The sequence below is a fragment of the Mauremys reevesii genome, unplaced genomic scaffold, assembly GCF_016161935.1.
Source record: "Mauremys reevesii isolate NIE-2019 unplaced genomic scaffold, ASM1616193v1 Contig8, whole genome shotgun sequence".
Classification (NCBI taxonomy): domain Eukaryota; kingdom Metazoa; phylum Chordata; order Testudines; family Geoemydidae; genus Mauremys; species Mauremys reevesii.
Window position 1 is genome coordinate 11,894 of NW_024100895.1, and position 276,593 is coordinate 288,486.

The 276,593-nt window shown below is 59.0% G+C and overlaps 7 protein-coding genes across 13 annotated transcripts; 4 read left to right on the plus strand and 3 right to left on the minus strand.

The window, feature by feature from the left end:
- The first annotated feature begins 6,627 nt into the window (after positions 1-6,627).
- Positions 6,628-60,155, plus strand: LOC120394804 (collagen alpha-2(XI) chain-like). The gene is made up of 54 exons (XM_039518952.1): positions 6,628-6,874; positions 7,348-7,401; positions 8,112-8,165; positions 8,259-8,312; positions 9,025-9,078; positions 9,381-9,471; positions 10,234-10,277; positions 16,872-16,925; positions 17,018-17,062; positions 17,580-17,628; positions 17,903-17,952; positions 18,079-18,132; positions 18,938-18,982; positions 19,277-19,330; positions 19,673-19,717; positions 20,798-20,851; positions 20,946-21,053; positions 21,519-21,572; positions 21,659-21,712; positions 22,437-22,481; positions 24,857-24,910; positions 25,494-25,538; positions 27,366-27,419; positions 28,345-28,398; positions 29,194-29,247; positions 29,392-29,499; positions 29,601-29,690; positions 29,766-29,819; positions 33,203-33,310; positions 33,939-34,046; positions 34,123-34,176; positions 34,282-34,335; positions 35,044-35,151; positions 39,758-39,811; positions 39,902-39,955; positions 40,044-40,097; positions 41,200-41,253; positions 41,992-42,099; positions 42,515-42,568; positions 42,745-42,798; positions 43,398-43,451; positions 44,404-44,457; positions 44,792-44,899; positions 46,214-46,267; positions 46,360-46,413; positions 46,912-47,019; positions 47,662-47,708; positions 50,541-50,583; positions 50,681-50,734; positions 51,297-51,567; positions 52,091-52,203; positions 52,577-52,645; positions 53,923-54,156; positions 58,518-60,155. Exons 1-54 carry the CDS (start codon positions 6,818-6,820, stop codon positions 58,662-58,664), a joined length of 3,906 nt encoding a protein of 1,301 aa, XP_039374886.1. The 5' UTR covers positions 6,628-6,817; the 3' UTR covers positions 58,665-60,155.
- An 11,169-nt stretch (positions 60,156-71,324) lies between these two features.
- Positions 71,325-162,422, minus strand: LOC120394845 (H-2 class II histocompatibility antigen, E-S beta chain-like). The gene is made up of 6 exons (XM_039519005.1): positions 162,256-162,422; positions 118,573-118,842; positions 85,362-85,643; positions 72,640-72,750; positions 72,051-72,074; positions 71,325-71,683 (listed from the first exon to the last, which is right to left on the minus strand). Exons 1-6 carry the CDS (start codon positions 162,359-162,361, stop codon positions 71,670-71,672), a joined length of 807 nt encoding a protein of 268 aa, XP_039374939.1. The 5' UTR covers positions 162,362-162,422; the 3' UTR covers positions 71,325-71,669.
- On the plus strand, positions 91,333-96,975 carry LOC120394847 (HLA class II histocompatibility antigen, DR alpha chain-like). Of its 2 annotated transcripts, none has more exons than XM_039519009.1 (5): positions 91,333-91,466; positions 92,805-93,066; positions 95,819-96,100; positions 96,308-96,458; positions 96,740-96,975. In XM_039519009.1, exons 1-5 carry the CDS (start codon positions 91,389-91,391, stop codon positions 96,741-96,743), a joined length of 777 nt encoding a protein of 258 aa, XP_039374943.1. In that variant the 5' UTR covers positions 91,333-91,388; the 3' UTR covers positions 96,744-96,975. The 2 variants fall into 2 exon arrangements, with proteins under 2 accessions (XP_039374943.1, XP_039374942.1); XM_039519008.1 differs by having other exon boundaries at positions 91,333-91,470; positions 92,809-93,066; positions 96,740-96,960.
- Positions 122,674-169,138, plus strand: LOC120394848 (HLA class II histocompatibility antigen, DR alpha chain-like). 4 transcript variants are annotated; one of them, XM_039519010.1, is made up of 5 exons: positions 122,674-122,797; positions 165,890-166,147; positions 166,971-167,252; positions 167,863-168,013; positions 168,388-169,138. In XM_039519010.1, exons 1-5 carry the CDS (start codon positions 122,716-122,718, stop codon positions 168,389-168,391), a joined length of 777 nt encoding a protein of 258 aa, XP_039374944.1. In that variant the 5' UTR covers positions 122,674-122,715; the 3' UTR covers positions 168,392-169,138. The 4 variants fall into 4 exon arrangements, with proteins under 4 accessions (XP_039374944.1, XP_039374945.1, XP_039374947.1 ...); XM_039519011.1 differs by lacking the exon at positions 168,388-169,138 and having other exon boundaries at positions 167,863-168,017; XM_039519013.1 differs by lacking the exons at positions 165,890-166,147; positions 166,971-167,252; positions 167,863-168,013; positions 168,388-169,138 and adding exons at positions 123,972-124,229; positions 125,099-125,380; positions 125,714-125,868 and having other exon boundaries at positions 122,683-122,797.
- LOC120394846 (HLA class II histocompatibility antigen, DR beta 5 chain-like) lies at positions 155,460-219,441 on the minus strand. 2 transcript variants are annotated; one of them, XM_039519007.1, is made up of 6 exons: positions 219,268-219,441; positions 214,557-214,826; positions 213,551-213,832; positions 195,362-195,472; positions 194,799-194,822; positions 155,460-156,048 (listed from the first exon to the last, which is right to left on the minus strand). In XM_039519007.1, the coding sequence occupies exons 1-6, from the start codon at positions 219,371-219,373 to the stop codon at positions 156,035-156,037; spliced, it is 807 nt and encodes a 268-aa protein (XP_039374941.1). In that variant the 5' UTR covers positions 219,374-219,441; the 3' UTR covers positions 155,460-156,034. The 2 variants fall into 2 exon arrangements, with proteins under 2 accessions (XP_039374941.1, XP_039374940.1); XM_039519006.1 differs by lacking the exon at positions 155,460-156,048 and adding an exon at positions 193,797-194,427.
- Positions 219,442-220,990: 1,549 nt separating this feature from the next.
- Positions 220,991-224,816, plus strand: LOC120394849 (HLA class II histocompatibility antigen, DR alpha chain-like). Of its 2 annotated transcripts, XM_039519015.1 has the most exons (5): positions 220,991-221,122; positions 222,123-222,380; positions 222,889-223,170; positions 223,466-223,616; positions 223,966-224,816. In XM_039519015.1, the coding sequence occupies exons 1-5, from the start codon at positions 221,041-221,043 to the stop codon at positions 223,967-223,969; spliced, it is 777 nt and encodes a 258-aa protein (XP_039374949.1). In that variant the 5' UTR covers positions 220,991-221,040; the 3' UTR covers positions 223,970-224,816. The 2 variants fall into 2 exon arrangements, with proteins under 2 accessions (XP_039374949.1, XP_039374950.1); XM_039519016.1 differs by lacking the exon at positions 223,966-224,816 and having other exon boundaries at positions 223,466-223,620.
- A 40,351-nt stretch (positions 224,817-265,167) lies between these two features.
- On the minus strand, positions 265,168-272,877 carry LOC120394842 (H-2 class II histocompatibility antigen, E-S beta chain-like). Its single transcript, XM_039519003.1, has 6 exons — positions 272,743-272,877; positions 272,126-272,395; positions 270,974-271,255; positions 269,607-269,717; positions 266,128-266,151; positions 265,168-265,758 (listed from the first exon to the last, which is right to left on the minus strand). The coding sequence occupies exons 1-6, from the start codon at positions 272,846-272,848 to the stop codon at positions 265,745-265,747; spliced, it is 807 nt and encodes a 268-aa protein (XP_039374937.1). The 5' UTR covers positions 272,849-272,877; the 3' UTR covers positions 265,168-265,744.
- Between the last annotated feature and the right edge of the window lie 3,716 nt (positions 272,878-276,593).

Consider the following 276,593-nt stretch of genomic DNA (forward strand, 5'->3'; position numbering starts at 1 on the left):
GACTCCAGGACAAGGTCTAGCTCCCCACTAGTTCCCGCGGCCCCACTATCTGTCTCAGTGGGGTGAGGCCTTAAAGCCTCCCCACGCAATTCAGGGCAGGTTCCCGAGAGAGCCGCCTCTGTGCTGATCCCACGATGGAAGAGATGGAGACCCTGGGGGAGAGGCTCCAGGGGTCAGAGAAAGGACTGAGGATTCGGGACTGGGGGTCAGGACTCCTGGGTTCTATCTCCAGCTCTGGGCGGAGAATGGGGTCTAACGGTTTAGAGCCGGGCGAGAGGGGGCTGGAGTCAAGGAGGTCTGGGGGATCCAGTTTCGGCACATCTCCTTGATCCTGTCTCCCAGCAGGCGCTGTGCTGTGCATTAATGTGTTGCTGGGTTTCTTCTCATTCTCCCCCATCCTGTGGGGCAGGAGGCTCCCAGCCCACCCCCTGCCGCTCCGGGTGAGGACGAGGTGCTTGTGGAGAAGTATGTGACGGGGGAGGACACAGCTGTGACGGGGCAGGAGTACAGTATGTCTATAAGGACTTTCCCGAGGAGCTGAGCCATCGGAGCTGGGGCCCGTGCTCTCCGCAGAGACCCCCCAGAACGGAGGCGTAAGTGGGGCACGGGGACGTCTCCTCGGGCCCTTCCTCCTGCGGGCCTCTCATGGGTGGTCTTTCGCTGGTCACTTCCTCTTTGTTGTGGTGTCACTTCCTCTTTGTGGTCTTTTGTTGGTGGCATTTCCTGTTGTGGCATCACTTCCTGTTTGTTGTGGTGTCATTTCCTGTTTGTGGTCCTGTGTTGGTGTCTCATGGTGTCACTTCCTGTTTGTTGAGATGTCACTTCCCATTCATGGCTCTGTGTTGTTATTGTTGTGGTGTCACTTCCTGTTTGTGGCCATTTGTTGGTGTGTCCTGGTGTCACTTCCTGTTTGCCGTGGTATCACTTTCTGATGTGTTAATTCCTGTTTGTTGATGTGTCACTTCCTGCTTTTCATGGTGTCACCGCTGTTTGCCATGTTGTCAATTCCTGTGTGGTGTCATTTTGTTTGTGGCATCCTTGTCAGCATTTACTGTTGTGTCATGGTCATTTCCTGTTTGTCGTGACATCACTTCCTCCATGTTGGCTCGGCATCGTGGGGGTCATGGCTGTCCATTGTGGCATCACTTCCTGTTTGCTGCCTTCACTTCCTGCCCAGTGTGGTGGTTGCTTCCTGTCTTTGGCAGTCCTTCCCTGCACCTCACTGACCATCGTGTCACTTTCCCTCCACCATTCCATTTCCTGTGATGCGTTTCCTCTCTTGTGAGGTCACTTCTTGCTCGGAGTGACATCAGCACGCTCTCCCCCACCTTGTATGTTCAGAGATGGGCCCGTCGTGCCCCGATGGCATCACACCTGATGTTGTAACCATGACATCCTCTGCCTTGGCAATGCCCCTAACCCGCCAGGGCATCCCCACTCTGTGATGTCATCTTACGCCCTGTGATGTCATCCCCATGTACAGCCATCTGTTATTCACCCACCTCCCCGAGTATTGTCAGCGCTGGTGTCAATTACCGATTTGGGGGGATAACCCCCAAAAGGGATGTGGTAATTCCCCTCTCCCCACGCTGCCATTTCAATGGGGCTGGGGATTTAGGGCCAGGGGCATCTCCAGATGTGGGCCTTTAAATCTCTCTTCCCCCTGACCCCCTTCCCTGGGGTGTGTTTCATCTGGTGATGTAACCTGTCCTCAGCTTCCGTTCAGAGCTGCTGTGGGTCGCGATGCGTTGATTAGCTCAGAGCTAACAGAGCATCCTAACTCACGAGGCTCCAAGAGGGCTGGTAGGGGTGAGGGTGGGCTCCAATGAGAAACGGCAGCCATGTCTCCCTAGGTCCCAGGAGGATAACTGAAGGGTTGGGACAAAATCCTGGGGCCTTACACAGAGCCTGCCCCAGGTTTACTCTGACTTTACTCCACATTTACACAGACTCTGCTCCACGGAAATGCAGACCTTACTCCAGTTTCACTCAGACTTTACTCCACATTTACACAGACCCTGCTCCGTTTTCAGAGCTTTCTCCAGTTTTACTCAAACTTCACTCCTATTTTACCCAGACCTTAGTGAGATGAGGCCCACTTTTATTTGCACCTTGCTTGGACCCTCTCCATTTTCACTGAGCCCTTGCACCAGTTTTGACTCAGACTTTACTCCACTTTTCCTCAGACCATGGGGGATAGGGCGCCTCAGATAACAGAGCCCGGGGTGGTGCAGCTGAGTGGTGCTGGATGAGCCCTGCCGCCTGGTGCGGGAGCTGGGATTTGCAGGGCTGGGAAGGTGCCAGAGTGGGGCCTCGGGTGTGTTATATTGACCGGGCCCCTCTTTGCGGTTATATGTGTGTTACCCCCAGGCTGTGCGTGGAGTCAGAGGCTACAAAGGAGAGAAGGGAGAGCCGGCCGTCATGGAACCGGTAGGTCCCTGCGTCGACGGGTTAGGGGGAGACCAATTGCTCCCACCCGCCCCTCCATTGTTCATGCTGGACGTTTCCCATCTCTGCATAGTCCGGGCCCTGGGGTGCCCCACCCCCATGCAGCCCCCAATGCACCCTGTGGCAGGAGCAGGATATCCTGCTGTGCATGGGACAGAGCCCTCCCGCCCCCCCGCCAGCCTCCTGTCCTGTCTCAGCCCCTGCCCTATTCAGGGATCAGCGCGCCCTGCATGCCCTGTCACAGGTCAGCTGGGCCTGGAGCCCCCGGGGTTGTGTGTGTGCGATGGACGTAGTGATCTGTAGTGTATGTATGCAGGGGGGCAGGGTGCGCATGGCAGGATGGGACGTGTGCGTGTCTGCACACACCTGTGTGAACAAGCGTATATGTATTGTCACACCTTAAGTGTGAAAAATCGTGTGTGCACAAATGTTGCATGTGCCTCTGAGTGTGTGCATGAGTTTGCACAGGCCCCTGCATGCAGATTCACATTGGCATCTGTCTGTCAGTGCTTGCACCTGTCACTGTGCACAATTGTGTATGCCTGTGCAAATGTGTATTTGCGAGTGCCTCTGTGTGCACATCTAGTTTGCATGTTGGTGTTAGTTCCCATGCGTGTGCATCTGTTACGCTCCACGGCGCATGTGTGTGTGTGTATTTGCACACGCTGGTGCATGCCTGCCACCATATTTGCATGTTCGGGTTAGTATATGTCTGTGTGTGTGGGAGGGTGCACAGTCGTGTGTTCTCAGCCCATGGCCCTCTCTCCTGATAGGGGGAGTGGGCGAGGGTGGATGAGCCAGGAGATCCTCCCCTTTCAAACTCACCTGGGCAGTCCCAAGTCTCTCTAGGGCACCTCATGGCCGGGGCCGTGTTTGCCCAAGGCCTCCTCAGCTGGGGGCTCTATCCCCCCTGCCCCGGCCCACTGTGTCTTCGCCCCACCCGGGCCTGTCGCTGGCCTAACCCTGTTCTCTGCCTCTTGTTCCGCAGGGAATGCTGGTGGAGGGCCCCCCCGGACCTGAGGGACCTGCGGTAAGAGCCTGTCTGGGGAGTTCTGGGGGATGCTCTGGGGCCGGGGGCAGATCCCCCTGCTGGTGCATTAGTCTCACTGTGTGTCTCTCATGTGTTTCCTCAGGGCATATCGGGGCCACCGGGCACACAGGGCCCCCCGGGACCCCCAGGAGATCCTGGTGAGAGGGTGAGTGCGAGCTGAAACCTGGCCCCGTGGCAGGGGTTGTGGGTCCAGCATCAGCTCTGGGGGAGACCGCGGTCCCCCTTCCAAGGGAGGAGTGAGCGTGTGTTTGCACGGGAGGTGTGAATGTGCACTGGGGTGGATGTCATTGTGCCCCCTGGGCTGGGGAAGGCGCTGTGTGTGTGAGTGCCTGGGAGTGTGCATGCGTGAGCGTGTGTGATTGTGCATGCGTGTGCATACGCAGCGCCGATGGCCTGGGGTGTTTGGGGATAGGCCAGAGATCCCGACAAGGGTCAGTGTATGTCGGGGTGTTGGGAGAATGTGAGACTTGCACTGTGCGTGGGAAAGATTGATGCACCGCTGGGGGAGCTATGGGTGCTGAGAAGGGCAGGGGCAGCAGCAGCACTGTCTGAGGGGAAGATCGCAGCCCCCCCCACCCCATGCAATAACCTCCCGCTCTGTCTCTCTCTCCAACAGGGTCCTCCTGGCCGTTCAGGTCTCCCTGGCTCGGATGGGACGCCTGGACCCCCTGGCACATCTCTCATGCTCCCGGTGAGTGAGGAGGTGTTTGATGGGTTAATGATGGGGCTGCTGCAGTCTGGAATGGAATGGGCTAACGTAGGCTGATTTGGGTCTAGGACAGCAGGGGAAGGTGCTGATAGTGTGACCTAGGACTTGGGTGGCTCTGTGGGATCTGGAATAAAACCAGAAGAAATACTTGTGGGAGCTGGACCAAGGAAGTGTATGGAAGGTGGAGGCTCTTAGGTCTAGAATAAGACCAGGAGAACTAATTGGGTGATCTAGAACCAGAAGGGATAATGTGGGTTTGTGGGTCTTGAATAAATCAAGGAAGACTCTCATTGTGTTACCTAGAACTAGGGACAATACGATGTGTCTGTGGAAGTCTAGGGCAGGCATGGGGATTCAGATAGCAGTATCCAGAACTAGTAGGTGATACAATGGGTCTGTGGGGCTCAAGAACTCAGATACCTAATACCGTAGACTATACAGTGGGCCTGCGGGGTCTAGAGTAAAACAAGAGGAACTCTGATAGCATGGCCTAGAACCAGAGAGGACAGATGGACCTGTAGGGATCTAAAAGTGAGGAGAGAACAGAAATGGTGTTACCTAGAACTGGGGAGGATACAGTGGGTCAGCTGGAGTCTAAAACAAAAAGGGGATCTCTAGTACTGTGATCTAGAACTGAAGATTGTAGAGTGGATCTGTGAGGATCTAAGATATGGGAGAGAGGAGGCTGACTCTCTTAGCTAGTCCTTGTTAGTATGTAGTGGGGATCTTTTAATCTAGAACCCAGAGAGTAACTCCTAAAAGAGAGGTATTTCAGAGTATAAAGCTGTAACAGATTAGATGGATTCTGGAAATATTACCTAAAACCAGAGAAGATGTCTAGGTCTAGATCAGAAGAAAAACCTTGTATATGTGATCAGGAACTGGAGATTGCACCATGGGTGGGCCTGTGTGGAATCTAGAACAGGACAGGAGGACTCTGGTACTATTCTCTAGAAATGTAGTTAACATAATAGGGATATGGGAATTTAGGATAGAAGGGAGAGCCCTTGTAGTGTGATCTAGAACTGGAGAGCACAGTGAGTTGAGAACCAAAAGGCTAGTACTAATAGCATTATCTAGAACCAAAGATGATGCAGTGAGTCTATAGGTGTCTAGAACAGCAGGGCGAACCCTGATAGCATTACCTGGAACTAGCAAGGATACACAGTGGGCTTATGTGAGTATGGAACAGAAATGGGCACTCTGGTTGTATTACCTAGAACCATAGAGCATGCAGTGGATATGTGTGAGTCTAGACGAGAAGGGAATACCAAGAATGCAGCCTGGAATTGGATAGGTTGCAGCAAATCTCTGGGAGTCTAGAACAGGCCAGGGAAGCTCTGGCAATGTGATCTGCCCCCGCCCCCCCCATGAAGTGAGAAGGACAGAGCAGGACTTGGGCTCTGGCGCTCTAGGGAGGCTCTGGGCATGTCTCCCAGGAGCCCAGTTCTGGGATAGCGACGTGAGTTCAGGGATGGCACCAGTGTGAAGGTTGGTCTTTCCTCCCCCAGTTCCGGTTTGGGAGCAGCGGTGGAGACAAGGCCTGCGGTGTCAGCACAAGAGGCACAAGCGCAGGCCATTCTACAGCAAGCCCGGTAAGTCCCGGTGGAGACAGGGCAGGGAGAGTGGGGCTGGGTCAGGGTAGGGGGTCCAAGGAGCCTGGAAAAGATCCTGCCTTATTTTCTTCCCTGGCGCCCGGATAAATTTGGTAATCTGGAACCCAGATACCAATGGGGTGTTACCTTTCTAGAACCTCAGTAGGATCACAATTTATTACCTTTCTAGAACCATGTTAAGGGTCACTCTTTTATTACTCTTTAAGATTCTGTACCAAATAGTGGTTGTGCCTTCCAGAGCTTCCCCAAGGTCACAATTTACTGCCACTCTAGAACCGCAGGATAATGGTTTGTCACCTTTCTAGAATCTCAGCAGATCCCTGTTTCTTACCCTTCTAGGTTCATTTATAATCTTATGGTTAAGTAGCTCTTCAACAACATCTCAGTTACTGCCCTTCTAGAACCAGGACGAGATTACAGTCGACTGCTCTCCTGGAACCACGGGGGTTACAGTCTATGCCCACCTAGAACCCTTACAAGTATAACAAAGCATTTCTAGAACCCCAAGACTATCATGGATCATTGCCTTAAGACTGTGATTTATCTTCCCTTCAAACCTCAAACCTTATTAACCCTCCCGAGTGCGGAGCAAATCACAGTTTCCCCTTTTCTAGACCTCCAATGAGGCCCCAACTTGTCACCCCTCTAGAACCCCCGTTCTAGGACCATGCTTGTCTCCTTCTAGAACCCTGCTGACATCACGATGTGCTTTTTCCTAAAACTCCAGTAAATCTGTCGCTTCTTTTCTAGAACACCGAGTGTCACTGTTTTCCCTCCAGTCTATCGATGCTGATAAATTCATGTTTTATCCCCCTCTTAGATCCCCAGCTGGGACCGTGTTCTAATCCCCCCAGGGCCCAATAATTCTCTAGATCCCCAAGTTTCCTGTTCAGCCCTGTTCTAATCCCACCCCTTATTCCCTGCTTTGTTCTGAGTTTGGCTGGGATCCTGGTTTGCTGCTGTCTAATTCTCCTTCTCTTCTCTTCCCCCTAGATGGCCCTGCGTGGCCCCCCGGGACCCATGGGATACACTGGCCGGCCTGGGCCCCTGGTAGGTACCTGCTCTGGGCTGGGGTTGGGAGAAGGCATCACTTGATGGCTGGTGCTTTGGGGATGTGGGGACGGGTGTCAGGGCTTAGGGGGACGTGTCAGCTTGTCCCTGGGGTGGGACACGGAGTGCTGGAGTCACTAGGGCTTCATGTCCTTGTGTTCCTCTGGGTATGTGGGGCTGGTGTCACTGGAATGTCATGTCCCCAGATTCTGTGGGTCCCAGCACCCTGGGGTGTGGGGCAAGGGGGTAGGGTGGGGGGCTGTGTTGCTGGAATTTCATGTCCCTGGGTTCTGTGGGTCCCAGCGCCCTGGGCAGGTTCTGTGGGTCCAGCGCCCTGGGGAGGTTCTGTGGGTCCCAGCGCCTTGGGAGGTTCGGTGGGTCCCAGCGCCCTGGGGAGATTGTGGGGAGGGTTGTGGCCCTGGGCCCACGTGCTGCCCCTATGTAACCCCCTCTGCTCTGCTATCTCATTCCAGGGGCAGCCAGGGGGCGCCGGGCTGAAGGGGGAAGCCGGAGACTTCGGACCCCAGGTAACAGGCTTGGCCTTGGCAGGAGATCGGTGGGTTGGAGCCCAGCATGACCCCGACTCTGACCCCTGGCTCCTGCCCTGACCTCTTGCTCCAACCCATGGACATGACCCTGCCACTGACCTCTGATCTCAGCCACTGACCTCTGACCCCTTCATTCTAACCTCAGGAACCTGACCCCTATCACTGACCCCTGACCCCTGACCTCTCTCCAGCCCGTGACCCTGGTCTCTGACCCTGACTCCCAGTCATTGGCCCCTGACCAGGGCGAATGACCCGTGACCCCCACCTCTGTTCTGTGACCCTAACTCACGACTAGTGGTCCCTGACCTTGATGTCTAACCCTTGATGCTGGCAAGTGACCTCTGACCCCTGGTTCGACGCTGGATTTATTCTGGGCTGTTTGGATCCTGTGACTTATAACCCTGACCCAGAGCCGGGGTCGCTGCTGCCCACACCTCTGTTTACCCTTTGTTACTGCTCTCTGCCACCCCACCCCTCATTAACCCCTCAGACACTGGGGAAGAACCCCCCGGCCTGACCCCATGAACTGCATCCCACCCTGGAGCCTAACCCTGATCTGACCCCCCAGAGCCCCCATTAACCCCCTGGACCCTGGAGAGCTCCCACCCCCATTTCTCCCTCTTCTCTTCCTTCCCCTGCTGCTTGTGGGGGAAGCTCTCTTCACCCTTTCCCTCCCTCTCTCTCTGTAGGGACCCCGCGGGCCGCAGGGCCTGTCTGGCCCCCCGGGGAAGCCTGGAAGGAGGGTAAGTGTGTGGATCCTGGTGGGGATACCCCAGGGTGGGGGCAGTTCTGTGCCTGGAGAGCCTCCTCTCACCCCGTCTCTGTGTCTCTGGCAGGGTCGTGCTGGAGCCGATGGTGCCCGGGGGATGCCCGGGGAGCCTGGCGTTAAGGTAACGGGGTCATGGCTTCCATGGACAAGGCACTGGGTGTGAGCCTGCCTGAGGGACCAACTGGGGCCTGGCCTCCTTGGACTGGTGATCCACTAGGTCCCAGCACTGTAGATCCACTGATGATCCAGTAGGTCACTGCTCTGGCGACCCAATGGACTGTAGCAGTGTTGATCCAGTAGGTTGTGTTGCTGGTAATCCACTAGGTCACTGCCCCTGCGAATCCACCAATAGTCTATGAGGTGAAGGCACTGAAGATCATTGGATCACCTGAGCTGGTTATCCACTGACTGTGCATGAATCCAGTGGTAATCCACTCTTCTAGTAACTCGCTCATTCAGCCTGACGATCCATTAGCGATCTAGTCATTTGCTGTATGAGTGATCCACTCAGTGCGTGCACGAATCTCCTGGTGATGCACTGTCCTGGTAACCCACCCATGCAGCATGGTGATCCTCGTGCACCTGTGATCCACTCTAGCACATCGGAGACCCACTAACTCAACCAGTGACCCTCCCGTTCTGTGTGGGAACATCACTGCCTCAGAACCGGGATCCCCGGGGCCCCCGCGAGACAGGCCCACCCTCGTTCCCAGTGGGGATTTCCAGCCCGCCTCCCGGGGATGGGGTGCCCTGGCTGGGAGGGGGTCCTGCAGGGGCGTCTCCCCAGCCGGGGCGTGCTGGCTCAGGGAGCTGTTCTGCGCTTCTCTCCGCAGGGCGACCGAGGCTTTGACGGGTTGCCGGGGCTGCCGGGGGACAAGGGGTACAGGGTGAGTTGCGTTGGCCGGGCGCCTCGCGGTGGGGAGGTGGGGGGACAGTCCAGCTGCACTGTTGGGATCTCCCTGAGAGATGGAGCCGCCCTGCAGTCAGTTCTGGCCAGCCCATGTGTGCGCTACACAACTGTGCACCCCCCCCGAGCATTGATACACACACAGACACACAACTGTACACCACACAGCCAGAGCCGCCGCCCCCCCCTTCACAGTCACACGCCGCCCTGCCAGCACACACAAGTGTATCTACGCACACAGATATACACAGTCTAGTTCCAGCAGGGCTTGTTTCGGGGCAGACTGACGTCCGGAGCGACGCAGGGGCAGCCGAGCCCTTCTGGCCTCAGAATCTACTCACAGTCTTACGCACCCTGCGCAACGCACACAGCCGTGCGGAACACTACACACGCACAACCACGCACTTCTCCACAGCCGTGCCACCACAAACACACCGCACTGCACAGTATACACACAGCCTCCCACTTGTGCAGCCAGGCGTGTGCAATCACACAGTCACATAGACACAACCACGCACACGCTAACACTCTCCTAACTATGTGTGCACACACTCAGATTCGCAACAATACACACAAAGCCACTGCATTCACACACAGCCCCACACACATGCAGTCACACAAACACAGTACACACAGCACACCGGCAGTTGTGCACGTACGCACAACAACACAGCTGTACACAGTTCACAGCACAACACATACACATCCGGCACATTTGCGATGCACCCCCCGCCCTGCAATTACATACTCAGTCACACTCACCCCCACGGCACATGCAGCCGTGCCCCCATCACACACACAGCCACCCCCAAAGCCCTGCACATCCCACGGACACAACCCCCATGGCTCCCCACCCGCCCAGCTGATCCAAGGCTTTGTCCCCGCCGGGTGTGCCGGGGTCCCATGGCACCCCAGGCCCCCCTGGTGAGTATGGACAGCGGGTGAGGAACGGCTCACTGGAGGGGATGTGGGTTGGGTGGTAGAGTGAGGGGCTCCCCGGGGAGGGAGCTGTGAGAGAGCTGAGGGGCTGGAGGTGAGGAGCAGAGGGAGCTGGAAATGGGGAGCAGGGATGGCTGGGGGTGCTGAGCTTGCTCCCACTCCTGTTCTCTGCCTCACTCCTTTTCTCTTCCCCCAGGAGACGATGGAGAGGTCGGCCCCAGAGGGCTCCCTGGAGAACCGGTACGTCCCCTCCCTGCCAGGCAGGCAGCAGGAGCTTGTGCCAGTGTAAGAGGGAGCAGCTCCCCAGAGTGGTGCAGAGGGATAATCAGGGCCCCATTTACCCTGCCCCCCCACATGATTTACTCCTCCACTCCACGGAATTGGGCCCCACGATCCTCACTTTTCTGGCCCTGCCTGAGTCTGCAGAGAGCCTGAACCAGGCAACTGCCCCAGCTGAGCCTTGGTTCTCAACCCCTTGGCGCTCAGCTCTGTGTTGTTAACCCCGGGGTGGGACAACTGTCTGGCCCGAGGCCATATCTGGGTATGGAATTGTATGGCGGGCCACGAAAGCGGGGCTCGAAGGGTGGGAGGGGGTGAGGGCTCCGTCTGGGGGTTTGGGATCTGGGGTGGAGCCAGAAATGAGGAGTTCAGGGTGCAGGAGGGGGCTCTAGGCTGGGGCAGGGGGTTGGGTGTGTGTGGGGGTGAGGGCTCGGGCTGGGGGTGCGGGCTCGGGGGTGGAGCTGGGTATGAGGGATTTGGGGTGTAGGAGGGGGCTCCAGGCTGGGGCAGGGGTCGGTGTGTGTGTGTGGGGTGAGGGCTCGGGCTGGGGGTGCAGGCTCGGGAGTGGAGCCAGGGATGAGGGGTTTGGGGTGCAGGAGGGGGCTCCAGGCTGGGACAGGGGGTCGGTGTGTGTGTGGGGTGAGGGCTCAGGAGTGGAGCCAGGGATGAGGGGTTTGGGGTGCAGGAGGGGCTCCAGGCTGGGGCAGAGGGTCGGTGTGTGTGTGGGGCTCGGGCTCGGGCTGGGGGTGCAGGCTCGGGAGTGGAGCCAGGGATGAGGGGTTTGGGGTGCAGGGGGCTCCGGGCTGGGACAGGGGTCGGTGGGTATGTGGGGGTGAGGGCTCGGGCTGGGGGTGCAGGCTCGGGAGCGGAGCCAGGGATGAGGGGTTTGGGGTGCAGGAGGGGGCTCCAGGCTGGGACCGAGGGGTTCGGAGGGCGGGAGGGGGATCAGGGCTGGGGCAGGGGGTTGGAGCATGGGAGGGGGTCAGGGGTGCAGGCTCCGGGCAGCACTTACCTCAAGCAGCTCCCAGAAGCAGCAGCATGTCTCCCCTCCGGCTCCTATGCAGAGGCGCAGCACCGGCCATGCGGCTCTGCGGTGCTGTCCTGTCTGCAGGCGCCACCCCCACAGCTCCCATTGGCTGCGGTTCCTGGCCAATGGGAGCTGCAGAACTGCTGTTGTGGGGGGGCAGTATGAGGAACCCCCTGGCTGCCCCTACATGCAGGAGCCGGAGGGGGGCCGTGCCGCTGTGTCTGGGAGCCATGCAGAGCCACGGCACACGCAGAGCGGGGCAAGCCCCCGACCCCACTCCCCAACGGGAGCTTGAGGGCTGGATTAAAAGGTCTGATGGACGTGGCCCGCGGGTGATATTTTGCCCACCCCTGTGTTAACCCCTCTCCATAAAATCAGCATGAACCATTGAACCTACTGATGGCAAAATCAAAGCCCAATGTTAGCTGCTTCACCCCCCTCACTTCAGCAGAAACAAGCCAGTTAATGGGTTACCCCCAAGCCTCCATCTGCTCCCACCTGTGTCCAGACTGCCCCCTCTCCTGTGCCCCGGCACCCCCGGTATTGCCGGGACGGGACTCCGTGGTGCCTCAGGAGCTGGCAGTGTGGAGGGGAGGAGTTTGAAATTGGCAGGATTTAGCCAAGGGTTAGCACGGCGTGGGAGGGATCCTGGCTGGGGCCCTAGACTCCATTTGAAAATCCCCGCCTGGGGCCCTGAAGAAGCTGTTAGGGGTGGGCTGAAAACTGGGGGTGCTAGTGCCCTGCTGCTGGGGAGACGCGGGATGGGAATGCAGCCAGCTCTGGTTGGCGTTGGGATTGGAGGTGGCGTTGGCGTTAGGACTGTGGTTGGTGTTAGGGTTGGGGTGGACGTTGGGGTTGGTGTTAGGGTTGACGTTGGGATTGGAGTAGGTGTTGGGGTTGGTGTTAGGATGGTGGTTGGTGTTAGGGTTGGGGTGGACGTTGGGGTTGGTGTTAGGGTTGGCGTTGGGGTTGGAGGTGGCGTTGGCGTTAGGATGGTGGTTGGCGTTAGGGTTGGGGTTGGACAGGGGAGCGCCGACTAGCGCAGGGAACACTCTGACATATCGCTTTGGAAAATGGGTCCCAGGCAGGGATTGGGGCTGGCACTATGGTTGGGCTGGGGGTTGGTATTGGGGCTGCCACTGGCCTTGGCGTTAGGATTGAGATCGGCGTTGGGGTTGGTGCTAGGGTTGGGGTTAGGGTTGGCATTAGGCTTAGTGTGGGAGTTGACATTGGACTGGGGTTGGCATTGGGATTGCAGTTGGTATTAGGGTTGGTTGGGACTGGAGTTGGTGGTAGGGTTGGCGTTGACGTTGGAGTTGCTATTAGGGATCGTGTTGTGATAGGGTTGGTGCTGGGATTGGTGTTAGGATTGTTGTCGGCGTTAGAGTTGGAATTGGAGCTGGAGTTGGTGTTAGGGTTGGCGTTGGGGTTCAGAGTTGGCGTTGACGTTTGAGTAGGCGTTGGGGTTGGTGTTAGGGTTGGCGTTGGGGTTCAGAGTTGGCGTTGGTGTTAGGATGGTGGTTGGTGTTAGGGTTGAGGTGGACGTTGGGGTTGGTGTTAGGGTTGAGGTGGACGTTGGGGTTGGTGTTAGGGTTGGCGTTGGGATTGGAGGTGGCGTTGGTGTTAGGATGGTGGTTGGTGTTAGGGTTGAGGTGGACGTTGGGGTTGGTGTTAGGGTTGAGGTGGACGTTGGGGTTGGTGTTAGGGTTGGCGTTGGGATTGGAGTAGGCATTGGCGTTGGTGTTAGGATGGTGGTTGGTGATAGGGTTGGCGTTGGGATTGGTGTTAGGATTGTTGTCGGAGTCAGAGCTGGAATTGGAGCTGCAGTTGATGTTAGGGTTGGCGTTGGGGTTCAGAGTTGGCGTTGATGTTTGAGTAGGCTTTGGCATTGGTGTTAGGATGGTGGTTGGTGTTAGGGTTGGCGTTGGGATTGGAGTAGGCGTTGGTGTTGGTGTTAGGATTGTGGTTGGTATTAGGGTTGAGGTGGATGTTGGGGTTGGTATTAGGGTTACCGCTGGGATTGGAGTAGGCGTTGGCGTTAGGGTTGGGGTTGGCGTTAGGACTGTGGTTGGTGTTAGGGTTGGCATTGGGATTGGAGGTGGCGTTGGTGTTAGGATGGTGGTTGGTGTTAGGGTTGGCATTGGGATTGGAGTAGGCGTTGGCGTTGGTGTTAGGATGGTGGTTGGTATTAGAGTTGGCGTTGGGATTGGAGGTGGCGTTGGCGTTAGGACTGTGGTTGGTGTTAGGGTTGGGGTGGACGTTGGGGTTGGTGTTAGGGTTGAGGTGGACGTTGGGGTTGGTGTTAGGGTTGACGTTGGGATTGGAGGTGGCGTTGGTGTTGGTGTTAGGATGGTGGTTGGTGTTAGGGTTGGGGTGGACGTTGGGGTTGGTGTTAGGGTTGAGGTGGACGTTGGGGTTGGTGTTAGGGTTGACGTTGGGATTGGAGGTGGCGTTGGTGTTGGTGTTAGGATGGTGGTTGGTGTTAGGGTTGGGGTGGACGTTGGGGTTGGTGTTAGGGTTGGCGTTGGGGTTGGAGGTGGCGTTGGCGTTAGGATGGTGGTTGGCGTTAGGGTTGGGGTTGGACAGGGGAGCGCCGACTAGCGCAGGGAACACTCTGACATATCGCTTTGGAAAATGGGTCCCAGGCAGGGATTGGGGCTGGCACTATGGTTGGGCTGGGGTTGGTATTGGGGCTGCCACTGGCCTTGGCGTTAGGGTTGAGATCGGCGTTGGGGTTGGTGCTAGGGTTGGGGTTAGGGTTGGCATTAGCCTTAGTGTGGGAGTTGACATTGGACTGGGGTTGGCATTGGGATTGCAGTTGGTATTAGGGTTGGTTGGGACTGGAGTTGGTGGTAGGGTTGGTGTTGACGTTGGAGTTGGTATTAGGGATAGTGTCGGTGATAGGGTTGGCGCTGGGATTGGTGTTAGGATTGTTGTCGCAGTTAGAGTTGGAATTGGAGCTGGAGTTGATGTTAGGGTTGGCGTTGGGGTTCAGAGTTGGCGTTGACGTTGGAGTAGGCTTTGGCATTGGTGTTAGGGTTGGGGTTGGTGTTAGGGTTGAGGTGGACGTTGGCGTTGGTGTTAGGATGGTGGTTGGTGTTAGGGTTGAGGTGGACGTTGGGGTTGGTGTTAGGGTTGGCGTTGGGATTGGAGTAGGCGTTGGCGTTAGGATGGTGGTTGGTGTTAGGGTTGGGGTGGATGTTGGGGTTGGTTTTAGGGTTGACACTGGGATTACAGTAGGCGTTGGGGTTGGTGTTAGGGTTGAGGTGGACGTTGGGGTTGGTGTTAGGGTTGAGGTGGACGTTGGGGTTGGTGTTAGGATGGTGGTTGGTGTTAGGGTTGAGGTGGACGTTGGGGTTGGTGTTAGGGTTGAGGTGGACGTTGGGGTTGGTGTTAGGATGGTGGTTGGTGTTAGGGTTGGCGTTGGGATTGGAGGTGGCGTTGGCGTTGGTGTTAGGATGGTGGTTGGTGTTAGGGTTGGGGTGGATGTTGGGGTTGGTATTAGGGTTGACGCTGGGATTGGAGTAGGTGTTGGCGTTAGGATGGTGGTTGGTGTTAGGGTTGAGGTTGGCGTTGGGATTGGAGGTGGCGTTGGCGTTGGTGTTAGGATGGTGGTTGGTGTTAGGGTTGAGGTGGACGTTGGGGTTGGTGTTAGGGTTGAGGTGGACGTTGGGGTTGGTGTTAGGGTTGGGGTGGATGTTGGGGTTGGTATTAGGTTGGCGCTGGGATTGGAGTAGGTGTTGGCGTTAGGACTGTGGTTGGCGTTAGGGTTGGCGTTGGGATTGGAGGTGGCGTAGGCGTTGGGGGTAGGATGGTGGTTGGTGTTAGGGTTGAGGTTGGTGTTAGGGTTGGCGTTGGGATTGGAGGTGGCGCTGGCGTTAGGATGGTGGTTGGTGTTAGGGTTGAGGTGGATGTTGGGGTTGGTGTTAGGGTTGGCGTTGGGATTGGAGTAGGTGTTGGCGTTGGCGTTAGGGTTGGTGGTTGGTGTTAGGGTTGGCGTTGGGATTGGAGGTGGCGTTGGCGTTAGGATGGTGGTTGGTGTTAGGGTTGAGGTGGACGTTGGGGTGGGTGTTAGGGTTGGCGTTGGGATTGGAGGTGGCGTTGGCGTTGGCGTTAGGATGGTGGTTGGTGTTAGGGTTGGCGTTGGGATTGGAGGTGGCGTTGGCGTTAGGATGGTGGTTGGTGTTAGGGTTGAGGTGGACGTTGGCGTTGGTGTTAGGATGGTGGTTGGTGTTAGGGTTGGCGTTGGGATTGGAGGTGGCGTTGGCGTTAGGATGGTGGTTGGTGTTAGGGTTGAGGTGGACGTTGGGGTTGGTATTAGGGTTGACGCTGGGATTGGAGTAGGCGTTGGCGTTGGTGTTAGGATGGTGGTTGGTGTTAGGGTTGGCGTTGGGATTGGAGGTGGCGTTGGCGTTGGCGTTAGGACTGTGGTTGGTGTTAGGGTTGAGGTGGACGTTGGGGTTGGTGTTAGGATGGTGGTTGGTATTAGAGTTGGCATTGGGATTGGAGGTGGCGTTGATGTTGGTGTTAGGATGGTGGTTGGTGTTAGGGTTGAGGTGGACGTTGGCGTTGGTGTTAGGATGGTGGTTGGTGTTAGGGTTGAGGTGGACGTTGGGGTTGGTGTTAGGGTTGCCGTTGGGATTGGAGGTGGCGTTGGGATTTGGTTGGGTTTGTTTTCTCTTTTCTCCTGTCCTCTCCCCCCTCTTGCGGCTCTGTTACATTTACAGATTTGACGCTGTTTGGAAAAGCTACAGCCGGGGGTGGGGGGAGGATGAGAACCCCCCCAAAATCCTTTCTCTGGCCGGATTTGGTAGTAAAACCCAGCACAAATGCAAGCGTCTGGACTCTCTGAAACACTGGGTTTATCGACAGCCCGAGTGGAGCGAACGTTCCCACGTGGTGCCCGATTCCCCATTGCCCGGAACGCTCTTCCCCGAGAGCAGTTCCCTTTCGGACGAGCCCCCGGAAGCTGTCTGGGGGTTAGCCCGGTGCTACCCACGGGATGGACGGATGAGCCGTCTGGGGCCAGGCCTTGGGGACAGAGCATCACCCACTGGGGGTCTGGCCTGTGGGGTCCCCCGTGCCTTGCCCCTGGCAGACTCCACAAGGGCCAGCGTCTCCTAGTACGGGCACCAGCGGAGTCTTGTTGCACTGAAACTGAGGGATCTTAGCGCCATGTCCCGGGGTGCTCTGGGGTTTCACCCCAGCACGCGGCCCAGGGTCTGGGATCAGAGAGGGGCAGGGTCTGCACCACGGAGCAGCATCCTCCTGGGGTCCTCAGCTGCAGGGTTTCTGTGTTGCTTGCTCAGTGTGGTGCCGGGAGCGCTGGCTGGTGCAGGGTGTGTGTGTGTGTGTGTGTGTCTGTGTGTCTGTGTGTGTGTGTGTGCATATGTGTGCTGCTCTTTGCTGGGCGGGGGGAGGGTAGTGTTGGGGGCAATTGCTGGCTCCCCCCACAGCCCCGTTGGAGGGACCCAGGCCTGGCTTTGTCCCCACAGCCTCACTAACTCTGGTTTCTCCCCTCCCTGCAGGGACCCAGAGGTTTGCTTGGACCCAAAGGCCCACCGGGGATCCCCGGGCCTCTGGTAAGTGCCACGCACGGCATCCCAATTCCCCCCGCCCCCGTGAGCCCCACCACACTAACCTCCACCCGTCTGTCTGTCTGTCTGCTCCGCAGGGCGTGCGTGGCATAGATGGTCCCACTGGGCCCAAAGGGAACCTGGTGAGTCGGCACGTCTGTCTGTCTGTCTGTCTATCTGCGCTGCCTGGTCCTGCTATGGACTGGGTTGGAAATGCCCTAGGGGCGCCCACCCAGGGATGCCAGTGCTGGGAGCTTCCCCTACTGCAGTGCCCCCAGCCGGGGACTCTTGCGCTGTGAGCTTCCCCTACTGCAGCGCCCCAAGTCAGGAACTCCGGTGCTGTGAACTTCCCCTACAGCAGTGTCCCCAGATGGGGTCTCCGGTGCTGCGAGCGTCTCCTACAGCAGTGCCCTAAATGGGGTCTCTGGTGCTGTGAGCTTCCCTTACAGCAGTGTCCCCAGATGGGGTCTCCGGTGCTGCGAGCGTCTCCTACAGCAGTGCCCTAAATGGGGTCTCTGGTGCTGTGAGCTTCCCTTACAGCAGTGCCCCCATCCAGTGATCCCAGTGTTGTGAACTTCCCCTGCAACAGTGCCCTCTCTCCTTTCTGTATAACACGCGGGTGGTTCTGGTTCTAACTCCAGTTGCGTCTGACTGTTACAGGGGCCGCAAGGCGAGCCTGGTCCCCCAGGTCAGCAGGGAACTCCAGGCCCCCAGGGCAGGAAAACTCTCTGCCTGACACAGCCCAGCTCTGGGGACATGGGATTCGGGGCTTGGAGCCCGGACTCCTGGGTTCCGTCCCTGCTCTGGGTGGGGAGTGGGGTCCAATGGATTAGAGCAGGGGGAGCTGGGAGCAACTCCTGGGTTCCCTCCCTGGCTCTGGGAGGGGAATGGGGTCTAGTGGTTAGAGCAGGGGCTGGGGGCCAGGACTCCTGGGTTCAATCCCTGGCTCTGGGTGGGGGCTGGATCTGACCATGTTTCTCTCTTTCAGGGATTACCGGGACCACAAGGTGCTATGGGCCCCCCCGGAGAGAAGGTGAGTGCCCCAAACCTACCCTGCCCCCCAGTGTTGTGCAGCCCCCACCCGCCGCACCAGCCTGGGTCACACAATGGGGGTCTCTGCTCTGCCAGCTCTGAGCTCTGCTTTTCTCTCTCTCCGCAGGGTCCCACAGGCAAACCTGGCCTCCCCGGCATGCCAGGGTCTGACGGGCCTCCCGTGAGTAACCTGCTCACCCCAGCTCCTTCCCTCCTTCCTTCCACCCTCTCCTCCCAGCACCCTGGCCCCCAGACTCCCCCAGCCCCGGAATGGCAATACGACGGCCATATTTCACAGGAAGTGAGCCTGTTGGCCTCCTGCGGCATGGCTCCCTTCTGCCCTGGGGTGAGAGCCTGGCGGCCATGTTTAACAGGAAGTGAGCTATCACATTTCCTGTAGGGGCCCCATCATCATAGGGATGCTCTTGAGCAGTGCCCCCAGGCTATGGGGCAATGACTGGTGGCCATGTTTAACAGGATGCGAGCTACCACCACTTCCTGTTGGCCCCCCACTCGCACCCCTGCTCATGGGGCGAGGACCTGGTGGCCATGTTTAACAGGAAGTGAGCCAGTACCGTTGGTTTCCCTTCAGCCTGGCTTGGTTGGTTGACCCCATTAAATGCCAGTGGGTGGGATTGGCCCCAGAGCCTCTGGCCTCAGCTCTGGCCTGGTCCCCAAAGGCAGCTACCCCCAGTCACGCCAACCCTGGCCTGCACCCCCTGGCGCAACCAAGCTCCACTGACCATTCACCCCAAGCCGGGCCAGGTGTCCCCAACGCTTGGTTAAAGGAGTTCAGGTCAAAGGGCAGCTGGGCTATTCCTGCCCCACAGGCAGGGGGCACTGCCCTTGCCACAGGAGCGGGGGTGCGTGTGGGATGTTGGGGTGGCTCCCCAGGCAGGGGGACGGAGCAACGCCCAGTGCTGTGGGGCTGGTGTTAATGATTCATCCCTCTCTGTCTCCTCCCTTTCCCATTCCCTCCCTCTCAGGGGCATCCGGGGAAGGAAGGTCCGTCGGGAACCAAAGGTAACCAGGTAAGGGGAGAATGTCCACTCCTGCCCCTTCCCGTCGTCCCCCCAGACCCCAATATCCCCTCGCCCCTCAGGCTCCCCTCCCCCCAGTCCTAGCCTTTTCAGACCTTGGCGGCCAAGTCACAACCCCCCAGGTGCTAGGGGTGAGGTACTAAGACCCTGGCCCCCAGCGTGCAGGGCTCAGAGCCCCCGGGTCAGTGGGGTGACGTTTCCCATCCGTGATTCTAACCCCTCCAGTAGGGAGCAGGGACACCAGCCACTCTCCCCTGTGATTGGGCTAATCTCTCTCTATTGCAGGGTCCGTCCGGTCCCCAAGGTCCGATTGGCTACCCAGGCCCACGTGGTGTGAAGGTAAGTGGCTGATTGGTCCCAGGACTTGGCGTGACTTTCTGGGACTGGGATATTACCCACAATTCTTAGTAAGGATGGGTGAAGGTCCAGAAGCCTGGAGGTCCCTGACCCTCAAGGGGAGAAGAGGATTCTGGCTACAATGAAAAACAAGACAAGAGAATTATAGCCAATGGGAGCCAGGACTCCTGGGTTCTATCCCAGCTCTGGGAGGGGAGTGGGGTCTAGTGGTTAGAGCAGGGGGCAGTGGGAACTCGGAGCCAGGACTCCTGGGTTCTATGCCTAGATCTGTGGCTGGCCTCTGCAGTGCAGCTCACCCTGTTGAACTCTCCCCATCTCTTCCAGGGCGTGGATGGAATTCGGGGGCTGAAGGGTCACAAGGGTGAGAAGGTGAGTTCTGCTTCCCTGACCCTCAACCGCAGGTCAGACATGTTGCTGGCAGCACCGCACAGCGCCCCCTAGTGCCCGGCTGGGGGAATAGTGCATGGCGCCCTTCTAGTGCCCGCCTGGGGAACTGGTGCATGGCGCCCTCTAGTGCCCGCCTGGGGAACTGGTGCACAGAGCCCCCTATTGCCCGGCTGGGGAACTGGTGCATGGCGCCCTCTAGTGCCTGACTGGGGAATGGTGCACAGAGCCCCCTATTGCCCAGCTGGGGAACTGGTGCACAGCGTCCCCTAGTGCCCAGCTGGGGGAATAGTGCCCGGCGCCCCCCTAGTGCCAGGTTGGGGAAATGGTGCACAGAGCCCTCTAGTGCCTGACTGGGGGAATAGTGCATGTCGCCCCGCTAGTGCCGGGTTAGGGAAATGGTGCACAGTGCCCCCTAGTGCCCAGCTGGGGGAATAGTGCACGGCGCCCCCTAGCTGCGGACCCCTGACCAGGGGTCAGGAAGGGATTTCCCCCTCCCCAGTGTATTCTGAGTGTTTTGTTTTAACTCTCCTCCCTCTGCAGTGTCAGGGCCGCCCCGGCTGGAGATAGGAACTGGGTGGGGGGCCCGGGTGCTGAGGGGGCACCCAGCATTATCTCAGCCACGGGCGTGGCTGGCTGGTCCTTGCACCCATGCTCAGGGTGTAGCTGATCGCTGTGGGTGGGGTTGGGGGAAATTCCCTCCCCCTGCCCCTCAGACTGGCAGTGACTTGGGGGTTCTCACCTTCCCCTGCAGCCTGGGGGCGGGTCACTGGCCAGGATTATCTGTGGGAGGGGGTGTCTCTCACTTAACCCTTTCTCTGCCATGGCAGAGCCTCGGGCTCTGGTGCCCCTCGCCCCACCCCGGTTCTCAGTCTGAGGCAGGTAACAGCCGAGTCTCCCAGGGGCTGTGGCACTTGGGTCTCATTTCGGGGGCTGGGTTAGTGTGCGGGGGCGGGGGCGGGGGGCCTGGTGGCCTGTGATATACAGGAGGTCAGACCGGCTGAGCTGCTCACCACCCTTTCCTCTCTGGCTGTCTGACTGTCTCCGGTCTGTCTGTCTGTGCAGGGGGAGGACGGATTCCCCGGGTTCAAAGGTGACTTCGGGGTGAAAGGAGACAGGGTAAGTTTGTGCCCGGAGCCCCCCACCCCTCGCTGCCAGCCTGCTCCTGGCGATGCCAGTCTCACCCACCCCTCTCTCGTCTCTGCCCCCGCAGGGCGAGGTGGGTGTCCCAGGAGCCAGAGGAGAGGATGGACCGGAAGGTCCCAAAGGCCGGACCGGACCCTCGGGTGACCCGGGTCCCCTTGGACTGGTGGGAGAGAAGGTGAGGAGCCGGGGCACCATGGGGCAGGACTGGGCAGTGCCGAGCATGAGGGAGTCGGCCCCTGACCATGTGCCTGTTCCCTGCCCCCTGAGCCAGCCAGTCCCTGCCCTGGGGCCGGATGGGAGCCGGCACCCCCAAGTGGGGAAAGGCCCCGTGTCCCATTCCCTGTCCCCCTGAACAGCCAGCCCCCCACCCTGGGGCCGGATGGGAGCCGGCGCCTCCAAGTGGGTCTATCCGTGTCCCATTCCCTGCCCCCCCGAACAGCCAGCCCCCCACCCTGGGGCCGGCTGGGAGCCGGCACCCCCAAGTGGGGAAAGGCCCCGTGTCCCATTCCCTGCCCCCCTGAACAGCCAGTCCCTACCCTGGGGCTGGACGGGAGCCGGCGCCCCCAAGTGGGGAAAGGCCCCGTGTCCCATCCCCCTAACCCCATCTCTCTCTCTCTCTCTCTCTCTCTCTCTCTCGCAGGGGAAGCTGGGCGTACCAGGTCTTCCCGGATACCCAGGACGGCAAGGCCCGAAGGTGAGCGCTGTGGACGGTGAGTCTCCCTCCCTGCTCCCCCTCTGCCCCCCGCACTCCCTTAACCCCCATCTCTTCTCTCTCCGCAGGGATCTCAGGGCTTCCCTGGATTCCCTGGCACCAATGGTGAGAAGGGTGCTCGGGTGAGTAACCCTCCATCACCCCCCCAGCATGGCTCCCCCCAGCCCCAGTACAGCTCCCCCCACTGCCCCCCGGTGGAGTGGGGTCCATGCTTCCCTCCGCAGGAGGCATCCCCACGTGGGAAACTGTTGGGGGGATCTGAGGGGGGGTGCAGGTCCTGCTGGGTGGGGCTGACACCCAACCCCCACCAGGGATGGATCGGAACTGGGACTTACTGGTGGGGCTGGGTGAAGAGTGAGAGGCTGTTGGGGGTGGGGGAGGGTCTTCCACGGATGGGCTAAAGGGGTGGTGGTTCTAGGTGGGGGTGCCTGCAAAGCCCTGGGTGGGGTCCCCATGGGGGTTGGAATTGGGGGTCCCTGTAGAGCTGCGAATAGGGTGTCCTTGGGGGTGTCCTATGGGCTGGGTCTCTGTAGACCCCTGGATTGGGGGATCCCTGTGCAAGTTCTGTGGGGATGGGGGGCCCTGCAGAGCCATGGATGGGGGGTCTTTATGGGGGCTGGGAGGGGGTTGGTTCTGGGTGGCGGGTCCCAGGGGTGGCTGTTAGGGGTGCCTGCCAGGCCCTGGCTGGCTGAGGGGTCCCTGGCTGGTCTGGGTGGGGCGTGGGGTGTCTCTCTGTGTTTCCCATGGGTGGGTACATTATGGGTCCGGCAGGGCCCTGGCTGGCTGAGGAGTTCTCCCATGGGTGCCCATGCCCTGGCTGTGTCTCACTGACTCTCTCTGTTGCAGGGTCTATCCGGGAAGCCCGGGCCCCGGGGTGAGCGCGGCCCCTCGGTGAGTGTGGGAGGGAGGTGGGGGGGGGGTTACTGCAGCCAAGTCTCTGGGCTCCCGCATTCATCCTCCCTCCACCCAATCCATCTGTCACGGACTGACAGGTTGTGCCCACTCGTGGCCCCGTGGGGGTGCCCCTTCCAGTGCGACAGCCCTTCTCGGGGGTCCCCTCTCTCCCGGGGTCAGGCCCCTCCACCTCCTGGAGCCGCACCTCTCTGAGCCTCAGCACGTCTGTCTCTGCCATGGGCCCCTCAGGGAGTCCCCTCGCTCTGGACCCCCCAGGGCCTCCTAACCCCTGAAGGGGTTGATTTCCCCCGCTCCCCCTGCCCCTCCCCCCCCCCCCATTCTCTAGACCGGAGCGACTCTCAGCCAGCATAAAACAGGAGGGTTTATTGAGATTTGAACCCAGCACAGGAAACTCTCCGGGCCTCAGGCCTGGCCTCTGTCAGCCCAGCACATCCCAGTCCCCCTGCAGCCAGGGGGGCTCTGCCTGCTCCCCCTCTCCAGCCCAGAGCCCCCCTGCTTCCCAGCTGGGCCTCCGATACCCCGGCCCCAACACCGCCTCTGTCCATTGGCTTCTCTCCAGGGAAACAGGGTCGTAAATGGAAGGCCTGGGTCTGCTCTTCTCTCAGCCCCCCTCTGGCCCCTCTGGCTGGAGCCGGCTGGTCAGGTCACCGGGGTCCTCTCCCCACAGCCCATTGTCCCCCACTGGCCAGAACCAGCTGCGACTCCTGAGCTGCGTCTTCGGGTCACCAGGTCACTGGTCGCTGGGGTCCTGAGTTCCCTCTCCGGTCCTGTGTCCCAACAAACTCCCTCTCCCCTCCCCTCGTTAAACCAGTAACACCCGGGGACACTGAGTCCCCCCCCTGCATGCAACCCACTGGGAAACACAGAAAAAACCAAGAAAACCCCCCACTTTGTCACACCATCTCTCCACATCTGTCCATCCCTCCATCTGTGTTCTCCTTCCATCCATCCCTCCCATCCCTCCCTAGTCCTCCGTCCCAATCCCCCCGATCCATCTCTCCACATCTGTCCAGCCCTCATAGAATCATAGAATCTCAGGGTTGGAAGGGACCTCAGGAGGTATCTAGTCCAACCCCCTGCTCAAAGCAGGACCAAACCCAACTAAATCATCCCAGCCAGGGCTTTGTCAAGCCTGACCTTAAAAACCTCTAAGGAAGGAGATTCCACCACCTCCCTAGGGAACCCATTCCAGTGCTTCACCACCCTCCTAGGGAAATAGTGTTTCCTAATATCCAACCTAAACCTCCCCCACTGCAACTTGAGACCATTGCTCCTTGTTCTGTCATCTTCTACCACTGAGAACAGTCTAGATCCATCCTCTTTGTAACCCCCTATCAGGTAGTTGAAAGCAGCTATCAAATCCCCCCTCATTCTTCTCTTCTGCAGACTAAACAATCCCAGTTCCCTCAGCCTCTCCTCATAAGTCATGTGCTCCAGCCCTCCATCCTCCCATCCCTGCCTCAGTCCTCCATCCCAATCCCCTTGATCCGTCCCTTCTCATCTGTCTGTCCATTCTTCCCTCTGTTTTCTCCATCCATCCATCCACCCCTCTGTACTCCCATCCTGCCCCAATCCTCCATCCCAATCCCCTCGATCCGTCCCTTCTCATCGGTCTGTCCATCCATCCACCCCTCTGTCCTCCCATCCCTGCCCCAGTCCTCCACCCCAGTTCCCCTCAATCCGTCCCTTCTCATCTGTCTGTCCATCCTTCCCTCCGCTTTCTCCATCTGAAACCGCCATCCCCTCCTTCTCCCATCCACGTTTCTTCTGTCCGTCTGTTCATCCGTCCGTCCATCCATCCATCCATCCATCCATCCATCCATCCATCCATCCATCCATCCATCCGTGCCCAGTGCAGGCCTCTCCATTCCGGCCCCTGCCCCTCCTATGGAACCCCCCTCACCCTGTCCCAGTGAGGTCATGCCCATGACCCCTGGGGCCAGCCAGACCACTGGGGCCAGCCTGCCATGGGGCTCACTCCCCAGCTTGACTCATACATGATGTGTCCCCTCTGGGCTCCACCCCGCGTTGGCACAGGGCCTCGGGGCTGGGCCCCTCTCTGGTGAGGGGGCAAATATCCCCCTCCACCTACCCTCCTTAATCCTCCCATCTGGGGTTGGGGGGGGTTTCCAGCATTCCCCTACCAGGGCTGGGGGTCATGTGTCCATCCGCATCCTACGTGGCTGGTGGGTCCCTCCAGTCTGCCGCTTCCACCCCTGAGATCCTTATGAATGCCCTCAGGGCACTGTGTGGGTTGCTGGGGTTCTGCCCCCCAGGAAGTGGGGGTTGGAGGATGGGAGGGGGCAGAGCCAGGGCTCAGACACTCACCCGCCTTTGTCTCATTCCTCCAGGGTCCCAGGGGCCAGCGGGGGCCACGAGGAGCCACTGGAAAGCTGGGGGCGAAGGTGAGGGCTGGGGCTCCGGGTCTGTCTGTCTGTCTGAATGTCGGGTTGGGGTGGGATGGGGCCAGTGTGTCGCAGGGTGAGGGCTGGGCAGGGCTCAGAGGTCAGCGTGTGTGAGCAGGCTCTGGGCGTGCAAACGTGCAAGGCTGAATGTGTTCCTTTGTGTGTGTGCTTGTGTGTCTCTGTCTGTCCGTGTGTGTGTGTGTGTGTGTCCCCATGTGTCTCTGTGTGTGTCCCGTCTGTGTCTGTCCCTGTGTGTGTGTCCCCATGTGTCTGTGTGTGTCTCTGTCTGTCCGTGTGTGTGTGTGTCCCGTCTGTATCTCTGTGTGTGTCTGTGTGTGTCCCGTCTGTGTCTGTCCGTGTCTGTCCCTGTGTGTGTGTCCCCCCATTTGTGTGCGTGTCCCGTGTGTCTATGTGTGTGTCTCTGTCTCTCTCTGCGGGTGTCTGTGTACATCCGAGTGTGTGTGAGTGTGAGAATGGGTGTGTGTGCTTGCACAGGGATGAATGTACACGTCTGTGCACGCGAGTCAGTGTGTTGGAAGGGGATGTGCTCCTGGTTACCTCTCACATTTGTCTCCCCACTCAGGGCACCTCTGGCGGTGACGGCCCCCATGGCTCTCCCGGGGAAAGGGTGAGTGTGGGTGTGGCATTGGGGGGACCTGGGTGTGCACAGAGCCCTGGGTACAGGGCACCGCCCTTCGCTGCACCAGCTGGGCCTGGCACACCACTGCTGGGCCTCGTGCAGCCTGCCCTGCCTTGTGCCCATTCCTGTTCACCTCTCCAGGGCCCTGTGCGACAGCCGTGCCAGGCATGGGTCACATTAGTGCAACACTCGCACTAGGCCTCTGCTCACCACCGCTGGGCCTCATCCAGCCTGCCCTGTCCGAGCGTCGCTAGCACTGTTCAGCCTCTCCGTGAGCCGGCTCCAGACCTGCTGCGCGGAGCTGCAGCGATTTGTTGGTGCGAGGGACAGGTCACTGCAGTGTGATGCTCACACGGCCCCAGTCACGGCTGCTGGGCTCAGCACAGTGCGCAGCAGCCTCAGCAGTTCCCTGGTGCGAGGGCCGGGTCACTGCAGTGTGATGCTCTCATGGCCCCAGTCACAGCTGCTGGGCTCGGCACGGTGCGCAGCAGCCTCAGCAGTTCCCGGTGCGAGGGGCGGGTCACTGCAGTGTGATGCTCGCACGGCCCCAGTCACAGCTGCTGGGCTCGGCACGTTGCGCAGCAGCCTCAGCAGTTCCCGGTGCGAGGGGCGGGTCACTGCAGTGCGATGCTCGCACGGCCCCAGTCACAGCTGCTGGGCTCGGCACGGTGCGCAGCAGCCTCAGCAGTTCCCGGTGCGAGGGGCGGGTCACTGCAGTGCGATGCTCGCACCGCCCCAGTCACGGCTGCTGGGCCCGGCACAGTGCGCAGCAGCCTCAGCAGTTCCCGGTGCGAGGGCAGGTCACTGCAGTGTGACGCCTTCGCCGCGGCCCCAGTCACGGCTGCTGGGCCCGGCACGGTGCGCAGCAACCTCAGCAGTTCCCGGTGCGAGGGGCGGGTCACTGCAGTGCGATGCTCACATAGCCCCAGTCACGGCTGCTGGGCCCGGCATGGTGCGCAGCAGCCTCAGCAGTTCCCTGGTGCGAGGGGCGGGTCACTGCAGTGCGATGCTCACACGGCCCCAGTCACGGCTGCTGGGCCCGGCACAATGTGCAGCAGCCTCAGCAGTTCCCTGGTGCAAGGGGCGGGTCACTGCAGTGCGACATGGCTGGTTTTGTGCAGTCGGGCTCCCGGTACAACACTGGCCTGGCCCCCACTCACTACGGCTGGCCCTGGCCGTGCTGGTGTCCCCGGGGCCAGGCATTGTTCTCCCTGCCCCCCAGGCAGGGCCGGCTCTACAGTTTTTGCCGCCCCAAGCAGCACGCTGAATTGCCGCCCTGGGCTGGGGGGGGGGCAGTTCGTGTGCCCTTAGGGCGGCAGGTGCGCCTAAGGGCTCTGGGCTCCCTGGGGAGCCCAGAGCCTTTTAACTCCCAGCCGCGGCCGGGAATCAGAGGGCTCCGGGCTGCCCGCGGGGGCGGGGAGCCAAGAGCCTTTTAACTCCCAGCCGCGGCTGGGAATCAGAGGGCTCGGGCTGCCCGCGGGGGCGGGGAGCCAAGAGCCTTTTAACTCCCAGCCGCGGCCGGGAGTCAGAAGGCTCTGATTCCCAGCAGCGGCTGGGATTTAAAAGGCTCTGCGCTGCCCGCTGCGGCGGGCAGCTCAGAGCCTTCTGACTCCCAGCCGCCGCTAGGATTTGCTGGGGGGGGCGGCGCTTTGGCGGTTGCGGGTCGGCGGCTCCCCCGCAGGCATGCCTGCGGGAGGTCCACCGGGGCCATCTGCCGCCCTCCCCAGGATGCCGCCCCAAGCGGGCGCTTGGCCCGCTGGTGCCTAGAGCCGCCCCTGCCCCCAGGCCCCCTAACCTCTGCTCTGCTCTCCACAGGGACTCCCGGGCCCCCAGGGGCCAAACGGCTTCCCCGGACCCAAAGGGCCACCGGTGAGTAACGTGCACTAGCTACTGGCTCCCCTGCCCCTCTGCCTGGCCCCAGCCCCCTCCCCCCACATCCAAGCTACCCCCACCTGCCCCCAGCCCCCTGCCGGCTCCTCAGCCCCCTCCCCCGCATCCAAGCTACCCCCACCTGCCCCCAGCCTCCCTGCTGGCTCCTCGGCCCCACATCCAAGCTACCCCACCTGCTCCCAGCCCCGCCGGCTCCTCGGCCCCCTCCCCTGCATCCAAGCTACCCCACCTGCCCCCAGCCTCCTGCCTGCCCCAGCCCCGCCGGCTCCTCGGCCCCCTCCCCGCATCCAAGCTACCCCCACCTGCCCCAGCCCCTGCCGGCTCCTCAGCCCCCGCATCCAAGCTACCCCACCTGCCCCAGCCCCCTGCTGGCTCCTCAGCCCTCCCCGCATCCAAGCTACCCCACCTGCCCCAGCCCCTGCTGGCCTCCTCAGCCCCCTCCCCGCATCCAAGCTACCCCCACCTGCTCCCAGCCCCTGCCGGCTCCTCGCCCCCTGCATCCAAGCTACCCCCACCTGCCCCAGCGCCCCGCCGGCTCCTCAGCCCCTGCCTGCATCCAAGCTACCCCACCTGCTCCCCAGCCCTCCGCCGGCTCCTCAGCCCCTGCCTGCATCCAAGCTACCCCCACCTGCCCCAGCCCCTGCTGGCTCCTCGGCCCCTCGCCCCACATCCAAGCTACCCCACCTGCCCCCAGCCCCTGCCGGCTCCTCAGCCCCCTGCATCCAAGCTACCCCCACCTGCCCCCAGCCTCCCTGCCTGCATCCCAGCCCTCTCCCATTGCCATTCCCACCTGCCTTTTACCTCGGCTCCCCAGCTGGCTCCCCTGCCCTCCTGACTGCTCCCCAGTTCCCTCCCACTGTGATCTCTCCCTGCCCCACTGACCTCTCCGTTTTCCTCCCCACAGGGCCCCCCTGGCAAGGACGGGCTTCCCGGGCACCCCGGTCAGCGAGGAGAAGTCGTATGTGTCTCTGTTACTGCACTGTTACTGCACTGTTAGGCTTCAGATACTTTTCTCTTACCCCTGTGTTACTCAGGGGTTCCTCCCGTGTTACACTCTGGTTCCTCCCAGGTTACACCTAAGTAACTCCAGACTACCTCTGGAAACTCCCTCATTACTCCTCACATAGTACCTTGTTACTTTCTGATTATTCCCCGTTACTCCTTTCTTACTCCCCTGTTACTCTCTGATTACTCTCGTGTTACTCTCATATTACACCTCACATACTCTGGCATTACTCTCTGGTTACTCCCATGTTACCCCAAATTACTCCCACATTACTCTCTGGATAACTCCTGTGTTACTCCTCTCTCGCACATTGCTCTCTGTTCACTCCGCTGTTACTCTTGGTTACTCCCACTTTACTACTCTCTTACTCCCATGTAACTCTCAGGATATTCCCATTTTAATCCTTGTATACTGATGTATTACATTCTAGATACTCCTGCATTACTCCTCACATACTCCAGTGTTAGTCTCTGGTTACCCCCACAGTACTTCTCACACACTCGCGTATTACACTCTGGATTCACCATGGTTACTCCTCACACACTCATGTGTTACAGTCTGGATTCACCATGGTTACTCCTCACACACTCATGTGTTACACTCTGGATACTCCATGGTTACTCCTCACACTTTTCTGCATTGCTCCTTGCACACTCCTATGTGACTCTCCACTTACACTTGGGGGGTGGGGAGCAGAGCCATCTGCCGTGGCTCATGCTAATGCCCCCATCTCTCTCTGTCTTTCAGGGTTTCCAAGGCAAGACGGGCCCCCCCGGCCCCCCAGGAGTGGTGGGACCTCAGGTAAGAAGCTGGGTGGTGGGGGGTGCCGGGGTGGGCTGGGAGCGGCCGTCAGCAGCTCCCCCTGGTGGTGGAAGAGGCAGGGGTCGAAGGGTCTGGCCCATTCCCTGAAGGTCTCTCACTGTTTCTTGTCTCTCCCTGCACTAGGGCGCTTCTGGGGAGTCTGGTCAGATGGGGGAGAGAGGTCACCCAGGCCCCCCCGGGCCCCCGGGAGAGCAGGGCTTGCCAGGACCCTCTGGGAAAGAAGGAACCAAGGTAAGGAGCTGTGATGCTCCAGTGCAGCGCTAGGGGGCGCTGTGCTGCAGGGAGCAGGGTGGGGGACCCACCTAATCCTCCTTCTCCTTCCCCCGGCGCAGGGAGACCCCGGCCCCCCGGGAGCCCTCGGGAAAGACGGCCCGGCTGGACTGCGCGGTTTCCCCGGTGAGCGTGGGCTGCCCGGCACCCCGGTGAGTACCCGCCCCCCCAATGCCCCCAGTCCATCCCCGGTGCCAGCAGGCCCTGACCTGTGCTTCTCCCCGCAGGGTGGCACGGGGCTGAAAGGGAACGAGGGGCCGGCCGGACCCCCAGGACCTGCAGTGAGTATGATGTGGGGACCCCCACGCCAGCCCCTCCCCCAACTCCTTCCCCCCAACTATTGCCATAGGCCCCCACCTCCCCAACTGTTCTCTGACCTCCCTTCCCTCACTCCCCCATCAGCCCCTCTCCTCCCTAACCTCCAACCTCCGACCCCCCTGATCCGCCCCCTCCCTCACCCCTGATCCCGGTTCCTGCAATGTGTTGGGGGGACCCTGCTGTGGGGGTGTCACGGAGTCCCCGGGCGCTGCTCTGGAACTGCTCCCCACCGAGCCAGGCAGGACTCTGGGGAGCCTCCTCTCCCGTGGAGCAGCCTGTCTGCAGGGCAAGAAGCTCCCACGGCTTCACCTCCTGGGTCTCTCCTGGGAGCATTCAGCATCCTCTGCCCCTCCGTGCGCTTCCCACAGCGAGTGCGCCCCAGCGGGGTCCTGGGGGGGCCATAGGGTCCTGCACCCCCACTTCGCAGTCAGACGTGACTCTCAGCCAGCCAGTAACACAGAGGTTTATTCGATGACAGGAACAGGGGCTAACACAGAGCTTGTAGGTACAGGGAACCGGACCCCTCGGCCGGGTCCATTCTGGGGGGCAGTGAGCCAGACCCCCACGTCTGCCCTCACTCCTTGTCCCCAGCCAGCTCCAGACTGACAACCCCCTGTCATAGGTTTATTCCCCACTTTGAACTTTAGTGTCCACAAGATGGGGACCTGCATGGACTCCTCTAAACTAAAATCCTAGTTTAGATCTGGTTCTTGCTGCCACCAGTCAAATTTTAAGTGTCTGACACACTCCCTGTTCCCCAAAAAACTTTCCCTGGGGAACACAGATCCCAACTTCCTTGGATCTCAACACAAAGGGAAATAATCCATTTCCCCCACCTTCTTCCCCCTCCCCTTGTCCTTGGGAGAGATACCTTGATTCAAACTCCTTGAATCAAACAAAGAGGGATTCACTTTTCCCCCCTCCCCTTCCCCTGAAAATCCAAACAAGGGAAGAAATCAATCAAGTTCTAAAAAGAAAAGATTTTATTAAAGAAAGAAAAAAAAAGTACACTATCTCTGTAATACCAGGATGGAAAATATCACAGGGTCTGACTTATAAACCTGGAGAGACTTTCCCCCCTCCTCCTTTCTCAGAATAATCAAAGTAACAGCAAACAGAAATAAAGATATTTCTTCAGCAAACACACAATTGCAAATGCAGAAATTAATTAGAAGATTAATTCGCCTTTCTAATACTCACTATACTGGATAGTAGGAAATACCCGTATTTTTCCGTGTATAAGACGCCCCCATGTATAAGACGCCCCCAGTTTTCTAACCCCAAATTCAGGTTTTTTGTTGTTGTTTTTTTCCCCCTGCTTTGTTGCTCCAGCCATGCCCCAGGTTTTTTTTGTTTTGTTTTGTTTTCTTTCCCTGCTTAGCCCCTCTGGCCACGCTGCAGGTCCCTCCCCCCCGCGCTGCTCCGGCTGTGCTGCAGGTTTTTTTGTTTGATTGGTAGGGGTAGAGGGAAGGAGGAGGGCCGTGTGCCCGGCTGGTCTCCGGCGGCGGCCCTGCCCGGCTCCTGCCGCGTCCCTCCCCGGCCGCGCGACTCCTGCCGCCCGGCTCCCTCGCTCCCGGTCCCAAGCGCAGCCGCCTCCCACCGCCACAGTCGCCGCAGTGGCCGGACTGCACTACCGGAGCCGGGCAGCCAGGGAGGCGGGGAGCGGGCGGCTGGGGAGCCGGGGAGCCGCCCGGCTCCCCAGCCGCCCGGCACCCTGTGTCCCCAGCTCCCCCGGTCCCCAGACGCCCGGCTCCCCGCGTCCACAGCCGCCGCAGTATCCGGACCGCACTACCGAAGCCAGGGAGCTGGGGAGCGGGTGGCTGGGGAGCCGGGGAGCCACCTGGCTCCCCAGCCGCCCGCGTCCCCCGGCTCCCCAGCCGCCCGTGTCCCCCGGCTCCCCAGCCGCCGCAGTGCCCGGACCGCACTACCGGGCCGAGCTGGGAGCGGGCGGCTGGGGGAGCCGGGAGCCGCCTCGCTCCCCAGCCGCCCGCGTCCCCCGGTCCCCAGCCGCCGCAGTGCCCGGACCGCACTACTGAAGCCAGGAGCTGGGGAGCGTGGCTGGGGAGCCGGGAGCCACCTGGCTCCCAGCCGCGCCCCCGGCTCCCCAGCCGCCCGTGTCCCCGGCTCCCCAGCCGCAGTGCCCGGACCGCACTACGGCCGGGAGCCGGGAGCGGGCGGCTGGGAGCCGGGAGCCGCCTGGCTCCCAGCCGCCCGCGTCCCCGGTCCCCAGCCGCCGCTGCCCGGACCGCACTACCGGGCCGGGGCGGGCGGCTGGGAGCCGCCTGCTCCCAGCCGCCCGGCACCCGGCTCCCAGCCGCCCGCACCTGGCCACCCGGCACCCGCATCCCCAGCTCCCCGGTCCCCAGCCGCCTCCCCGGTCCCCAGCCGCGCAGTGCCCGGACTGCACTACCGAGCCGGGAGCGGGCGGCTGGGGAGCGGGCGGCTGGGAGCCGAGAGCCGCCCGCACCGCGTCCCGGCCGCCCGGCTCCCGGCTGCCCGGCTCCGTAGTGCGGTCCGGGCACTGCGGCGGCGCGACCACCTACCCGGATGCCCGGCTCCGACACTGCCTGGCCCCGTGGCTCCGCCGCCCGGCTCCCGCCACATCCTCCGGCTCCGGCTCCGGCCCCGCAACTCCTGTCCCGGCCCCGCGCTCCCAGCTCCAGCCGCGGATGGACTGTAGCGCCGCCAGCCACGTGCAGGCAGCGCGGTAAGGGGGCAGGGAGGGGGGGGTGGAGAGAGGGCCGGGGAGTTCCGGGGTGGGGGGGTGGATGGGGTTGGGGGGGTCAGAGGGCAGGGAACAGGGGGCTTACTTCCGTGTATAAGACTACCCTCAATTTTTAGTCTAAGGATTTTAGGAAAAAGTATTGTCTTATACACGGAAAAATACGGTACTCCAGGAGAACTTGGAGACATGTCTGGCCTCTCTTAGATCCAAAGAGAGCACACAGAGCCAACAAGGAACACAGACAAAGCCTTCCCTCCACAGAAATTTGAAATTATCTTGTCCCTTGATTGGTCCTCTGGTCAGGTGTTCATCAGGTTACTGAGCTTGTTAACCCTTTACAGGTAAAAGAGACTTTAACCCTTAACTATCTGTTTATGACACCCCCTCCAGCCCCTCCTCTCTGGCCTTTGTCTCTTTCCCGGGCCAGGAGGTCACCTGATCTCTTTGTTCTCCCCCACCTTTAGCATCCCCTTGCATGGGGGAAGGCCCTGGCCATTAGTTGCCAGGAGACAGTGTATCAGCCAGAAACTGAGGCCCCCCCACAGTATTCAGAGGAAACATTAAGACCAGCCCCACTGCATCACGGGGGCAGCAAGTGACTCCTCCTCTCTCTCCCCCCAGGGCTCCCCCGGCGAGAGAGGTGGCCCTGGGCAGGGCGGCCCCATCGGACCCCCAGGCAGACCGGGCCCCCAAGGGCCACCAGGCCCCGCTGGAGAGAAAGGAGTTCCTGTGAGTAGAGGGCATGGGGGGAGCAGGGCTTAGTCAAATGCAGGGGGGCTGGGAGCCAGGACTCCTGGGTTCTCTCCCCAGCTCTGGGAGGGGAGTGGGGGCTGAGGGGTTAGAGCAGGGGGGCTGGAAGCCAGGACTCCTGGGTTCTCTCCTGGCTCTGGGAGGGGAGTAGGGGCTGGGGGTTTAGAGCAGGGGGGCTGGGAGCTAGGACTCCTGGGTTCTCCCCCCTGTGCGGGGTGGGGGGTGGGGGCGGGGGGTTTAGAACCGGGGGTCTGGGAACCAGGACTCCTGGGTTCTCTCCCAGCTCTGGGAGGGGAGTGGGGTTGGGTGGGTTAGAACGGGGGCGGGGAGCCAGGACTCCTGGGTTCTGTCCCCAGTGCGGGGAGGGGCGTGGGGGCTGGGGGTTTAGAGCAGGGGGGCTGGGAGCCTGGACTCCTGGGTTCTCTCCCCAGTGCTGGGAGGGGTGTGGGGTTGGGTGGGTTAGAACGGGGGGTGGGGGGGAGCCAGGACTCCTGGGTTCTCTCCCAGCTCTGGGAGGGGAGTGGGGTTGGGTGGGTTAGAACGGGGGGTGGGGGAGAGCCAGGACTCCTGGGTTCTGTGCACCTCACTCCCCTCTGTTTCTCCCTAGGGTGAGAAAGGTCCCATAGGCCCCGCTGGCCGCGACGGAGTCCAGGGTCCCGTTGGGCTGCCCGGCCCAGCGGGGCCCCCAGGGGGTGCTGGTGAGGACGGCGACAAGGTAAGGCCCCGTCTGTGTCTGTGTCCTGTCCCCACACACGGCAATGGGCTAAACCCCCCTTCTCCTCTCTCCGCAGGGCGAGGTGGGCGAGCCGGGCCAGAAGGGTGGCAAAGGCAACAAGGGAGAACACGTGAGTAGGAACTGGGGGCTCCCCTGACCCCAGACTGGGGCCGATTCCCCTGCCTGGGGTATCTCTGTGTCTCAGCATCACTGACCCCCATCTCCTTCCTTCCAGGGTCCCCCAGGCCCCCCAGGTCCCATGGGCCCAGTTGGGCAGCCTGGAGCAGCCGTAAGTACCTTGCACCCCTCAGACAGCATCCTGCAGCACAGGGCAGTGCCAGCTCTGGGCAGGGCCGGATGATGGAGCTGGGTTGTCTCCATGCAGGACGGCGGGTGAAGCTGATGGTGATGGAGCTGGTTGGCTCTGTGCAGGGCAAGGGGATGGAGCTGGGTCAGCCCCGTTCAGGGCAGGGGGATGGAGCTGGGTCTGCTCCATGCAGGGTGGGGGCGATGGAGCCGGGGTGGCTCCATGCTGGGCTGAGGGACAGAGCTGAGGATGATGGAGCTGGGTCTGCTCTTTGCCAGGCTGGATGATGGAGCTGGGTCAGCTCCGTGCAGGGCCTGGGTGACTGAGCCGGGTCAGCTCTGTACAGGGGCTGGGTGATGGAGCCGGATCGGCTCCATGTGAGTGGGGGGAACGTAGCTGAGGGTGATGGAGCCCGGTCTGCTCCATGCTGGGTGGAGAGTCCCTGTCCCCTGGCAGCGCAGTGTCCCGGCCCCTCACTCATGCCATGGGGCGAGGTGCTCGGTTTCTGATGGCACAGGGGCCCCACATTGCACTGCTGGAGTATGGGTGGGATTCTGGGGAATGGCAGGGGGGGTTCCCACTGCTCCCACAGTACCGAGACCTCCCCCACCCCCTCGCCCGCTCAGCGAGTCCCATCTCCCCGGGGCCGCTTGAGGCCCGTCTCTGACTCTCTCTTGTGTCTGTGTCGAGGGGGCTGATGGGGAGCCGGGCGCTCGGGGCCCCCAGGGCCACTTTGGGGCAAAGGGCGACGAAGGAACCCGTGGATTCAACGGGCCGCCTGGCCCCATCGGGCTGCAGGTGAGTGGGGCCTGTCACTGGCCTTGCAGGGTTTCCCCCTCTGCCCCCCATTGAGCCACTCCGGTGCCCTGGCCCCACCCTACACCTGGCCCCGCCCCCATGCTCCATACCTCCCACCTGTCTCCACCCTCCCCCTGGACCCAGACCCAACCCAGCCCGAGCCCCCTTACCTAGCCATGGCCGCAGCCCTACACCTGTCCCTGGCCCAGCCCCCATGCTCCATACCTCCCACCTGTCTCCGCCCTCCCCCTGGACCCAGACCCAACCCAGCCCAGTCCGGCCTCCCTAAGTAACGCCTGCCCCATGGTGCAGTTCTAGCTGGGGACAGGATTCCCCTTCACTTCCTGTCCCAAACTGCTGGGCAGCATGATGGTGCGACCACTAGCCAGTTATGGCTGGGTCCCACCCCCGAGCCAGCTGTTCTGGGAGGCGGGGGAACCAATCCCTGTGTGCCCTCCTCCTCACCTACCTGGATCCAGATGTGCCCCTCTGTCTGGGTCCCCTCCCCCCATCCCCGCTCCAGATGTGCCCCTTGCTCTGCCCCCCCCCCCGCACAAGCTCCAGATGTGTCCCTCCCTCTGGGCCACCATCCCATCCTGAACCAGATGTGCCCCTCTGTGAAGAAGTAGGAAGCACAGACTGTCTGTGCGGGGGAGGGGAGAGCCAGAGGTTTAGGTGAGTGTCAGGAATTCACACAGTGAGCTGAGCTTGGCCTGGGGGAGGGGAGGTGACACCTCTGGCCAGGGGAGACAAAGGAAGGAGGCGGAGAAGAGAGGAGGGGCCGGAAAGGACGGGGAGTTGAACGTGGTCTGGGAGAAGAGAGGGGAGCAGGGAGACCGAGCTCTGATCCCCGGGGGGGGGCTGTGAGGCCCCCCAAGATGGAGCTAACCGGGGGGATCTGGTTATCTGTGCCTGCAAGACCTGTGTGGGACTGTGTTCCTGTCGTCTAAATAAACCTTCTGCTTTACTGGCTGGCTGAGAGTCCTGGTGAATCGTAGGGAGCACGGGGGTGAAGGCCCTGGGTCCCCCACACTCCGTGACAACTGGTGGCAGCGGTGGGATCGGCGGCACCCCGTGGACGGCGCTTCCTGCAGTAAGTGACTGGGGAGCAGTAAAACGAAGGGGCGATTAACCCCTGGGAGAGTGTGGCCAGAGAGAAGGACTTTGCAGTAACAGGGTCCCCTGGGGGATCACGGCGAGCGATTCCCAGGGCGGAGGAGCCTGCAGCTCGACCCTAGCAGAGAGGGGGTGACCTCAAAGACTGGCACACGAGGGGTCCCCCTGGAACCCGTGGGGAGCGGCGAGCACCCCGGCCTGCGAGTGGCCAGCAGGAAGATGTATTCCCAGAAGCGCAAGTGTGAGCTGGTGGAGCTGTGCAAGCAGGGGGGGCTGCGCCATGGGAAGCTCACCAAGGCCCAGCTGATTGCCCGGCTGGAGGAGAGAGATCGCAGGAATGAACCGGTCCCTGTCTCTGAGGGAAGCAGCCGGGCAGATGCAGCGCAGGCCCCCGTGTCTGTCCCAGCTGGGAGGGGTCAGCCGGCCGCTGAGGGCTCCTCGAGACCCCCCACCCCTAGGCCTAGGGGGAGGGGGAGGAGGAGCCCAGCTACGGAGGGCACCGTGACCCCCCTGGCCAGCAGGGGATCGTCCCGGCGACGCTCGGCCTCCGTGGAGCACAGGCGGCTGGAGTTGGAGAGAGAGATCAAACGGATGGAGATGGAGGAGCGTAAGGAGCTGAGGGCATATGAGGAAAGACAAAGCCAGCGTGAATACGAGGCGAGAGAGAAGGAGAAGCAACAGCAACGTGAATTTGAGGACAGGGAGAAGCAGCGTGAATTCGAGGCGAGAGAGAAGGAGAAGCAGCGCAGACATGAGCTGGCCATGGCCCAACTGAACAACAGGGAGGCCCCGGCTGCGGTGAGTGAGGGGGGGCCCAAGCCTACAAAGAGCTTCGATAAGAACTTCCTGGCCCCGCGTAAGGAGGGGGAGGACATAGACACCTTCCTGACGGCCTTTGAGAATGCCTGCGAGCTGCACCGGGTTGACCCTGCAGACAGGATCCGGTGCCTCACCCCCTTACTGGACTCCACCGCCGTGGAGGTGTACAGCCGAATGAGAGGGGAGGAGGCGCGGGACTACAACCTGTTCAAAGCGGCCCTGCTCCGCGAGTTTGGGCTGACCCCGGAGATGTACCGGAAGAGGTTCCGGGGTCAACGTAAGACCCGGGAGGTCACCTACCTGCAACTGGTCAACCGGGCGCAGGGGTACGCCCGCAAGTGGACGGCTGGGGCCCAAACCAGAGAGGACCTGCTTGACCTAGTCGTACTGGAGCACCTGTATGCGCAGTGCCCGTCTGACCTGAAGCAGTGGCTGATGGACCGGAAGCCGGAGAACCCGCAGCATGCAGGCCGGCTGGCCGACCAATACATGGACAGTCGGGCAGGGGATGGCAGGGAGGAGTCTCGAAGGAGCAGATCTGCCTCAACGCAGAGAGAGAGTCACCATGGGACCTCCCAGAAGGAGCCGAGGGAGGGCCCCCACCAAAGGGAAGCATCTGGCGTCAGGTCCAGCCGTCCCCCTCGAGGGGACCCACGAGACATGGGCTGCTATCAATGTGGCCAACCGGGCCACGTACGGGGCCAGTGCCCCAAGCTCCGGGACAAACTGAGCAGACCAACCCCACACCGGGTCAACTTGGTAGAGACCCAGCCGGATGAGGGGCAGCGGTCGCACGAAAGGGGGGTGGGCCGCGTACCCCCTGCAAAGGAGGGAGGGGGGCCCCGGGTCGACCCCTCCGAGGGGCTGGATGCTCCCAGCCCTGAGTTTGGGGTTTACAGGGTGGGCACAGGACTACCCCTCCGGGGCGAGTGCCTTGTTCCCCTGGAGGTAGACGGGAAGGAGGTCACTGGGTACTGGGATACGGGCGCAGAGGTGACACTGGCCCGGCCGCAGGTGGTGGGCTCAGATCGGATGGTGCCCAACACCTACCTAAACCTGAGGGGTGTGATCGGGACCCCATTCAGGGTGCCTGTCGCGAGGGTACACCTAAAGTGGGGGGACAAGGAGGGCCTCAAGGACGTGGGAGTGCACCCATATTTGCCCACGGAGGTGTTAATGGGGGGGGACCTCGAGGACTGGCCAAGTAACACCCAGGGTACCCTGGCCGTGAACCATAGTCAGAGTCGACACAGGGCTCTGCACCCCGACACCGGGGAAGGTACTCTGGCCGAGACACCGAACCCTGACCCGGTGGGGAGGGAACGCCCAGGGACAGGGCTCAGAGAGGCTGTGGCCCCAGACCCAGCCGGTGAGAGAGAGCAGATCCCCGCCCCTGCCCCAGCGGCTGAGTACCAGGCCGCGGTGCGGGAAGACCCCTCCTTGCGGAGGATAGGGGACCTGGCCAGCCTCGGGGGGGGGACAGACCATGGGACGAGGTGGCCGGAAAAGGTTCCTGTGGGAGAAGGGGCTCCTGTACCGAGAATGGGCTCCCCCAGGGAAGATGGAGTCAGGGGGGGATCAGGAGGCAGCTGGTGGTACCCCAGGAGTATCGCCACCAGCTGCTGTGCCGGGCCCATGACATTCCCCCCTCAGGGCACCAGGGAGCCTGGCGTACCCAGCAGCGGCTGCTGCAGAACTATTACTGGCCTGGGGTCTTTGCCCATGTCCGGCAGCACTGCCGCTCCTGTGACGTCTGCCAGAGGGAGAGGAAGGCCCGGGACAGGGGGGAGATGGCTGTAAGGCCCCCGCCCCGCCCTGAGGAGCCTGTCCGGAGCGGGGCCAGGGTCAGAAGGGGGGCTCTGAACCGAGAGAGCCCGAATCACAGCCCGCAGACGGGAACGCGGGGAGAAGGCCCCAGCCCAGGGTGCACCCCAGGGGTACTGGGGTGGGGAAAGGGCGCGGGCGGCATAAGGTTGCAGGTGGGTCCGAACCTCCCCGGGTCACTGGCTGGAGTGACCCCGCTCAGTTCAGTCTCGGAGGGGGGAGAGGTGTGATGTGATGGAGTAGGAAGCACAGACTGTCTGTGCGGGGGAGGGGAGAGCCAGAGGTTTAGGTGAGATGCAGGAATTCAACTGTGAGCTGAGCTTGGCCTGGGGGAGGGGAGGTGACACCTCTGGCCAGGGGAGACAAAGGAAGGAGGCGGAGGAGAGAGGAGGGGCCGGAGAGGACTGGGAGTTGAACGTGGTCTTGGAGAAGAGAGAGGAGCAGGGAGACCGAGCTCTGATCCCCGGGGGGGGGGGGGCTGTGAGGCCCCCCAAGATGGACCTAACCGGGGGGATCCGGTTATCTGTGCCTGCAAGACCTGTGCTGGACTGTGTCCTGTCGTCTAAATAAACCTTCTGCTTTACTGGCTGGCTGAGAGTCCTGGTGAATCGTAGGGGAGCACGGGGGTGAGGGGCCTGGGTCCCCCACACTCCGTGACACCCTCCATCTCTGCCACGCCCCCCCCGCATCCTCCAGATCCAGATGTGTCCTAGGTCTAGGTCCCTCTTCATCCCAAATCCAGATGTGCTGCCTGCTTCCCCCAACTCCCTGGATCCAGATGTGCCCCTTGATCTGCCCCTCCCCCCAGTCCAGATGTGCCCCGCACTGATGCTCTGTCTCTCCCTAGGGTCTGCCGGGCCCGGCGGGGGAGAAGGGCGAGACAGGTGATGTGGGCCCCCTGGTAAGTGACGCCGGCTGCCCCCCATTCCCAGCCCCCCCTCCAGGTGGGAATGTCCCAGAGCCCCCCTCACCTTGTTCTTTCTCCCCACAGGGCCCCCCAGGACCACCGGGGCCACGTGGCCCAGCCGGACCCTCCGGAGCCGACGTAAGTTCCTCCCCTGCGCGCCTCCCCCCCCGTCAGCCCTGCCCCGCACGTCCCCGGAGGTAACCAGCTCTGCTCTCTCCCCCTGCAGGGACCCCAAGGCGGCCCCGGAGGCATCGGCAACCTGGGCCCCCCCGGAGAGAAGGTAGGTGGAGGCAGGACGCCTGGGTCCTCTCCCAGCCCGGGGGGGCAGGGTGGGGCTGGTAGATTTCATGGAGTTCAAGGCCAGAAGGGCCCATTCACTCCAGCCCGGCCCCTGGACAGCGGCGGGCAGAGAATCGCTCCCTGTCACCCTGTGCCCAGCCCCGTGACCTGGCTGGACTGACACGTGTCAGCACCCGGGGAACCGAGCCAGGGGCCACGACAGCTGAGCCCAGGAGGGACCGAGGGGCCCCCAGGGCTGACACCCCTGCAATGGCAGGGACCTGATCTGCTGAGCCCAGCCAGCGACCCACACCCCGCGCTGCAGGGGAACAGGAAACCCCCTAAGGGCCCTGCCAGTCTGTCCTGGGGGAGATTCCTTCCCTGCCCCAGTCTGGGGACCCCCAGCATGAGAGCCAGACTCAGCAGCCAGACAGAGGTGTCTCTGGAGCCCCTCAGAGCACCGCCCCCCCTGTCTCCAGCTGATTGAATCTGGGGGAGCAAATCCCTTCCTGACCCCGCTGCCCTGCAGCCTGAGACTGGGCGAGTCACTGTCCTCCTGCAGAGCATGCAGAGGGCAGTGCAGGCCACCCTGTTCTCCCCATGGCCCGTGAAGGGAGGGGACGGATGGGGGGACTCAGAGTCATCCACTGCAGGAGTCAAAGGGACCCACCACCACTCACCCAGGGGAATGTGCGGCTGGAGCAGGACTCCTGGGTTCTCTCCCAGCTCCGGGAGGGGAGCGGGGCCAGGACTCCTGGGTTCTCTCCCAGCTCCGGGAGGGGAGCGGGGCCAGGACTCCTGGGTTCTCTCCTGGCTCAGGGAGGGAAGCGGGGCCAGGACTCCTGGGTTCTCTCCTGGCCCGGGGAGGGGAGTGGGGCCAGGACTCCTGGGTTCTCTCCCGGCTCGGGAGGGGAGCGGGGCCAGGACTCCTGGGTTCTCTCCCGGCTCGGGGAGGGGAGCGGGGCCAGGACTCCTGGGTTCTCTCTCGGCTCGGGGAGTGGGGTCTAGTGACACAGGGCCTGTGGGGTGCTGCCGCGCTGTGTCCCTGGGACCGTCCGGGGGGACCGGTCGGAGCGCGAGCGCTGACGTCTCTCTCATTTCAGGGTGAGCCTGGCGAGTCGGGGGCCCCCGGCATCCCTGGGGAGCCAGGAGTCAAGGTGAGTCTTTGGGCCCCCTGCCCCTGCTCCCTCGCACACCCTACCTGGCAGCACGGCCACTAACCCCCCCGGGAACCCCCTCCCCCTGTTTGTCCCTCTCCTACCCCCCCGGGGCTCTCCCGGGGTCCTTGCCCCCACCTGGCGGCACAGACGCTATCCCATGGGACGCCCCCGCTCCGTCCCCCACCAAGGAGCCCCCCGAACCCTCCTTCATCCCCTCTACTGGGGCCCTGCCCCCTATGGGGATCAGTGGCCACCTCCCCACATTTGTCTCTTCCTTATTAAGGCCCATCCAGAGCTGTCAGCCTCCCGCCAGGGACCCCTCCTTGGGGGTGTCTCCTGTCAGGGACCCCCAGAGCCCTGCTCCCCCCCAGCCAAGGGCCCCTCAGGGCCCATCTATCCCCTGCCTTGTGGGGGGAGACCCAGGGCCGGGCCTGGCCTTTCCCCCACCCAGTGAGAACCCCCCCGGAGCCCCTTTCTTCCAACGGGAACCCCCCCAAGTCTGGAGTGCTCCCCTCTCCCCAGGCTGTGAACCCCACCCCAGAGACAGTGGGGCCCCGACCCCTCCCCGTGACAGCCCCCCCGAAGAGACTCCTTCCCCCGCACACATGGGGGTCTCCCCAAGGGACACTGGGGCTGGGATCCCTCCCCTAGAGCTGGCCCCCAGAGCTCTGCCCCCGGCCAGGCCACTCCGCCCCGCCTCCCCCACTGACACCCCATGCTCTGTATCCTTCCCAGGGCCCCCGCGGGGAGCGAGGGGAGAAAGGAGAGACCGGTGCCGCTGGCACATCGGGACCCCCGGGGGGGAAAGGGCCCCCCGGAGACGATGGGCCCAAGGGGAACCCTGTGAGTGACGCGGCGCAGAGACCAGGGGAGGCGGAGCCAGGACTCCTGGATTCTCTCCCAGCTCTGGGAGGGGAGTGGGGTCTAGTGGTTAGAGCCGGGGGGGGCGGTGTTGGGAGCCAGGACTCCTGGGTTCTAGCCCAGCTCTGGGAGGGGAGTGGGGTCTAGTGGTTAGAGCAGGGTGGGGGTTGTTGGGAGCCAGGACTCCTGGGTTCTAGCCCAGCTCTGGGAGGGGAGTGGGGTCTAGTGGTTAGAGCAGGGGGGCTGGGAGCCAGGACTCCTGGGGTCTCTCCCAGCTCTAGGAGGAGTGGGGTCTAGTGGTTAGAGCGGGGGGGGGTGTTGGGAGCCAGGACTCCTGGGTTCTGTGCCTGGCTATAGGAGAAGGTGGCTCAGGCTAATTCATTCCTGTCTCTTCCAGGGTCCTGTTGGTTTCCCAGGGGATCCAGGCCCCCCAGGTGAAATGGGCCCCAGGGTAAGTATCAGCCCCATGCGTTGCCCTCCAGGTCCCTGCAGTCTGGGGGCGGGGAAGGTGCTGGGAGGTGGGGTGGGGTCCTAGGGGGAATGCAGCCGGGTTTGGGGCCCCCTGGCTGGGGTTTGGGGTCCCTGCCGCGGCCTCCTGCTGACTCAGGGCTTGTTTTCCACCTCCAGGGCCAGGACGGGGCGAAGGGCGAGCGAGGCGAGGATGGGGAACCCGGGCAGCTGGTGAGTGACCAGGGCTCCCGAGCGGGGCCCTGACGGGGTCCCCCCCCGGTGGTTTGGAATGGATCTCCCCTGACATTTGGACTGGACACCCCACATGTGTCCCCAGCCCCCCCACTCCCCCGAGTGCCCCCAGCAGTCTGATCAGACTCCACACGCCCCCCCGTGCCAGATCGGGTCCTTCTCTGGATTCCTTCCTGATTGGCCCCTCCGACGTTCTGGATTGGAACCCACCTCTGATGTTCCAGATCCGCCCTCTGTGACTGTACTCTGGGTTCCCCTGTTCTGGATCAGACCCCCATCTCTGGGTTCTCCTTTCCCTCATGTTCCGGATCAGGTTCCCCACCTCTCTGGGTTCCCCTCTCCCTGATGTTCCGGATCAGACCCCCCCCAACTCTGGGTTCTCCTTTCCCTCATGTTCTGGATCAGGTTCCCCACCTCTCCGGGTTCCCCTCTCCCTGACGTTCCGGATCAGACCCCCCCATCTCTGGGTTCTCCTTTCCCTCATGTTCCGGATCAGGTTCCCCACCTCTCCGGGTTCCCCTCTCCATGACGTTCTGGATTAGATTGGTTCTCCTAACTCCAGCTCTCTCTCTCTCTAGGGCTCGCCAGGCCCGACAGGAGAGAATGGCCCCCCAGGCCCCCCAGGGAAGAGGGTAAGTGATGGGTCTGTCTGGGCCCCCCTCCCCTGTCCAGGTCACCCCCCTCCTCCCGCCGTCCCCCAGGAGCCGGGCAGAAGCGTCTCACTGCACAGGGGGTGTGAGGGACGCGCCTGCTGTCCCAGCCACTGTGCGACGGGGACTCTGACCGACACAGACCCCCCGCCCTGGGCACCCACCCCGTCTGCAGCCACAGTGACCCGCCAGCAGGGGGCAGCAGACACGCACACACACAAATCCAGCTCCCTGGGAATCTCATTGCGGGGAGGGTGGGGCTGGCACCGAGGGCTGGAAATTCCTTCCCGTCCCCGGCAGCAAGTGAAACGCCCGGGCCAGAGCGTGGCAGCTAATAACAGGGAAACCGCTTAGCTCCCGGGACGCCTCCCTCCCCACACTGAGCCAGCCGGTCCCTGCCATGGGGCGGGGTGGGAGCCGGCGCCCCCTAGAGGGGACAGGCCTCAGGCCCCATTCCCCATCCCCTGCCCCCCTGAGCCAGCCAGTCCCTGCCCTGGGGCGGGGTGGGAGCCGGCGCCCCCTAGAGGGGACAGGCCTCAGGCCCCATTCCCCATCCCCTGCCCCCCTTGAGCCAGCCAGTCCCTGCCCTAGGGATGGGTGGGAGCCGGCACCCCTGAGAGGGGACAGGCCCCTGCCCCATTCCCCGTCCCCCTGAGCCAGCCAGTCCCTGCCCTGGGGCCGGGTGGGAGCCGGCACCCCCTAGAGGGGACAGGCCCCTGCCCCATTCCCCATCCCCTGCCCCCTTGAGCCAGCCAGTCCCTGCCCTGGGGCCGGGTGGGAGCCGGCACCCCTGAGAGGGGACAGGCCCCTGCCCCATTCCCCGCCCCCCTGAGCCAGCCAGTCCCTGCCCTGGTGCTGGGTGGGAGCCGCACCCCTGAGAGGGGACAGGCCCCTGCCCCATTCCCTTGTTCACCCCCGTCTCCTCTCTCCGCAGGGTCCCGCAGGCTCCCCGGGTCCCGAGGGGCGTCAGGGCGAGAAGGGCACTAAGGTAAGTGACTCAGGCTCCAGGCCCCCAGGTGGGGTCTCTGCTGGGGAGGTGTCGGGTCCCGGATCCCCTGGGGTCAGACCCAGCTCGGAGCTCCCCGGAGACGAGGCACGGCTGCGTCTGTCCCAGGGCCCAGGCTGGGAGCTCCCGGTGCAGCCAGCCAGGCCGCGGCCCGGCCTCACCAAGGGCTCCTGACCCATGATGCACTGGGGTCGGTGTGACGGGGAGCCCCAGGATGGCCTCTGACCTCAACGGGGCGCGGTGACGCCAAGGAGCCCCCCCACAGCTGTGACCGTGTTGCCCATCCCCGAGCTCACCCTGCCCCTCCGTCCCCCAGGGCGAGCCAGGAGCCGTGGGACCCCCTGGCAAGACCGGCCCCGTGGGGCCCCAGGGACTGGCCGGCAAGCAGGGGCCTGACGGGCTGAGAGGCATCCCTGGCTCAGTGGTAAGTGACAGCCAGTGCACGCCAGCAGGACGCCTGGGTTCTGTCCTGGCTCTGCGGGGGAGTGGGAGCCAGTGGGTTAGAACAGGGGGGCTGGGAGCCAGGACTCCTGGGTTCTATCCCCAGCTCTGGGGGGGGGGAGTGGGGGCTGGTGGTCAGAGCATGAGGGATGGGAGCCAGGACTCCTGGGTTCTGTCCCAGCTCTGGGAGGATGGGGCTGGTGGGTTAGAGCAGGGGGCGGGGAGCCAGGACTCCTGGGTTCTCTCCCAGCTCTGGGAGGGGCTGGGGGCTGGTGGGTTAGAGCGTGGGGGGGGGGGCTGGGAGCCAGGACTCCTGGGTTCTCTCCAAGCTCCGGGAGGGGAGGGGATGGGGGCTGGTGGGTTAGAGCAGGGGGGGCTGGGAGCCAGGACTCCTGGGTTCTCTCCCAGCTCTGGGAGGGGATGGGGGCTGGTGGATAGAGCAGGTTCTGCCCCAGCTCTGGGAGGGGGTGAGGTGTCCCCAGCTCAGCAGTCCACGCTTGTATTTCCCTGCCTGCTGATGGGTCCCTGAGCCCCAGACACACAGGGGCTGGGTCTGGGGCTGGTCTCAGCTGCCCCCGCTGTGAATCCAGAACAGCCCTTCCCCAATGCCAGTGGGCTGAGAGTGGAGCTCTGCCCCCTGCAGGCCTGTCCAGAGCGGTCAATGCCTGAGACCCACTGTCTCCGACTGGGGAGCCCCAGAGGGGTGGGGTGCAGGACCCACTGCCTCCGACTGGGGAGCCCCAGAGGGGTGGGGTGCAGGACCCACTGCCTCCAGGCTGGGGAGCCCCAGAGGGGTGGGGTGCAGGCCCCACTGCCTCCGACTGGGGAGCCCCAGAGGGGTGGGGTGCAGGACCCACTGCCTCCAGGCTGGGGAGCCCCAGAGGGGTGGGGTGCAGGACCCACTGCCTCCGACTGGGGAGCCCCAGAGGGGTGGGGTGCAGGACCCTCTGCCTCTAGGCTGAGAGCCCCAGAGGGGTGGGGTGCAGGACCCACTGCCTCCGACTGGGGAGCCCCAGAGGGGTGGGGTGCAGGACCCTCTGCCTCTAGGCTGAGAGCCCCAGAGCAGGGGGTGGGGTGCAGGACCCACTGCCTCCAGGCTGGGGAGCCCCATAGCAGGGTGGGGTGCAGGACCCACTGTCTCCGACTGGGGAGCCCCAGAGGGGTGGGGTGCAGGACCCACTGCCTCCAGGCTGGGAGCCCCAGAGCAGGGCGGGGCCTCGGGCTGGGCTGTGGGGGGCAGCCCCAGGGCATGGTCGGGGCAGCATTTAGTGCTAACTCTCCCCTCCATCCCCTGCAGGGAGAACAAGGCAAGCCGGGGGCGACGGGCCAGACGGGCCCCCCTGGACCTGTGGTGAGTGTGACTCCGCCCTCCCCTGCGACGGAGCCCCCCCTCCCCGCTCCCCCCCCTCCCTGGCTAACCGCTCTGCTTGTGTCTCCCCGCAGGGCCCCCCGGGGCTGCCCGGCCTCAAAGGGGACTCCGGACCCAAAGGAGAGAAGGTGAGCGGGGGGCACACGGGGGGTGCACGGCCTGTGTGTGAACACACACAACACACCCGTAGGTGCGGGGGGGGGAATGATACACGCCCCGTGCACTAGTGTTCACCAGCATGTGCCACGTGGCGCCAGCCCATGCCACGCAGTGCCAGGGAACATGCCAGCACACACGTGCTACACAGTGCGGGTGAATGCACCGGGAGACGGGAACGCCCACGACACGCGCATCACGAGCGTGGCACAAGGGATACACAAGTCTGTGTGAACCAGACACGTCAGCACAACCGCCTGCGAGTATCCCTGGGGTGCACGTCCCACAGCCCGCACAAGGGGCACGAGGGGGTGTGAGCACCCAGGGCAGAGACCCCTCCCCACACGCTGTCCGTACTCACACGCCCACCCCCAGCATGCAGCCCGTCTGCCTGTCTGTCCGTCCGACACCCAGCCCTCGATGCCGCCCCCCTTCTGTCTGTCCTGCACTGACCACTGTGTCTTTCCCAGGGCCACCCCGGTCTGATCGGCCTGATCGGGCCCCCGGGCGAGCAGGGAGAGAAAGGGGACCGGGGCCTGCCTGGCCCGCAGGGCTCCCTGGGGTCCAAAGGAGAGACCGTGAGTATTGGGGGAGGGGGAGTTCTTCACCGCCAGACCCCCTGCCAGAGACCCCTGCCATGTGGGGAGCAGTGGGAGCTTGGGGGGCCAGGGGCCAGGACTCCTGGGTTCTCTCCCCGGCTCTGGGAGGGGAGTGGGGTCCAGTGGGTTAGAGCAGGGGAGACTGGGAGCCAGGACTCCTGGGTTCTCTCCCCGGCTCTGGGAGGGGAGTGGGGGCTGGTGGGTCAGAGCAGGGGGAGCTGGGGTCCAGGACTCCTGGGGTCGATCCTGGCTCTAGGAGGGGAGTGGGGGCTGGTGGATAAAGCAGGGGCTGGGGGCCAGGTCTCCTGGGTTCTCTCCTGGCTCTGGGAGGGGAGTGGGGGCTGGTGGATAGAGCAGGAGCTGGGAGCCAGGACTCCTGGGTTCTATCCCTGGCTCTGAGGGGTAAGAGCAGAGGGGATGGGAGCCAGGACTCCTGGGTTCTAATCACTGCTCTGAGGGTGGGGGTGGGGATGGTGAGCAGGGCTTCCCAGGGAGGAGGCTGCGTTGGACCCAGGGCAGATAGGGGGCAAACATGGGAGTCCTTGTGAGGTCTGGGGTGCGAGGGGTTAATTGGGGTGCTCCTGTTGTCATGCTAATTCCGCTCTGTTCTTGCCCCTGCAGGGGATCCCTGGTGCTACCGGCCCCATCGGCCCCGCCGGGCCCCCGGGACTTCCTGTGAGTGACCTTTGACCTCCCCCAGTGCTGCTTGTGGGTCTGGGTCTCACCCCATGGCCCCTGTATCTGAGCATCACCTGTAATGGGCCCTGTTTTGTCATCTGCTCCTCACCCTTGTGTCTGGGCATCCCCTGTAACGTGCCCGTGTCACTACGGGGTGCGCTCCAGACTGGGGCAGGGGCTGTGTCACTGCTGCCCGGTATCCTGGGGAGCCCTGCGGTGCCTTGCTGCTGGAGCTCCCAGCCTGGACCCCCTACAGCCCCCCCAGCATGTTCCCCCCGAGGGCTGGGTACAGACAACACCTGCCAGCCACGCCCGGGTCACGCCCGGCCCCACCAGCCTGGGTTAGTGCTGCAGGGTGACCCCAGCCCGCCCCAGGCTGCCCCCCAGGCCTGTGTTCTGCACTGCCAGCCCTCTCCTGGCCAGGCCGATAGGGGATCTCATATAGCCGGTAGCCCCACAGGTGGCGTTACCCACACAGCTCGCAGCCCGGGATTAGGGTCGAGCTTCGTTCACTACAGAGTGGCAGGTGGTCAGTGGGTCCCGGTGACAAGGCGTCGAGGTCAGACAGTCACAGGGAGAATAAAGATAAAACGTTGCCCAGAACAAACCCTAAGGGGCCGGGCGGGGTCCCAGGCGTAGTCCCTAATGTCAGGGAGTCCCCGGGCGATGCTCTGGAACTGCTCCCCACCGAGCCAGGCAGGACTCTGGGGAGCCTCCTCTCCCTCGGAGCAGCCTGTCTGCAGGGCAAGAAGCTCCCACGGCTTCACCTTCTGGGTCTCTCCTGGGAGCATTCAGCCTCCTCTGCCCCTCCGTGCGCTTCCCACAGCGAGTCCCCCCAGGTGGGGTCCTGGGGGGCCACAGGGTCCTGCCCCCCCACTGCACAGTCAGACGTGACTCTCAGCCAGCCAGTAACACAGAGGTTTATTTGATGACAGGAACAGGGGCTAACACAGAGCTTGTAGGCACAGAGAACCGGCCCCCTCAGCCGGGTCCATTCTGGGGGGCAGTGAGCCAGACCCCCACGTCTGCACTTCACTCCTTGTCCCCAGCCAGCTCCAGACTAACCACCCCCTCCAGCCCCTCCCCTGCTCCAGCCCCTCCTTTCCTGGGCCAGGGGGTCACCTGATCTCTTTGTCTTCAACACCTTCAGTTGGCACCTTTGCAGGGGAGGGGCCCGGCCCTCAGTTGCTAGGAGACAGTGTCAGGCATTTAGGTGCACTGGCCCCTTCCTCTGCAGCAATCACACCCCCTGATCCCACCACCTGGATATTAAGCACTGCAGAGGGGACACTGAGGCACCAACACCGTATTCAGAGCAAACATTAAGAACATTCCCACTTCGTCACACCTAACTGCTGGTCATGCGCTGGGTCGGGGCCTGTCCCCGGAGGCCGACGGCCGGTTTCTTGTGTCCTCAGAAGCGAAAGAACTGGGCGGGGAGTGAGAGCGTGGGGTGTCCACCCCCCTTGGATAGCTCAGCCCCTGGGACATGCCAGTGCACTCCCGAGGGGACCCCCAGATAACGCTCTGTCCCCCAGGGGACCCCTAGATAACGCTCTGTCCCCCAGAGCGAGGGGACCCCTAGATAACGCTCTGACCCCCAGGGGACCCCCAGATAACGCTCTGTCCCCCAGAGTGAGGGGACCCCTAGATAACGCTCTGACCCCCAGGGGACCCCCAGATAACGCTCTGTCCCCCAGAGCGAGGGGACCCCTAGATAACGCTCTGACCCCCAGGGGACCCCTAGATAATGCTCTGTCCCCAGGCGAGGGGACCCCAGATAACGCTCTGTCCCCCAGGGGACCCCAGCTAACGCTCTGTCCCCCCGAGCGAGGGGACCCCTAGATAACGCTCTGACCCCCAGGGGACCCCCAGATAACGCTCTGTCCCCCAGAGCGAGGGGACCCCTAGATAACGCTCTGACCCCCAGGGGACCCCCAGATAACGCTCTGTCCCCCAGAGCGAGGGGACCCCCAGATAACGCTCTGTCCCCCAGGGGACCCCCAGATAACGCTCTGTCCCCCAGAGCGAGGGGACCCCTAGATAACGCTCTGACCCCCAGGGGACCCCCAGATAACGCTCTGTCCCCCAGAGCGAGGGGACCCCTAGATAACGCTCTGACCCCCAGGGGACCCCCAGATAACGCTCTGTCCCCCAGAGCGAGGGGACCCCTAGATAACGCTCTGACCCCCAGGGGACCCCTAGATAATGCTCTGTCCCCCAGAGCGAGGGGACCCCTAGATAACGCTCTGTCCCCCAGGGGACCCCCAGATAACGCTCTGTCCCCCAGGGGACCCCTAGATAACGCTCTGTCCCCCAGAGCGAGGGGTCGTGGAGTCAGGGGGGCGGGTGTGCTGAGCTCAGGGCACGTTGACACTGGGGAGCTCTCCTGTCGGCGGAGTTAATCCACCTCCCCGAGGGGCCGGCGCTGTGTCGGCGGGCGGAGCTCTCCCACAGCAGGTGGGTGTAGCTGCCTCACTCGGGGGTGGATTAGTCACAGCCCCGAGCGACGTGGTTACACCGATACAGTCTGCAGTGTAGCCCTGGCCTCAGACCTGGTCCTGCCCCGGCCCCGTGCCAGAGCGCGGCCGCTTGCTGGGTGCAGTGCCTGGCTGGACGCGGGCCCTTGCGCCTCCCCAGACCTGTCAGTCGTGATTGCAGCGTGTCCGTGACGTGTGTACGACGTGGCTGCGTGGGGCCCCGTGAGCTCACGGAGGAGCCAGTCACAGGGTGCATCCCGTCACACCGCCCCTCCCCCGGCCTGAGGTCTGCCAGCTCCCCCCACCCCCCGCCCCCCGGGTCTCGGATTGTCCTGTCGTTGCTTTGCCGGGCACGGCCGGTCCCAAGGGTGCAAAGGGAGCCACGGTAAGAGCTGTCCCGGGTGCCCCTGCAGGGGGTGCCCTGCTGCCCCCCACCCCGTCACCCCGGCAGGCAGCTGACGGCTCTGTTCTCTCCCCACCAGGGACAAGCCGGCCCCAAGGGTGAGCGAGGTGTCCCCGGCCCCCCCGGACACCCGGTGAGTGACCCCCCCACCCTGCTTCCCTTCGACCTGCTCCCTCGGACCGTCCGTTCCCCGCGCTGCGGCTGCTCCCCCCGTCCCCCCATCCCTCGCTCGCAGTGTCGTCCCCCTTCCCGGCTCGGTTACTTACCCGGCTGTCTGCCCCGCCCTGCCCCCTTCCTTCCCTGCCCTGCCCTCTTCCCTGCCCTGCCCCCATCCCTCTCTGCCCTTCCCCGGTCCCCCATCCCTCGCTGCAGCGTCATCCCCTTCCCGGCTCGGTTACTTACCCGGCTGTCTGCCCGCCCTGCCCCCTTCCCTCACTGCCCTGCCCTGGTTCCCCATCCCTCGCTCACACCATCGTCCCCCTTCCCGGCTCAGTTACTTACCCTGCACCCTGACCTCCTGGCCCACCCCACCCTGCCCTCTGTCCTCCCGATCACCTTCCCTCCCTGCCCCTCCTACCCCACTCTTCCCCCGGCCCCCCTGACCCTTCCATCCCAGCCCCAAACTGTCCCAGCCCTGCCCCTGCCCACCCCCCCCCCCCCACCCCAGCCCCACTGACGGTGCTGTGCCGGCGCAGGGCCCCCCCGGGGAGGTGATCCAGCCGCTGCCCATCCAGCTGCCCAGGAAGAGCAAGCGGTCGATCGACGCCAGCCAGCTGGTGGGCGAGGACGGGGAGGGGCTGGCGGCGGACGGGGCCCACGGCCACGCGGGCGGCATGGACGAGATCTTCGGCTCCCTCAGCGCCCTCAAGCGGGAGATCGAGCAGATGAAGCACCCGATGGGCACCCAGGACAACCCGGCCCGCACCTGCCAGGACCTGCGGCTCTGCCACCCCGACCTGCCCGACGGTGAGCGCTGGGCCGGGCTGGATGGGAGACGGGGCAGCGCTGGGGGCTGGGCGGCATGGGGGGGGGCAGCAGGGGGCTCTGCCCGGGCAGTCAGGGCTCCCCATGGCCCCAGGGCGGTGCTAGGGGCTGGGCTGCAGGGGGGGGCAGCAGGGGGCTCTGCCCAGGCAGTCGGGGCTCCCCATGGGCCCAGGGCGGCGCTAGGGGCTGGGCTGCGGGGGCAGCAGGGGGCTCTGCCCGGGCCGTCAGGGCTCCCCATGGCCCCAGGGCGGCGCTAGGGGCTGGGCTGCAGGGGGTGGGGCGGGGGGGGCCGCAGGGGGCTCTGCCCGGGCAGTCAGGGCTCCCCATGGTCCCAGGGCGGCGCTGGGGGCTGGGCTGCAGGGGGGGGCAGCAGGGGGCTCTGCCCGGGCAGTCAGGGCTCCCCATGGCCCCAGGGCGGCGCTAGGGGGCCGTGCTGCTGGGGTGGGTCGGAGGTGTGGGGGGGACGAAGAAGATTCTTTGTGCACTGACCCCCCCCCGCCCCCAGGCGAGTACTGGATCGACCCCAACGAGGGCTGCTCCCGGGACTCCTTCAAGGTGCATTGCGACTTCACGGCTGGCGGGGAGACCTGCCTCTTCCCCACCAAAGAGACGCAGAAGGTGAGTGTGATGGGGGTGGGGGCTAGGGGCCAGGACTCCTGGGTTCTCTCCCTGGCTCTGGGAGGGGAGTGGAGGCTGGTGGGTTAGAGCAGGGGGGCTGGGGGCCAAGACTCCTGGGTTCTCTCCCTGGCTCTGGGATGGGAGTGGGGGCTGGTGGGTTAGAGCGGGGGCTGGGAGCCAGGACTCCTGGGTTCTTTCCTGTTATAACAGCCCCAAGCGGCCGCTGTCTGGTTTTGGCACTAGAGCAGCTGTGGCTGGCTGAAGGGAGGATTTAGCCCCAGCCTCGCCCCCGGCTCCCAGCCAGGCTCAGCGCGTTTGGGGCACCCCCAGGTGCAGCCCCCCTGAGCCTGTCTCTCCTGGTCTCCCCCACCAGGTCCAGATGTCTGTGTGGCAGGAGGAGAAGCCCCCGCGCTGGTTCAGCCAGTTCCGGGAAGGAAGGAAGGTGAGAGCCGGGCAGGGCGGCCGGTGGGGGTGTCCTGGGCTTGGTGTGACACCACCAGGGTCACCCTGACAGCTGGCCTGGTCCTGGGATCCTGCACCCCGATAATACAGCTCATGCCCCCCGTACACGGCCCTGGCACCTCTGAATGAGCCCCAGAGATAGGCCCCGCCTGAGCGCAGGGCCAGCTCCAGACCCAGCACGCCAAGCGCGTGCTTGGGGCGGCATGCTGCGGGGGGCGCTCTGCCGGTCGCCGGGAGGGCGGCAGGCGGCTCCGGTGGACCTCCCGCAGACGTGCCTGCGGAGGGTCCGCTGGTCCCGCAGCTTTGGTGGAGCATCCGCAGGCACGGAGCCGCGGGACCGGCGACCAGCAGAGCGCCCCCTGCGGCGTGTCGCCGTGCTTGGGGCGGCGAAATTGCTAGAGCCGCCTCTGCCTGAGCGTGTGTGTGTGTGTGTGTGTGTGTGTGTGTGCAGATACCTCCTGTACCCCCCAGCTCCAACACTGACTCCCTGCTGACACCTGGGGTCTGCAAGGGGGTCTCCAGTGACCGTACCCCACCTCCAGCTAACGTCCATCCATCCAACCTTCCACCTCCTCTGTCATTCACCCCCCGGAATCCTCCTCCGTGCCCAGGCCTGAGGGTGCCTCTCTCTGGCCCCAGACTCTCCTCGATCTGACCCATCCCTGGACCCACCTGGAGTCTTGTCTACCCTGCTAGTCGCCCATCTGATGTCTGTCCAGCCCTGAGTCCCTCTGTCTGCGGCGTGGCAGATCCACCCCAGAGAAACCCGTCTGGGGCTCTGTTCGTGCCCCTTGGGGTGACCAGACAGCGAGTGTGAGACATCGGGACGGGACGGGGGGTAATAGGAGACTATATAAAAAAAAGACCCAAAAATCGGGACTGTCCCTACAAAAGCGGGACATCTGGTCACCCTAATGCCCCCGTCCTCGGCTCTGTCCATCCCCTGTCCTCCGCTCTGCCCATCCGTCTGTCTCCGGCTCTGTCCATCCCCTGTCCTCGGCTCTGTCCATCCCCCGTCCTCCGCTCTGCCCATCCGTCTGTCTCCGGCTCTGTCCATCCCCCGTCCTCCACTCTGCCCATCCGTCTCCGGCTCTGTCCATCTCTCTCCCTACCTCTGGCGCCCTTCACCACAGAGCACAGACTCTGATCCCCACTGAGTGCCCCCCGGGCAGGGGCTCCCCACGCCTTGCCCCGAGTGGGGAGTGCGGGGGGTGGCCGCCACGTGCATCTCCCCCTAACGTGTCCCTGCCCCCCCAGTTCTCGTACGTGGACGCGGACGGGCGCCCGGTGGGCGCGGTGCAGCTCACCTTCCTGCGGCTGCTCAGCGTGGCTGCCCGGCAGAACTTCACCTACCACTGCCAGCGCTCGGTGGCCTGGCGCAGCGCCGCCTCCGGGGGCCACCAGCGCGCCCTCCGCCTCCGGGGCGCCAACGAGGAGGACATGAGCTACGACAACAGCCCCTACATCACGGCCCTCACCGACGGCTGCGCGGTGAGCGGGGCCGGGGCGGGGAGCCGGGGGAGGGACAGGCTGGGATGGGGGGGCGAAGGGCGAGACGGGAGCATGTGGAGGTCTGGGGAGGGACAGATACACTGGATGGAGGCGCTGGGAGGGAGGGATGTGTGACGCACCCCATAGTGCGTTATAGAAATATGCTTATGAATGTAAATATGACATAACTGGGATACGTTTATGCTACATAGGCCATGTCACAGGTCTATGCACAGGTTACGTTCTACGGAATGTTTTCATCCTATTCATATTCATGTATCATTTTTATATTGGAAGTTATGAGCGTTGGCTCGATGCTTCGATTTCAAGTGTTTGCTGTAGGAAGCACCTAAGGCAGATGTGATCAAGGAAGTGTGAGGGGTTATTGAAGTAATTGGAAGTACTTGGTTAACGATGGACCTTGACAGAGGCCAGTCCACATCTGAGCTTTCCTGGGAACGTTCCTGGAGAGAACTGAGTCATGCAGGGACATGTGACTTGCCCATGTGACTCCCAAACTCCAGCTTGTAGAGGGGATTCTACACAGGGGGAGGGAGGGGTTTAGACCCACAAGGAGACATTATGTAAAGCCTTGGGAGACCCCTCCATTTTGTCTTCAGCTGGCTCAAGGGAGAGCCTGTCCACCCCCCCAGGGTACCTGAAAGAAACTGGAACAAAGGACAGTAACGACCCCAACCCGTCACAGTGGCGTCACAAACAGGATCCGAACCTGTGCTGGGAAACCCCATTGGATTTCGAACACTGTGACGGGCTGGATCACAGAAACCCCTTGGGAACTGCCACCTGATGTGCTGAGACGGCCTCTGAGCCCGTTTTCCCTGCCAGCCTGGGGGTTCAGTGCCCTGCCTGGTTGCTCCAGACACGCCAGCCTGCTGCAAACACAGACCCAGGTCTGAACCACGTCCCCCACAAGCTGCAGGCTGAACTGAAAACAGCTTAAGACGTGCTCCTGTCTCCAGCACTCAGACCACTCCCAATGGGGTCTAAACCCAAATCAATCCGTCTTACTCTGTATAAAGCTTAGAATAGAACATGCAAGTCTGAGCCTAACACAGTCAGACAGTGAACACAGATAAAATCTCACCCTCAGAGAGGCTCCAATAAGCTTCTATCACAGACTGGAGACGCCTTCCTCGTCTGGGCCCGTCCTTTCCCCGGTACAGCCCTTGGTCCAGCTCAGGTGGTACCTAGGGGATTTCTCATGACTGGCAGCCCCCCTTTGTCCTGCTCCACCCCCTTTTATAGCTTTGGCACCAGGCGGGAATCCTTTGTCCCTCTCTGGGTCCCCACCCCTCCGTCTCCATGGAAAAGCACCAGGTTAAAGATGGATTCCAGTACCAGGTGACATGATCACATGTCGCTGTAAGACTTCATTGCCCACTTGCCAGCACACACGGATACAGGAAGATTTACAAGTAAACAGAGACGTCTGCAGTCAATTGTCCTCCTTAATGGGAGCCATCAAAATTCCAAGCCACCATTACTGGCCCATACTTTGCATAATTACAATAGGCCTCAGAGTTATATTTCATATTCCTAGTTTCAGATACAAGAGTGGTACATTTATACAAATAGGATGATCACACTCAGTAGATTATAAGCTTTGTAATGATCCCTTACAAGAGACCTTTTGCATGAAGCATATTCCAGTTACATCATAGTCACACTCATTAGCATATTTGCATAAAATCATATAGAGTATGGATATCCGGGAATGGGTGAATAGACAGTTGCAGGATGGAGGAGAGTGGATGGATACACTAGGAGGGAGGGATGGATGGATGGGGAGGGGTGGATCGATGGAGCAACGAATGGATACACTAGCAGGGAGGTTGGAAGGATGAAGGGAAGGATGGAGGGATGGATGGATGCACTAGTAGGGAGGCTGGAAGGATGGAGGGAAGGATGGATACACTAGGAGGGAGGCTGGAAGGATGGAGAGATGGATGGATACACTAGGAGGGAGGCTGGAAGGATGGAGAGATGGATGGATACACTAGGAGGGAGGCTGGAAGGATGGAGAGATGGATGGATACACTAGGAGGGAGGCTGGAAGGATGGAGGGAAGGATGGAGGGATAGATGGATACACTAGCAGGGAGGCTGGAAGGATGGAGAGATGGATGGATACACTAGGAGGGAGGCTGGAAGGATGGAGGGATGGATGGATACACTAGCAGGGAGGCTGGAAGGATGGAGGGAAGGATGGAGGGATTGATGGATACACTAGCAGGGAGGCTGGAAGGATGGAGAGATGGATGATACACTAGGAGGGAGGCTGGAAGGATGGAGGGAAGGATGGAGGGATTGATGGATACACTAGGAGGGAGGCTGGGAGGGTGGAGGGAAGGATGGAGGGATGGATGGATACACTAGGAGGGAGGCTGGAAGGATGGAGGGATTGATGGATACACTAGCAGGGAGGCTGGAAGGATGGAGAGATGGATGGATACACTAGGAGGGAGGCTGGGAGGATGGAGGGATGGATGGATACACTAGGAGGGAGGCTGGGAGGATGGAGGGATTGATGGATACACTAGCAGGGAGGCTGGAAGGATGGAGGGATGGATGGATACACTAGCAGGGAGGCTGGAAGGATGGAGGGAAGGATGGAGGGATTGATGGATACACTAGGAGGGAGGCTGGAAGGATGGAGGGATGGATGGATACACTAGCAGGGAGGCTGGAAGGATGGAGGGATAGATGGATACACTAGCAGGGAGGCTGGAAGGATGGAGGGATGGATGGATACACTAGGAGGGAGGCTGGGAGGATGGAGGGAAGGATGGAGGGATTGATGGATACACTAGGAGGGAGGCTGGGAGGGTGGAGGGAAGGATGGAGGGATGGATGGATACACTAGGAGGGAGGCTGGAAGGATGGAGGGATTGATGGATACACTAGCAGGGAGGCTGGAAGGATGGAGAGATGGATGGATACACTAGGAGGGAGGCTGGAAGGATGGAGGGATGGATGGAGGGATTGATGGATGCACTAGCAGGGAGGCTGGAAGGATGGAGAGATGGATGGATACACTAGGAGGGAGGCTGGGAGGATGGAGGGATGGATGGATACACTAGGAGGGAGGCTGGGAGGATGGAGGGATGGATGGATACACTAGCAGGGAGGCTGGAAGGATGGAGAGATGGATGGATACACTAGGAGGGAGGCTGGGAGGATGGAGGGATGGATGGATACACTAGCAGGGAGGCTGGAAGGATGGAGGGATTGATGGATACACTAGGAGGGAGGCTGGAAGGATGGAGGGATTGATGGATACACTAGGAGGGAGGCTGGAAGGATGGAGGGATTGATGGATACACTAGGAGGGAGGCTGGAAGGATGGAGAGATGGATGGATACACTAGCAGGGAGGCTGGAAGGATGGGGGGAAGGATGGAGGGAAGGATGGAGAGATGGATGGATACACTAGGAGGGAGGCTGGAAGGATGGAGGGATGGATGGATACACTAGCAGGGAGGCTGGAAGGATGGAGGGAAGGATGGAGGGATGGATGGAGCGATGGATGGATACACTAGGAGGGAGGCTGGAAGGGTGGAGGGAAGGATGGAGGGATGGATGGATACACTAAGAGGGAGGCTGGGAGGATGGAGGGATGGATGGAGGGAAGGATGGAGAGATGGATGGATACACTAAGAGGGAGGCTGGGAGGATGGAGGGATGGATGGATACACTAGGAGGGAGGCTGGAAGGATGGAGGGAAGGATGGAGGGAAGGATGGAGAGATGGATGGATACACTAAGAGGGAGGCTGGGAGGATGGAGGGATGGATGGATACACTAGGAGGGAGGCTGGAAGGATGGAGGGAAGGATGGAGGGATACACTAGGAGGGAGGCTGGAAGGATGGGGGGAAGGATGGAGCAATGGATGGATACACTAGGAGGGAGGCTGGGAGGATGGAGGGATGGATGGATACACTAGGAGGGAGGCTGGAAGGAAGGATGGAGGGATTGATGGATGCACTAGGAGGGAGGCTGGAAGGATGGAGGGAAGGATGGAGGGATTGATGGATACACTAGGAGGGAGGCTGGAAGGATGGAGGGATGGATGGATACACTAGCAGGGAGGCTGGAAGGATGGAGGGAAGGATGGATACACTAGGAGGGAGGCTGGAAGGATGGGGGGAAGGATGGAGCAATGGATGGATACACTAGCAGGGAGGCTGGATGACCAGACAGTTGGCGGGGACAGAGGGCAGGAACAGAGGGCAGAGCCCGGGTCGCTGTGGCGAGAGAGGCCCCCCGGGGAGCCCGTGGCAGGAACAGACCCTGGAGCCGTTGACCCCATGGCCTGACCCCCCCTCCGTCCCTCCCCCTGCAGCGGCGGAAGGGCCCGGACAGGACGGTGCTGGAGGTGAACACGCCCCGCGTGGAGCAGCTCCCCCTGCTGGACGCGCACTTCACGGACTTTGGGGAGCCCAACCAGAAGTTTGGGTTCGAGGTGGGACCCGTCTGTTTCCTGGGCTAAGACCAAGCCCCGTGAGCCCTGCCCTGGTCCCTGAGGGAATGTCCCAGCCTGGCCCAGGCCCCACCATCCCCCGAGCAGCGAAGCTACGGGACCTACCGGCCACCCGAGGGATGGACCTGCCACGACGACCCAAAGCCACTGAGACCGATGCACCCGGCGCCGTCTCCCGCTGGGACCAGGGACCGGAGAGAGACACCGAAGAGACGTCACTGCTTAGAGCCTCCTGTATTTTAACGTGTAGCGAGAGGACAGTTACACCCACGCGCTGGCTGGATCCCTCGGAGCCCCACAATCCTCCAGCCAGAGCTCCCAGAATGCCCAGCTACATCCCTCATTGCCTGTGGGCCATATTCCCCAGAGTGTCTCAGGGCTCACCCTCCATATCTCCCAGAGCCCCTCAGCTCTAACCCCAGACTGGAGCCACCCCGAAACGATGGACCCGGTACCCCAATTTCCCTCTGACTGGGGAGCAAAGCCATTAATGTCTAATGAACATTGTGAGAGAACCAGAGTTAATTAACGTCAGCAGGGCGGCCGGCTCCCCTGTGCCGGGCAGCATCGTGGATAGAGGACCTGGGTTAACCCCCGTGGGCTCCTGTCCCTGCTCCCCACAGTGCTGACACCTGTCACAGTGACCACAACCGTCATGCTTCAGGGCAGGTGCCAGCCTGCAGGGATGGGGTCAGGAGGAAACTTCCTCCTCACTGAGGGTTCGTTTAATTCCTGTTTTAGTCACCTCCTGCAGGGTCCCTGCCCCCCCCCCCCCGTACTAATTCACATTTCTTCTTCCTTTGCCATTAATCTCAGTGGGGTTCTCTGCTCCCCTCCCCCACTATGGTAATTAGTATTGATTTGTGAGGCTCCAACCCCTCCCCCACTGGACTAATTAATATCAAAGGAACAAAACATATTAATTAATATCAGTGGGGTGCCCCCCCTCCCCCTGGTACTAATTAGTGTTAATTGACATGGACAGGGCTCCATGGCCCTTCTCTGCCCTACCCGTGCTCTGTGCCTTCCCTGCGGTATCAGTTACAATAATGAACAAACCCTGTTAATTAACATCTCCCCAGGGCTCAGATCCCCCCACCCCCGGCTGTTTGCAAGGGATCGTTGCTCTGGGTGTATTTTAAAAGCCTTCACTGATCTCCCCCCCGTGGGAGAAGCCGAGGAGCGAAGAGACAGACGCTGGTTGGATTGTTTTATTTTAAATTAATTCTATTATTTAAGATGTGGAGACACACAGGGGTCTGGGCCCTGCCGCGGAGTTTGAATCCCACACGAGCCCAGCGCTCCGGCGACGCTGCCCGTCCTGCAGCTGGGGGCTGGGGGGGGGGGGGGATCCAATTGATTTTCTCGGGGCCACCGGACACACGTTTCACGGGGCGACTGTCTTGGCTTTTCGGGGTCTGACAGGCAGCGGGCGCCCCCGGTGCTGAGCCGGTGGCCGGTGGAAGGTTTGTAAGTAATGTTGGAAGTTGTGTTGTAATAGATCAGCTAGAATTTTGCTGCTTTTGGGGGGTTGTTATTTTTGGTTTCACACCCCCTCAGCTCCCCGCAACCTCCCCCTGGCCTGGCCCTGCCCAGGCGCTTTGCTCCACCCCGGGGCTTTTTCCGTTGCTTCTGTTTTCCTTCACCCCCACGATGAACAACCCCACGTGTGGATCCGCGGCCCCCTGCAAGGCCGGCCCGTGGCCTGCACCAGCCGCTGGCAGCTGGATTTTATCCCCGAGCCCAGCCCCGTTCACCGCCGCCCGGTGCGTCATGCAGCCAGTTACACAGGGGCGAGTGCTTTGCACCCCTTTTGTGCCAGCGAATCCCGTGCGGAGCTGGAACGCTGAGGCCGGCTCTGGTCCCGCAGAGCCGAGCGATGAGCCCCAAAGGGCTGCTGGGCCGGGCGGGGGCTCGAGCTGACCTAGAGGAGGCCGGCACGTAGCCCGTTTCCAGCCCCCAGCGGAGGGAGGGGCTGGGGCAGCCGCCCGCCGGCACAGAGCGGGGCAGAGACGTTCCTGAGTGTGGAGCAAGAGCCAGACACGTCTGCGGCCGGGACGCTCCTGTCGGGGGCCTGGCACAGGGATCCCGGAGACCCCGTCCCGCCTGGTGACAGGGACACGTGGAAACGACCACGTGAGGGCGAATCGGGCCCAGCTACTCAGCGGTGTAAATCAGCAACGCCCCCCCCTGAGGCAATGTTGGTTTGCACCCGGGGAGGAGCTGCCCCAGAGGGATCCACCCTCAGCCTGGCGTCCAGCGGGGGCCCTGGTGCTGCGTCAGACGGGTGTGAGGCCCAGGCAGGGCCCGCTGGGTATGTCAGAGCCAGGCAGCTACTACTGGAGTCCACACACAGACACCCACAGCTGACAAGACACACACACGCATCTCTCTGGTGTGGTCAGGCCCCAGGTTGTGGGGGACACGCCCGGCTGTGTCCCTGTCCCGGCACTGGGAGGAGCTGGACCGAGGTCCCAGGGGCTGAGAACGGTGGGGGAGGGGGACGCAGGCAGGTCACTAAGGGGCTAGAGGCCCTGATCCTGCGAACATGCCGAATGACGAGCTGGTGAGATGCCGCGTGTGCTGACGTGCTCTGCTGGTTTGGGGTCAAACTGAGCCCCCTCCATGCTACGTTCCCCCCCCCCCACGCCCCAGCAAGGGCCCCCCCAGCTGGGCCCCGGCTGCCCCATCGCTGTGGGGCTTGGTGCTCTCCAGCTCTCCAGTGCCGCCCCTTCCCCAGAGGCGGGCGGGGGGCACAGGGGTTCCCGGGAGGAGAGGGGCCGACCGGCCGAGGAGCTGGGCTCAGAGGGGGCCAGGCAGGTGCCCAACGCTGGTTGCGGTAGCAGCCCGGGGAGGGGCGTATTTAAGGGGTATGAAAAGTGACTGTTGATGGTCTCTGTGTTGGGGGGCTTTGGGCCTGGGGCCAGGGGATCCCCGGAATCACATGAGCCAGGGCTCTGGGGGGTGCAGTCCCAGGCCTCTGAAATGTCCCCCGGGTTCTGCTCAGCCAGCCTGGTCTCCTGCGTAACTTGGCCCTGGGGATTTCAGCCAGGATCCCTGCGTCCGGCCTCGCGCGGAGCTTGTCCTGACTGGCTGTACGTCCCGGCTACGCCCCAGGCTGGGCCCCCCAGACCGGCTGTGACTCGGCATCGCACCATCGGTCACTGCGGAGTGACCCCCGGCTGGGGACCCGTCCCTCCATAGCCAGTCCCTACAGCCACCTGGCACTGTCCTGGGACCCGGCCTGCCCCCTGCTCAGCCTGGCCCCACCAGAGCTCCCCCCCCCCATGGGCCCAGGGGACCCTGCCCTCTGTGACAGGTGTGGAGGTGGGGGAGCAGGGCTGTGTTTCCTCCTGGGGCCCCCCATGTGTCTCCTACCTGGGGGTGAGGGTCTGTTCCCTGGCAAATGCCCAGCTATAAAGACAAGACCTTGTGGTGGTTGGCAGCTGTTGCTGGGTGGGTGTGAGCTGGGTGGGCAGAGGGGAGAGCGCCTGACACCCGCCCCAGGGGGAGCAGCTGGTCTTGGCCGAGCCCCTGGATTCACCCCTCGGCTGCTCACCCCCCGTCCTGCTCTCTGGAGCCCCGTGGGGAGGCTGTCAGCTCTGGGATGGGATTCGCTATGGGTCTGTGCCGGGCTGGGACGGGGCAGGGGGTCCCTTGGGCTGGAGTCCCTGCAGGGAGCAGCATTTGCTGACGCCGTGGGGCCAGGGAGCGACCCGTGTCTGTCTCTGAGAGCATCACCAGGGGGCTCCGTTCACCCCCACAGCAGCACCCGCTCCATGGAGCTGGGGTGGGGGGCAGGAACATGCGGGGGGGGGGGGGCGGTGCCGGATGGGCTGGATTGCTTGGGAAGTGCCTCACCCATGAGGGAGGGGACGTGTCCCACAGACACCCCCCCCCCACACACACACACCCAGAACCCGCTCGCAGGGAAGCCGGCCGCACAGGGTCCGGCTTGGGCAGGGGTGTCTGTATCTGTGACTCACAGCCTGTCCCTCCGTCTGCACCCCGAGCCTGAGCACCCCCAAGCCCCCATCCTCAGCCAGGACCCCTCATTCTGCACCAGCCCCACTCCTCTGACTGAGCACCCCAGATGGACAGAGCCCCCATACTTGTCTCTAGCATGCAGGGAAGGGGGGGGGTTCTATGCTGGCTCTGGGACGGGAGTGGGGGCTGGTGGATCAGAGCAGGGGGGGGCCTGGGAGCCAGGACTCCTGGGTTCTCTCCCGGCTCTGGGACGGGCGTGGGAGCTGGTGGATCAGAGCACGGCGGGGAAGCCAGGACTCCTGGGTTCTCTCCCGGCTCTGTGGTTTCTGACAAGTCCCTTGCTCTCAGTGCCCCCCCTGTACTGTGGGGTGAGGACCCCGACCGGGGCTGCATTTCACTCGCAGTTTATTCCTCTCCAGTGCAGGTGGGGGGCTGGGCCAGCCCCCGGGTGCCAGCCAGGCTGCAGACCCGGGGGGTTTTGGGTGGAAAGTCCCTGGCACCGAAATAACGCCCACCCATGGGACCTGGTGTCTCACGAGGCTGGGCGGGGTTAGTGCCTCCGGGGCTTGGCCAGTGGCAGCGCGGCACCGACCCGGCATCACCGGGCGCTGGGCAGAGTCGGGCCGGGGAGCAGAGTGAGCTGGATGCTGCCGGGAATGGGGGGGGGAAGACTCAGAACCACCCCTGGGGGGGGAGTGAAACCAGGTGAGGGAAAGCAGGCGTCAGTCTGTCCCTCTGTCCACCCACAGGCAGACGGGGTGTGAAACGACGTGCAGCGTTAACCCCTTCTGGGTCGTGGGGCCGGAGAAACGTCTCCACTGGGCTGTGGGCAATTGCACAGGGACTTTCACGCTGACATCGGATTGACGGCCCTGGACTGCCAAGGCCCCATGGCCCGGCCCCGGCCCCCTAAGCCAGCCAGTCCCCTGCCCTGAGGCTGGATTAGAGCCCCCAGCCCCCAAAGGGCAGAGACCCCGTGTCCCATCCCCGACCCCCTGAGCCAGCCAGTCCCTCCCCCCCATCCCGGCCCTTCAATGCAGCCCCAGCGTCCATGATAGTTAAGCTGTGACACAGACTGTGGTTAGCACAGCGGCAGGTGGTGAATAGCGGGGGGCTGTAGAGGGGGGGCAGGAGCAGGGCCGGGATGGTCGGTGTGGGGCGCTGGAGAGGAGACTCCACGGCAGGGGGGGGCCCTTGGCCAGCAGTAGTAGCAGCAGGCCAGGCTCTGAGTCCCCTCGTCCTGTGTCCCCTCCCGCAGGAACAGCCCATGGGAGCAGCTGACAGGGAGCTCCCCACGGCCTCGTCTCCCTGCTCTCGGGGACGCTCCCCCACCAGGATCCCAGAGCTCATTGCACCCGATAGCACTGGGGCCAATTCCCCCCACAGAAATGCAGCCACCTCTGGGGTGGGGCCTGGCAGCTGGGAAACAGAACATGGCACTTTGGGACAGGAAGTGACGGAGACACCAGTACCCAAGGGGAGCAGTGGGGGGACGGGCCAGGGGAGCATTAATGGCCACATGGGGGCTTGGGCTGGGGTTGGAGTCTCCCCTGCAGCCCTGGGGCAGGTGACAGCGATAGAGCAGGGCTGGGCTGCGGGGAGGGGGAATGTGAGCACCCAGCCCACATAGCGCCCCAGAGGTTGTGGGATCCCCCATAGCTGGGACCCCACAGTCAACCCCCCAAGCAGGATGTGGGCTCTAATGGGGATGGGGCTCTGGTGTCGCTGGTGAGCCTCTGCACTCCTGGGGGTGTTGGTGTCACTAGGCATAAATCTAGGTAACTCGGGAGGATGGCTTTGGGCCTATGTGACCCAAAGTACCTTTATGTAAAGTGCTTTTGTTAGCCTTGCTAAACTTTTGTAACCTTTTGTGTTATGTGCTAATTACTGGCAGCTGCAAGGCTGCTTGATACTAGATGTAGCCAATACTAAATAAGATAGGCGGAAAGCAGATGCTGTAATTAAAGTTATATGCATGGGAACGTAGCCCCCACGGTGGGAAAGTACAGATAACTGTTCACAGAAGAGTTACTAACGAGCTAAAGTGGTTTTTGCCAAGTATGATTTAATGGCTACTTGCATGATGTATTTGCTATAGAAAATAGACGGGAGGGGGAAGAAGGGGGGTAAGGGGGAGGAGTGTGGGGGGAATGGAAATGCTTAGCTGAAATCATGTATAAAGAGAGAGAGCTGTTTGTATCAGTGTGCAGGATTTGAGATTGCTATGTCTCCCTTGCACCTTATTTGGGCTCAAATAAACCTGGTTTTGCTTCTCCACCCTGGTGTGTTAATTAGTGCTGCGCACACTGAGCAACGAACCCCCACTGTTGCTGTCCTCGGCCCTCTGTGCCGGCAACAGTTTTGGCGTCCCTGGGTGGGCTCGAGGCAAAATTGTGCCTTGCCCGGACTCCTCCAATGGCCGGCGGACGATGGTCACAGCCGACGCCCAGCGCGCACCGGTGCCTTTACTGGGGGCCTCGGCAGAGACGTGTCAGGCCGACCTTGGAGGACACAACTGTGCAACGCACTCAGATAGTGGAGAAGCAGCTGTGGGCGACAGTGAGGAACCGGTCCTGCGGATAAGGTAGGAACAGTCCAGTGGTGTGGACTTTTGCCTGAGGCTCGGGACGCCCAGCCGTTGTAATTCCCACTAGACGAGAGAGCGTCCTATAGTGGGTCAAGGGCAAGCCCGTGGTATGGGGCAGGGACAGGGTACAGGCAGGGCACGGTGTACGCCCCTAGAATGCATTCTGATGAATTGGAGAGTGTTTGAATCAGATCCATTGACTAAAAGCAAACTGAAAAGGTTCTGTACAGTAGACTGGCCTCAGTATCAGCTAGAGAGCCAAAAAAAGGTGGCCACCGGAAGGATCACTTAATTACAACATGATCCTTCAATTACTTCTGTTTTGTCAGCGAATGGGTAGCTTCTGAAGCTGTTTGTACAGAGAGCTCTTGTAAAAATCCCCCATCATATGCCCCAGAGCTGCACTGGGAGGAGAACTGTCCGTGCGGACGTCTGTCTCTGTTGGGCTCACGCAATCTGAACTTATTGACTGTGCAGCAAGATAAGATGCATCGTGGTAATAGGAAATAAAGGCCTTGGTGTGTGTGTGTGTGTGTGTGTGTGTGTGTGTGTGTGTGTGTGTGTGTGTGTGTGTGTGTGTGTGTGTGTGTGTGTGTGTGTGTGTGTGTGTGTGTGTGTGTGTGTGTGTGTGTGTGTACACCAGTGTGAGTGGCTGTTACCGGAAGACGCCCAGACTACCCTGTGAAGCGAAAGCTCGTGACCAGGAGTACTCTAACGCAAGCCCGGTAACTAGTGGATCTTTAGGAGATCCGACCCACGGTGGGCTGACTCGGCCTGGCATCATCCGGCGAGGAAGCTTCCTGGGTCTAGGAGTGTGTGAACCCATCTTCCCTCCCCTCTCCTTTCTGTGTGGGCTACTGACAGTCTGATCATCTCACTGGACGCAATCAGAGTAAGCGGCGCCGTCTCCCAGAGACTAGCCGACGCTCTTTGCTGAAGGGAGGTGTAGGAGAGTCGTGGTCATCCCTGTTAGTCTCTCCTGTGTGAGTGCCCTGTAGGGAGAGATCCTTAGTTTATGAGCCGCTAGCGCGGACAGGGCACCCTCTCTGTGTGTGTAAGTGAAAAATGGGTAAGGGACAGTCTAAACATTCCACCTTACCCCCTAAGGGTACCCCAGCATATTACATGTACGTACATTGTGGTCCTAAAACCTGCAGGTATTTAGAGAATTGGAATTTTTATATCTAAACAATGTCCATTAGAAGGTACCTTCAATCTAGATAAGATCATATATCTCAGAGGAGCTTTTAATCACCAAAGAAAAGCCTCTAACACAGTGTGAGCAATTTGTCTAGGAATGGGTTAATTTGAAATTCAGCTTAGCCCAGAGATAAAGGGAAAGCTGCTCTGTGTACAAGGTCAAGAATCAGCGCAGACTATGCTAAGTACAAAGAAAAACTGCTTTCAGCCCCAGCTGGTTGTGGAAAAATAGAGACAGAGGCAAACCAAAGGCAATACAAGTTACAGAACTGAGATTGCATTTGCAAAGCTTAACGGTTCAGTGAGATCCAACAGTTTTTGCAACCCCGAAGCCGGACAGGCAGCTGACCTGAACTGGAATCTCTGAAAGAGACGCCGCAGGAGAGTCCAGGGTGTAAAAGAACAGCCCTCCCAAGAGCGGAAGCATGTTGGAAATTCTGGACAAGCTGTATACAGGATAATCTCCTGTCCACCTATTCCCCTTCTCTGAACGTTATACAGACGTGGCCAGTTTGGATATGTGTAAGTATTAAAGTGGCTTAAGGGTTGAAGTATTCATGTTTTTCCTGAGTGATGTGGGAGCATTCCCAACACCCTTCATTGTTGTTTTATTATTTTTAATGAAGCTTTAAAATTTGATTATATGGTGTGTTCCCCCACTGTCCTGCAGTGTCAGTTTGATCACCTGACATGAGGGATTGATTAGTAACAGAAATTTGTCACAGTTTGGTGAGCAATAGAGAATGGGGGAGCCCTGCAGAATTTACACCATCTATCTGTTTTACCCTTGTTATTTTATGTTTGCTTTGTTTGGTACTGTTGGTGTTATATGTTGAGGATTGTATAATTAAAGGTGTGCCCACCCTCAGCCGCAGTAAGTCTGAGAACTGGAGGGGGGTTTAGCATTCCTCTCTCCACCCTGGTTGACCGGGAAGGGTGGCATGTGGATCTACCCCCAGTTGTAGCAGGACTGGGCAATAAAGTAGTTGGAGAAAAGGGAGGACTCGGATAGTCTTGTGAGTAAAAATGTTTTAGGGAAAAGACCAGAAGGGTGGAGGCTAGTTCAGAAGTCCACCCTCCTAGCTAAACTGGTAGTGGAATAAGTTGGTACCCATGGAAGCGACGGTTCAGCAAGAAAAGAAGGATCGGGCCCAGGTGGGCAGGCAACAGACAGAGAGATTGAAGAACAGGCTGGAACAAGTAAGTAATTTAAGGCAGAGTGAAAAGTTAACTCTGTAGTTGCTAGAGGGAACAGCAGTTGAACTTTGTAAAAACACATACAAAAAAAATGGGGTAATTCCCCTGTTTTGCCTGAAATCAACAAGGGTATTTGTATATTTTAAGCAATGATTGACTGCCCAGAAGGGGTAGACCTCTATTTTTGTCTTTCAGATAATCAGAGAAAACTAATGCCAGCTGAACAGCATTCAACGTACCATGATTTGCTGGCACAGTAAAAATTATGTTTGGTGTTCTATGTTCTGTCTTGTGGTGTTTGTCTCATGGCCAGAATTGTTGTGTTTAATATTTTCATGGGATGGTCTGGTTTAAAATCAAGTGAAAGGGTTGGATTGAAATGCAGATACTTGTTTTGTTCAACTTAGAATACAAAGTGTTTAAATACATCAGGAAAAATGTGATATACTAAAGTCTAGTACATTTCCTTAAGAGAAAGAGAAACTTTATTGGCCAAATCTGTTAATTGAAAGTTTTTAAATTGATTGTTTAATTGAAGTTATTAAAATTTGCATATTAACAGTCTTTGGAAGCAAGGACATGAAGAGTTAACCCACTCCCCATATTGTGCATGGCATCCTTCTGGCTACCTCAGACTTCTAGCCAGTGGGCTAGGGATGGTGGGAAGCTATTGGACTAGAGGTTGTATTGAAGAAACTCAAAGTGGGTGTGCTTATCCTGGCTTGTTGTTCCAAAGCTCTATAATAAGGTTAATTTAGTGAAAGGGTATATGTGGCATTCATTAACTAATAAGACTAATGTACTGTATAACAGCAATGTGTACGTGTTCATTGTTAACAAAAGGTGTATGAGTAAAAAGTAAAAGTTTCCTTTGTAGGTTAAAAGAAGCCAAAAAGGGGAAAAGGAAAAAGAACGAGTTAACTGAGGAAAAAATAGCTAACATGCTCAGTTTCAAGATGAGACACTGACTCCGTTCAAGGACACTGCTCACAGCTAAGACTTGGCTAACAACCAAGAAAAGGGGGGGGGGCTTGAATATACCCAAGCAGCTGTAAAATCTGCAAAGACACTAATGCAATGTGTTAGGTTTCTTTTCTCATAGGTAAAGAAGCACTATCCGAAGGCCCTAGCAGCCCTGCTACTCCTTGGAACCAGGATCAATGTAAAAGTCCACCAGCGGAAGACTGCTTTGCCTCCATGCTGGAAAGGCCCTTATTGAGTCCTGCTAACTACCGACACCGCTGTGAAGTGCCAAAGACTGACTGCCTGGACCCAGGATTCTCACTGCAAAAAGACCCCTCCACATCAGAAGAATTCTCCTCCTATTCCTTTTTCTAGTTTTACTGTGCCTTCTGGACAGCAGGGAAAAAGGACAAGGTGACGTGCTGGTTAAACCTCTCCCTTGTCCACAGACAAATTTACTGTGCCTTTGAACTTTTCTAGAAAAAGCGAAACCATTACAGGGTGATGTCCTGGTAATCTCCCTTGTAGAATGCTGAACTACAACTGTTTCGGGAAAGGAAAAGAAACACTCATTTCACTGACATTGCCAAAGTCCAGGAATTCCTGACCAGAAAGGACATTGAGGACTGACCCTGGTGAAGAAACAAAGAATTACACACTGGCAGGAAGAAATTTGTGGGACTCATGTTTGGGAATGTGGTATTAATTGGATTTTGGGGTTTATTCTACAGGCTGCGCCCTGTGTTTTGGATAAATCCTTCAGTATGTATTGCCCTCCCTAATTGGATTTTAAATAACATTGTCCTTATCCAGTTTTCAGATCGCTTTTACATACCCAGATTGCTCACAAGGGGCTGCCATTAGATTAGCACAACAAAGAGCCTGGGTTATTTCCTCTGAAAAAAGAGGAAATTGGGCAGATCCCTGTGGGCTGGGACCAACAGTGTAGCAGCCATTTGGAATATTCTTAAAGGCCAAGAACATGATAAGAAATTGGGCCGACTAGAAAGGGCCACTAGCCTTATTTCTGAAGTTCAGCTAACCCAAGTATAGGCTGGAGTTGGTGAGTTACATGTCATTTCCACCCTTAGTTCTATAACCCAGAAGTTACTGACAGAGATGGTATTAAATATCACTGAGGCTGGGAAGGCATTGCAGTGGGATCTAGGATGTTTAGAAATTCAGGATTTCCTGAATGACCAGCTGATGGCCATTCAGAGTAATCTTGAGCACCAGACTTGACCCACTGCCCTTACAGACACATCAGGAACCATCTGATCTGTGGTCATGAAGACATACTTGGACACTTTCTGGATGGAAGTGTGGACATTTACAGTGCTCCTTCCAAGCATTTGGACCGGTTAGGGTGGGTGTGGGCTCCCACATACCGAATCCTGCTGGGTCCATGGGGAGGATGAATGTGGAACTGAATACCCCCTCATTAATAACCCCAGCTCCCTAGAGCTTAATTGCTTTTTGTCCTCAAAGTTTGAGAAAACTCAGCCAAAAGTTTGTTGAGTATTCTCAAAGGGGGGAGTTGTTGGTGTCACTAGGCATAAATCTAGGTAACTCAGGAGGATGGCTTTGGGCCTATGTGACCCAAAGTACCTTTATGTAAAGTGCTTTTGTTAGCCTTACTAAACTTTTGTAACCTCTTGTGTTATGTGCTAATTACTGGCAGCTGCAAGGCTGCTTGACACTAGATGTAGCCAATACTAAATAAGATAGGCGGAAAGCAGATGCTGTAATTAAAGTTATATGCATGAGAACGTAGCCCCCACGGTGGGAAAGTACAGATAACTGATCACTGAAGAGGTACTAACGAGCTAAAGTGGTTTTTGCCAAGTATGATTTAACCTGTTTAGTGTAATTGCTATTGCAAAGTGTATTTGGTACATGGGAATAGACGGGAGGGGCAAGAAGGGGGGTAAAGGGGGAATGAGAAGTGTGTGGGGGGGAATGGAAATGCTTAGCTGAAATCATGTATAAAGAGAGAGAGCTGTTTGTATCAGTGTGCAGGATTTGAGATTGCTATGTCTCCCTGGCACCTTATTTGGGCTCAAATAAACCTGGTTTTGCTTCTCCACCCTGGTGTGTTAATTAGTGCGGCGCACACCGGGCAACGAACCCCCACTGTTGCTGTCCTCGGCCCTCTGTGCCGGCAACAGGGGGATGGGGCTTTGACTCCCTGGGGGGTTCGGACCCCTGGATAATAACTGCCCTGCCCCATCCCTGAGCTGCTCCCCTGCCCCATAGCCCAGCTCACTGACAGGGCTCCCCCCCAGCCCAGCCCTGTCTCTGCCCCCCAGGCCGGGGCGTCCGAGCTGCTGGGCTCCCCTCCTGCAGCTGCCTCTCCCCTGGGAAAGGGGCTTGGGCCTCCCGCTCCCCACGGCCTCCTCCCTGCTGCCCCCACCCCTGGGGAAGGAACCGGTCTGCACTGGGACTGGAAACCCACCGCCCCCCCCCAGGAGTCACCCCACCCCCAGAGCCCCCCTCTGGGGTCCTGCCCCCTCCCTCCAGTCAGACCCGGCCCTGCCCAGGCCCCTCCCCAGCACAACCCCGATCCCTCCAGCCGCTGAATGGCCCCATGGTGTGTCTGGGGAGTCCCCTCCCCAGGGCAGCTGGTCTGTGCCCTGCGTCCCCTCCCCCCCAGCCAGAGCCCAGTTGCCCCAGCCCTGTCCCGGCCCCGGGGGAGCAGTGAGCACAGAGCCGGTGGGGGCTGGGATGATTTATTAGGGTGCAGCAGTTCTAACTGCGCCGGCCCCTGTCCGGCTCACCCCAGGCTGCGGAGCAGCGTCCCCCAAAGCTTCCCCGAGGGCAGCAGGGTCAGCGAGAGGGAACGTGGGGCTGGGCTGGGGCAGGGAAAGGGTTAACGCAGGAGGGGTCGCCCCGGGCCCTGCAGGGACTGAGGGGCAGGGACGGGTCCCCGGGGGGGCAGTGCGGGCTGGAGCCGGGCAGAGCACGGGGAGCAGACGGGGACAGGAAGGGACCGGCCCAGGTTCTGCATTCTCCGGGCTGGGCGAGGGGCTGGGACAGACGGACGGAAACTCCTGCCGGCCGGGGGATCCGACGCCCAGGATCTAACGCAGGAGCCCTGCAGGGAGAGGGGAGAGAAATCAGCCCCTGGCCGTGGGGCTGGTGGGACGGACAGGAGATTTTCTCTGCCAGGCCCCAGGGCACCCCAGGGACTCTGCCTGGCAGCCGCAGGGCTGGGTGATGCTCGGCAGGACCCAGGACCCTCTGCCCCCGGGAGCAGCTCGGGGATCGGCCTGAACGGGGACCGAGGGAGCCGCAGCCTCCTCCTCCGTGGGGCCAGCGCCCCATTGCCCAGCTGCCCAGGGGCTGAGCCGGGCGGGTGTCACGGGCCGAGGGGCAGAAGCAGCCGCCCCACGGGTGCCCCAGGCAGCCTGTGCTCAGTGTGGGGGGAGGCGGGTGTAACGGGGGAGGGGGATTGAAATTACCTGCAGGTTGGGGAACGGGGCGCCCTGAAAAACAGAGAGAAACATGGTCAGAGCCCTGGGCAGGGGGAGCCGGTTCCTGGGGGTCAGAGCTCCAGCCCCTGCCCCACGGCATGGAACGCCCCCCACTAGGAACCCAGCCCCCTCCGGCCCCCAGACCTGGGGTTCCCCCCTCCCCCGTTATTACTGTAAATCCCTGTCCCAGGATCCCTGCCCCGGGGGAGGGGACGGAAACGCTCTGAGCCCCGGGGCAGGGGCAGCTCCCTGCACTGCGAGGGGTCTGGGTCTGTCCCACCCTAGGGGCTCGGCCGGGGGAGGGGAGAGCGGGAGCTCCCAGCCTGGCCCCAGGGCCCCACACTGAGATCTCCCCATGGCCCCGGCTCTGCCCCTGCCCTAGGAGGGGGGAGGGTCTGACCCAGCCCCGGGCCCAGGAGAGGAGAAGCTGGGAGGCCCCTGCCAGGCTCTGAGCAGCTCCAGCTGGAGGGAGAGAGAGGGGGGAGCCTGCAGCCAGGCCCGGATTCCCCTGAGCCCCCCCAGCCCCACATCCCCCCAGAGACACCCTGGTGCCCCGCCCCCGCCCGGAGCCGTTCACCTTTCTTATTCTTCAGGTAGATGAGGAGTCCGGGCGCCAGGAAGATCAGCCCCAGCACGAAGCCCCCGACCCCCGTCAGCATCTTGCTCCTGGCGGAGTCAGACTGCGCCTCTGAAACAGGGACATGGAACGGGCCGGGTCAGAGCCAGGGGTCCCCGGGCCGGGCTCCCGTCTGCTACAGTGACCGGCGCCGGCCGGGGCAGAGCCAGGGGCCTCCAGGCCGGGCTCCCGTCTGTGCCAGTGACCGGCGCCGGCCGGGTCAGAGCCAGGGGCCTCCGGGCCGGGTTCCCGTCTGTGCCAGTGACCAGCGCCGGCCGGGTCAGAGCCAGGGGCCTCCGGGGTGGGGTCCCGTCTGCGCCAGTGACCGGCGCTGGCCTGGTCAGAGCCAGGGGCCTCCGGGCCGGGCTCCTGTCCGCTCCAGTGACCGGGCGCCGGCCGGGCAGAGCCAGGGGCCTCCGGGTGGGCTCCGTCTGCGCCAGTGACCGGCACCGGCCGGGCAGAGCCAGGGCCTCCGGGCCGGGCTCCTGTCCGCTCCAGTGACCGGCGCCGGCCGGGCAGAGCCAGGGGCCTCCGGGCCGGGCTCCTGTCCGCTCCAGTGACCGGCGCCGGCCGGGGCAGAGCCAGGGGCCTCCGGGCCGGGCTCCCGTCTGCGCCAGTGACCGGCACTGGCCGGGGCAGAGCCAGGGGCCAGGGCCTGCAGGAGCAGCTTTGGGAGAATCTGCCCCACCTCAGAGCTCCTCCTGGTCTGGGATCACCAGAGCTCGGCTCAGTCCCTGCAGCGCAAGGTTGGATATTCCTGCCCATTGTCAGCATGAACTAGTCTAGCCCTGGATACTCCTGTGAGCCACAAAAATGGCCAATCCCTTTGTGAACCTTGCTCAGTTCTTGGGCTCAGTGACACCCTGTGGCAGTGAGTTCCACAGGCTAATTACACAGTGTGTGGGAAACGTCTTTCCTTTTACCAGGTGTGAATTTGCCCCTTTCCATTCCACTGAGTGTCCCCTTGTCCTTGTGCTGTGAGACACAGAGAACAGACGCTCCCAGCCCAGGTCAATAGATTTGGGCTCGTAGAAGTGCTCTAAAAATTGTGAGTAGGGTTGATGCTTTTGCTAAACACAAGCACACATGTAAAAATATGGATGTAACTGTTACAATTATAGAAGATATTAAAGGAACTGGCACATGAAATTGCAAGCCCATTAGCAAGAATTTTTAATGAATCGGTAAACTCAGGGGTTGTACCATACGACTGGAGAGTTGCTAACATAGTTCCTATTTTTAAGAAAGGAAAAAAAAGTGATCTGAGTAACTATAGGCCTGTTAGTTTGACATCTGTAGTATGTAAGGTCTTGGAAAATTTTTTGAAGGAGAGGGTAATTAAGGACATTGAGGTCAATGGTAATTGGGAAAAAATACAACATGGTTTCACAAAAGGTAGATTGTGCCAAACCAACCTGATCTCCTTCTTTGAGAAAGTAACAGATTTTTTAGACAAAGGAAATGGAGTGGATCTAATTTACCTCGATTTCAGTAAGGCATTTGACACGGTTCCACATGGGGAATTATTAGTTAAATTGGAAAAGATGGGGATAAATATGAAAATTGAAAGGTGGATAAGGAACTGGTTAAAGGGGAGACTACAACGGGTTGTACTGAAAGGTGAACTGTCAGGCTGGAAGGAGGTTACTAGTGGAGTTCCTCAGGAATCAGTTTTGGGACCAATTTTATTTAACCTTTTTATTACTGACCTTGGCACAAAAATCGGGAATGTGCTAATAAAGTTTGCGGATGACACAAAGCTGGGAGGTATTGCTAACACAGATGTTGGTGTCACTAGGCCTAAGTAAACCAAAGTTGTGACTGCAGGCCTGAGTGAACCAGAGGTCTTCCATGCTGTGAACTTTAGCCAGCCTAAGATGCTAACAGACTGCAAGCAAAATGTGTAACTGTCAGCTGTCTCAGCTTGCAGATGCAGGAGTTTAAAACAGCAGAAGCGGCGGGGAGGAGGGGGAGAGGGGGGAGGAAAATCTGTATGCGTTTGTGCTGTGAAGGCCAAAGATAAGCATGCGAATGGGAACTTTTCTAACACGCTGAAATGTAATGTTTAAAGTAACTGCTGTTGGGAAGGGAGGGGTGAGGGGGAAAACCGAACAAAAGGCTTACACAAACAAGGGGGGTATAAATGCTGGAATCCCGCCTGCGAGCGGGTGTGCAGGATTTGAGAATGCTTTTTCTCCCTGGCACCTTATTTGGGCTCAAATAAACCTGGTTTTGCTTCTCCACCCTGGTGTGTTAATTAGTGCGACGCACACCGGGCAACGAACCCCTGCTCTTGCTCCGCCTCGGGCCCTTTGAGCCGGCAACAGTTTTGGCGTCCCTGGGTGGGCTCGAGGCAAAATTGTGCCTTGCCCGGACTCCTCCAATGGCCGGTGGACGATGGTCACAGCCGACGCCTAGCGCGCACCGGTGCCTTTACCGGGGGCCTCGGCAGAGACGCGTCAGGCCGACCTTGGAGGACACAACGGTGCAACGCGCTCAGATAGTGGAGAAGCAGCTGTGGGCGACGGTGAGGAACCGGTCCTGTGGATAAGGTAGGAACAGTCCAGTGGTGTGGACTTTTGCCTGAGGCTCGGGACGCCCAGCCGTTGTAATTCCCACTAGACGAGAGAGCGTCCTATAGTGGGTCAAGGGCAAGCCCATGGTATGGGGCAAGGAGAGGGTAAGGTTAGTAGGGCAAGGTGTACGCCCCTAGAATGCATTCTAGCAAATTGGAAGGTATTTGGTTTGGATCCAATGAGTAAAAGTAAACTGAAAAGATTTTGTACAGTAGACTGGCCTCAGTATCAGTTAGAGGACCAGGAAAGGTGGCCACCAGAAGGATCACTTAATTACAACATGATCCTTCAATTACTTCTGTTTTGTCAGCGAATGGGTAGCTTCTGAAGCTGTTTGTACAGAGAGCTCTTGTAAAAAATCCCCCATCATATGCCCCAGAGCTGCACTGGGAGGAGAACTGTCCGTGCGGACGTCTGTCTCTGTTGGGCTCATGCCATCTGAACTTATTGACTGTGCAGCAAGATAAGATGCATCGTGGTAATAGGAAATAATGGCCTTGGGGTGTGTGTGTGTGTGTGTGTGTGTGTGTGTGTGTGTGTGTATACCAGTGTGAGTGTCCGTTACCGGAAGACGCCCAGACTACCCTGTGAAGTGATTGCTAATGATCAGGAGTATTCTAACGCAAGCCCGGTAACTAGTGGATCTTTAGGAGATCCGACCCACGGTGGGCTGACTCGGCCTGGCATCGTCCGGCGAGGAAGCTGCCTGGGTCTAGGAATGTGAGAACCCATCTTCCCTCCCCCCCTTTCTTTCTGTGTGGGCTACTGACAGTCTGATCATCTCACTGGATGCAATCGGAGTAAGCGGCGCCGTCTCCCAGAGACTAGCTGACGCTCTTTGCTGAAGGGAGGTGTAGGAGAGTCATGGTCATCCCTGTTAGTCTCTCCTGTGTGAGTGCCCTGTAGGGAGAGATCCTTAGTTTATGAGCCGCTAGCGCGGACAGGGCACCCTCTCTGTGTGTGTAAGTGGAAAATGGGTAAGGGACAGTCTAAACATTCCACCTCACCCCCTAAGGGTACCCCAGCATAGTACATGTACGTACATTGTGGTCCTAAAACCTGCAGGAATTTAAAGAATTGGAATCTTCACATGCATGAAGATCCATCTAAACAGTGCCCATTAGAAGGTACCTTCAATCTAGATAAGATCATATATCTCAGAGGAGCTTTTAATCACAAAGAAGAGCCTCTGACACAGTGTGAGCAATTTGTCTAGGAACGGGTTAATTTGAAATTCAGCTTGTCCCAGAGATGAAAAGTTGCTTTGTGTTCAAGGTCAAGAACCAGCACAGACTATGCTAAGTGCAAAGAAAAACTGCTTTCAGCCCCAGCTGGTTGTGGAAAAATAGAGACAGAGGCAAACCAAAGGCAATACAAGTTACAGAACTGAGATTGCATTTGCAAAGCTTAACGGTTCAGTGAGATCCAACAGTTTTTGCAACCCTGAAGCCGGACAGGCAGCTGACCTGAACTGGAATCTCTGAAAGAGACGCCGCAGAAGAGTCCAGGGTGTAAAAGAACAGCCCTCCCAAGAGCAGAAGCATGTTGGAAATTCTGGACAAGCTGTATACAGGATAATCTCCCATCCACCTATTCCCCCTTCTCTGACCATTATACACAGACGTGGCCAGTCTAGACATGTGTGAGTATTAAAGTGGCTTAAGGCTTGGGGCATTTATATTTTTCCTGAGTGATGTGGGAGCGTTCCCAACACTCTCCATTGTTGTTTTATTATTTTTAATGAAGCTTTAAAATTTGGTTATATGGTGTGTTTTCTTCCCAACCTCCTGCAATGTCAGTCTGATCACCTGACATGAGGAATAAATTGGTAACAGAAATTTGTCACAGTTTGGTGAGCAACTAATAATGGGGGAGCCCTGCAGAATTTACACCATCTATCTGTTTTACCCTTATTATTTTATGTTTGCTTTATTTGGTATTGTTGGTGTTATATGATAAGGATTGTATGATTAAAGGTGAGCCCTAATAGAATAAGGAAACACTATCTGGTTTTGGTGCACTATCTGGTTCTGGTTCTGTTCTGTTTAACCGGTTACTGTTGTTTTTCTGCTCTGTTCATTTGGGCGTTAGGTGTGTGGGCGGAACTGAACTTCTCGTTCGTAATTCCTCAGGGTGGAAGCCATGTGTGCGATGAAGCTCTGAGGTTGTATTGAGATCCTTCTGTCCCGCCCCCTGTACCGGACAATGTAATAGAAGTAGGAAAAATCTGGCTTAGACTGTAATTTTCTCTGCTCTCTGTGTAATTTTCTTTTCTGTTTCAGTGTCAGCAGACAAATGGGTGGGTCTCTGGGTAGACCCCCTAAAGGGGTTTGGATTGTGTGTTAAGTAAATGGCCTTTACCCAATGGCCATGTATTTTTGCCCAGGTGGCAAGCCTTACAAGGGAGGACTCGGGTAGTCTTGTAAGTAAAAATGTTTTAGGGAAAAGACCAGAAGGGTGGGGGCTAGTTGAGAAGTCCACCCTCCTAGCTAAACTGGTAGTGGAACAAGTTTGTGCCTATGAAAGGGACGGTTCAGCGAGAAAAGCAGGATCGGGCCCAGGCGGGCAGGCAACAGACAGAGAGATTGGAGAACAGGTTGGAAACTTCTGGGGGTGTAGTGGATGGAAGAAGTAAGTGAGTATAAGCATGAGAATTTCAAATACTAAGGAGGATATTTGAAATGGTGATTTGAATTGGTAAGTGGCTGTTGAAAGGGAAAAGCAAGTGATTTTTAAGGGAAGGTGAAAAGTTAACTCTGTAGTTGCTGGAGGGAACAGCAGTTGAACTTTGTAAAAATGCTAAAGAGAAAAGTTTTTGGTGTCTTTGAAATGTTTGTAAATAAATTCAGGCAAAGAAAATATGGGGTAATTCTCCTGTTTTGCCTAAAATCAACAAGAGTATTTGTATATTTTAAGTAATGATTGACTGCCCAGAAGGGGTAGATCTGTTTTTGTCTTTCAGATAATCAAAGAAAACTAATGCCAGCTGAACAGCATTCAACATATTATGCATTTACTGACAGAGTAACAATTATGTTTTGTGTTCTATGTTCTGTCTTGTGGTGTTTGTCTTGTGGCCAGAATTGTTGTGTTTAATATTTTTGTGGGATGGTCTGATTTAAAATCAAGTGGAAGGGTTGGATTGAAATGCAGATACTGGTTCTGTTCAACTTAGAATACAAAGTGTTTGGGAAAGAAACTACATTGGCCAAATCTTTTAAGTGAAAATTGTTATTAAAATTTGCATACCAACAGTCTTTAAAAGCAAGGGCTGGGGATTGTGGGAAACTATCGGACTAGAGGTTATATTAAGTAAACTTCTCAAAGTGGGTGTGCTTGTCCTGGTTTGTTTTAAACCTCTGTAATAAGGTTATTTTTGTGAAAGGGTATATGTGGCATACATTGATTAATAAGACTAATGTACTGTATAACAGCAATGTTTATGTGTTCATGGTATGGAAGAAGGTGTATGAGTGAAGAGTGAAAGTTTCCTTTGTAGGTTAAAACAAGCATAAGGATAAGGCGCTGGCCCCAGTCAAGGACACCGCTCACAGCTAAGACTTGGCTGACTACCAAGGAAAGGGGGGGATGGTTGCTGCAGTTAAACGAGATTGGTGTGCACCGGGCAGCCCACCCCCTCCTTGGGGACCTTTTGTAAATATTCAGATTGATTTTATTCAAATGTCTAAATGTTGTGGTTATGGATATGTACTAGTTTTAGTTGATGTATTTACCAATTGGGTTAAAGCTTTTTCCTGCAGGAAAGCAGATGCCAGGACTGTTGTGAAATTTTGCTTAAAGATTTTGTACCACGTTTTGGCATCCCTGTGAGTATCAACAGTAATCGTGGAACTGATTTTACTGGACAGATTGTAAAGGAGTTATGTGCAGCTTTGCAGATCCAACACAACCTTCACTGCCCTCATCACCCATAGTCTGTTGGGACAGTGGAACGCCAGAACGGGATTTTTTAAAAATAAACTGGCCAAGATTTGTGCTGAGACAAACTTAAAGTGGCCAGATGCCCTTCCTTTGGCACTGATGAGTATAAGAGCCATTCCCAATCGAAAGACTGGACTCAGCCCTCATGAAATTTTGACAGGATGCCCAATGCGACTACCAGCTGCACCCCCACTGACCCTAGCTCAGATGGACATTCATTTGATGGATGACATAATGCTTAAGTATTGTCAGGCACTAATGAAATGTGTTAAGTCTTTTTATACACAGGTGAAGGAAGCACTACCGAAGGATCCTGTGCAACCTTGCCACTCGTTGGAACCAGGAGACTGGGTCTACATAAAGATCCATCAACGAAAGACTGCCTTGGCTCCACGCTGGAAAGGCCCTTTCCAAGTCCTGCTGACTACCAACACCGCTGTGCAGTGCCAAAGACTGACTGCTTGGACCCAGGATTCTCACTGCAAAAAGACCCCTCCACCCCAGGAGAATTTTCCTACTGATGATTAGCCTATTCTTTCTTCTAGTTCTACTGTGCTTCTGGACAGCAGGGAAAAAGGACAAGGATGCTGAACCACGACTGCTTCGGGAAAGAAGAAGAAACACTCACTCCACTGACATTGCCAAAGTCCAGGAATTCCTGACTAAAAGGACATTGAGAACTGACCCTGGTGAAGAAACGAAGACTTATACACTGGCAGGAAGAAATTTGTGGGACCCATGTTTGGGCATGTGGTATTGATTGGATTTTGGGGTTTATTCTACAGGCTGTGCCCTGTGTTTTGGATAAATCCTTCGGCATGTATTGCCCTCCCTAATTGGATTTTAAATGACATTGCCCTTATCAGGTTTTCAAATCACTTCTACATACCCAGACTGCTCACAAGGGGCTGCCATTAGATTAGCACAACAGAGGGCCTGGGTTATTTCCTCTGGAAAGAAAGAGAATTGACCAAATCCCTGTGGGCTAGGGGCCACTAGTACAGCAGCCATTTGGAATATTCTTAAAAGCCAAGAATATGATAAGAAATTGGGCCAACTAGAAAAGGCCACTAGCCTTATTTTTGAAGCTCAGCTATCTTAAGTACAGGCTGGAGTTGGTGAGTTACATGTCATTTCCACCCTTAGTTCTATGGCCCAGAAGTTACTGACAGAGATGGTATTGAATATCACTGAGGCTGGGAAGGCATTGCAGTGGGATCTAGTATGTTTAGAAATTCACGATTTCGAGTGATCTTGAGCACCAGACTTGGCCCACTGCCCTTACAGACGCATCAGGAGTACCATCTGATCTGTGGTCATGGAGACATACTTGGACACTTTCTGGATGGAAGTGTGGACATTCCCAGTGCTCCTTCCAAGCATATGGACCGGTTAGGGTGGGTTTGGGCTCCCACATACCGAATCCTGCTGGGTCCATGGGGAGGATGCATATGGGACTGAATTATTCACCGGGACATCTGGGAAATTAAACCACTTGGTATACCTACCTGATTTATAGTCAGTGCCCCAATCCCTTAGTTGTTAAATGAACATTCCACTCTTTTGTCCATGCGTTCATTCCTGGGTTGGGGGTGACTAAGCTCAAAAGAACAGTTGTAAATATTTCTGCAGAACTTGCTTCATTGCTTTTTGTCTTTAAAGTTTGAGAAAACTCGCCAAAAGTTTGTTGAGTATTCTCAAAGGGGGGAATTGTTGGTGTCACTAGGCCTAAGTAAACCAAAGTTGTGACTGCAGGCCTGAGTGAACCAGAGGTCTTCCATGCTGTGAACTTTAGCCAGCCTAAGATGCTAACAGACAGCAAGCAAAATGTGTAACTGTCAGCTGTCTCAGCTTGCAGATGCAGGAGTTTAAAACAGCAGAAGCGGCGGGGAGGAGGGGGAGAAGGGGGAGGAAAATCTGTATGCGTTTGTGCTGTGAAGGCCAAAGATAAGCATGCGAATGGGAACTTTTCTAACACGCTGAAATGTAATGTTTAAAGTAACTGCTGTTGGGAAGGGAGGGGTGAGGGGGAAAACCAAACAAAAGGCTTACACAAACAAGGGGGGTATAAATGCTGGGACCCCGCCTGCGCGCGGGTGTGCAGGATTTGAGATGCTTTTTCTCCCTGGCACCTTATTTGGGCTCAAATAAACCTGGTTTTGCTTCTCCACCCTGGTGTGTCAATCAGTGCGACGCACACCGGGCAACGAACCCTGCTGTTGCTCCGCCTCGGGCCCTTTGAGCCGGCAACACAGAGAAGGACCGGGATATCATACAGGAAGATCTGGATGACCTTGTAAACTGGAGTAATAGTAATAGAATGAAATTTAATAGTGAAAAGTGCAAGGTCATGCATTTAGGGATTAATAACAAGAATTTTAGTTATAAATTGGGGACGCATCAGTTGGAAGTAACAGAGGAGGAGAAGGACCTCGGAGTATTGGTTGATCACAGGATGACTATGAGCCGCCAATGTGATATGGCTGTTAAAAAAGCTAATGCGGTTTTAGGATGCATCAGGCGAGGTATTTCCAGCAAAGATAAGGAGGTGTTAGTACCATTATACAAGGCACTGGTGAGACCTCATCTGGAATACTGGGTGCAGTTGTGGTCTCCCATGTTTAAGAAGGATGAATTCAAACTGGAACAGGTTCAGAGACGGGCTACTAGGATGATCCGAGGAATGGAAAACCTGTCTTATGAAAGGAGACTGAAAGAGCTTGGCTTGTTCAGCCTAACCAAAAGAAGGTTGAGGTGGGTGTGACGAAGTGGGACTGTTCGTACTGGGGACTGGGTACAGATCCTAAGTATCTAGCAGCAAAAGCCCATGCAGCAAATGCCTGACACTCTGTCTCCTAGCAACTGATGGCCGGGCCCCTCCCTGCAAAGGTGCTGGCTAAAGGTGTTGGAGACAAAGGGGTCAGGTGACCTCCTGGCCCGGGAAAGAAGCGGAGGAGAGAGGAGGGGCCGGAGGGGGCTGGGGAGACTGAAGTTGGCTGGGGAAAGAGGGGAAGCAGGGAGAGAGGGCTCTGATCCCCGAGGGGGGCTGTGAGGCCCCAAGATGGACCTAACCGGGGGGATCCAGTTATCTGTGCCTGCAAGACCTGTCCTGGACTGTGTTCCTGTCGTCTAAATAAACCTTCTGCTTTACTGGCTGGCTGAGAGTCCTGGTGAATCGGCAGGGAGCCCGGGGGTACAGGGCCTGACTCCCCCACACTCCGTGACAGGGGGATATGATTGCTCTTTATAAATATATCAGAGGGATTAATATTAGGGAGGAAGAGGAATTATTTAAGCTTAGTAACAATGTGGACACAAGAACAAATGGATATAAACTGGACACTAGGAAGTTTAGACTTGAAATTAGACGAAGGTTTCTAACCATTAGAGGAGTGAAGTTCTGGAACAGCCTCCCAAGGGGAGTAGTGGGGGCAAAAGACACATCTGGCTTTAAGACTAAGCTTGATAAATTTATGGAGGGGATGGTATGATGGGATAGCCTAATTTTGGCAATTAATTTGGCAATTGATCTTTGATTATCAGCAGGTAAGTATGCCCAGTGGTCTGTGATGGGATGTTAGATGGGTTGGGATCTGAGTTACTACAGAGAATTCTTTCCTGGGTGCTGGCTGGTGAGTCTTGCCCACATGCTCAGGGTTTAACTGATCACCATATTTGGGGTCGGGAAGGAATTTTCCTCCAGGGCAGACTGGCAGAGGCCCTGGAGGTTTTTCGCCTTCCTCTGCAGCATGGGGCATGGGTCACTTGCTGGAGGATTCTCTGCAGCTTGAGGTCTTCAAACCACAATTTGGGGACTTCAATAACTCAGACATAGGCTAGGGGTTTGTTATAGAAGTGGATGGGTGAGATTCTGTGCCCTGCATTGTGCAGGAGGTCAGACTAGATGATCATAATGGTCCCTTCTGACCTTAAAGTCTATGAGTCTATGAGTCTATAAGAAAATTCCCCCTATAAAAGCAGTGCCCTTTTCCAAATCAGGCCAAACCTTATACTGCTAAAGGCATTGACTCTCTGCTGCAACAGGAAACCATTCGTGCGTGTACTTCCATGTGCAATTTTCCAGTTTGGCCAGTACAAAAACCAGATGGATCATGGCATTTTATCAGGGGGTAGCCGTGTTAGTCTGTAGCCACAAAACAACAAAGAGTCCGGTGGCACCTTAAAGACTAACAGATTCATTTGGGCATAAGCTTTTGTGCATAAAACCCCCCACGTCTTCAGATGCATGTACTGATTATCAAAAATTAAATGAAGTGTCTCCAGCTGTCACAGCTGTTGTTTCCAAAATGCCTAATCTAATTAATCTGTAAATCCCAAAGCAAAATGATTTTCTACCATTGGCACCTGTCGGGTTTGAATATAACGATAAGCTTTAGATAATGAGTTCAGCACTTCTGGAAGAGTGCTCCCAGTGTGGCCATGATCAGCACTTTACCCCGAACCTAAATTCTCACAAGCGTTGAAATGTAAGAAAGACAGCAGCTGTCATAAACAGTTAGTTAAGGGTTAAGGTTTTTTTTCGACCTGTAAAGGGTTAACAAGCAGTACCTGTGGACACCTGACCAGAGGACCAATCAGGGACAAGATAATTTCAAATCCCTGTGGAGGGAAGTTTTTTTTTCTGTTCTTTGTTTTTAGAGAGTCTCTCTTGGGAATTAAGGGAGTCCAGACATCTTAATCAAGTCCTCCCAGGTTTCTGCAATAAATTCTTCTATTCAAGCTAGTGAGTATTAGCAAGGAACTAGTATTCTTATACTTTTATTTCTGTATTTGCAATTCTGTGTTTTGCTATAGAATTTCTTTAATTCTGTACTGTTATTGCTTTTACTGAGAAAGAAAGGAGGGGGGATTCTCTCCAGAGATTGATAAGTTTAGACCCTGGGTATTGTTCTATCTTGGTACTACAGAGACAGTTACTTTCTTTTTATTCTTTAATAAATCTTTTCTGTTAAGGACTTGGTTGATCTTTCCTTGGGTAAATTCTCAGGGAAAGGGGAGGAGGGAGGAGGACGGCATCCCTCTGTAGTTGGATCCCGGTATCTCTCATAGGAAAAGGGAGCGGGGAGGAAGCAGGGGGGGAATGGTTTATTTCTCCTAGGTGTAAGAACTCCATGGATTTGGGGCTCTTGGGATCCCCAAGGATTTTGGGGAAGGACTGTGTCCCAATACACGTACATTATTGGGTGGTGGCAGCTTTTACCAGATCTAAACTAGGATTTTAGTTTAGGGGAGTCAATGCAGGTCCCCATTTTGGAACCCAACAGCTCTAAGTGGGGGTGAGACCTATGACAGCAGCAAATGAGTTCCAGGATATTGAACAGTCAGCACACCCCACCTCAATGCATTGCAGGAGCAACTAACGCAGCACCCTGGATTTCAACTCCGCACATGGAGTATAAAAATGAGGAAGTGAAATTAAAGTTTTAAATAAAATCAAAGTTATCAATAAATACTTTAAAGTGCTCAGAGCAGGAAAATCGAGCTTCCTATGGAAAACTCCAGCAGGAACCGCTCCAGTGTATTGATGGTCAATCCATGAGAGGGCAACAGACTAAAACCATCTCTAGGAGGATGTGACTAGTATGTGGTACTAGGTGTAGGTGTAGGTGTAATTAGTACGTGGTACTTATCTTTAGGGGTTGTATGTGCTGTGACATTTATAACTTTGTTGGTAACCCTAATAAAGCTGCTAAAAGACAGACAGACGCTTGTGTACGTGTTAGGTGGCTATGGTCCCATGTAAAAGCAGCAAAGAATCCTGTGGCACCTTATAGAATAACAGACGTTTTGCAGCATGAGCTTTCGTGGGTGAATACCCACTTCTTCGGATGCAAGTGGGTATTCACCCACGAAAGCTCATGCTGCAAAACGTCTGTTAGTCTATAAGGTGCCACAGGACTCTTTGCTGCTTTTACAGAACCAGACTAACACGGCTCCCCCTCTGATACATGGTCCCATGTGTTCCTACGGGCTCTAGATCCAGAACAAACAGCATTAACGTTGTTGAACTAGAGACTGTAGCCCAGAGCTGAACCCACAGGAACATAATTAACATGAAACAGAATCAAAGGCCACAGCAGACAGCGCTTTGAAGTCTTGCCTTGGGCTGGTATTCGTGGGGGCTGGGTGACCCAGCACTCTTACCCCAGTGCACGGCGAGGGGCCCCCGCAGGCTGACGTGCTCCACCTGGCAGGTGTAGACGTCCCCGCGCCGGGGGCTCATCTCCAGCATCACCAGGATCTGGAAGGTCCAGTCTCCGTTCTGGAGCAGCTCCGTGGACACCACCCCGGCCGTCTGCTCCTGCCCGTTCTTCAGCCACTTGATCTCGATCCCCGAGGGGTAAAACCCCGTCACGGAGCAAACCAGCAGGTCGGGGTGGAGCTGGGACCCCGATTTCGTGGGGGAAACTTTCACCTTAGGCTGAACTGGGGACAGAGAGAGGGGCTGGGAAAGGGTCTGGAGATGGAGGGGGGCTCAGAGAGAACAGGTGCCCCCCCCAGGGAAATATCCCCCCCCAATATGCCCAGCACCTGCCTAAGGCGATGCTCCCCAGGGTGTGTGGTGTCCAATCCCCCCAACCATACACATGGCACCTTTCCAGGACAGGGCATCCAACCCCCCGATACACCTGGCAGCTGCCTGGGGCAGGGCACCCCGGATGTGTGGGTCCCGTTCCCCAGTACATGTCCAGGACAGACAGGGCTCCCCGTGGTGTGTGGGGTCCGATTCCCTGGCCATCCCGTTCCCCTCTCACTGCCCCGGGGTGGGGCTGGTTCTCTCCTGCCCCCCGTTGCCCTGGGCAGGCTCCGGCAGAAAGGGCCCGAGGGGAGTCACGTCCTGTCACCCCCCTGGGGACAGAGCCAGGGACTGTCTGATCCTTGGGGCCCAGGCAGACGGGGTCTCAGCCCAGGGGCTGCTCCCACCCCCCAGCCAGGGGGCACCCTGAGGGGGGAGGGGTGGGGTTGGGGGGTGGGAAGTTCTGCCCCATCATCTGGCCCCCAGAGCCAAGGAAGGGGGTTAGGAGCCGCAGCAGCTGCCGCCTGCCCCAGATTGTCTGGGGGGGGCGCTGGGAGCTGAACCCCTCAGAGGAGTGGGGGGGGGCTGGGAAGGGGGAGGCGTCAGCTACCCCCCAGGGACTGACCCGGGCCTGGGGCTCTGCGCGCTGCAGACAGGGGGCGCCGCAGCCAGACCCGGGACATGATCTTGGCCGGTCCCAGACGCTGGTTCCCTCCCGCACCTGCCGCTGGGTGACCCCGCCCCTGCCCTGCCCCTAACCGTGACCCCACCCCTGCTGTCTGTGCCCTGCCCCCTGCCCGTGACGCCGGAGCAGCAGGGCCCCCCGCCCATCTCCCGCACTCACCCTCCCGCACCTGTCCTGGCCCCACCCCCCTGCACTCACCTCTCCGGTCGATGGTGAAAGGTTTGTTCACCCAGTAGTTGTGCCGGCACTTGTCCACCGCAGCCCGCCTGTCCGCCAGGATCTCGGGCTGGCTGTTCCAATACTCGGCGTCCGGCTGCCCCAGCTCCGTGTCCGCCACATGCACCCCCACGTCGCTGTCGAAGTGCACGTCCTGCCGCCCATTGTAGATGTCCCGGTACAGATACCGGACCCGCTCGGTGCCGTTGGTGAAGTGACACTCGTCCTTCGTCTGGTACAGGAAAGGCGCTGGGGGGGGGGGAGACGGGCTGGGCTCAGGGACCCGCCCCCTGCCCCGGGGTTCGGGTGGTGGGGGGGGCAACCAGAGCCCCGGGACACCCCCGGCACCAACCTGGATCCACTGGGCGCCGACGGGAACCGCAGGAAGGCGGGGGGGGGGGGGGAAATGAAAGAAACATGGGGAGACGGGGGGGAGGGGCAATTTGGGGGCCGGGGGCAAACTCAGCGGGGAGCCCAGGGGGAGGGGAGGGGCAGGAGGCACAGCAGAGAAATGGGGGGCAGGGTGGGGCACACGGTGCGGGGACACTGAGTCACGGGGGGGGCACAGCACAGATGGGGGAGGTGCAGGGGAGCTGGGAGCCAGGCCAGGGGCCCTGACACGGGGCCTGGGGGCCGGTCACTGTGGGGCAGGGGAAGGCCCCAGGGTCTGGCTCTGGAGCAGCCTGTTAATGTGGGTTCACTCCAGGTTCCCCAGGGCAGGGGGTGTAAAAGGGAACAATTCTGTGCATTGTGTCTCACCCCCATGGGAGGGGCCTGGTCCCCATGGCCCCTCCCCTGCCCACCCTGGGATCCCCCCAAACACCACAGGAGCAGCTGGAGCTCATGGAGGAAAGACAGGGACCGACACCCAGCACCTGCCCAGGACAGGACTCCCCGGGGTGCATGGGGTCCAATTCCCCCCCATACATCTGCTGTCTGCATGGATGGGGTCTCGCCAGAGCATATGGGGCTGATCCTCCCTGATATACCCAGCGCCTGCCCAGGACAGGACTCCCCGGGGTGCGTGGGGTCCAATTCCCCTGATACGCCTGGTGGCTGCCTGGCACAGGGCACCCAGGGGTGAGTAGGGTCCGATTCCCCCAATACACTCGTGACCAAGATGCGGCTCCGCAGGGCATGTGGGGTCTGATCCCCTAGATACACCCAGCATCCGCCCAGCATGCGGATCCCTGGGGCACGTGGGGTCGTCCAATCCAAACTGAACCTCACAGATACACCCAGCACCCACCTGGGACATGAGCCGCAGGGTGTGTGGGGTCCGACCCCCCAGATACACCCAGCGCTGCCCAGAACGGGGCTCCCCGGGGCGCTGGGGTCTGACCCCCCCCGATACACCCAGTGTTGCCCAGGACGGGGCTCCCCGGGGCGCTGGGGTCTGACCCCCCCGGATACACCCAGCGCTGCCCAGGACAGGGCTCCCCGGGGCGCTGGGGTCTGACCCCCCCCGATACACCCAGTGTTGCCCAGGACGGGGCTCCCCGGGGCGCTGGGGTCCGACCCCCCAGATACACCCAGCGCTGCCCAGAACGGGGCTCCCTGGAGCCAGGGGCGGCTCTACGGATTCCGCCGCCCCAAGCAGGGTGGCGCGCCGCGCTGCTCGCGCTGCTGGGCGCCGGTCCCACGCCTCCGCGGGACCTCCCGCAGACGTGCATGCAGAGGGACCGCTGGTCCCGCGCCTACGGTGGAGCTTCCGCAGTCATGCCTGCGGGAGGTCCACAGGAGCCGCGGGACCAGCGCACCCGCCGCAGTCATGACTGCGGAAGGTCCGCCGGAGCTGCCTGCCGCCCTCCCCTTAAAATGCCGCCCCACGCGCGCGCTTGGCGCGCTGGGGTCTGGAGCCGGCCCTGACTGGAGCGCTGGGGTTTGACCCCTCCCCCCCCATACACCCAGTGCTGCCCAGCACGGGGCTCCCCGGGGCGCTGGGGTCTCTGCTCACCTGGGGGCTCCGTGCAATGAGCCAGGTGGGTTCTCAGCACCGTCAGTGTCACCAGCAGAGCCCCAGCCCAGCGGCCCCCGGCCCCCAGGATCCGACCTGCCCCCATCGCTGCTCAGGAGGGAGAAACCTGGAAACTCATCGGGTCCCCCCAGACTGAGACCTTCTCTGCCCAGCTCCCAGCACCAGCCCCGGGACGCTGCCCACAGCCCTGGGGATTGGGCCTCCCCAGCCCAGGGGCCAGGCAGCACCGGGGCTGGGTAGCATCATCAGTCGCCAGGCAGAGCCGGCCCCAGCAGGGCTCAGTTCCCTACTTCTCCCTCGCAGGGGGCAGAGCAGGGCCTGGGGTCGGGCTGCAGGACTCGCCAGCGCCTGCCATGGCCCCGGGGCAGCTGGAGAGCGGGGCCGGCCCAGGGACCAGCCCCCACCAGAGCAGGACCCCCAGCAACGGGCCTGGGACCCTCCATCCCCTTCCCCGGTGCCTTGACCCCCTGCTGCCGGATGGGGCAGGCCGGGTGTGTGGGGGAGGTTGCTGGTTTGTCTGGGTACATTTAGTCCCAGGGGAAGGTTTGGGGCTGGCCCCACTGGGAGAAGTTCTGAGCTTCCTCCTCCCCCACCTCCAAGGCCCTGAGACCTGCCACCCCCAGGCACCCCAGAGTGGGGGGTTCAGTCTCCATGGGTCAGGCACAGCTCGGCCTCCCAGCTGTTCCCACCATGGATCACCCTAAGGGGCTTCTCTGGCCCTCAGCGCCACCTCCACACCTGGGACTGTGCCGGAGCAGGGAGCGGGCGGATTTGACCTGGGAATGTTGCAGGGGAGTTACACTGGGGAGGGGAAGGAAGCTCCCTGAGCTGTAACCTGAGCCAGGAGGGGGTGGGGAGAAGTGACACCTTCTGCCCGGGGGACTGAACAAAGGGAGGAGGAGCTGGGGGGAGAAAGCGGCTGGAGGAACTTTTTTAGTTTCGGGGCTTGGCTACACTGGCGCTTCACAGCCCTGCAACTGTCTCGCTCAGGGGTGTGAAAAAACACCCCAATCCTCTCGGGGAGGTGGAGGACCTGCAGCGCTGGGAGAGCTCTCTCCCAATGCTGGCGCCGCTTTGAAGTTGTAAGTGTAGCCATACCCTCAGTTTGGGCTGGATGGTGCAACGCAGGGAACGCCAAGCTGGGGTCTAAGCTCCCTGAACCCCCAGAAGGACTTGATTGAGGGGTCCTGGTTGTGCCTACAAGCGCCGCTTGGGACTGTGTTCCTGTCGGCTAATAAATCTTCTGTATTACTGGCTGGATGACAGTCACGGTGAATCGCAGGAAGTGGGGGGTGCAGGGCCCTGACTCCCCCACACTCCGTGACAGGGACAAACTCCCCCTGGCGGTGCTGCTGCATCTGCACTGCTCTGGGCCCCGCTGTGCACACAGTCTGCGGGAACAGGCGTCTGGGTGGGAATTTGCAGTACTGCCAACCCCAAATGCTCCAAAATTATGAGATTGGCTGTAAAATCCTGGGTTTATGTAACAATACCAGCTGTGAGGTTGTCACGGAGTGTGGGGGGGTCAGGGCCCTGCTCCCCCCACTTCCTGCGACTCACCGCGACTCTCAGGCAGCCAGGGACACAGAAGGTTTATTAGCCGACAGGACGCAGCCCCCAGCAGAGCTTTCAGGTACAGACAACAGGACCCCTCAGCCGGGTCCATCTTGGGGGGTGGGGAGCCCAGACCCCGGTGCTGGGCCTCCCCCCATCTCCCCAGCCAGCTCCAAACTGACTCACCCTCCAGCCCCACCTCCGGCCTTGGTCCCTTTCCCGGGCCAGGAGGCACCTGGTCTCTCTGTCCCCAACCCCTTCCGTTGGCCCCTTGCCGGGGAGGGGCCCAGGCCAGCAGTGGCCAGGAGACAGAGTGTCCGTCAGTCCCTGTGCAGACACCATCACACCTGCCCTCTAGGGCTCTGCAACAATCACACACCCCTAGACACTCGAGAAATGCAAAGGGGACACTGAGGCACCCACACAGCACTCAGAGAAAACATTAAGAACAGTCCCACGTCGTCACAGAGGTTCTGTTTATTTGCCTTCTGCTCTTCGAGCCATCAGGGTACCTGGGGGGCAGAGGTGTTACACCCCCTCCCCCAGCACACACTGTATGGGTCAGAGCTATGATCCATGGGTGTAATTTGATGGAGCAGGGGGGCCATTGTCCCCCCCCAACTGCAAATATTGGACAGGCACAGAATTCCCCCCCCCCTCCCCATGCATGGCCCCGTTGGCCTGACTGGAGCTGTGCTCCCAAATCTGGAAGTCAAACAACACCTATGGTGTGACCCCCCCCAAAAAACCTCATGAGTCAGGCTCACCAAAAATCCTGCAACGATGTACAAATACCAGCTGTGTCTTGAGCCCTTGGGGCGCCCAGGGGTCCCACTCTGAAGCTCTCCCCTCAGCCCCGAGGGCTGGACACTCCCTTTGTCTCTAAGAACGAGGCTGGGATCCTCCCAGACCCACATGACTCCCGGAGCTGGGGCTTTAGGAAAACACAAGAATGATCCTGACTCGTGACACAATCCTGCGAGCCAGGAGCACTGAATTTCTCCATCTCCCCTCTCGGGGAGGCTCGGCGCTGCTGCTCTGCCCGGTAACAGCCTGGTCGGTGCAGGGATTTCTGCCATTGGGTGCGGGCCCCTGGGCCGGGCTCCCCTGGCCAATGCCGGGCACTGCTCCCCAGCCTTGCCCCCCCTGGGTGTGACATGTGCCCCCCTCGGCCCCCTAGTGCTGCCGGCCCCGCGCCCAGCCCAGTGCCGGGGAGAGGAGATGGGCGCAGGACGGGGCGTCCCCATGGCCCAGCTGGCCCTGCTCACCCTGCTGGCCCTGCCGGGCACCGGGGCGGTGAGAGGTATGGGTGGGGCGGGGGTGGGGGCTGGGACACCCCCATAGCACCCGGCTCCCCCCCAGAGAGGGGACAAGGGGGGGGGGCTGATGGGGTGAGCCAGATTTGGGGGGAGCTGCAGGGAGGAGGGTCTCATCCAATAGCAGGCAGGGGATGGGGTGGACGGGGCAGGAAGGGGGGGCTGATCTGGATGGGGTGGAGGGAGGTGGGTCTCACCCCCCTGGCAGGGTGGGGGAGGGGAGGCTGGCACGGGGGCAGCAGAGGGATCGCGGGGAAGTCGCTGTGGTTTGGGTACGACACAGCCCTGCCCTAGGGGTGCAGCCCCCTTCCCCACAGGGACTCGGGGGCTGATCCCCCCAGGGGGGCGCCAGGCACAGGGGGGGTGGGGGAACGTTCCCCAAAGAGCCGCGCCAGGGCCAGACCCTGCTGAGCAGTGAGTGCGTCTGTGCAGAGCAGGGAGCCCCTGGCCCCGCTCCCAGGCCTGGCCCCATTGTCCCCCATCCCCCCAGGGCTCAGACCCACAGGGCGAGGGGGGAGGGCTCTGTGGGGCCGACTCTCTCCTCAAATAGTGGTGGCGGGTTCCCTCCTTTGCAGTCGCTCGGTGAGATCCTGCCGGGCGAGCTGGGGTCAGCGAACGACTCCCTAGGATGCAGGTGCCCAACTCCCTTGGGCCCTGGGGAGTCCCAGCCTCAGCCCGGAGCCAGACCCGTCCCCATCCCAGAGTGTGTCTGACCCCCCCAGCGCAGCTTTAATGTCTCTGGCTGGGGAGTTCCCGGGTCTCCCAGTGACCGGCCCTGGGGGGTGAGTGTCGAGGGCCAGGGACTGAAATCGCCTCGAGAACCAGGTCCTGGCGACCCCGGGACACGGATCCAGCCCCACACACAGACGGGAGAATGAAATGTCCTGCAGCTGCAGCCCCCAGCTCCCCCCAGGAGCCGCTTTGGCTGGGTCACGTCCCCACTTGCCAGCAGAGCTGGGTTTGCTCTGGTCACTGCTCGGCTGGGAGACGTGACTGGAAACCAGGGATCTGAGCAGGGGTCAGCAGGGGGGTCTCTGCTCTCTCAGCCCTTGCACCAGGGCAGCCGTAGGGGGCCTGTGCTGGGGGGAGGGGCAGGGGCAGGGGCACTCTCCCCTGGCAGTCAGTGCTGGCCCCATGGCCTCACCGCGGTGCTGGGGGGCACCCTGCTCCATGCACCTGCCTTCCCCCGACACCGGGGAGCCCTAGTGCAAATGTCACAGCCCAGGAGCTGGGGGCTGCACTGCTGGGGAAGCACTGAGATCCCCTCCCCCAGGGTGAGGAGCAGCCCCCCCGGGGGGCCGGTACTGACCCCCGTCTCCCCGCAGCGGAGAACATGCTCTCCCAGGTGGCCTTCTACCAGCGCACGGACCCGGCCCAGCGGGAGGCCGGGGAGTTCATGTTCGAGTTCGACCAGGACGAGATCTTCCACGTGGACCTGGAGAGGAAGGAGACCGTCTGGCGCCTGCCCGACTTCGGCACGTTCACCAGCTTCGAGGCGCAGGGCGCCCTGGGGAACATGGCCGTGCTGAAGAAGAACATGGAGATCATGATCCAGAGGTCCAATCGCACGCGGGCCCAGACCGGTACGGCACAGGGGTGTGGGGGCACCTTCCCCGCCAGGGGCCTGACCTGTCCCCCCACCTTCCCCGCCAGGGGCCTGAGCCCTCCCCCCACCTCCATAGAATATCAGGGTTGGAAGCAACCTCAGGAGGTCATCGAATCCAACCCCCTGCTCAAAGCTGGACTCTCTCCAATTTGTCCACATCCCTTTTGTATTGGGGGGGGCCCAAAACTGGACACAGTACTGCAGATGAGGCCTCACCAGGTCGATTAGAGGGAAGTAATCACATCCCTCGATCTGCTGGCAATGCCCCTACTAATGCAGTCCAAAATGCCATTAGCCTTCTTGGCAACAAGGGCCACTGCTGACTCATATCCAGCTTTTCGTCCACTGTAACCCCCAGGTCCTTTTCTGCAGAACTGCTGCCCAGCCACTCGGTCCCCAGTCTGTAGCAGTGCATGGGATTCTTCCGTCCTCATTGCAGGACTCTGCACTTGTCCTTGTTGAACCTCATCAGGTTTCTTTTGGCCCAATCCTCCAATTTGTCTAGGTCCCTCTGTTACTGTATCCTATCCCTACCGTCCAGCATATCTACCTCTCCTCCAAGTTTAGTGTCATCTGCAAACTTGCTGAGAGTGCAGTCCAGGGTGAAGATATTGAACAAAACCGGCCCCAGGACCGACCCTTGGGGCACTCCGCTTGAAACCGGCTGCCAACTAGACATGGAGCCATTGATGACTACCCGTTGAGCCCGACGATCTAGCCAGCTTTCTATCCACCTTACCGTCCATTCATCCAGCCCAGACTTCTGTAACTTGCTGGCAAGAATACTGTGGGAGATCGTATTAAAAGCAGAATAGCAGAAGGCAGATATACTGGCCACTGGATTAACAGTTTTCTGTTCCCTGACTGACCAGAGCAGGGGCTGCTCCAGGCTAATGAGAACACCTGACTCTAATTAACCTGTAACAAGTCAGGTGAGGCCATTAAGCTAATGTGACCACCTGACTCTAATTAAGGCCCTGCTGGTACTATAAAAAGGGCTCACTCCAGTCAGGCAGGGGAGTCAGGGAGCCAGAGGAGAGGAAGTGCGGCTGAAGGGCTGGTTACTGAAGACACCCTCAAACCATCGTTAAAGGAGCCCTAAGGTAAGGGTGAAGAATGGAGAAGCAGGAGAGCTGTGGGGAAGTGGCCCAGGGAAATGTAGCAACTCTGGCAGTGAAAGGATGGCTGCCAACAACTGTTACCATTAGGGTCCCTGGGCCGGAACCCGGAGTAGAGGGTGGGCCCGGGTTCCCCCCAACCCACCACTACAGGAACAGCTCCTGGGAGGGGAAGTCAGGTCCCTGTCAGGACAGGAGGCTGAACAGAGAGTGTGGGAGTTCTCTCACCAACCTCCTTGCAGCCTATGATGAAAAGGGCTCAGCAGACTGTAACCCTGGCCCCAGAGAGAAAAGGGCTACGGGGAGGGTCACAGTGAGCCACTGAGGCTGGCATAGACCACCTAGAAACGCGGGACCCACGGGGACAAGGTCAGAGCTCTGCCACACTATAGAAACCCTTCTTGTTACCCTTCATATCCCTTGCTAGCTGCAACTCCAATTGTGCCTTGGCCTTCCTGATTACACCCCTGCATGGTCCAGCAATATGTTTATACTCCTCCCTAGTCATCTGTCCAAATTTCCACTTCTTGTAAGCTTCCTTTTTGTGTTTAAGCTCACTGAAGATTTCTCTGTTAAGCCAGGCGGGTCGCCTGCCATATTTGCTATTCTTTCTGCACATCGGGATGGTTTGTTCCTGGAACCTCAATAAGGATTCTTTAAAATACAGCCAGCTCTCCTGGACTCCTTTCCCCCTCATGTTATTCTCCCAGCGGATCCTGCCCCCCAGTTCCCTGAAGGAGTCAGTCTGCTTTTCTGAAGTCCAGGGTCTGTATCAGGGCCGCCCAGAGGATTCCTCGCTGCCGAATTACCGCCGAAGATCCAGCTGCACTTCGGCGGCGGGTCCCGCTGCGGCGGTAATTCGCCGGCGGGGTCCTTCCACCCTGGACAAGACTTGTTTGCTGACATCACAAGTCCATAGCAAACATCTCCCCTTGAGATCTCTACCAAAGCAGACTTGCATTTCACAGCTCAGTTCATTTCCAGATCTTCCTAACCAGGCTCTAAAGTTCGGCCCTGGGTCAGGTCAGTCTGGGAGGTAATTAACTCTTTCTGGCCCTGTCACTTGTCAATGAGATGTTATATTACACTCGTAATGTCCCAGCTCCTCTCTCAGCCCCTGCAGGGCTCCGGGGGCCAGTCAGCCAGGCCAGGGCTCTGCAGGGCAGGGGGCCTGGGCAGTTCTCACCCTCCAGGCTGGGGGCCCAGGGCAGCTCCTTTGCCGAGGGCTGTTTGTGGCCCCTGCCCAGCGCCAGGCCCTGCCCCTGAGGGATTCTCTCCCCTGCCCCTTGTGCCCCGTGAGCCGTCAGGGCAGGGAGCTGGGACGGCCCCGGTGACACCCCCACAGTCCTGGGGAGAGACCCTGAGCTGGAGCCTGAGCACCAGGTACTGGCTGGCTCAGGGGGTGGGGAATGAGACATGGGGCCTTTCCCCTCTAGGGGGCGCTGGCTCCGATCTGGCTCCAGGGCAGGGACTGGCTGGCTCAGGGGGGGGTGGGAAATGGGGCAGAGGCCTGTCCCCTCTAGGGGGCGCTGGCTCTGATCCAGCCCCCAGGGCAGGGACTGGCTGGCTCAGGGGGCAGGGAATGGGACCCACTGATCCCTGTCTCCCCAGTGCCCCCTGAGGTGACCGTGTTCCCCGAAGACCCCGTGGAGCTGGGGGAGCCCAACGTCCTGATCTGCTTCGTGGACAAGTTCTCCCCACCGGTGCTCAGCGTCACGTGGCTGAAGAACGGGCAGGAGGTGACCGAGGGCGTCTCCGAGACCGACTTCTACCCCCGCCAGGACAACTCCTTCCGCAAGTTCTCCTACCTGCCCTTCCTCCCCAGCCAGGGCGACTTCTACGACTGCCGGGTGGAGCACTGGGGGCTGGCCGAGCCCTTCACGAAGCACTGGGGTGAGGCCGGGGCGCCCGGGGACCCTGCTGGGCACAGGGCTGGGAGCCAGGACTCCTGGGTTCTCTCCCCGGCTCTGGGAGGGGAGTGGGGGCTGGTGGTTAGAGCAGGGGGGCTGGGAGCCAGGACTCCTGGGTTCTATCCCAAGTCTGGGAGGGAGGGGCAGGAACAGCCCCCCTCACTCCATTGGCCTGTCCCCCTCTCTCCAGAAGCCCAGGTGCCCACCCCCGTCCCCGAGACCACAGAGACCCTGGTGTGCGCCCTGGGCCTGGCCGTGGGCATCGTCGGCATCATCGCGGGCACCATCCTCATCATCAAGGGGATGAAGATGAACGCCACCCGCAACCCGCGGGGCCCCTTGTGAGTAGCCGCTGCCTGGGGAGGCACCCGCTGCACCCGCAGCCCCTGGGCCCACCCAGCACCCACTGGGGAGACCCCCCCAATCCCTGTGCCCCCCCAGCCAGCCACAGCCCCTCCCCCACCCAGCACCCCCTGGGAAACCCCCCCACCCTCTGTGCCCCCCCAGCCACCTCCCCTTTTTGAATGGGAGTCTCCTTGGGATGCTGGGGAGTGGCCCCAATCCCTGCCAGTCTCACATTGGGGCCCAGGGCTTCTGGTAACTGACTGTCTTTGCCTTTCAGATAAATGCAGGGAGGAGCCCGGGCCCCCGAATCTGCCTGGTGCCTTTGTGGGACCCACTTGCGCACCCCCCCTCGCTGCCCCCAGCGTCCCTGCTCCGTGCCCGTTTGTGCGAGCTGCTGTACCCGGGCAGGACCCCCCAGCCCCATAACCCCCAACCCGCTAGTTCAGGGGGGGCCAACCTGAGCCTGAGAAGGAGCCAGAATTTACCAATGGACATTGCCAAAGAGCCACAGTAACACGTCAGCAGCCCCCCCATCTGCTCTCCCTCTGCCCCGCTCCCAGCGTCTCCCACCCATCAGCGCCTCCCCCTCCCTCCCTGGACCTCCCGCTCAGCTGTTTGTGGCGGTGGCTCTGTGGGGGAGGAGCGAGAGCACGGTAGGCTCAGGGGAGGGGGTGGGAAGGGGTGGAGTGGGGGCAGGGCCGGTGGCAGAGCCAGGGGTTGAGCAGTGAGCACCCCCGACACACTGGAAAGGTGGCACCTGTAGCTCCAGCCCCAGAGTCGGTGTCTATACAAGGAGCCTCATATTAACTTCTGAAGAGCCGCATGTGGCTCCGGAGCCACCCTGGGCTAGAGACTCACCGGGGAGCCGGCCCATCGGACTTCCCTCCCTCACCCCCTGCTGGGCTTGGGGGGGCGCCTATCCCAGGAGGGGGCTGCTGCCCCATGGGGCTGGGAATGGGGGTTGCCCCTCAGGGGCAGCAGGACCCACAGGGCTGATCCAAACCCCACTGCCGTCATGGGGAAGGTTTCTCTCGACTCTAGTGGGCGCTGGATTGGGCCCCTAGCCCAGCCCCTATTGGCCAGAGGCTGCTGTCAGTCACCCCAGGTAACGCCCCTCCAGCCATTACCCAGAAGGCTTTGGGCCAGATTCGGCCATTCCCGGTCAATGGGGTCCCTGTGGGGCAGGATCGGTCCCATGGCTGGGGGTGGGGCAGCCCCAGCACCCGGCTAACGGCCCCATCGCACCCGTGTGCGGCTCCCCCGGGGTCCTGCCCTGCTGAGCCCAGCGCCCAGCGCGGGGTCCGTGTGGGACGGGCCCAGTCCCTGTACAGCCCCCGCCCTGTGCCCCGTGTGTGTCACAGCCCTGCGCCCCCCATCGCTCTGCAGTTTTGCCAACAGCAATAAAATGGGTTTGGGACGTTTCTGAGGGTTTGAGCGTGATTTAAAATCTGGTCAGTCTGGGCCATGCCCGCGGCAGCCTGTGTTATCCCAGCCCAGCCCCCGTCTGTCCAGGGCACCGGGTTACACTGGGAGTTAAGGGAGTTTGGTAGGAGGGGTAAGGAAGGAGCCAGGATTCCTGGGTTCTCTCCCAGCTCTGGGTCGGGAGTGGGGTCTAGTGGGGGAGAACTGGGGGTCAGGCTTCTGGGGTTCCCATTGCTGACACTGACTTGCTGCAAGTGGTGACACACCCTTTGCCTCAGTTTCCCCTTGTGTGAAATGTGGCCAGTCTCCTGCTGGGTCGGTGGTGGTGTTGGGGACTTTAACCCCGACAGCGAAATTCGTTGTGTGATCACAGAGAGACAGGCAACACCAGCAAGGTCCGATCAAAAGCCCTTTATTGACAAGTGCACGCATCAACAAAGGGCAGCTCGTCTCCAGTGAGAACCAGCAGCACTTTACAGCTTAGCATTAGCCTATACAGACAGTTTTATTACATCATACATCACTCACTTGAGCAAAACCCACCCCCCTTTGTTTAACAACTTAAAACTAGACACTTTTAATATACACACATGCCTAGACTTTATGTCTACAACTTTAGATTATTAATTATATCTTAACAACACCCAAAAGTTAGAAATACAGGGGAGTTTTAAACAAACCTATAATTCAACCAGAGAGTTAGAATCTGAACCGTGGGATGCTAGAGTTTCTTATCAGTTCTTCAAACACTGTCCTTAGCACAGCTAATGGTATGCCAGAAATGCAATCCCTGGCTTATCTCAGGCTTATCTCACGTTTTCCAGGGCTCTGTAAAACAATGCTGCTTCTCAGTACTTTTCCACTCTGGGATTACCCAGAAACCTCTGTTAGCCTGACTTCAGTCAGGTTGGCATAACTGGTTTTGTGCTACATCTTTATTCAGGCCTAACAGTGGGAGCTCTGGGGCTGAGGGATGGTCCATGGAGCGCTCTGAGCTCGTCCCATGGCCGGGAGCCCAGGAGCAGGGCAGGGCTCGTGGGCCAGGCTCCCCAGGACTGAACCCCGCAGGGCGAGTGGCTGCAGAGAGACGCTGGCCTGGCTGGGGGCTGCGGTGACGTCCCCCAGGCTGGGGTCGCTGTGACACGAAGGGCAGATCCCCCTCCCTCCCCGAAACATGGCATTGAGCCCCCAACCCAGCGGTTCCTCACACCCCTTCACTAGCTCGTGCTGGGAGACCCCTGAGATGGGTCCCCCTCATGGTGCCACTTGGAAGTGGGGCACCACTGAGCACACCTGACTCACCAGCCTGGGTTCCCTTTACCCCACACTGCTCTGCAGCCTGCCAAGACCCCCCCCCGCCCCGCTGCTTCAGCCTGCGGGTCACCAGCACACCCAGGTGGGGACACACCCAGCTGCAGCTTCGCACACAGGCTGAGATCAGCGCGGCAGGGGAAGGCCCAGCTAGGGACCTGCCCCGTACTCAGGTGCACCCCCCTCTAGAGGGCAAACCCAGAATTACACCGTCCGGCGCTGCACAGAGATCGGTGCAGCGCCAGCTCGTGAAATCTGCCCCCCCTCCCGCAGTGTGGAGAGGAATATGCACAGCTTCCTCCCCCCCTTCTGATTTTCACATGAAGTTCCCAAACATAGCCCCTCCGCCTGTGAGTTATTCCTAACAGACGCTTGGGGTTGTTCAAACTGATCCGCTGGAGCCACCAGTGCAGCGAGTTTTCACCTTTTTATCCCACAAACACTGTTTTACATCATCATCATCACACTCAGGAAATGCCCCAGAGCGACAGGATCACCCATTTCTGCAGAGCTTGTAACCCTCCCCCCCGTACCCCCTTCTCCATCACATCTCTCAGCTGCTGCCGCAGGCCACATTGCTCACTCCAGCCGCTCGCTTTAGGCTTCTGAATTCTACTCTGGATGCTTCAAGTGTGAGAGTGTTTTAAAACCATTCCCTTGAATTCACCAGAACCTGCAGCATCACCAATAACCATCTTATTGAATCTGTCCAGAGGTCTCCCAGACACCTTCGCAACCAACGTGGGCATCGTTTGAGCTTCAGGGATGGCATGGAGCTCACACAGCCGCTCAGAGGTGATGAAATATTCAGCCACGACCCTGTCGCTGTAGGCAGGACACAACCGCTTCCACTGGTGGATTTTTGGAGTGGTGGGACCGCCCTGGGGTGTGTGGGGGTTGCTGGTTCCATCTCTCTATCAAGTCCAGTTCATGCTTCCTCTCTCCTTCCTTCTCCTCCACGGCGAGCTTCTGGGCCTCGGTTTCCTTATCAGCCTCTATCGGTCTCAGTTCCAGGGCGCTCTGGGGCGTGGCCTCTTCTCCGGCATCTCTGCTTGTGTGGTTCTTCGCTCTGCCGTGTCTCGCGCATCGATCTCCAGCTGCTCTAATTCCATGTGCAGGGCGGGGCAGGGAGCTGCAGGCAGCGGCTGAGCCCCAGGCAGAGCGAACAGCAGGAGTCTGTCACAGACACAGACACAGCCGGGGGAAGGGGGGGAAGACACATGTGGGGGAGCAGCGATGGGCACCCTGGGGCTGGCATTAAATACACCGTACAGAGGGGGCTTCCTGGAGGGGACCATAGCAACACCCCTCCCCACAGAGCAGACATGGGCTGCAGCTGGCTCCATCCATCACTCCCACCCCCACAGAGACCCACACAACCCTCTGCCCCCCGAGAAACCTCCACCGGCCCCTGTGCCCTGTCACCCCTCTCCAGAGAGCCCCCCCTTTGTGCCTCCAGAGGCAGCTCCTCTCCTCCCTGCTCCCTACACTCTCCCCCTTTGCCTTCCCCCTCCCTCCAGCCCATTGGACCCCGTGGCCAGTGGGAGCTGCACCCGAGGCAGGCGCCTGCTTGCAGGCTCAGACCTGCCTGGTGCCTCCACAGTGTGGAGAGGGGGAGCCACGGGTGAGCAAGCCCCAGTCATCAGCATCACAGGCCCAACAAGTCTCTGTTTGGGGATTTAATGTCACTGAGGTAAGTAATCCAAGCTACTCTTCCTTTCCAGACAGCTGGTGGCTTTTCCAGTAAGAAAACGTACCATTTCTTTGCAAAGAACTCCATTTATTGTTTATTACTTGTGAAGTACATGTTCTGGTTGTTCCTTTATTTTGTTAACTCAGTTTCAGAGGCAATTTTAAAAGTCATTTGAATTGTACCTGGTTTTTTCCATTGGTCCAAAATGACATGGAAGAGGTGCAGGTTTTTATTTCTGTGGGCGAAACCACCCTGTGTGGAAATGTGTCAGAGCTAGAAAACTCTGCAAGGGTAGGGGTCCCTTCAGGACATTGTCCTCAAGCCATTCATTCCTCTGGGCATCCCACTCTATCGTTCCTCCTGCAGTGACAATGATCAGTGTCTCCACCCACCGGGGAGATTGTTTTTTCTAAAAGCAGTTCTTTTATTTTATTTTATTTTAAGAATTTAGAGGCAACACACAAGACAATGGAAATAAGCAGTTACTTCCACGTAGTTGCTGGCTTCATGTTGCTGACTTTCTTCTCCTCAGACGATAAAGTTTACGAATTGGGAGGTTTTGCTCTGGTTCTGGCACTGGAATGAGATTCTTTCGGAAGGCTCCCTGTTCGGCTGTGGTAGAAACGGGACCTTTCTTTGTAGGTGTCTCTTCCTTGTGGGTAGGCTTACTTTCAAACCAGCGTTTTCTTCCTACATCCAACACATATTTCACACTTTCACTGGACTGAGTGCCTTCTACTGTCCCATTGCTGGTCTCCTCTGCCATTTGTCTTTCACTAGTAGTTCCAGGGTTGTCATAGTTTTTACTGTAGTTTCTAAATGGAATATTAAGTCCTGTAGTCTACTTATAACATCTTCTTGTTGCTCCACAATGTGCATTAGCTCTTGAATCTGTTTATTCCGTGTCGTCATTTTCTCAGTAGCTTCTTCTGTCGAGCAGATTCACTTAATCACTTGCATTTCAAGCTCTTCAGTTCCCTGTGTCAGCTCTTCTTTGGGTTTAGTTAGCTCAACAGTAACTTTCCCCAGTTTTTGTTCAAGCCAAGCAATAGCTTCCTGTGGGTCTTCTAGGGATCCTGTGAGCTCCTCCTGCCTGCTTCTTACTATCAGTGACATCTGTCACGGAGTGTAGGGGGATCAGGTCCTGCACCCCCGGACTCCCTGCCGATTCATCAGGATTCTCAGCCAGCCAGTAAAGCAGAAGGTTTATTTAGACGACAGAAGCACAGTCCAACATAGGTTTTGCAGGCACAGACAACAGGATCCCCCCGGTTAGGTCCATTTTGGGGGCCTTACAGCCCCCCTCGGGGATCAGAGCCCTTCCTCCCTGCTCCCCTGTTTCCCCAGCCAACAACAGTCTGCCCCACCCCCTCCGGCCCCTCCTCTCTCCTCCGCTTCCTTCCCGGGCCAGGAGGTCACCTGACCCCTTTGTCTCCCACACCTTGAGATGCACCTTTGCAGGCAGGGCCCGGCCATCAGTTGCTAGGAGACAGAGTGTCAGGCATTTGTGCTGCTGGAACTTAGTTTCTGTACCCAGCCCCCAGTAAGACCAGTTCCACTTCGTCACACCTCTCCGCCCTTCGAGACCGAACTGAGCGGGGTCACTCCAGCCAGTGACCTGGGGAAGTTCGAACCCACCCAGGGTCCCCCCCGTTCTGGGGGAAGAGTTACCCCAGGCCATTCCAGTTTCCTGCCCCCAGGGGGGAAGCCTTATGCCGCCCGCGCCCTTTCCCCACCCCAATACCCCTGGGGTGCACGCGGCCCGGGGCCTTCTCCCCACGTTCCAGTCTGGGGGGCTGTGATTCGGGCTCTCTCGGTTCAGAGCCCCCCTCTTGACCCTGGCCCCCCTCTGGACAGGCTCCTCGGGGCGGGGCGAGGGTCTTACAGCCATCTCCCCCCTGTCCCGGGCCTTCCTCCCCCTCTGGCAGACGTCACAGGAGCGGCAGTGCTGCCGGACATGGGCAAAGACCCCAGGCCAGTAATAGTTCTGTAGCAGCCTCTGCTGGGTACGCCAGGCTCCCGGGTGCCCTGAGGGGGGAATGTCATGGGCCTGGCACAGCAGCTGGTGGCGATACTCCTGGGGTACCACCAGCTGCCTCCTGATCCCCCCTGACTCCATCTTCCCTGGGGGAGCCCATTCTCGGTACAGGAACCCCTTCTCCCACAGGAACCTTTTCCGGCCACCTCGTCCCATGGTCTGTCCCCCCCCGAGGCTGGCCAGGTCCCTATCCTCCACAAGGAGGGGTCTTCCCGCACCGCGGCCTGCTACTCAGCCGCTGGGGCAGGGGCGGGGATCTGCTCTCTCTCACCGGCTGGGTCTGGGGCCACAGCCTCTCTGAGCCCTGTCCCTGGGCGTTTCCTCCCCACCAGGTCAGGGTCCGGTGCCCCGGGAAGAGTGCCTTCCCCGGTGTCAGGGTGCAGAGCCCTGCGCCGACTCTGACTATGGTTCACGGCCAGGGCACCCCGGGTGTTACTGGGCCAGTCCTCGAGATCCCCCCCCATTAACACCTCCGTGGGCAAATGTGGGTGCACCCCCACGTCCTTGGGGCCCTCCTTGTCCCCCCACTTTAGGTGTACCCTCGCCACAGGCACCCTGAATGGGGTTCCGATCACACCCCTCAGGGTCAGGTAGGTGTTGGGCACCATCTGATCTGGGTCCACCACCTCGGGCCGGGCCAGCGTCACCTCTGTGCCCGTGTCCCAGTACCCAGTGGCCTCCCTCCCGTCTACCTCCAGGGGAACAAGGCACTCACTCCGGAGGGGCAGCCCTGTGCCCACCCTGTAAACCCAAAACTCAGGGCGGGGAGCATCCAGCCCCTTGGAGGGGCCGACCCGGGGCCCCCCTCCCTCCTTCGCAGGTGGTACGCGGCCAGCCCCCCTTTCCTGCGAACGCTGCCCCTCCTCCGGCTGGGTCTCTACCAAGTTGACCCGGTGGGGGGTTGGTCTGCTCAGTTTGTCCCGGAGCTTGGGGCCTTGTTGGCCACACTGATAGCAACCCATGTCTCGTGGGTCCCCTCGAGTGGGACGACTGGACCTGATGCCAGATGTTTCCCTTTGGTGGGGGCCCTCCCTCGGCTCCTTCTGGGAGGTCCCATGGTGACTCTCTCTCTGCGTTGAGGCAGACCTGCTCCTTCGAGACGCCTCCCTGCTATCCCCTGCCCGATGGTCCACAAACTCGTCGGCCAGTCGGCCTGCATGCTGCGGGTTCTCCGGCTTCTGGTCCATCAACCACAGCCTCAGGTCAGACGGGCACTGCTCATACAGGTGCTCCAATATGAATAGGTCAAGCAGGTCCTCTCTAGTTTGGGCCCCAGCTGTCCACTTGCGGGCGTACCCCTGCGTCCGGTTGACCAGTTGTAGGTATGTGACCTCCCGGGTCTTATGTTGACTCCGGAACCTCTTCCGGTATATCTCCGGGGTCAGCCCAAACTCGCAGAGCAGGGCCTCTTTGAACAGGTTGTAGTCCCCCGCCTCCGCCCCCTTCATTCGGCTGTACACCTCCACGGCGGTGGAGTCCAGTAAGGGGGTGAGGAACGGGATCCTGTCTGCAGGGTCAACCTGGTGCAGCTCGCAGGCATTCTCAAAGGCCGTCAGGAAGGTGTCTATGTCCTCCCCCTCCTTACGCCGGGCCAGGAAGTTCTTATCGAAGCTCTTTGTAGGCTTGGGCCCCCCCTCACTCCCCGCAGCCGGGGCCTCCCTGTTGTTCAGCTGGGCCATGGCCAGCTCATGTCTGCGCTGCTTCTCCTTCTCCCTCTCCTCGTATTCGTGTTGCTTCTGCTTCTCCCTCTCCTCGTATTCGCGTTGCTTCTCCTTCTCCCTCTCCTCGTATTCGCGTTGCTTCTCCTTCTCCCTCTCCTCGTATTCGCGTTGCTTCTGCTTCTCCTCCAGCTCTCTCAGTTGTATCTCTCTCTCCAAGTCCAGCCGCCTGCGCTCCACGGAGGCCGAGCGTCGCCGGGACGATCCCCGGCTGGGGGGTGAGCTTCGCCGGGCCGATCCCCTGCTGGCCGGGGGGGGGGTCACGGTGCCCTCGGTAGCTGGGCTTCTCCTCCCCCTCCCCCTAGGCCTAGGGGTGGGGGGTCTCGAGGAGCCCTCAGCGGCCGGCTGACCACTCCCAGTGGGGACAGACACTGGTGCCTGTGCTGCATCTGCCGGGCTGCTTCCCTCAGAGACCGGGACCGGTTCATTGACGCGGTCTCTCTCCTCCAGCCGGGCAATCAGCTGGGCCTTGGTGAGCTTCCCACTGCGCAGGCCCCTCTGCTTGCACTGCTCCACCAGCTCACACTTGCGCTGCTTGGCATACATCTTCCTGCTGGCCACTCGCAGGCCGGGGTGCTCGCCGCTCCCCACGGGTTGCAGGGGGACCCCTAGCGTGCCAGTCCTTGAGGTCACCCCCTCTCTGCCAGGGTCGAGCAGCAGACTCCTCTGCCCCTGGGATCGCTCGCTGCAATCCCCCGGGGGACCCTGTTACTGCAAAGTCCTGCTCTCTGGCCACACTCTCCCAGGGGTTAATCGCCCCTTCGTTTTACTGCTCCCCAGTCACTTACTGCAGGAAGCGCCGTCCACGGGGTGCAGTCGATCCCACCTCTGCCACCAGTTGTCACGGAGTGTAGGGGGATCAGGTCCTGCACCCCTGGACTCCCTGCCGATTCATCAGGATTCTCAGCCAGCCAGTAAAGCAGAAGGTTTATTTAGACGACAGGAGCACAGTCCAGCACAGGTTTTGCAGGCACAGACAACAGGATCCCCCCAATTAGGTCCATTTTGGGGGCCTTACAGCCCCCCTCGGGGATCAGAGCCCTTCCTCCCTGCTCCCCTGTTTCCCCAGCCAACAACAGTCTGCCCAACACCCTCCGGCCCCTCCCCTCTCCTCCGCTTCCTTCCCGGGCCAGGAGGTCACCTGACCCCTTTGTCTCCCACACCTTGAGATGCACCTTTGCAGGGAGGGGCCCAGCCATCAGTTGCTGGGAGACAGATTGTCAGGCATTTGTGCTGCTGGAACTTAGTTTCTGTACCCAGCCCCCAGTAAGACCAGTCCCACTTCGTCACAACATCATCTGGCAGAGAATTAATAATGCCCTCAAGAGCAATACAGTTTTCAGGAGCTACATTATTGCTTGCTTCCAACATTCCAGCTCTTTCACTACAGTGGGAATTCTTTATCTCCTGTTCTTTATCCAGGTTTTTGGCACATTCTTTTACCAAATCCTGGTAGATTTCCAAGCGTTGTTCGGAAGCTTCTTCCAGCAACTCTGGATCATGAGAAAGGCATTGCAAATTTTTAATTCCAGGAGTAACTTATCTTTTCTCTCGTTGAGCAGCTTGCGTCTCAAGTCTTCTCTTATAGTCAGTAGTCTCAGATATTCTTCTTTTCCAATAATTACTTTCATTTCCTCCTCCTCACTTGACATCTCTTTTGCCATATCATGCTCTTCGTATGTGTCGTTATCCACAGTTAAATGATCATCATCTTCTATCACATCTCCCAGGTCCTGTCCCAAAGTACAGGGGCTCTTTTTCTTCCCACCTGCATTTTAGTGTCAGCATTATTATGAGAGCCACATCTCTTGCAGACTTCTGGACAAATGGCTCCTCTTGGGGAGCACTGAGCGCTTTGTCATATGCAGCAGCACACTGGCTCATGTTTACCATCGTATATAGCTTCTCTTTTCCACTGAAATGGCCTTGAAGGAAGTGAGTTTCCCAGAACGGTATGTGCAGCTGCAGCTCTGACTGTTGACTGTTCTTGAGTGCACTGATGCATTTAGCTAGAATCAGTAGAGAAGTGTTAATATTTCCACTCTCTTTCAATCACCTTCATTGCGTGTCTTGGTATGTCTTTCTGAGCCAGCAAGATCACAGAGCGCCAAGTCACTGACTGGTGTTACATCAGGTGCTTTGAATCTTCAGTCTTTAACATTTGAATAGTGAATATGCTGCGACTTCGACTGGTGTAAGGATTCCGTTTGTGCAAGCAATACTCTGCTGCTTCAGCCCGAGCTGCAGAAGTTTAAAAGCTTCTTTTGAATCAGAAATCTGAATCCACTGCAGATCTTTTACATCAGAGCAGCCTCTGATGTCTTGAGCAAGACACGGCATCCTTCTTTTCTTGTCATTTGACACTGGGAGCGAAAAGTCGTAAACACACTCATTGTAAATCCCACAAAAGGAAACCCAAACAGAAACCTTCACAGCACTTGCCATGCACATGTTTGGTTGTTCAGGTTCTTTTATGGGTTCTTCCAAGTCTGCAGGTGATTCTGAAGTTTTGCTGTGATTGTTTATGCTGTTTTGAGAATCTACCTCTTTCATTGGGTGAAGGATGTGTCAATGTTTCCTCCCCCACTCTAAACTTTAGGGTACAGATGTGGGGACCTGCATGGACCCTTCTAAGGGTATGTCTACACTACAAGACTATTTCGAATCAACTTAAGTCGAATTTGTGGAATCGACCTTACGAAGTCGAATTTGTGTATCCACACTAAGGACACTAATTCAACTTTGTGAGTCCACACTAACGGGGCCAGCGTCGACTTTGGAAGCGGTGCACTGTGGGCAGCTATCCCACAGTTCCCGCAGTCGCCGCTGCCCATTGGAATGCTGGGTAGAGCCCCCAATGCCTGCTGGGGGAAAAAATGTGTCGAGGGTGGTTTTGGGTAACTGTCATCATTCAACCGTCACTCCCGCCCTCCCTCCCTGAAAGCGCCGGCGGGAAATCTGTTCGCGCACTTTTCTGGTCAGTGATAGCGCGGACGCCACAGCACTGCGAGCATGGAGCCCGCTGCGATCATCGCTGCACTTATGGCCGTTGTCAACTCCTCACATCTTATCGTACACCTCTTCAACAGTCAGCTGGTGAGAAATTGGGCGAGGAGGCTCCGGCAGCACGGTGAGGACATGAAGTGTCAGAGTGGCACAGACCTCTCACAAAGCACGGTACGCCGCGCCGTGGAGATCATGGTGGCAATGGGTCACGTTCATGCTATGGGATAGCGATTCTGGGCCCAGGAAACAAGCACGGACTGGTGGGACCGCATAGTGCTGCAGGTCTGGGATGAATCACAGTGGCTGCGAAACTTCAGGATGCGTAAGGGTACTTTCCTTGAACTGTGTGACTTGCTGTCCCCTGTCCTGAAGCGCAAGGACACCCGGATGCGAGCAGCCCTGAGTGTGCAGAAGCGAGTGGCCATAGCCCTCTGGAAACTTGCCACGCCAGACAGCTACCGGTCAGTAGCGAACCACTTTGGCGTGGGCAAATCTACCGTGGGGGTTGCTGTGATGCAAGTAGCCAACGCAATCATTGAGCTCCTGCTCTCGAAGGTAGTGACCCTGGGAAACGTTCAGGTCGTCATAGATGGCTTCGCTGCGATGGGATTCCCAAACTGCGGTGGGGCTATAGATGGGACTCACATCCCTATCCTGGGACCAGCCCACCAGGCCAGCCAGTATATTAACAGAAAGGGCTACTTTTCAATGGTGCTGCAAGCACTGGTGGACCATAGGGGACGCTTTACCAACATCAACGTCGGGTGGCTGGGCAAGGTTCATGACGCGCGTGTTTTCAGGAACTCTGCTCTGTTTAGACGCCTGCAGGAAGGTAGTTTCTTCCCGGACCACAAAATAACTGTTGGGGATGTGGAGATGCCTATAGTGATCCTCGGGGACCCAGCCATAGGCGGCAGGTTTGTATAATTTTTGGTGGGGCCCAAAATGGTGGTGCCCCCCCGCTCCCGCCCTGTAAGCCGATATAAAATGAAGCTACAACGCGTCAGCGCCACAAGATTACAAGGGTCAATTAAAAGTGGAAAGTCAGAAGCAGCACTTGCCTACTTCAATATACAGTATTATATTTTGTTGCACCTGTTGTGATGAAGTGGGAATGTCCTTAATATTTTCTCTGAATACTGTGTGGGTGCCTCAGTTTCCCCTGCAAGATGCCAACTGAAGGTGTTGGGGACAAAGAAATCAGGTGGCCTCCTTGTCCGGAAGAGACACAGAGGCCAGAGGAGGGAGTGTCAGTTTGGAGCTGGCTGGGGAAATGGGGAGAGACTCAGAACTTGGTTCTGGGCTCCCCACCCCGCAAGATGGACCTGACAGAGGGGTTCTGTTTTCTGTACCAACAAGCTCTGTTTAAACTGTGTTCCCATCATCTAATAGCCAGACTGTAAAACAGAAGTTTTGAGAGTCACATCTGACTGCGGAGTTGGGGTGCAGGGACCTCTGGCTGCCCCAGGACCCCGCCTGGGCAGACTCGCTGCGGAAAGCGCACGGTGTGGAAGGGCATGCTGAATGCTCTGAGGTCAGACCCAGGAAGGTGTAAGCTTCTTGCCCTGGAGACAGTCTGCTCAGAGAGGAGGCTCCCCCAGAGTCCTGACTGGCTTTGAAGGAGTGGTTCCAGAGCATCCCAGCATCCCCTTCCACCCCATGCACTTCCCAGAAGTCCGCAAAGGCACTAACACTCCCTCCTCTGGCCTTTGTCAAGAAGGCTAACAGCATTTTGGGCTGTATAAGTAGGGGCATTGCCAGCAGATCGAGGGACATGATCATTCTCCTCTATTCAACATTGGTGAGGCCTCATCTAGAGTACTACGTGCAGTTTTGGGCCCCACATTGCAAGAAGGATGTGGAAAAATTGGAAAATCCAGTGGAGGGCAACAAAAATGATTAGGGGGCTGGAGCACATGACTTCTGAGGAGAGGCTGAGGGAACTGGGATGGTTTAGTCTGCAGAAGAGAAGAATGAGGGAGGATTTGATAGCTGCTTTCAACTACCTGATAGGGGGTTACAAAGAGGATGGATCTAGACTGTTCTCAGTGGTAGCAGAGGACAGAACAAGGAGCAATGGTCTCAAGTTGCAGTGGGGGAGGTTTAGGTTGGATATTAAGAAAAACTATTTCACTAGGAGGGTGGTGAAACACTGGAATGGGTTACCTAGGGAGGTGGTGGAATCTCCTTCCTTAGAGGTTTTTAAGGCCCGGCTTGACAAAGCCCTGGCTGGGATGATTTAGTTGGGAATTGGCCCTGCTTTGAGCATGAGGTTGGACCTTATGACCTCCTGAGGCCCCTTCCAACCCTGATATTCTATGATACTCTAAACTGACCACCCAATTTAAGTTGCGTGTTTTTCCCGTCAGGTGAGGACTCTGGGGCAGGGCTGGGGATAAGGAACTTGGGGTGCAGACAGGCTGCCCCAGGGCTAGGGCCAAAGAGGACTCCCCTCCACCTTCCCTGGCAGCAGCAAGCTCCAGGGGAGGAACCCCTCCTCTCCCCCGCAGTTCACTGCACATGCTCCTAGGGTCCCTCTCAGGTCCACAAAGCCCACTCGGCTCCCCTATGGTGGGTACCGAGGGGGGAGGTTGCCATCATGTGTGGCCTCCCCTGCTGCCACCCCTCACCATAGCCTCACTGGGGATGGGGCTGCCCCTTGCCCAGCATGGTGCAGGAGTGGGGACTGCAGGGTGGTAGCTGGGGAGGGGCAGAGTATCACAAAATTCACCCAAGCCCCAGCTGCACAGGTCTAGGATGCTCCCCTCCCCAGTGGTGTAGCCAGGTTCTAACATCAGGGGGAGCAAACATATCCAGTTACTAATCAGGTAGTTCTATAACAGGCTGCCCTGACCCCATCACCCCCTGAAGCACAAGGTAGGGGTAGGCACCACCATGTTGTGCAACAAACACTTGACAAAATTACTGGACTTAGTGCTGGACAATGCGGGCAGGTGGGTATTATGTCATTCAATCATTCAACCGATAAAATTGCACACATTTTGCCTCAGTGAAATTAAATATCCAGAGAATTACTGGGCCTGTGATGATGATGATGACCAGGGCTTGCTCACCTGTGGCTCCCCCTCCCTGTGCTGTGGAGGCACAGCCAGGCAGGTCTGCATCTGCAGGCAGGCACCCTGCCTCAGGTGCAGCTCCCATGGGCCCTGCTAGCTACTAGACTGGGAGCCTCCCGGCCTATGGAATGGGCTGGACTGGGGGGCGGAAGGCAAAGGGGGAGATTGTAGGGAGCTTTGGAGGAGGGGAGGCAGTGGGGGAGGGGAGTGGGCTGGCACAAAGGGGAGGGCTCTTTGGAGAGGAGTGACAGGGGCACAGGGGTCATTGGGAGTCTCTCGAGGGGGCAGAGGGTTGTGTGGGTCTCTGTGGGGCAGGGGGCTGTGATGGGCGGAGCCAGCTGCAACCTGGGTCTGCTCTGCGGGGGGTGTTGCTATAGTCCCCTCAGGAAGCCCCCCCCCCCATCCTGTGTATTTTATACCAGCCCCGGGGTGCCCATTGCTGCTCCTTTCCCCACCCACGGCTCCATCTGTCTGTCCCCACAACTCCCCCGGCTGTGTCCTGGTGTGTGTCTGTCCCACAACCCCCTGGCTGTGTCCTTGTGTCGGTCTGTCCCACAACCCCCAGCTGTGTCCTTGTGTCGGTCTGTCCCACAACCCCCGGCTGTGTGTGTCTGGCTGCCCCCACCCCCCCCGGCGGTGTGTGTCTGTCCCCCTTCCCCGCTGTGTGTGTCTGTCCCACAACCCCCTGGCTGTGTCCTTGTGTCGGTGTGTCCCACAACCCCCGGCTGTGTCCTTGTGTCGGTCTGTCCCACAACCCCCGGCTGTGTGTGTCTGGCTGCCCCCACCACCCCCGACTGTGTGTGTCTGTCCCCTTGCCCCCCCCCGCTGTGTGTGTCTGTCCCACAACCCCCTGGCTGTGTCCTTGTGTCTGTCTGTCCCACAACCCCGGGCTCTGTCTGTCTGTCTGGCTGCCCCCCACTGTGTGTGTCTGTCCCACAACCCCCAACCCCCTGGCTGTGTGTGTTTGTCCCCACCAACCCCCCTCCCCGGCGGGGTGTGTGTGTCTGGCTGCCCCCACAGCTCACAGGCTGTGTGTGTCTGCTGCTCACAATGGCTGCCCAGGGCTCAGCCGCTGCCTGTGGCTCGCTCCCCCTCCCTGCTGTGGAGGCGTGGCCATGCAGCTCCGGCACCGCCCCCGGCAGCTCCCATTGGCTGGGGTTCCCGGCCAATGGGCTGGGAGTCCAGTCGCTCCTGAGGCCCCTCCCGGGAGCTGCCGCGGCCGCTGCGGTGAGTGAGAGCCCCGGGTGTTGCAACGCGGGGACCCCCAGCACAGGGCCTGGGGCCCAAACATTGGTGGGGCTGAGCCCAGCTCCTGGATTATTGGTGGGGCCTGGGCCCCACGGGCCCATAGAACTCGCCGCCCCTGCTGGGCAGAGTCGGGCCGAGAGGGCCGGGGAGCAGAGTGTGCTGGATGCGGCTGGGGCCCTGGGGCTGGGGGCTCAGAACCATCCCTGGGGGTGGGGGGGAAGTGAAACCAGGTGAGGGGAAGCAGGCGTCAGTCTGTCCCTCTGTCCACCCACAGGCAGACGGGGTGTGAAACGACGTGGAGCGTTAACCCTTTCTGGGTCGCGGGGCCGGAGAAACGTCTCCACTGGGCTGTGGGCAATTGCACGGGGACTTTCACGCTGACACCGGATTGACGGCCCTGGACTGCCAAGGCCCCATGGCCCGGCCCCGGCCCCCTAAGCCAGCCAGTCCCCTGCCCTGAGGCTGGATCCGAGCCCCCAGCCCCCAAAGGGCAGAGGCCCCGTGTCCCATCCCTGACCCAGCCAGTCCCTCCCTCCCCCCCGGATCTTCAATGCAGCCCCGTCCATGATAGTTAAGTTGTGACACAGACTGTGGTTAGCACAGCGGCAGGGCGGTGTATAGCCGGCCCGGGGGGTATATCGGGTGCGGGGCAGGAGCAGGGCCGAGATGGTCGGTGTGGGGCGCTGGAGAGGAGACTCCACGGCAGGGGGGGCCCTTGGCCAGCAGTAGGAGCAGCAGGCCAGGCTCTGAGTCCCCTCGTCCTGTGTCCCCTCCCGCAGGGACAGCCCATGGGAGCAGCTGACAGGGACGTCCCCACGGCCTCGTCTCCCCACTCTCGGGGACGCTCCCCCACCAGGATCCCGGAGCTCATTGCACCCGATAGCACTGGGGCCAATTCCCCCCACAGAAATGCAGCCACCTCTGGGGTGGGGCCTGGCAGCTGGGGAACAGCACATGGCACTTTGGAACAGGAAGTGACAGAGACACCAATACCCAATGGGAGCAGTGGGGGGATGGGCCAGGGGAGCATTAATGGCCACATGGGAGCTTTGGCTGGGGTTGGAGTCTCCCCTGGAGCCCTGGGGCAGGTGACAGCGATAGAGCAGGGCTGGGCTGCGGGGAGGGGGAATGTGAGCACCCAGCCCACACATTGCCCCAGAGGTTGTGGGATCCCCCATAGCTGGGACCCCACAGTCAACCCCCCAAGCGGGATGTGAGACTCTGACTGGGATGGGGCTCTGGTGTCACTGGTGAGTCTCTGGGGCCCTGGGGGGACGGGGCTGTGACTCCCTGGGGGGTTTGGACCCCTGGATAATAACTGCCCTGCCCCATCCCTGAGCTGCTCCCCTGCCCCATCGCCCAGCTCACTGACAGGGCTCCCCGCCCCGCCCGGCCCTGTCGCTGACCCCCAGGCCGGGGCGTCCATGCTGCTGGGCTCCCCTCCTGCAGCTGCCTCTCCCCTGGGAAAGGGGCTTGGGGCTCCCGCTCCCCACGGTCTCCTCCCTGCTGCCCCCACCCCTGGGGAAGGAACCGGTCTGCACTGGGACTGGGAACCCACAGCCCCCCCCCAGGAGTCACCCCCAGCCCCAGAGCTCCCCTCTGGGGTCTTGCCCCCTCCCTCCAGTCAGATCCGGCCTTGCCCAGGCCCCTCCCCAGCACAACCCTGATCCCTGCAGCCGCTGAATGGCCCCAAGGTGTGTCTGGGGAGTCCCCTCCCCAAGGGCAGCTGGTCTGTGCCCTGCGTCCCCTCCCCCCCAGCCAGATCCCAGATCCCCCAGCCCTGTCCCGGCCCTGGGGGAGCAGTGAGCACGGAGCCGGTGGGGGCTGGGATGATTTATTAGGGTGCAGCAGTTCTAACAGCGCCGGCCTCGGTCCGGCTCACCCCAGGCTGCAGAGCAGCGTCCCCCAAAGCTTCCCCGAGGGCCACGGGGTCAGCGAGAGGGAACGTGGGGCTGGGCTGGGGCAGGGAAAGGGTTAACACAGGAGGGGTTGCCCCAGAGCCCTGCTGGGACTGAGGGGCAGGGACGGGTCCCCGGGGGGGCAGCGCGGGCTGGAGCCGGGCAGAGCGCGGGGAGCAGACGGGGACAGGAAGGGACCGGCCCCAGGTTCTGCATTCTCCGGGCTGGGCGAGGGGCTGGGGGAGACGGACGGAAACTCCTGCCGGCCGGGGGATCCGACGCCCAGGATCTAACTCAGGAGCCCTGCAGGGAGAGGGAAGAGAAATCAGCCCCTGGCCGTGGGGCTAGTGGGACGGACGGGGGATTTTCTCTGCCAGGCCCCAGGGCGCCCCAGGGACTCTGCCCGGCAGCCGCAGGGCTGGGGGATGCTCAGCAGGACCCAGGACCCTCTGCCCCCGGGAGCAGCTCGGGGATCGGCCTGAACGGGGACCGAGGGAGCCGCAGCCTCCTCCTCCGCGGGGCCAGCGCCCCATTGCCCAGCTGCCCAGGGGCTGAGCTGGGTGGGTGTCACGGGCCGAGGGGCAGAAGCAGCCGCCCCAGGGGCGCCCCAGGCAGCCTGTGCTCAGTGTGGGGGGAGGCGGGTGTAACGGGGGAGGGGGATTGAAATTACCTGCAGGTTGGGGAACGGGGCGCCCTGAAAAACAGAGAGAAACATGGTCAGAGCCCTGGGCAGGGGGAGCCGGTTCCTGGGGGTCAGAGCTCCAGCCCCTGCCCCATGGCATGGAACGCCCCCCACTAGGAACCCAGCCCCCCTCTGGCCCCCAGACCTGGGGTTCCCCCCCCGTTATTACTGTAAATCCCTGACCCAGGATCCCTGCCCGGGGGAGGGGACGGGAAACGCTCTGAGCCCCGGGGCAGGGGCAGCTCCCTGCACTGCGAGGGGTCGGGGTCTGTCCCACCCCGGGGGCTTGGCCGGGGGAGGGGAGAGTGGGAGCTCCCAGCCTGGCCCCGGGGCCCTGTACTGAGATCTCCCCACGGCCCCTGCTCTGTCCCTGCCCTAGGAGGGGGGAGGGTCTGACCCAGCCCCGGCCCCAGGAGAGGAGAAGCCGGGAGGCCCCTGCCAGGCTCTGAGCAGCCCCTGCTGAGGGGTGGGGGGGGAGCCTGCAGCCAGGTCCAGATTCCCCTGAGCCCCCCCAGCCCCACCTCCCCCCACAGACCCCCCGGTGCCCCGCCCCCGCCCGGAGCCGTTCACCTTTCTTATTCTTCAGGTAGATGAGGAGTCCGGGCGCCAGGAAGATCAGCCCCAGCACGAAGCCCCCGACCCCCGTCAGCATCTTGCTCCTGGCGGAGTCAGACTGCGCCTCTGAAACAGGGACACGGAACGGGACGGGTTAGAGCCGGGGGCCTCCGGGCCGGGCTCCATCTGTGCCAGTGACCAGAGCCGGCCGGGTCAGAGCCAGGGGCCTCCGGGCCGGGCTCCCGTCTGCAGTGACCAGCGCCGGCCGGGGCAGAGCCAGGGGCCTCCGGGCTGGGCTCCCGTCCACACCAGTGACCGGCACCGGCCGGGGCAGAGCCAGGGGCCAGGGCCTGCAGGAGCAGCTTTGGGACAATCTGCCCCACCTCAGGGCTCCTCCTGGTCTATGATCGTCAGAGCTCGGCTCAGTCCCTGCAGCGGGAGGTTGGATATCCCTGCCCAATGTCAGTGTGAACTAGTCTAGCCCTGGATACTCCTGTGAGCCACAGAAATGGCCTGTCCCTTTGTGAACCTTGCTCTGTTCCTGGGCTCAGTGACACCCTGTGGCAGTGAGTTCCACAGGCTAATTACACAGTGTGTGGAAAACGTTCTTCCTTTTACCAGGTGTGAATTTGCCCCTTTCCATTCCACTGAGTGTCCCCGTGTCCCATTGCTGTGAGACAGGGAGAACAGATGTTCCCAGCCCAGGTCAATAGATTTGGGCTCGTACAAGTGCTCTAAAAATTGTGAGTAGGGTTGATGCTTTTGCTAAACACAAGCATAAATGTAAAAATATGGATGTAACTGTTACAATGGTAGAAGAAAATTCCCCCTATAACAGCAGTGTCCTTTTCCAAATCAGGCCAAACCTTACACTGCTAAAGGCATTGACTCTCTGCTGCAACAGGAAATCATTTGTGCGTGTACTTCCATTTGCAATTTTCCAGTTTGGCCAGTACAAAAACCAGATGGATCATGGCATTTTATCAGGGGGTGGCCGTGTTATTCTGTAGCCACAAAAACAACAAGGAGTCCGGTGGCACCTTAAAGACTAACAGATTCATTTGGGCATAAGCTTTTGTGCATAAAACCCCCCACGTCTTCAGATGCATGTACTGATTATCAAAAATTAAATGAAGTGTCTCCAGCTGTTACAGCTGTTGTTTCCAAAATGCCTAATCTAATTAATCTGTAAATCCCAAAGCAAAAGGGTTTTCTACCGTTGGCACCTGTCGGGTTTGAATATAACGATAAGCTTTAGAGAATGAGTTCAGCACTCCTGGAAGAGTGCTCCCAGCGTGGCCATGATCAGTACTTTACCCCGAACCTAAATTCTCACGAGCATTGAAATGTAAGAAATACAGCAGCAAATGAATTCCATGATATTGAACAGTCAGCACACCCCACCTCAACCCACTGCAGGAGCAACTAACGCAGCACCCTGGGTTTCAACTCTGCACATGGAGTATAAAAACCAGGAAGTGAAATTAACCAAAGTTATCAATAAATACTTCAAAGTGCTCAGAGCAGGAAAATGGAGCTTCCTATGGAAAACTCCAGCAGGAACCACTCCCATGTATTGATGGTCAATCCATGAGAGGGCACCAGACTAACACCATCTCTAGGAGGATGTGACTAGTACGTGGTACTAGGTGTAGGTGTAACTAGTATGTGGTACTTATCTTTAGGGGTTGTATGTGCTGTGACAGTTAGATCTTTGTTGGTAACCCTAATAAAGCTGCTAAAAGACAGACAGACGCTCGTGTACGTGTTAGGTGGCTACGTCCCATGTGGTCCCATGGGCTCTAGATCCAGAACAAACAGAGATAACGTTGTTGAACTAGAGACCGTAGCCCAGAGCTGAACCCACTGGAACATAATTAACATGAAACAGAATCAAAGGCCACAGCAGACAGTGCTTTGAAGTCTTGCCTTGGGCTGGTATTCGTGGGGGCTGGGTGACCCAGCACTCTTACCCCAGTGCACGGCGAGGGGCCCCCGCAGGCTGACGTGCTCCACCTGGCAGGTGTAGACGTCCCCGCGCCGGGGGCTCATCTCCAGCATCACCAGGATCTGGAAGGTCCAGTCTCCGTTCTGGAGCAGCTCCGTGGACACCACCCCGGCCGTCTGCTCCTGCCCGTTCTTCAGCCACTTGATCTCGATCCCCCCGGGGTAAAACCCCGTCACCGAGCAAACCAGCAGGTGGGAGTGGGGCTGGGACCCCGATTTTGTGGGGAAAACTGTCACTTCAGGCTGAACTGGGGGGAGAGAGACGGGGGATGGGAAAGGGGCCGAAGGCAGATGGGGGCTCAGAGAGAACAGGTGCCCCCCCAGGGAACCCCCCCCCAATATGCCCAGCACCTGCCTAGGGCGGTGCTCCCCAGGGTGTGTGGAGTCCAATCGCCCCAACCATACACACGGCGCCTTTCCAGGACAGGGCATCCCACCCCCTGATACACCTGGCAGCTGCCTGGGGCAGGGCACCCCGGATGTGTGGGTCCCGTTCCCCTGTACATGCCCAGGACAGACAGGGCTCCCCATGGTGTGTGGGGTCTGATTCCCTGGCCACCCCATTCCCCTCTCACTGCCCCGGGGTGGGGCTGGTTCTCTCCTGCCCCCCCTCCCGTTGCCCTGGGCAGGCTCCGGCAGAAAGGGGCTGAGGGGAGTCATGTCCTGTCACCCCCCTGGGGATAGAGCCAGGGACTGTCTGACCCTGGGCCCAGGGAGACGGGGGTCTCAGCCCAGGGACCAGGAGCTGCCCCCACCCCCCTGCCAGGGGTCCCCGAGGGGGGATGGATTGGGTTGGGGGGAGGGGAAAGTTCTGCCCCATCACCTGCCCCCCCCAGCTCAGGAAGGGGGGTAGGAGCTGCAGCAGCCGCCTGCTCCAGGGGGTCTGAGTGGGGGGCGCTGGGGGCTGAACCCCTCAGAGGAGTGGGGGGGGCTGGGACGGGGGAGGGGTCAGCTACCCCCCGGCGACGGACCCGGGGGGGGTCTGCTCCCTGCCGACAGGGGGCGCCGCAGCCAGACCCGGGGGTGGGGGGGGGGGGCGAGGGGAGATTTCCCCCCCCCCGTTACCCCGCCCCAGCGCCTGCCCCAGCGCCTGCCCCCGCCCCCATAGCACGAGACGTTCTGTTACCCCCCAGCCCAGCTGGCGGACCAGGCCCATAGAGAGGGGGAGCATGTCCTGCATCGGCCCCACCCCCCGCGCTCCCCTCGGAGCCCTGCCCCCGCGCACCCTCTCCTGGCCCCGCCCCTAAGAGCCCCGCCCCCCGCTTACCTGTGCGGCCGACCATCCTCCCCGCCTGCGCCGCCCTGTAGTTGTTCCGGCAGAACGTGTCCACCTCAGCCCGCCTGTCCGCCAGGAACGCCTGGTCCTTGTTCCAGCGCTCGGCCTGGGGCCGGCCCAGCTCAGTCTCCTCAACGTAGCGCCCCAGTGCGCTGTGTGCCCCGCCCCCCCCCACTCACCTCTCCTGTCCACGGTGAAAGGTTTGTCCACCTCGTAGTTGTACCGGCAGAACGTGTCCACCGCAGCCCGCCTCTGCGCCAGGAACGCCTGGTCCTTGTTCCAATACTCGGCCTGGGGCCGCCCCAGCTCCGTGTCCCCCACATACACCCCCACCTCGCTGTCGAAGTGCAGGAACTGCTGCTGGTTGTAGATGTTCCGCTGCAGGTACCGGACCCGCTCGGTGCCGTTGGCGAAGTGACACTCAGAGTTCTGCTGGAGCACGAACCGCCCTGCGCGGGGAGGAAACGGGCTCGGCTCAGGGACCCGCCCCCTGCCCCCGGGCTCGGAGCCCGGCGGGGGAGGAACAGCCGGAGCCTCCAGAGTCCCCCCGCCCCAAACCCCTCCCGCACCCAGGGGAGCCCGGCGGGCGTTAAAGGACAGTCACACCGAGCCCAGACGCCGGGGAGGGGGGTGAGACAGGGGAAGGCAGGACGGGGCTCCCCGGGGCGCTGGGGTCTGACCCCCCTGATACACCCAGCGCTGCCCAGGACGGGGCTCCCCGGGGCGCTGGGGTCTGATCCCCCCGATACACCCAGCGCTGCCCAGGCCGGGGCTCCCCAGGGCGCTGGGGTCTGACCCCCTGGATACACCCAGCGCTGCCCAGGACGGGGCTCCCCGGGGCGCTGGGGTCTGACCCCCCCGATACACCCAGCGCTGCCCAGGATGGGGCTCCCCGGGGCGCTGGGGTCTGAGCCCCCCCGATACACCCCAGGTGCCCAGGATGGGGCTCCCCGGGGCGCTGGGGTCTGACCCCCCCCCGATACACCCAGCGCTGCCCAGCACGGGGCTCCCCGGGGCGCTGGGGTCTGACCCCCCCGGATACACCCAGCGCTGCCCAGGACGGGGCTCCCCGGGGCGCTGGGGTCTGACCCCCCCCCCCGGATACACCCAGTGCCTGCCCAAGACGGGACTCCCCAGGGCGCTGGGATCTCTGCTCACCTAGGGGCTCCGTGCAATGAGCCACCTGGGTTCTCAGCACCATTAGTGTCACTAGCAGAGCCCCAGCCCAGCAGCTCCCAGCCCCCAGGATCCGACCCACCTCCCATTGCTGCTCAGGAGGGAGAGATCTGGAAACTCATAGGGACCCACCAGCCTGAGACCTTCTCTGCCCAGCTCCGAGCACCAGCCCCGAGACGCTGCCCACGGCCCTGGGGATTGGGCACCCCCAGCCCATGGGCCAGTCACCACCGGGTCGGGGCAGCATCACCAGTCGCCAGGCAGAGCCGGCCCCAGCAGGGCTCAGTTCCCTACTTCTCCCTCGCAGGGGGCAGAGCAGGGCCTGGGGTCGGGCTGCAGGACTCGCCCGGCGCCTGCCATGGCCCCGGGGCAGCTGGAGAGCGGGGCCGGCCCAGGGACCAGCCCCCACCAGAGCAGGGCCCCCAGCAACGGGCCTGGGACCCTCCGTCCCCTTCCCCCGGTGCCTCGACCCTCTGCTGCTGGCTGGGGCAGGACGGGTGTGTGTTTGGGGGGGGGGGTCTCTGGTTTTATTGGGGATAAATTTAGCCCCAGGGGAAGTTTTGGGGCTGGCCCTACAGGCAGAAGTTCTGAGCTACCCCCTCCCCCACCCCCACAGGCCTGAGCCCTGCCCCCCAGGCACCCCACCAGAGCGGGGGCTCAGTCTCCATGGGTCAGGCACAGCTCGGCCTCCCAGCTGCTCCCACCATCGATCTCCCTAAGGGGCTTCTCTGGTCCCCAAGTCTCTGAGCTCCTCCCCCCCCCGCTACATTCACCCCCCACCCCGTGGTGCAGGGCCGGGCCAGTGTCCCCAGGGCCCAGCTGTGGGGGGAGGCCCAGAGGAGTCAGTGACTGGCCCAGGGTTACACACAGTCTGTGGCAGGGCCGGGAATGACCCCAGGGCTCCTGGGTCCCAGGTCAGCTATGGTGACCAGACAGCAATTGTGTGAACAATCGGGACAGAGGGTGTGTGTGTCGGGGGGGGGGGGGTAATAGGAGCCTATATAAGGAAAAGACCCCAAAATCGGGACATCTGGTCACCCTAAGGCCAGCGCCCCAACTTCTGGGTTGGCCCCTCTCTGGCCCCTCCTGCCGGGCTCAGTGTGAACATCCAGCGCGTTAGCCGGGGCGGGGGGCAAGTTGGTGCCATGGGGGGTGAGGAGGGTTTAGGCAGGGGACAGGGACCAATGCACCACACATAGGGTCCAGTGTCCCAATCTGCCATGGATGATCCCCCAAAACCTGTCTGTGGCTTGGTCTACTCTTTACAGAGCTCTGTGGGTCAGGGGTGTGACCTCCCCTGCCCCAGTGCAGAGCTGGGTCGCCAAGCCCCCAATGTGCAGAACAGGGCATGTGTGGACCGGGCGAGTGCCCTTACGGGGAGGCGCTGTCCTCATATTGGGGATAACACACACACCCCTGCGTGGCAGTGCTGCGTCCACACTGGCAGTGGCGCTGGAACAATTTTTACAGTGGGGGTGCTGAATCATAGACTCATAGACTTTAAGGTCAGAAGGGACCATTATGATCATCTAGTCTGACCTCCTGCACAATGCAGGCCACAGAATCTCATCCACCCACTCCTGTAACAAATCCCTAACCTATGTCTGAGCTATTGAAGTCCTCAAATTGTGGTTTGAAGACTTCAAGACCCCAAATATGGTGATCAGCTAAACCCTGAGCAGTCAGTGGTCCCCAAACTTTTTACCTCACACCCACTCTTACCCTGTCCATGCCCCCTGTGATGAAGTGGGGGATTTTCTTGTTTCTCCTTTTTTTTCCAATAGTTTGCATGCCGAGGGGGTGGTACTCAGTGTCCCCAGGTGTTACTGGTTTAACAAGGGGAGGGGAGAGGGAGGTTGATGTTACAGAGGACCGGAGAAAGACTCGGGACCCCGGCCGATGGCCTGGAGGATGGAGCGACTGGTGACCTGACAACCTGGAGACCCAGCTCAGGAGTCGCAGCCAGTTCTGGCCAGTGGGAGGACAATGGGCTGCGGGGAGAGGACCCCGGTGACCTGACCAGCCGGTTCCAGCCAGAGGAGGGCTGAGAGGAGGCCCAGGTGACCTTGTTTCCCTGGAGAGAAGACAATGGACAGAGGGGGCTTGGGGCCGGGGATATCGGAGGCCCAGCTGGAAAGCAGGGGGGCTCGGGGCTGGAGGGGGGGAGCAGGCAGAGCCCACCTGGCTGCAGGGGGACTGGGATGTGCTGGGCTGAGGGAGCCAGGCCTGAGGCCGGAGAGTTTCCTGTGCTGGGTTCAACTCTCAATAAACCTCCTGTGTTACACTGGCTGAGAGTCGCTCTGGGCTAGAGAACAGGGTGAGGGGGCGGGGGGGGGCATCATCTCCTTCGGGGGTTTGTTGGTCCGGGGGGCCCAGAGCGAGGGGACTCCCTGAGGGGGCCCACGGCAGAGACAGACGTGCTGAGGCTCAGAGAGAAGCGGCTCTAGGAGGTGGAGGGGCCTGACCCCGGGAGAGAGTGGCCCCCCGAGAAGGGCTGTCGCACTGAAAGGCCCCCCCCCCCCACAGACCGCATGGGGCCACAAGTGGGCACCATCTGTGAGTCTGTGAAACCCCCTCTCCCCAGAGCTGGGTCCAGGTCTGGGCCGTGGCTCGGAGAGAGTGGGGGTGTGGACAGGGGTAAGGGGACTGAAGCTGGGACCAAAGCTGGGGGCAGGAGCAGAGTCCCGGGTGCGGAACTGGTGGCCAGGATCCATGCAAAAATTGGGGGTGCTGCAGCACCACCTGGACCTCTAGTTCCCATGCTTATGCACACTAGGGACAAACCCTCCTTGGTGGTGCCACATGCACACCGGGGACAAACCCCTCCTGGCAGCCCTGTCCCCATACCGGGATGAGCAGAACCGCCCCTGTCCAGGCTCTGCCGGGCAGCCCAGCTCTGAGAGCCGGCGCCTGGCCAGGAAATTCTCCATCTCCTCTCCGCGAGGCTCAGCGCTGTTGCTCTGCCCGGTAACAGCCTGGTCGACGCAGGGATTTCTGCCATTGGGCGTGAACCCCTGGGCCGGGCTCCCCTGGCCAATGCTGGGCGCTGCCCCCCAGCCCTGCCCCCCCAGGGTGTGCCATGTGCCCCCCCCCCGACTCCCCTAGTGCTGCCGGCCCCACGCCCAGCCCAGTGCCGGGGAGAGGAGATGGGCGCAGGACGGGGCGTCCCCATGGCCCAGCTGGCCCTGCTCACCCTGCTGGCCCTGCCGGGCGCCGGGGCGGTGAGAGGTACGGGCGGGGCGGGGGCTGGGACACCTGGGGCTTCATCCCCATAGCGCCTGGCTCCCACCCCCAGGGAAGAGACAATGGGGGCTGATGGGCCACTGGGGTGAGATGGATTGGGGTGGGGGCTGCAGGGGGGAGGGTCTCACCCCTGTGGCAGGGAGGGGGGAGGGGAGGCTGGTGAGGGGGCAGCAGAAGGATCGTGGGGAAGTGACTGTGGTTTGGGTACGACACAGCCCTGCCCTAGGGGTGCAGCCCCCCTCCCCCACAGGGACTCGGGGGCTGATCCCCCCAGGGGGGTGCCAGGCACAGGGGGGGAGCATTCCCCAAAGAGCCGTGTCAGGGCCAGACCCTGCTGAGCAGTGAGTGCGTCTGTGCAGAGCAGGGAGCCCCCAGCCCCGCTCCCCGGCCTGGCCCCATTGTCCCCCCAGGGCTCAGACGCACGGGGTGGGGGGGGCTCTGTGGGGCCGACTCTCTCCTCGGCTAGTGGTGGCGGGTTCCCTCCTTTGCAGTCGCTCGGTGAGATCCTGCCGGGCGAGCTGGGGTCAGTGAACGACTCCTTAGATGTAGGTGCCCAACTCCCTTGGGCCCTGGGGACTCCCGGCCTCAGCCCTGAGCCAGACCCCTCCACCCCCCGGAGTGTGTCTGACCCCCCAGCACAGCTTTAATGTCTCTGGCTGGGGAGTTCCCGGGTCTCCTAGTGACCGGCCCTGGGGGGGTGAGTGTCGGGGCCAGGGACTGAAATCGCTCCGAGAACCAGATCATGGTGACACTGGAACATGGAATGAAACACTGATACAGGGAACCAGCCCCACACAGACGGGAGAATGAAATGTCCTGCAGCCGCAGCTCCCAACTTCCCCCAGGAGCCACTTTTGACAGGGGTGGTGTCCCCCTTCACAAGCTAAGTGGGTAGAGGCCTGGCCAGCACTTGGATGGGAGACCTGTAGTGATCAAATGAGCCGGGGGGCACAGTAGGGGGGGCTGTCCCCTCCCAGGCAGCGCTGACCCCAATGCCCTAGCTTGGTGCCAGGGATCCCTGTGCTCCCTGCGGCTGCTTTTCCTTCACACCAGTGAGTCCTAGTGTGAATGTCACGGCCGGGGCGGGGGCTGTGGCCTTAGGAAAAGTGCTGAGAGACCCTGTCCTGGGGGGCCGGTGCTGACAGCCGTCTCCCTGCAGTGGAGCACATGTCTGCCCAGGTGCAGTTCTACCAGCGCACGGACCCGGCCCAGCGGGAGGCCGGGGAGTTCATGTTCGAGTTCGACCAGGACGAGATGTTCCACGTGGACCTGGAGAGGAAGGAGACTGTCTGGCGCCTGCCTGACTTCAGCACGTTCACCAGCTTCGAGGCGCAGGGCGCCCTGGGCAACATGGCCGTGCTGAAGAAGAACATGGAGATCATCATCCAGAACTCCAACCACACAAAGGCCCAGAATGGTACGGCACGGGGGGGCCTTCTCTGCCAGGCATCCCTTCCTGGGTTCCCTCCCCACCTGGCTCCTTCTTACCCCCCAATGCGGGCCCAGTACCAGACCGCACCAGAGACTGAGAGCTCCCAGCCCGTGGAAGGATCCGAGGAGCCAGTCAGCCAGGCCAGGGCTCTGCAGGGCAGGGGCCCCGGGCAGTTCACATCCTCCAGGCTGGGGGCCCAGGGCAGCTCCTTTACCAAGGGCTGTTCATGGCCCCTGCCCAGCGCCAGGCCCTGCCGCTGAGGGATTCTCTCCCCTGCCCCTGGTGCCCCCTGAGCCGTCAGGGCAGGGAGCTGGGACGGCCCCAGTGACACCCCCACAGTCCGGGGGAAAGACCCTGAGCCGGAGCGTGAGCACCAGAAATTGGCTGGCTCAGGGGGGCAGGGAATGGGGCAGGGGCCTGTCCCCTCTAGGGGGCGCTGGCTCCCACCCGGCCCCAGGGCAGGGACTGGCTCGCTCAGGGGGGCAGGGAATGGGCAGGGGCCTGTCCCCTCTAGGGGGCGCTGGCTCTGATCCAGCCCCAGGGCAGGGACTGGCTGGCTCAGGGGGTCGGGGAATGGGGCAGGGGCCTGTCCCCTCTGGGGGGTGCTGGCTCCGATCCAGCCTAGGGCAGGGACTGGCTGGATCAGGGGGGTAGGGAATGGGGCAGGGGCCTGTCCCCTCTGGGGGGCGCTGGCTCCGATCCGGCCCCAGGGCAGGGACTGGCTGGCTCAGGGGGGTGGGGAATGGGGCAGGGGCCTGTCCCCTCTGGGGGGCGCTGGCTCCGATCCGGCCCCAGGGCAGGGACTGGCTGGCTCGGGGGCAGGCAATGGGACCCACTGACCCCTGTCTCCCCAGTGCCCCCTGAGGTGACCGTGTTCCCCAAAGGCCCCGTGGAGCTGGGGGAGCCCAACGTCCTGATCTGCTTCGCGGACAAGTTCTTCCCGCCCGCGCTCAGCGTGACCTGGCTGAAGAACGGGCAGGAGGTGACGGGGGGCGTCTACGAGACCGACTTCTACCCCCGCCAGGACTACGCCTTCCGCAAGTTCTCCTACCTGGCCTTCCTCCCCAGCCAGGGCGACTTCTACGACTGCCGGGTGGAGCACTGGGGGCTGGCTGAGACCTTCATGAAGCACTGGGGTGAGGCCGGGGCACCCGGGGACCCTGCTGGGCACAGGGCTGGGAGCCAGGACGCCTGGGTTCTATTCCAGCTCTGGGAGGGGAGTGGGGTCTGGTGGGTAGAGCAGGGGGGGCTGGGAGCCAGGACGCCTGGGTTCTCTTCTGGCTCGGGGAGGGGAGTGGGGGCTGGGAGCCAGGACTCCTGGGTTCTATCCCAGCTCTGGGAGGGGAGTGGGGGCTGGTGGGTAGAGCAGGGGGGCAGGGCTGGGAGCCAGGACTCCTGGGTTCTATCCCAGCTCTGGGAGGGAGGGGTGGGAACAGCCCCCTCACTCCATGCCCTGTCCCTCTCTCCAGAAGCCCAGGTGCCCACCCCCGTCCCCGAGACCACAGAGACCCTGGTGTGTGCCCTGGGCCTGGCCGTGGGCATCGTCGGCATCATCGCGGGCACCATCCTCATCATCAAGGGGATGAAGATGAACGCCGCCCGCAACCCGCGGGGCCCCTTGTGAGTAGCTGCTGCCCGGGGAGGCACCCGCTGCACCCGGGCCCACCCAGCACCCACTGGGGAGAGCGTCCAGCTTCTGTGCCCCCACAGCCAGCCACAGCCCCTGGGACCACCCAGCCCCCTAGTGAGACCCCACCCACCCGCTGTGCCCCCCCAGCCAGCACAGCCCCTCCTCCACCCAGCACCCCCTCGGGAGATACCCTCACCTGCTGTGACCCCCCCAGCCACACCCAGAGCCCCTCCCCCACCCAGCACCCCCTGGGGGTGCAGGAGGGGAAGGGGTAAGATCAGGGAAAGAAGAGAGCAGCCGAGGGTGATGATCTGTGATAGGGAGGAGAGACACAGGGAAATAAAGAGGGATGGAAAGTGAGGCTAGAACAATGATGAATAGACCCCCCACCCATTGTGCCCACCAAGCCAGCTACAGCCCCTGGGCCCAGACAGGACCACCTGTTTTAATGGGAGGCTCTATGGAGGTGCTGGGGAGTGGCCCTGATCCCTGCCAGCCTCACGTCAGGGCCCAGGGCTCCTGGTAACTGACCCTCTTTGCCTTTCAGGTAAACGCGTGGAGGAGCCGGGGGCCTCCGAATCCCCCAAGTGCCTTCATGGGACCCACATGTGCGCCCCCTCTGCGCTGCCCCCAGCGTCCCTGCTCTGTGCCCGTTGGTGCCAGCTGCTGTACCCAGACCACTGGCCCTGTAACTGTGCTGAGCCAACCCGCTAGAGACTCATCAGGGAACCGGCCCCTTGGGCTCCCCCCTTCTCTGCACCCCCTGCTGGGCTTGGGAGGGGGGACGCCTATCCAGGGAGAGGGCTGCTGCCCCATGGGGCTGGGAATGGGGGTCGCCCCTCGTCGGGGGCAGCAGGGCCCACGGGGCTGATCCAAACCCCACTGCCGTCATGGGGAAGGTTTCTCTTGACTCCAGTGGGCGCTGGATTGGGCCCCGCGCCCGGCCCCTATTGGCCAGAGGCTGCTGTCAGTCACCCCAGGTAAAGCCCCTCCAGCCATTACCCAGAAGGCTTTGGGCCAGATTCGGCCATTCCTGGTCAATGGGTCCCTGTGGGGCAGGATCAGGCCCATGGCTGGGGGTGGGGCAGCCGCAGCGCCCGGCTAACGGCCCCATCGCCCCCGTGTGCGGCTCCCCGGGGTCCAGCCCTGCTGAGCCCAGCGCCCAGCGCGGAGTCTGTGTGGGACGGGCCCCGTCCCTGTACAGCCCCCACCCTGTGCCCCGGGTGTGTCACAGCCCTGCACCCCCAGCGCTCTGCAGCTTTGCTAACAGCAATAAAGTGGGTTTGGGACGTTTCTGGGGTTTTGATCCTGATTTAAAATCTGGTCAGTCTGGGCCGTGCCCGCGGCAGCCTGTGTTATCCCAGCCCAGCCCCCGTCTGTCCAGGGGCACCGGGTTACACTGGGAGTTAAGGGAGTTTGGTAGGAGGGGTAAGGAAGGAGCCCGGATTCCTGGGTTCTATCCCCAGCTCAGGAAGGGGAGTGGGGGCTGGGAGCCAGGACTCCTGGGTTCTGTTCCCATTGCTGATACTGACTCAGTGAATACCCTTGGGTAAATCACCTTCATGTGCCTCGGTTTCCCCTTTTGTGAAAGGTGGCCAGTCTCCCCTGGGTCGGTGGTGGGAGCTCTGGGGCAGAGGGATGGTCCATGGAGCACTCTGAGCTCGTCCCATGGCCGGCAGCCCAGGAGCAGGGCAGGGCTCATGGGCCAGGCTCCCCTGGGACTGAGCCCCGCAGGGCGAGCGGCTGCAGACAGACACTGGCCTGGCTGGGGGCTGCGGTGACGTCCCCCAGGCTGGGGTCACTGTGACGCGAAGGGCAGATCCCCTCCCTCCTCCCCCCCACACCCCGACCATGGCACCGAGCCCCAGCCCAGCTTCCTCGCACCCCTTCCCTGGCACATGCTGGGAGACCCCGCCCACCCCCGGCTCCCACCAGCAGCGATTGGCTGCTCCAACCCGCCAATAACGCCACCAACTGACCAAGCTCTCCCATTGGCCGCTGGAGCCTTGGACCAGCCTCCTGCGCGTTCCCATTGGCTGCCGCCATCCAGCTGTCCCTGTGGGGAATGTTCCCAGCTCCCTTTAGGCAGCTCCAGACACTGGCCCTGGGCTCCTGCCGGCTGGGGAGGCCCCGGGGTGCAAGATAAGTGGGGAACAAATATTTAATAATGGGCTCTTCAGCCTAGCAGAGGAAGGTCTAACACGGTCCAATGGCTGGACATTGAAGCGAGACCAGTTCAGGCTGGAAATCAGGCACAATTTTTACCAGTGAGGGGAAGGAAGCAGTGGAACACGTTACCCAGGGCTGTGTCGGATTCTCCACCCCGGCAATGTTTGGATCATGAATGGCTGGTTTTCTCCAAGATCTGCTCTAGGGCTTATTGTGGGGCAGGTCTCTGGCCTGTGCTGCACAGGGGGTCAGAGGAGAACACAATGGTCCCTTCTGGCCTTGGGATCTACAAAAAATCTAGAAAGGCTGGACATCTAGGAACCAAAGCTGTAGGCCCCACAAGATGGATGGGTGGGGCTGTATCCTGGGAAGCCGTGACTCTGAACTGGACTTGGGGGCGGTCATGCTAGAAGCCAATTGAACATGAGCTCCCAGGGCGATCTGTGGCTAAGTGTAGGTGTACCTTGCCCACTGACTCAGGCTCATGGGGCTCATGCTGTGTGGCTGTTTCATTATAGTGTAGCCTTCTGGGCTTGGGCTGGAGCCAGGGCTCTGGAATCCTCCCACCATGTGGGCTCCTAGACCCTGGACTCCAGCCCAAGCCTGGAAGTTTACACTGCAATGAAACAGCCCCACAAGCCCATCAGCTGGCACAGGCCAGCCGTGGGTGTCTAGTTGCAGTGTAGATGTACCCTGAGAAGGTGACTGTGACCGTGGGCCATATGAACAGGGGAATATCGGGCAGGTGCAGGGAGATGGTATCACCTCTGTATACAGCCCTGGTGAGACCGTCACTGGCTGCCGTGTCCCGTTCTGGAGTCTGCCCTGCAGAAAGGCCATTGAATCGCTTGAAAGGTTCAGAGAGGAGCCACAAGGATGATTCAAGGTTCAGAGAAACCTGCCTTTGAGTGAGAGATGGAAGGAGCTCAGGCTATGCAGGTCATCCAGGAGATGGTTCCTGGAGAGATGTCTGGGAGCAGGGGGCTCTTTGATCTCACAGACAAAGCTGAGCGAGAGCCAGTGGCTGGCAGCTGAAGTGAGACAAATTCAGATGAGAAATAAGGAACACACGTTTAACCGGGAGGGGCACTAACCATTGGAACGACCCAGGGACACGGTGGATTCGCCAGCACTTGGACTCTGTACATCAGGCTGGGACGTTTCTTTCTAACAGATCCGCTCTAGCTTGACTACAAGATATGGGCTGGATGCTGGGATCCCTGGGGGCAATTCTCTGGCCTGTGCATGTAGGAGCTCAGACCAGATGCTTCAAACAGTCCCTTGTGGCCTTGGCAGCTCTGGCTCCATGACTGGGAAGTGGGGTGCGGGCCCCAGGGACGTGGTACCGACTTTCAGGAGAGGCCAGCAGAGCACTCCTGGCGATTACTGCCCCACAAAGCTCGCTCCTGGGCCCGGCTGGGGTATGGGAACTAACAGCACCAGGGAGAGAGCCCTGGAAATACCAGCGGGGGTTGGGGCAAGGATCGGGAGCTGCAGGGCAGCACTGGGGGCAGGTGGCAGTGCGGAGAACTGCAGACTGAACAGTGGTGGGGAGGGCAGGGCACGGTGCCAGCAGGGTCTGGGGAGGGGCCCAGAGACAGAGGTTGGCAGGGTCTTGGGCTCAGGGCACTGCCCAGGGTGGGGATTGGTGAGGGGTGGGTCTGGAGAGGGTGTAGCAGGGTCTGGGCTCAGGAAGGTGTGATGAAGTGGGTTTTTTTCTTGTTTTCAGTGGTTTTCCAATGGTTTGCATGCAGAGGGGGTAGGACTCAGTGTCCCTGGGTGTTACTGGTTTAACGAGGTGAGGGGAGAGGGAATTTGTTGTTACAGAAGGCTGGAGAGGGAACTTGGGACCCCAGCCAATGGCCTGGAGGATGGAGACCCCAGCGACTGGTGACCTGGTGACCCGAGGACCCAGCTCAGGAGTCACAGCCGGTTCTGGCCAGTGGGAGGCCAATGGGCTGCGGGGAGAGGACCCCACGACTTGACCAGCCGGTTCCAGCCAGAGGGGCCAGAGGACAGAAGAGAGGAATCATAGAATATCAGGGTTGGAGGGGACCTCAGGAGGGATCTAGTCCAACCCCTTGCTCAAAGCAGGACCAATTCCCAACTAAATCATCCCAGCCAGGGCTTTGTCAAGCCTGACCTTAAACACCTCTAAGGAAGGAGATTCCACCATCTCCCTAGGGAACCCATTCCAGTGCTTCACCACCCTCCTAGTGAAATAGTGTTTCCTAATATCCAACCTAAACCTCCCACACTGCAACATGAGACCATTGCTCCTTGTTCTGTCATCTGCCACCACTGAGAACAGTCTAGATCCATCCTCTTTGGAACCCCCTTTCAGGTAGTTGAAAGCAGCTATCAAATCCCCCGTCATTCTTCTCTTCTGCAGACTAAACAATCTCAGTTCCCTCAGCCTTGCCTCATAAGTCATGTGCTCCAGCCCCCTAATCATTTTTGTTGCCCTCCGCTGGACTCTTTTCAATTTTTCCACATCCTTCTTGTAGTGTGGGGCTCAAAACTGGACACAGTACTCCAGATGAGGCTTCACCAGTGCTGAGTAGAGGGGAACGATCATGTCCCTCGATCTGCTGGCAATGCCCCTACTTATACAGCCCAAAATGCCATTAGCCTTCTTGGCAACAAGGGCCACTGCTGCCTCCTATCCAGCTTCTCGTCCACTGTAACCCCTAGGTCCTTGTCTGCAGAACTTCAGCCTAGCCACTCGGTCCCTAGTCTGTAGCAGTGAATGGGATTCTTCCATCTTAAGTGCAGGACTCTGCACTTGTCCTTGTTGAACCTCATCATATTTCTTTTGGCCCAATCCTCTCATTTGTCTAGGTCCCTCTGTATCCTATCCCTACCCTCCAGCGTATCAACCACTCCTCCCAGTTTAGTGTCATCTGCAAACTTGCTAAGGGTGCAGTCCACACCATCCTCCAGATCGTTATGAAGATATTGAACAAAACCGGCCCCAGCACCGACCCTTGGGGCACTCTGCTTGATACCGGCTGCCAACTAGACATGGAGACGTTGATCACTACCTGCTGATCCCGACGATCAAGACAGCTTTCTATCCACCTTATAGTCCATTCATCCAGCCCATACTTCTTTAACTTGCTGGCAAGAATACTGTGGGAGAAGGTATCAAAAGCTTTGCTAAAGTCAAGGAATAACATGTCCACTGCTTTCCCCTCATCCACAGACCCAGTTATCTCCTCATAGAAGGCAATTAAGGTTAGTCAGGCATGACTTGCCCTTGGTGAATCCATGCTGACTGTTCCTGATCACTTTCCTCTCCTCCAAGTGGTTCAGAATTGATTCCTTGAGGACCTGCTCCATGATTTTTCCAGGGACTGAGGTGAGGCTGACTGGCCTGTTGTTCCCTGGATCCTCCTTCTTCCCTTTTTTAAAGATGGGCACTACATTGGCCTTTTTCCAGTCGTCCGGGACCTCCCTTGATCGCCATGAGTTTTCAGAGATAATGGCCAATGGCTCTGCAATCACATCCGCCAACTCCTTTCGCACCCTCGGATGCAGTGCATCCAGCCCCATGGACTTGTGCTCGTCCAGTTTTTCTAAATAGTCCTGAACCGCTTCTTTCTCCACAGAGGGCTGGTCACCTTCTCCCCTTACTGTGCTGCCCAGTGCAGCAGTCTGGGAGCTGACCTTGTTCATGAAGACAAAGGCAAAAAAAGCATTGAGTACACTAGCTTTTTCCACATCCTCTGTCACTAAGTTCCCTCCCTCATTCAGCAAGAGGCCCACACTTTCCTTGACTTTCTTCTTGTTGCTAACATACCTGAAGAAACCCTTCTTGTTACTCCTAACATCTCCGGCTAGCTGCAACTCCAAGTGTGCCTTGGCCTTCCTGTTTTCACTCCTGCATGCCTGAGCAATACTTTTATACTCCTCCCTGGTTATTTGTCCAATCTGGGAGAGGAGACCCAGGTGACCCTGTTTCCCTGGAATGCTGGTGCCTGGAGCTGGCCCTGAGGCTGGGATCTGAGCCGCAAGTCTGTCCCAGGGGGGTCTGGGGCTGAGGAAACTGTCACCTGAAGGAGTTGACTCAGGATGAGAAGTGGATCCAAAGAGCCTTACGTTTTTCTCCCTACTCTCTCCCCTTTCTAGCGCCCGAGGCACTTTGGTTTGCTCCAGTAACCCAGGATCAATCACTGCTGCTTTTTCATCTTGCAGCGTCAGACACATCTCACAATAATACACGTACATTTAAACACGTAAAGTCTCACTCTGTGATAAGCTCACCAAAAACATTAAAAGCCTACATTACTCTTCTACTGGCCAGTGTGTCTTTCCATGCAGCCTTGCATCTTCTCTCCAGTTTCCTAAATAATAGGAATAAAATTGCAAAGACCAAACGTGTAAAAGCCAAAAAAAAGGGGGGGGCAGGGAGGCAGCCAAAAATTTTTTTTGCTTGGGGCGGCAAAAAACCTAGAGCCGGCCCTGCTGGGACTGCTGAAGGAGCTGGGATGGGGGTGTTCAGGGAGCACACAGGACAGGGTCTGGAGTGGTAAGAAGTTACCCGGATTGGGGGTGAGGGGCTAGGATTGGGGGGGCTCAGGGAGCACATAGAATAGGGTTCAGCAGGGTCAGGGATTACCTGGGGGGGTGTAGGGCTGGGGGAGGGGTTGGAATGGGGGGATCAGGGAGCACACAGGACAGGGTCTGGCAGGGTCAGGGATTACCCAGGGCAGGGTGAAGGGATGAGGGTCTGGGATTCAGGCGGGTCCGGCAGGTTAGAGGTCACAGGGCTGCAGGGCACTGGGTGCCCTATGCCAGGGCACCGGGAGGCTGCTGTCCCTCCAGCCAGCTGGGGTGTCTCTGCAGCTCAGGGCGCGCCCTGTCCCCTGGACCTGGGATGGAGCAGACACGGCTCATGCAGAGCTTGGACCCGGCTCTTGCTGCAGAAGTTTCACCCAGTAACCGATGACCCAGCAGCCCCAAGGCCTGTGATTGGTGCTTCTGGATCTGCACCCGGTGCACGGAAAGTCCCTGGCAAAGCCCCGGGTCCCGAGAGCACGTGCCAAGGAACCGATCCTGGGAGAGTCCCTGGCGCTGGCCCAGCGTGGGGGATGGGGAGCAGCTCCCAGTGCATCACGGCGTGGGGAGCTGCCCAGCCTAGAGACGCCATGAGGGAGCTAAGCCAGATAGGGCAGCTGGGCCAGCTGAGAAAATCCTGCCTGGATCCCCCCTCCCCTCTGAGAGAGGGATCCCCTCATCTCACACCTACCCAACCCAGGGGTTCCTGAACCTTCCCTTGGGGAAAGGATCCCCCAGCTCACAAACCCCCCAGCCCCAGGGCTCCCCCCAACAGCTCACAGACCCCTCACAAGCCACGATGCCACAGACATGGAAAAAGTGGTGCTCAGCAAGAAGCCATCCTGCTTGAAAGGAGATGTGGGAACAACAATCAAACATTAAACAATCAATATACAAAGGATGGGAAAAGGGGGAGTAAATGGTAACTAATATGTTACAAGTCAAAATACAGGCGATGGATAAGAGAAGCTAAAGGATTCAATGGCCATCAGGGTTAAGGACACTATAAAGACATTTTAAAACACATTAGGAACAAAAATACCCCTTGGTCAGGTATAGGTCCATTGCTAGATGCAGATGGTAAAACATTAAAGATGCAGAAAAGGCAGAAATGTCCCACATCTATTCCTGACTGTGTTTGGAGTGATGCAGGAGGCTGGGTCCATCTCAGATGATACTGTGATGGGAACAGAACATTTTCCATCTCTAGCAAAGAACGAGGGGAGGCAGCATCTGCTAAACTCACCCCCATAAATCCATGGTACGCCCACATCTCGAATACTGTGTACAGATGTGGTCTCCTCACCTCAAAAAAGATATTCTAGCACTAGAAAAGGTCCAGAAAAGAGCAACTAAAATGATTAGGGGTTTAGAGAGGGTCCCATATGAGGAAAGATTAAAGAGGCTAGGACTCTTCAGTTTGGAAAAGAGAAGACTAAGGGGGGACATGATAGAGGTCTATAAAATCATGAGTGATGTTGAGAAAGTGGATAAGGAAAAGTCATTTACTTATTCCCATAATACAAGAACTAGGGGTCACCAAATGAAATTAATAGGCAGCAGGTTTAAAACAAATCAAAGGAAGTTCTTCTTCACGCAGCGCACAGTCAACTTGTGGAACTCCTTACCTGAGGAGGTTGTGAAGGCTAGGACTATAACAGCGTTTAAAAGGGGACTGGATAAATTCATGGTGGCTAAGTCCATAAATGGCTATTAGCCAGGATGGGTAAGAATGGTGTCCCTAGCCTCTGTTCGTCAGAGGATGGAGATGGATGGCAGGAGAGAGATCACTTGATCATTGCCTGGTAGGTTCACTCCCTCTGGGGCACCTGGCATTGGCCACTGTCGGTAGACAGATACTGGGCTAGATGGATCTTTGGTCTGACCCAGTATGGCCTTTCTTATGTTCTTATGTACTTTCAAATCAACTGTCCTGGATCATTAACACCCAAGAGTCTCAAAGGAACTAGATGAGGGGAGCTTTGAGGTTAAATACAGCCCAAGGCCAGGCCGCCCCTCTGGGCACCAAGGATGCAGGTTGTACCTGTAGGACAGGGACGGCTTTGGAAAGCCGTGACTCAGAGACAGGCTCAGGGGTCAGGACAGATACCTGCCTCAACATGAGTTTTCAGTGCAGGGCTGTGGCAAGGCGGGCTGAGCAGATCCTTGGCTGTATAAGCAGGGGAATATCGAGTAAAAGTAGGGACATGACCCTGCCTCTGTACGGTGCATTGGTGAGACCACCAGAGATTGCGGGTCCGGCTCTGGGGTCCGCACTTGAAGAGGGATGTGGAAATGTTGGAGCGAGTTCAAAGGAGGGCAGAAAAACGCCCCACATCCACGGGCCGGGTAACAACCCTTAGGTGGGGAGGCTAAAGGCTGAGAGGGGCTGATCACTGGGGCTAGGTCCTGGCCCCCAGACAGATCTGAGAGTGGGGCGGCTTCTCAGCCCTGCTGACAAAGGCAGAACAAGAGCCAATGGCTGGAAGCTGAAGTTAGACAGAACTTGGTTTGAAATAAGGTGCAGTCTCCCAGCAGAGGGTGGTGACTGACACTAAAACAGCTCCCAGGGGAGGTGGGTGGCGATTCACACCCTGGCGGAGTCATTGAAACGAGATGGGATCTCTGTGTAAAAGATTTGCTTTAATCCAGCCTCCGTATAGCCTGTGTAATGGGGAGGAGTCGGGCTGGGTGGGTCCCTTCTGGCCTTGGAGTCTGTGAATCTGGGGTTCCTGTTTGTCCCCTCCTTTCACGGGCCAGGGGAGAACAGGGTGGCCTGCATTGCTCTCAGCATGTGTAACACTCAGACTATGGCTCTCATCCAGCCTCAGGCTTCAGGGCTTCAGCCAGTCACCTGCCGGGTGCTTTTCCTCTGAAGTGTCAGGGCTCGGCCCAGCTGGAGACGGGGCACCGCATTGGGGGGTGATACTCTGAGCAGCTCCAGAGATTCTGTCTGGCTCTCAGGCTGGGGGTACCCAGATTGGGGCAGGGAAGGAATCTCCCCCAGGACAGACAGGCAGGGCCCTTGTGGGGTTTCCCATTCCCCTGCAGCGTGGGGTGTGGGTCACCAGCTGGGCTCAGAGGATCAGGTCCCTGCCATTGCAGGGGTGTCATCCCTTGGGGCCCCTTGTCACGGAGTGTGGGGGAGTCCGGCCCTGCACCCCTCTTCCTGAACTCACAGTGACTCTCCGCCAGCCAGTAAAACAGAAGGTTTATTGAACAACAGGAACACAGGATACAGCCCAGATTGTGTGCAGAGCCAGGACCCCTCAATCTGGCCTTTCTGGGGTTCAGGGTGCTTGGATCCCAGCCTAGGATCCCCTGAAACCCCACCTCCCAGCTCCCAAAACCGAAGAATGCCTTCACTCCCCCGTTCCCTTTTGTCTCCCTCCAGCCAGAGGTGAGACCTCCCCTCCCCCAGGCCAGGCTCATGTTACAGCTGCATACCTGTCTCTGCCTACCAAGCACACAGACAGCCCCTGCTCCATCACACCTCTCCCCCCTCCGAGACAGAACTGAGCGGGGTCACTGCCCAGTGACCCGGGGAAGTTCGGGGCCCCCTCTCCGGGACAGCGCGTCCGCTATCAGGTTGGCACTTCCCTTCACGTGGACCACGTCCATGTCATAGTCCTGCAGGAGCAGGCTCCACCTCAGGAGCTTGGCGTTGGCTCCTTTCATCTGGTGCAGCCAGGTCAGGGGAGAGTGGTCGGTGTACACGGTGAAGTGGCGCCCAAAGAGATATGGCTCCAGTTTCTTCAGGGCCCACACCATGGCCAGGCATTCCTTCTCGATGGCCGCGTAGTTCTGCTCCCGGGGTAGCAACTTCTTGCTCAGGTACACGATGGGGTGTCTCTCCCCCTTTTCATCCTCCTGCATCAACACCGCCCCCAGCCCTGTGTCTGAGGCGTCGGTGAACACCATAAAGGGCTTGTCAAAGTTTGGGTTTGCCAGAACTGGGCCTCTGAGCAGAGCCTCCTTCAGCGCCTGGAGAGCCTGCTGGCACTGCTCGGTCCAGACCACCTTGTCTGGCTTCCCCTTCTTGCACAGCTCAGTGATGGGGGCGGCTATGGCACTAAAGTGGGGCACAAACCTCCGATAGTACCCCGCCATCCCAATAAAGGCCTGGACCTGCTTTTTGGTCTGGGGAGCGGGCCAGTCTCTGATCGCCTCCACCTTGGCCGGTTCCGGCTTTAGGCAGCCGCTCCCCACCCGATGGCCCAGGTAAGATACTTCAGCCATTCCCACCTTGCACTTCTCAGCCTTTACGGTTAACCCCGCCTCCCGGAGTCGGTCCAGCACTTGTCTAACCTGGGACACGTGGTCCTCCCAGGTCTGGCTGAAGACGCAGATGTCATCAATATACGCCACAGCAAAACTCTCCATCCCCCTCAGTAGCTGATCCACCAGGCGCTGGAAGGTGGCCGGCGCTCCCTTGAGGCCAAAGGGCAGGGTCAGAAACTCATAGAGCCCCAGGGGGGTGATGAAGGCCGATTTCAGCCTGGCATCTGCGTCCAGCGGCACTTGCCAGTAGCCCTTTGTAAGATCCATGGTGGTGAGGTACCGAGCGCCTCCCAGCTTGTCTAGGAGCTCGTCAGGCCTTGGCATGGGGTAGGCATCAGATACAGTGATGGCATTGAGCTTTCGATAGTCCACACAGAACCGGATCGACCCGTCCTTCTTGGGGACCAGCACCACTGGGGAGGCCCAGGGGCTGGCGGACGGCTGAATCACCCCTAAAGCCAGCATGTCCCTGACCTCCCTTTCCAGGTCCTGGGCAGTCTTCCCGGTAACCCGAAAAGGGGAGCAGCGTATCGGGGTGTGTGCCCCAGTCTCCACCCGGTGGACGGTCAAATTAGTGCGCCCAGGCTGGTTGGAAAACAACTGTCGGTACAGTTGCAGCACCCCTCTGATCTCAGCATGCTGAGCCGGGGTCAGCTGATCAGAGAGGGGGATCGCCTCCAGGGGGGAACCAGCCTTTGTCCCTGGGAATAGATCCACTAGAGGGTCATCCCCCGGCTCCTCCCAGTGCCCACACACGGCCAGCACCATATTCCCTCGGTCATAATATGGCTTCATCATATTCACATGGTACACCCGGCGGTGATGAGCCCGGTTCGACAGCTCCACCACATAGTTTACCTCATTTAGCTGCTTGACAACCTTGAAGGGCCCTTCCCAGGCAGCCTGGAGTTTGTTTTTCCTCACGGGGATGAGAACCATCACTTGGTCCCCGGTGGCGAAGGCGCGGGCCCGCGCCGTGCGGTCGTACCAGACCTTCTGCTTCCTCTGGGCTCGGGCCAGATTCTCCCTGGCCAGGCCCATGAGCTCGGTAAGCCTTTCCCGGAAGGTCAGGACATACTCCACCACCGACTCTCCATCGGGAGCGGCCTTCCCCTCCCATTCGTCTCTCAGCAGGTCCAGGGGCCCCCTTACCCGCCTTCCATATAACAGTTCGAACGGCGAGAACCCAGTAGACTCCTGGGGTACCTCCCTGTATGCAAACAGCAGGTGAGGTAAGTACTTGTCCCAGTCCTGTGGGTGCTGGTGCATGAATGTTTTTAGCATCATCTTTAGCGTCCCGTTGAACCTCTCCACCAGCCCGTTGGTCTGGGGGTGGTACGCTGAGGCCCAGCTGGGTCGGACCCCACATTTCTTCCATAGGGACTGGAGCAGGGTCGACATGAAGTTGGACCCCTGGTCCGTTAAGACTTCCTGGGGGAACCCCACCCGGCTGAAGATGGTCAGCAGCGCATCCGCCACAGTGTCTGCTTCGGTAGAGGACAAGGCCACCGCCTCGGGGTATCGAGTGGCGAAATCTACCACCACCAGGATGTGTTTCTTCCCTGACCGGGTCGCCTTGCTGAGAGGTCCCGTGGTGACTCTCTCTCTGCGTTGAGGCAGGCCTGCTCCCTCGAGACTCCTCCCTGCCATCCCCCGCCCGACTGTCCATGAATTGATCGGCCAGCCGGCCTGCATGCTGCGGGTTCTCCGGCTTCTGGTCCATCAGCCACTGCTTCAAGTCCGACGGGCACTGCTCATACAGGTGCTCCACTACGACTAGGTCAAGCAGGTCCTCTCTAGTTTGGGCCCCAGCCGTCCACTTGCGGGCGTACCCCTGCGCCCGGTTGACCAGTTGCAGGTATGTGCCCTCCCGGGTCTTACGTTGACCCCGGAACCTCTTCCGGTACATCTCCGGGGTCAGCCCAAACTCGCGGAGCAGGGCCTCTTTGAACAGGTTGTAGTCCCGCGCCTCCGCCCCTTTCATTCGGCTGTACACCTCCACGGCGGTGGGGTCCAGTAAGGGGGTGAGGCACCGGATCCTGTCTGCGGGGTCCACCTCGTGCAGCTCGCAGGCATTCTCAAAGGCCGTCAGGAAGGTGTCTATGTCCTCCCCCTCCTTCCGCTGGGCCAGGAAGCTCTTATCAAAGCTCTTTGTAGGCTTGGGCCCCCCCTCACTCACCGCAGCCGGGGCCTCCCTGCTTTTCAGCTGGGCCATGGCCAGCTCATGGTTGCGCTGCTTCTCCCTGTCCTCAAATTCACGTTGCTTCTGCTTCTCCTCCAGCTCACGCTGGCTTTGTCTTTCCTCATATGCCCTCTGTTCCTTACGCTCCTCCATCTCTTTCAGTTTGATCTCTCTCTCCAAGTCCAGCCACCTGTGCTCCACGGAGGCCGAGCGTCGCCGGGATGATCCCCGGCTGGGGGGTGAGCGTCGCCGGGACGATCCTCTGCTGGCCGGGGGGGGTCACGGTGCCCTCGGTAGCCGGGCTCCTCCTCCCCCTCCCCCTAGGCCTAGGGGTGGGAGGTCTCGGGGAGTCCTCAGTGGCCGGCTGACCACTCCCAGCGGGTCCAGACACTGGTGTCTGTGCTGCATCTGCCCGGCTGCTTCCCTCAGAGACAGGGACCGGTTCATCCCTGCGATCTCTCTCCTCCAGCCGGGTAATCAGCTGGGCCTTGGTGAGCTTCCCACAGTGCAGCCCCCTCTGCTTGCACAGCTCCACCAGCTCACACTTGCACTTCTGGGAATACATCTTCCTGCTGGCCGCTCGCAGGCCGGGGTACTCGCCGCTCCCCACGGGTTCCAGGGGGACCCCTAGTGTGCCAGGCCTTGAGGTCACCCCCTCTCTGCCAGGGTCGAGCTGCAGACTCCTCCGCCCCTGGGATCGCTTGCGGTGATCCCCCGGAGGACCCTGTTACTGCAAAGTCCTGCTCTCTGGCCACACTCGCCCAGGGGTGAATCGCCCCTTCGTTTTACTGCTCCCCAGTCACTTACTGCAGGAAGCGCCGTCCACGGGGTGCCGCCGATCCCACCGCTGCCACCAGTTGTCACGGAGTGTGGGGGAGTCCGGCCCTGCACCCCTCTTCCTGGGACTCCCAGTGACTCTCCGCCAGCCAGTAAAACAGAAGGTTTATTGAACAACAGGAACACAGGATACAGCCCAGATTGTGTGCAGAGCCAGGACCCCTCAATCTGGCCTTTCTGGGGTTCAGGGTGCTTGGATCCCAGCCTAGGATCCCCTGAAACCCCACCTCCCAGCTCCCAAAACCGAAGAATGCCTTCACTCCCCCGTTCCCTTTTGTCTCCCTTCAGCCAGAGATGAGACCTCCCCTCCCCCAGGCCAGGCTCATGTTACAGCTGCATACCTGTCTCTGCCTACCAAGCACACAGACAGTCCCTATTCCATCACACCCCTCGGTCCCTCCTGGGCTCCGGCTGGGGCCACATCAGCTGCGTCCCCCAAGGGCTGAAATGCCTTGATCCGACCAGACACCGGGGACTGGCCACGGGTCTCTGGCCTGGGCTGGGCTGCAGGGGGACAGGCCAGGGATCCGATGGTTCCTGTTGCCCTGGCTGTGTATAGAGCCGTGCTGGGGGCCCGCTCCTGGTGGGTGTCACTCCCGGCTCAGCACCCGCTGCAGCCAGGGGAGTCTGGCCCCGATTCACCCAGCTGGGCGCTGCCCCGAGGGCTGGGCCGGGTGCAGGGTGTTCAGGAGCTGGGAGCCTGGGGCTCATTAGGGTGAGGGGGACCCCGACCTTCACCCTCCCCCCAGTGCTAGCCCCCAGCCCTGCCCCCTATTTCAACCGGGCCCCCGCAATCCGACACATCACACCCATGCTGGCAGCTGGCCCCAGCCAAGCCCCTCTGCCCCCGACCCCCAAGTGCCCTGGGGCGGGTGAGTCCCACAGCCCAGTCCCCCCCAGCTAACACCCCCTCCCCGGTTAGCCCCCCCATGGCTCTTGGTCAGGGGCGGCTCTAGGAATCCCGCTGCCCCAAGCAGGGCGGCGCACTGCGGGGCGTGCTCTGGCGGTCGCCGGTCCCGCGGCTCCGGGGGACCTCTGGCAGACGTGCCTGCGGAAGGTCCGCTGGAGCCGGCTGCCGCCCTGCCGGCAAAATGCCGCCCCACGCGCCTGCTTGGCGCGCTGGGGTCTGGAGCCGGCCCTGCTCTCGGTGCATCTCCACACGGGGAGGGGGGGTGTCCCTGTCCATGGCAGGGCTGGTGAGGGCGTCGGTCCCATCCCCCGCCCCAGGCCCAGTGTTCCCCCAGCCCTGTGCCGCGCCCAGCCCAGCTCAGCCCTAGGGGCTTTCCCCAGAAGCTTCCACTTCACCTTGAACTCAAGTAATCCCCCTCCCCCGGCCAATCAGCGCGCGGCTCTGGGCAGCGTCATCGGTCTCCGGCCGATTCCGGCCGGGCCGGGCTGCGCTGGGGCAGGTTGAGCGGAGAGGTGCTGGGCGGAGGGGGGCTGGGGATAGGGGGCAGCGGCTCCCCCGGCCTCCCCCCCCCCCGCAGGCTCAGTCCAGCCTCCCCCCTGCCAGGGAGCTGAGTTCAGTCGCCCTCTGAGCCCAGGGGAGTTTTGCACAAAGCCTGAAATCGGGGGGTGGGCACCAGAGCCTGAACTGACCCCGGGCCTGGAGCCCGAGTCCGAGCCCCCAGCCCAGCCCCCAGCTCGCCCCAGGGCAGCCAGCCTGGTTATTAGAACAGGGAGGCTGGAGCAGGAGCGGCACCAGGGTTTGGCGCCCTAGGCCGAATTCGGGGGAGGGGGGGGGCAGCATTTTGTGCGCTCCCCACGGGGCACGCGGGAGCTTCCGGTTCTGCTCCCATCGCGCCGCCGAAGAAGGACCCTCCGCCGAAATGCCGCAGGCGACAGCAGCAGTCACTGAGCTGCTCAATTGCCTGCCGCTGTTTTCCACGGCACGTCGGCAGAAGGTCCTTCTTCGGCTGCGCGACGGGAACGGAACCGGAAGCTCCTGTGCACCCTGTGGGGAGCACACAAAATGCCGCCCCCCCGAATCCTGGCGCCCTAGGCAACTGCCTAGGGTCACCTAATGGATGCGCCGGCCCTGGCTGGGAGCCAGGACTCCTGGGTTCTCTCCCTGGCTCTGGGAGGGGAGTGGGGGCTGGTGGGTTAGAGCAGGGGGGGCTGGGAGCCAGGACTCCTGGGTTCTCTCCCTGGCTCTGCGAGGGGAGTGGGGGCTGGTGGTTAGAGCAGGGGGGCTGGGAGCCTGGACTCCTGGGTTCAGTTCCCGCCCTTGGCAGTACCGTGCTGTGTGCACTGGGGTGAATCCCTCCCTGTCTGGGGCTCCGTTCCCAGCTGTGACGTGGGGCTGGCATCTTAGGCTGTAACCTCCCGAGGGCAGAGCCCGTGGGTCTGGGCAGCACCCGGCGCAACCCAGCCCCGATCCCAGCTGGGGTCTGCACAGCCCCAGGGCGGGGATTGGCTGGCTCACGGGGGCAGGGGATGGGACACAGGACCTTTCCCATCTGGGGGCGCCGGCTCCGATCCAGCCCCAGGTTTGGCTCTTCAGCTGCCTGCTCCAGTCTCCCCAAACCCACCCCTGAGCCAAGTGCATCCGGTTTGCACGATCCCAATTCCCAGCCCCAGCAGCTGATTGGTGCCCTCCAGGGTTTCCCTGCACAGCCGACTCCGGGCAGCAGGAGGTGCCGGACGCAGATGCTGGGACCATGCACTGAGCTTTGGTCCTGGGGAGTTTGGGGTCAGGTCAGGCAGGGGTCTGATGTAAACAGCCCGTCGAGGGGCAGGAATCCCCGAGCAGCTCAGCCTGGTCAGGGGCCCGTCTAACCCGGTCCCCGTCTCTGACAGAGGCCAGTCCCAGCTGCTCTGGGGAGAGGGGTAGGAACCCCGCAGGGATGGGATAACCTGCCCTGGGAGAAGTTTAACCCCCAGTAGCTGGTTAAACCCAGAAGTTTAACCCCAGTAGCTGGTGTTCAGTTACTGTCCTGCCGCAGGTGGTGTTTGATCCCATCCCAAACCCTTATAGATTCATAGACTCTAGAACTGGAAGGGACCTCGAGAGGTCATCGAGTCCAGTCCCCTGCCCTCATAGCAGGACCAAATACTGTCTAGACCATCCCTGATAGACATTTATCTAACCTACTTTTAAACATCTCTAGAGATGGAGATTCCACAACCTCCCTAGGCAATTTATTCCAGTGTATAACCACCCTGACAGTTGGGAACTTTTTCCTAATGTCCAACCTAAACCTCCCTTGCTGCAATTTAAGCCCGTTGCTTCTTGTTCTATCATTAGAGGCTAAGGTGAATAAGTTTTTCCTGCTGAGCTCCCGGCCCCAATGAGAGCTTGTGGCAGTGAGTTCCACAGGCCAGAGGTGCATCTTTCTGTTTGCCAGCTTTACATTGGCCACGATTCAATTTCACTGACTGTCCCCTCGTTCTTCTAGTAATTATTGCTAATACTGTGCTGTCTAGAGGCCCCAGACTCCCTGTTGGGCCAGGGGCTGCACATACACCCCCAGACTAAGACTTCAGCCTCGCCACTGTGCCAGGCACCACCCAGATTCCCACAGCTGAGATCAGGGCCCCATTGTGCCAGGTGCTGCACAGACCCCGACTGAGCCTGGGGCTGGATGGGACCAGCTCTCCCTGGGGGAAGCCCCCAGCACCATGAGGCCGACCCCGGGCCCAGTGTCTCAGTGCTGGGGTCCCCGCGTGGGGGCCGAGCGACGCTGCAGACGCCCGGGGTTTCGATTCCTCCCTGCAGCCCCGCGCTGGGCGGAGTCCAGCCCTGGGGGAAGTGAAAGGGAGAAGCTGGCGGGTTCCAGGGCTCGGACGGGAAGCAGCCCTGGCTGGGCAGTTCCCCCAGGCCAGGCAGCCCCGTGGCGGGGCCAGTGGGGAGGGAGCAGGGCCCCACGTCACCCGTCCCCAGGGCAAGGGGAGCGCAGAGCCCAGGGCACACAGAGCTCGGGCTGCTGGCAGGGCCCCGCGTCTCTGCCGGGGCAAACAGCCATTGCAACAGACAGGCCCCTGCATCAGAGCCAGGCCCCCTAGAGGGGAGAGGCCCCATAGCTCACTGCCTCCCTAGAGGGGAGAGACCCTGTACCCCACCCCCGACAAACCAACCAGCCACCCCAATTCCCCTCCAGTCTGGAGCCATTTGGTCACTTGGGCCTCATTCCTCTGTGGTAGAAAGCACAGATGATGTGTCTGAGATTGGGCCAGGAGTCCTGGCTCCCAGCCCCCCCTGCTCTAACCATCAGCCCCCACTCTCCTCCCAGAGCTGGGGAGAGAACTGAAGCACTTAGAGGAGGGGAAAGTGATCAGGAACAGTCAGCATGGATTCACCAAGGGCAAGTCATGCCTGACTAACCTAATTGCCTTCTATGAGGAGATAACCGGCTCTGTGGATGAGGGGAAAGCAGTGGATGTGTTATTCCTTGACTTTAGCAAAGCTTTTTTTACGGTCTCCCACAGTATTCTTGCCAGTGAGTTAAAGAAGTGTGGGCTGGATGAATGGACAGTAAGGTGGATAGAAAAGTGTCTAGATGGTCGGGCTCAACGGGTAGTGATCAATGGTTCCATGTCTGGTTGGCTCCATGTCCTCCTGCTCATAGACTCAAAGGCCAGAAGGGACCATTGTGATCATCTAGCCTGATCCTCTGCACATTGCAGGCCACAGCCCCTCACCCTCCTACCCCCTCCTGTGACAGACCCCGAGCTCTGGCTGGGTTACTGACACCCTCAAACGGTGGGTTAAAGATGTCACGTGACAGAGACTCCACCATTGATACTAATTTAAATCTGCCCGTGCCCTGCGCCCCATGCTACAGGAGAAGGCAAACCCGCCCCCGCCCCACAGTCTCTACTAATCTGACCCAGGGTAAATTGCTTCCCCACCCAAGGTCTGGTGATCAGTTAGACCCTGAGCATGTGGGCGAGCCCCACCAGCCAGCCCCTCCCCGGACTCCCCAGCCCGCCCTGGTCACTGACCCACCCAGTGAGCAGAGATCAGCCAGGCGGCCGGGTTACCAGCAGGTGTTTTCCCGGGAGCGGGGACAGGACACCCCTTGCTGGCTGCCACCAGCTGGAGCCGGGAGTCCAGACCCCAGTAACGAGCCCACCCCTCAGGGGTCACCGGGAGACAGCCCGGAGCCTGGGGGAGGAAATAGCTGTTGGGCCAGCGTGAGGGGCGATCCGACCGTCCATGGGCAGCCCCCGCTTTGTGGGTGTCACAGAGTGTGTGTGGGGGGTCAAGGCCCTGCACCCCCCACTTCCTGCGATTCACCGCGACTCTCAGCCAGCCAGGAACACAGAAGGTTTGTTAGACGACAGGAACATGGTCCCAAGCAGGGCTTGTAGGTACGACCAGGACCCCTCAGCCAGGTCCCTCTGGGGGGCAGGGAGCTTAGACCCCAGACTTGGGGTTCCTGCCTCTTTCCAGCCAGCCCAAAACTGAAACCAAAAACCCCTCCAGCAGGCTCTCTGCCTTTGTCCAGCTCCCCTGGCAAAGGTGTTGACCTCCCCTCCCCCCTGCCTGGCTCAGGTTACAGGCTCAGGTACCGTCCCTCACCTAAAGTCCTCCCCGGCTCTCCCATCCCCCGTGCAGACCGTCCCTACTGCGTCACAGCGGGTACCTGAGCAGTTTGGGGTGATCAGTCCCCGTGTGGGTTACAGAGAGCTCTGTGCTATCCCCATGCCTAGGACGGGTGAGATCCTGGCCAGGCTGGGAGAGGCCCCGTTCCTGATCTCAGCTGATCACTAACGGGCATTGGCAGGGGCCTTGGCCTCAGATACCCGGCTCCAGTTGGCGCACGTACACGCTCCCTCTCTCTCTCTCTCTCTCTCTCTCTCTCAGTTCCTGGTCCTGTCCTGGCCTGTCTATTGGGCTGGGGGGGTCCCAGCTCCCTTCCAGCAGCTGGTAGCTCCGGTGTAGGGTGGGCTGGGGAGTGTTCCCGGCGTGGCTAGAGGGTGTTTGTATGTTAGTCAGACCTGGGCAGAGCCCATGGCCCATGTCAGGCGGGGGCTGCGCGGCATCCAGACCCCAGCCCTGCCTGGGAAGGGGGAGCCGGGCAGGGTGGGGCTGGCAGAAGGGGGGATCTCGGCCATGGAGGGGGGAGGGGCTGCATGAAACCAGAGCCTGCAATAGTGGAGGCGAGTGAGACCGGGCCCATCCCCAGCCAAGGGTGCAGGTACCAGCTGACAGCTGCTGGCAGGGGATTGCCGGAGATTGTCCCTCGCTGTGGTACCCACCTGCCCCAGCACCGGCCTGTGTGAGCCGGGGCAGCCAGACAGGAGCGTCTGGTCTAACGGGGCCAAGAGCCGGCTGGGAACAGGGGGCAGCCATGAGCACAGGCCCAGCGCTGGGGAGCCGTGACTGCGACCCACCGGTTGTGGGTTTCACAGCTGCCTCTGATAGGCTGCGCTGCTGTAAAGCCATGAACAGGGATACATGCACACACACCCCTCCCTGCAAACTACAGCCCTGGAGCCGTCGCCCTGCGTGTACTGACCCCTCGCCGGCCCGCAGCCAGTGACAGGGGCTCAGGCCAGGGGACGAATGGAGCCTGGTGCCCCAGCGCATGGTGCGGGATGATCCATGCGACAGGGAACGCAGCTCTCCCAGCTGGTGCCTGGCCAGGCCGTGAGCCACGGATTCCCCCAGGATGCCAGTCGGCTGACCTGGGACCATGACACCTCCATGGGGGAGGGGTGACAGGTATCCCCGCCCCCGGCAGTGGCTGTGGGGCCCACGCTGGGTTACGTCCATGAAGGGTTTATGGATCACTGCGAGCAGGGATTGATCTGCTCTGTGGGGGTTACCCCAGCTCCCCAGGCACTAACAGCAGCGGGGGGTGATCGCCGCAGTGCTTGGGACTGGGACCAGCTCAGAGACATCCCCCGGCCCGGGTGGGTCCCAGGCTGGCAGGGCTGGGCCAGAGGAGGCGTGACGGCCCCAGAACGAACTGGGGCTAGAGAAGGAGTTTAACAGGCTCAGGACCTTGCTATGGATCCAGCGACAGACGGGGCTTTGGTCCTGGGGCCCCAATTCCGGCTGCTGGGCGGGAAGAGCTCAGGCCGTGTGGGAGCCTGGCAATTCCTGCTGCTCAGGGCGTGGTTACATCTGGTTATTGGTTTTTATTTGTGTCTCTCTGTGATGCTTCCCCCCGAGTCGCTGTCTCTGCTGAGCGCGAGCCAGGCGGGAACTGGTGTCCCAGGCACACAGGGTTGGGGCTACGGCTCAGCTTTGGATCAGGCTCTGGGAGGCCCCATCAGGGCAGGGGGCCAGACCTCTGGGGTCTCACTCTGCCGCCAGGGGGAGCCCCACGGCTTCACCGCCTCCTTAGGCTGGAGGTCTGGGCCTGCAGCCCCCTGCTCGCCTGTGAGCTCCGCTGAGTGAGCCCCACTGGGGCAGACCCTGGGGAGAGACCTGGCCGCTCTTCAGGGATCGGTGCCGCGGCCCAGCGTTCGCAGGGACACACACGGCGCTGCAGAACAGGGGGGTTATTCACCAGCTGCCCCAGCACAGGGAGCCCTGAGGGGAGCCCAGAGGATGGAGCGTCACACCTGGTAACTGCTGGCAAACACTGGAGCTCAGAGCCAACCCCCCAGAGACAGGTCTGGGACTCTCTGCTGGGGACAGGGCTCCAGGGTGGCTGGGGAGTGACTCTCAGGCCCCTGGGGGTGGTGGTGGTGGGAATGCTGGGTAATAACTGCCCCCACCCCGTGTTCTGCCCCTGAGCTGCTCCCCAGCCCTGCTGCCCCATTGCTGAGTCCCTGCGGCTGGGGGTGTCAGGCTGGTCACTGCAGCCCGAGCTTGGGACAGGAGCATCTCTCCAGCTGCCTCTCCTCAGGGAAAGGGATTTGGGGGTCCCCCTCCCCGATGCTCCCTCCCCACTTTCCCCACCCTTTGGCAAGGAGCCCATCCAGCCTGGGAACAAACCTGCAGCCCCCCCGAGGAATCACCCCATGGGCCCCTGCCCCATGCCCAGCCGGGCTCAGCTGTGTGTTTGCACTGTTAAAATGGGGTTAGACGGATCCCAGTGGGGTCAGACTGTGTGAGATGCTGGCAATGGCTGTCGGCGTCAGTCTCAAGAACGTGTGTCCCAGGCTGGCCGGCGACAGGGAGGGGTTTGCTCTGAATCAGTGACCCCAGGCAGGAGATGAGTTACCAGGTGTGAAACACCAGAGTGCCCAGGACCGGTTCTCCCCACCCGGCCCAGCGACAGACGCCCTCCGGTCAGTCTGCACTGCGCGTGTCAGTGTGATTGACGTCGGTCGGGGTGTTGGGGAGACACAGTCTGTCACGGAGTGTGGGGGAGCCCGGCCCTGCACCCCTCTTCCTGGGACTCACAGCGACTCTCAGCCAGCCAGTAAAACCGAAGGTTTATTGGACAACATGAACACAGGATACAGCCCAGCTCGTGTTCAGCGCCAGGACCCCTCAATCTGGCCCTTCTGGGGGTTCAGGGTGTCTGGAATCCAGCACATGTTCCCCTGTAAACCCACCACCCAGCTCCCAAACCGAAAACTGACTCCACTCCCCCCTTCCCTTTGTCTCGCCCCAGCCAGAGGTGACCACCTCCCCTCCCCCAGGCCAGGCTCATGTTACAGCTGCATACCTGTCTCTGCCTACCAAGCACACAGACAGCCCCTGCTACATCACACCTCTCCCCCCTCCGAGACTGAACTGAGCGGGGTCACTTTGCCCAGTGACCCGGGGAAGTTCAGGGCCCCCTCTCCGGGACAGCGCATCCGCTATCAGGTTGGCGCTTCCCTTCACGTGGACCACGTCCATGTCATAGTCCTGCAGGAGCAGGCTCCACCTCAGGAGCTTCGCGTTGGCTCCTTTCATCTGGTGCAGCCAGGTCAGGGGAGAGTGGTCGGTGTACACGGTGAAGTGGCGCCCAAAGAGATATGGCTCCAGTTTCTTCAGGGCCCACACCATGGCCAGGCATTCCTTCTCGATGGCCGCGTAGTTCTGCTCCCGGGGTAGCAACTTCTTGCTCAGGTACACAATGGGGTGTCTCTCCCCCTTTTCATCCTCCTGCATCAACACCGCTCCCAGGCCCGTGTCTGAGGCATTGGTAAACACCATAAAGGGCTTGTCAAAGTTTGGGTTTGCCAGAACTGGGCCTCTGAGCAGAGCCTCCTTCAGTGCCTGGAGAGCCTCCTGGCACTGCTCGGTCCAGACCACCTTGTCTGGCTTCCCCTTCTTGCACAGCTCAGTGATGGGGGCGGCTATGGCACTAAAGTGGGGCACGAACTTCCGATAGTACCCCACCATCCCGATAAAGGCCTGGACCTGCTTTTTGGTCTGGGGAGCGGGCCAGTCTCTGATCGCCTCCACCTTGGCCGGTTCCGGCTTTAGGCAGCCGCTCCCCACCCGATGGCCCAGGTAAGATACTTCCACCATCCCCACCTTGCACTTCTCAGCCTTGACGGTTAACCCCGCCTCCCGGAGTCGGTCCAGCACTTGTCTAACCTGGGACACGTGATCCTCCCAGGTCTGGCTGAAGACGCAGATGTCATCAATATACGCCACAGCAAAACTCTCCATCCCCCTCAGTAGCTGATCCACCAGGCGCTGGAAGGTGGCCAGTGCTCCCTTGAGGCCGAAGGGCAGGGTCAGAAACTCGTAGAGCCCCAGGGGGGTGATGAAGGCCGATTTCAGCCTGGCATCTGCGTCCAGCGGCACTTGCCAGTAGCCCTTTGTAAGATCCATGGTGGTGAGGTACCGAGCGCCTCCCAGCTTGTCTAGGAGCTCATCAGGCCTTGGCATGGGGTAGGCATCAGATACGGTGATGGCATTGAGCTTTCGATAGTCCACCAGAACCGGATCGACCCGTCCTTCTTGGGGACCAGCACCACTGGGGAGGCCCAGGGGCTGGCGGACGGCTGAATCACCCCTAAAGCCAGCATGTCCCTGACCTCCCTTTCCAGGTCCTGGGCAGTCTTCCCGGTAACCCGAAAAGGGGAGCATCGTATCGGGGTGTGTGCCCCAGTCTCCACCCGGTGGACGGTCAAATTAGTGCGCCCAGGCTGGTTGGAAAACAACTGTCGGTACAGTTGCAGCACCCCTCTGATCTCAGCATGCTGAGCCGGGGTCAGCTGATCAGAGAGGGGAATCACCTCCAGGGGGGAACCAGCCTTTGTCCCTGGGAATAGATCCACTAGAGGGTCATCCCCCGGCTCCTCCCAGTGCCCACACACGGCCAACACCATATTCCCCCGGTCATAATATGGCTTCATCATATTCACATGGTACACCCGGCGGTGATGAGCCCAGTTCGACAGCTCCACCACATAGTTTACCTCATTTAGTTGCTGGACAACCTTGAAGGGCCCTTCCCAGGCGGCCTGGAGTTTGTTTTTCCTCACGGGGATGAGAACCATCACTTGATCCCCGGTGGCGAAGGCGCGGGCCCGCGCCAGGCGGTCGCATTTCAGACCTTCTGCTTCCTCTGGGCTCGGGCCAGATTCTCCCTGGCCAGGCCCATGAGCTCGGCAAGTCTTTCCCGGAAGGTCAGGACATACTCCACCACCGACTCTCCATCGGGAGCGGCCTTCCCCTCCCATTCGTCTCTCATCAGGTCCAGGGGCCCCCTTACCCGCCTCCCATATAACAGTTCGAAAGGCGAGAACCCAGTTGACTCCTGGGGTACCTCCCTGTACGCAAACAGCAGGTGAGGTAAGTACTTGTCCCAGTCCTGTGGGTGCTGGTGCATGAATGTTTTTAACATCATCTTTAGCGTCCCGTTGAACCTCTCCACCAGCCCGTTGGTCTGGGGGTGATACGCTGAGGCCCAGCTGGGTCGGACCCCACATTTCTCCCACAGGGACTGAAGCAGGGTCGACATGAAGTTGGACCCCTGGTCCGTTAAGACTTCCTTGGGGAACGCCACCCGGCTGAAATGGTCAGCAGCGCATCCGCCACGGTGTCTGCCTCGGTAGAGGACAAGGCCACCGCCTCGGGGTATCGAGTGGCGAAATCTACCACCACCAAGATGTATTTCTTCCCTGACCGGGTCGCCTTGCTGAGAGGTCCCACCATGTCCATGGCCACCTTCTGGAAAGGCTCTTCTATGATGGGCAAAGGCCTCAGAGCTGCTTTCCCCTTGTCCCGGGCCTTCCCCACCCGCTGGCAGGGGTCACAGGATTGGCAGTACTGCCGGACATGGGTAAAGACCCCAGGCCAGTAAAAGTTCTGTAGCAGCCTCTGCCTGGTCCGCCGGATTCCCTGGTGCCCGGCGAGGGGGATGTCATGGGCCAGGTACAGCAGCTTGTGGCAAAACTTCTGAGGAACCACCAGCTGCCTCCTGATCCCCCATGACTCCACTTCCCTGGGAGGAGCCCATTCTTGGTACAGGAACCCCTTCTCCCACAGGAACCTCTCCTTCCAACCTCTCCTCATGGTCTGCGCTGCATTGAGGTCAGCCCGGTCCCTGGGCTTCTGCAAGGAGGGATCCTTCTGCACCTCGGCCTGGAACTCAGCAGCTGGGGCAGGGACGGGGATCTGCTCTCTCTCACCGGCTGGGTCCGAGGCCGCAGCCCCTCTGGGTCGTGTCTCTGGGCGTTCCCTCCCCGCCAGGCACTCGGGCAGAGTACTTTCCCCGTTGTCAGGGTGCAGTGCCCTGCGCCGACTCTGACTACGGGTCACGATCAGGGTACCCCGGGCATTGCCTGGCCAGGCCTCGAGCCCCCCCCCCATTAGCACCTCTGTGGGCAAATGGGGTGTACCTCACATCCTTGGGGCCCTCCTGACCCCACTTCAGGTGCACCCTCGCCACGGGCACCTTGAATGGGGTCCCGCTCACGCCCATCAGGGTCAGGTAGGTGTCAGGCACCATCCGATTTGGGGCCACCGCCTCGGGCCGGGCCAGCGTCACCTCTGCGCCTGTGTCCCAGTACCCAGTGACCTCCCTCCCATCCACCTCCAGGGGAACAAGGCACTCGCTCCGGAGGGGCAGCCCCGTGGCCACCCTGTAGCAGAACCTTGTGTCCGGAGCATCCAGCCCCCCAGAGGCGCTGACCTGGGGCCCTCCTCCCTCCTTCCCAGGTGGGACGCTGCCAGCCCCCCTCTCTTGGGAATGTTGCCCCTCCTCCGATTGGGTCTTTACCCAGTCAACCCTCTGCGGGTTGGGTCTGCTCGGTCTGTCTCTGAGCTTGGGGCACTGGGCCCATATGTGGCCTTGTTGGCCACAGTGAAAGCAGCCCATGTCTCGTGGGTCCCCTCGAGGGGGTCGGGTGGATCTGACGCTGGACGTTCCCCTTTTGTGGGGGTTCTCCAAAGGGCCCCGCTGGGAGGTCCCATGGTGACTCTCTCTCTGCGTTGAGGCAGGCCTGCTCCCTCGAGACTCCTCCCTGCCATCCCCCGCCCGACTGTCCATGTATTGGTCGGCCAGCCGGCCTGCATGCTGCGGGTTCTCCGGCTTCTGGTCCATCACCCACCACCTCAGGTCGGACGGGCACTGCTCATACAGGTGCTCCAGTACGAATAGGTCAAGCAGGTCCTCTCTAGTTTGGGCCCCAGCCGTCCACTTGCGGGCGTACCCCTGCGCCCGGTTGACCAGTTGTAGGTATGTGACCTCCTGGGTCTTATGTTGACCCCGGAACCTCTTCCGGTACATCTCCGGGGTCAGCCCAAACTCGCGGAGCAGGGCCTCTTTGAACAGGTTGTAGTCCCCTGCCTCCGCCCCTCTCATCCGGCTGTACACCTCCACGGCGGTGGAGTCCAGTAAGGGGGTGAGGCACTGGATCCTGTCTGCAGGGTCAACCTTGTGCAGCTCGCAGGCGTTCTCAAAGGCCGTCAGGAAGGTGTCTATGTCCTCCCCCTCCTTACGCGGGGCCAGGAAGTTCTTATCAAAGCTCTTTGTAGGCTTGGGTCCCTCCTCACTCCCCGCAGCCGGGGCCTCCCTGCTTCTCAGCTGGGCCAGGGCCAGCTCATGTTTGCGCTGCTGCTCCCTCTCCTCGTATTCGCGTTGCTTCTCCTTCTCCCTCTCCTCGTATTCGCGTTGCTTCTCCTTCTCCCTCTCCTCGTGTTCGCGTTGCTTCTGCCTCTCCTCCAGCTCACGCTGGCTTTGTCTCTCCTCACGTTCCCTCTGTTCCTTACGCTCCTCCAGCTCTCTCAGTTTTATCTCTCTCTCCAAGTCCAGCCGCCTGCGCTCCACGGAGGCCGAGCGTCGCCGGGACGATCCCCTGCTGGCTGGGGGGGTCACGGTGCCCTCGGTAGCTGGGCTCCTCCTCCCCCTCCCCCTAGGCCTAGGGGTGGGAGGTCTCGGGAAGCCCTCAGCGGCCGGCTGACCACTCCCAGCGGGGACAGACACTGGTGCCTGCGCTGCATCTGCCCAGCTGTTTCCCTCAGAGACAGGGACTGGTTCATTCCGGCGATCTCCCTCCTCCAGCCGGGCAATCAGCTGGGCCTTGGTGAGCTTCCCACAGTGCAGCCCCCTCCGCTTGCACAGCTCCACCAGCTCACACTTGTGCTTCTGGGAATACATCTTCCTGCTGGCCGCTCGCAGGCCGGGGTGCTCGCCGCTCCCCACGGGTTCCAGGGGGTCCCCTAGTGTGCCAGTCCTTGAGCTCACCACCTCTCTGCCAGGGTCGAGCTGCAGACTCCTCCGCCCCTGGGATCGCTCGCTGCGATCCCCCGGGGGACCCTGTTACTGCAAAGTCCTGCTCTCTGGTCACACTCGCCCAGGGGTTAATCACCCCTTCGTTTTACTGCTCCCCAGTCACTTACTGCAGGAAGCGCCGTCCACGGGGTGCCGCCGATCCCACCGCTGCCACCAGTTGTCACGGAGTGTGGGGGAGTCCGGCCCTGCACCCCTCTTCCTGGGACTCACAGTGACTCTCAGCCAGCCAGTAAAACCGAAGGTTTATTGAACAACAGGAACACAGGATACAGCAGAGCTCGTGTTCAGCGCCAGGACCCCTCAATCTGGCCCTCCTGGGGGTTCAGGGTGTCTGGAATCCAGCATGGGTTCCCCTATGAACCCACCACCCAGCTCCCAAACCGAAAACTGACTCCACTCCCCCCTTCCCTTTGTCTAGCCCCAGCCAGAGGTGACCACCTCCCCTCCCCCAGCCAGGCTCATGTTACAGCTGAATACTTGGCTCTCACCTATCACTCCACTCAAACAGTCCCTACTCCATCACACAGTCCTGCACCCCCGGGCTCCCTGCGATTCACCAGGACTCTCAGCCAGCCAGTAAAGCAGAAGGTTTATTTAGACGACAGGAACACAGTCCAGGACAGGGTCTTGCAGGCACAGATAACAGGATCCCCTCTGTTAGGTCCATCTTGGGGCCCCAGGAGCCCCACAGCCCCCATTGGGATCAGAGCCCTGTCTCTGCTTCCCTTCCTTCCCCAGCCAGCTCCCGTCTGCCCAACCCCCTCCGGCCCCTCCTCTCTGCTCAGCTTCTTTCCCCGGCCAGGAGGTCACCTGACCCCTTTGTCTCCAACACCTGGGGGATGCACCTTCACAGGGGAGGTGCCCAGGCCATCAGTTGCTAGGAGACAGAGTGTCAGGTATTCGGATGCACTGGCCTTTTGCTTTGCTAGATACTTAAGATCTGCACCCAGCACTCCCAGCCCCCAGTAAGACCAGTCCCACTTCGTCACAACAAGCTCAGGTATCTTCCCTCAGGGAAAGTCTCCCATCCTCAATGCAGCCAGTCCCAGCAAACTCCCCTGCAACCCTGGTTAATACTCCCCACTCAACATTCAAATAACACAAGAACGTTCCCACTTCATCACACTGGGTGTCGCAGGGGCGTGCACAGGAATACATATTTGGCCAGTCTTGGAGGGGCTCTTTCTGTGCCCCCCATGCCTGGAGGAGTTGGCTCCCCCGTCCCCCCGCAGGCAGAGGAGCTGCATCTCTCTCCCCCCCCACCCCCCACGTCTCCAGGGCTTGAGGACCTGTCGTCTCCCACCTGGGGCTGGGGGAGTTCTGTCTCTGCGCTGATTGGCGGGGGCTGCCCCTGCTTGACCCCCCCTGACACACGCCCCTGTGTGAATAAACCACCTCCCTGCATGATGTAAGTGACACAGACACAAGCACTCGTGTGCCCGGCCCTGCCAGCGGACAGCATCTCCCCACTCACTCCCCTGTCGCGCAGAGATGGGTTATCAGGCCAAGGGGAAATCTCCCGCCCATCAGCACGAAGCGTCTTCACCAGACGGGCTGCAGCAGCGCTGGGCGTGTAGACAAGCCCTGTGCCCCAGGAGGACCCTTGCGGGACCTCAGAGGACACAGGACTTTGTTGAGGACACCCCGCCCCCCCGCACTCCCCCATGAAGAGGAGAGGTGCAGGAGCTCGTCCCACCAGCTGGAACGTGGGGAGGAAGGGCAGGAAAACCCCCATCCAGGAGAAACCCCTTGCTGGACACTGCTTGGATGTGACAGGGCAGGAATGACCGGGCATAAGCACCAGATCCCCTGGCTGTGCCCAGGTCAGCCCCACAGCACACACAGCGCTTGCTTCTGACAGGAGTTTCTGTGACCTTTGGGCCCCTAGGGCTGTAACTCTCTGGGGTGGGTGCGTGTGTGACCTGCTTTAACCTTGTCAAGAACTCCCCGTGCTTTGTCGTAGTTAACGAATCTTTACTGAGGTTATTACAGGATTGGCTACAAGCGTCGTCTGTGGAGTGAGATCGAAGGTGCCGCTGCCCTGGGGTGAGCGACTGGTCCTGTGGGACAGGGAGTGACCGAACGTCGCTGTGATTTGGGGTGGAGGGGACGATCGATGGATCACAAGGGCAGGCTGGCCGGGGTGGCCAGACAGATCGCAGAGCCCAAGGGGAGTGTCTGGGGCTCCGCGGTTACGTTGTTACAGGGCCTGCGGAGTTCACACATGATATTTTGGTGAAATCTCAGTGCAGAACTCAGCCAATTTGGGGTTGGTGCCCCAGGTACTAACTGTGCCCTGAGATTGGTCCCCACCCTTGTGAGCCACTCGACAGCGGGGCAGGGTCGCCCCAGGGCCCTGCTGGGACCGAGGGGCAGGGACGGGTCCCCGGGGGGGGGGGCAGCACGGGCTGGAGCCGGGCAGAGCGCGGGGAGCAGGCGGGGACAGGAAGGGACCGGCTCCAGGTTCTGCATTCTCCGGGCTGGGCGAGGTGCTGGGACAGATGGATGGAAACTCCTGCCGGCCGGGGGATCCGACGCCCAGGATCTAACTCAGGAGCCCTGCAGGGAGAGGGGAGAGAAATCAGCCCCTGGCCGTGGGGCTAGTGGGACGGACGGGGGATTTTCTCTGCCAGGCCCCAGGGCGCCCCAGGGACTCTGCCCGGCAGCCGCAGGGCTGGGGGAGGCTCGGCAGGACCCAGGACCCTCTGCCCCCGGGAGCAGCTCGGGGATCGGCCTGAACGGGGAGCAAGGGAGCCGCAGCCTCCTCCTCCGCGGGGCCAGCGCCCCATTGCCCAGCTGCCCAGGGGCTGAGCCGGGCGGGTGTCACGGGCCGAGGGGCAGAAGCAGCCCCCCCACGGGAGCCCCAGGCAGCCTGTGCTCAGTGTGGGGGGAGGGGAGTTTAACCGGGGAGGGGGATTGAAATTACCTGCAGGTTGGGGAACGGGACGTCCTGAAAAACAAAGAGAAACATGGTCAGAGCCCTGGGCGGAAGGAGCTGGTTCCCGGGGGTCGGAGCTCCAGCCCCTGCCCCACAGCGTGGAACGCCCCCCACTAGGAACCCAGCCCCCCTCCGGCCCCCAGACCTGGGCTTACCCCTCCTCCCCCGTTATTACTGTTAATCCCTGACCCAGGATCCCTGCCCGGGGGAGGGGACGGAAACGCTCTGAGCCCCGGGGCAGGGGCAGCTCCCTGCACTGCGAGGGGTCGGGGTCTGTCCCACCCTGGGGGCTCGGCCGGGGGAGGGGAGAGTGGGAGCTCCCGGCCTGGCCCCGGGGCCCCGCACTGAGATCTCCCCATGGCCCCTGCTCTGCCCCTGCCCTAGGAGGGGGGAGGGTCTGACCCAGCCCCGGCCCCAGGAGAGGAGAAGCCGGGAGGCCCCTGCCAGACTCTGAGCAGCCCCTGCTGGGGGTGGGGGGAGCCTGCAGCCAGGCCCAGATTCCCCTGAGCCCCCCAGCCCCACCTCCCCCCACAGACACCCTGGTGCCCCACCCCCGCCCGGAGCCGTTCACCTTTCTTATTCTTCAGGTAGATGAGGAGTCCGGGCGCCAGGAAGATCAGCCCCAGCACGAAGCCCCCGACCCCCGTCAGCATCTTGCTCCTGGCGGAGTCAGACTGCGCCTCTGAAACAGGGACATGGAACGGGCTGGGTCAGAGCCAGGGGCCTCCGGGCCGGGCTCCCGTCTGTGCCAGTGACCGGCGCCGGCCGGGGCAGAGCCAGGGGCCTCCGGGCCCGGCTCCCGTCCGCGCCAGTGACCGGCGCCGGCCGGGGCAGAGCCAGGGGCCTCCGGGCCGGGCTCCCGTCCGCGCCAGTGACCGGCGCCGGCCGGGGCAGAGCCAGGGGCCTCCGGGCCGGGCTCCCGTCCGGGCCAGGGACCGGTGCCGGCCGGGGCAGAGCCAGGGGCCTCCGGGCCGGGCTCCCGTCGCGCCAGTGACCGGCACCGGCCGGGCAGAGCCAGGGGCCTCCGGGCCGGGCTCCCGTCCGTGCCAGTGACCGGCGCCGGCCGGGGCAGAGCCAGGGGCCTCCAGGCCGGGCTCCCGTCAGCACCAGTGACCGGCGCTGGCCGGGGCAGAGCCAGGGGCCTCCGGGCCCGGCTCCCGTCAGCACCAGTGACCGGCGCTGGCCGGGGCAGAGCCAGGAGCCTCCGGGCCAGGCTCCCGTCCGTGCCAGTGACCAGGTGTGACAAAGTGGGACTGTTCTTAATGTTTCCTCTGAATACTGTGTGGGTGCCTCAGTTTCCCCTTTGCAGTTCTTAGTCTCTAGGGGGTGGGATAAAGGTCAGTGTACATAAATCACTGACACTCTGTCTCCTGGCAACTAATGGCCAGGGCCCTTCCCCCCTGCAAGGAAATAGCTAAAGGTGAACAAAGAGATCAGGTGACCTCCTGGCCCGGGGAAAGAGACAAAGCCCAGAGAGGGGGGGCTGGAGGGGGTTTCAGTTTGGGGCTGGCTGGGGATGGGGAGTGAGGACAGACAGGGGTGTCTGGTTCTCTGAACCCCATAATGGACCTGGCCGAGGGGTCCGGTTCGCGGTACCTACAAGCTCTGTTTTGGACTGTGTTCCTGGCATTGAATAAACCTCTGTGTTACTGGCTGGCTGAGAGTCACGTCTGACTGTGAAGTGGGGGGGCAGGACCCTGTGGCCCCCCCAGGACCCCGACTGGGCAGACTCGCTGTGGGAAGCGCACGGTGGGGCAGAGGATGCTGAATGCTCCAAGGAGAGACCCAGGAGGTGAAGCCGTGGGAGCTTCTTGCCCTGCAGACAGGCTGCTCCAAGGGAGAGGAGGCTCCCAGAGTCCTGCCTGGCTTGGTGGGGAGCAGCTCCAGAGCAGCGCCCGGGGACTCCATGACACCAATGCCGGCCGGGGCAGAGCCAGGGGCCTCCGGGCCGGCCTCCCGTCTGCACCAGTGACCAGCGCTGGCCGGGTCAGAGCCGGGGCCAGGTCCTGCAGCAGCAGCTATGGGACAATCTGCCCCACACCAGGGCTCCTCCTGGTCTGTGATCATCAGAGATCAGCTCAGGCCCTGCAGCGCAAGGTCTGAGATCCCTGCCCATTGTCAGCATAAACTGGTCTAGCCAGGGCTGTGCCTAGGGGATGAGGAGCCTGGGACAGAAGTGACAGATTTATCTCTTCCAGGACCGACCATGCCAGCCAATTGCACCAGTCCGCGGGGCCTGGAGTAGTTATCGCGATTCACCCTACCCAAGGGACGGCTCTGAGTCTAGCCCTGGATAGAAACACAGAAATAGCCAGTCTCTGTGTGAACCTTGCTTTGCTCTTGGCAGGGGCGGCTCTAGCTTTTTGGCCGCCCCAAGCAGTCATGCGCGGGAGGCGCCCCGGAGCCGCGGGAGCAGCGGACCTCCCGCGGGCATGACTGAAGAGGGACCGCTGGTCCCGCGTGGCTCGGCTGGACCTCCCGCAGCTGCGGACGGCTCGCGGGTCCGGCGGCTCCGCTTGAGCTGCCGCAGTCATGCCTGCGGGAGGTCCAGCCAAGCCGCGGGACGAGCGCCCCCTCCGCAGTCATGCCTGCAGCAGGTCCAGTCGTCCCGGGGCTCCGGTGGACCTCCCGCAGGCATGACTGCGGCAGGTCCGCCGGCCCAGCCCGCTGCCCCCCGCGGCCGCAGGGGACGCCCCCTAGATGTTGCCGCCCTAGGCACCAGCTTGTTTTGCTGGTGCCTAGAGCCGCCCCTGGCTCTTGGGCTCAGTGACACCCTGTGGCAGTGAGTTCCACAAGCTAATTACACAGTGTGTGGGAAACGTCCTTCCTTATACCAGGTGTGAATTTGCCCCTTTCCATTCCACTGCGTGTCCCCTTGTCCTTGTGCTGTGAGACAGGGAGAACAGACGCTCCCGATCTCCCTTCTCCAGACCAGTCATTATTATGGAGACTTTTCTCGTCTCCCCATCCCGTCACTGCCCCACTCAGGTTGTGTCTCCACGGCGTTTTGCAGCCCGTGGACCTGAGCTCCCAGCCCAGGTCGATAGTTGTGGGTTATCAGGGCTCGTGTGAGCGCTCTGACCCAGGCCCATCCCCCGAGGGGTGCCCCGGCGGGCTCAGGGCCGCCCCACACCCAGAGGCTCTTACCCCAGTGCACGGCGAGGGGCTCCCGCAGGCTGATGTGCTCCACCTGGCAGGTGTAGACGTCCCCGCGCCGGGGGCTCATCTCCAGCATCACCAGGATCTGGAAGGTCCAGTCTCCGTTCTGGAGCAGCTCTGTGGACACCACCCCGGCCGTCTGCTCCTGCCCGTTCTTCAGCCACTGGATCTCGATCCCCCCGGGGTAAAACCCCGTCACCGAGCAAACCAGCAGGTGGGAGTGGGGCTCAGACCCCGATTTCGTGGGGGAAACTTTCACCTTGGGCCGAACTGGGGGGAAGAGAGAGTGGGGGGGTGGGTGGGAAAGGAGCCGGAGACGGAGCACGGTGACCCCCCTCTGCCAGGGAAAGGCCCCAGCTCCAGGGTCCAGCAGAAAGGGCCCGAGGGGAGTCGCGTCCCGTCACCCCCATGGGGGCAGAGCCAGGGACCGTCAGACACTGGGGCCCAGGGAGACGGGGTCTCAGCCCAGGGACCAGGGGCTGCCCCCACCCCCCAGACAGGGGGGATCCTGAGGGGGGAGAGGTGGGGTTGGGGGAGGGGAAAGTTGTGCCCCATCGCCCGGCCCCGCCCAGCCCAGGAAGGGGGGTTTGGAGCCGGAGGAGCCACCTGCCTCTGGGGGTCTGAGTGCGGGGCGCTGGCGGCTGAACCCCTCAGGAGGGCGGGGGACCGGGAGCGGGGGTAGGGTCAGTCACCCCCCCCCCCGAGACTGACTCGGGCCTGGGGCTCTGCGCCCCGCAGACGGGGGGGGGCGCAGCTAGAACCGGGAGCAGACGGCAGGGGTGACGCCCCCCCCCCCGTTACCCCGCCCCAGCGCAGGGTTCCCTCTGCCTCCTGCCGCTGGGTGACCCCGCCCCCTGCCCGTGACCGCGCGTCCTCGCCCCGCCCCCTCCCAGCGCAGGAGCCGCCCAACCCCCCCAGGCCCAGCGCAGGACCATACAGATAACCGGGTGGCGGGGGGACAGAGTGTCCGGACCCCTCCCGCCGCACTCACCTCTCCGGTCGATGCTGAAAGGCTCGTACGCCCTGTAGTTGTTCCGGCAGAACCGGTCCACATCAGCCCGCTTCTCCGCCAGGATCGCCTGGTTCTTGTTCCAATACTCGGCGTCGGGCCGCCCCAGCTCCGTGTCCGCCACGAACACCCCCAGGTCGCTGTCGAAGTGCAGGATCTGCCGCCCGTTGTAGAGGTACCGCTCCAGGAACCGGACCCGCTCGGTGCCGTTGGTGAACAGACACTCCGAGTTCGCCTGATACACGAACCGCCCTGCGGGGGGGGGAGACGGGTTCGGCTCAGGGACCCGCTGCCTGCCCCGGGGCTCGCAGCCTATGGGGGGGACACACCCAGATCCTCCGGGAGCGCCCACGAACACCTTGCCCGCCGCCCCCGCCGGGACCCAGGGGAGCCGGGGGGTGGGCAATGATGGTAACACCGAGCGGGGGGAGGGGCGCTGTGCCCATGTGTTGGGGGGGGGACAGACGCTGGGAGCCATTAAACCAAATTCTGAACCCTGGGTATGATGGAAACCACTTCAAGCCAGGGGATGCAGCTGCCCCCCAGCTCTGCTAGTGCCAACACCTGTGGGAGGGGACACAGAGAACCAGCCAAGGGGAGACACTGAGCAGACAGGACACCGGGACTGGCAGGATGGGGCTCCCCAAGGCATGTGGGGTCTGATACCCCCTCCCCAGATACCCCCAGGGCTGCCCAGGACGGGACTCCCCGGGGTGCTGGGGTCTGACCCCCCCGACACACCCAGCGTTGCCCAGGATGGGGCTCCCCGGGGCGCTGGGGTTTGACCCCCCCGACACACCCAGCGCTGCCCAGGACGGGCTCCCAGGGCGCCGGGTCTGACCCCATACACCCAGGGCTGCCCTGGTCGGGGCTCCCCAGGGCGCGGGGGTCTGACCCCCCCCCCATACACCCAGCGCTGCCCAGGACGGGGCTCCCCGGGGCGCTGGGGTCTGACCCCCCCCCCCGGATACACCCAGCGCTGCCCAGGCCGGGCTCCCTGCGGTGCTGGGGTCTGACCCCGGATACACCCACCCCTGCCCAGGTCGGGGCTCCCCTGGGCGCTGGGGTCTGTGCCCCCCCCCGCCGGATACACCCAGCGCTGCCCAGGATGGGGCTCCCCAGGGCGCTGGGGTCTGACCCCCCACCCCCCGATACACCCAGCGCTGCCCAGGACGGGCTCCCGGGCGCTGGGGTCTGACCCCGGATACACCCAGCGCTGCCCAGGACGGGCTCCCGGGCGCTGGGGTCTGACCCCCCCCATACACCCAGCGCTGCCCAGGCCGGGGCTCCCCGGGGTGCTGGGGTCTGACCCCCCCCCGGATACACCCAGTGCTGCCCAGGACGGGGCTCCCCGGGGCGCTGGGGTCTGACCCCCCCGGATACACCCAGCGCTGCCCAGGACGGCGCTCCCCGGGGCGCTGGGCTCTGACCCCACCCCGATACACCCAGCGCTGCCCAGGACGGGCTCCCAGGGCGCTGGGGTCTGATCCCCATACACCCAGCGCTGCCCAGGACGGGCTCCCGGGCGCTGGGGTCTGACCCCGGATACACCCAGCGCTGCCCAGCACGGGGCTCCCCGGGGCGCTGGGGTCTGACCCCCCCGGATACACCCAGCGCTGCCCAGGACGGGGCTCCCTGGGGCGCTGGGGTCTCTGCTCACCTGGGGGCTCCGTGCAATGAGCCAGGTGGGTTCTCAGCACCGTCAGTGTCACCAGCAGAGCCCCAGCCCAGCGGCTCCCGGCCCCCAGGATCCGACCCGCCCCCATCGCTGCTCAGGAGAGAGAGACCTGGAAACTCCTTGGGACCCCCCAGACTGAGACCTTCTCTGCCCAGCTCCGAGCACCAGCCCCGGGACGCTGCCCACGGCCCCGGGGATTGGGCACCCCCAGGCCAGGGGCCAGTCAGCACCGGGGCTGGGCAGCATCACCAGTCGCCAGGCAGAGCCGGCCCCAGCAGGGCTCGGTTCCCTACTTCTCCCTCGCAGGGGGCAGAGCAGGGCCTGGGGTCGGGCTGCAGGACTCGCCCGGCACCTGCCATGGCCCCGGGCAGCTTGAGAGCGGGGTCGGCCCAGGGACCAGCCCCCACCAGAGCAGGGCCCCCAGCAACGGGCCTGGGACCCCCCGTCCCCTTCCCCTGGTGCCTCGACCCTCTGCTGCCGGCTGGGGCAGGACGGGTGTGTGTGGGGGTGTCTCTGGTTTGTTGGGGGTAAATTTAGTCCCAGGGGAAGGTTCGGGGCTGGCCCCACAGGCAGAAGTTCCTAGCTTCCCTCTCCCCCACCTCCATGGGCCTGAGCCGTGCCCCCCAGGGACCCCACCAGATCGGGGGGCTCAGTCTCCATGGGTCAGGCACAGCTCGGCCTCCCAGCTGCTCCCACCATCGATCTCCCTCAGGGGCTTCTCTGGCCCCCCAGTTTCTGAGCCCCTCCCCCTCTCTGCTGCATTCAGCCCCTGCCCCGTGGGGCAGGGCCAGGCCAGTGTCCCCGTGGCCCAGCTGGGCAGGGAGGCCCAGAGGAGTCAGTGACTGGCCCAGGGTCACACACAGTCTGTGGCAGAGCCGGGAATGACCCCAGGGCTCCTGGGTCCCAGGCCAGCCCCGAACTGCTGGGCCAGCCCCTCTCCAGCCCCTCCAGTGCCCGGCCCCTCCTGCAGGGGGCAGTGTGAACACCCAGCACGTTAGCCTGGGCGGGGGGGGGCGGGGGTGAGCTGGTGCCATGTGGGGAAAGGGCGGGTTTGGGCCAGGGACCAACGTGCCCCACACAGGTCCTAGAACAGATCCCGGGGGTAGGGTGACCAGATGTCCTGATTTTATAGGGACAGTCCCGATTTTTGGAGCTTTTTCTTACATAGGCTCCTATTACCTCCCACCCCCATCCCGATTTTTCACACTTGCCGTCTGGTCACCCTATCTGGGGGGAAGGAAGTTTGGTCACTAACAGCAGACCCACCAGAGGGAAGGGCCCTGTGTGTGTCCCATTCCCGCCCCAGAGCCAGCCAGGATCCCGCCCTGGGGCCAGGTGGGAACCAGTGTCCCTAGAGGGGAGAGGCCGGGTATCCCAGTCTCCCATGGATAATCCCCCTGAACCCTGCTTGTGGCCTGATCTACACATAATGCTTATCCCAGCAGCGCTCTGTAGCTTAGGGGTCAGAGCTCTGGGGTCAGGCTGTGACCCCACACCCCAGCACAAAGCTGGGTCGCCAAGCCCCCCAGGTGCACACAGTCCTGCAGAACAGGGCATGTGTGAGCCGGGCGAGTGCCGTGCGGGGAGGTGCCGGCCCCACACTGGGGATAAACCCCTCCCGGCTGGACTGGGCTGCCAGGGACCCGCACCGCTCGGGCCCTGCCACGCAGACACAGCCCGCGGCAGCAGGTGTCTGGATGGGAATTTGCAGTATAGCCAACCCCAAATGTTCAGAACTCATGAGGTTATGTAAAAATACCACTTGGAAGGTTCTTTTATTTTGCCTGATTTGCCTGCAACTTCTCCATCTTCTCTCAGCGTGGCTCAGTGCTGCTGCTCTGCCCGGTAACAGCCTGGTCGGCGCAGGGATTTCTGCCATTGGGTGCGGGCCCCTGGGCTGGGCTCCCCTGGCCAATGCCGGGCGCTGCCCCCAGCCCTGCCCCCCCCCAGGGTGTGACATGTGCCCCCCCCCCCAACTCCCCTAGTGCAGCCGGCCCCCCGCCCAGCCCAGTGCCCAGGAGAGGAGATGGGGGCAGGACCGGGTGTCCCCATGGCCCAGCTGGCGCTGCTCACCCTGCTGGCCCTGCCGGGCACCGGGGCGGTGAGAGGTACGGGCGGGGTGGGGTCTGTGACACCTGGGCCCAGGCCTGGGGGGGATGGCTTCACCCACCCTTGGGGCTGACGGGGCAGGGAGGGAATGGGGAGGAGCCAGATTGGGGGGCTGCAGGGAGGGAGAATCTCAGCCTATAGTGTGTAGGGATGGGGTGGGCAGGGAGGGGTCTAGGGCTGACCTGGGTGGGGTGGGGGCTGCAAGAAGGAGGGTCTCACCCCAAAGCCAGCAGGGGAGGGGAGGCTGGTGTGGGGGCAGCAGAGGGATCGTGGGGAAATTGCTGAGGTTTGCGTAGGACACAGCCCTGCCCTAGGGGTGCAGCCCCCTCCCCCCACAGGGACTCGGGGGCTGATCCCCCCAGGGGGGCGCCAGGCCCAGGGGCGATGGGGGAACATTCCCCAAAATCCGCGCCAGGGCCAGACCCTGCTGAGCAGTGAGTGCGTCTGTGCAGAGCAGGGAGCCCCTGGCCCCGCTCCCCGGCCTGGCCCCATTGTCCCCCATCCCCCCAGGGCTCAGACCCCAGCCAGACCCCTCCTCCTCGGAGTGTGTCTGACCCCCCAGCGCAGCTTTAATGTCTCTGGCTGGGGAGTTCCCGGGTCTCCCAGTGACCGGCCCTGGGGGGTGAGTGTCGGGGGCCAGGCACTGAAATCGCCCTGAGAACCAGGTTGTGGTAATGCAAGGATGCAGTATGAGCCCTGTGCACATACTGGAGAATGAAATGTCCTGCAGTTACAATATGTAACCTCCCCACTCCAGACACACCCCCCCCACTGCACTAGGGTTATGTCCCCCTTCCCAAGCTAGGTGGGCATAGGCCTAGCCACTACTTGGATGGGAGACCTGTAAGAGCAAATGAGCAGTGTGGGGGGCACAATAGGGGGTGCTGTCCCCTCCAGGCAGCGCTGACCCCTGCGATGCAGTGGGGAGTATTGACCCGGTAATGTTGCAGGGGAGTTGTACTGGAACGGATGGGAGACTTTCCCTGAAGGACAATACCCGAGCATGTAACAGGAGAGCCCAGAACGGGGGTGGGGCCAGGTTGCACCTCTGCCCGGGAAACTGGACGCAGGGGGGAGAGTCGGCTGAAGGGGTTTTTGGTTTCAGTTCGGGGCTGGCTGGGAAGACGCAGGGAACCCCAGGTCTGGGGTCTAAGCTCCTTGCCCCCCAGATGAACCTGGCTGAGGGGTCCTGGTTGTACCTACACACTCTGCTTGAGACTGTGTTCCTGTCGGCTAATAACCCTTCCGCTTTACTGGCTGGCTGAGAGTCCCGGTGAATCGCAGGAAGCCAGAGGTGCAGGGCCCTGACTCCCCCACACTCTGTGACAATCCCATGCACAACTGTGATGCCAGAGGTCCCTGTGCTCTCTGTGGCTGCCTTCCCCTCACACCTGGGAGTTCGAGGATGAATAGGACGGGTGGGGGGCTGTGGCCTTAGGGGAAGTGCTCAGTGTCCCATGAGGGGCTGCTGTTGGTGCAGCTGCTGCTGATGCCCCTCTCCCCACAGTGGACCACATGCTCTCCCAGGTGAATTTCTACCAGCGGACGGACCTGGGCCAGCAGGGGTCTGGGGAGTATATGCAGGAGTTCGACCAGGATGAGACCTTCTATGTGGACCTGGAGAGGAAGGAGACTGTCTGGCGCCTGCCCGACTTCAGCAAGTTCGCCAGCTTCGAGGCGCAGGGAGCCCTGGGCAACATCGCCGTGCTGAAGAACAACCTGGAGACCCTGATCAAGAGGTCCAACCACACACGGGCCCAGAACGGTATGGCACGGGAGGGTGGGGGGGTGGCACCTTCCCTGCCAGGCACCCTTACTGGGGCCATCCCACACCTTGCTTACCAGTGGACCTTCCCCGCCACACACAGGCCCTGTACCAGACGCCCTAAAGACTTTGGGCCATCGCTTAGATCCAACTCCCAGCCCCTGCAGGGCTCCGGGGAGCCAGTCAGCTGGGCCAGGGCTCTGCAGGGCAGGGGGCCTGGGCAGTTCTCACCCTCCAGGCTGGGGGCCCAGGGCAGCTCCTTCGCCGAGGGCTGTTCGTGGCTCTGCCCAGCGCCAGCCCCTGCCCCTGAGGGATTCTCTCCCCTGCCCCTGGTGCTTCATGAGCCGTCAGGGCAGGGAGCTGGGACGGCCCCGGTGACGCCCCCACAGTCCTGGGGAGAGACCCCTAAGCTGGAGTGTGAGCACCAGGGACTGGCTGGCTCAGGGGGGCAGGGAATGGGGCAGGGGCCTGTCCCCTCTAGGGGGCGCTGGCTCCGATCTGGCTCCAGGGCAGGGACTGGCTGGCTCAGGGGGGCAGGGAATGGGGCAGGGGCCTGTCCCCTCTGGGGGGCGCTGGCTCCCATCCGGCCCCAGGGCAGGGACTGGCTGTCTCAGGGGGGCAGGGAATGGGGCAGGGGCCTGTCCCCTCTGGGGGGTGCTGGCTCCGATCTGGCTCCAGGGCAGGGACTGGCTGGCTCAGGGGGGCAGGGAATGGGGCACGGGGCCTGTCCCCTCTGGGGGGCGCTGGCTCTGATCCAGCCCCAGGGCAGGGACTGGCTGGCTCAGGGGCAGGCAATGGGACCCACTGACCCCTGTCTCCCCAGTGCCCCCTGAGGTGACCGTGTTCCCCGAAGACCCCGTGGAGCTGGGGGAGCCCAACGTCCTGATCTGCTTCGCGGACAAGTTCTTCCCACCCGCACTGAGCATCACGTGGCTGAAGAACGGGCAGGAGGTGACGGGGGGCGTCTCCGAGACCGACTTCTACCCCCGCCAGGGTGACTCCTTCCGCAAGTTCTCCTACCTGCCCTTCCTCCCCAGCCAGGGCGACTTCTACGACTGCCGGGTGGAGCACGAGGGGCTGGCTGAGACTTTCACGAAGCACTGGGGTGAGGATGTGATGGAGTAGGGACTGTCTGTGTGGGGGTTGGGAGAGCCAGGGAGGATTTTAGGGGAGGGACAGGGATTCAGCCTGTAACCTGAGCTAGGCCTGGGGGAGGGGAGGTCGACACCTCTGCCCGGGGAGCTAGACAAAGGAAAGGAGCTGAGTGGAGAGGGTTGGGTCAGTTTTTGGTTTGGGGCTGGGTGGTGGGTTTTCAGGGGATCCTAGGCTGGGATCCAGGCCCACTGAACCCCCAGAGAGGCCAGATTGAGGGGTCCTGGCTCTGCCCACGAGCTGGGCTGTATCCTGTGTTCCTGTTGTCCAATAAACCTTCTGTTTTACTGGCTGGCTGAGAGTCACTGCGAGTCCCAGGAAAAGGGGTGCAGGGCCGGACTCCCCCACACTCCGTGACAGGCTGGGGCACCCGGGGACCCTGCTGAGCACAGGGCTGGGAGCTAGGACTCCTGGGTTCTCTTCTGGCTCAGGGAGGGAGGAGTGGGGGCTGGTGGTTAGAGCAGGGGGGCTGGGAGCCAGGACTCCTGGGTTCTATCCCAGCTCAGGGAGGGAGGAGTGGGAACAGCCCTCCTCACTCCATGGGCCTCTCCCCCTCTCTCCAGAAGCCCAGGTGCCCACCCCCCTCCCCGAGACCACAGAGACCCTGGTGTGCGCCCTGGGCCTGGCCGTGGGCATCATCGGCATCATCGCGGGCACCATCCTCATCATCAAGGGGATGAAGATGAACGCCGCCCGCAACCCGCGGGGCCCCTTGTGAGTAGCCGCTGCCCGGGGAGGCACCCGCTGCACCCGCAGCCCCTGGGCCCACCCAGCACCCCCTGGGGAGACCCCCTCCCACACCCACTGTGCCCCCCCCCAGCCAGTCACAGCCCCTGGGCCCACCCAGCACCCTCTGGGGAGAGTCCCCCTCCCTGCTGTGTCCCCCCCAGCCAGCCACATCCCCTCCCCTACTCAGTACCCCCTGGGGAGCCCCCCACATGCTGTGCCCCCCCCAGCCAGCTGCAGCTCTTGGGCCCCGCCCCCGTGTCAATGGGAGACTCCCTGGGGCACTGAGGAACAACCCCGATCCCTGCCAGCCTCGTGTCAGGGCCCAGGGCTCCTGGTAATTGACCCTCTTTGCCTTTCAGATAAACGCAGGGAGGAGCCAGGGCTCCCGAATCCCCCAGGTGCCTTCCTGAGACCCGCTCGTGCCGCCCCTCCCCACTCTGCCCTCAGCGTCCCTGCTCCTGTCATGGTGCCAGCTGCTGTACCCAGGCAGGGCCCCCCTGACTCTGTAACCACAACGAGCCAACCTGCTAGAGACTCCCCTGAGGGGGAGCCGGCCCCTCAGGCTCCCCCCACACCTCCCTGCTTGGCTTGAGGGGAGGCACCTATCCCGGGAGAGGGCTGCTGCCCCATGGGGCTGGGAATGGGGGTCGCCCCTCGTCAGGGGGCAGCAGGGCCCACGGGGCTGATCCAAACCCCACTGCCGCCATGAGGAAGGTTTCTCTCGACTCCAGTGGGCGCTGGATTGGGCCCCGAGCCCGGCCCCTATTGGTCAGAGGCTGCTGTCAGTCACCGCAGGTAACGCCCCTCCAGCCATTACCCAGAAGGCTTTGGGCCAGACTCGGCCATTCCCGGTCAATGGGTCCCTGTGGGGCAGGATCAGGCCCATGGCTGGGGGTGGGGCAGCCCCAGTGCCCGGCTAACGGCCCCATCGCCCCCGTGTGCGGCTCCCCGGGGTCCAGCCCTGCTGAGCCCCGCGCCCAGCGCGGGGTCTGTGTGGGACGGGCCCCGTCCCTGTATAGCCCCCGCCCTGTGCCCCGTGTGTGTCACAGCCCTGCGCCCCCCATCGCTCTGCAGCTTTGCCAACAGCAATAAAGTGGGTTTGGGACGTTTCTGAGGTTTTGATCCTGATTTAAAATCTGGTCAGTCTGGGCCGTGCCCGCGGCAGCCTGTGTTATCCCAGCCCAGCCCCCGTCTGTCCAGGGGCTCTGGGTTACACCAGGAGTTAAGGGAGTTTGGTATGAGGGTTAAGGAAGGAGCCAGGACTCCTGGGTTCTCTCCCAGTTCTGGGAGGTGAGTGGGGGCTGGGGGGTTACAGCAGGGGGGCTGGGAGCCAGGACTCCTGGGTTCTATCCCCAGCTTTGGGAGGGGAGTGGGTTAGAGAAGGGGGGGCTGGGAGCCAGGACTCCTGGGTTCTGTTCCCATTGCTGACACTGACTTGCTGCAAGCTGTGAGGCTTCCCGTGCCTCAGTTTCCCCTTGTGTGAAATGTGTTCTCTTCCTGGTCGGGGGGCTGTGGGGGAGGCTCTGGGGCGGAGGAATGGTCCTGTCGGGGTTATCTCTATCCCAGAGTTTTCAGGTTTGTTGTCTGACCGCAAAATACAGACAACCCAGCAAAGTCCAATTACCAAGTTCTTTATTGATATATGCACACAAGCAACAAAGAACCAGCCCGTTTTCCACACAGAACCAGCCCCCCCTTCTGCAAATTCAAATTGCTTTTATTAGCTGCTCCGTCGCGTCATCACTGTACTTTCCCAGTTATACTTTCCCAGCATACAAGAGAAAAACAAAGAGCCACTATTATTTCTTGATAAGCTTCAAAAAGGTACAAGTTGCTTCACAAAGTGTCTGCAAGCATTTTTCCCAGACTCTGCAAGCACTGTCTTATCTAGCAAGGTCATACATTTGGCCTCGCTACCCCAGCCAGTAAATTTTTCAACAGGCCTTGCTGTGTTATTGCTAAGCAAAACAGGCCATCAAGGCAAACTCATCACTCCATGGAGCACTTTGAGACCGTCCCATGGCTGGGAGCCCAGGAGCAGGGCAGGGCTCATGGGCCAGCCCAGCTTCCCTGCACCCCTCCCCTGGCATGTGCTGGGAGAAACCCCCTCCCCCCGGCTCCCACCAGCAGCGATTGGCTGCACCAACCAGCCAATAACGCCACCAACCGACCAAGCTCTCCCATTGGCTGCTGGAGCCTTAGACCAGTCTCCTGCGTGTTCCCATTGGCTGCCGCTGTGCAGCTGCCCCTGGGGGGAATGTTCCCAGTTCCCTTTAGGCAGCTCCAGACACAGGCCCTGGGCCCCTGCCAGCTGGGAGCGCAGCTGGGGGGGGGTCTGTTTCCAGTGGGGTCTGGCAGGGCCGGGCCCTGGGGCCAGGGATGGACAGTAGCTGGGTGAGCCAAGAGATGATGTGGAGCACCAGGTTTGTATAATGTTTTGGTGGTGCCCAGAAGGGGTCCAAGTCACCCCTGCCCCCCCCCACACACACACATCTGCCTAAGGCTCTGGAAGGGAGTTTGGATGCAGGAAGGAGTTTGGGTGTGGGGTCTGGGCTGGGGCAGAGGGTTGGAGTGTGGGAGGGGGCAGGGGCTGAGATGAGGAGTTTGGGATGCAGGCTGCCCTGGGGCAGGGTGGGGGGCCAGAGAGGAGGACACCCCACAGCCCTCTCCCTGCCAGCAGCAGCGAGCTCTGGGGGAGGGGTCCCCCTCCTTCCACCCCAGCATGACACTCACCCAAGCCCCACCCGAGGCTGGTGCTCAGCAAGTCAAGCCAGGATAAGCCTCCCCAACTCAGGGTTTGGCTACACTTGCAGCTGTACAGTGCTGGGAGTTAAAGCTGTCTTCGTATAGCTGTGTAGGGAAAGCGCTGCAGTCTGTCCACACAGACAGCTACCAGCGCACTGTCGTGGCCACATTTGCAGCATCTGCAGCGGCATTGGGAGTGGTGCATTATGGGCAGCTATCCCAGTGTTCAAGTGGCTGCAACGTGCTTTTCAAAAGGGGGGGTGGGGTGGAGTGTGACAGGGAGCGTGGGGGAGAGAGAGTGGATTTTTGGAGCTGACACTGTGTCAGCTCCCTGCCTTGCAAGTTCCGACCCCTTCCCCCACCCCTCTCTCATTCACTAAATGCAAACAGCCTCTTTGGTTTTTTCCTCATAGACCAGATAAGCCGCTGCTCCGAAACCGCCCCCCCCCCCCCCCCGCCTGCCCTGCTGCTTCTCTCCTCAAGCAAACACTAGCTGTGGGCATTCCAAAGGGAGCCCCCCTGCCTGCCTCATTCACAGCAAACAGGGGCTGTGTTTGTTTTTTTGATAAGCAGCTTCGGGAGCCCCGAGTTCACAAGAAAACAAAGAGTGTTATCTTTACTTAAAAGCATTATGGGAAGGTTCCGGAGGTCAATTACAGTGTAGTAAAGTTATTCCCTGTTTACACTGGCACCCCAGTGCTGCAGTAGCAGTGCTATAGTCTTTATTCCTCTCAGGGAGGTGGAATACAAGCAGTGCTGTAGCCAGGGAGATACAGTGCTGTATGTGCCTTGCCAGTGTGGACAGGGAGTGAGTTACAGCACTATAAAGCCACCACCAGCGCTGTAACTCTCAAGTGTAGCCAAGGCCTCAGAGTCACCTGCCCGGGGTGGGGGTGGGGGGCTACCTTGTGTCTCCCCCTCTCTTCCCTTTGCAGGTGCGGCAGCCACCTCAGCCTGCCCCCAGTGTCGCTCCTGGCCGCGGCTGGTGAGGGAGCTCAATGCGGAGCTGCAAAGAAGTCACCCACTGCCCAGGGCAGGCAGGGACATTTGAGGGAGGTGTGTGGGGGTGGCAGGCGGAGCCGGCAGCCCTGAACACTGGTGCAGCCAGGGCTCCCAAGCCCGTAATATTCCTGGAGCCTGGGCACCACAGGCCCACACACCTCGCTGCCCCACACATCTGTAGGTGACACTGAGACTGGAGGGGGCAGCAGGTGATGATGGGACAGATCAGTAACACACCAGGAGCTGGGTCACTCACTGAGCTGGGTGTCACGGAGTGTGGGGGAGTCCGGCCCTGCACCCCTCTTCCTGGGTCTCACAGTGACTCTCAGCCAGCCAGGAACACAGAAGGTTTATTGGACACAGGAACACAGGATACAGCCCAGCTTGTGGGCACAGCCAGGACCCCTCAATCGAGTCCTTCTGGGGTTCAGGGTGCTTGGATCCCAGCATAGGATTCCCTGAACTCCCACCACCCAACCCCAAACCGAAACTGACCCAACCCCCTCCACTCGGCTCCCTGCCTTTGTCTAGCTCCCTGGGCAAAGGTGTCGACCTCCCCTCCCCCCTGCCTAGCTCAGGTTACAGGCTGAATACCTGTCCCTCACCTACAGTCCTCCCTGGCTCTCCCAACCCCCACACAGACAGTCCCTACTCCATCACACTGGGCCCATTCATGTTAGGTAAAAAGCAAGTCCTTACTCACCTCTCCAGCACCCGAGTTCGTGCGGAGTTGGTATGGGGCTCACAATCTGTCAGAGACCAGACACCACTTCGTTGATCAACGGGCTCACACTATCCTTAGCTTAAAAGGCTTTGGAGTAAGTGTGGCAAGTTTATTAGGGGTGAGCATCAATATTTATACACAGAAGTAAACAAAGTGATTAACAGATCATAATGGTCATGCATAATCAATCAAGATTCTACAGGATAAAACAGGTTAAAATGTAAATTTAAAAAGACAAAAGGGGAGATGGCTGCTTAAGGGGAGGGGGGGTGTCATGAGTAGTTCGCAGGTCAGAGCTTTGATTAAAAGTTTCAGACAGAGACATCAAGTCTGGGTTAAGTTTAAGCTCATCAAAAGTTCAGACTCAACATTCACATGTGTTTTAATACAGCCACATACACGGCTGGGCATCTAGAAACCAAGGATGTAGGCCCCACAAGTTGAGTGGGAGCTGTACCGTGGGATGCAGTGACTCTGAACTGAACTTGGGGGTCATGGTAGAAGCTAATTGAACGTGAGCTCCCAGGGCCGTGCTGTGGGTAAGGGGGCAAATGTGGGCTGTATGACCAGAGGAGTATTGAGGTGGAGCAGGGAGATGGTGTCACCTCTGCACATGGCCCTGGTGAGAGAGCATCACTGGCTGCCATATCCAGCTCTGGGGTCTGCCCTGCAGAATAGCCACTCACTGACATGTCAGCAGGGTTCAGACAGGAGCCACAAAGATGAAGGTCTGGAGAAGCTGCCTGTGAGTGAGCAACAGAAGGAGCCTGTTCTGTGCATGGCTCAGGGTGACCTGTCCCGTCTGTAAGGACCCACCCGGGGAGCTGATTTCTGGGAGCAGGGGACTCGTCCGTCTCCCAGACAAAGCAGAACGTGAGCCGGTGTCTGGGAGTTGATGTGAGATGACCTCAGACTAAAAACGTTTTTACTGGAGGGGCCCCGAACCACTGCAACAGCTGAGCCGGGGAGAGCACGTTGCTCTCCAAACACAGCCAGACCCTGAGACTGGATCTGCAGAAACAGCCTGTGCGTGGGGGGAGCCCCACTGAGTCCTGCGGGGGGCAGGAGTCCACCCACCGACAGCCCCCGGCAGGTCCAGGCTTTGGACTAAAAAGGCCTTTGGCTGGAACATGTAAACCCTGAGCTGGACGGAGATCAAAGCCCAGTCTGTACAGAGGCTGGGAAACAAGAAGTAAATGATAAAGAATAGAGACTGTCCAGTTTGGCCGATGTACATAGCAGAGGGGCATTGCTGGCATATGATGGCGTATATTACATTGGTGGACGTGCAGGTGAATGAACCGGTGATGGTGTGGCTGATCTGGTTAGGTCCTGTGATGGTGTCGCTGGTGTAGATATGTGGGCAGAGTTGGCATCGAGGTTTGTTGCATGGGTTGGTTCCTGAGCTAGAGTTACTGTGGTGCGGTGTGCAGTTACTGGTGAGAATATGCTTCAGGTTGGCAGGTTGTCTGTGGGCGAGGACTGGCCTGCCACCCAAGGCCTGTGAAAGTGTGGGATCATGGTCCAGGATGGGTTGTAGATCCCTGATGATGCGTTGGAGGGGTTTTAGCTGGGGACTGTATGTGATGGCCAGTGGAGTCCTGTTGGTTTCTTTCTTGGGTTTGTCTTGCAGTAGGAGGCTTCTGGGTACACGTCTGGCTCTGTTGATCTGTTTCCATAACATGGAGCAGAGCAGGGCTTATGGGCCAGGCTGCTTGGTCAGGTCCAGATCCAGTGCTAGATGCAGCTGATAAAACTGTAACTAGTGAAGCAGGAAAGGAAGAAATGTCCCTTAGCTTTCAGTCTGTGTTTGGAGTGAGGCAGGAGGCTGGGTCCGTCTCTGATGCTGCTGCGGTGGGAACAGAACATTTCCCATCGCTAACCAAGGAGACGGTGAAGCTGCTAAAATCAGAGACTTTCAAATCAACAGTCCCTGATAATTTACACCAAGAGTGCTAAAGGAACGGGGCAAGGGGACACAGAGTGTAAATACAGCCCAATGTCAGGCAGGCCAGCTGGGAACCAGGAATGCAGGTTATTAGACCTACAGGATGGTGATTGGCTTGGAAAGCCACAGCCCAGAGCAGAGCAGGGCCCGGGGTCACTGCAGATCCCTGCCCCAACCAGAGCTTTGCCCTGGGCTGTGGCCAGCTGGGTCCCAGCATCTCAGGGAGACAGGGTGGGGAGGGGAGCTCCAAGCTTTGTCTGGACCCACTTCTGCTGGGGGCAGGGATGAGCACAGGAGCTGCCCAGAGTTCATCATCCCCACCTGCCCCTCCCCCAGCGCTCCTCCCAGTCCAACACTCTTCACCCTCTCCCCCTCCCCCACCTGCCCCTCGGACTTTCCCCAGAAGCTTCTGCTTCCCACCTTGAACTCAAAGAACCCCCACCCCGGCCAATCAGCGCCCGGCTCTGGGCATCGTCATCGGTCTCCGGCAGATTCCGGCGGGGCAGGACTGCGCTGGGGCTGGTTGATGGGCTGGAGCAGCCGGGTGGGCTGGGCTGGTGATGGATAGGCAGGGCTGGCTCTAGCCATTTCGCCGCCCCAAGCACTGTGGCACGCCGCGGGGGGTGCTCTGCCGGTCACCGGTCCTGCAGGCTTCGGTGGAGCTGCGGGACCAGCAGACAGTCCGCAGTCATGCCTGCGGGAGGTCCACCGGAGCCACCTGCCGCCCTCCCACGGGACGCCACCCCAAGCGCGTGTTTGTCATGCTGGGGCCTGGAGCCGCCCCTGCGGACAGAGGGCAGCGGATCCCCCCAGCCCCCCACCCCTGCAGGCTTAGTCCAGTCCCCACCCCCACCCCCGGCTGGGAGCTGAGTTCAGTCGCCCCCTGTCACGGAGTGTGGGGGCGCCAGGCCCTGCACCCCCGGGCTCCCTGCCGATTCACCAGGACTCTCAGCCAGCCAGTAAAGCAGAAGGTTTATTTAGACGACAGGAACACAGTCCAGCACAGGTCTTGCAGGCACAGATAACCGGATTCCCCCCGGTTAGGTCCATTTTGGGGGCTTCCCAGCCCCCCCCCCCCCGGGATCAGAGCCCAGTCTCCCTGCCTCCCCTCTTTTCTCCAGCCCACTCCAATCTGCCCAGCCCCCCTCCGGCCCCTCCTCTCTCCTCTGCCTCTTTCCGGGGCCAGGAGGTCACCTGACCCCTTTGTCTCCCACAGCTTTAGATGCACCTTTGCAGGGAGGGGCCGGGCCATCAGTTGCTAGGAGACAGAGTGTCAGGCATTTTGGCTGCATGGCCTTTTGCTGCTAGATACTTAGGAACTGTACCCAGCCCCCAGTGCGAACAGTCCCACTTCGTCACACCCTCTGACCCCAGGGGATTTTTGCACAAAGACTGAAATCAGGATCTGGAGCGGGGTGTGAGGCAGTAGGGAATGGGGTGGGTTGACCTGGGACTGTCTGTGTTGGGGAGGGGAGAGCAGGGGGTGACTTTAGGTGAGGGACAGGACCTGAGCCTGTAATCTGAGCCAGGGAGGGAAGTGGGGGGGAGTTGACACCTTTGCCAGGGAAACTGGACAAAGGGAGAGTGGGAGAGAAGGAGGGGGAGAGAGCCGGCTGGAGGGGTTTTTAGTTTCGGTTTTGGGCTGGCTGGGAAGACACAGGTAACCCCGAGTCTGGGGTCTAAGCTCCTTGCCCCCTAGAAGGACCTGGCTGAGGGGTCCTGGTTGTACCTACAAGTAACCTTCTGTGTTACTGGCTGGCTGAGAGTTATGGTGAATCGCAGGAAGTGGGGGGTGCAGGGCCTGGACTCCCCCACACTTCATGACGGGGGCACCAGAGCCCGAGCTGCCCCACCCCCCGATCTGGCTCCCATGTCTGAGCCCCCCACCCCGACCCAGCCCTCCCCCAGTGCCCAGCTTGCCCCAGGACAGCCAGCGGGGCACACTACATGGGGAACTGGGAGCCAGGACTCCTGGGTCCGTCTCTAAGGGGGACCAGTCCCAGTTACTCCTCTGGAGCAGGTTATCCCATCCCTGCAGACTTCCTGCCCCAGAGGACGGTTAACCCCCACTAGCTAGAGTCCAGTTCCAGTCCTGACAGGGAACTCCTGTTAACCCTTACTGCATACACTCTGTCCTTATAAATCTCCAGTTCTTATGTAAATCCAGCTGAGCTCTTGGCACCCATGAGATCTTGTGGCAGTGAGTTCCACAGGCCGACAACACATATTTCCTTTTGCCAGCTTTAAATTGGCCACCTTTAGATTTCACTGACACTCCCCATGTTCTTGTAATAGTTGTTTCTAGTACAGTGGGTTCTGGGGGCCCCCAACTCAGACTGGCATCCCTCTTGTGTTGGGAGCTGCACATACACCTCTGATTGAAACTGAGCCCCCGCCCCCTCCACACACACACACACACACACTGTGCCAGGAACCACTCAGACTCCCACAGCAGAGATCAAGGCTCCATTGTGCCAGGCGCTGCACAGACCCCGACAGAGACTGGGACTGGATGGGGCCAGCTCTCCATGTGGGAAGCCCCCAGCACTGTGAGGCTGACCCCGGGTCCAGCCAGGGCCGGTGCAACCATTTAGGCGACCTAGGCGGCATTTTCTTCGGCAGCAACCACGGTGGCTGGATCTTCGTCCACCCCAGTCACTGCCGGCATTTAGGTGGAGGAAGCTGGGGCAGGGGGGTGTGGGGAGGGCCGTCTGCAGCAAGGGGGGAGGGACAGCACGCAGGGGAACTCCCGGCCCCAGCTCACCCCTGCCCCACCTCCTCCCTGCGCAGGACGTGGATGCTTCACTTCTCCCGCCTCCCAGATTTGTGGCACCAATCAGCTTGGGCACGGCAAGCCTGGGAGGTGGGAGAAGTAAAGCAGCGACAGTGTGCTCGGGGTGGAGGCAGAGCAGGGCCGAGCTGGGGTGGGAGGGAGGAGCTGCCACGGGGGGCACCTCAGGGCAGGGGCTTGGGGACGGGGGAGGGTGAAAGGTGGAGTTTCACCTAGGGTGCAAAACATCCTTGCACCGGCCCTGGGTCCAGTGTCTCAGTGCTGGGGTCCCCGCATGGGGGCCGAGCGATGCTGCAGACGCCCGGGATTTCGGTTTCTCCCCTGCAGCCCCGCGCTGGGCAGAGTCCAGCCTTGGGGGAAGTGAAAGGGAGAAGCTGGCGGGTTCCAGGGCTCGGAGGGGAAGCGGCCCTGGCTGGGCGGCTCCCCCGGGCCAGGCAGCCCCGTGGCGGGGCCAGTGGGGAGGGAGAAGGGCCCCATGTCACCCGTCCCCAGGGCAACCCACTGGACCCCACTTCCCAGAGCCAGGGAGAGAACCCAGGAGTCCTGGCTCCCTGCCCCCCCGCTCTGACCCACCAGTCCCCACTCCCCTCCCAAAGCTGGGGAGAGAACTCAGGAGTCCTGGCTCCCAGCCCCCCCGCTCTGACCCACCAGCCCCCACTCCCCTCCCAAAGCCAGGGAGAGAACCCAGGAGTCCTGGCTCCCAGTTGTCCTGCTTATAGATTTTAAGGCTACAAGGGATCATTGTGATCATCTAGTCTGACCCCCTGGTTCCTGCACATCACATGCTGCATCCCACCTACTCCTGTGACCTTAAATCATGATTCAAAGACTTCACATTACAGAGATTCCACCATTTACATGAGTTTAAACCTGCCAGTGACCCCTGCCCTGTGCTGCAGAGGAAGGTGAACACCCCCCACCCCCAGGGTCTCTGCTAATCTGACTAGGGGAAAATTCTTTCCCCACCCTAAATCTGGGGATCAGTTAGACCTGAGCGTGTGAGCAAGACCCAGCAGCCAGACACCTGGTAAAGGATTCTCTGCAGTAACTCAGAGCCCTCCCGAGCTAGTGCCCCATCTCCAGGAGTTGGGGACTTTTGCTATTAGCAGTCACCAATGGGCCACGTGCCGTTACAGGCAGTCCCATCAAACCAGCCCCTCCATAAACTTATCAAGCTCAGGCTTGAAACCAGTTAGGGTTTTTTGCCCCTCACTGTTCCCCTTGGGAGGCTGATCCAGAACTTCACTCCTCTGGTGGCTAGAAACCTTCACCTAGTTTCAAGCCAGAACTTGTCAATGGTCAGTTTCTATCCATTTGTTCTGGTGTCCACATTGCTGCTTAATGTAAATAGCTCCTGTCTCTTCCTGGTATTTATCCCTCTGAGGTATTTACAGACAGCAATCAGCTCTCCCCTACACCTTCATTTGGTCAGCCTAAACAAGCCAATCCCTTTGCGTCTCCTCTCCTAAGACAGGTTTTCCATTCCTCGGATCATCCTAGTAGCCCGTCTCTGAACCTGTTCGTTTGAATTCATCCTTCTTAAACATGGGAGACCAGAACTGCACACAGTATTGCAGATGGGGTCTCACCAGTGCCTTGTATAATGGCAATAACCCCTCCCTGTCTCTAATGGCCATGCCCCCCCACTTTTCCCCCTGAACTCTGCTTAACACCTGCCCCATTCATCCTCCCCCTTCCTGCGCTGACACAGCAACTCCTACATTTCCTCATCCCACCGCCCCCTCGTCACCTGGCCCGGCAGCCCCTAGGCCTGCCCATGGGGTAGGGGCGCCACCGGGCTGGGGTTCACTTGCAGGGTGAACCAGGCCAGTTCAGTCAGCTCATGGGAAGGGCTGGCAAGAGGAGGGGGGGGGGCAGCAGGACAAGGTGGCCATGATCGGAGGCTCCAGCAAGAGAAGGTGAATGGGGGGGCAGTGGGGAGGAGGCTGCTGGGGTTGGGAGGACACTCAGCCCTCCCTCCCCCCATGCTGCAGGGTACTTCCTCTCCTCCTCCTGCGACCTGTCCTGTCACCTGGGCATAGGGTAACCCACGCACCTCCCGCCTCCCATCTGCTTCTCGGAGCTGCGGCTTTGCCCTCACCCCCACCCCAAGCTCTGCCATGCTTGGGCCAGCCCCAGCCCCCGCCCCCACCCCCACCCCTCCACAGACAGACTCTGCCCCCCCCCGCCCTCAGGGGCTCTCCTCGCCTTCCTGGGGGAGTGGCTCAAGACCCTGCCTCTCTCAGCAAGGGGAATTCTGGGGGGGCTCTGCCCCAGCAAACCTCAGCTCCTCTTCCCACTCCCACCAACAGTGCTGGAACTGGGGGGGGGGGCAGGGGGCCATGCCCCCCCTCACTTCTACAAAGGTTCTGGTGCCCTTGGTATTAGCAATTCCCCAGTCATAGGCTCCCCCTCTCCAGAGCGGGGGGATAGAACCCAGGAGTCCTGGTTCCCACCCCACCCCCTCTTGCTCTAGCCCATGCTGCCCCCTTGTGTCTATCTCCCTCATTACAGCTGATGTGGATTCAGCGCCAGGGGCAGAGCTGGCACTAGCAGACTAAGCAATTGCTTAGAGCCCTGAGCAGCTCAAGGGTCCCAAGGTTCGTTTTATTATATGTAACCCTTCTGCCCCTCTGAGTTGGCAGCAACAAGGGCCGGGTTCAGTATCCAGGGGTTCCGTTTCAATAACACAATGCAAAACTGGCTCGAGCCCCCACCCAGTGACCTGGGACAATAACCTACCACCCCCCCGGGCGCCTCTAGGAGGCAATACTTCCCCTCTCGCAAGCACAGAGGCCGAGTGTAGCAAAATCCTTTTAATAAAGGAGGGAAACAATGTGGCATCATATTGGGGAAACACCACAAACAGGATTCATAATGTAAACCATGAGCAAAAGACCCACCAAATAAGTTTTGGCAGTGTCCTTTTCCCCTCAGGGTCTTAAGTCCAATCACCCCAAAGTCCAACAACCCAAAGTCTCTGTCCCTGGTCAGTGCTGCCCCAGAGTTCAAAAGTTTATCTGCAGAGTTTTACTCCCCCTCCCCCCAGCCTGGGTGGAAATGGGGGGCGGTCACACAGGGTGTTAAGGGGCACCTTACGCACCACTCCACTCCACTCCGCTCCCTGTTAGATGGGCTGCTCCAACATGCTGCAAACTGCTCCGCTCTGCCAGTCGCTTAGCGATAGATCTTCAGGCTCCCCCACTAGTTAACACAGCACTCAGTGATCTTAGCTCAGTAAGCTTAGCTCTTTTAGTGATTTCAGCTCTTAGTGATTTCAGCTTATAGCAGGTGAGCCCCAGTGCTGGTGCAACACTGGCCCAACGTGAATTCAGCTCAGCAGCCTCTGGATGGACTCCTAATGGAATCAAAATTAGCTTTGCTCTTCAACAGTAGTGGAGGAGGAGCAGCAGCAGCAGTAACTGGTGCTCCAGGCCCTCAAAAGGGACCCATGCTATCAGGCAGGCACACCAGTCCCCAACCTCTCTCAATTCACTGGTTTTTGGCACCCGCATCCCTTGTCTAGCAAGTGCTACTACATTGATGGTGAGACCCTCTGTCATAAAACAGTTTCATAGTTCCTTATTCACATAATCAGGGTGACAACACTTTATTCCTCCTGCCCCAATAACAAAGAAATTGGGGATCCCACAGCTGTGAAAATAACCATCCCAGGCTGCCATGGGCTATGCTAGGCGGGGTGGGTGTGCAAATGCAAACACCTGAAATTCCTTTCCACACTCGCCATAATTCACCACCAGATGTCAGGGTAGAGCTCATCCTGACTCTGCTTACAATAAGAACGGTTTTAGTATGGGGGAGAGGGGGGAAGAGATTCCTGAGTAAGGCTCCCAGTAGGCAGCCCCAGCTTTGCCCTGGGAAAGGCTGTAGAACATCCCAGGCTGCAGTGTTGTGATAACCACAACTCTTCACAGAAACCCCACAAGCATTCTCAGTTGAAATGACTGTAGTGTGTGCAGTCTGTTTGTGGGGATTGGTAACAAATAGAGGTGTAGTAAGAGGAGGAGGCCCTGAGATACAAACCTTGGTATCAGAGGCCTGGTTTGAGGCCTGAGGCCTGAACTAAAGTAATGGTCAAGACTTTGCTAACATAAAGCAAAGTGAAGCTGTGAGCCAGAGGCAGGCCCTGCTCACAGGAGCTGGCAAGGGAAGGGCTGATGCTGCAAAAAGAGACACACCTAAAAGGTACTGAACACTAGAGATCAGAACATTCACATACTCGTACACTCCACACGGATAACAAGGAACAGGCCGACCCATCCCAATGACAGGCCTAAAGGGTAATATGATGGATAGAGTTGTTTTGTTCGAACCAACATGTACAAGGTGAGAGGCGGCACCTTAATACGTAGAGAGGTTGCACCTCATGCGTCAGGAGTGATGTGTAGCTTGTTTGTACCTGTGTATAAGATGCATCCCTGGGGCGGTGTCTTTGTCTAGCCAAGGGGGCAGTGGAAAGTCCCGCCACTGACTGAGCTGAGTCCATTGCCAGGGGGCACATACTCGTAGTATGTCCTGTAGAGTACAATCTAGAGGGAACTATCATTGTGCTTCGTTTGACAATAAACCTGGCCGACGTGCCTTTGTACCTTACTAGAGTCTGTGGTCATTGGGGGTTCTCTCGGGATCTGCTGTGCCAGCGATCTGCGCAGAGCTGGGGCAGCACACAGAGGGAACATGCACGCAGCCGAGTGATAGCAACATTGAACAGAGCAGAGCACCACACCGGTAGCATCTGACAACACTGGTGACCCCGACCGCTGATCTGGTGAGTAAGCGAACCTGCCATGGTAAGAATCGCAACCTAACATGGCAGCAAACCTCAAGCTAGGAAACCCCCATATCCCCTCCCTTATGATCCCCACGGAGTTTGATAACTCATGGACCCGCTGGATTGCCAGTAAGGGGGGTCCATATGAATTGAAGAATGGGGAAACATGGACTGGCGTATGTAGAGCGATGGTAGAAACCGAGGCTCTGAAAAATAAAAGTAAAAAAGCAAGAATTCTGCAACTAATGTCTATGGCAGTCAGATGGTTGAAACAGCACGCCACAAATTTGGCAGGGCAAGTAACAGTAACAAAGAAAGAGTTAAAAGAATCAAAAGAAGCTGCACAGCCCTGGAATGCCCCCACCCCCTTTGCAGGGTGGCAAGCAGCCCAGAGACAACCAGCACAGGAACAGAGTGAAACACTGGAAACAGCTGCAAGGAACCTACAAAAAATACATGTGCCGTCCCCTGTTGTAAATATTGGTGGTAAACAGCAGGCTTCAGGTAGCTACCCTGTGTCTGAAGAATGGGGACAGATGTAGAAAAAGAGGGCTCTAGCAACATTAAAAGATGAAATGGGGTCCACTGCATTGCAACCATCACCTTATGATAAAAGCCGGGTTCCAGTTAAACTTAAACCGGAACCTAGACTGGTGCCTGTCAGAACGGGACAAGTAAGTGCACAGAAGGAAAGAGTAGCAAACAATACTCTCACTGAATTGGTAAATCAGATGAAGGAAAATATGGAACAGTTCACAGAGCACATTAGGAGACAGGAGCTGCGACTCGATCGCAGCGGAGTGAATAAAAAAGAATTTCAAAGTAAAAAACTGAAATTAAGCAGGTTAACACCTAGAATTGATGCATTAACACATGGAGCTGCCCAAAAACAGTTAACTGCAGCAAAAAAGGGCACTCCCACTATCCATTTGGCATGCACACAAAAGCAACAGACACTGGGGGAACAAATTCAGGTTTTACAAGAGCAGGTAACTACCCCCAATCTCCTCTCACAGCCAGGATGAAAACCAGGGGCGCAGTTCCCAACTGTGCAGGTTCCCAATTGCTTTGACCCACGGAACCACACTCCGTGCTCATATCTAAAAATAGAACCTTCTTTCTCAAATATTTTTACATACCGGTTAAATTTTGTCTTTATATGTTTTCTCAGTTTGCTAAACTTGCTGCTCCTGCCTGTACTTTCAAATACCTTGATGGAGTTAACCTCTCTTGGCTCAGGTCTCGCTACCTTCCTAGTTTGCTCCTCAACCCCCCACCTCTCCTCACTCCTGCTCTCTCTTTGTTTTAAAAGTTAAAAGTTATAGTTTTTACAGAGATCTCCAAAAAATAAAGCAATTGAAAACAGAACAAAACAAGAAACAAAAAGAAATTAAGGTAAAAACTTTAAATAAACCCAGTAAATTAATTATTTTAACCCTTCAGGAATGCAACAGCTGGAATTATTCCTAACTTTCTTGAAGATATGGTTGCCAAGCAACAGAAATGCACTCTCTGCTTATAACCTAACCACTCACTAATATTTGAAACATGGGCTTTTCTTATTTCCATATAGCAGAGTTTTAAAATAATGTTAAATACAAAGTAATGCAAAATTCCTTGTTACCAAATTAATTCAATACATTTGACAAATATTAATATATTTTTATCAATTTATGTTACAAGTTTTAAATAAGGTAATAACTTGTTTATTCAAATGTGTAACCCTTTTTACTTTTTATTTTTGGTTGCGTTATTTTGTATAGTTATGAATAGAATTCTGGCGCCATTTATTTTTAATTGTAAAGTTTGTCCTGTATGTCATGTGTGTGTCTTGTGTTCTATGTTGTGTGTGTCACGTGACTATTTTTTATTATTTTTATTTTGTTGCAACAAAAATCAATTTTATACCCTTTTAAAAATATATATGTAGATGTGGTACCAAGCTATTTTAAGATCATGGTTTGGGTATAATCATAGTATTATTAACACCAATTTTTTGTGCAAAGTTCAAAAAGGTTTCAGTTACAAATATATGTACATATATTTCTGCCTCAACAAATAATGCAACTGCAAACAAAAAAATTCTCTTTTATCAATCACAGTTTTGTTTTTTAATTTTTTTAAATTGTTATTCAAAGAAAAAATCTAAGGGGAAACCTCAACATTAAGGTAAAGATCATATTAACTAAATGTTAATTTCTTGTTTGGGCTTTTTATAAACTTGTTTGCACTTTTAAATATAGTTATAAGAATGTCATAACCAAAAAGTTTTAAACTAACAATTTATGCATAAAGCTAACCAAACAATTTCAACAGGTTTCCACCTTTGGCTCCCAAACATAACAAAGCATCATGAAAGTATACCCTCAAATACCCTCAAAGTATTTGCATGTATCTATATTTAAAATGTATTTTGGTTTAATTTTCTAGTTGGTTTAATTTTATATGCTTTTCTTTTGTTTTGTTATGTTATGTTAATGGGAAGCAATGGTTGTTAAGGTTTGTGCTCCTAAACAGTTAACAAGAATGAAGTTGGTATCACAAGCAAAGTAACTCTAAAAAGCTTGTTAAAATTATGTTACTAACTCTTTTGCTGAAACAAAGCGTTCAGCAAGGGAAAGCAATACACCTTCTCATGGAAGATTGTGAGCATTTATTTTAGCTGTTAAGCATTACATTTAGTATGAAATATTAGTAATGCACCTCAAATGAAAATGAATGTCTATACAACAATTGCAAAAGTATAGCTTGTGTTATAAAAGACTCGGTCCCTATTACATTGTTCTTATTACATTGTAAACAAACTAAGTAAAACTGTGTATTAAGTTTGGATTACTGAAAACAAAACCAAAAAAGGAAAAACAAACAAAAAACTTTATTATGTTAACTGACAAAAGTTGTTTAAGTTGCATCCCACAGACCAAAAACGCCAGAAAATATCACACCTGGAAGACACCAGATGACTCAGTATACAGTGAAGAAACCCCCAAGCATCAAGAAAAGAAAAATGAAGAGTTTTATAAATAAGAGACTGGTCAAATACACCTCTATCTACCATATATGAACAATTAAGTTAACAAATCAGCTAAAAACCACTAGCTGGACCAGGATGAGTTGTCATTTAATTTCAACTTTGTTACTGTGTAAAAACAACTATTATTGCTGTACAACTGTATTATCATTGTACTGCTGTATTATTGCTGTGTTGTTTTATTTCTGTACAACATGTACAATGTGCATAACCTGCTAAACTGTTTAACCAACACACAGCTAAAAATCAACAAACAAATGGCAGCAAACATGAAGGCAAGGATAAAACAAATTGGTAAAGAAATTAAGTTACATAGTAACTACAAATTGGGTAAACAAATTGCCTGTTAGTACCAGTCATAATTTGGGTCAGTAACACTGCATCCTAACTGAGGCACATGTTATTCAAAACAATCTTGTTCAGTGTCTGGGTACCAATATTAAATCCTGACACAGCAATATTTCATAAATTGGTTACTGTCCATTCAGTAGGTTATCTGGAAGACAGCATCCATAAGAAACAACTGGATCTACATCAACCAATGGAACAGAGAAGCTACCCACTTCTGTTTCCTGCCCAGTGAGGCTTACCCGAGGGTGACAACCAGCAGTAAGGGTAATAACATGAATGGACAGTACTGTGTAGTAACTAATTACAATATATTTATATATAAAGGCCTCAGTGGTAGTGTCACTACTCCAAATTTCTGTTTTACTTCTCATATACATAGCACTGTGGGACACACTCTCACAATCCCTATCCCAGTATTTCAAAACACTCAGCCTACTACTAATGAGGAGACAGGTGATAACTGGAATTGCCCTAATAGGAGTGTGTTTCTATCTGTGTCACCAAAGTAAAAGGGCCAGAGCCAGGGCAGCACACAGGGGGAACACACGCACGCAGCCGATTGATAGCAACATTGAACAGAGCAGAGCACCACACAGGGAGCATCTGACAACAAGAGGTTATGTAGGATATTACTTTGTGAGGCTCTTTCACTGGTAAAAGATCCCGCAAACCCACAGAGTGAAAAGGTTATGCCTGAGCCCTAGGAATGGGCGAGGGTCGGTGCCTGTAGAGTGTGTGAGTGAGAGAATTTTGTGTGGGTAACAGGACACCAGAGAGTGAGGTTTCGGTACCAGTGAACAACTCTAGGGGCCTGGTGATCGGTGCCGGGCTGGAGGAGACTGACGCTGGGCCTCAGGGGACCGGTGCCACGCAGCAGGAGAAAATCAGATCTCTGGCTATCAATGCCCGGGATTGGGCGACTGACCCCAGCCTGCTGGGGAACGGCATGTCGATGCTGGAGACCTGACTGGGGATGGAGACCAGTGACAGGCTGGGGGCCACCGAGGGGACCCAACACGACCTTCCCCCTTGACCCCACTGTCTGAGATGGCTCCCCAGCGGGGCTGGCGGTCCCTAGGCGTGGGAGGAACCAGGCCTCTCCTAGTGTCCGGGTACCTGGAGGATCCTTCAGTGACCTGGGTACCGTAAGCGGTGTGACCTCCCCCGCTGTCGCCTTTGATGGGAAGACGAGTGGCCTGACACGGGGCGCATCTCGCCCCCCCCCAGGTCATCCCAGTCTCCTCTGGGCATTGGGCGGTGCCCTCTGTCGGCGCAGGTCCTGCGCTGCTTTGCCAGTGCTGGGAAGGTCAAGCGGCACCAAGGGGGCCCCGATGCTGGGGGAGGAGGGGTCACTACGCACAGAGGCCGACGTGCTCGATGCTGAGTCCCAGCGGTTCGGGGTCCAGTCTCAGCGCGGCTCCCAGTCGAATGTCCCTGTCCCTTTGTGTGCGGGGCCTGAAACTCCGGCAGATCCTGCACGTGGCCTGTCCATGAGTCTCCCTCAGGCCGTTCAGACGAGTGCGGGGATCATACCCAGGCCTGTCACCGAGGCCTGTCACCAGGGCCGGCCCCAGCCCGGGAACAAGGGCCCTTTTTAGGGACTAACTCCTGACAACTGTCAGCTCTTCACAACAGTCCAGCAATGACTCTAGCTAGCACGTGCCCTGCTCTAGCCCAGGCTGCCCCGTAGTGGGTGTCTCCCTCCTCACACACGTCCCTGCGGGCCGGCTGGCAGAGGCAGCGCCACGGGAAAGGCTGTCAGAAACCCTTGGGCCAGTTTGGTTGCAATCACCACAGCTCTTCGCAGACACCCCACAGCTGTTCTTAGCTGCAGCAACTTTCCTCACCTCGGGTGCTGCTGCCAGCGGCAGGGCCCAGCCTGTGCCCAGCGGCTCCTTACGCCCCGGCTCCCTGCCACGGAGAGCAGCGCTGGCAGGGGGCAGCTGGGGGCAGCCCTGAGCGTGTGGCACAGGGACCCGGCACCGTCACAACGCCGGGCACCACGTCACACTGGGCTGAGGTGCACAGAGCTTCCATGGGCTGGGGGGGCTGAAAGGACCCCTGGCAGCCCAGCAGTGCTGGGGGGAGCCTGGGCCATGCCGGGGCAGGGGGGTCTGGGCCGTGCACGTCTGCCCCCTGAGGCTGTGATGGCAGCTCGCTCCTGGGGAGCAGGGGCAGCGAGGCCGGATGCGGGACAGTGAGGGGGGATCATGGCTGGATGGAGGGTAGTGAGAGAGGGGATCAGGGGCAGTGCCGTATGGGGGACAGTGAGGGGGGGGCATGGCCGGAGGGGGCAGCAGGGCTGGATTCGGGGCAGAGGAGCTGGTTTTGTGAGTGCTCCAAATAGCAACTGTACAAAACGGTTGAACAGAACCAGTCCCAACTTTCTCCCCACCTGGGCCTCGGGAGACCCAGAGACCCCAGGGCAAGAGCCACCAGCCCCACACGTGTCTGTCCCCCCACGGCAGCCATCTGGGGACCCCCCAGCCCAGAGCCAGCCCAACCCCAGCCCCATGAGAGAGGAGAGGGCGCCCTCTGCAGGGCAAAGCGGGAACAGCAGCCGCAGTGGAAGCACCAGGGGCAGGCTGGGGAGAAGGGAGGGGGGCCAGGCCCCCCCTGCAGGGCCAGTCACAGACGTCAGCGGGCAAAGGGCCCCGTGACCAGCCAGGCCTGGTCTGCACCAAACACTTGGGTGGAGGGAGCTGCAGCGCTCTGGGGTGTGACAAACTCACTGTGAGTGATGCAGCTCTGCCAGCCTGTGCCCCTGTGCGGGCAGCGCCGGGATTTCAAGGGTAAAGTCCCTGTGACCAGCTAGGCTGAGTCTGCACCAAACGCCCCCAAAACCCGGTTACCAACCAACGTTCTTCGAGCCGCGCTGCTCACGTCCCTGCCAGTCTAGGTGTGCGCCCACGGGCGCGGTGGGCAGAGGTTTCTGCCTTAGCAGTATCCCCAGGGCCGGCTCTGGTGCCCTCCGGAGCCCCGTGCTCAGGCGCTGGTATATCAGGTGCTGCCGGCCCTGCACCCGCTCGGTTCCTTCTCGCCGGCAGCTCCGACAGAGGGGCCGGCGGGTGGGTAAAAGCAGGGACGTGAGCGACACATCTCGAAGAACGACACGAGAGGGAGGGAACCGGTTTTTCTTTGAGCGCTTGCTCACATCGATTCCACTCTAGGGGATGCACAAGCAGACTCCACGGAGGTGGGCTCGGAGTTCACAGTCTTACCGATTGGAGCCTTGCTCTGCTGAAAGCAGCGTCACCTCGAGCTCGCTGGGTCAGCGCATAGTGGAAAGCAATTGTGAGAATGGATGACCAGGTAGCAGCCCGATGGATTTCTTGGATAGGCCCCTGCGCTCTAGCTGAGTGAGCCGGCACAATCGCCAGCTGGGGGATCTTTGCCAGCTCATAACCGTAGGGGATGGAGGCCGTGATCCCGGACAAGACTCTCTGGGTAGACATTGGGCAACCCTTCATCCTGTCCGTAGCAGCGACAAACAACTGCATTGACTCACAGAACGGCTTCGTTCTATCAATGGCCAAGGCCAGCACCCGTCTGACGTCCAGGGATGCTGCCTGCGTTCCTCCTCCATCGCATGAGGCTTCGGACAGAGGACGGTAAGTAAATGTCTTGACCAGTATGGAACGGGGAGACAACCTTGGGCAGAAAGGCGGGTGCAGATGCAGCTGGACCTTGCCAATATAAAAAAAAACAGGAGTACTTGTGGCACCTTAAAGACTAACAAATTTATTGTAGCATGAGCTTTAAGAAGTGAGCTTTAGCTCACGAAAGCTCATGCTACAATAAATTTGTTAGTCTTTAAGGTGCCACAAGTACTCCTGTTTTTTTTTTTTTTTTTTTTTTTTTTTTTTTGCGGATACAGACTAACACGGCTGCTACTCTGAAACTTGCCAATATAGAAGACCGTATAAGGTGGCTCTGACGTGAGCGCCCAGCTGGGACACCCTGCGGGCCGAGGTTATAGTGACCAAGAAGGAGACCTTCCAGGAGGGAGCAGGAAGCCCAGGGTTCAAAGGGGGGACCCATGAGCTTCGACAGCACCAGATTCAGGCCCCAGGGTAAAGGTGCAGGTAAAGGTGCAGGTAAAGGTGCTCCAGACCTTTCAGGAACCGCGCCGCCATGGGATGGGCGACGACCGACCTGCCGGGAATTGGAGGGTGGAACGCCGAAATGGCCGCCAGGTGGACCTTGACCAAAGAGAGCGACTGGCCCTGGAGTTTAAGGTTCAGCAAATAGCCCAGGACGTCCTGTGGTGGGGCCTCGTCAGCCCTAATGTGTTACTCCGAGGCCCGGCACGTGAATCGCTTTCCCTTCCCCACGTAGGCAGCGCTGGTGGAGGGTTTCCTGCTGTCCGGCAGGACCCGTTGGACACCAGCGGAGAGACGCCCGTTCGTCCAGACTCAGCCACGCAGCAGCCAGGCTGTCAGGCAGCGCCGCCAGGTTCGGTGCAGCAGGTTCCCGGGGCTCTGGGACAGCCGGTCCGGCCGAAGAGGAGCTGCAGGGGGCTGGCCGCTGACAGACCAGTGCTGGCGAGGCCACGCCGGGGCTATGGGGTGACAGTTACTTTGTCCTGATTCACCCTTAGCAGGACCCTGGGGAGCAGCGGCACCGGCGGGAAGGCGAACGTCAGCGTCCCTGAGCACGGGATCAGGAAGGCGTCTGACAGGGAGCCCGTGTCCCTGCCCTGCACAGACCAGAACCCGGGGCACTTCCTGTTCTGCCAGGACGCGGACAGGTCCAGCCGGAGAGTCCCCCACCTGCAGGAGACGAGGCTGACACCTCCGGGTAGAGCGACCACTCGTGGGGAGACGAGACGGCCCAGCTGAGGGGATCTGCCACGACGTTCCTGGCGCCAGGCAGGGGGGCGGGTACCAGGTGAATGGCTGAGCGCCTCCCGACACTGGGCTGAAGCCCTGGCCCCGCCCTGCCTGTTGATGTAACACACCGCGGCTGTAGTGTCCGTCAGGACCGGCACCACCCAGCCCTTCCGGTGGGGTGAGAACACCGGGCAGGGCAGGGGAACCGCTCTGAGCTCCCAGACGTTGATATGAAGGGCCAGGTCGTGTTACAACCACTGGCCCTGGGTGTTGAGCTCACCCAGCTGGGCTCCCCAGCCCAGAACCGAAGTGTCTGCGACCAGGATGAGCAACGGGGTCGTGAGGGGAACTCCCTGCAGCGCTGACTTGGGATCCAGCCACCAGTCCAGGGCCGAAAGGATGTGGCTCGGTCCTGCCTGCTGAGGATACAGACCGCGACCAGCCATGCTTGCAGGTCCACAGGTGAAGTCGAGCACGGCTGACCACGTCCGTGCAGGCAATCGCAAGCGGGTGTGGGCCATGGTGAGGATAAAGGGACAGGAGCGTAATTCCCAGGAGGACAGTGCAGGGGTCACTTCCCCTTTCCCATCCAGGGGACACGTGTGGCACACACAGAGCGGTCCCTCTGTTCCAGTGCTGCACCACCCCACAGAGCCGACCATCCTGCTCCACACCCTCTGCCTGGAGACAGCCGGGAGCCCCTTACTCAGCAATGGCCGAGGGGGTCACTGGTTCGGTCGTCGCACCAGGCGAGCGACTGCGCAGGCAGAGTGCTGGACGCTGCCGGGTAGAAACCCCCAGTCCCAGGCGCATGGCGCGCGGGCGACCCACGGCTGGGGACCCACAGGGACAGCACGTGACTGTCCAGGTTTAGCAGAAAGGCGCTGCCCAGACCCAGGGGCTCTGCCCGCAGGAGCCTGACGACAGGACAAAGGTGGGATTCTCCCCTCCCCCCCCCCACGGTACAGCTGGGAACGGAGCCCCGGGGGGGGGGGGATTTACCCCACTGCACAGCCCTGGCTGCCCCACCCTGTGCTCTAGCCCATTCTGCCCCCTAGTGGGTGTCTCCCTCCTTACACACGTCCCTGCGGGCCGGCTGGCAGAGGCAGCGCCACGGAAGGGCTGTAAGAAACTCCCAGGCCGCAGTTTTGTTGCGATAACCACAGCTCTTCGCAGACACCCTGCAACTGGGGACACTGACATTAGGATGTTAATGGGGTTTAATGAGCCTCACCTGCTTCAAATCTAGGAGTCAAGGCCCAGCGCACTGACTATTCCCGCAGGGCAGCAATTGCAAACGTCAGGAAACTGCCCCAAGACACCTTGGCAGGGGGAATCCGGGACACAGGGGAACTGGGACCCCCAGGATGCATTAAAGAAACTCAGGGCAGTGAATGTACTAAAAACAACCTGAAGTTCAATTACAGTATCAGTGTCTGACTAATTTCTATATTATCCCTGCCCAGCTACCTGGATGCATGTTGCAAAACATCTGGGTAAAAGTACAGTTTAAAATAATTGCCAGGGATCCTGATATGCAAAACCCAACACAACGCCCATTATATGGGCCACATGTGGTAAACTTGGATTATAGGGAACAAGTTATTATATCACCAATAGCATCTCAAAAGCAAACTGAGCTGGGCGTTACGGGGTTAAATGTGTCCAAGATCGTACCTCAGTGAGTCCCGTATGTACCAACTCTCCATCGGGGTGGGCAGCCTGGTTAAAATGATGGTATATTGAAAAGTCCATAAGGAAGAGAACCCCAGCGCTGGGGAGCCCTAACTGCGACACACCGGTTGTGGGTTTCACAGCCGCCTCCGACAGGCTGCGCTGCTGTGACACCATGGACGGGGCAGAGACACCCCCACCCCTGGGGCAGATCTGAGCAAGACACTGCTTCCCGGAGCAAACTGGGACAATGGACAGTGAACGTCTGGCCTGGGGCTGGACCCTGCGCAGACCACAGCCCTGTCTGTCCTGGAGCCATCGCCCTGCGTGTACTGACCCCTCGCCGGCCCGCAGCCAGTGACAGGGGCTCAGGCCAGGGGACGAATGGAGCCTGGTGCCCCAGCGCATGGTGGGGGATGATCCATGCGACAGGGAACGCAGCTCTCCCAGCTGGTGCCTGGCCAGGCCGTGAGCCACGGATTCCCCCAGGATGCCAGTCCTGACCTGGGTCCATGACACCTCCATGGGGGAGGGGTGACAGGTCTGCAGGCCAGGGATTGATCTGCTCCCTGGCAAGAGGTTATCACAGCTCCTCCGCCCAGGCACTGACAGCAGCAGGGGGTGATCACCACAGTGCCTGGGACTGGGACCGGCTCAGAGACGTCCCCCCGCCGGGGGGGGGGTCCCAGGCTGGCAGGGCTGGGCCAGAGGAGGGGTGAGGGCCGCAGAACAAACTGGGGGCCAGAGAGATGAGGTTAAACAGACTCGGGGCCTTGCTTTGATCCGGCGACAGATCCTGGCTGGAGGGCTGGGAAGTACTCGGGCCCATCCCACGCCCCACGTAGGAGCTGGGCGATTCCTGCTGGCCAGGGCAGGTTACATCAGGTGGTTTCTCTCGCTGCTGATGCTTTTCCCCTGCGAGTCGCTTCTCTGCTGAGCGTGACCAGGAGAGGAACCGGTGTCCCACGTCTGCAGGGTTGGAGGGGGGGGGGGCTGGGTTTGGAACAGGTTCTGGGAGGACCCGTCAGTGAGCCAGACCCACGGGGGTCTCACTCTTCCTCCAGGGTGAGCCCCGCGGCTTCCCTGCCTTCTTAGGCTGGATGCCTGGGCCTGCAGCCCCCACCCCCCGGGCGTTCCGGTCATCCTCCCTCCCCCAGCGGGGTCAGTGAGAGGGAACGTGGGGCTGGGCTGGGGCAGGGAAAGGGGAAATGCGGGGGGGGTGGGTCTCAGATGCTGGCAGACCAGGTACCAGCTCATGCCAAGGCCCCAGGTTATCACTCTCAGATCCCTGGCTGGAAACCGGCCGGGCTCAGCTGCGTGTTCGCGTTGTTAAAATGGGGATCAGACTGAGCGAAGGTGATCAGGGCTTTGTGAAATGCTGGTGAGTTGCTGCCTGCGTTAATCTCACCGATCACAGCTGTACCCCACGCGATAAGGCGATAGTGAAACGAAACAGTAAAGCCAGGCAGGAGAGACGCATGGCCAAGTGTGAAATGCCAGTGTGTGTGTGTGTGTCCGCCTGCCGACAGAAGGCCCTAAGCCCCAGATGGGTCACTGGGGGACATCAGAGGACACAGGACTTTGCTGATGGTTCCCTCCCCGTGAAGAGGAGACGCGCAGGAGCACTCGTCCCACCAGCTTAAACTCGGGGAGGAAGGGAATAACACTCCCCGTCAAGGAGCAATCCCTATCGGGCTGCGGCTTGGGCTCTGAAGGGGCAGGAATGACCAGGCATAAGCACCAGATCCCCTGGCTGTGCCAGGTCAGCCCCAAGAACACACAGCGCTTGTGTCTGCCAGGAGTTTCTATTTCCTTTTGAAACCCGGGACTGTAACTCCCCGGTGTGTTACAGTCCCAAGGGGGGTGTAAAGGGGGACCTGCTTTAACTTTGTAAAGCACTCCCCGTGCTTTGTCGTAGTTAATGAATCTTTACTGAGGTTATTACAGGACTGGCTACAAGCGTTGTCTGTGGAGTGAGAGCGAAGGTGCCACTGCCCTGGGGTGAGCGACTGCTCCTTTGGGACAGGGAGTGACCCGAACATCACTGTGATTTGTGGTGGAAGGGACGATCGATCGATCACAAGGGCAGGCTGGCCGGGGTAGCCAGACAGAGCAGAGAACCCCAGGTGACCGTGACTCCATGACTCGGTTGTTACAGGGCCTGCGGCGTTCACACTTGATACCTTGGTAAGAACTCGGCCAATTTCAGGTTTGTGCCCCGGCTCCTAACAGTCTAGTTAGGCTGCTACTAGATGAGGCTGGCACTCGGGAGCCTCTCCAGACAGCGAGAGAGGGTCGCTCCAGGGCCCTGCTGGGACTGAGAGGCAGGGACGGGTCCCCAAGCGGGGGCAGCGCGGACTGTTGCCAGGCAGAGCGCGGGGAGCAGACGGGGACAGGAAGGGACCGGCCCCAGGTTCTGCATTCTCCGGGCTGGGCGAGGGGCTGGGGGAGACGGACGGAAACTCCTGCCGGCCGGGGGATCCGACGCCCAGGATCTAACGCAGGGGCCCTGCAGGGAGAGGGGAGAGAAATCAGCCCCTGGCCGTGGGGCTAGCAGGACGGACGGACGGGGGATTTTCTCTGCCAGGCCCCAGGGCACCCCAGGGACTCTGCCCGGCAGCCGCAGGGCTGGATGATGCTCGGCAGGACCCAGGACCCTCTGCCCCCGGGAGCAGCTCGGGGATCGGCCTGAACAGGGACCGAGGGAGCCACAGTCTCCTCCTCCGCGGTGCCAGCGCCCCATTGCCCAGCTGCCCAAGGGCTGAGCCGGGCGGGTGTCATGGGCCGAGGGGCAGAAGCAGCCCCCCCACGGGCACCCCAGGCAGCCTGTGCTCAGTGTGGGGGGAGGCGGGTTTAACGGGGGAGGGGGATTGAAATTACCTGCAGGTTGGGGAACGGGGCGCCCTGAAAAACAAAGAGAAACATGGTCAGAGCCCTGGGCGGGGGGAGCCGGTTCCTGGGGGTCAGAGCTCCAGCCCCTGCCCCATGGCGTGGAACACCCCCCACTAGGAACCCAGCCCCCCTCCAGCCCCCAGACCTGGGGTTATCCCCCCTGTCCCAGGATCCCTGCCCAGGGGAGGGGACAGAAACGCTCTGAGCCCCGGGGCAGGGGCAGCTCCCTGCACTGCGAGGGGTCAGGGTCTGTCCCACCATGGGGGCTCGGCCGGGGGAGGGGAGAGTGGGAGCCCCCAGCCTGGCCCCGGGGCCCCGCACTGAGATCTCCCCATGGCCCCTGCTCTGCCCCTGCCCTAGGAGGGGGGAGGGTCTGACCCAGCCCCGGGCCCAGGAGAGGAGAAGCCGGGAGGCCCCTGCCAGACTCTGAGCAGCCCCTGCTGGGGTGTGGGGGGGGAGCCTGCAGCCAGGGCCAGATTCCCCTGAGCCCCCCCAGCCCCACATCCCCCCAGAGACACCCCGGTGCCCCGCCCCCGCCCGGAGCCGTTCACCTTTCTTATTCTTCAGGTAGATGAGGAGTCCAGGCGCCAGGAAGATCAGCCCCAGCACGAAGCCCCCGACCCCCGTCAGCATCTTGCTCCTGGCGGAGTCAGACTGCGCCTCTGAAACAGGGACATGGGACGGGACGGGTCAGAGCCAGGGGCCTCCGGGCCGGGCTCCCATCTGTGCCAGTGACCGGCGCCGGCCGGGGCAGAGCCAGGGGCCTCCGGGCTGGGCTCCCGTCTGCGCCAGTGACCGGCGCCGGCCGGGGCAGAGCCAGGGGCCTCGGGCCGGGCTCCCGTCTGCGCCAGTGACCAGCGCCGGGCGGGTCAGAGCCAGGGCCCCGGGCCGAGCTCCCATCTGTGCCAGTGACTGGCGCCGGCCGGGGCAGAGCCAGGGGCCTCCGGGCCGGGCTCCCGTCTGCACAGTGACCGGCGCCGGCCGGGGCAGAGCCAGGGGCCTCCGGGCCGGGCTCCCGTCCGCGCCAGTGACCGGCGCCGGCCGGGGCAGAGCCGGGGCCTCCGGGCCGGGCTCCCACCTGTGCCAGTGACCAGCGCCAGCCGGGGCAGAGCCGGGGCCAGGTCCTGCAGCAGCAGCTATGGGACAATCTGCCCCACACCAGGGCTCCTCCTGGTCTGTGATCTCAGAGCTCGGCTCAGGCCCTGCAGCGCGAGGTCTGAGATCCCTGCCCAATGTCAGTGTGAACTAGTCTGGCCAGCAGGGGCGGCTCTAGGCACCAGCAAAGCAAGCACCTGCTTGGGGCAGCCCATTTGCAGGGGCAGCAGGGATCCATCATGGCAGCTGAGAACCAACAGGGGGCTCTGGGAGCTGTAGTTCCTTGGTGAGCTCCCTGCCTATAGAGCCAGCCCGGGAGCAGGGACAGAACTACATTTCCCAGCATTCCCTTGGCCACTACCAACTGGAAAGGAAGGAGGAGGACCTCATGCGGCAGCGTGCTGGGAGTGCTGTGAATGGTGGTAGGGGGAGACCAGATTTTAACATTCAAAAAACAGGACACTCCATGGGGAGGGAGGGTAGCCCCACCCTGCCACCATCCACTCCCTCCGACTGCCCCCCACAGAAACCCCAACCCATCCAACCCCCCCTCCTCCCGGGACCCCTGCCCCTAACTGCCCCCCAGGACCCCACCTCCTTGTGACGGTGCGGTTCTGGCGGGACCCAACTGAGGTGCCAATTCAGGACCAATTGCTGAAACAGGGCAGTCACAGCCCTAGGCTGAGGTTTTTCCACCTCTAAGGCAAACCAAACCAGCCAGACAAAGAGGACTTCGGTCTCACCCCACTGGCTAACCACAAGTCACACAAGCAATTTCCTTAGACACTCCAGTCTCCCAGTATCACCACCAGTCCCACTCGTCCTGGGGATGAATGGTTATGAAAACCAACACCCCAATAAAAGAAAAAGGTTCTCTCAATCCCAAAGGACCAAGCCCCAGACCCAGGTCAATATACACATCAGATCTTACCCACAAATCACGCTGTTGCCAATCCTTTAGAATCTAAAATCTATAGGTTTATTTACAAAGGGAAAAAGGTAGAGATGAGAGCTAGAATTGGTTAAATGGAATCAATTACATACAGTGATGGCAAAGTTCTTAGTTCAGGCTTGTAGCAGTGATGGAATAAACTGCAGGTTCAAATCAAGTCTCTGGAGAACATCCCCCGCTGGGATGGATCATTCAGTCCCTTGTGTAGAGCTTCAGCTTGCAGCAAAGTCCCTCCAGAGGTAAGAAGCAGGACTGAAGACAAGATGGAGATGAGGCATCAGCCTTATATAGGCTTTTCCAGGTGTAAGAACCTCTTTGTCCTTACTGTGGAAAATTACAGCAAAATGGAGTCTGGAGTCACATGGGCCAGTCCCTGCCTACTTTGCTGAGTCACAAGGCGTGTCTGCCTTCTCTCCATGGGTCAATTGTGTAGCTGATGGTCCTTAATGGGCCATCAAGCAGGCTAGGCAGAACTAACACCAACTTGTCTGGGATGTTTCCCAGAAGCACAACACAAATTTGAAATACAGACAGTATAGAGCCAATATTCATAACTTCAACTAAAAATGATACATGCACACAGACAGCATAATCATAACCAGCAACCCATAACCTGGTCTTAGACACCTTAGATGACCCCCTTTACCTAAGATTTGGTGCCACTACAGGACCTTGGTTGCAACCCATGTTCTATATGGTCCCAATTTATATCAATAACGTCACACCCCCAACGCAAAATTGATGCAGGAAGGGATGTCACAAACATCACTGACTGCATCCCAAGAGCCCCCCCTCCTTGGGTCTGTCTCACTACAGCTACTGTTGGGCTAGAGGCCGTACCAGTGTATAACAGAAATGGTTTATCAAAGTCATGTTCAATAACATGATTGAATCTCTTTACAAACTCAAGGTAAAACTTGGTTTGAACAGTGAATTGGATCTGCTTTTGCTGGGGTGGGCTCTCTGTGCTAACAGCTATTAGCAGGTCTTTCTTCTCCCAGACAGCCAGGTAATTTGCATCAACACAAACACTAGCTTTTAACTTCTTAGCTGCTATGGATTCCAGGGCTGGACTTTGTCTTACAGAGATACCACACAACTCCAAAGAGTCTGAGGGTGAGAGCTGGCTTGCTCTCCCCTGCATCCTTAAGAGTTCAGCCATAAAACTGTTTTGCTCTGAAACACCAGTAACCCAATCTGTCCTCAGCCCCTGAAGCACAGACTGCTCACTCACAGATTCAGCATGGAGACACTTCTGTTCCAACACCATTGTCTTTCCAACACGCTGGCCACACACAGCCACCTGGTTATATGGCTGCTTAACTTTCTCAACAGCTCCTACTTCATCTGAGACCTTTTTAAAGCTGCCCACACTGGATCTCTCAAAAGGAAAGTCAGTGGATCCATTCACAACAGAAAATTTCTGGCTGTTAGGAACTAAAACTTTCTTGATTAAATCACTTTCACACCCTTCAGTTGCAGTAAACTGCTTGCACAAATGACCATGAGGATTCCCTTCCCTGGGAGCTTTTCTAAGCAGCAATTCACCCCTCACAGAAATTCTGCTCTCACCCTCTTCACCTAGGGCTTGCTCTAAAGGAACACTTTCCTGAGCAACCATAGACTCTTGCTGGGTCTCACTTACATCCAGAATCACCTCTGGCCCATCAGGCAGATCTCTACACAATCCCCTTTCAGGAAAACTTATAGACTTTCTAGATAACCGGTTAGAAGCACTCTCCTTTCCCTGGCCTGGAACAAGTTCAGGAATATTTTCCTTCTTGCTACAAGTTGTTAAACTGTCAGTAGGTAACACGATTAAACCACCTTCATGCTCTCCTTGTGCCCTGGCTAGGGCATCACCCTGATCAGACAGAGCTGCTACACCCTTTTCCAACCACACATTAGCAACTGGCAAACTACAAGCACCAGAATTGTCTGGTCTTTGGGATCTTGCTATGACACTAACTGGATGCAACCTAGTCACAGTGCCATTCTCCCCAGCAGACACAAACTTAGGACCATTCCCTTCCTGGGCTTTAGCTGTATTTACAACCAACTCCGAGACAACTGAATCACCCTCAACCATCACAGGCTGAAAGGCACCTTCTGTCTGCTTCACAGACACAGAAGGGCCGGAGAGACATTCTCCTTCACCAGACACACAGCTTGGGATCTCATTTCCCTTGTCCCAGCACACAGGGCTGTTCACAGACCACTGCTTGGAGACTGGGGTAGCTCCCTTCATAGGCAAGTCAATACCCCTGACCGACACAGGCACATTCCCTTCACTGTCACATTTCTCCACCCAGGACACAGGCAAGGGACAGGGACACTCATCTTCCACTGTCCCTCCCTTCCCAAACTGCTGACTAGACAAAGCCATCAGCTCACACGGCTGCCTAGGCTCCTCCAAACTTTCCCTGCCAGGCACATTGCCACTCCCAACGGATAAGCTGCTGCTTTTTTCACTACACTGAGCTACTTCCAGCAAATTACAGTTACCCATTTCAGGTTCACTTTTACAAGCTGCACTAGCCAACAATCCATTACCCATCACAAATCTACCCTCTCCTGCCTCAGTTAGGGCTTTAACCTGACCATCTACTTTAATCTGCTCCTGAGAAACATTTTCCTCACCAATGAGATCTTTCTGCTCTTGATCTAATTCCAGATTTCCTTCTGAGACATCAGACAGACATTCAGAAACTCCACTCACAGACACACCGCTTTCTTGCACAGACAAACAGCTATTTCCCCCCAGGTTAGAACTCCCATCTCCCCAGCCATAGCAAAACTGGTTAAACACAGAAAACTGCCCAGAGTAACACCACATATCAACACAGTTATAAACTGGATTTTCAAGAGGATACAGTTTCTGCTGTTTTTCCCTTGCTTTTTTGACTTGAAGCCAGAGTCTAGCAGTCTCCTTCTCAGCAGCCAGAAGCTCCAGATGCTCCTTACGAGCTTTTTCTTCTCTCTCAGCAGCCTCTTTCTCTCTCTCAGCAGCCTCTTTCTCCAGCTGGGCCAAGGCTTGCTCCTCTTCCATTCGAATTTCTGCCAGTTTTTGCTGATGTTCAGACTGCAGGCTCTCTCTCAAGGCTTGCAGTTTCCTTGCTTTTGCTGATGCTTTCTGTCTCATGGTCACTGATCTTTAACCAACCAAACTCTCAATACCAAAATTCGAATTTGGATAGCGTGGGGTTCTGACCCAAAGCTTAATTGACCTGGTTCTGTGGATCCAAGCACGACTACGCCACTGTGACGGTGCGGTTCTGGCGGGACCCAACTGAGAGTGCCAAATCAGGACAAATCGCTCAAACAGGGCAATCACAGCCCTAGGCTGGGGTTTTTCCACCTCTAAGGCAAACCAAACCAGCCAGACAAAAAGGACTTCGGTCTCACCCCACTGGCTAACCACAAGTCACACAAGCAATTTCCTTAGACACTCCAGTCTCCCAGTATCACCACCAGTCCCACTCGTCCTGGGGATGAATGGTTATGAAAACCAACACCCCAATAAAAGAAAAAGGTTCTCTCGATCCCAAAGGACCAAGCCCCAGACCCAGGTCAATATACACATCAGATCTTACCCACAAATCACGCTGTTGCCAATCCTTTAGAATCTAAAATCTATAGGTTTATTCATAAAGGGAAAAAGGTAGAGATGAGAGCTAGAATTGGTTAAATGGAATCAATTACATACAGTGATGGCAAAGTTCTTAGATCAGGCTTGTAGCAGTGATGGAATAAACTGCAGGTTCAAATCAAGTCTCTGGAGAACATCCCCCGCTGGGATGGATCATTCAGTCCCTTGTGTAGAGCTTCAGCTTGCAGCAAAGTCCCTCCAGAGGTAAGAAGCAGGATTGAAGACAAGATGGAGTTGAGGCATCAGCCTTATATAGGCTCTTCCAGGTGTAAGAACCTCTTTGTCCTTACTGTGGAAAATTACAGCAAAATGGAGTCTGGAGTCTCATGGGCCAGTCCCTGCATACTTTGCTGAGTTACAAGGCATGTCTGCCTTCTTTCCATGGGTCAATTGTGTAGCTGATGGTCCTTAATGGGCCATCAAGCAGGCTAGGCAAAGCTAACACCAACTTGTCTGGGATGTTTCCCAGAAGCACAACACAAATTTGAAATACAGACAGTATAGAGCCAATATTCATAACTTCAACTAAAAATGATACATGCACACAGACAGCATAATCATAACCAGCAACCCATAACCTGGTCTTAGACACCTTAGATGACCCCCTTTACCTAAGATTTGGTGCCACTACAGGACCTTGGTTGCAACCCATGTTCTATATGGTCCCAATTTATATCAATAACGTCACACCCCTATCTAAGCCTCCCTTCTCCTTGTCCCCAACTGCCCCCTCCTGAGACCCCCCCAACTTCCCCAGGACCCCACCCCTACCTGTTCCCTGACACACCCCTGGGCCTCCCATGCCTATCCTACCGCTTCCTGTCCCCTGACTGCCCCTCTGAACCTCTGACCCATCTAACCCTCCCTTCTCCCTACCCCTGACTGCCCCCCCAAACCTCAACCCCATCCAACCCCCCCTGCTCCCTGTCCCTTGACTGCCTCCCCGGAACCTCCTACCCCTTCTCCAATCCCCCAGCCCTCTTAACATGCCACTCAGACCAGCGTGTCTGGCTCCACACAGCGCCAGACACACTGCTGCATACAGCTGGAATCCTCTGGTAATTGGCTGAACCTTAATCAGTGGGCGGGGCATTCACACAGGCCAGGGCTTTATAAAGCCGCACACAAGCGACCAGGGGCTGCTAACAGGGAGTTTGAGAAGGGAGTGGGAAGGGAGCGGGGGTCCCTTGTTGGTTCTATCTGTGCCCCTTTAGTCCCCTTAAAACCTATAAACCAAACTACATTCAAAACTTCTTGCTTTAAACAACCCTTTAAACAACCCTTTCATTAACTAGGAGGCAATGCAGGCAGAAGCCCAGCAGCAGAGTGGGGCCTATCCAGTTTATTGCACTGAGTGTTGCATGTATGATTACTGCCCTGTGGGTGGGTGGCGTATGTGTGCAGTCGGTGCAAGGAGCTCCTGGCCCTCAGAGACCATGTACGGACTTTGGAGGCCAGGGTGGCGGAACTGGAGGAGCTAAGAGAGGCAGAGAGGTATGTTGATGAGGCTTTCCGGGACACTGTAGAATTGTCCCACCTCCGCTCAGACAGCCCCTGCGCTGTTGAGGAGGAAGAACGGCTCAGGGAAGCAGAGCAGTCAATGGGAGCAGAGGGAAACCTTCCCATAGTTGTCAAGTATCAGAGGGGTAGCCGTGTTAGTCTGGTTCTGTAAAAGCAGCAAAGAATCCTGTGGCACCTTATAGACTGACAGACGTTTTGCAGCATGAGCTTTCGTGGGTGAATGCTCACTCTTGCATCCGGCGAAGTGGGCATTCACCCACGAAAGCTCATGCTGCAAAACGTCTGTTAGTCTATAAGGTGCCACAGGATTCTTTGCTGCTTCCCATAATTGGGACCCTCCTTCCAGAGGGTGCTGGGGTTGCCTCTCGCACTGAGGTTACCTCTCCGGGGGAGGGAACTCCAGTTTCTAGGAAAAGGCAGGTGTTAGTAATGGGAGATTCGATCATTGGAAACATAGATAGCTGGGTTTGTGATGACTGGGAGAACCGTATAGTGACTTGCCTGCCTGGTGTGAAGGTTGTGGATCTCTTGAGGCATCTAGACAGACTTATGTGTAGTTCTGGGGAGAAGCCGGTGGTCGTGGTACATGTAGGTACCAATGACATAGGGAAGGGTAGGAGAGATGTCCTGGAGGCCAAATTTAGGCTGCTAGGGAAGAGACTGAAATCCAGGACCTCTATGGTGGCATTCTCAGAAATGCTCCCAGTTCCATGCGCAGGGCCAGGTAGGCAGGCAGAGCTTCAGAGTCTCAACGGGTGGATGAGATGATGGTGTAGAGAGGAGGGGTTCACGTTCATTAGGAACTGGGGAAACTTCTGGGATGGGGGGAGCCTATACAGGAGAGATGGGCTCCACCTAAACCAAAGTGGAACCAGACTGCTGGCACTAAACAGTAAAAAGGTTGTAGAGCAGTTTTTAAACTAGGAGATGGGGGAAAGCCGACTGCTGCAGAGGAGCGTGTGGATCGGACACAGACTTCTCTTAGGGGAGAGTCTGATGATAGAGAATCTCCAGGTTATAGTCAGGAGCAGAGGAATGAGAAGTATAATGTAAGGGCCGGATCAGATGATAAACAGTCACATAAAAAAGAATCTGGCACATCAAAAAAGGGCAGACAAATAAACAGGGACAACTTTTTAAAGTGCTTGTACGCAAAGCTAGAAGTCTAAATAATAAGATGGGTGAACTAGAGTGCCTTGTGATAAAGGAGGATATTGATATAATAGGCATCACAGAATGCCTATGGTGGACTGAGAGCAATCAATGGGACACAATCATTCCGGGGTACAAAATATATCGGAAGGACAGAACAGGTCGTGCAGGGGGAGGAGTGGCACTATATGTGAAAGAAAGTGTAGATTCAAATGAAGTAAAAATCTTAAGCGAATCCACATGTTCCATAGAATCTCTATGGATAGAAATTTCATGCTCTAATAAAAATATAACATTAGGGATCTATCTCCTTCCTTAGAGGTTTTTAAGGTCAGGCTTGACAAAGCCCTGGCTGGGATGATTTAGTTGGGTTTGGTCCTGCATTGAGCAGGGGGTTGGACTAGATACCTCCTGAGGTCCCTTCCAACCCTGAGATTCTATGATTCTATGATATTATCGACCACCTGACTAGGACAGTAATAGTGATGATGAAATGCTAAGGGAAATTAGAGAGGCTATCAAAATTAAGAACCCAATAATAGTGGGGGATTTCAGTTATCCCCATATTGACTGGGAACATTTCACTTCAGGACGAAATGCAGAGATAAAATTTCTCGATACTTTAAATGACTGCTTCATGGAGCAGCTGGTACGGGAACCCTCAAGGGGAGAGGCAACTCTAGATTTAATCCTGAGTGGAGCGCAGGAGCTGGTCCAAGAGGTAACTATAGCAGGGCCACTTGGAAATAGTGACCATAATACAATAGCATTCAACATCCCTGTGGTGGGAAGAACACCTCAACAGCCCAACACTGTAGCATTTAATTTCAAAAGGGGGAACTATGCAAAAATGAGGGGGTTAGTTAAACAGAAGTTAAAAGGTACAGTGACTAAAGTGAAATCCTTGCAAGCTGCATGGACACTTTTTAAAGACACCATAATAGAGGCCCAACTTCAATGTATACCCCAAATTAAGAAACGCAGTAAAAGAACTAAAAAAGAGCCACCGTGGCTTAACAACCATGTAAAAGAAGCAGTGAGAGATAAAAAGACTTCCTTTAAAAAGTGGAAGTCAAATCCTAGTGAGGCAAATAGAAAGGCGCACAAACACTGCCAACTTAAGTGCAAGAGTGTAATAAGAAAAGCCAAAGAGGAGTTTGAAGAACGGCTAGCCAAAAACTCCAAAGGTAATAACAAAATGTTTTTTAAGTACATCAGAAGCAGGAAGCCTGCTAAACAACCAGTGGGGCCCCTGGATGATCGACGTACAAAAGGAGCGCTTAAAGACGATAAAGTCATTGCGGAGAAACTAAATGGATTCTTTGCTTCAGTCTTCACGGCTGAGGATGTTAGGGAGATTCCCAAACCTGAGCTGGCTTTTGTAGGTGACAAATCTGAGGAACTGTCACAGATTGAAGTGTCACTAGAGGAGGTTTTGGAATTAATTGATAAACTTAACAGTAACAAGTCACTGGGACCAGATGGCATTTACCCAAGAGTTCTGAAAGAACTCAAATGTGAAGTTGCGGAACTATTAACTAAGGTTTGTAACCTGTCCTTTAAATCGGCTTCGGTACCCAATGATTGGAAGTTAGCTAATGTAACGCCAATATTTAAAAAGGGCTCTAGAGGTGATCCCGGCAATTACAGACCGCTAAGTCTAATGTCGGTACCGGCCAAATTAGTCGAAACAATAGTTAAGAATAAAATTGTCAGACACATAGAAAAACAAACTGTTGAGCAATAGTCAACATGGTTTCTGTAAAGGGAAATCGTGTCTTACTAATCTATTAGAGTTCTTTGAAGGTGTCAACAAACATGTGGACAAGGGGGAACCAGTGGACATAGTGTACTTAGATTTCCAGAAAGCCTTTGACAAGGTCCCTCACCAAAGGCTGTTACATAAATTAAGCTGTCATGGGATAAAAGGGAAGGTCATTCCATGGATTGAGAACTGGTTAAAAGAGAGGGAACAAAGGGTAGGAATTAATGGTAAATTCTCAGAATGGAGAGAGATAAGAGACGGTTACTCACCGTAGTAACTGTTGTTCTTCGAGATGTGTTGCTCCTATCCATTCCAGTCAGGTGTGCGCGCTGCGCGTGCACGGCTCTTCGGAACATTTTTACCCTAGCAACTCCCGCGGGCCGGCTGGCGCCCCCTGGAGTGGCGCCGCTATGGCGCTAAATATATACCCCAGCCGGCCCGTCTGCTCCTCAGTTCCTTCTTGCCGGCTACTCCGACAGTGGGGAAGGAGGGCGGGTCTGGAATGGATAGGAGCAACACATCTCGAAGAACAACAGTTACTACAGGTGAGTAACCGTCTTTTCTTCTTCGAGTGATTGCTCCTATGCATTCCAGTTAGGTGATTCCCAAGCCTTACCTAGGCGGTGGGGTCGGAGTGAGACGTGGCGGAGAGTAAAACTGCGGAGCCGAAGGCTGCGTCGTCTCTTGACTGCTGCACCAACGCGTAGTGGGAGGCGAAGGTGTGGACAGAAGACCAGGTAGCCGCTCTACAGATGTCCTGGATGGGGACATGGGCCAGGAAGGCGGCCGACGAGGCGTGTGCTCTCGTCGAGTGAGCAGTGAGGCGGCATGGTGGCACGCGAGCAAGCTCGTAGCATGTTCGAATACATGCCGTTACCCAGGAGGAAATCCGCTGCGAGGAGACCGGCTCGCCCTTCATGCGGTCGGCGACTGCTATAAACAGCTGGGTCGAATGTCGGAAGGGCTTCGTCCGGTCGATGTAAAAGGCAAGTGCCCTGCGGACGTCGAGGGTGTGAAGCTGTTGCTCACGAGGTGAGGCATGCGGCTTCGGGAAGAAGACCGGTAGGAAGATCTCCTGGTTGAGGTCGAAGGCCGACACCACCTTAGGGAGGAAGGCTGGATGTGGTCGAAGCTGCACCTTGTCTCCGTGGAAGACGGTGTGTAACCCCCAAGCAGATTACCTAGAGTCCTGGAGCTCTGTCTGCTGGCAGCTCAGGAAGGAGGAGCCAAGGCAACCTCACAGTCTGCCCAGCAACCAATAGGGAGCGGAGATGCCCCTCCCAGGGAGTTGAGGAGAGGGGAGAAGCCTTTTTGAGGGGAGGCTGGAGCCAGCTAGAGCAAGGGCCGAACTGGCTTTGAGGGGAGCTGGTGAGTCCCAGGTCTGCACGCAGGGTTCCCCCTGAGAACTGGCCTCTAGGGACCTGACCGCAGATCCCTCAGCTGGGTTTTCCTTCCCCACGGATGATTCCCAATTGTTACATTTGCTGAGAAATTTCCCCAGCCAGGCTGGGTTCACCTCCAGCTCCCCTGGTGAGACCAGTCCCCACATGGTCAGCACTGCTAGTCCAAGGCTGATTCCTGCCTGAGGAGGATCCCTGCCAGCGGACAGCAGCCCCTGGAATCGTCCAGCGTCATCCTCAACCCTGAAGATCATTTGTGGAGTTCGTGAGTGCCTTGTCTTTAGTTAGTTAGTCAGGGAATTTGTTTTGGGGACCCTCTACTCCCTGAACTGTGTCCTCAAGCCAGGGAGTGAGGGTTTGAGGATTCTATAATCTACCGCTTATTACACCTGTGGAGGGATTCACCACCTCCTCCCACTTGTGGGTCTTTTGGGCTGTACTGAACCCAGTCAGCCGCACTGCTACAGCTCTGCAGAGAATTGTATCGGTCATCAAGGGCCCCAGCAAAGTACGCGTACCAACAGGACACTAGTTTTACATTTGTTACATTCAGACACAGGTATTTTAAGTGTGGGCACCGGTGACCCTAAACATAGTGTTTCCCCTGTTATGTTGTATTTGTTGCCTGTTTAATATAATTGTTGTGTTGAATATATTTTGATGTGTTGTGCTATTTCTTGGAAGTCTCCAACTATCTGGCAAATAAGTGGGGATTCCTCTGTAGTTAGGATTTTCCGCCCAAGCTGCCCTGGTGACCCTGCCAGGAAGGAGCGAGGGGGGTGGAGGCACCGCCAACTAATTTCATAACCAAAAAAGAAAAAAGATTCACCCTACTGAGTGGGTGGCGGGATCCAAAAGAACCCAGACCTGTCCATCAGAACATGTAAGCAGATTGCCATTAAAGGAGGCAATCAGGTGGAGAGGGGCGCTACAGGTGTATGGTGGACCAACCGTTAGAGCATAGAGCTCAGAGACTCGTCTTGCAGATGTAATAGCGACGAGGAAGGCTGTCTTCCAGGAGAGGTAGAGCAGAGAACACGTGGCCATAGGCTCGAAGGGCGGTCCCATAAGCTTGGCCAGAACAAGGTTCAAATCCCAGGTCGGGGTAGGACGCCGCACCGGCGGGTACATGTGGTCCAGGCCTTTAAGGAAGCGGGAAACCATCTGGTTGGAGAAGATGGACCGACCTCCCATAGATGGACGAAAGGCGGACACTGCTGCCAGGTGTACCCTCAAGGAGGCGACCGCCAGACCCTGCTCCTTAAGGTACCAGAGGTAGTCCAGGATGGTAGGGACTGGTACTACGAATGGATTGAGTCCTCGGCTATCACACCAGAGCGTGAATCGCTTCCATTTTGCAAGGTAGGTGGAGCAAGTGGAAGGCTTTCTGCTCTCTAGCAGGACTTGCTGTACCGCCGCCGAACAGTCCCTCTCCGCGTGGGTCAACCACGCAGGTACCAGGCTGTAAGATGGAGGGACTGCAGGTTCGGATGGTGGAGGCTGCCGAAGTCCTGTGTGATGAGATCCGGCCATAACGGAAGGGGGATGGGATCCCGAACGGAGAGCTTGAGCAGCAGGGTGTACCAGTGCTGTCTCGGCCAGGCCGGGGCTACGAGTATGACGCGGGCTCTGTCCCTCCGAAGCTTCTGTAGCACTCGGTGCACGAGCGGGAACGGAGGGAAGGCATAGAGGAGGTGACCCGTCCAGGAGTAAAGGAAGGCGTCCGACAGGGAGCCCGGCGAGTGACCCTGGAACGAGCAAAACAGGTGGCACTTCCTGTTCTCCTTGGAGGCAAATAGGTCTATTTGGGGAAAGCCCCACCTCTGGAAGATTGTGTGCACGACATCGGGACGGAGAGACCACTCGTGGGAGAGGAACGACCTGCTGAGATGGTCGGCCAGCGTGTTCTGCACTCCCGGAAGAAACGACACTTCCAGGTGAATTGAGTGGATCACGCAGAAGTCCCACAGGAGCATCGCTTCCTTGCAGAGGAGGGAGGAGCGAGCTCCGCCCTGCTTGTTCACGTAGAACATCGCTGTCGTGTTGTCCGTGAACACTGTCACGCAGCGGCCTTGCAGGTGGGTGCGGAAGGTGTGACAGGCTAAGCGGATCGCTCGCAGCTCGCGGATGTTGATGTGCAGAGCGAGCTCGTGGGGTGACCAAAGAGCTTGGGTGTGAAGGTCGCCCAGGTGAGCTCCCCAGCCGAGCGCTGAGGCATCCGTGGTCAGAGTGGCGGATGGGCGAGGAGGGTGAAACGGGACTCCCGCACACACGACGTCCGGGTCTAGCCACCAGCTGAGGGACTCGAGGGTTGGCTTGGTGACCGTGACCACCATGTCAATGGGATCTCGATGCGGTCGGTACACCGACGCTAGCCAGGACTGAAACGGGCGAAGGTGGAGCCGCGCGTACGCGGTGACATACGTACAGGATGCCATGTGGCCCAGGAGGCGGAGGCAGGATCGCACCGTCGTGGTAGGGAAGGTGACGAGGTCCCGGATGATGGAGACCATCGTCTGGTGCCGAGATCGCGGTAGGCAGGCCCTGGCCAACGTGGAGTCGAGAACCGCTCCAATGAACTCCACCCGCTGCAACGGAATCAAGGAGGACTTCTCGGCATTGATGAGAAGACCGAGTCGTTGAAAGAGGGACAGGATTTCTGTAATCTGGTCCATTACCAGTCGCCGAGACTTTCCGCGAACCAGCCAGTCGTCGAGATACGGGTAGACGTGTATATGACGATGGCGGAGGGCTGCGGCAACCACTGCCATGCATTTGGTAAACACCCTCGGTGCGGTGGAGAGTCTGAATGGTAACACTGCGAACTGGTAGTGTGCGTTGTTGACCACAAAACGTAGGTAGCGTCGATGGGGAGGGTAGATCGCGACATGGAAGTACGCGTCCTTCATGTCGAGGGCGGCAAACCAGTCTCCCGGATCCAGGGAGGGAATGATGGTCCCCAGGGTGACCATGAGGAACTTGGGCTTGAGCAGGTATTTGTTCAGCTCACGAAGGTCCAGGATAGGACGTAGCCCCCCTTTCGCTTTGGGGATGAGAAAATATCGGGAATAGAATCCCCTGCCCCGCCTGTCTTGAGGCACTGCCTCTATGGCACCCACGCTCAACAGCGTCTCGACCTCTTGTAAGAGGAATTGCTCATGAGAGGGGTCCCTGAAGAGGAACAGGGAGGGTGGGTGGGAAGGGGGGGGCGAAACAAACTGAAGGCGGTAACCAGACTGGATTGTTTGAAGCACCCAGTTGTCCGTTGTTATTTGGGACCACGCTGAAAAGAAATAGGAGAGGCGGTTGTAAAACAAAAGGGCAGGATCCGGTAGGGAGAGTGATGGGCCGTCCTCGGGCGTCCCATCAAAAGGCCTGCTTGGACCCTTGAGGGGCCTTGGAAGAGGCCTGGGCCTGGTTGCGCCTGTTGCCGGATGGTCGACGGTGATTTAGGCCCGGCCGCCTGCTGTTGTAAGGGCGGTACCGCTGCTGAGGGAAAGGCCGTGAGGGTTGCTGCCTGAAGGACCTGCGCTGTGGTGCCGGTGTGTGCATCCCGAGGGTGCGGATGGCGACGCGACCGTCCTTCAGGGTCTGGATCCGGGAATCGGTTTTTTCGGAAAACAGACCCTGGGTATCAAATGGCAGGTCCTGGAGCGTGTACTGCACCTCCGGTGGCAGGGTGGAGGACTGCAGCCAGGAGATGCGCCGCATCGTCACTCCTGAGGCTAGGGTCCGAGCTCCCGAGTCCGCGGAGTCAAGAGCGGCCTGGATGGAGGACCTGGAAGATTTTTTCCCCTCATCCAACAACGCCAAGAACTCTTGGCGGGAGGCTGTTGGGAGCAGCTCTGTAAACTTCGCCAGGGACACCATGATGTCATATGCGTACCTGGCGAGGAGGGCCATCTGATTGGCGATGCGAAGTTGCAGGCCGCCGGCAGAGTAGACCTTGCGGCCCAACAGGTCCATTCGCCTCGCCTCTTTAGACTTCGGCGTAGGGGCGGGTTGACCATGCCTCTCCCTGTCGTTGACCGACTGCACGACCAACGAGTCCAGGGTCGGGTGAGTATACAGATACTCGTAGCCCGTGGGGGGGACCGAGTACTTGCGCTCGACTCCGCGGGCCGTAGGAGGGATGGACGCCGGCGACTGCCAAAGTGTGGTGGCGTTCTTTCAATCGTCTGGATAAATGGTAAGGCCACCCGTACTGGAGCCTCCGCTCCTATGACGTTTGTCACTGGGTCCTCGTCCTCCTGGACCTCCGCCACGGGGAGATCTATGGCCTTTGCCACACGGCGAAGCAGGTCTTGGTGGGCCCTTAGGTCTATCGGTGGAGGATCTTTGGCAGATGCTCCGGCCACCGCCTCGTCTGGTGACGACAACGAGGACAAGCCCTGGACGACAGCCTCTGTGGATGGATCTGCTGACGGTTGGTCGGCTGGCTCGGGCTGAGGGTGCCTCTGGGGGTCAGGCGGTATCGAAACCGAACCCGGTGGCGAAGGGGGCGGCCGACTGACGGTGGCCTCCGGTACCCTGCGCTCAGAGGCAGTTGCTCTTGGAGGGAAAGGCACCCCCTGAGTCTCGTATTGGGCCCAAGGGACCCAGAAGCCCCACTGCTGAGCACCCTGAGGTTGGCCATGCGGAGTAGGTGGCAGGTGCCCGTTGCTGTCTGCCCTGGAAGTGACCGACGTTGGGCGGGATGGCCATGGGGGTGCCGAGGCGCTGACGGACTGCGCCGTCGAAAGAGGCAGTCTGGCCCCGGACGGTGCCGAGGATCGGTGCCGGTCATCACGGTACCGGGAGGGTGACCGAGACCAACGTCCGCCGCGGTGCCGGGAGCTCGACCGATGCCGGGAGCTCGACCGGAATCCGGACCGTCGGTGCCGGGAGCAGCTGCGCGAGCCACGGTGCCGGGAACAGTGCCGGGAAGCAGACCTCCGACGGTGCCGACGTGAAGGCGATCGGGACCTGGAGCGACGCCGGGAGTGCAACCGGTACCGCGATGTTGAACGGTACCGGGACTGCGACCGGCGTCGAGACGGCGACTGGTACCGCGATGGTGAGCGGTGCCGGGACCTTGAGCGTCGGGACGGTGACCGGCGTCGGGACCGGGAACGCGACCGGGACCGGGAGCGCCGTCTGTGTCGTCCGTCCGGAGAAGGGGGCCGGATCATCATCGCCGGCTTTCCCGCTGACACAACAGCCCGCACCGGCGGTGCTGGGGGCCGGAGGCTCGGTGCCTCTGTGAGCTCTATGAGCTCCCGCGCCGTAGAGAAAGTCTCAGGCGTGGATGGCAGCCGAAGCTCAACCGCGGGCGGCGCTGGGGAGCGTGGCGGTGCCGGACTCGACGGTCCTTGCGGCGCCGGAGTCAACGGCATGGTGCACGTCCTGTGCACGGCCACCGCCGGTACCGTAGGTGGCGGTATTGGCTGGGCTGCTGGGGCCTCGGAGTGGGTCTTGGCAGCTGCCTTCGCCGGCTTACGCTTCCTGGATGGCGATAGGGAGCGGTGCCGGACCTTCGGTGCCGCTGACTGAGGTCAAGGAGCCGCGGTGCTGGAGCTGCTCGGGGCCGCCGGTGCGCTCCGCACCGATGAAGCCTTCGGTGCCGGCGCGGACGGTGCCGGGGGCTGGAGCGATGCCTCCATGAGGAGCTGCTTTAACCGAAAGTCCCGCTCCTTACGGGTCCGGGGTTTAAAAGCGGAACAGATAGGGCACTTATCTGTCCTGTGACTCTCGCCGAGGCAACGGAGGCAGGAGTCGTGTGGATCCCCGACCGGCATATGCCGCTGGCAAGATGCACAGGGCTTAAAGCCCGGTGCCTTGGGCATGAGCCCGCACCGGTAGAGGAAAAGGAGGGGAAAACCCCCCTTATCCTTATCCTAAAACTAACTAACTAACTGAACAAACTATCTAACAACTAAATACTTAACAACTATATACAGAAACAAGTAGCGAGAGCTAGGGTTGTGGAGGACAGAGAGCACTCCACAGTTCCAACTGGCCGTCACGGGCGGTAAGAAGGAACTTCTTACCGCCCGTGTTGCTAGGGTAAAAATGTTCCGAAGAGCCGTGCACGCGCGGCACGCACACCTGACTGGAATGCATAGGAGCAATCACTCGAAGAAGAACTAGTGGTGTTCCCCAAGGGTCAGTCCTAGGACCAATCCTATTCAATTTATTCATAAATGATCTGGAGAAAGGGGTAAATAGTGAGGTGGCAAAGTTTGCAGATGATACTAAACTGCTCAGGATAGTTAAGACCAAAGCAGATTGTGAAGAACTTCAAAAAGATCTCACAAAACTAAGTATCAGAGGGGTAGCCGTGTTAGTCTGGATCTGTAAAAGCAGCAAAGAATCCTGTGGCACCTTATAGACTAACAGAGCCCAGAGCTGGGGCAGCAGGAGGGTGCAGGGGGGAGCCCAGGGCTGGGATGGGGGGCAGCCAAAATGTTTTTTGCTTGGGGTGGCAAAGAATCCTGTGGCACCTTATAGACTAACAGAGCCCAGAGCTGGGGCAGCAGGAGGGTGCAGGGGGGAGCCCAGGGCTGGGATGGGGGGCAGCCAAAATGTTTTTTGCTTGGGGTGGCAAAAAACCTAGAGCCGGCCCTGCTAGCCAGGGCCATCCCTAGGGGGCTGTGGGGCCTGGGGGGGAAGTGACGAATTAGTCTCTTCCGGGACTGATCGCGCCGGTGAATCGCACTGGCCTGCGGGACCCAGACCAGTTGCTCCGATTTGCCCTTCCCAAGGGACAGCTCTGAGTCTGGCGCTGGATAGTCTGTGAGAACCTTGCTCTGTTCTTGGGCTCAGTGACACCCTGTGGCAGTGAGTTCCACAGGCTAATTACACAGTGTGTGGGAAACGTCCTTCCTTTTACCAGGTGTGAATTTTCCCCCTTTCCATTCCACTGAGTGTCCCCTTGTCCCATTGCTGTGAGACAGGGAGAACAGAAGCTCCCGATCTCCCTTCTGCAGACCAGTCATTAGTATGGAGACTTTTCTCCTCCCCCGCCCTGTCACTGCCCCACTCAGGATGTGTCTCCATGGCATTTTGCAGCCTGTGGATGTGAGCTCCCAGCCCAGGTTGATAGATTTGGGTTAGCAGAGCTCGTGTGAGTTCTCTGCCCCAGGCCTATCCACTGGGGGCTCCACAGAGCGAGGGGGTGGGAGCAGCTGCGGGCTCAGGGGCTGCCCCACACCCAGAGGCTCTTACCCCAGTGCACGGCGAGGGGCCCCCCCAGGCTGACGTGCTCCACCTGGCAGGTGTAGACGTCCCCACGCCGGGGGCTCATCTCCAGCATCACCAGGATCTGGAAGGTCCAGTCTCCGTTCTGGAGCAGCTCCGTGGACACCACCCCGGCCGTCTGCTCCTGCCCGTTCTTCAGCCACTGGATCTCGATCCCCCCGGGGTAAAACCCCGTCACCGAGCAAACCAGCAGGTGGGGGTGGGGCTCGGACCCCGATTTCATGGGGAAAACTTTCACCTCAGGTGGAACTGGGGGGAGAGAAAGAGAGAGGAGGGCTGGGAAAGGGGCTGGAGGCGGAGGGTGCTCAGGAAGAAGAGGTGCCCCCCTGTCCCAGGGACAGGCCCCATCTACCCCCCCGGCTGGTTGTCTCCTGCCTCATATTGCCCTGGGCAGGCTCTGGAAGAAAGGGCCTGAGGGGAGTCGTGTCCTGTTACCCCCCTGGGGACAGAGCCAGGGACTGTCTGACACTTGGGCCCAGGGAGACGGGGTCTGAGCTCAGGGACCAGGGGCTACCCCCACCCCCCAGCCAGGGGACCCTGAGGTTGGAAGAGTGGGGTTGGGAGCAGAGGAAAGTTCTGCTCCATTGCTGGGGCCCGCCCAGCCCAGGAAAGGGGTAGGAGCTGCAGCACCTGCCTGCCCTGGGGGGTCTGAGTGGGGGGGCACTGGGGGCTGAACCCCTCAGCGGGGGGGGGCGGGGGCGCTGGGGCAGGGTCAGTCACCCCCCACCCCCAGAGCCTGGGGCTTTGGGTCCTGCCGATAGGGGGCGCCGCAGCAGACCCCGGACATGATCTTGGCCGCTCCCAGACCTTGGTTCCCTCCTGCACCTGCCGCTGGGTGACCCCGCCCCTAACGGTGACCCCGCCCCTGCTGTCTGTGCCCGCCCCTGACTGTAACCCCGTGTCCTGGCCCCGCCCCGTGTCTCCCGCACTCACCCCCCCCGCACCTGTCCTGGCCCCACCCCCCCGCACTCACCTCTCCGGTCGATGGTGAAAGGTTTCTCCAGCCCGTAGTTGTACCGGCAGCACCGGTCCACCAAAGCCCGCCTCTCCGCCAGGATCTCGGGCTGGCTGTTCCAATACTCGGCGTTGGGCCGCCCCAGCTCCGTGTCCGCCACATGCACCCCTAGGTCGCTGTCGAAGTGCGCGATCTGCTGCTGGTTGTAGATGAGCCGGTACAGATACCGGACCTGCTCGGTGCCGTTGGTGAAGTAACAGTCAAACTTATCCTGGATCACGAACCGCCCTGCGGGGGGAGACGGGCTGGGCTCAGGGACCCCCCAGCTGCCCCTCCCTCTCCTGCCCCTGGGCTCGTAGCTCAGCAGGGGGGAACAGCCGGAGCCCCCAGTCCCCCCCGCCCGCAACCTCTCCCAGTCCCAGGGGAGCCCGGCGGGCGGGCAGCGCCGTGGGGGGGAGGGGAGTGACAGTAACACTGACCCTGGGTGGCGGGGGGCGTAGGGCAGAGACTGTGCCGGGCACAGGGGCGGACACCGAGTGGGGGAGACACCGGCACAGGCAGGACAGGGCTCCCCAGGGCACTAGAGTCTCATTCCCCCCAGATTCACCCAGCGCTGCCCAGCACGGGGCTCCCCGGGGCGCTGGGGTCTGACCCCCCCGATACACCCAGTGTTGCCCAGGACGGGGCTCCCCGGAGCGCTGGGGTCTGACCCCCCCGATACACCCAGTGTTGCCCAGGATGGGGTGTCATGGAGTGTGGGGGAGTCAGGCCCTGCACCCCCGGGCTCCCTGCCGATTCACCAGGACTCTCAGCCAGCCAGGAAAGCAGAAGGTTTATTTAGATGACAGGAACACAGTCCAACACAGGTCTTGCAGGTACAGATAACAGGATCCCCCCGGTTAGGTCCATCTTGGGGCCCCTGGGAGCCCCACAGCCCCCATCGGGGATCAGAGCCCTCTCTCTCTCCCTCCCCTCTTTTCCCCAGCCAGCTCCAGTCTGCCCAACCCCCTCCGGCGCCTCCTCTCTGCTCAGCTTCTTTCCCGGGCCAGGAGGTCACCTGACCCCTTTGTCTCCAACACCTTTATATGCACCTTTGCAGGGAGGGGCCCGGCCATCAGTTGCTAGGCGACAGAGTGTCAGGCATTCGGGTGCACCAGCCTTTTGCTGCTAGATACTTAGGATCTGTACCCAGCCCCCAGTAAGACCAGTCCCACTTCGTCACACCTCTCCCCCCTTCGAGACCGAACTGAGCGGGGTCACTCCAGCCAGTGACCTGGGGAAGTTCGAACCCACCTACATTCCCATGGCTGCCCCAGGGTCCCCCCCGTTCTGGGGGGAGAGTTACCCCAGGTCATTCCAGTTTCCTGCCCCCCTGTAGGTCGGGGGGACTCGAGGGCACTTGCAGGTTGCAGGGGGGAAGCCTTATGCCGCCCGCGCCCTTTCCCCACCCCAATACCCCTGGGGTGCACGCGGGGCTGGGGCCTTCTCCCCACGTTCCAGTCTGGGGGGCTGTGATTCGGGCTCTCTCGGTTCAGAGCCCCCCTTCTGACCCTGGCCCCCCTCTGGACAGGCTCCTCGGGGCGGGGCGAGGGTCTTACAGCCATCTTCCCCCTGTCCCGGGCCTTCCTCCCCCTCTGGCAGGGGGCACAGGAGCGGCAGTGCTGCCGGACATGGGCAAAGACCCCAGGCCAGTAATAGTTCTGTAGCAGCCTCTGCTGGGTACACCAGGCTCCCGGGTGCCCTGAGGGGGGTATGTCATGGGCCTGGCACAGCAGCTGGTGGCGATACTTCTGGGGTACCACCAGCTGCCTCCTGATCCCCCCTGACTCCATCTTCCCTGGGGGAGCCCATTCTCGGTACAGGAGCCCCTTCTCCCACAGGAACCTTTTCCGGCCACCTCGTCCCATGGTCTGTCCCCCCCCAAGGTTGGCCAGGTCCCCTATCCTCCGCAAGGAGGGGTCTTCCCACACCGCGGCCTGGTACTCAGCTGCTGGGGCAAGGACGGGGATCTGCTCTCTCTCACCGGCTGGGTCTGAGGCCACAGCCTCTCTGAGCCCTGTCCCTGGGCGTTCCCTCCCCACCGGGTCAGGGTCCGGTGCCTCGAGCAGAGTACCTTCCCCAGTGTCAGGGTGCAGAGCCCTGCGTCGACTCTGACTACGGTTCACGGCCAGGGCACCCTGGCTGTTACTTGGCCAGTCCTCGAGGTCCCCCACCATTAACACCTCCGTGGGCAAATGTGGGTGCACCCCCACGTCCTTGGGGCCCTCCTTGTCCCCCCACTTCAGGTGTACCCTTGCCACAGGCACCTTGAATGGGGTCCCGATCACACCCCTCAGGGTCAGGTAGGTGTTGGGCACCATCCGATCTGGGTCCACCACCTCGGGCCGGGCCAGCGTCACCTCTGCGCCCGTGTCCCAGTACCCAGTGGCCTCCCTCCCATCCACCTCCAGGGGAACAAGGCACTCGCTCCGAAGGGGTAGCCCCGTGCCCACCCTGTAAACCCAAAACTCAGGGCGGGGAGCATCCAGCCCCTCGGAGGGGCCGCCCCGGGGCCCCCCTCCCTCCTTCGCAGGGGGTACGCGGCCCGCCCCCCTTTCCTGCGAACGCTGCCCCTCATCCAGCTGGGTCTCTACCAAGTTGACCCGGTGTGGGGTCGGTCTGCTCAGTTTGTCCGTGGGTCTGGGGCACTGGGACCACAGGTGGCCCCTCTGGCCACAGTGAGAGCAGCGCATGTCCCGTTGGTCCCCTCGAACTGGTCAGTTGTCCCTGGCGCTGGCCGTTCCCTTTGGGAGGGGGCTCTCCCGATTCCCCTTTTGGGTGGTCTCAGGGTGACTCTCTCTCTGCATCGCGGTGGGCCTGTTCCTTTGGGGTTCCTCCCTGTCACTCCCCGACCGGTTCTTCACAAAGTCATCGGCCAGCCGCCCTGAATGTCGCGGGTTCTCTGGCTTTTGGTCCCTCAACCACAGCCTCAGGTCAGATGGGCACCGCTCCTACAGCTGCTCCAGTACCAGCAGTTTAACCAGGTCCCCCTTCGTCTGGGCCCCATCTGCCCACTTGCTGGCGTACCCCTCCATGCGGGCGGCCAGTTGCAGATGTGAGACCTCAGGGGTTTTATCCTGACTCCGGAACCTCTCCCGGTTCCGGAGTCAGGGGTCAGCCCAAACTTGCACAGCAGGGCCTGCTTGAATGGGTCGTAGTTCCCTTTCTCCTCCTCTCCCAGCTGGCCGTACAATGCCACGGCTTTGGGGTCCAGTAAGGGGGTGAGAACCCGGAGCCTGTCCGCAGGATCCACCTGGTGCAGCTCGCAGGCCGTCTCAAAGGCGTCTAGGAAGTCACCCATGTCCTCCCCCTCCTTGCGTGGGGCCAGGATGGACTTATCAAAGCTCCGCGCAGTCCTGGGCCCCCCTTCACTCACCGCCGCCCGGGGCCTGCTGCCCCCCTGCCTCGTCAGGGCCAGCTCATGTTGATGCTGTCGCTCTTTCTCTGCCCGTTCCTGCTCCCTCTGTCATGCCTCATGTTCCCTCTGTTCCTTACGATCCTCCAGCTCTCTCCGTTTTATCTCTCTCCCATTTCAGCCGCTGGCGCTCCACGGATGAGCGTCGCCGGGACGATCCCCTGCTGGCCGGGGGGGTCACGGTGCCCTCGGTGCTCGCTGGGCTCCTCCTCCCCCTCCCCCTAGGCATAGGAATGGGGGGTCTCGGGACGCCCTCAGCGGCCGGCTGACCCCTCCCAGCGGGGACAGACACTGGTGCCTGTGCTGCATCTGCCCGGCTGCTTCCCTCAGAGACAGGGATCGGTTCATCCCTGCGATCTCTCTCCTCCAGCCGGGCAATCAGCTGGGCCTTGGTGAGCTTCCCACTGCGCAGCCCCCTCTGCTTGCACAGCCCCACCAGGTCACACTTGCGCCGCTTGGCATACATCTTCCTGCTGGCCACTCACAGGCCGGGGTGCTCACCGCTCCCCACGGGTTCCAGGGGGACCCCTATTGTGCCAGTCCTTGAGGTCACCCCCTCTCTGCCAGGGTCGAGCTGCAGCCTCCTCCGCCCCTGGGGCCACTCGCTGTGATCCCCCGGGTGACCCTTGTTACTGCAAAGTCCTGCTCTCTGGTCACACTCTCCTAGGGGTGAATCGCCCCTTCATTTTACTGCTCCCCAGTCACTTACTGCAGGAAGCGCCGTCCGCGGGGTGCAGTCATCCCACCGCTGCCACCAGTTGTCACGAAGTGTCAGCCCGGGGGTGCAGTTGTCAGGCCCTGCACCCCCGGGCTCCCTGCTGATTCACAAGGACTCTCAGCCAGCCAGGAAAGCAGAAGGTTTATTTAGACGACAGGAGCACAGTCCACCACAGGTCTTGCAGGCACAGATAACCGGATCCCCCCGGTTAGGTCCATCTTGGGGCCCCCGGGAGCCCCACAGCCCCCATTGGGGATCAGAGCCCTCTCTCTCTCCCTCCCCTCTTTTCCCCAGCCAGCTCCAGTCTGCCCAACCCCCTCCGGCCCCTCCTCTCTGCTCAGCTTCTTTCCAGGGCCAGGAGGTCACCTGACCCCTTTGTCTCCAACACCTTTAGCCAGCACCTTTGCAGGGAGGGGACAGAGTGTCAGGCATTCGGCTGCGCCGGCCTTCTGCTTTGCTAGATACTTAGAGGCCTGCACCCAGCATTCCCAGCCCCCAGTACGAACAGTCCCACTTCGTCACATGGGGCTCCCCGGGGCGCTGAGGTCTCTGCTCACCTTCGGGCTCCGTGCAATGAGCCAGGTGGGTTCTCAGCACCGTCAGTGTCACCAGCAGAGCCCCAGCCCAGCGGCTCCCGGCCCCCAGGATCCGACCCGCCCCCATCGCTGCTCAGGAGGGAGAGACCTGGAAACTCGTCGGGTCCCCCCAGACTGAGACCTTCTTTGCCCAGCTCCGAGCACCAGCCCCGGGACGCTGCCCACGGCCCCGGGGATTGGGCACCCCCAGCCCAGGGGCCAGTCAGCATCAGGGCTGGGCAGCATCATCAGTCGCCAGGCAGAGCCGGCCCCAGCAGGGCTCGGTTCCCTACTTCTCCCTTGCAGGGGGCAGAGCAGGGCCTGGGGTCGGGCTGCAGGACTCGCCCGGCGCCTGCCATGGCCCCGGGCAGCTGGAGAGCGGGGCCGGCCCAGGGAGCAGCCCCCACCAGAGCCGGGCCCCAGCAACGGGCCTGGGACCCTCCGTCCCCTTCCCTGGTGCCTCGACCCTCTGCTGCCGGCTGGGGCAGGACGGGTGTGTGGGGGGGAGGTTGCTGGTTTGTTGGGGGTAAATTTAGCCCCAGGGGAAGGTTTGGGGTTGGCCCCACAGGCAAGAGTTCTGAGCTTCCCCCTCCCCCACCTCCATGGGTCTGAGCCCTGCCCCCCTGGGATCCCACCAGAGAGGGGGGCTCAGTCTCCAGGGGTCAGGCACAGCTCGGCCTCCCAGCTGCTCCCACCATCGATCTCCCCAAGGGGCTTCTCTACCCCCCAGTCTCTGAGCCCCTCCCCCTCTCTGCTGCATTCACCCCCCACCCCGTGGGGCAGGGCCAGGCCAGTGTCCCCATGGCCCAGCTGGGGAGGGAAGCCCAGAGGAGTCAGTGACTGGCCCAGGGTCACACACAGTCTGTGGCAGGGCCGGGAATGACCCCAGGGCTCCTGGGTCCCAGGCCAGTGCCCCAACTGCTGGGCCAGCCCCTCTCCGGCCCCTCCTGCCAGGTGCCGTGAGAACACACAGTGCATTAGCCGGGACAGGGGGAGAGTTGGTGCCATGGGGCAAGAGGCAGCGGGTTTGGGCAGGGGATAGGGATCAACATGACCCACACAGGGGCCAGGACAGACCCTGGGGGGAGGGAGTTTGGTCACTAGCAGCAGATCAGAGCTGGTGCCAGCAGAGGGGAAAGGCCCCATGTCCCCGTCCCCACCTCCCCAGCCAGTCAGTCCCCGCCCTGGGGCCGGATGGGAACAGCGCCCCCTAGAGGGGGATGGGCCTGTGTCCCAGTCTCCCATGGATGGTGCCCCAATCCCCATTTATGGCCTGGTCTGCACTTAACACTTATCCCGGCAGAGCTGGGCTTGGGTTGGGGTGTGACCCCCCCAGGGCAGAGCTGGGCCGGTGAAGTCCCCCGTGTGCACACAGCCGTGCTGCAGAACAGGGGGTCTGGGGGCGGCGCCACAACCAGGACAAACCCCTCCTGGAGGCACAGCTTCCACACTGGATTGCTGCCAGACCCACGTGACTCCTGGAGCTGGGGCTTTAGGAAAACACAAGAATTATCCTGAGACTCGGGACACAATCCTGAGAGCCGGGAACCCTGAATTTCTCCATCTCCTCTCAGCAAGGCTCAGCGCTGCTGCTCTGCCCAGTAACAGTCTGGTCGGCGCAGGGATTTCTGCCATTGGCTCCCCGGCCAATACTCGGTGCTGCCCCCAGCCCTGCCCCCCCCGGGTGTGACATGTGCCCCCCCAACTCCCTAGTGCTGCCGGCCCCGCGCCCAGCCCAGTGCCCGGGGAGAGGAGATGGGCGCAGGACGGGGCGTCCCCATGGCCCAGCTGGCCCTGCTCACCCTGCTGGCCCTGCCGGGCACCGGGGCAGTGACAGGTACGGGCGGGGCAGGGGCTGTGATGCCTGGGGGGGCTTCACCCCCAGAGCACCCTGCTTCCCTCCCAGGGAGGGGACAATGGGGGCTGATGGGGCAGGGAGGAGTACAAGGGGGTTGATCTGGGTGGGGGTTGCAGGAAGGAGGGTCTCACCCCAGGGCAGGAGGGGGCAGGGGAAGCTGGCATGGGGGCAGCAGAGGGATCGCGGGGAAGTCGCTGTGGTTTGGATACAACACAGCCCTGCCCTAGGGGTGCAGCCCCCTCCCCCACAGGGACTCGGGGGCTGATCCCCCCAGGAGGGTGCCAGGCACAGGGGGATGGGGGAACGTTCCCCAAAGAGCCGTGCCAGGGCCAGACCCTGCTGAGCAGTGAGTGCGTCTGTGCAGAGCAGGGAGCCCCTGGCCCCTCTCCCCGGCCTGGCCCCATTGTCCCCCCTCCCCTCAGGGTTCAGCCCTGAGCCAGACCCCTGTGGAGTGTGTCTTACCCCCAAGCGCAGCTTTAATGTCTCTGGCTGGGGAGTTCCTGGGTCTCCCAGTGACCGGCCCTGGGGGGTGAGTGTCGGGGGTCAGGGACTGAAATCGCCCCGAGAACCAGGTCCTGGTGACCCCGGGACATGGAACCAGCCCCACGCACAGACGGGAGAATGAAATGTCCTGCAGTAATGACATCCAAGCCTCCCCCGCCCCCCCACTCTGGACTGGGGCCATGTCCCCTTCACAAGCTAAGTGGGGATAGGCCCGGCCATTGCTTGGATGGGATTGAAGTGAGCAGAGGGGGGGCACAGTAGGGGGCGCTGTCCCCTCCCAGGCAGCGCTGACCCCAATGCACCAGCACGATACCAGGGGCCCCTGGGCTCCCTGCACCCGCTTTCCCCTCACACCGGGATGCCCCAGTGCCAATGTCACGGCTGGGAGCTGTGGCCCCAGGGGAAGAGATCAGAGACCTGTATCCTGGGGGAGGGGCTGGTGTGGCTGCTGATGGGGACGCCTGTTTCCCTGCAGTGGATCACGTGCAGTCCTTTGCGCAGTTCTACCAGCGCACGGACCGATCCCAGCAGGAGTCCGGGCAGTTGATGCAGGAGTTCGACCAGGATGAGATCTTCCATGTGGACCTGGAGAGGAAGGAGACGGTCTGGCGCCTGCCCGACTTCAGCAAGTTCATCGGCTTCGAGGCGCAGCGCGCCCTGGGCAACATCGCCAGGGAGAAGCAGTACCTGGAGACCCTGATCAAGATGTCCAACCGCACACGGGCCCAGAATGGTGGGACATTTTCCCTGCCAGGCACCCTCCTGGGACCCTTCCCTCCTCATGCATGTCCAGTGCGAGCCCCCACTCAGCTCCGCCCCACCCCGCTCCCAGCCCCTGCAGGGCTCCGGGGAGCCAGTCAGCCGGGCCAGGGCTCTGCAGGGCAGGGGGCCCGGGCAGGTCTCACCCTCCAGGCTGGGGGCCCAGGGCAGCTCCTTTGCCGAGGGCTGTTCATGGCCCCTGCCCAGCGCCAGGCCCTGCCCCTGAGGGATTCTCTCCCCCGCCCCTGGTGCCCCATGAGCCGTCAGGGCAGGGAGCTGGGACGGCCCCGGTGATGCCCCCACAGTCCTGGGGAGAGACCCCTGAGCTGGAGTGTGAGCACCAGGGACTGGCTGGCTCAGGGGGGCAGGAATGGGGCAGGGGCCTGTCCCCTCTAGGGGGCGCTGGCTCCCACCTGGCCCCAGGGCAGGGACTGGCTGGCTCAGGGGCAGGCAATGGGACCCACTGATCCCTGTCTCCCCAGTGCCCCCTGAGGTGACCGTGTTCCCCAAAGGCCCTGTGGAGCTGGAGGAGCCCAACATCCTGATCTGCTTCGTGGACAAGTTCTTCCCGCCCGCGCTCAGTGTTACGTGGCTGAAGAACGGGCAGGAGGTGACGGGGGGCGTCTCCGAGACCGACTTCTACCCCCGCCAGGACAACTCCTTCCGCAAGTTCTCCTACCTGCCCTTCCTCCCCAGCCAGGGCGACTTCTACGACTGCCGGGTGGAGCACTGGGGGCTGGCTGAGACCTTCACGAAGCACTGGGGTGAGGCCGGGGCGCCCGGGGACCCTGCTGGGCACAGGGCTGGGAGCCAGGACTCCTGGGTTCTCTCCCAGCTCTGGGAGGGGAGTGGGGGCTGGTGGGTTAGAGCCAGGGGCGGGGCTGGGAGCCAGGACGCCTGGGTTCTATCCCAGCTCCGGGAGGGGAGTGGGGGCTGGTGGGTAGAGCAGGGGGGCTGGGAGCCAGAACATCTGGGTTCTATCCCACTCCCAGCTCTGGGAGGGAGGGGTGGGAACAGGCCCCCTCACCCCATACCCTGTCCCTCTCCCCCTCTCTCCAGAAGCCCAGGTGCCCACCCCCGTCCCCGAGACCACAGAGACCCTGGTGTGCGCCCTGGGCCTGGCTGTGGGCATCATCGGCATCATCGCGGGCACCATCCTCATCATCAAGGGGATGAAGATGAACGCCGCCCGCAACCCGCGGGGCCCCCTGTGAGTAGCCGCTGCCCGGGGAGGCACCCGCTGCCCCTGGGCCCACCCGGCACCCAGCACCCACTGGGGAGACACCACCCACTGTACCACCCCAGCCAGCTACAGCCCCTCCCCCACCCAGCACCCACTGGGGAGACCCCCCACCCACCCACTGTGCCCCCCACAGCCAGCCACAGCCCCTGGGCCCCCCATCACCTCCCCGGGGAGACCCCCACTTGCTGTGAGCCCCCACACAGCACTCCCAGTGTCAATGGCAGAGTCCCTGGCGATGCTGGGGAACGGCCCTGATCCCTGCCAGCCTTGCATTGGGGCCCAGGGCTCCTGGTAACTGACCCTCTTTGCCTTTCAGATAAACGTGGGGAGGAGCCCGGGCCCCCGAATCTCCCAGGTGCCTTTGTGGGACCCACTCGCAGCCCCCCCCAGCTCTGCCCCCAGTGTCCCGGCTCCATGCCCGTCGGTGCCAGCTGCTGTACCCAGGCAGGAGCCCCACGGCCCCGTAACCATGACACCCAGCCTGTTAGAGACTCACCAGGGAGCCAGCCCCTCAGGCTGCCCCGCACCCCCCCTGCTGGGCTGGGGGGGGCACCTATCCCGGGAGAGGGCTGCTGCCCATGGGGCTGGGAATGGGGGTCGCCCCTCGTCAGGGGCAGCAGGGGAGAGGGCTGCTGCCCATGGGGCTGGGAATGGGGGTCGCCCCTCGTCAGGGGCAGCAGGGGAGAGGGCTGCTGCCCATGGGGCTGGGAATGGGGGTCGCCCCTCGTCAGGGGCTGATCCAAACCCCACTGCCGTCGTGGGGAAGGTTTCTCTTGACTCCAGTGGGCACTGGATTGGGCCCCGAGCCCGGCCCCTATTGGCCAGAGGCTGCTGTCAGTCACCCCAGGTAACGCCCCCGCAGCCATTACCCAGAAGGCTTTGGGCCAGACTCGGCCATTCCCGGTCAATGGGTCCCTGTGGGGCAGGATCGGGCCCATGGCTGGGGGTGGGGCAGCCCCAGCGCCCGGCTAACGGCCCCATCGCCCCCGTGTGCGGCTCCCCGGGGTCCAGCCCTGCTGAGCCCAGCGCCCAGCGCGGGGTCTGTGTGGGACGGGCCCAGTCCCTGTGCAGCCCCCGCCCTGCGCCCCGGGTGTGTCACAGCCCTGCGCCCCCCCCCGCCATCGCTCTGCAGCTTTGCTAACAGCAATAAAGGGGGTTTGGGACATTTCTGAGTTTTTGATCATAATTTAAAACCTGGTCAGTCTGGGCCGTGCCCGCGGCAGCCTGTGTTATCCCAGCCCAGCCCCCGTCTGTCCAGGGGCTCTGGATTACACCAGGAGTTAAGGGAGTTTGGTATGAGGGGTAAGGAAGGAGTCAGAACTCCTGGGTTCTCTCCCTGGCTCTGCGAGGGGAGTGGGGGCTGGTGGGTTAGAGCAGGGGGTTGGGAGCCAGGACTCCTGGGTTCTATTCTCATTGCTGATACTGACTCGGTGAATGCTCCCGGGTAAATCACCTTCATGTGCCTCAGTTTCCCCTTGTGTGAAATGTCTCCTTCTGGGGTGGAGGTGGGAGCTCTGGGGCTGAGGGATGGTCCATGGAGCACTCAGATCGTCCCATGGCCGGGAGCCCAGGAGCAGGGCAGGGCTCATGGGCCAGGCTCCCCCAGGACTGAGCCCCACAGGGCGAGCGGCTGCAGAGAGACACTGGCCTGTCTGGGGGCTGCGGTGACGTCCCCCAGGCGGGGGTCACTGTGACACGAAGGGCAGATCCCCTCCCCCCCCCCCCGATCAAGGCAGAACCCAACTGAACGTGTGCTCCCAGGGCCATGCTGTGGGTTAGGGGCAGGTGTGACCCTGGGCTGTTGGAACCAGGGCCAGCTCCAGGCACCAGCTAAAGAAGCAGGTGCTTGGGTCGGCCAATACCAAGAGGCAGCACTCCATCAGGGTCGGTTAGGTGTTGGGCATCACCTGATCTGGAGCCACCACCTCGGGCCGGGCCAGCGTTACCTCAGTGCCCGTTTCCCAGTATCCATTGACCTTCTGTTAGGCCTGAATAAAGATGTAGCACAAAACCAGTTATGCCAACCAGACTGAAGTCAGGCTAACAAGGGCTTCTGGGTAATCCTGGAGTGGAAAATACTGAGAAACAGCATGTCTCACAAAGCGCTGGGAAAAAGTGAGATAAGTGAGGGGCTGGATTCCTGGCATAGTACCAGCTGTGCTGGGTTAGGAATCGTTCGTTTGAAGAACTGATAAGAAACCCCAGCCTCCCAGCGTCCTTACTTTCACTCCCTGGGTTTGTTTTCGGTTTGCTTTTAACTCCCCTACATTCCTAACTTTTGGTGCTTGTTAAGATATTATTAACAATCTAATGCTGTAGACATAGGGGACTAGGCATGCTTGTGTTGCCGGCACAGAGGCCCGAGGACAGCAACAGCGGTTCGTTGCCCGGTGTGCTTTGCTCCAATAAACACACCAAGGTAGAGAAGCAAACCAGGTTTATTTGAGCCCAAAAAGGTGCCAGGGAGAAAAAGCATCTCAAATCCTGCACACAGATACAAGCGGTTTTTCTCTCTTTATACATAACTTCAGCTAAGCATTCCCATCATCCCCACACTCCTCCTCTCCCCCCACCTTTCATTCCCATGCAGCAAATACACTTTGCAATAGCAATTACATTAAGCAGTTAAGTCATACTTGGCAAAAACCACTTTAGCTCGTTAGTAACTCTACTGTGAACAGTTCCCTTGTTTTACTTTCCTGGATCCGTTATTCTGCCCCAGCCAGGTGTAAGCAGGCCTCATCATTATCTCCTGGCAGTACCACGGTTGAGCTAGCTGTTGTACATTCCATTCTCGGTTACTGGCCTGCTAGGTTGATTAAAGTTCAAACATAAACATGGAAGCGCTTTGGTCAGACATGGAGTGACTTTAGTTCATTCAGGCCTAGTACAGAAGGCTTTATTGACACTTATGGCTTTCCACCCTCCTGAGTTACCTAGGGTTATGCCTAGTGACACCAACACTTGTATATTAAAGGTGTCTAGTTTCTAGTTGTTAGACAAAGGGGGTGGGTTGCTCAAGTGAATGATTTATGACATAATAAAACTGTCTATATAGGCTGATACTAAGATGTAAAGGGCTGGTTGGTTCTCTCTGGAAACGAGCTGCTCTCTATTGATGCGTGCGTTTGTCAATAAAGAGCTTTTGATCAGACCTTGCTGGTGTTGCCTGTCTCTCTGCGGTCAGACAATGAACTTCGCTGTCGGGGTTAGAGTCCCTGACACTTCCTCCCATCCACCTCCAGGGGAACAAGGCACTCGCTCTGCAGGGACAGCCCTGTGCCCACCCTGTAAATGGAGAACCTGGTATCCGGAGCATCCAGCCCCCGCAGAGAAGCTGGCCTGAGGCCCTCCTCCCTCCTGAGCAGTTGGGAAGCTGTCAGCCCCTCTTGCCTGGGCCGTCTTCCGACTGGGTCTCTACCAAGATGACCCTGTGTGGGTTTGGTCTGCTCAGTCTGTCCCTGAACTTGGGGCATTGGGCCCGTATGTGGCTTCTGGCCACAGTGATAGCAGCCCATGTCCCGTGGGTCCCCTCGAGCAGGGTTCTCCCTGCTTCCCCTTCGGGAGGTCCCAGAGTCACTTTATTTCCACCTCCTGATGGGTCTGTTCCTTTGGGATTCCTCCCTGTTAGCCCCTGCCCAACTGTTCACAAACTCGTCGGCCAGCTGGCCTGCATGCTGCGGGTTCTCCGGCTTCTGGTCCATCAACCACCGCCTCAGGTCCGACGGGCACTGCTCATACAGGTGCTCCAGTATGAATAGGTCAAGCAGGTCCTCTCTAGTTTGGGCCCCAGCCGTCCACTTGCAGGCGTACCCCTGCACCCGGTTGACCAGTTGTAGGTATGTGACCTCCCGGGTCTTATGTTGACTCCGGAACCTCTTCCGGTACATCTCCGGGGTCAGCCCAAACTCGCGGAGCAGGGCCTCTTTGAACAGGTTGTAGTCCCCCGCCTCCGCCCCTTTCATTCGGCTGTACACCTCTGTCACGGAGTGTGGGGGAATCAGGGACTTGCACCCATCACTTCCTGAGATTCACCGTGACTCTCAGCCAGCCAGTAAAACAGAAGGTTTATTAGACGACAGGACACAGTCCCAAGCAGGGCTTGTAGGCACAACCAGGACCCCTCAATCAAGTCCTTCTGGGGGTTCAGGGAGCTTAGACCCCAGCTTGGGGTTCCCTGCGTTGCACCCCCCCAGCCCCAACTGACTCTCAAAATCCCTCCAGCTGCTTTCTCCCCCCTCCCCTCTGCTTCTCCTCTCCTTTGTTCAGTCTCCCGGGCAGAAGATGTGATTTCTCTCCACCCCCCTCCTGGCTCAGGTTACAGCTCAGGGAGCTTCCTTCTCATCCCCAGTGTAACCCCCCTGCTCCCTGCTCCCCTCCCCAGTGTAACTCCCCTACAAAATTCTGCTTTGGGTTTCAAGAGGGGGAAACCTTAAGCCATAAGGCTTGAGAGCCCCAGTCATTGACTGGAGCCACCCTGAATATGGAAATTGGACTATAACCTATGGACTATTTCTAAAAGGACTTTTGGCAACTACAAGCTGATCTCTGCCATGTATCTGAACCTCAAGAATTGAATTCAAGTCTGTCTGTATATGGATCTTTTAACCAACACTCGCTCTCTTTTCTAATAAATTTTAGCTTAGTAAAAAAAAAAAACATTCCCGGGTCAAATCCGCTGCTCCCTGCTCCATCACAACCTCCACGGCTGTGGAGTCCAGTAAGAGGGTGAGAAATGAGCCTGACTGCAGGGTCAACCCTGTGCAGCTCGCAGGCCGTCAGGAAGGTGTCTATGTCCTCCCCCTCCTTACGCTGGGCCAGGAAGCCCTTATCAAAGCTCTGCGCAGTCCTGGGTCCCCCCTCACTCACCGCAGCCGGGGCCCCGCTGCTCCTCAGCCGGGCCAGTTCCAGCTCATGTTTACACTGGTTCTCCTTGTGCAGCTCATGCTGACGCTGTCTCTCCCGTTCCTGCTTCAGTTCTTGCCTCCTTAACTCGAGCTCTCCCCGTCTCAGCTCCCTGTCATGTTCCATCCGCATCCGCTCCAGGGACAGGGAGCTCCGCCGGGACGATCCCCTGCTGGCCACTGAGCCCTCGGTAGTCGCTGGGCTTCCCCCACCCCCTCCCCTAGGTATAGGTGGGCAGGGTCTCAGGGTGTCCTCGGCAGCAGTCTGGCCCCTCCCAGCCATGTCAGGCCCCGGGGCCCACGCTGTGTCCGCTGGGCGGCTTCCCTCTGGGACAGGGCCCGATTCACCCAAGCGATCCGTCTCCTCCAGCTGGGCAATAGCTGGTCTTTGGTGGACCTCCCAATGCGCAGCCCCCTCTGCTTGCACAGCTCCACCAGGTCGCTCTTAAGGTGCTTAGCAAACATCCTCCTGCCGGCCCCTCGCCGGCCTGTGCTCTCAGCTTCCCACCGGTTCCAGGGAGACCCCTCGTGCACCAGCCCTGCTTCAGGTCACCCCCTCTCTGCCAGGGTCGAGCTGCAGACTCCTCCGCCCCTGGGACTGCTCCTGCAATCCCCCCGGGGACCCTGTTACTGCAAAGTCCTTCTCTCTGGTCACACATGCCCAGGGGTTAATCGCCTCCCAAAACTGTCTCTCTCTGAATCTTCGGCCCACCTGGTCCCCATCAATCCCCCTTCGTTTTGCTGCTCCCCAGTCACTTACTGCAGGAAGCGCCATTCACAGGGTGCAGTGGATCCCGCCGCTGCCACCAGTTGTCACGGGGTCCCCGGGCGCTGCTCTGGAACTGCTCCCCACCGAGCCAGGCAGGACTCTGGGGAGCCTCCTCTCCCTCGGAGCAGCCTGTCTGCAGGGCAAGAAGCTCACACAGCTTCACCTCCTAGGTCTCTCCTGGGAGCATTCAGCATCCTCTGCCCCTCCGTGCGCTTCCCCCAGCAAGTCCGCCCAGGCGGGGTCCTGGGGGGGCCACAGGGTCCTGCCCCCCCACTGCGCAGTCAGACGTGACTCTCAGCCAGCCAGTAACACAGAGGTTTATTTAGATGACAGGAACACAGTCTAAAACAGAGCTTGCCAGTACAGACAACAGGACCCCCTTTAGTTAGGTCCATCTGGGGCCCCAGGGAGGCCACAGCCCTGTTGGGAAGCCCAAGCCCCGTCAGGCCCCTCTCCATTTCCCAGCCAGCTCCAAACTGAAAACTCCCCCCAGCCTCTCACTCAGCCTTTGTTCAGCTTCCCGGGCAGAGGTGTCACCTGGCCTCTCCCCCCTTCCTGGGGTCTCACGTTACCTGCTCAGGTCTCCTCCCTCCAGCCAGTCTCTCATCCCCCAATGCAGATCGTCCTCCCAGGCCAACCCCCTCCACTCAGCATTCACAGACCACATTAAAAGCAGTCCCAGTTTGTCACAGATGGTGTCACCTCTGTACACAGCCCTGGTGAGAGTGTCACTGGCTGCTGTGTCCAGCGCTGGCGTTGGCCCTGCAGAAAGGAGGCTGAAACGTTAGCGGGGTTGTAACAATGCTACCTTAGGTGGGACACTTCTGAGAGTGGAGGTTAAAGATAATCTAGGCATGGCCCAATATCTAAATAAATACTTTGCCTCGGTCTTTAATAAGGCTAATGAGGAGCTTAGGGATAATGGAAGGATGACAAATGGGAATGAGGATATGGAGGTAGATATTACCACATCCGAGGTAGAAGCCAAACTCGAACAGCTTAATGGGACAAAATCGGAGGGCCCAGAGAATCTTCATCCAAGAATATTAAAGGAACTGGCACATGAAATTACAAGCCCATTAGCAAGAATTTTTAATGAATCAGTAAACTCAGGGGTTGTACCGTACGACTGGAGAATTGCTAACATAGTTCCTATTTTTAAGAAAGGGAAAAAAAGTGATCCGAGTAACTATAGGCCTGTTAGTTTGACATCTGTAGTATGTAAGGTCTTGGAAAAATTTTTGAAGGAGAAAGTAGTTAAGGACATTGAGGTCAATGGTAATTGGGACAAAATACAACATGGTTTCACAAAAGGTAGATCGTGCCAAACCAACCTGATCTCCTTCTTTGAGAAGGTAACAGATTTTTTTAGACAAAGGAAACGCTGTGGATCTAATTTACCTTGATTTCAGTAAGGCATTTGACACGGTTCCACATGGGGAATTGCTAGTTAAATTGGAAAAGATGGGGATAAATATGAAAATTGAAAGGTGGATAAGGAACTGGTTAAAGGGGAGACTACAACAGGCCATACTGAAAGGTGAACTGTCAGGCTGGAGGGAGGTTACTAGTGGAGTTCCTCAGGGATCAGTTTTGGGACCAATCTTATTTAACCTTTTTATTACTGACCTTGGCACAAAAAGCGGGAATGTGCTAATAAAGTTTGCGGATGACACAAAGCTGGAATGTATTGCTAACACAGAGAAGGACCGGGATATCATACAGGAAGATCTGGATGACCGTGTAAACTGGAGTAATAGTAATAGGATGAAATTTAATAGTGAAAAGTGCAAGGTCATGCATTTAGGGATGAATAACAAGAATTTTAGTTATAAATTGGGGACGCATCAGTTGGAAGTAACAGAGGAGGAGAAGGACCTCGGAGTATTGGGTGATCACAGGATGACTATGAGCCGCCAATGTGATATGGCCGTTAAAAAAGCTAATGCGGTTTTAGGATGCATCAGGTGAGGTATTTCCAGCAAAGATAAGGAGGTGTTAGTACCGTTATATAAGGCACTGGTGAGACCTCATCTGGAATACTGTGTGCAGTTCTGATCTCCCATGTTTAAGAAGGATGAATTCAAACTGGAACAGGTTCAGAGACGGGCTACTAGGATGATCCGAGGAATGGAAAACCTGTCTTATGAAAGGAGACTCGAAGAGCTTGGCTTGTTTAGCCTAACCAAAAGAAGGTTGAGGGGGGATATGATTGCTCTTTATAAATATATCAGAGGGATTAATATTAGGGAGGGAGAGGAATTATTTAAGCTTAGTACCAATGTGGACGCAAGAACAAATGGATATAAACTGGACACTAGGAAGTTTAGACTTGAAATTAGATGAAGGTTTCTAACCATTAGAGGAGTGAAGTTCTGGAACAGCCTTCCAAGGGGAGTAGTGGGGGCAAAAGACATATCTGGCTTCAAGACTAAGCTTGATAAGTTTATGGAGGGGATGGTATGATGGGATAGCCTAATTTTGGCAATTAATTGGCAATTGATCAGGGGCGACTCTAGGAATTTGGCCGCCCCAAGCAGTCATGCCTGCGGGAGGTCCACCGGAGCCGCTGGTCCCGCGGCTCCAGTGGACCTCCTGCAGCTGCGGAGGGTTCGCTGGTCCCACGGCTCCGGTTGAGCTTCCGCAGGCATGCCTGCGGGAGGTCCACCCGAGCTGGCGCAGTCATGCCTGCGGGAGGTCTACCCAAGCCGCGGGACCAGCGCAACCTCTGCAGTCATGCCAGCGGAAGGTCCACCGGACCCGCGTGCTGCCCTCCTGGGAAAATGCCGCCCCATGCGCGTGCTTGGCGCGCTGGGATCTGGAGCTGGCCCTGCAATTGATCATTGGTTATCAGCAGGTCAGTATGCCCAGTGGTCTGGGATGGGATGTTAGATGGGTTGGGATCTGAGTTACTACAGAGAATTCTTTCCTGGGTGCTGGCTGGTGAGTCTTGCCCACATGCTCAGGGTTTAACTGATCGCCATATTTGGGGTCGGGAAGGAATTTTCCTCCAGGGCAGATTGGCAGAGGCCCTGGAGGTTTTTCGCCTTCCTCTGCAGCATGGAGCACGGGTCACTTGCTGGAGAATTCTCTGCAGCTTGAGGTCTTCAAACCGCAATTTGGGGACTTCAATAACTCAGACATAGGTTAGGGGTTTGTTACAGGAGTGGGTGGGTGAGATTCTGTGGCCTGCATTGTGCAGGAGGTCAGACTAGATGATCATAATGGTCCCTTCTGACCTTAAAGTCTGAGTCTATGAGTATCAATTCAGGACAAATCGCTCAGAGCAGGGCAGTCACAGCCAAGGCAGCTTTAGGAAGTGCGGGGCCTAATTTGAACATTTTTGGCAGGGCCCCATCAGGGATGACTAAAAAAAACCAAAATATGTTAAAAAAAAAAAAAGCCTTTCATTTCTTCCATGTATTATTCACTTTCCATAACTATATAAATAATAAAATTATATATTATGTACATTGCATCAAATATGCTGTGGATCGGTTATTAATGAGCTCCGTTTCACATGTGTGCACATGTGTGGGCCCCTGCTGCTCCCTGCCCCCCTCATTGAAGCAGGTGTGCAGGGTTACTGCCCTGGGAACTGCAGGGCACCAGTGGACATGGGGCTGGCTGGAGGCAGGGCACGGGGTGTGGGGCTGGTGCGGGCAGGGCAGGGGGTGCAGGGCTGGTGCGGGCAGGGATGTGTGTGGGGCTGGCTGGCTTTGGGCAGGGCCGCAGGGAGGTGAGGCAGGGGTTGGTTGGAGACAGGGCAGTGGGTGCGGCAGGGGCTGGCTGTGGGCAAGGCGGGGGGCGGGGTCGGTGCGGGCAGGGGCTGCAGGGCAGGGGCTGCAGGGCAGGGCTGCAGGGTTGGTGTGGGCAGGGGGTGCGGTGCAGGGCTGGATACAGGTGCGGGGGCGGGGCTGGTGCAGGCAGGACAGTGGGTGCATAACTGGTGCGGGCAGGGGGTGCGGCAGGAGCTGGCTGCAGGCAAGGGGTGGCTGCAGGCAGGGGGTGCAGCAGAGGCAGCTGGAGCCCCAGCCCTTTAAATAGCCCCCAAGCCCCCTGCTATCCTAGGGCTCTGGGGGCTATTTAAAGGGCCTGGAGCTCCAGCCGGGGTCGCGGGGTTGCCGTGCTCTGACCGGCGCTCTTGCCATGGGAGCGGGGCTGCCGAAGACCCCGGAGCGGACCTCCACCTGGGTAAGTAAAAAAAATTTAAAAGGCACCTAAGGCACGAGGCCCTCTTAAGCACGGGGCCCGATTCCTGGGAATTGGGCGAATCGGCCTAAAGCCGGCCCTGGTTACAGCCCAGGGCTGGGGTTTCTCCACCTCTAAGGCAAACCAAACCAGCCAGACAAAGAGGACTTTGGTCTCACCCCACTGGCTAACCACAAGTCACACAAGCAATTTCCTTAGACACTCCAGTCTCCCAGTATCACCACCAGTGCACTCGTCCTGGGGATGAATGGTTATGAAAACCAACACCCCAATACAAGAAAAAGGTTCTCTCAATCCCAAAGGACCAAGCCCCAGACCCAGGTCAATATACACATCAGATCTTACCCACAAATCACGCTGTTGCCAATCCTTTAGAATCTAAAATCTAAAGGTTTATTCATCAAGGGAAAAAGGTAGAGATGAGAGCTAGAATTGGTTAAATGGAATCAATTACATACAGTGATGGCAAAGTTCTTGGTTCAGGCTTGTAGCAGTGATGGAGTAAACTGCAGGTTCAAATCAAGTCTCTGGAACATCCCCCGCTGGGATGGGTCATTCAGTCCTTTGTGCAGAGCTTCAGTTTGTAGCAAAGTCCCTCCAGAGGTAGGAAGCAGGACTGAAGACAAGATGGAGGAGTTTCCAGGGCCTTTTATAGTCTCTTGCCCATGGAAGGACACCTTTTGCTCTTACTGTGGAAATTCACAGCAACAAAATGGAGTCTGGAGTCACATGAGCAAGTCACATGTCCATGCATGACTCAGTTTACAGGCCAATGCCATTGGTCACATCTTAGTTTGAACTTTCTCAGGAAAGCTCAGTTGAGGATTGGCGTCTCCCAAAATCCACTGTCAGTTAAGTGTTTCTTTATTGGGCACTTACCGAGAACAGTCCTTTCTCAAGAAGCTGACCAAATGCTTCACTGAGGCTACTTTGAATCAAAACACATTAAGATACAAATACAGAGCCAGTGTAGGGTGACCAGACGTCCCAATTTTATCAGGACTGTCCTGATATTTGCTTCCCACGTTCCGACTGATGTTCGGTCGGGACACTAGACAAACAAGCAATTTTGCCCTCCGCTCGCACAGGCGGAACCCGGAGGGGCTCTTGCCCTCCCTCGCCCCCTTCTTCCCCCATTGGATCTCTCCCCAAATCCCTGCCCCCAGTCCCGCCCCCTCACTGCCCCATTGGATCCCAAGCCGGGCCTGGGAAGGAGATGCCCCCGTGCAGCAGCCTGGGCACACGGGCCATGGCCGGCTGGGGCCAGCGATGTTGCAGTGCAGCACGGAGGCTGCTCCAGCCCTGCAGCCCGTGGGGCAGCGCAGTGGGTCCGGGGGCAGCGCGGAGTGGGCAGGGCCCGGGTGGGTGGTGTGGCCCGGGGGCGTGGGCCACTGGAGACACGTGGCGGAGAGGGGCTGCGGGGGCGAGACTTGTCCCAGATGGGGCGGCCGGCAGACAGGGGTTAGGAGCTGGTCGGGGTCCCCCGAACCGATAAACTTCCCTGCCGCTGCCGGGGAGCCCCGTGCCTCTCCCGCTCGGCTGCGCTCCAGCGGCTCCTTCCCGACGGGACGCGCTGCATGTGCCTGGGGCAGGCCGGGGGGGCAGGAGGCTCGGTGGGGAAGTCCACTCACCAACAGCCACCGGCAGGGTCCAGGCTTTGGGTTAAAATGGCGTTTTAAGAATGCTGTGTGAATGGCTGGAATATGCAAACCCCGAGCTGGATGGAGATCAAAGCCCAGTCAGTACAGAGGTTGGGAAACAGGAAGTAAATGGCAATGAATATAAGTCACAAGTAAAAATGTAGGCAACTGATAAGGGAAACTAAAGGATCCTGTTAAATCCTTGAAGCAGCCGGTGTAGGAAGCAATCACTTGAGGCCAGAGAGCAGGCAGCTAACCAAAACCTCCATTTTATTTACAGACACAGAGAGGTCACTCAGCCGGTTGAAACCGGTTGAGCTAACCCATAATAATCTAACTCAGTTGCCATAGCAACAAAAACCATGACAACCAAATACACAACATATTCCTCCCCCCCTAATAAGAACATCCCCTAAATAAAACACACACTAGACTAGAGAAGGAGGGTAGACTGCCTCCATTCCCGGCTAAACACTGGGGATTATTTTGCCCCATAACCGTGGGTTCGCCCTAGCTAAAGATCCAGCCGATGAGGCGGCCTTCTGTCTCTAGGTGGATTACGGCGAACTTCTGGTGTTGTTGCACCCGAAAGCACTAGGGGCTCAGGGTCCGCAGCACGAACAGGTGAGGAGGTGGTATCAGCTCGTGCTGGGCAAAGGGGTATCTCAGCCGCCGGCAGTAATAGAGGAGAACAGTCAGAAACAGGTGACTTGTGATTCGGTCCCTCACCAGAAGAGGTGAAGTCAGACCCCTCAACTGCAGATGGGTCCTGAGGACTGGCATGACCTGGCAACAGCTGATCTACATGTCGCCGCCAGCTAACATTCTCTGCAGTCCGGACTGTGTAGGAAACAGGTCCTGTTTGAGTGATGACTGTGGCCGGGACCCATTTAGCTCTGGAAGTATAATTCCGAGCCAAAACTGGCTGTCCCGGGCTAAAGGTTCCGTCTTTTGCTCTGGGTGCCCGTCTGATGACTTGATATTGCTGCTGATGTTGCACAATTTGTCGGGGTTCAGAAGGTTTCAGCAGATCAAAGCAAGTGCGCAGCTGTCGTCCCATCATTAGAAAGGCCGGAGATGCGTGGGTCGTAGCATGAGGTGTGTTTCTGTAGGAAAGTAAAAAGGTATCCAGACGCTTTTGAATGGAGTGTTGTCCCCTTGCTGATTTCAAAGCGTTTTTCATTGTCTGCACAAATCTTTCAGCTAATCCGTTGGTGGACGGATGATATGGTGCTGACGTGATGTGGTGTATCCCATTTGCTTTCATAAAATTTTGAAACTCCTGAGAAACGAACTGCGGTCCGTTGTCGCTCACAAGTTGTTCTGGCAGACCAAAACGACTAAAGAGTCCTCGTAGTTTTTGGATAGTACTCTCTGCAGAAGTGGACTGCATTATAGAGACTTCTGGCCATTTAGAATGGGCATCTATTGCCACCAAGAACATGCTTCCTTCAAGGGGGCCAGCAAAGTCAACGTGAATACGTTGCCACGGGTTTTCAGGCCAGTCCCATGGGTGTAGGGGTGCCCACTGGGGTGCATTCCTCACACCCTGACATGACATACAAGCTTTTGCCTTCTCCTCAATAGCGCTGTCCAGTCCAGGCCACCAAAAATAGCTTCGTGCAATTTCCTTCATGCGCACTATTCCACAGTGACTGGAATGTAACTGTTCTAACATCTGTGATCTCAGTGGTGGTGGAATAATGACACGTCTCCCCCACAACAAACAACCAGATTGGACCGATAACTCTGTCCGCTTGGACATGTAGGGAACAAGGTCGAGATTTTCCATGCATCACCAGGTCCATAACGTGGGACAATACTGGGTCAACGCGAGTTGCCTTCTTTATCTGAGTAGCAGTAATGGGTGTATTCTCTACCTGTTCAAAGTAGAAGATTTCCTTTTGGGCACTATCTTGGTGTTTGACCGGCAAAGGCAACCTTGAGAGGCCATCTGCATTGCCGTGCAGAGTGGATTTCCGATATTTGATTTCATATGAGTGTGCTGAAAGTAACAATGCCCAACGTTGCATACGACTAGCAGCTAATGGGGGAATCCCTGTGTAGGTTCCAAAAATTGATGTCAGAGGTCGATGGTCTGTGAGAAGAGTAAATTTTCGCCCAAACAGGTACTGATGAAACTTCCGAATTCCAAAAACAATTCCTAATGCCTCACGTTCGATTTGGGCATAGTTAGTTTCTGCTTTGCTTAGAGTGCGTGAAGCAAAAGCAATAGGTCTCTCTTCTCCTGAAGGCATAATATGTGACACGACTGCTCCCACTCCATAAGGGGAGGCATCGCAGGCCAATTGCAGTGGTAAGGATGGATCAAAGTGCGTTAGAACTTCAGAATTTAGCAATGCATCCTTAGCTTTGTTAAACGCAACATTACAGGCTTCAGTCCACTTCCAGGCCTTGTTCTGCCCAAGGAGCTCATGAAGTGGTTTTAGCAGTGTGGCTAACTGTGAGATGAACTTTCCATAATAGTTCAGGAGTCCTAGAAACGTGCACAGCTGGCTTACATTTCGAGGTGGGGGAGCCTCCACAATAGCTTTAACTTTTGCAGGGGCCTTATGAAGACCTGCAGAATCAATGATGTGTCCCAAATATTCAACAGAGGGCTTGAAGAATTCACACTTGTCTTTGCGAACTCGTAGGCCATACTCTTCCAGTCTTTGTAGGGTAGCCTCTAAATTCTTTAAGTGATCCTCTTCATTTCTTCCAGTGACCAGGATATCATCCAGATAGCACTGAACTCCTGACAAGCCACACAAGATCTGGTCCATAGCCCTCTGGAACAGGGCGGAGCAGATGTTATTCGAAGGGTAGGCGACAGTATCGATAAAGCCCTTATGAGTCACAATAGTCAACAGCTCTTGGGACTTTTCATCGACGTGCATCTGTAAATATGCTTGACTCAGATCAATCTTACTGAACTTTTGTCCCCCAGCCAGGCCTGCAAAGAGGTCATCGATGCGGGGAAGCGGGTATTGCTCTGCACACAACACTGGGTTGACAGTGACTTTAAAATCACCGCAAATCCGGAGAGAGCCATCTTTCTTCACGATTGGAACGATAGGAGTGGCCCATGAGCTATGGGTAACTGGTATTAGGACTCCATTGGTGACCAGGCGCTCCAGGTCTGCTTCAACTTTTGGCCTGATGGCATATGGCACAGTTCGGGCTTTCAGATATTTTGGTGGACTGTCAGGTTTAATGTTCAATGTCACAGTGATTCCCTTCATACTTCCCAAATCATCTCCAAAAACAGCAGCATGTTTCCTTAGTATAGGGGTTAGACTGGTTTCTTCTTTAGTCATCCGGTGCACTTCTGCCCAGTTCAGCTGAATCTTCCCAAGCCAAGACCTACCCATTAAGGCTGGGTAGTTACCTCTCACCACAAACAGTGGCAATTTAGCTGCCTGTCCATTGAGCTCCACCTTAACATCAATAGTGCCCAACATGGGCACAGCTTCACCTGTATACGTCTTCAGAACAGTTTTTGTTGCCTTAAGCGGAAGATGCTATAGCTTTTCCTTATACACAGTCTCAGGAACCAGCGAGACAGCTGCACCGGTGTCCAGTTCCATGCGTATACGTTTGCCCTCCAATAAGGGGGTTACCCAGTATTCATGTGAGCCCGCTGCCAAAGACAAAACATGCAGTGGCACTTCCTCTTGTGAGGAGGTGTCTCCTTGATCATCCTGGGTCTGCTCTAGGGTATGCAAGGTTCCTCTTTTTGTCGGCCAGACCACAGGCCTCTTTTTCTTTTGTTTACAGGCACACTCAATGTGTCCCTTTTTGCCACAGTGTCGACACACCAGGTCCTTACACCAGCATTCTGATGCCTGGTGACCCAGCTTACCACAGCGGTAACATTCTTGACTCTGCACCGTTTTGTGGGTCGGTTCTTGTGACACTTTTTGCACCTTAGGGGGTGCACCGATGTATTGTGCCTCCCTTGTAGCCAGTTCCATGGAGACAGCAATATCAACAGCCTTCTGTAATGTAAGCTGAGCCTCTGTCAGTAGGCGCTTCCGTATAGCTTCACTGCAGAGGCCGCACACTAACCTGTCACCCAGGGCATCATTTAACATCTCTTTAAATTCACAGTGTTCTGCTAGCTTTTTTAAAATGGCTACAAATTGTACAACTGTTTCATCTTCCTTTTGGTCTCTTTTGTGGAACCTATATCTTTCAGCAATTACCAGTGGTTTGGGGGAGAAATGAGACCCCAGGATTTCCGCAATGTCACAGTAAGATTTAGTCTCAGGCTTAACAGGGTGCAGTAAGCTACGTAGCAGAGAGTAGGTTTTAGCCACTACAACAGTTAAGAATATTGGCACCTTCTTCGCTTCTGTAATGTCATTTGCAATACCAAAAAGCTCAAAACGCTCAGTATACACATGCCACTGCTCTGTATTCTCATCAAAAGGCTCCAGGGGCCTGGTCAGAGTAGCCATGATTTTTAGTTTCACTTTCACAGTCAGTGCAAACAAGCAGCTTTTTTTCTTTGTTTGGTCTTTACCTTGACTTCTACTTCCTTCTGTTACTGGAGCAGCACCAGGATCCCACCCTCATCGCCAGTGTTGTATCCTTGGGGCAGCCGGTGTAGGAAGCAATCACTTGAGGCCAGAGAGCAGGCAGCTAACCAAAACCTCCATTTTATTTACAGACACAGAGAGGTCACTCAGCCGGTTGAAACCGGTTGAGCTAACCCATAATAATCTAACTCAGTTGCCATAGCAACAAAAACCATGACAACTAAATACACAACAGATCCAATGGCCAATAGTGTGAAGGACAATAAGAAGACAGTTTAAAAACACATCAGGAACAAACAGCCCTAGGTCCAGTGCTAGATGCAGATGGTGAAACTGTAACTAGTGAAGCAGGAAAGACAGAAATGTCCCGTAGCTATTTCAGTCTGTGTTTGGAGTGAGGCAGGCGGCTGTGTCCATCCTTGATGATGCTGTGGATGGACCAGAAAATTTCCCATCTCTAACAAAGGAGGAGGTGAGACAGCAGCTGCTAAAATCAGACACTCACATCACTAGTCCCGGATCATTTACACTCAAGAGTCTCAAAGGAACCGGCTGAGGTATGCTCTGAGTGTAAATACAGCCAGTGCAAGTGTGACAAAGTGGGACTGTTCTTAATGTTTCCTCTGAATACTGTAGCGGTGACTCAGTTTCCCCTATGCATTTCTTAAGTCTCTAGGTGGTGGGATAAAGGCCAATGTGCATAAATGGCCGACACGCTGTCTCCTGGCAACTAAAGGCCGGGGGCCTTTAGCCAGGGGATGCTAAAGGTGTTTGAGAACAAAGAGATCAGGTGACCTCCTGGCCTGGGGAAGGAGCTGAGCAGAGGGGGAGGGGCTGGAGGGGGGGTCAGTCTGGAGCTGGCTGGGGACGAGGAGTGAAGTGCAGACGTGGGGGTCTGGCTCACTGCCCCCCAGAATGGACCCGGCCGAGGGGTCCGGTTCTCGGTACCTACAAGCTCTGTGTTAGCCCATGTTCCTGGCATCGAATAAACCTCTGTGTTACTGGCTGGCTGAGAGTCACGTCTGACTGCGCAGTGGGGGGGCAGGACCCTGTGGCCCCCCAGGACCCCGCCTGGGTGGACTCGCTGGGGGAAGCACACGGAGGGCAGAGGAGGCTGAATGCTCCAAGGAGAGACCCAGGAGGTGAAGCCGAGGGAGCTTCTTGCCCTGCAGACAGGCTGCTCCGAGGGAGAGGAGGCTCCCAGAGTCCTGCCTGGCTCGGTGGGGAGCAGTTCCAGAGCAGCGCCTGGGGACTCCGTGACAACCAGGCAGGCCAGCTGGGCACCAGGACTGCAGATTATTAGACCTACAGGACAGGACAGGGACTGCCTTGGAAAGCCACAGCCCAGAGCAGGGCCCGGGGTCACTGCAGATCCCTGCCCCAACCGGAGCTTTGCCTGGGCTGTGGCCGGGTGGGTCCCAGGAGATCAGAGAGACATGGTGGGGGAGGGGAGGTCAGAGCTTTGACTGACCCAGCTTCTGCTGGGGACAGGGACGAGCCCCGAAACTTCCCAGAGCCCTTCACCCTCCCCCACCCAGCGTCCCCACCGCCCCTCTCCTCCCCTCCCCCACTTTCCAGCAGCCGGGGCTTTCCCCAGAAGCTTCCACTTCACCTTGAACTCAAGTAACCCCCCCACCTCTGGCCAATCAGCACGCAGCTCTGGGCAGCATCATCGGTCTCCAGCAGATTCCAGCAGGGCCGGGCTGCCCTGGGGCAGGCTGATGGGCTGGAGCAGCCGATGGGTTGGGCTGGTGACGGGGAGGGGGGTTGGGGTCCAGGGATAGGGGGCAGCAGCTCCCCCAGGCCACCCCCCGCAGACTCAGCCCAGCCCTGACACCCTCCTCCCCCCGGCAGGGAGCTGAGTTCAGCCGTCCTTGGACCCAGGGGATTTTTGCACAAAGCCTGAAATCAGGATGTGGGCGGGGGAGGAGGGCCAGAGCCCGCGCTGCCCCCCACCCCCACCGGGCCTGGTTCCCATGTCTGAACCCCCAACCCAGCCCCCCCCACCCCCCACCCAGTGCCCAGCTTGCCCCAGGACAGCCAGCAGGGCCCAGTACATGGGGAACTGGGAGCCTGGACTCCTGGGTTGGTTCTATCCCAGCTCTGGGGGTCTGCTGGGTTAGAGGGGGGAGGGGCTGGGAGCCAGAACTCCTGGGTTCTCTCCCCGGCACTAGGAGGGGAGTGGGGGTCTGCTGGGTTAGAGTGGGGAGGGGCTGGGAGCCCGGACTCCTGGGTTCTGTTCCCACCTTTGCCAGTACTGTACTGTGAGCACTGGGGTAAATTCCTCCCTGTCTGGGGCTCAGTTCCCAGCTGTGTGTGGGGCTGGCGACCCCCCTTTGTCCTGTCGTCTTAGGCTGTAACCTCCCGAGGGCAGAGCCCGTGGGTCTGGGCAGCACCTGGCACAACATGGCCCTGATCTTGGTGGGGGGCCTGGCTGGCTAAGGGGGAATGGAGACGAGACATGGAGCCTTTACTGTCTAGGGGCACCAGTTCTGATCCAACCTGGTTTGACTCTTTCCCTCCCCCGTCAGACCAAACCCCTCCATGGGCCCAGGCCAGCTGGTTAGTAGCCACAATTCCCACCTGCCTCTGGTGCCCTGAAGGGTTTTGCCGGCCCAGCCGGCTCTGCCAGCCCTGAGATGCCTGGACAAGAACCTTCCTGTGACCCAGCCCTGGGTTCCGAGCCCACGTGCTGGGCTTTGGGCCTGGGGCGTTTGGGGTCGGGGTGGGCAGGTGTCTGATGTAAACAGCCCCTTAGAGGGGCAGGGATCCCCAGAACGGCTCAGCCCAGGGGCCCATCTAATGTGGACTTTCATCTCTGAGGGGAGGCCAGTCCCAACTGCCGCTGCAGGAGGGGAGCAGGAGCCCCACAGGGATGGGATAACCTGCCCCAGGGGACGTTTAACCCCCCAGCAGCTAGAGCTCAGCTCCTGTCCTGGCAGAGATGCAGGCAGATCTTGTCCCAAACTCCTGCTAACCCCTCACTGCAGATACTCCCCATCCTTACAAACCTCCCGTTCTTGTGTGAATCCTGCTGAGCTCTTGGCCCAGTGAGATCATGTAGCAGTGAGTTCCACAGACCAACAGCACCTACTTCCTTTTGCAGCTTTAAATTGGCTCCCTTTCGCTTTCAGTGACTATCCCTTGTCCTTGTATTAATTATTTCCATGACAGTGGTGTCTAGAGGCTGGGTTTCGGTTCCCCCCCTGCAGCCCCGCGCTGGGCAGAGTCTGGCCCTGGGGGAAGTGAAAGGGAGAAGCTGGCGGGTTCCAGGGCTCGGAGGGGAAGCGGCCCTGGCTGGGCGGTTCCCCTGGGCCAGGCAGCCCCATGGCGGGGCCAGTGGGGAGGGAGCAGGGCCCCGCGTCACCCGTCCCCAGGGCAAGGGGAGCGCAGAGCCCAGGGCACCCAGAGCTCGGGCTGCTGGCAGGGCCCCGCGTCCCTGCCGGGGCAACCAGCCATTGCAACCAACAGGCCCCGGCATCAGAGCCAGCTCCCCCTAGAGGGGAACGGCCCCATAGCTCACTGTCCCCCCCGCACCGGCCTGTCTCCCCACACTGGGGCTGGGCTGGAGCTGGTGCCCATAGAGGAGAGAGGCCCTGTACCGCCCCCCAATTCCCACCTAACCTGGAGCCTCATTCCTCTGGGTTAGAAAGCACAGATGATGTGTCTGAGATTAGGTCAGGAGTCCTGGCCCCCAGCCCCGTTCTAACTACTGGACCCCACTCCTGTCCCAGATCCTGGATAGAACCCAGGAGTCCTGGCTTCCAGCCCCCCTACACATAGATTTTAAGGTCAGAAGGGACCATCGTGATAATCTAGTGTTACCTGCTGTACATCGCAGGCTGCAGAACCTCACCCACCCACTCCTCTACCAGACCCCGAACCTCTGGCTGCGTTACTGACAGCCTCAAATCATGAGTTAAAGACTTGAAGTGACAGAGACTCCACCATTGACACTAGTTTAACCAGCGAGTGACTTGTGTCCCATGCTACAGCGCAGGGCCGGCTCCAGGCACCAGCTTATCAAGCAGGTGCTTGGGGCGGCAACTCCGGAGCAGGGCGGCACTTTGAGGGATTCGGCGGCAATTTGGCAGAGGGTCTCTCACTCCCGCTCGGAGCGAAGGACCTCCCTCTGAATTGCCGCAGATCGCAATTGCGGCTTTTTTTTTTTTTAAGCTGCCTGGGGCGGCAAAACCCCTGGAGCAGGCCCTGCTGCAGAGGGAGGTGAACCCCCCCAGGGTCTCTGCCAATCTAACTCAGGGGAAAATTCCTTCCCGACCCCAAATCTGGAGATCAGTTAGACCCTGAGCATGTGGGTGAGACCCAGCAGCCGGACACCTGGGAGAGAATTCCCTGCAGTAACTCAGAGCCCTCCCCAGCTAGTGTCCCATCACCGGCCGATGGGGATTTTTGCTACAGGCTGTCACAGATCAGCTCCATGGCATTGTCGGCAGTTCCCATCATCCCATCCCCTCCATAAACTCACCAAGCTCAGTGCTGAAGCCAGTTCGGTGTTTTCCCCCACTGCTCCCCTTGGGAGGCTGTTCCAGAACTTCACCCCTCTGATGGTTAGAAACCTTCGCCTGGTTTCAAGCCTGAACTCAATGATGGCCAGTTTGTATGTATTTGTTCTGGGGTCCTCACAGATGCTTAACTTAAATAACTCCTCTTTCGCCCTGGTGTTTATCCCTCTGATATATTTATAGAGAGCAATCATATCCCCCCTCAACCTTCGTTTGGTCCGGCTAAACAAGCCAAGCTCTTTGAGTCTCCTCTCGTAAGGCAGGTTTTCCATTCCTCAGATCATCCTAGTTCCCCTTCTCTGTACCTGTTCCAGTTTGAATTCATCCTTCTTAAACATGGGAGACCAGAACTGCACACAGGATTCCAGATGAGGTCTCACCAGTGCCTTGTATAACGGTACTAACACCTCCTTATCTCTACTGGAAATACCTCGCCTGATACATCCCAGGACCCTGTGAGCCTTTTCACGGCTGCATCACGTTGGCGGCTCATAGTCCTCCTGTGATCAACCAACACACCCAGGTATTTCTCCTCCTTGGTCCCTTCCAACAGATACATCCCCAGCTTAGAGCAAAAATTCTTGTTAGTCCCTAAGTGCAACCTTGCACTATTAAAGATCATCCCATTTCTATTACTGCAGTTTTCAAAGTCATCTGGATCTTGTATGATATTCCGATCCTCCTCCATATTGGCAATACCTGCCAGCTTTGTGTCATCTGCAAATGTCATTAGCGCGGCTGTACCACCCCCAGCCCTTCCACACAGCTGCGTCTCCTGAGTCCTGTACAGCCCCACTGGAGGACAGGGCTGGGGGTGGTTCAGCCGCGCCAGAGGAGCTGCCAGCGAGGGGCCGCTCAGTGGCCCCACGTTCTGCTCCTTTCGCCACGGTGGTTCCGGAGAGCCCTGCGGTTCAGAAGTCTCTGGCACAGTGGGAGGAGAACAGAGACTCCCCTTCCCCCAGGTAATGTGGGATGGATCATGGGGAGAGCGTGGGGAGCCCAGGCTGGGGAGGAGTCATGTGGGGAGATCACATGAGAGCAGCATACTGGTAAGAAATAAATTCTACTTGCTCCACTGGATCTACTGCCTTTGCCTAGAAAACGGGTTATCCTCTCAAAGAAGGAGATCAGGCTGGTTTGGCACGATCTACCCGTTGTAAAACCATGCTATGTTTTACCCCAATTACCGTTCACCTCTATGTCCTTTACTACGGCCTCTTTCAAAACTTGTCCCAAGACCCTGCATACTTTTCGGATCAAATGAATGGGCCTGGAGTTTCCTGGATCACGTTTTCCTCCTTTCCTTAATAACTGGTGCTATGTTAGCAGTTCTCCAGTCCTAGGTCCCACTTCTCTCTTAGAGCAGGGGCTAGAACCCAGGAGTCCTGATTTTCAGCCCACCCCCTCTTGCTCTAGCCCATGCTGCCCCCTTGTGGGTATTTCCAAGTCACTCCTGGCCGGCTGTAGAGTCATCGCCAGGGGAAAGGTTGTAAGAACATCCTGGGCAGGGCCAGCTCCAGGCACCAGCCCAGCAATTTTTTCTTTTTGAGAATAATGTTGATTTTCTAAATGAATTGTTTGTAAATTACATGTATGTAACTGTGTTTCAACATCTGTAGTGCCCTGTTTGCCACTAACTTTTATGTTTCTTGTAATAAGAAATGTCTTAAAATTGAAAAAAAAAAAAAAAAAGGTGCTTGGGGCGGCCAATGGAGAGGGGCGGCACGTCCGGCTTTTCAGCGGTGGGTCCCACCACCTCACTCCCGCTCGGAGCGAAGGACCAGCCGCCGAAGACTGAAGCAGCAGCGGTAGAGCTGCCGCCGAAATGCCGCTGATCTCAGCTTTTTATTTTATTTTATTTTATTTTTTTGCCACTTGGGGCAGCAAAAACTCTGGAGCCGGCCCTGATCCTGGGCCACAGTTTGGCTGCAATAACCATAACTTTTCGCACTCACCCCACAACTGTTCTTAGTTGATGCAACTTTCCTCCCTGCCAGTCCTTGGGTGCTGCTGCCAGCAGCAGGGTCCAGCCTCTGCCCAGTGGGCTCCATGTGCCCCCGTCCCCTGCCAAGCAGAGCTGCGATGACAGCGGGGCCGGGCCAGACCGGAGCACGAGGTGCAGGGACCTGGGCTGCAAGGTGGCAGTGCAGCGGCGCCAGGTCAAGCCGGGCTGTTGGCCACGGGGAGCAGAAGCCCATAGAGCATCCGAGGGCTGGTGGTGCTGGAATGAGCCCCCGGCAGCCCGGCCCAGGAAGGGGCTGAGGGGGAACCTGGGCCACGGCCACTGCTGGGCTTGGGCCTGAGAGAGAAGCAGGGCTGGATGTGGGGCAGAGTTGCGGTTTTTATGTAATTGCACCAAAACTGCATGTAACAGAGTACACGCCATGTCCCGTCGGATTTGTCCCCTCAGACCTGCTCCTTAAAGACTCAGTGACACTCCCAGCTGGTGTAATGCCTGTGCTCTTTATTTAGTGTCTGTTCCCCACCATCAGTTCCCTGCTATTTACAGGCTATTTACACGGCTTGGCCTCACACCGGCCTGACCAGCAACAGACTAGTAGGCTCCTTCCTCCCTCTGAACCTGACTTCCTGTGATGGGGCTGCCCGTGGGAGCCAGCTGAGGTCACTCAATCAGGGTGAACTGCAAACCAAACGGGGCAGACAAACCCCAAACGCTGGTGGATCTTCCAATACTGAGATTTACCAACCAGCCCAAAACAGCCTCTGTAGCACCTCCCTGGTCACTCAGAGTCCAAACCCCGCAGTTCCCTTAAAGTGCCCAGCCTCAGGTCTCCGTCCAGACACACCTGTCAGATATGATGATGATTCCTGAGAATCTTACTTCATCATATAAAAGAAAAGGTTCTTCCAATCCCAAAGGATCAGCCACATACCCAGGTCCAATGATAACTTAGATCTGACCCAAAATACACGCTATAGCCAATTCTTATTAACTAAGCTAAAATTTATGAAAAAAGAAAAGAGAGAGAGTGTTGGTTAAAAGATTAATCTACAGACAGACTTGAATTCAATTCCTGAGGTTCAGATACATAGTAGAGGTGAACTTGTAGTTGTCAAAAGTCCTTTTAGAAACAGTCCAGAGGTTCTAGTCCAATGTCCATATTCAGGGTGGCTCCGGTCAGTGACTGGGGATCTCAGTCCTTATGTCTTAAGGTTTCCGCCTCTTGAAACCCAAAGCAGATCTGAGATGAAGCAGGATCCTGTCCCAGGGTTTTTATACATTTCCAGCCGCCTTTTGGCCTGAGAAAATAATCGGCTTAACTCCTTCTCCCAACCATCCTGGCAATTAGCACAGAGTAATTTATCCATTAAACAGTTCAGATACAGGTTAGCACAACCTTCACAGAGACACACAGACAATAATACTATTTCCCTCAAGTATCATCATAAATGTTAATATTCCTTTTTTGATCTTTGAATTAAAGCTCTAGCAATAGACAAGACTTGTTTGCTGACATCACAAGACCTGAGCAAACATCTCCCCTTTTACCACTAACAATGCCGGCTGCATTTCAAAGTTCTGTTCATTTATAGATCTTCTTAACCAGTCTCTAAAGTTCGGCCCTGGGTCAGGTCAGTCTGGGAGGTAATTAACTCTTTCCGGTCCGTTGTCACTTTTCAATGAGATATTATATTACAATCATAACGTCCCACCTTCCACTCCTGGTCTCTGTCCCCTCCTTCCTCCCAGCCTCTGTGCGGGCAGTTCCCAGGCAAGCGCTGGCTATTTACCCAGCCCCAAGCCATTCCCCCTGATTGGGGCTGGGGTGGCAGGAGCTGATTAAGGGCTTTCCTAGCAGCGCCCTGCCACACCGCAACTTTAACAAACAAAGGCTGCAGCTTTTGAACAAACAAAAATTACAACTTTCGCCAGCATTTGTGTCATGGGGTGAGGAGGAGTCAGGGCCCCCCCTTCCTGCGATTCACCAAGACTCTCAGCCAGCCAGTAGAACAGACGGTGTAGTAAGGACCACAGGAACACAGTCCGAACCAGAGCTTGTAAGTACAAACAGGATCCTCCGTCCGGCCCTTCTGGGGGGCAAGGAAATTAGACCCCAGACCTGGGGCACTGCCTCCTCTTCCGCAGCCAACTACCCACTTCAAACCCCTGCAGCTCTCACAGCCTCCCCCAGCTCCTCCTCCAGCCTTCGTTCAGTCTCCAGGGCAGAAGGTGTCACTTCTCCCACCTCTCTCCTGGCTCAGGTTACAGCTCAGGGAGCTTCCTTCCCATCCCCAGTGTAACCCCCCTGCTCCCATCCCCAGTGTAACCCCCCTGCAACCTTCCTGGTGTTCACCAACCAGCCCTGAGAACTACGACCCTTACCCTCTGCACTCAAGCCCCATCACCATGCAGTATAGCCATCCTGAAGTGCAGCACTCATTGCACAGCACTGCAGACAGGACATATTCAAACCTGTAATTGCACAGTTCTCCCCCTCCCCCCAGCCTTTTAGATTCCCAAAATGTTGGGTGTCTGTCAATAAAGTTATTTTCTTTTCAATAAATGAATTCTTGGCTTTGGAAAAAAAAAAACTTCCCTGGTCAAATCCTCCCTGCTCCGTCACAGTTCACCATGGGCCAGGCCCAGAGAACCAGGGCAGAGACGTTCTGACTAGGGGGCAGGGTGCGGAGAAGCCCCGTCTCCTCGAGATGTCATCTGGTGTCAAAGTGTCTCTGTGGAGGGAGGACCGGCTGGAAAGGAGGAGAGGCAGGTTGGGGGAGGCAGAAACATCCCCAGGGGGTGTGAAGGTTTCAGCCCCTCTCGGAGTTGGCTGAGTTCTAGGGTCAGGGCCGGCAGATCACGGGCGGCCGAGGGCAGGGTGGCGGCAGGTCCCTCCTGGAACGTGTGGACCCATTGTGATGGAGTAGGAAGCACAGACTGTCTGTGCGGGGGAGGGGAGAGCCAGAGGTTTAGGTGAGTGTCAGGAATTCACACAGTGAGCTGAGCTTGGCCTGGGGGAGGGGAGGTGACACCTCTGGCCAGGGGAGACAAAGGAAGGAGGCGGAGGAGAGAGGAGGGGCCGGAGAGGACGGGGAGACGAAAGTGGGCTGGAGAGGAGAGAGGAGCAGGGAGACCGAGCTCTGATCCCCGGGGGGGCTGTGAGGCCCCCAAGATGGACCTAACCGGGGGGATCCGGTTATCTGTGCCTGCAAGACCTGTGTTGGACTGTGTTCCTGTCGTCTAAATAAACCTTCTGCTTTACTGGCTGGCTGAGAGTCCTGGTGAATCGTAGGGAGCACGGGGGTGAAGGCCCTGGGTCCCCCACACTCCGTGACACCCATCAAAGGGGAGGCCAATGTAGAGTGCCCAGTCGGTGCCGGTGGGGTCCGAACCGTCAGTCTATGAGCCACGTGGGGGAGGGATCTGTTCTGTGAAAGGCGGATCGGGAAGCTGCCCACGGGGCGCGCGGGAGCTTCTGGTTCAGCTCCCGTTGCGCAGCCGAAGAAGGACCTTCTGCCGACGTGCCGCGGAAAACAGCGGCAGGCAATTGAGCAGCTCAATGACTGCCGCTGTTGCCTGCGGCATTTCGGCGGAGGGTCCTTCTTCGGCATCGCGACGGGAGTGGAACCGGAAGCTCCCGTGGGAAGCGCACAAAATGCCGCCCCCCGAATTCTGCCTAGGGCGCCAGAAACCCTGGTGCTGCTCCTGGCTCGGGGACGGAGCAACACCGGCTGCACTTGGCAGTGCTGGGAGCCTCCCGGGGCTGCAGAGGCAGAGCTGGTGCTCAGCACTGATGGGGGAGGCTGCGGGTGGAGGAGACACAGTTCTTGAACCCTGGGTCTCTGAGCAGAGCCCTGCTCCACAGGGAGACCTCCCCAGGAGGGAGACGCTCAGCTCCCCAGCCGGTGAGCACGAACGCCTAGAACCCTAATAACCACGTACAAACACAGCTGTATTCACAATGGCTGGAAAGAGACGAGGTGAAGCCAGCACCGGACACAGGAGATGCCGCCTCAGGCCAGGCAGCCGCCATGAGGCCCTGGTGAGCCACTGGTGCAGGGCCGCCCCGGAGACTCTTGGTTCGGAAGACGAGGGGAGCGACTGCGCAGGCGCAGAGCAGAGGACACTGCTGGCTAGAACCCCCGGTCCCAGCCGCATGGAGTGTGTGCGACCCACGGGTGGGGACACAGGGCCAGCAGCGAAGCAGAATGTCCAGATTTAGCATAAAGACTACAGCGAGCTGCCAATTAACATGGTTTAATCGTTACCAACTAACAAGAACATACGGTTCCCTGCCTCTCGTAACTGTCATCTTTGAGATGTGCTGCTCATGTCTGTTCTATGTCAAGTGGGTGCCGCATGAGCCGATTGGTCTCCCAGTGTATCCGTCGGGCTGGCTCTGGCACCCCTGGGGTGCCGTGCTCATGCATTGGTATATGAGGGGCTGCTGGCCCTGCTCCCTCTCGGTTCCTTCTTGCCGAGCTCCACCAGCGGGGCAGGAGGGCGGGTTTGGAATGGACATGAGCAGCACATCTTGAGGAACAACAGCTACAAGAGGCAGGGAACCATTTTTTCTTCTTCGGGTGCTTGTTGGTGTCGATTCCATTTTCAGTGACTCCCAGCCGTATCCCCAGAGGTGGCTTGGAGCTCATGGGCCTGCCGATAGCTACACAGCTCTCCCGAAGCCGGTGCCATCTCTGGCTTGCTGGCTGATGGCGTCATGGGACGCGAATATGTGGATCGAGGATCATGTTGCGTCCCTGAAAATGTCCTGGATTGGTACCGGTGCCAGGAAGGCTGCAGAAGACCCTTGTGCTCTCGTAAAACGGGCCTTTGTGATGGCTGGAGGCAGGATCTTTGCCTGCTCGTAGCACACCCAGATGCAGGTCCTGATCCACAACAAGACCCTATGGGAGGGCACCGGGAGACCTTTCATTCTATCCGTGACTGCGACCAACAGCTGCGTCAATCTGCGGAAGGGGCTTGTCTGGCCAATATGAAGGCTAGGGCCCTTCTCACGTCCAGCGAGTGCAGGCATCTTTACGCCTCTGACTCATGCAGCTCCAGGAAGACTGGCAGAGAAGTGTCTGGGTAGACATGGAACGGCGAGACCACCTTGGGTAGGAAGGCTTGGGGGGGAGGGGGTGCAGCTGGACCTTGTGCTTAAAGAAACCGTATAGGGAGGACCCAAGGTGAAGGCCTGAAGCTCTAAGACTCCCCTGGCTGGACTGATTGTCACCAGGAAAGTGACCTTCACGAGAGGAGCAGCCAGGAGCAGGATGCAGGGCTCGAATGAGGCCTTCTGAGCCTACAGAGGACCAGGCTTAGGGCCCACAGTGGGATCGGGTCCAGGACCTGTGGGTAGAGCCTCTCCAACCCTTTAATGAACCTGCTTGTCATCTCCCGGGCAGAGACCAATCTGAGATGGCCGCCAGGTGGACCCTGACTGCAGGTGCAGGAGATATTCCGCAATGGATGGCGCTGGCGATGGGCACCGGCTCCGCTCGGCTGCACAACAAGCGAAGCGTTTCCACTGGGCCAGGCCAGCGGCCCTGGTAATCGGCTTCCCGCTACCTAGCAGAATTGCCTGGACCTGCTCAAAGCCTGGTCCCTTGGCCGGATTCAGCCATGCAGCAGCCATGCCGTCAAGTGCAGGCCTGCTAGAGTCGGATGGAGCAGGCGCCTGTGGTCCTGCGACAGCAAATCAGGTCTGAGGGGAGCATCCACAGGGCTGCTACCCTGAGATCCCGGAGCAGGTCGAACCAATGCCGGCGCGGCCACGCTGGAGCGATCAGAACGACCCTCGCCTTGTCCCCCTGTATCTCCAGGAGAACCGCATGAATGAGGGGAATGGGAGGGAGAGCGTGTGGCAGCCGCCCGACCGTGGCTGTAGGAAAGGGTCTGAGAGCCCTTCCTGTGACCGAGCCTCGAGCAAAAGGGGTGACATTTCTTGTTCTGTGCGGCGGCCAGCAGCTCCCCTGGGGAGTCCCCCACCTCTGGAAGACGGCGCTGGCGACCTGAGGGTGCAGAGACCACTCGTGGTGAGAGGAGAAGGACCTGCTGAGTTGATCTGCGGATACGTTCCACTCCCCGGGGAGGTGCGACGCCCCCAGATGGATGGAGAGTTTCACGCAGAACTCCCCCAGCCCGGGGGCTTCCTGACCGAGGGCCCTGCCATGGGCTCCTCCCGCTCGCTGACAGAGAACACGGCTACTGCGCTGGCCGTTAGCACGCGCACGTTCTGGCAGGAGAGCTGCAGGAGGGACACCTCGCAGGCTGAGCGTATTGCTCTGAGCTCCTTGACGTCTGTGTGCAAGGAGATCTCAACCCACGTCCGACACGCCCAACACCAGCGTCGCCGACGCCCGCGGGTATTGGACTGGGGCTCCGGCGAGGGCCGAAGCCGGGTCTGACCCCCACTTGAGGGAAGCCAGGGCTGAGGCTGGAATGGTGAGAATAGAGTCCAAATGATGCCAGCTCGGGCTGTACCACCGGGACGCTGTGCTGGACGTGACCTTTCGCGTCACCCTTTATCACCCGCTCCTCCAGGTACAGGTAGATCTGAGGGGGGCCGCGACCACTGCCCTGCACGGTGTGAAGCCTCGCAGGGCCGCCCAAAGGCCAAAGGGAAGCGCAGTGAACTGGTAATGAGCGTGGCCCACCATGAACACGAGGAAGCGCCTGTGTGCCCGGAAAATGGAGATATGAAAATATGCGTCCTTCAAATCAAGGCAGTGACCCAGTCCCTGGATCTAGCGGGGGACGATGGAGGCCAGGGAGACTGGGCAGAATCTCACTTTCTTGAGAGACGTGGGGAGTCGATGCAGGTCTAGGGTTGGTCCCCCTTCGCCTTGGGAACAAGGAAAGAGCAGGAGTAGGATCCCTTTGCTCTCCGCTCCGGGGGAACCACCTCCACCGCCCCAGCCCACAGCCGGGCCGGCAGCTCCTGGGCGAGACGCTGCTCGTGAGACGGGCCCCTGTAGAGGGACAGGGAAGGGGGTGGGGAGGAGGGATGGGAATACATTGAGGGGTGCACCGGTGCTGAGCTCACAGCGCTCTGACGTCATTGCTGCCCAAGCGGGGAGGTTTGGGGAAAGGCTGTGCAAAAAATAAACGAGGGGGTAGAGGTGTTGGTGATCCGGGGGGGACTGACTGTCCGTCCCCAGGCCTGCCTCCAGAAGGCCTGTCTGTGCCCACTCAGCGCGCGGCTAGTGCCCTGCTGGGCAGAGGTGGATCCCAGCAAGCTCTGACGGCACCTCTCACCTCTCCCCTTTCGTTTGTGAGGCTCGTGCCGGGAGGGACCCGAGGGGCTGCTGAGGCCTGACACACCTGCGTGAGACGGCTGGTGTGCACAGGGCCGGGGTCGATCGCAATGCGGCTCTGGAGCCTGAGGCCAGGCAGCTTTGTGTCCATGTGCTCCCAGCAGAACAAGGCCCCGTTGAAGGGAAGGCCCTGCAGTCGGTGCTGCCCCTCCTGCAAGAGCCCCGACATCTGCAGCCACAAGCCTGTCTGCAAGGCGACCGGTCTGGCCACTGAGTCCGCCGTGTCCCGAGCAGCCTGGGGGAGGTTCTCGCCACCCTCGTTCCCTGCTGCACAACGGCCGGGAATTCCTGCCACCCGCCTTGGGGCAGCGAACCCTTGAGTCCAGCCAGGGAGTCCCAGACGCCAAAATCCCATCGCCCCAGCCACAGCTGCTGGTTCACCAGATGCAGCAGGAGAAGCCTTTCTACCGAAAAGATCCTAGCGCTTTGCCTCCTTGTTCTCTGGGGTAGCGCTGGCCATTGTCTTCAGAGGCGGTCCTGGCTCCTCTCGGCGTCCGACGCGGATTCCTCGTGCGATGACCGTGGTGATGCCATTGCACCTGCCTGCTGTGTAAGGATCAGGCCCTTTTCCTGCAGCCATATTGCCAGGCCTAAAGCCTACGGCCTTGGTCTGCAGCCAGATTGAAAGAGCAGCAGCCATGAGCTGAGCAGCAGGAAGTCACATTCTCACAATCCATCTAAATTACATTAAAACAATGTCATATCAGGCTGTTAGGAAGGAGACCCCGTCCTAATGGCCCCCACATCACCAGATACAGAAACAGATCTTCAGAGGGTTAAAGAAAACATGGTTTGATGGTGTCTGTCCGGCGAGAAATCACTTATCAAATTTGAAATCCCCATTTCTTTATTGTTTTGTCATTATGGTCCCCATGTTGGAAAATCATAGTGCTAATGAAGCCTTTTTGTATTAGGCCTGAGTAAACCAAAGTTATGCTATGCTTGTCCAAACCGTGTTGGAAAGCTTACAGAACTCATTAGACTGAAGGCCGTGTATCTACCTAAGTCAGCTATTTTGCTTATCAGTTTTATTTGGCTCCCCAGTAAATGCAGCTGTGTTCCCATGAATGTTTCCAAAGTATATAGCACAAAGGGTCGACGGGTGTATCTTGTTTCCCCTTCAGAATGACAAATGTATCCTCAACAGCTGTATGTATCTTGTAGCCCCCACAAAATGATATATGTATCCTGCATATCCAATTATCCCCTAATAGATACATGTACAGGGTCTATAGGTCAACCAAATGACGTAGACAAACGTAGGCTAAGTTGTTTGTTACCGGCTATAAAGGTAGGCCGCTTGGCCATGAAAGGTGTGTCTCTTTCTCTGGCACTAGCCGAGAGGAGCACCCGCTCAGCTGACCGATCAATAAAGGGTGTGGTACTCGTCTTCCTGTCTCCGTGCCTCCTTGGTGTAATTAGGTAAGCTCCGGGGGGAAAACGAGCCCTTTTGGCTAACAAATGGCGACTCCACGCCGGGACTTCTCTCCCTGTTGGGGCGCTGACCGGCCGAGGACGGCTCAGGAGAGTGGCCACCTTGAGCTATTGGTTTGCTCAAGCTCCGGGTCGCCGCAATCGGCCGGGACGGCTACGCCCCCTCCACAGAGAACTCCAGCAGACACGGAAGCAAGACAGTACCAGAAGAGGGGAGTCCACCTGCCGGACGCGGCCACTCCGGGCGTGGTAAGTGCGTTACCTCCTGGGTTTGAGGATTAACGCCCCCGAAGAGTGAGGGTTGGGACCTTGGGCCCCTAATGGTAAAGGAACCCACAAATAGGAAGGTGTGTGTGGGTAAAAGCTTTCTGGTTAAGGTACCTAGGTTCAGACACGGCTAATGAATAATTCCATTAACTCCACGAGTCCGTGGGCCGTGCTGAACAATTACTGGGACTTAGAGCAGCCCCAGGGCTGGCTTTTCTTTTTGGTAGGGGTACTTTTGTTTCTTGTTCTATTGGTATGCTGGAAGCCAAAACTGTAACCGGGTCTAGGAGCGTGTGAACCCATCTTCTCTCCCCCCCCCCTTCTTTTCCGTGTGGGTAAGGGACAGTCTAAACATTCCACCTCACCCCCTAAGGGTACCCCAGCATATTATATGTACGTACATTATGGTCCTAAAACCTGCAGGTATTTAGAGAATTGGAATCTTTATACGCGTGAAGATCCATCTAAACAATGCCCATTAAAAGGTACCTTTAATCTAGATAAGATCATATATCTCAGAGGAGCTTTTAATCACCAAAGAAAAGCCTCTGACACAGTGTAAGCAATTTGTCTAGGAATGGGTTAATTTAAAATTCAGCTTGGCAGAGAGATGAAAAAAAAGTTGTTTTACAAAGAAAAACTGCTTTCAGCCCCAGCTGGCTGTGGAAAAATAGAGACAGGCAGCATAAACTATGTTAAGTACATTTGCAAAGCTTAACTGTTTGGTGAGATCCAACAGTCTGACTTTATGATGGATGCCGGTGCTGGTGTGGCTTGGTGACACTGGAGAAGCCACAGGTAGCTGACCTGGACTGGAATCTCTGAAAGAGACACCGCAGGAGATTCCAGGGTGTAAAAGAACAGCCTTCCCAAGAGCGGAAGCATGTTGGAAATTCTGAACAAGCTGTATACAGGATAATCTCCCGTCCACCTATTCCCCTTTTCTGAATGTTATATACAGATGTGGCCAGTCTGGATATGTGTAAGTATGGGGCATTCATATTTTTTATGAGTAATGTGGAAGCGTTCCCAACACTCTCCATTGTTGTTTTATTATTTGTAATGAAGCTTTAAAATTTGGTTATATGGTGTGTTTTCTCTATCCTCCCCCACCGTCCTGCAGTGTCAGTTTGATCACCTGACATGAGGCATAAATTGGTAACAGAAATTTGTCACAGTTTGGTGAGCAATAGAGAATGGGGGAGCCCTGCAGAATTTACACCATCTATTTGTTTTACCCTTGTTATTTTATGTTTGTTCTGTTTGGTATTGTTGGTGTTATATGTTGAGGATTGTATGATTAAAGGTGTGCCCACTCTCAGCCGCAGTAAGTCTAAGAACTGGAGAAGGGTTTAGCATTCCTCTCTCCACCCTGGTTGACCAGGAAGGGTGGCAGGTGAAAGGATCTACCCCCAGTCGTAGCAGGACTGGGCAATAAAGTAGTTGGAGAAAAGGAAAAAAATGTGTATTTGGTAATTAAAATTGAGCAATTAAGAGCATAGATCATGAACCAGGCAGCAACTCAAACCTGCGCCCAGGGCAAGTTGCAGGCCTTGAGACAGGACTTCCAGTTAGAAAAGGAAGCCCTGGCTAAGCAAGTACCAGTCCTTCAGGGACTTGTTAAAATTTAACCATTTGTGCTCAGCATACGCCGTAACAGCAGTGTGTTTGCTACAAGAGGCAATTAAATAGTTAAACGCCAGTGGGCCATGCGTTTTGCCCAGGTGGCAAGCCTCACACGGGAGGACTCGGGTAGTCTTGTGAATAAAATGTTTTTGGGAAAAGACCAGAAGGGTGGGGGCAGAAGCCCATGAAAGAAACGGTTCAGCGCAAAAAAAAAAAAAAAAAAAAAAGGATCGGGCCCAGGCGGGCAGGCAACAGACAGAGAGCTTGGAGAACAGGTTGGAAACTTTTGAGGGTCTCGTGGAAGGAAGAAGTAAGTGAGTATAAGCATGGGGATTTCAAATACTCAGGAGGATATTTGGAATGGCGATTTAAATTGGTAAGTGGCTGTTGAAAGACAAAGCAAGTGATTTAAGGGAAGAGCAAGTGATTTGAAGGAGAGTGAAGAGTTAACTCTGTAAATGCTGGAGGGAATAGTAGTTAAACTTTGTAAAAATGCTAAAGAGAAAAGTTCTTGGTGTTTTTTTTTTAAATGTTTGTAAATAAATTCAGGCAAAGAAATTATTAGATTGCAATCATTTGGCTATGAACAATTTTGTTGAATTAGCTAAAGAATGTATACAGTGCTGTGTAAATGAAAATTTATTAGGCTCTAAGGCACTATCAGTGGTGATGTTTTCTTTCAGTGTTTAAAAGCAGGAGTTAAAAGTAAAAAGCAAGCCAGAAAGCATCTGTATTAATGCAAATTATCTAACTGATAAGGTAGAGGCCACTGAAATCTGGGCTGTCTATGAAACACATACAAGAAAATATGGGGTAATTCCCCTGTTTTGCCTGAAATCAACAAGGGTATTTGTATATTTTAAGCAGTGATTGACTGCCCAGAAGGGGTAGACCTTTGTTTTTGTCTTTCAGATAATCAAAGAAAACTAATGCCAGCTAAACAGCATACAACATACCATGATTTACTGGCAGAGTAAAAATTATGTTTTGTGTTCTATGTTCTGTCTTGTGGTGTCTGTCTCGTGGTCAGAATTGTTGTGTTTAATATTTTCATGGGATGGTCTGGTTTGAAATAAAGCAGAAGGCTTGAATTGAAATGCAGATATTTGTTTTGTTCAACTTAAAATACAAAGTGTTTGGATACATCAGAAAAATGTGATATACTAAAGTCTTATGTATTTTCTTAAGTAAAAGAAAAAAACTGCATTGGCCAAATTGCATACTAACAGTCTTTGGAAGCAAGGACATAAAAAGTTAACCCACTCCCCATATTGTACATGGGATCCTTCTGGCTACCTCAGATTTCTAGCCAGAGGGCTGGGGATGGTGGGAAGCTATTGAACTAGAGGTTGTATTGAGTGAACTCATCAGAGTGGGTGTGCTTGTCCTGGCTTGTTGTTCCAAAGCTCTGTAATAAGGTTATTTTAGTAAAAGGGTATATGTGGCATACATTAAATAATAAGACTAATGTACTGTATAACAGCAATGTGTATGTGTTCATTGTTAACAAAAGGTGTATAAGTAAAAAGTAAAAGTTTCCTTTGTAGGTTAAAAAAGGAAGCCAAAAAGGGGAAAAGGAAAAAGAACGAGTTAACTGAGAAAAACTTTAATTAGCAAGCTCAGTCGGCGCAGGTCCTGTGCTGCTTTGCCGGCGCTGGGGAGGTCAAGCGGCACCGAGGGGGCCCCAGTGCCAGGGGGGATGATGCTGGGGGTCACTACGTACAGAGGCAGACGTGCTCGATGCTGAGTCCCATCAGTTCGGAGGCCGGTCTCAGCACAGCTCCCGTACATGGGGCTTTCAGACAAATGTCCCTGTCACTTCGCGTGTGGGGCCTGAAACTCTGGCAGATCCTGCACGTGGCCTGTCCATGAGCCGGCTGGCAGAGGCAGCGCCACGGGAAGGGCTGTAAGAAACCCTCGGGCCACAGTTTGGTTGCAATAACCACAGCTCTTCGCAGACACCCGCAGCCGTTCTTAGCTGCAGCAACTTTCCTCACCTCGGGTGCTGCTGCCAGCGGCAGGGCCCAGCCTGTGCCCCCAGCAGCTCCCTGCCACGCTGGGAGCAGCGCTGGCAGGGGGCAGCTGGGGGCAGCCCTGAGCGTGTGGCACAGGGACCCGGCACCGTCACAAGGCCGGGCACCACCTCACACTGGGCTGAGGTGCACAGAGCTTCCACGGGCTGGGGGGGCTAAAAGGACCCCTGGCAGCCCAGCAGTGCTGCGGGGGAGCCTGGGCCATGCCGGGGCAGGGGGGTCTGGGCCGTGCACGTCCACCCGCTGAGGCTGTGATGGCAGCTCGCTCCTGGGGAGCAGGGGCAGCGAGGCCGGATGCGGGACAGTGAGGGGGGATCACGGCTGGATGGAGGGCAGTGAGGGAGGGGATCAGGGGCAGTGCCGTATGGGGGACAGTGAGGGGGGGCATGGCCGGAGGGGGCAGCAGGGCCGGATTCCGGGCAGAGGAGCTGGTTTTGTGAGTGCTCCAAATAGCAACTGTACCAAACGGTTGAACAGAACCAGTCCCAACTTTCTTCCCACCTGAGCCTCGGGAGACCCAGAGACCCCAGGGCAAGAGCCACCAGCCCCACACGTGTCTGTCCCCCCCCACCCCCCAGCAGCCAGCTGGGGACCCCCCAGCCCAGAGCCAGTTAAATCCCCGCCCCATGAGAGAGGAGAGGGCGCCCTCTGCAGGGCAAAGCGGGAACAGCAGCCGCAGTGGAAGCACCAGGGGCAGGCTGGGGAGAAGGGAGAGGGGCCAGGCCCCCCCTGCAGGGCCAGTCACAGACCTCAGCAGGCAAAGGGCCCTGTGACCAGCCAGGCTTGGTCTGCACCAAACACTTGGGTGGAGGGAGCTGCAGCGCTCTGGGCTGTGACAAACTCACACTGAGCGATGCAGCTCCGCCAGCCTGAGCCCCTGTGCGGGCAGCGCCGGGACTTCAAGGGCAAAGTCCCTGTGACCAGCTAGGCTGAGTCTGCACCAAACGCCCCCAAAACCCGGTTACCAACCAACGTTCTTCGAGCCGCACTGCTCACGTCCCTTCCAGTCTAGGTGTGCGCCCACGGGCGCGGTGGGCAGAGGTTTCTGCCTTAGCAGTATCCCCAGGGCCGGCGCTGGTGCCCTCCAGAGCCCCGTGCTCAGGCGCTGGTATATCAGGCGCTGCCAGCCCTGCGCCCGCTTGGTTCCTTCTCGCCGGCAGCTCCGACAGAGGGGCAGGCGGGCGGGTAAAGGAAGGGACGTGAGCAGCACATGTTGAAGAACGACACGAGAGGCAGGGAACTGGTTTTTCGCTGAGCGCTTGCTCATGTCGATTCCACTCTAGGGGATGCACAAGCAGACTCCACAGAGCTGGGCTCGGAGTTCACAGTCTTACTGATTGGAGCATTGCTCTGCCGAAACCAGCGTCACCTCGAGCTCGCAGGGTCAGCGACAGCGCGTAGTGCAAAGCGACCGTGAGGATGGATGACCGGGTAGCGGCCTGACAGGTTTCTTGGATAGGCCCCTGCGCCCTAGTTGAGTGAGCCGGCACGATCGCCAACTGGGGGATCTTTGCCAGCTCATAACTGTAGGGGATGGAGGCCGTGATCCAGGGCGAGACTCTCTGGGTAGACACTGGGCAACCCTTCATCCTGTCCGCAGCAGCGACAAACCACGGCGTTGACTCACAGAACGGCCTCATTCTATCAAGGTAGGAGGCCAGCCCCGGTCTGATGTCCAGGGATGCTGCCTGCGTTCCTCCTCCATCGCATGAGGCTTCAGACAGAGGACCGGTAAGTAAATGTCTTGACCAGTATGGAACGGGGAGACGACCTTGGGCAGAAAGGCGGGTGCAGATGCAGCTGGACCTTGCCAATATAGAAGACCGTATAAGGTGGCTCTGACGTGTGCGCCCGGCTGTCGGATACTCTGTGGGCCGAGGTTATAGCGACCAAGAAGGAGAGCAAGAAGCAAGGGTTCAAAGGGGTGATCCATGAGCCTCAACAGCACCAGATTCAGGCCCCGCGGGGGGACCGGCTCCCGGACGTGCAGGTAAAGGTGCTCCAGACCTTTCAGGAACCGCGCCGTCATGGGATGGGCAAAGACCGACCTGCCGTGAAATGGAGGGTGGAACGCTGAAATGGCCGCCAGGTGGATCTTGACTGAAGAGAGCGACTGGCCCTGGAGTTTAAGGTGCAGCAAATAGCCCAGGACGTCCTGCAATGGGGCCTCTTCAGCCCGAATGTGTCGGTCCGAGGCCCGGCACGTGAATCACTTCCCCTTCCTCACGTAGGCAGCACTGGTGGAGGGTTTCCTGCTGCCCGGCAGGTCCTGCTGGCACCAGCGGAGAGACGCCCGTTCGTCCAGACTCAGCCACGCAGCAGCCAGGCTGTCAGGCAGCGCTGCCAGGTTCGGTGCAGCAGGTTCCCGGGACTCTGGGACAGCCGGTCCGGCTGAAGAGGAGCTGCAGGGGGCTGGCCGCTGACAGACCAGTGCTGGCAAGGCCACGCCGGGGCTATGGGGTGACAATCGCTTTGTCCTGATTCACCCATAGCAGGACACCGGGGAGCAGCGGCACCAGTGGGAAGGCGAACGTCAGCGTCCCTGAGCACGGGATCAGGAAGGCGTCTGACAGGGAGCCCTTGTCCCTGCCCTGCAGAGACCAGAACCCGGGGCACTTCCTGTTCTGCCAGGACGCGGACAGGTCCAGTCGGGGAGTCCCCCATCTGCAGGAGACGAGGCTGACACCTCCGGGTGGAGCGACCACTCGGGGGGAGACGAGACGGCCCTGCTGAGGGGATCTGCCAGGACGTTCCTGGCACCAGGCAGGGGGGCGGGTACCAGGTGAATGGCTGAGCGCCTCCCGACACCGGGCCGAAGCCCTGGCCCCGCCCTGCCTGTAGATGTAACACACCGCGGCTGTACTGTCCGTCAGGCCTTGCACCCCCCGGCTCTTCCTCTGGGGCGAGAACACCAGGCAGGGCAGGGGAACCGCTCTGAGCTCCCGGATGTTGACATGAAGGGCCAGGTCGTGTTACAACCACCGGCCCTGGGTGTTGAGCTCGCCCAGCTGGGCTCCCCAGCCTGGATCCGATGCGTCTGCAACCAGGGGGAGTGATGGCGACGGGTTGTGAAGGGAGCTCCCTGCAGCGCTGACTTGGGATCCAGCCACCAGTCCAGGGCCGAAAGGACGTGGCTCGGCCCCGTGACCACTCGGGCCAGGTCCTGCCTGCTGGAGATACAGACCGCGGCCAGCCATGCTTGCGGGACCACAGGTAACGTCGAGCACGGCTGACCACGTCCGTGCAGGCAATCACAAGCAGGTGTGGGCCATGGTGAGGATAAAGGGACAGGAGCTAATTCCCAGGAGGACAGGGCAGGGGTCACTCCCCCTTTCCCACCCAGGAGACAGTGTGGCACAGAGGGGTCCCTCTGTTCCAGTGCTGCACCACCCCACAGAGCCGACCATCCTGCTCCACACCCTCTGCCTGAGGAGAGCTGGGAGCCCCTTACCCAGCAATGGCCCAGGGGGTCACTGGTTCGGTTAATCGCACCACGTGAGTGACTGTGCAGGCGCAGAGCAGCAGACGCTGCCGGGTAGAAACCCCCGGTCCCAGGCGCATGGCGCGCGGATGACCCACGGCTGGGGACCCACAGGGACAGCATGTGACTCTCCAGGTTTAGCATAAAGGCACTGCCCAGACCCACGAGCTCTGCCTGCAGGAGCCTGACGACAGGACAAAGGTGGGATCCCCCCCCACGGTACAGCTGGGACCGGAGCCCCAGGGGGGATTTACCCCACTGCACAGCCCTGGCTCCCCCACCCCTTGCTCTAGCCCATGCTGCCCCCTAGTGGGTGTTTCCCTCCTCACAAGCGTCCCTGCGGGCCGGCTGGCACAGGCAGCGCCACGGGAAGGGCTGTAAGAAACTCCCAGGCCAGTTTTGTTGCAATCACCACAACTCTTCGCACACACCCTGCAACTGGGGACACTGACATTAGGATGTTAATGGGGTTTAATGAGCCTCACCTGCTTCAAATCTAGGACTCAAGGCCCAGCGCACTGACTATTCCCGCAGGGCAGCACTTGCAAACATCAGGAAACCGCCCCAAGACACCTTGGCAGGGGGACATCCGGGACACAGGGGAACTGGGACCCCCAGGATGCATTAAAGAAACTCAGGGCAGTGAATGTACTAAAAACAACCTGAAGTTCAATTACAGTATCAGTGTCTGACTAATTTCTATATTATCCCTGCCCAACTGCGTGAATGTGTATTGCAAAACCTCTGGGTAAAAGTACAGTTTAAAATAATTGCCACAGAACCTGATATGCAAAACCCAAGACAACACCCATTAAATGGGCCACATGGTAAACTTGGATCATAGGGAACAAGTTATTATATCACCAATAGCATCTCAAAAGCAAACCGAGCTGGACATTACGGGGTTACATATGTCCAAGATCGTACCTCAGTGAGCCCCGTATGTACAAACTCTCCATCGGGGTGGGCAGCCTGGTTAAAATGATGGTACATTGAAAAGTCCATAAGGAAGAGAACCCCAGCGCTGGGGAGCCCCGACTGTGACACACCGGTTGTGGGTTTCACAGCCGCCTCCGACAGGCTGCACTGCTGTGACACCATGGACGGGGCAGAGACACCCCCACCCCTGGGGCAGATCTGAGCAAGACACTGCTTCCCAGAGCAAACTAGGGGACAATGAACGTCTGGCCTGGGGCTGGACCCTGCGCAAACCACAGCCCTGTCCGTCCTGGAGCCATCGCCCTGCGTGTACTGACCCCTCGCCGGCCGCAGCCAGTGACGGGCTCAGGCCAGGGGACGAATAGAGCCTGGTGCCCCAGCGCATGGTGGGGGATGATCCATGCGACAGGGAACGCAGCTCTCCCAGCTGGTGCCTGGCCAGGCCGTGAGCCACGGATTCCCCCAGGATGCCAGTCGGCCAGCCTGGGTCCATGACACCTCCATAGGGGAGGGGTGACAGGTCTGCAGGCCAGGGATTGATCTGCTCCGTGGCAAGAGGTTATCACAGCTCCTCCGCCCAGGCACTGACAGCAGCAGGGGGTGATCACCACAGTGCCTGGGACTGGGACGGCTCAGAGACGTCCCCCCGCCGGGGGGGGGTCCCAGGCTGGCAGGGCTGGGCCAGAGGAGGGGTGAGGGCCGCAGAACGAATGGGGGCCAGAGAGATGAGGTTAAACAGACTTGGGGCCTTGCTTTGATCCGGCGACAGATCCTGGCTGGAGGGCTGGGAAGAACTCGGGCCCATCCCACACCCCACGTAGGAGCTGGGCGATTCCTGCTGGCCAGGGCAGGTTACATCAGGTGGTTTCTCTCGCTGCTGATGCTTTTCCCCTGCGAGTCGCTTCTCTGCTGAGCGTGACCCGGGGGGAACCGGTGTCCCAGGTACGCAGGGTGGGGGGGGCCTGGCTTTGGAACAGGTTCTGGGAGGACCCGTCAGTGAGCCAGACCCACGGGGGTCTCACTCTTCCTCCAGGGTGAGCCCCGCGGCTTCCCTGCCTTCTTAGGCTGGACGCCTGGGCCGGCAGCCCCCACCCCCTGGGCGCTCCGGTCATCCTCCCTCCCCCAGCGGGGTCAGTGAGAGGGAACGTGGGGCTGGGCTGGGGCAGGGAAAGGGGGAATGCGGGGGGGGGGTCTCGGACGCTGGCAGACCAAGTACCAGCTCATGCCAAGGCCCCGGGTTATCACTGACAGATCCCTGGCTGGAAACCGGCCGGGCTCAGCTGCGTGTTCGCGTTGTTAAAATGGGGATCAGACTGAGCGAAGGTGATCAGGGCTTTGTGAAATGCTGGTAAGCTGCTGCCTGCGTTAATCTCACCGATCACAGCTGTACCCCACGCGATAAGGCGATAGTGAAACAAAACAGTAAAGCCAGGCAGGAGAGACGCATGGCCAAGTGTGAAATGCCAGTGTGTGTGTGTGTGTCCGCCTGCCGACAGAAGGCCCTAAGCCCCAGATGGGTCACTGGGGGACATCAGAGGACACAGGACTTTGCTGATGGTTCCCTCCCCGTGAAGAGGAGACGTGCAGGAGCTCGTCCCACCAGCTTAAACTCGGGGAGGAAGGGAATAACACTCCCCGTCAAGGAGCAATCCCTATCGGGCTGCGGCTTGGGCTCTGAAGGGGCAGGAATTACTAGGCATAAGCACCAGATCCCCCGTCTGTGCCTGGGTTGGCCCCAAAGGACCCACAGTGCTTGCTTCTGACAGAAGTTTCTATTTCCTTTTGAAACCCGGGACTGTAACTCCCTGGTGTGTGTGGGACCTGCTTTAACTTTGTCTAGAACTCCCAGTGCTTTGTCGTAGTTAATGAATCTTTACTGAGGTTATTACAGGACTGGCTACAAGCGTTGCCTGTGGAGTGAGATCGAAGGTGCCACTGCCCTGGGGTGAGCGACTGGTCCTGTGGGACAGGGAGTGACCGAATGTCGCTGTGATTTGGGGGGGAAGGGATGATCGATGGATCACAAGGGCAGACTGGCCGGGGTGGCCAGACAGAGCAGAGCCCAAGGGGACTGTCTGGGGCTCCGCGGTTACGTTGTTACAGGGCCTGCGGAGTTCACACACGATACTTTGGTGAAATCTCAGTACAGAACTCACCCAATGTGGGGTTCATGGCCCAGGTACTAACTGTGCCCTGAGATTGGTCTCCACACTCGTGAGCCACTCGACAGTGGGACAGGGTCACCCCGGGGCCCTGTGGGGAGTGAGGGGCAGGGACGGGTCCCCAGGGGGGCAGCGTGGGCTGGAGCCGGGCAGAGCGCAGGGAGCAGGCGGGGACAGGAAGGGACCGGCCCCAGGTTCTGCATTCTCCGGGCTGGGCGAGGGGCTGGGACAGACGGACGGAAACTCCTGCCGGCCGGGGGATCCGACGCCCAGGATCTAACTCAGGAGCCCTGCAGGGAGAGGGGAGAGAAATCAGCCCCTGGCCGTGGGGCTGGCGGGACGGACGGGGGATTTTCTCTGCCAGGCCCAGGGCGCCCCAGGGACTCTGCCCGGCAGCCGCAGGGCTGGGGGATGCTCGGCAGGACCCAGGACCCTCTGCCCCCGGGAGCAGCTCGGGGATCGGCCTGAACGGGGACCGAGGGAGCCGCAGCCTCCTCCTCCGCGGGGCCAGCGCCCCATTGCCCAGCTGCCCAGGGGCTGAGCCGGGTGGGTGTCAGGGGCCGAGGGGCAGAAGCAGCCGCCCCACGGGCGCCCCAGGCAGCCTGTGCTCAGTGGGGGGGGGGGGGGCGGGTGTAACGGGGGAGGGGGATTGAAATTACCTGCAGGTTGGGGAACGGGGCGCCCTGAAAAACAAAGAATCCTGTGGCACCTTATAGACTAACAGACGTTTTGCAGCATGAGCTTTCGTGGGTGAATACCCACTTCGTCGGATGCAAGTGGTGGAAATTTCAGGGGCAGGTGTGTATATATAAGCAAGCAAGAAGCAAGCTAGAGATAACGAGGTTAGATCAATCAGGGAGGATGAGGCCCTGTTCTAGCAGTTGAAGTGTGAAAACCAAGGGAGGAGAAACTGGTTCTGTAATTGGCAAGCCATTCACAGTCTTTGTTTAGTCCTGAGCTGATGGTGTCAAATTTGCAGATGAACTGGAGCTCAGCAGTTTCTCTTTGAAGTCTGGTCCTAAAGTTTTTTTGCTGCAGGATGGCCACCTTAAGATCTGCTATTGTGTGGCCAGGGAGGTTGAAGTGTTCTCCTACAGGTTTTTGTATATTGCCATTCCTAATGTCTGATTTGTGTCCATTTATCCTTTTCCTTAGAGACTGTCCAGTTTGGCCGATGTACATAGCAGAGGGGCATTGCTGGCATATGATGGCATATATTACATTGGTGGATGTGCAGGTTAATGAACCGGTGATGGTGTGGCTGATCTGGTTAGGTCCTGTGATGGTGTTGCTGGTGTAGATATGTGGGCAGAGTTGGCATCGAGGTTTGTTGCATGGATTGGTTCCTGAGCTAGAGTTACTATGGTGCGGTGTGCAGTTGCTGGTGAGAATATGCTTCAGGTTGGCAGGTTGTCTGTGGGCGAGAACTGGTCTGCCACCCAAGGCCTGTGAAAGTGTGGGATCATTGTCCAGGATGGGTTGTAGATCCCTGATGATGTGTTGGAGGGGTTTGAGCTGGGGACTGTATGTGATGGCCAGTGGAGTCCTGTTGGTTTCTTTCTTGGGTTTGTCTTCCAGTAGGAGGCTTCTGGGTACACGTCTGGCTCTGTTGATCTGTTTCCTTATTTCCTCGTGTGGGTACTGTAGTCTTGAGAATGCTTGGTGGAGATTTTCTAGGTGTTGGTCTCTGTCTGCGGGGTTGGAGCAGATACGGTTGTACCTCAGTGCTTGGCTGTAGACAATGGATCTTGTGGTGTGTCCGGGATGGAAGCTGGAGGCATGAAGGTAGGCATAGCGGTCGGTAGGTTTTCGGTATAGGGTGGTGTTGATGTGACCATCACTTATTTGAACCGTGGTGTCGAGGAAGTGGACCTCCCGTGTAGATTGGTCCAGGCTGAGGTTGATGGAGGGGTGGAAGCTGTTGAAATCGTGGTGGAATTTTTCCAGAGTCTCCTTCCCATGGGTCCAGATGATGAAGATGTCATCGATGTAGCGTAGGTAGAGAAGGGGCGTGAGTGGACGGGAGCTGAGGAAGCGTTGTTCCAGGTCGGCCATAAAAATATTGGCATATTGTGGGGCCATGCGGGTGCCCATAGCGGTGCCACTGATCTGGAGATATATATTGTCAGCAAATTTGAAATAGTTGTGTGTGAGGATAAAGCCACAGAGCTCAGCAACCAGTTGTGCTGTGGCATCATCAGGGATACTGTTCCTGACAGCTTGTATTCCATCAGCGTGTGGGATGTTTGTGTAGAGAGCCTCTACATCCATGGTGGCCAGGATGGTGTTTTTTGGAAGGTCACCAATGCATTGTAGTTTCCTCAGGAAATCAGTGGTGTCACGGAGATAGCTGGGAGTGCTGGTGGCATAGGGTCTGAGTAGAGAGTCCACATATCCAGACAGTCCTTCAGTGAGAGTTCCAATGCCCGAGATGATGGGGCGTCCAGGATTTCCGGGTTTGTGGATCTTGGGTAGTAGATAGAATAACCCTGGTCGGGGCTCTAAGGGTATGTTGATTAGTTCTGGTGTTAGTGTAGGGAGCGTCCTGAGTAGATGGTGCAGTTTCTTAGTGTATTCCTCAGTGGGATCTGAGGGAAGTAGCCTGTAAAATTTAGTATTGGAGAGTTGTCTGGCGGCCTCCTTTTGGTAGTCAGACCTGTTCATGATGACAACAGCACCTCCTTTATCAGCCTCTTTGATTATAATGTCAGGATGGTTTCTGAGGCTGTGGATGGCATTGCGTTCTGCACGACTTAGGTTGTGAGGCAAGCGATGTTGTTTTTCCACAATTTCTGCCTGTGCACGTCGGCGGAAGCATTCTATGTATAGGTCCAGACTGTCATTTCGACCCTCAGGAGGAGTCCATGTGGAGTTCTTCTTCTTGTGCTGTTGGTGGGAGGGTAACTGTGTATCAGTGCGCTGTTCAGTGTTGTCCTGAAAGAATTCTTTGAGTCGGAGGCAGTAAAGTAGGCTTCCAGATCGCCGCAGAACTGTATCATGTTGGTGGGGGTGGCAGGGCAGAAAGAGAGTCCCCGAGATAGGACCGACTGTTCTTCTGGGCTGAGTGTGTGGTTGGATAGATTGACGATATTGCTGGGTGGGTTAGGGGTACCACGGTTGTGGCCCCATGTGGCAGGTAGGAGTTTAGACAGCTTACAGTCCTTTTTCCTTTGTAGAGAGGTGAAGTGAGTAATGTAGATCTCCTGTCTTATTTTAGTGAAGTCCGTTTGTATGGAAGTTTGGTTATTGATGAGAGTCTCCAGGTTGGAGAGCTCTTTTTTGATGTTTTCCTGTTTGCTGTATAGGATGCTGATCAGGTGGTTCCTCAGTTTCTTCGATAGAGTATGGCATAATCTCTCACTGTGGTCTGTGTAGTATGTAGATAGCAGTGGATTTTTTACCTTTAGTCCATTAGGTATGATGTCCATCCGTTTGCATTTGGAAAGGAAGATGATATCTGTCTGTATTTGTGCAAGTTTCTTCATGAGGTTGATGGATTTCCACTCCATACGGCTAAATGCAGTGCCTTGCATGGTGTCAAGTATCAGAGGGGTAGCCGTGTTAGTCTGGTTCAGTTTCAAAGAGAAACTGCTGAGCTCCAGTTCATCTGCAAATTTGACACCATCATTTTAGGACTAAACAAAGACTGTGAATGGCTTGCCAATTACAGAACCAGTTTCTCCTCCCTTGTTTTTCACACTTCAACTGCTAGAACAGGGCCTCATCCTCCCTGATTGAACTAACCTCGTTATCTCTAGCTTGCTTCTTGCTTGCTTATATATACCTGCCCCAGGAAATTTCCACCACTTGCATCCGACGAAGTGGGTATTCACCCACGAAAGCTCATGCTGCAAAACGTCTGTTAGTCTATAAGGTGCCACAGGACTCTTTGCTGCTTTTACAGAACCAGACTAACACGGCTACCCCTCTGATACCTGAAAAACAAAGAGAAACATGGTCAGAGCCCTGGGCAGGGGGAGCCGGTTCCTGGGGGTCAGAGCTCCAGCCCCTGCCCCACGGCATGGAACGCCCCCCACTAGGAACCCAGCCCCCTCTGGCCCCCAGATTCCCCTGAGCCCCCCCAGCCCCACCTCCCCAGAGACCCCCTGGTGCCCCGCCCCCGCCCGGAGCCGTTCACCTTTCTTATTCTTCAGGTAGATGAGGAGTCCGGGTGCCAGGAAGATCAGCCCCAGCACGAAGCCCCCGACCCCCGTCAGCATCTTGCTCCTGGCGGAGTCAGACTGCGCCTCTGAAACAGGGACATGGGACGGGTCAGAGCCAGGGGCCTCCGGGCCGGGCTCCCGTCCGCACCAGTGACCGGCACCAGCTGGGGCAGAGCCTGGGGCCAGGGCCTGCAGGAGCAGCTGTGGGACAATCTGCCCCACGTCAGGGCTCCTCCTGGTCTGTGATCTCAGAGATCGGCTCAGGCCCTGCAGCGCGAGGTCTGATATCCCTGTCCATTGTCAGCATGAACTGGTGTTATGGCGTGTTGAGGAGTCAGGGCCCTGCACCCCTCTTTCTGGGATTCATGGTGACTCTCAGCCAGCCAGTAAAACGGAAGGTTTATTGGACAATAGGGACGCAGGCTACAGTAGAGCGTGTAGGCACAACCAGGACCCCTCACAATCGAGTCCTTCTGGGGGGTTCAGGGAGCTTAGTCCCCAGCTTGGGGCTCCCTGCGTTGCACCCCCCAGCCCAAGACTGAAAAACAAAAACCCTCCAGCAGCTCTCTGCCCCCTCCCCTCTGCTCCTCATCCCTTTGTCCAGTCTCCAGGCAGAAGGTGTCACTTCTCCCCACCCCCCTTCTGGCTCAGGTTACAGCTCAGGGAGCTTCCTTCCCATCCCCAGTGTAACTCCCCTGCAACCTTCCTGGGTCACATCTGCCCTGCTCCGTCACAACTGGTCTAGCCAAGCCATCTCTAGGGGGGTGCGGGGCCCAGAGCAGAAGTGACAGATTCATCTCTTCCCGAACCAGCCATGCCGGCCAATCGTACCGGCTCGCGGGGCCCGGAGCGGTTGCTCCCATTCGCCCTACCCAAGGCACAGCTCTGAGTCTAGCCCTGGATAGTCTGTGAGACACAGAAATAGCCAGTCTCTGTGTGACCCTTGCTCTGTTCTTGGGCTCAGTGACACCCTGTGGCAGTGAGTTCCACAGGCTAATCACACAGTGTGTGGGAAACGTCCTTCCTTTTGCCAGGTGTGAATTTGCCCCTTTCCATTCCACTGAGTGTCCCCTTGTCCCATTGCTGTGAGACAGGGAGAACAGATGCTCCCGATCTCCCTTCTCCAGACCAGTCATTATTATGGAGACTTTTCTCTTCTCCCGCCCTGTCACTGCCCCACTCAGGTTGTGTCATGGTGTTTTGCAGCCTGTGGACATGAGCTCCCAGCCCAGGTCGATAGATTTGGGTTAGCAGTGCTCATGTGAGCACTCTGCCCCAGGCCCATCCCCCGGGGGGGTGCCCCTGCGGGCTCAGGGGCTGCCCCACACCCAGAGGCTCTTACCCCAGTGCACGGCGAGGGGCCCCCGCAGGCTGATGTGCTCCACCTGGCAGGTGTAGACGTCCCCGCGCCGGGGGCTCATCTCCAGCATCACCAGGATCTGGAAGGTCCAGTCTCCGTTCTGGAGCAGCTCCGTGGACACCACCCCGGCCGTCTGCTCCTGCCCGTTCTTCAGCCACTGGATCTCGATCCCCGAGGGGTAAAACCCCGTCACCGAGCAAACCAGCAGGTGGGGGTGGGGCTCAGACCCCGATTTTGTGGGGAAAACTGTCACCTCAGGCTGAACTGGGGGGAGAGAGGGGGGGCTGGGAAAGGGGCCGGAGACGGAAGGGTGCTCAGGAAGAAGAGGTGCTCTCATGCTCCAGGGCCAGGCCCCAGCCCCACATGTGTTTCAGGCTCTGGCAGAAAGGGCCTGAGGTAGGGTGACCAGATGTCCCAATTTTATAGGGACAGTCCCAATTTTGGGGTCTTTTTCTTATGTAGGCTCCTATTACCCCCCACCCCCGGTCCCGATTTTTCACATTTGCTGTCTGGTCACCCTAGTCTGAGGGGAGTTGCATCTTGTCACCCCCATGGGGACAGAGCCAGGGACTGTCTGATGCTGGGGCCCAGGGAGATGGGGTCTCAGACCAGGGAACAGGGGCTGCTCCCACCCCCCAGCCAAGGGGACCCTGAGGGGGGAGGGTGGAAAGTTCTGCCCCATTGCCCGCTTCCCCCCACCCCACCCAAGAAGGGGGGTGGGAGCTGTAGCAGCTGTCTGCCCTGGGGATCTGAGTAGGGTGGTGCTGGGGGCTGAATTGCTCACAGGGGCAGGGGGCCGGGAGCAGGGGGAGGGTTAGTCATCGCATTCCCCAGGGACTGACCCGGGCCTGGGGCTTTGGGTTCTGCCGATAGGGGGCGCTGCAGCCAGACCCCGGACATGATGTTGGCCGCTCCCAGACCCTGGTTCCCTCCTGCACCTGCCGCTGGGTGACCCTGCCCCCTAAACGTGACCCCGCCCCCTGCTGTCTGTGCCCTGCCCCCTAAACATGACCCCGCCCCCTGCTGTCTGTGCCCCACCCCTGCCAGTGACCCCGTGTCCTGGCCCCGCCCCCTCCCTGCCGCCCCTCCGGACCCCCGTGTCTTGGGCACTCATCCCCGCCCCCCCGCACTCACCTCTCCGGTCAATGGTAAAAGGCGCCCACGCCCCATAGTTGTGCCGGCAGAACCGGTCCACCTGAGCCCGCTTCTGCGCCAGGATCGCCGGGTCCTTGTTCCAGGTCTCGGCGCTCGGCCGCCCCAGCTCCGTGTCCGCCTCGTACCGCCCCAGGTCGCTGTCGTAGTGCACGATCTGCTGCTGGTCGTACATGTAGCGGTCCAGGTACCGGACCCGCTCGGTGCCGTTGGTGAAGTGACACTCAGACTTTGTCTGGTACAGGAAAAGCCCTGCAGGGGGGAAACGGGCTGGGCTGAGGGACCCGCCCCCTCATGCCCCCGGGCTCGTAGCTCAGCGGGGAGGGAACAGCAATAGTAACACTGACCCGTGGCGGGGGGGGGGCGTAGGGCAGAGACTGTGCTGGGCACAGGGGCGGACACTGAGTGTGTGTGGAGGGGACTCCGGCACAGAGAGGTCGGGGCTCCCCAGACCGCTGGGATCCGAGCCCCCCCCTCCTCCGATACACCCAGCACCTGCCCAGCACAAGGCTCCCGGGACGCTGGGGGTCCGATCCCCCCCCGATACACCCAGTGCTGCCCAGGACGGGGCTCCCCGGGGCGCTGGGGTCTCTGCTCACCTTCGGGCTCCGTGCAATGAGCCAGGTGGGTTCTCAGCACCGTCAGTGTCACCAGCAAAGCCCCAGCCCAGCGGCTCCCAGCCCCCAGGATCCGACCTGCCCCCATCGCTGCTCAGGAGGGAGAGACCTGGAAACTCGTCGGGTCCCCCCAGACTGAGACCTTCTCTGCCCAGCTCCGAGCACCAGCCCCCCGGACGCTACCCACGGCCCCGGGGATTGGGCACCCCCAGGCCAGGGGCCAGTCAGCACCGGGGCTGGGCAGCATCACCAGTCGCCAGGCAGAGCCGGCCCCAGCAGGGCTCGGTTCCCTACTTCTCCCTCGCAGGGGGCAGAGCAGGGCCTGGGGTCGGGCTGCAGGACTCGCCCGGCGCCTGCCATGGCCCCGGGCAGCTGGAGAGCGGGGCCGGCCCAGGGAGCAGCCCCCCCCAGAGCAGGGCCCCCAGCAACGGGCCTGGGACTCTCCGTCCCCTTCCCTGGTGCCTCAACCCTCTGCTGCCGGCTGGGGTAGGACGGGTGTGTCTGGGGGGGGGGGTGGGTCTCTGGGTTGTTGTGGGTAAATGTAGTTCCAGGGGAAGGTTTGGGGCTGGCCCCACAGACAGAAATTCTGAGCTTCCCCCTCCCCCACCTCCATGGCCCTGAGACCTGCCCCCCCAGGCACCCTCCAGAGCGGGGGCTCAGTCTCCGTGGGTCAGGCACAGCTCGGCCTCTCAGCTGCTCCCACCATTGATCTCCCTCAGGGGCTTCTCTGGCCCCACAGTCTCTGAGCCCCTCCCCCTCTCTGCTGCATTCACCCACCCCCCACCCCGTGGGGCAGGGCCGGGCCATTGTCCCCCTGGCCCAGCTGCGGGGGGAGGCCCAGAGGAGTCAGTGACTGGCCCAGGGTCACACACAGTCTGTGGCAGGGCCGGGAATGACCCCAGGGCTCCTGGGTCCCAGGCCAGCCCCGAACTGCTGGGCCAGCCCCTCTCCGGCCCCTCCAGCACCCGGCCCCTCCTGCCAGACTCAGAGCTAGGGTGACTAGATGTCATGATTTTATAGGGACAGTCCCAATATTTGGGGCTTTTTCTTATATAGACACCAATTATCCCCCACCCCATTAGCTGGGTGGTGGGTATGTTGGTGCCTTGGGGGTCGGGGGGGAAGGTTTGGGCAGGGGACAGGGACCAACGTGTCACACAAAGGGCCCAGGTGTGATGAAGTGGGACTGTTCTTAATGTTTCCTCTGAATACTGTGTGGGTGCCTCAGTTTCCCATATGCAGTTCTCAAGTTTCCATTGTGCATAAATGGCCAACACTCTGTATCCTGGCAACAAATGGCTGGGAAAGAGACAAAGGCCAGAGAGGAGGGACTGGAGGGGGTTTCAGTCTGGAGCTGGCTGGGGACGAGGAGTGAGGGCAAACATGGGTGTCTGGCTCGCTGGATCCCAGAATGGACCCGGCTGAGGGGTCCCGCTCGCGGTACCTACAAGCTCTGTTTTAGCCCATGTTCCTGTCATCGAATAAACCTCTGTGTTCCTGGCTGGCTGAGAGTCACGTCTGACTGCGGAGTTGGGGTGCAGGGCCCTCTGGCTCCCCCAGGACCCCGCCTGGGCGGACTCGCTGTGGGAAGCGCACGGAGGGCAGAGGATGCTGAATGCTCCAAGGAGAGACCCAGGAGGTGAAGCCGTGGGAGCTTCTTGCCCTGCAGACAGGCTGCTCCAAGGGAGAGGAGGCTCCCCAGAGTCCTGCCTGGCTTGGTGGGGAGCAGTTCCAGAGCATCGCCCGGGGACTCCGTGACACTTGTGTCCGAGGGTGAGGAGGCTCCTGTCACGGAGTGCCGGGGAGTCAGGGCCCTGCACCCCTCTTCCTGGGACTCACAGTGACTCTCAGCCAGCCAGTAAAACGGAAGGTTTATTGGACAATAGGGACGCAGGCTACAGCAGAGCTTGTAGGTACAACCAGGACCCCTCAATCTGGCCCTTCTGGGGGTTCAGGGAGCTTAGACCCCAGCTTGGGGTTCCCTGCGTTGCACCCCCCAGCCCAAACTGAAACCAAAACCCCTCCAGCAGCTCTCTCCCCTCTCCCCTCTCCCCCCCTGTCCTTTGTTCAGTCTCCTAGGCAGAAGGTGTGAATTCTCCCAACCCCCCTTCTGGCTCAGGTTACAGCTCAGGTAGATTTCCTCTCATCCCCAATGTAACCTCCCTGCAACATGGGACACCTCAGAAGTTGGTAGAAGAAGAATGTCTTAAGAGAGAGCTTGTGCACATGTTGTTTACTGAAAAGACGGTTACTCACCGTAGTAACTGTTGTTCTTCGAGATGTGTTGCTCCTATCCATTCCATGTAGGTGTGCGCGCCGCGCGTGCACGGCTCTTCGGAACATTTTTACCCTAGCAACTCCGGCGGGCCGGCTGGGCGCCCCCTGGAGTGGCACCGCTATGGCGCCGGATATATACCCCAGCCGGCCCGTCCGCGCCTCAGTTCCTTCTTGCCGGCTACTCCGACAGTGGGGAAGGAGGGCGGGTCTGGAATGGATAGGAGCAACACATCTCGAAGAACAACAGTTACAACGGTGAGTAACCGTCTTTTCTTCTTCGAGTGATTGCTCCTATGCATTCCAGTTAGGTGATTCCCAAGCCTTACCTAGGCGGTGGGGTCGGAGTGAGACGTGGCAGAATGCAAACTGCTAAGCCAAAGGCTGCATCAGCTCTGGACAATTAGACCAAAGAAGCAAAGGTCCGGACCGAGGACCAGGTAGTTGCACGACATAGCCCCTGGAAGGGTATGTGAGCCAGGAAGGCAGCAGAAGAAGCCTGAGCCCTGGTGAAATGAGCAGTAAGGTGGCTCGACGGAACATGGGCCAAGTCACAGGAGGTGCAAATGCATAACATCACCCAAGATGGAAAGCTCTGGGAGGAGACAGGCAGGCCCTTCATCCGGTCTGCCAATACAACGAAGAGTTGGGGGCGTACAAAAAGGCTTGTCCGCTCGACATAAAAAGTGAGCGCCCTACGGACGTCTAGGGAGGGCAAATGTGCTCCCGTCGCGATGAATGGGTCTTCGGAGAGAAGACCGGAAGGAAGATATCCCGGATGATATGAAAGGTCAACAGCACCTTAGGGAGGAAGGCCGGACGTGGTCCCAACCGCCCCTTGTCCTTACGCAACATAGTGCACCGTGGGTCCACTGTGAGAGCCCGAAGCTCGGAGACTTGTCAAGCCGATGCAAAGGCTACAAGGAAAAAACTGTCCCTCAGGACAGGTATCTCAGCGAGCATGTTGTCAGTGGCTCGAATGGAGCAGGCATAAGTCTGCTTATAACCAGGCTGAAGACCCAGGAGTTGGTGGGGCGGCGAACCTGGGGGCATAAATGCCCCAAGCCCTTGAGGGACCTAGAAACCACAGCGTGTGAGAATATGAAGCGGCCACTCTCCCTTGGGAGGGAGGTAGAGACGGCTGCAAAGTGCACCCTTAATGATGAACTGCGCCAGGCGCTGCTGTTAGAAGATCATGGGCAGTCCCAGAGGAAATGGATCGGAACCTCTGTGGGGGAAACTTTGTGTTTCGCAGCAGCAAAAGAAAAAACTGCCAGTTGGGCGGATACGTTAACCGAGTGGAAGGCTTCCTACCACCCAGGAGAATCCTGTAGAACCGAGGCAGAACAATGTAACTCGGATCAGTTTAGGCCCGCAGCAGGCATGCGGAGATGTGCAGGGATTGCAGGTCTAGGTGGTAAAGTTTGCCATGATCCAGCGTTATGAGGTCTGGGCAAAGAGGCAGGGGAATCGGTTGGCTACCGACAGGTCTAGCAACATGGTGTACCAGTGCTGCCTGGACCACGCTGGAGCGATCATGATCAGATGCGCTCTGTCCC

Excerpts from the sequence above, each read along its gene's own strand:
- LOC120394804 (XM_039518952.1), top strand. The coding sequence starts at position 6,818 with ATGGCCCTGCGTGGCCCCCCGGGACCCATGGGATACACTGGCCGGCCT. Across the intron at positions 20,852-20,945 it reads TCGGGGTGAAAGGAGACAGG|GGCGAGGTGGGTGTCCCAGG; the intron begins GTAAGTTTGTGC and ends CTGCCCCCGCAG. Across the intron at positions 25,539-27,365 it reads ATGGCTCTCCCGGGGAAAGG|GGACTCCCGGGCCCCCAGGG; the intron begins GTGAGTGTGGGT and ends TGCTCTCCACAG.
- LOC120394847 (XM_039519009.1), top strand. The coding sequence starts at position 91,389 with ATGGGCGCAGGACGGGGCGTCCCCATGGCCCAGCTGGCCCTGCTCACC. Across the intron at positions 91,467-92,804 it reads TGCCGGGCACCGGGGCGGTG|GCAGCGGAGAACATGCTCTC; the intron begins AGAGGTATGGGT and ends CCCCGTCTCCCC. Across the intron at positions 96,101-96,307 it reads GCCCTTCACGAAGCACTGGG|AAGCCCAGGTGCCCACCCCC; the intron begins GTGAGGCCGGGG and ends CCCTCTCTCCAG.
- LOC120394848 (XM_039519010.1), top strand. The coding sequence starts at position 122,716 with ATGGGCGCAGGACGGGGCGTCCCCATGGCCCAGCTGGCCCTGCTCACC. Across the intron at positions 166,148-166,970 it reads CCACACACGGGCCCAGAACG|TGCCCCCTGAGGTGACCGTG; the intron begins GTATGGCACGGG and ends CTGTCTCCCCAG. Across the intron at positions 167,253-167,862 it reads GACTTTCACGAAGCACTGGG|AAGCCCAGGTGCCCACCCCC; the intron begins GTGAGGATGTGA and ends CCCTCTCTCCAG.
- LOC120394845 (XM_039519005.1), bottom strand. The coding sequence starts at position 162,361 with ATGGGGGCGGGTCGGATCCTGGGGGCCGGGAGCCGCTGGGCTGGGGCT. Across the intron at positions 118,843-162,255 it reads TCATTGCACGGAGCCCCCAG|GGCGGTTCGTGCTCCAGCAG; the intron begins GTGAGCAGAGAC and ends CTCCCCGCGCAG. Across the intron at positions 85,644-118,572 it reads TTTCACCGTGGACAGGAGAG|TTCAGCCTAAGGTGAAAGTT; the intron begins GTGAGTGGGGGG and ends CTCTGTCCCCAG.
- LOC120394846 (XM_039519007.1), bottom strand. The coding sequence starts at position 219,373 with ATGGGGGCGGGTCGGATCCTGGGGGCCGGGAGCCGCTGGGCTGGGGCT. Across the intron at positions 214,827-219,267 it reads TCATTGCACGGAGCCCGAAG|GGCGGTTCGTGATCCAGGAT; the intron begins GTGAGCAGAGAC and ends CTCCCCCCGCAG. Across the intron at positions 213,833-214,556 it reads TTTCACCATCGACCGGAGAG|TTCCACCTGAGGTGAAAGTT; the intron begins GTGAGTGCGGGG and ends CTCTCCCCCCAG.
- LOC120394849 (XM_039519015.1), top strand. The coding sequence starts at position 221,041 with ATGGGCGCAGGACGGGGCGTCCCCATGGCCCAGCTGGCCCTGCTCACC. Across the intron at positions 222,381-222,888 it reads CCGCACACGGGCCCAGAATG|TGCCCCCTGAGGTGACCGTG; the intron begins GTGGGACATTTT and ends CTGTCTCCCCAG. Across the intron at positions 223,171-223,465 it reads GACCTTCACGAAGCACTGGG|AAGCCCAGGTGCCCACCCCC; the intron begins GTGAGGCCGGGG and ends CCCTCTCTCCAG.
- LOC120394842 (XM_039519003.1), bottom strand. The coding sequence starts at position 272,848 with ATGGGGGCAGGTCGGATCCTGGGGGCTGGGAGCCGCTGGGCTGGGGCT. Across the intron at positions 272,396-272,742 it reads TCATTGCACGGAGCCCGAAG|GGCTTTTCCTGTACCAGACA; the intron begins GTGAGCAGAGAC and ends TCCCCCCTGCAG. Across the intron at positions 266,152-269,606 it reads CTACCTGAAGAATAAGAAAG|GGCGCCCCGTTCCCCAACCT; the intron begins GTGAACGGCTCC and ends TTTGTTTTTCAG.